Below are 288,358 nucleotides of genomic sequence, written 5' to 3' on the forward strand. Positions count from 1 at the left end.
AGAAACAAAATTTTAAAAGTTAGCATACAGTCAGGCATGGTGGCTAATGCCTGTAATCCCAGCATTTGCGGAGGCTGAGGAGGGAGGTCGTGACCTCAGGAGTTCCAGAGCAGCCTGGCAAACATGGTGAAATCCCTTCTCTACTAAAAATTAGCTGGGCATAATAGCAGGCACCTGTAATCTCAGTTACTTGGGAGGCTGAGGTGAGAGAATCAGTTGAACCCAGGGGTCGGAGGTTTCAGTGAGCCAAGGTCAAGCATTGCACTCCAAACCGAGTGACAGAGTGAAACACCATCTCAAAAAAAAAAAAAAAAAAAGTTAGCAAGTGAAATATAAAAACATATTTAATGAAATAATTATTTGACTTAAAATATTTCTTTGAACAACCTGCGTTAAGTCAACTTCTTTCTGGCATCTCATCCCAAAGTTGTCTGTAGAGCTTTCAGCCCCCAAGTGTGGTTTTCTGTCCTTTATAAATTTAATCAGCCAATTTACCCCTTTCTGCGCCACCTAATCAATTTCAGGAAGTGGGTGTGGTCTTGGGAGGGCCCATGCACTATAAAAGGATGCTTGTCCAGAGACTTCTCCTTCAGTGAGGATCCACTGGATTTGTGGCTGCTGGGCTTTGGAGCGCCAGGAGTTACTTCTAATCTGGATATCGACAGAGCTTCTAGAAACAGACCATTCACAGTAGCCTTGTGAGTATCAAATTTACAGTAAACCCATCATGTTTACTTTTTCTTTTAAAAATACTTTAAATTTACCTGTCAGCATGCTTGGGTCTTTTCTAAGCTAACGAGCAGCTGTCCTAGTGATTTACATCAAATCAAAATAAAGTATCTTCAATTTGTAACATACCGTTTGTGTTCCCTTGTTATTTGATTTTTTTATGTGACTATTTTCTGTATTGTTAGATTTTTTAAAATGTGAAAAGATATCTTTCCATAGTTTCATGCAATGATAGAACCTATCAAATACCTAAAATGTTCACTAAAATGTGGGTATGTAGTAATGGCTATAATATACAGCACAGTAAAACTTAAAAATGTTGAAACGCTTTGAATATTCTTGTTGCAAAAGTCCTATCTGGTGTCTCTTCACAATTTTCAGTTTGCAGACTACTCTTGAAAGCTGTTGAAAATAGATCTAGCCAGCCTAACGCGCCAGCTCATGTTTGTAGTCCTAGCACTTTGGGAGGCTGAGGCCGGCAGATCTTTTGAGGTGAGGAGTTAGAAACTAGCCTGGCCAACATGGTGAAACCCCATCTCTACTGAAAACACAAAAAAATTATCCTGGAATGCTGGCGGGCGCTCGTAATACTAGCTACTTGGGAAGCTGAGGCAGGAGAATTGCTTGAACCTGGAAGGAGGAGGTTACAGTAAGCTGAGATTGTGTGACTGCACTCCAGCCTGGGTGACAGAGTCTCCGTCTCAACAACAACAACAACAACAAAAAGAAAGAAAGAAAATAGAGCTAACCAACTAGTAAGGGGTCCCAAGAGACTGCGCCTCCCCATCACTACGGGGAACGGTCAATTGGTGGCCATGCTTCCATTAACTGCATTTCTAGAGTTTCTAGTTTAGAGTAGAAAACCTAATACATATCTTCACTTTTTGTTATTTTAGAAGATGATTAGTTTTTTTTTTTCTTTCTTTTTTTTTTTTTTTTGAGTCAGTGTCTTGCTCCGTCGCCAGGCGCCAGGTTGGAGTGCAGTGGTGCGATCTCGGCTCACCGCAACCTCCACCTCCCGGGTTCAAGCAATTCTCCTGCCTCAGCCTTCCAAGTAGCTGGGACTAGAGGCGTGCGCCACCATGCCCAGCTAATTTTTGTGTTTTTAGTAGAGACGGGGTTTCACCGTGTAATTCTTGCTGTTATAGTTTAAATGCTCACTATTTCAGAATGTGAAAGTGTTGTCTCTGATAATGTGAATTGACTATGAAAACAAATTTTCTAAATAAATAGATATTATTTATATTTAATTTATTGAAAGGAAGAGTTTTGCTATTAAAGGACAAATTCGACGAATGATAATTTTAGGAATTGACAGTTGAAGTCCACTTTGATTAATCAATCTTAGGTAAAACCTACTTCATTTGTAATTGCTAAGAAAACTTCATGGGTGAGTTTGGAGGCAGGGAGTATAGAATAATAGCATAGATACTAAGTGTCTTTTGTATATTATCATCATGGAATCCTTGAGAGAGAGAATAACAGACAGGAAGAGAGTCAGAATGTGCTTCTTTGTTAATCAGCTTATATAAGTGACTCATAAATCATCCCAACTTTTACCCTCTTCCCAGCATTTAAGCATGTCTAAGTAATTGGGAATGACTGAGAGCACGGCTTGTTTAACAATAATACCATGAGGACTCTCTTCTCATTTTTTCATTTGAATCACAGTTGAATCTTTATATCCATGGGTTTGTATCCATGGATTCAACTAATCTCAGATAAAAAAGATTTACAGAAAGAAAAATTGGTTGTACTAAACATGTATTTTTTTTTTTTTTTGAGACAGAGTCTCACTCTGTTGCTCATGCTGAAGTGCAGTGGCCAGATCTTGGCCCACTGCAGCCTCTGCCTCCTGGGTTCAAGAGATTATCCTGCCTCAGCCTCCAGAGTAGCTGAGACTACAGGCACGTGCCACCACACCCAGCTAATTTTTTGTATTTTTAGTAGAGATTGGGTTTCACCGTGTTAACTAGGATGGACCTCTTGATCCACCCACCTCGGGCTCCTAAAGTGCTGGGATTAGAGGCTTGAGCGAGTGCCTCCAGCTAAACATGTACATTATTTTTAACAATCTTCTTGCTGTTTCTGAAGAGTATGGCATTACGGATATTTATACAGCATTTACATTGTATTAGGCATTCAAAGTCATCCAGAGATAAAGTATTCAGGAGGCTAGGTTTAGGTTACATGCAAATCCTACACCATTTTCTAATAAGAGACTTGAACATCTTAGGATTTTGGTATCTCAGGGAGCCCTGGACCCAATCTTTAATGGCTATGGAGGAAAAACTTCATAAATCCAGCATGTTTGCATTTACTGTGTCTCAGTTTGTGCTGGAGCTACATTATTGAGTAGATTGGACAGAGCTCAAGTAGACCAAGGAAATTGTCTACTGGCCTTATTTTCCCTATCATCAGGGCAAATACAAATAAAATAAGAGAAATTCTCAGATTTTTGGTTTTTTAATTTTCAGAAACATGGATTCAGCCAGCCGGCAAGCCTTCCAGAATGAGGTCACTTGCACCATTTGCATGAACTACTTCATAGACCCGATCACCATTGCCTGTGGACACAACTTTTGCAGGTCCTGCCTCTTCCTCTGCTGGGAAGAAGGCAAAGCACCAATGTGTTGTCCTGTATGCAGAGAAATCTCAGAGAAGTCCGACTTCAAAACCAATGTGGCCCTCAAGAAGCTGGCATCTCTTGCCAGACAGACCAGAGCTCAGAGAAACATCGACAGCTCAGACAAGATCTGTATACGACATGAGGAGACCAAGGAGCTCTTTCTCTTTGGTGAGGCTGACAGGAGATGGCTCTGTAGGCCCAGGTCTGAGTCACCGGAGCCCATGGCTCACAGCCACAGCCCAATAGGATGGGATGCGGAAGAATGCAGGGTACGTGACACCTCTAAGGCAGTTTGAAATCTACAGAAACTTAAATCACAAAGATGAGGGCCTATGATAATGATGGTGATGAGAATGCAGATGGTGGAGGTGGTGATTATTGCACGTCAATCATAAGACAGAAATGTGTCCTTTCAGTGTTGCTGACTAATTTGACACTAATCATAGCTGCCTTGAGCCTTCACTAAAAAAGTTTTCCTTAGAAACATTGTTCAAATGTGTGGAATGGAGCGGGTAGGAGGTGACCAACACCAAAACACTTTTCAAAGTCAGATGATATAAAAGCCAGTTTCTCAAAAAATTGATGCTATTATCTGAAGGGTCCCTTACAACTCTCTATTATGTTTCTATCACTTTTCACTTCCAGATCATTATAACCACATTTGTCTAACATGGAAAACTCTGACCACTCCACTCTAACATTTATGATTCTTTCAACTACAGCCTTTCTTTTTTAGGTAAGGAGATGAAATCTACTATACTGTCTTCATTATTTCTAAGCTTCCTGTTTATTTTGCAGGAGAAACTCATAAAGGAAATGGACTATTTATGGAAAATCAATCAAGGAACACAAAACGATCTGAATCAGGAAATTAGCAAAACTCGTTCAATAATGGTAAGAATGAAAATGGTTCCTTTTGTTTTTATGCAAACAAACACAATATTGGCTTATAATTTTTAGCTAAATTCAAATTACCACTTAAAAGATAGTGATTTCATCCCACAAAAATGTGGTGATTTCAACTGATATAATAAGAATCACAAATAGAGAAGCCCACACAAGCTAGCCAAATAATTTTAGTATATTGGCTAAATGGCATGTTATATATTCTAGTTCAAATTTGAAGGTTGGTATCAACCTTTTCAGACACTGGAAAAGAGACAACATTTTACTAAGGTTGAGTGTGAGGAAGAGGAAAGAAATAGAATAGTATATAGAAGAAAAATATAGTAAAAAAAATCAATCTGCATAATATAATGTAAGGCTAAAGGTTTTTATAACATTTAGGAGAATCAAGCATGGGAAAAAACCTAAAAGGGAAAACCTAATCGGGGAAATCATTGACTTGGTAAGAACTGTGAAGAAGCATGACAGGGAGAGAAACTAGGAGTCTTTATGTAGGTTTTGATTTAAACAGGGAGAGAGAATAAGAACACTGAAAAAAATGGGCAGAATAAATAGTAACTACTCAAGACTCCTTGCAAGAGTGAGGCAGAAAATTTATCAAACTGCTTGATTATACCCAGAATATAATTATTTGCAGTTTTCTGTGAGAGTGACAACATGTAATCCTTTTAACCAAATGTCTCTACAGAACTATGTGGAATTAAGGAAGGCGATAATCAAGATTCAGTATCTAAAGATGCATGAATTTCTTGAAGAGGAGGAACAACTTCATCTGCAGGCACTGGACAGAGAAGGAAAAGAGCTTTTCCAACAACTGCAAAACAGTGAAGTGCGAATTACCCAGCATTTAGGAAGGATGAAAGACAAGTACAGAGAGCTGTGGGAGATGTGCCACATGCCTGACGCGGAGCTGTCCCAGGTGAGGAGGGAGGGTCTGTCCTCAGACACAGGAAGTCTTTGCTGGACAATGCTGCCAGGACGTGGAAATGCCACCTGCATATGTCACTACTGTCAGCTAAGTGGCACATGCTCTCTGATGCTCATCATTACATTTGTCCAGTCATTTATTACCGCATACTTTGGTAATCTTTGGAAAGTTTTTGCCATTGTAGCAGATAACATATGAAAAACTTCTCTTCTATATAATTAGGAGTAGTATCCACACAGAGAGGTTATCCAAAGTCAGCAGAACTCCAGGCCATGGGAAGGTTACTAATACTCCATTTATATGCCGTAGTTCCTCCTCACTCTCTGATGTCCCATACAAGAGTGATTTGCTGAAGACATTGAGGCTTTTCTCCTTGCCTAGGCAAGGTTTGTAAAAGCTGCTCATCAATGTCAGTCTACTCTGTGTCTAATATGGTTCTCTGTTTTGTTTTAATAGCTGTTATGTGTGGTCAGACCTTTCCTTGGGAATAAGATTAGAAAATTAGTGCCACTGGAAATGCAGATATCCTTGCTTGACTCCACAATCTCTGGCTGAGCTCCTGTCCTCTTAAGGTCCACCGATGAAGCCTTTCATGGTTTAGTTGAAGTTCTATTATTAACGTAGCCTGGAATGATTCCTTAGAGGGGAATAAGAAATATGCATTTTTAAAACACCGAAACAAAAAGAAACGAATATGGGAAAACATGTAGAAGGAATATACTTTCAAAATTAACATTATCCTTTATTTCTTTGCAGGATATGGGAAATGTATTGGCAAGGTGAGTTTGCACCAAAATAATGTTATTTCTGAAAAGGTAATATGGGAAATGTATTGGCAAGGTGAGTTTGCACCAAAATAATGTTATTTCTGAAAAGGTAATTCTCTTGTTAATGAAGTGTATGTATACATTTTGAGCTACTAACATTATCCTCAGTGGCTATTTTTTATTTTGTTTCAAAAGAGGCCCTGAGGTCTTTTTCTCTTTGGTCTGGAAAGTTTTCATCTTAAAATTTGTATGAATTCAAATATACTTAAAAACAATTTGCCATCCATCCATCCTGTCCAGCCCCAACCCACAGATCTCTATAAAAAATTACTCAGAGGAATCATAGCGGTGTCTTCTACTCTAGAGGGCTGGAAGGGAAAAATGACAGAGGTAGGAGGGAGATTTCCTAAGGATGGGCTGAGGAGGGAGCTTAGTTCCCAAAAGCATCAGTGACCGGGACCTGCTCCATCACAATACACCCAGTTGTAGGAAAGACCTAAGGAGAATGATTGCCTCAGGACTCTCAGCAGCAGGGTTCTCAGGCTGGAATTAGACTCCTTTGTTTTGCACAAAAGATTAAAGTCCTTTGTCTCATGGAGCATTCTCTGTTAGATGCAGACTAGCATTAGTGAGGTCCCAAAGGTTTTGGTCTGAGTTTTCTGCTCTCTGAAATATTTCCAGGATTTCTGAATATTCTCAGGGGGTCTGATGGACAGAGATAGGCAATGACTTTTAATGCCTTTACTAGTTGTGTAATGTCTGAGAAGAGTATGTCTGGAGAAATTGAGTTTTTATGTGAGTAAAATTTAGAAAAAGTAACATCCTTATGTCCCCAAGAGAATAGAATAGAATGTATACCCAGTTAACCAAAACTGGCAGAATTCTGAGGAAACATCTTCTATGAAAACACAGTATCTTTGTACGACTGTGCGATTAGCTCTGGGCTTGGAAGTATATCTGAGGCCATTTTTTTTTCAGGACTTATTTGGCACACATGCAAAAGCCCCAGCCGGTGAACCCAGAGCTCACTTCATGGGGCATAACTGGAGTCCTAAACATGCTCAACAACTTCAGAGGTAAGAGCCCCTGCTTGGCAGTCCAGCCTCATCTTTTTTCCTTATTGTGTCCCTTGGTTGAGGCTTTTCCCATTTAAGTCTTATGATTTTTGACATGTAGGTAATATACAGTTTTCTAAAACATTTGCATCTTCTCTACCTGCATAGTAATATTACAATGATCAAAACTCTACAGTTTGAAAAAAATGTGAAACAAGATACATATTGTATCTGCAGAATAAGAGGACAAAGAATATTCAGGTCATGTGGTTATGAAAACACTGGTTCTCACGGTGGCATCAGTATTTCATGTTTATTCGTTATAATTCAATTCTGAAGGCTTAGATTTAGCATAGTGGCTTTTAGCTGGTTCTATTCTAAGTACATTTATATGCATTCTGCAAGTGGCCTTTATTATTTATAAAATCAGGAAGTTTTGATCAACAAAGAAAATGACTACAATATCCATAATCAGGACAATTGCAATGCCATCAGATACATCTCATAACAACTGAAAGGTGAGGGATCCGTGAATTTGGCCTAACCATGTTAGGCCCATTCTAGAGAGCAGGTCTAGGTAGCAGAAGGCAGGATTGAATCGGGGGTTAAATGGATAATGTAAAGCCGGAACATTCTTTTCAGAAATTTCTACTTTACATGTGTTAATTTCTACCAAATATTTGATAATTTACATTCCAATAAATACATCACAACAAAATGATGTCTACCTACTGATGATCTTAAAGACAAATAATACAAGAAGATTTTTCTGCTAAAGAATAAAAAAATATTTAGATATGTCCTGAAACAAACTATGCAGAGATAGACGTTGAATCATTACTTCACTCAGTGATACAGTCACATTTTTTCTCTATTATTTAAAGAATAATACATAATTGTATGTGCTGTAGAGTTGTAGTAATATTTCATCTTCATGGATGCATGGGGCTGAATTCTTCTGGCTTCCTTTATTCTGTATTTTCTTGGAAAAAGATCAAATGAAGTGAATAAATGGACCACAGAGCCTCTGCCTCTCATAGCCCTCACTGATACTGTATTTTTTCCTTGGCAGTGCACACTGCTCTGAATACAGAAATGACGCCCTGCTACATAAGCCTTTCTGAGGATGTGAGACAAGTGATATTTGGAGATGACCATCGCAGTGCACCCATGGATCCCCCAGGAGTGGAGAGCTTTGCCATGTGGGGAGCTCAAGCATTCTCCTCCGGCAGGCATTACTGGGAAGTGGATGTGACCGGCTCTTCCAACTGGATTCTGGGAGTCTGCAAAGATTCCAGGACAGCAGATACCAGTATCATTATTGATTCTGATGAAATGTTCTTTTTAATTTCCTCAAAGAGTAACAATCAGTATAGTCTCTCCACCAACAGTCCACATATAGTTCATTATGTGCAAAGGCCTCAGGGTCAGGTTGGGGTGTTTCTGGATTATGAGAATGGAGCTGTGAGTTTCTTTGATGTTTATCAAGGTTCTCTTATCTATGGTTTTCCTCCTTCCTCCTTCTCTTCCCCTCTGAGACCTTTCTTTTGCTTAGGTTCCAGATGAAAATTTGGTTTCGTGATGATTTATTGTGACCTTCCATAAATGAGGTAAATAGTGTCCTGAGACCTTATGTGAGGATACAGTTCTATATGTGAGAGCCTGTGAGCTCATTGTAACTTCATGGAATGTAATTTATGGTTATAAATGAAATAACCACCCTGATTGTATACTTTTGTTAATTGTTATTTTAATAAATTATTGTGTAGTGTTTACTAGAACATAAATTATAGTCTTTTTTTTGTAACAAGTTTGTTTGAGATCCATTCACTTACCATGAAAGTCCTGTTCTAATGTATTTAATTCACAGGTTTTTAGTGTATCACACTTTTGCAGCCATCAGAACTATCTGCTGCCTGGGCATTTTTGTCACTTCCAGAAGAATCCCAATACCCATTAACATTTCTTCTCCATTCACCTTCCCCCGTTTCTTCACAACACTTAATCTACTTTTTATTTTGTGCATTCAGGTAAATAAAATCACACCATATGAGGGTCTTTTTTAATCTGCTATTTTTTCAGAGAGTATGTTTTCAAAGTTTGTACACACTGTAAATCATTTGTCTTACTTGTTTTTTTGAACCAGACTGGGGTAGGAAAATGAAGTGGTGGATATCTTATCTTACAAAGAATAAAGCAGAGTGCTTATTTTCTTTTTACCTCTGACCAAATTAAGTTGATCTCACACACTGTGTTATTTCTTATCATCCTAATTATTAATCACATTTCAGCTCATACAATAGTTTTTCAGTGCTGGGTCACTCTGCTCTTTCATCCTCTCTGAGTATAGCATATCAGACCATAATATTCAGAAAACTCTTACACTTATTACTACCCCTTCCAAGGGGGCAAACACAGTATTTTCCTTCTTTGCTAACAATTACCGTTATCCAATGCAATTTTTAGAATAGATTACAGTATAAATAAGATGAATAAATGGATAAGTAGAGGAGTTAATATGTACAAATATTACTCTAACATTAAGAAATTTCTCCAAAATTTATGTAACAAAATAGACTAGAACATGCTAATGAATAGCTATCAAAAGATAACAAATAGACCTATTTTTAGATTCAGAAGCGAAGATAATACTATTAGGGTTTAAAATAATTATAGCATCATTTTTTTCCATAGGGTTGATTTCAATTGTCTTAGGTTTTTTAATATAAACTAGTGAAAGATGAAGTTTCCTATATAAAATGATGGGGAACAGGAACAGAACTTAGAATAATAGAGACTGTCATTATTAAAACTGACATATACATTTAATTACTTACTGAGCATAAAGTGGTATCAATCTCCTTATGCAGTAGAAAGAACAAAATTAATTGACATTTTAAATAAGAATCTAGATGATATAGAATGGAAAATTGTAAAATAGAATGTAATAGCTGTCTCCTACGGCACCAGCTTGTCTGCTCTGACAAAGACCTCGAATTTGAAATGATTGAGCGGGTGCATTCCTCTCACCTGTTTGGAGCAATATAGGAGTTGGTTAAGAAGATTTACATCTTCAACAACTGAATTTTATCTCTGTGTGCAAGAAACTGCCATTTATGCCATGTCCCAAGCACAGAAAACCTGCAAGAAAAGAAAGAGGGACAGCAGTATTTGGCTTTAAGGAAATGACCTGGTGTTTTTCACAATACTTTTGTTGCCACCGTGTCATTTCAAAATTAGACATGTGGCACATCAAGTTGTCAGATATATCTGGGAATGCTGTCTACACACAAAAAATATTTATTTTTATCATTTGGTTTAGAAAAAAATTAAATGACTGACACAACAGAAAATAACCCAAGAGATTGGTTCAGTGAAACAAAGCAGGACCTCAACAAAACAGATAAGGTGTTGCTGAAGTTAGCACCAGGTCTCAATATTCAAGAGTAGGTAAACCCTGCTTTTTACGACTGTCAAGGTGTGGGCTGCTTTCCTTTTCAGATCCTGGCTAGCTGAGGGTTAGGTGGCGGGAAACATCGGACTTGTATTTCGTCTCCTCAGTGGATGATTTAGTTAGGAATAATTCTCCAAATTTTGAAAATACTTATCAGAAATGGGCTCTGATTCTTTTACTCCATACCACATAGATTCTATATTAATTGTCTCTCTTCTCCCTCCACATAGTTCATGCAGCATAGTAGGAGTTTGCAGAGAGAAAACTTATCATTGGCCTCTTTCGGACTTGCTGCTTTTTTCCAAGTGATCTGAGATGATGAAATTATTCCCCTTAGAACTTCAACTCAGCACTCCTTTCTGATTTTCACCTGTGTTTCCTGAGCTTTTCTATTGATGCTAAAACTTCTCTATGCAACAGTCAATGCCTCCTAATTTAGTTATCTTATTTGTTCCTAGTTTTCAAAATATATATATATTACTGTCATTCTTCTAAGTCAGCTTAGATATACTTTTACAGAAAGACAGAATTTGAGACTTTACAGTCATTTAGTAGTTGACTGATTTTGGAAGATGAAAGAGTTTCTGTATCTATTTAGCATATTTTCTTTCCCATTTAACCAAGAGATTCTTATTCTATTGATGCTCCTAGGGATACCTAATTTATTTATTCTCTTCACCATTCAGGATTTATGTTAGGTTATCACCAAGATTCACTTACAATTGAAATAAAGAGAGACCACTAAGAACATTGTCAATCATTAACTCAGAATTCTTGAACTTCCTGGGTTTTTGTCCCTAAAAGAAATTATTTATCAGTAGCTTGGTTACATGTTTTTTTAATTCAAGAATTTTGATTCTTCTAATTGGAAAAAGAAAAAAATGACAAAGAGAGTAAACAGGAAAAAATAAGCTAACAAAACTGAGACACATTCTTGACTAGTAGTCTATTTCTGTACTAAATTTAGGAGACATGGAAATGGTAGTTTTCCTAAGTGAAATAAGACAGACACACAGAAAAATTCTTTATGGCCTCACTCGTATTTGAAATCTATTTTTAAAATTGAATACATAGAAACAGAAAGTAGAAAGGTGATTACATTGGTTAGAGTGGTAGGAAGGAAATAGGTAGGTGAAAGGCAAAAGTTGTAAAGGTGTAGTAATGTAGAATAAATGAGTCTGATGTACATCCTGTAGGTATTTTTATAATCTTATATTGTATTGGGAAATATTCTGAGGGACTAGATTTTTGGTGCTCTTATCATTAAAAAGAAGCATAGCTAAGTGATATGATGGATTTGTTAATCTGCCCGATTATAGTAATCACTTCATTATGTATATGTATCTCAAACAACATACTGTGCACTTCGAAAATATAAAATAAAACATAAGATTAAAAATAAAGGTAATTTTGTTTTTGTATGTAAGCTGAAATCAAGTGAAGACTAGGTCAGTAACAATATTGCTTTGCTAAACTAAGAGAATTGTAATAAAATATTTTTAGTTGGAAAGCTATGTGTATTAAAAGATGTGATCTAAGGCTGGGTACAGTGGCCATACTTATAATCCTAGTGCTTTGGGAGGCCAAGGCAGAAAAATCACTTGAGGCCAGGAGTTTGAGATCAGCATAGACAACATAGTAAGACTTTATGTCTACCAAAAAGAAAAAGAAAATTAGCCTTGTGTGGTGGTGTGCACCTGTTGTCCCAGCTTCTCAGGAGGCTGAGTTGGGAGGATTGCTTAAGTCCAGGAGTTTGAGATTGCAGTGAGCTCTGACTGCGCTATTGCACTCCAACCTGGGTGACAGAGTGAGAACTTGTCTCAGATCAGCAACTCAATATTTTATGTAGCCATACTGAAAGGCATGATTCTTCTACAGTTAATACATCTATATATGTCTAGGCCAGCTACATCAGGCAGAGCTTGTCCTCTAGTACTTATATCTACAGAAAAATCAGGCAGTTACAAGGAGGCTACACGAAAATATTTTTTTTCTCATTCTGGACTTTGAGATTATAATTCTTTATATTGATTTTCTGTCTCAATGGTGGAATCACCATTGAAGTTACTTTGTCCAAACACCTCACATAATCTGAGATTTAGAAAACATAAAGTTCATAGGATCTATGTATTCTTGAAACTTAAAAATCTCCAGGGACTCAAGGATACTATTTACGTGGAATCTCAGGCCTTCTACTGCATTACTGGAGGAGCACATTTGAGACTCTCAGTGCTGGGTTACAGGAGTCTGTTAACAGGTCTGGACAATGAGTGATGACAGCCCAGATAATTCTGAGGGAGGCTTTCTGCTTTGTTATAAGGAAGATAATCACTGCAGATTCTAGGCAAGCTCCCAGTTATCATTCCAGGATTTAGTTGCTGTTTTTGTAATCCCAGCATTTTGGGAGGCCTAGGAATGCAGATGAATTGAGGTCAAGAGTTCAAGACTAGCCTGGCCAACATGGTAAAACCTTGTCTCTACTTAACATACAAAAATTAGTGAGGCATGGTGGAAAATGCCTGCCATCCCAGCTACTAAGGAGGCCCAAGCAGGAGAATCACTTGAACCCAGGAGACAGAGATTGCAGTGAAGGGAGAGCATGCCACTGCACTGTAGCTGGGGCGACAGACTGAGTGAGACTTTGTCTCAATAAATAAATAAAATCACATCTTGAATGGAGGGTGAATAACGAGTATAACATGGGGCCTTTGTAGGGGGAAGTATGCATTAGATGGACAGGAGAATATACTTAACATGCCAGTGGAAGGTGGAATACTGTGAACGAGCTTCTAAATATCTCAGAAGAATACTTTTGAGAACTGTGTTTAATTCTCAGTATAGAAAGATGTACCCTTTGAATGACATTAAAAATTCACTAGAAGAGTGAAGAATAATAGTTATAATGTCACATAAGTAACAAAAGTCTCAAAACATTAAGTGTTCTCAAATATTAGAGTTTAATTAAAGTCCATATTTGAGATAGAGGAGGGAATAAGTAGTAGTTCATATATTAATCTTTATTATGTAAAAAATACTTTTATAAAAATTTTCCATAATAACTGAGGATATAAATTACAATAATTAAAATGTACAAAAGAATAAAAGCGTTAAAATAAATTGTGAAAAATTTAAAAGAGCGTAAAATAGAAAATTGTTTAATTTTCAATCTCGAAATCAGAAGCAATTTTATCAAAGTCCTTAGAAAATTAAAATCAAAAACAAACTTAATCATATATAGGAAGGTTGGTTTCCGCCGGGTTGGAGCGAGTAAGCCATGGCTTCTCTGGGGACACAGAAGCAAAAAGTAGGGACCTCAGCCAGCGCCTCTCACCCCACTCTCCCTGCCCGCCCCGGTTCCCCCCCTTAACCCTCTCCCCGCCGCATGGGTGCTGCTGACCTGGACCCCACAGGAGGATGGCAGGAGGCGCTGCAGGACCCCGACACCGCCATTCCCACTCCGGGGCGCGCAGGTCGAGGACTCCAGTGCTGACTACGAAGAGTTCCAGGACTTCTGGAATTGGAATTACGCCGACAACATCGCCTTGGATGACTCTTTCTACTCTTTCCCGGACGAGGAGGAGCACCGCGTCGAGAGCGCAGAGAGCGTCCTGGAGGGCGTCACGGAGTCGGGCGGGAGGGGGCTGCTGCGGACGCTGGTGCTGCACGGGGTGAGCGTCGAGGAGGCGCAGGAGAATGACCGCAATGGCCGCACCAGCCTTATTATCGCCGGCTACCACCGCTTTTTGGATCCTGTGATGGCCTTAGCTGAGTGCCCCCACGTTGATGTAAACCGGCAGGACGGCAAGGAGAACACAGCCCTGATCACAGCTGCAGGCAGGGGCTGCCCCGGCCCCGTGGGCACAGGTGCAATGCACACTGGCTCTCAACCTTGCGCTGCCGGCGTCAGCATCGCCTGGGCTGGCTCCTCTGAGCTTTAACACAGATCCGGTGGAAACACAAGCTGTCAGGCCCTGCCCCTGGAGTCTTGCTTTGAATAGCCCTGGGGTGGGGACCAAGAATGGGCTGATCCACAGATTTCCCGGTGAGGCTGATGCCGCTAGACCTGGGACCACACGGTGAGGACGCGGGCTTTGAGGTTTTCATGCCTGATGACGGCCAGGGGCCCCTCTCTCTGGGCACTGAAGAGCAGCAGAGCCACAGACCCCAGGAGAGATGTTGTCAGAGGGACACAGAGGCATCATGGAATTAAAGCGAAAATGAAGAAAGCAGCTGAGCATCTGTCCACGACTTTCCTGCGCTGTGTTACTGAAGAGGCTGTTCGGACCCAATCAGGGCACGCTGTCATCACCCCTACTTGTTGAACTATGTCCCGGGTCTTGACCTTGAACGGAGGGACGCATTAGGGTTCAGCGCCCTTTTGAAAGCCGCCATGCAGGGTCCAACGGATTGCATCCGAGCCCTGATGCCAGCAGGGGTCATGTCCGCACGAGGGACCCGCCGTGGGACGTCGCGGCAGGAGTGGGCACTTACACGTCCGCCTCACGCACAGGCTGCTGGAGCGCCCCTGCCCGGAGCGGTTCCGCGAAAAGTATCAGCCGGAGCCGCCGTCTGCCCCTGAGACAGCGCGCAAGCCCGCGGGCTCCTAGAACTGCCTGCAGAGGCTCCGGGACTGCGTGCCGTCCGCGCTGACGCCGCGCTCCCTGCGGGGTCCGGAGGACGGAGGCGCCCCGGACCAAGTGGTCAGGACGACCAGGAGCCTCTAACAGCCCCGCCGTGGCCATCGTGTGCCAAACCGTCTGCCCCGAGAGCCCCTCGTGAGTGGGGAACAGGCGGCTGGCGGTGCAGGAAATCCCGGCGCGCGGGGGCCCCAGGCGGAGGAGGCGGGCGAGGCGGAGGGCGCAGCGCGGGGTCCCGGGAGGACACCCCTCTAGCCAGCCTCCAGCCTGCCCCTCTGCCGGGGTCCCGGGGTCCCGCCGCCCCGCCCCGCGGAAGCCCAGCCTCCTGCTTCTGCAGCTCTTGCGGCGGAGCAGCGTGCGGCCTGGCGTGGTGGTGTCCCGGCTCGGCCTCAGCCAGGCGCCCACGCCCACCTTCCAGCCCGCGGGGACTGCGCGGAAGGGCAGCACCAGGACAGAGGCCACCTATGGCTCAAGTGACCTTACAAGGAAGCCGAGGAGGAGAAGCTGAAGGCGGAGGGGACCCACGAGAAGCGCCAGGCCGCGGCGCAGAAGGAGAGGCACCCGCTGCCCTGAAGAAGAGGACCTGAGGACCTGCAGGTGCCAGGTGCGAGGACCGGGCCAGGGCGAGGGCGCGGGGCTGGGCGTGGAGTGGGAGGCGACCCCGCTGCACATCACACCACCGCAGTTCCCAGGACCACCAGGCCAAGACCATTTCCAAGCTGTCTGTCCAGGTTGCTCCCAGAAGGGGGCTGGGGGAGCCACATCGGTTCCCCCGACACTAACCCCCCAGCAATCAGTACACCTAGAGGGTACGTTGTCTAAAAGGCTCCCTTTAGAGAACCTCAATGCGGATTATTTTAAAGGTCAATTTGTTAAAGGGTGTTTTCTGTGTAATTTTGTATTTTTAATCATTATTTATTAAATTTGCCAAGTTTTACAAGTGGTAGGGCCCCTTATATCCAAGACAGCTTTAATACACTTGCCTGAAGACGTTGTTTAAAATACTATTTCTAGCAGTAAATATTTATGATATCGGTATGAGTTCACTCAGAAATTATGGGATTCTCCCTTTTTTGGCTGTTTTGGACTTTTCTTCTCATCGTGGGTGTATGTGCACACTGGATATTCTTGTTAATTAGATTAAGTGATGGCAGATATTTCCATTCAGTGGAGATATGGACTCATTCAGCCATGTGATCAAGTGAGACAGATCAGAATTCATTGTATGTTTTTAAAAGTCTTATCCATACAGTCATATATTGGGGAAAATGCTATATCATCAAATTATAAAACAATGTAGAGACAAACATGTATGTATTGCTAGAATTAAACTCATTTTAAGCAAGAGGTTTTAGATAAACTGGATATAAAATCTTTAGCATATTAAAAATAGATATGAGAAAAAACTGTCATTTGATAAAATGGGACAGATTTCAGAAATGATTACCAGAAATACAAAGTTAAGCCATATGTGCTCTTAAGTATTAATTTAAATACTTGGACGCACACGATCACAGACCTATTTGGAGGCTCTGTACTATGACTGTAATAACCCTAAATAGCTCGTGATGCAGGGTGTTTGTCTCAGGACATGGCCAGGGCTGGTGCAGTCTTCTTACTCCCTTCCACTTAGCCATCAGGCATCGAGCAACCAGGGATGTTACACTGGCCTTTCCAAAAACCCCACTGGACAGGACTGCAGGCTGCACCCAGGCTAACGGGACATTGGTGCATTGATGATATGACATTTAAGATCAAATTGCAGTGAGTTTTTGAGAACTGCAGATATTAGTTCACTGTGGGTCACCCTTGTGGCCAAGGTGTTGGGATTGGCCACATCCTCTTGAGGAGAGGAGAACTGTGACTGACACTGGTTATCTTTGGGGGTTGACTTTCCTGACTCCTCTGGCGTTATGGCACTTTCCTGCCACACGTACATAATTCACAGCATTACCAAGTCACCAAAAACCCCACCTTCACCTCTGCCAGCTGAGGACCCAGCCAGGCAGTGCCACGTGGTCTCCCAAGCACGCTTCTCAAAGCCGGCTACCCCTGCTGCGAAAGTTCTTAAGGCGCTGGTCCGGGGAGCCGAGGCCTGGGCCTGTCCTAAAGCTCTGCAGGTGACTGCACTGTAGCCAGCATCAAGAGCTGCAGCTCTAACACAGGGATTTTGAGAGGCCTCAGTGCCCTTTACGTGGCACTTCCAGGACACCCATCCTGAGTCCCACAAAGGGCTCCACCTTCCCAAGCACCTCTAATTGTCATTGGAACAACCTGGGTCAGGAAGCTTCTGCTCGGGCTGATGTGGCATCTGACCTTTGGTGGGTTGCCAGACATTCCTTCCTGTTTCTGCCATGGGAAGTTGGCACTGGGAGTGGTATGAAGCCCCCACTTCTACCCTAAGCCTTGGGTGTCTGCTGCTTCAGGTCAAAAATGGACATTTCTGGTCCTGCCCAGCCACTACCTCACCACAACCCATGCTCAGAGTCTCCAGGGATGTGTGGACCAGCAATGGCAGGACAGCAAATGACTGGCGATTTCCCCAGGTCCCCCACTGTTCTGGAATGGACACATTGGGGCCCTGCCAACAATGTGTTCCAGCCTTATCCAGGTGCATAGGATACCCTGGGGCCAGCACAGGACTTGTCAGTCATGCTCCTGGTGTCCACAAAACAGCTCCAGAGATACCTGCATTTTGAAAAGCCTTCTAAGCCAGCAAGTGTGGGGCAGGACATGGATTTGTCTGGCAAATCTGAAGGTGAGCTGGCCACTTGCCTGGTGACTGGAAGCTGCCGTTACCTGGCCAGTGTATGTAGCTCAAGGAAAAATGACAGCTGCACGAGGGCTCTGAAGGCACTGGGAAGCCTGACCTCCCGGGAGCTTTGGTGTGGCCTCAGTGGAAAGACTGGATTTTGAAAACCTGCCAGCGCTTCCTGAAAAAAGGGTCATTACTGATTGGACTGCAGACTCTCAACTGTCCCTCTCTAGACTCGCTCTAGCAGTGGACTGCTTGTGGGTAGCCCTTCCCTTTGACCCATGGGGTAGGTCCGAGCAGTTTCTGCAGCTGTGCTCATGGCTGCTGGCCCAGTACTTCTCATTTTTGCCATGAGGAAGCAGATTTGCTAGTAGAGGCCAGTGTCAGATGGGAACTGTTTTGATGGCATGTTGTTCAGTGTACTTAGTGGGGTCTCGTATGGCCCGAGGACCCACTATGAGCACTCTGCCCACTGTGGCACAGCACTTGGCTGGAGTCATCATAGCCCAAGTCTTTATTGAAAGGTAGTTTTGACCCAGGCGGCTCTTATAGAACCCATCTGGCCAGGTCTAGACCATCTCTGCCTCTGACCTGCCTTGGCTGCACAGAGGGACTCAAGAGGCCCAGAGCCAAGAGGATTCTTTCCCCTGGAAGGGCTCCTCAGTCATTCAGCCTATGGTCCTTGATATTTGGCTGAAGGTTACCCTCAGAATCAACATCTCTGGTATTTCCCCAAGTCTGCCTACGTTTTAGATACTCTCATCAATGCTAACAAAGTATAGTTTTTGACGAAACTGTTATGTCATAATACTACATCCTTCTAATGTAAAGGAAAACAATGAAGCCATCCCTCTCAGGTAAAGCAATGGTCTGTGTTGGCCTGATGCTTTATGAATTTTGGGAGGTAGGTATGGAGGCACCTTAACACCAGCTTTTGAGAAAATGTTCTAGAAGCTGGTTTAGAACTGCACGGCTATGGATACACTTGATGAAAACTGCAAAAGGTTAGGACAGGCCCAGAAAGATGACCAGCAACCCCACAAGCCTTTGGGGCATCCGAAGAAATTTGAAAATTACACCCCATTCAGATGAACAGTAAAAGCTAATGTGCTGGAATTCTCCTTGTTCTGTCTGGAATTTGGGGGTGTCCAAGGACCTGTGGTTTTAACAAAAATTACTATATGACTTTTTTTTTTTTGAGATGGAGTCTTGCTCTGTTGCTCAGGCTGGAGTGCAGTGGCACGATCTCGGCTCACTGCAACCTCCGCCTCCTGGGTTCAAGCAATTCTCTGCCCCAGCTTCCTGAGTATCTGGGATTACAGGTGTACACCAGTTTTTTGTATTTTTAATACAGATGGGGTTTCATCATGCTGGCCAAGCTGGTCTTTAACTCCTGACCTTGTGATCTTCCCACCTCGCCCTCCAAAACTGCTGGGATTACAGGCATGAGCCACCACATCTGCTAGCTTCTGGTGGCTGATTCTTCCTTTTATTTCTTCTATGAGGATGCCAGGATACAGGCCGACTTTATGACTGTTTTAAGGATTGAATAGATTCCTACGTAGGGTTTCAGGTTTTGACTTAGGTCCTCTTAGAATAAGCTCTCTTTTCTGAATGTAAACCTATTTGCATTGTCATTTCCAAAAATGCAGTAGGTTTCTGAGTATTGTAAAGATACTGAGTACAGATACAGTTGTTTAAATTTCATAGCGTTTATTTTGAGGTGAGACTATTATAGTTTACAAAAGATATGTTCCTATTCAGACCTCAGGGCTATTTTGGGATTCCCAGCAGCTTCAATTTTTGATATTCAGAAAGCTAATAACCTTAAAGTTAATTATAATATGATATTTGACAGTTAAAAAAAAAGTTATTCCCTCATAACATCTAAAAATCGTGTATCTAATGTTTAAAAAATATGGAAAAAATCTGATAATGTAAAACTGTGGGAGAATTGTGGTTAAAGAATAAAAACTCGCTTGCTAAATAAACACTTTCTTACAGTAAAATAACAAAAAATGTAAAAGAAAAAAGAGGAAAAGGTAACATTCACATAAGAAAATTTAAAAAAAGAAATGAAGAAATAAATAATTCCACACATTGCATTTAAAATGAAAACTTCCAAATGGTTCAGAAATGAAAAGTGGCCTTAAACTTTGGACTATTTTGTAAGTGATGATTAAAAAAATAAGTATAAGACATATTCTAACTTAGAAAAAGGGGAAATCACATAAAATTGACTTTAGAAAAGAGATGTGGAATATTCAGAATCTGGGTCTAGGAAAGAAAAAATTCTGTCTTTCCAATCCTAAAAGTAGGATGATGTGTGTAAAGCAGTGGAAATGGAAATACAGTGGTGTTTTCGTTGTTATGTGGCCCTTCTATGAGCCAGACATTTTTTCAAATTGTAGTCAGTTGAAGAGTGGCCTCTGAAAATGTATGTCTAAGTCCTAATCCTTGATACCTGTGAATATGTCCTTTTGCAAATAGGATCTTTGCAGTTGCAATTAACTTGATGATCTCCCAAAGGGATCAATCTGGATTTAGGCTGGGGCCTATGTCCAATGACTGGTATCCTCATAGAAGAAATAAAAGGAAGAATCAGCCACCAGAGCTAGCAGAGAAGCAGGGAGTTGATTTCCCCTCAGAATCCCCAGCTGTCAACGTGTTGATTTTAAACTTCAGACTTTCAGAACTGTGGGAGAGTAAATTATTGTTTATTTGTGAGTTTATTACAGCAGCCATAGGAAACTAATGTGCAAATGTTTTACACTCCTATTTTTCTCCTCACAACTCTATTAGGTCATTTAATCCTTGCTGTTCCATTACTTAGGTAGTAATACTGGGGCTGGACATGGTGGTTCACTCATGTAATCTGAATACTTTGGGAGGCAAAGACAGGAGGACTGCTTGGGCAATAAAGTGAGACCCCCATCTCTTAAAAACAATAAAAAGAAGAAGGCCGGGCACAGTGGCTCAAGACTGTAATCCCAGCACTTTGGGAGGCTGCAGTGGGCGGATGAGCTCAGGAGTTCAAGAACATCCTGGCCAACATAGTGAAACCCTGTCTCTACTAAAAATAGAAAAAGTATCTGGGTGTGGTAACAGGTGCTTGTAGTCCCAGCTACTCAGGAGGTGGAGGCAGGAGACTCACTTGAACCCTGGAGGTGGAGGTGGCAGTGAGCTGAGACTATGTCATTGCACTCCAGCCTGGGTGACAGAGTGAGACCTCATGTCAATAAAAAAAAAAGAAGAGAAATGAAACCAGGAAAACTAAGAATTTGTATAAGGCCAGACACAGTGGCTCATGCTTGCAATCCCAATATTTTGGGAGGCTGAAGCAGGAAGATTGCTTGAGCTCAGGAGTTCAAGACCCGCTTGGGTAACAGAGAGACCTCATCTCTACAAAAATAAATTTTAGCCAGGCATGGTGGTACATGCCTGTAGACCCAGCTACTCTGGTGGCTGAGGTGAGAGCATGTTTTGAGTCCAGGAGATCGAGACTGGAATGAGCCTTGATTGTAGCACTGCACTCCAGCCTGGGTGACAAAGCCAGACCTTATCTCAAAAAAATAAAAAATTCATATAGCTTCACAAAGTCACACAAGTAATAAAAATATCAAAAATAACAAGATGCTTTAAAAAAAAGACTCAACAAAATAGATTGTGTAAATTGAAAATACCTTTATGAAAACAAAAATTGCAATTGAATATTAGGAAAATAAAAAAGTGCTGTTGATCACTTTAAAAACTGTGTAGATCAAGGCTGCCACCTGAAGTTGCCGACACATAGCACTTTTCATATTCTACACTAAAGCTTTTCGATCAACTTGTAGATATCATGCTCTAGATAAAACTGCATAACATCTAGGACGTTTCCCCCAGAAGTTCACAATTTGCATAAACAGGGAAAGAAAATAAGATAAATACCCACCTGAAGACTCTATAACTGGTCTTAACAGTGTTTGCAGGAAAATTCATTTATTCGGCTCCGGAGCTCTGTGTCCTCTGGGCTTTCTGGATGTCAGTTACAGTTTTCTGGGGTTTCCACATTCTAATAAATTCCCAGTGCCTCCAAAAGAATAAACCTTGCTTTTTGGATGCCATTGTATTATAGGATGCATAAAGCCCCTCCTTGATTAGGTTTCTGCTATACACAGTACCAAGGAAAGGATTTACCTTCCCATCATTAATTAAATTAAGTCAAGGTTTAATCTCTGAAAATAACCCACCACAAACACCCTCTAGTGCTAGTTTATCTTGCGTTGATTTTTTTTTTTTTTTTTTTTTTTTTTTTTTTTGAGACGGAGTTTCGCTCTTGTTACCCAGGCTGGAGTGCAATGGCGCGATCTCGGCTCACCGCAACCTCCGCCTCCTGGGTTCAGGCAATTCTCCTGCCTCAGCCTCCTGAGTAGCTGGGATTACAGGCACACACCACCACGCCCAGCTAATTTTTTGTATGTTTAGTAGAGACGGGGTTTCACCATGTTGACCAGGATGGTCTCGATCTCTTGACCTCGTGGTCCACCCGCCTCGGCCTCCCAAAGTGCTGGGATTACAGGCGTGAGCCACCGCGCCCGGCCTTGATTTTTAAAGAACACCTGCATTCAAATTCATGTTTGAGTTTCTGGGGCCCAATATCTACTCCCATTTCTGCTCCCACACATCTGACAGTATTTTGATATGATATTTGAAATATACATTATTTAATTACTTGATAATTTCTGCCCTTTCTTCACTGCAATCTAGGATCTTCTACCATACGCGTTCCTCGTGGACATGTAAATCCCTCAGTACTGATCACTTTTTACCAGCCTTTAGATTTGAAGATCAAAATGCTAATGATTATTGAGGATGGTTTGGGAAAAAGAGAAGTAGAGGGTCCATGTCTGGCACTTCTGGCTGATTTTCTTTGAAATTTAGGGAGATGCAATGGGTACTGCACAGAAAAAAAAATACTCAGATAATTTTGTTTAAAGCATTTTGATTAAATTCAAACTGATCAAAAGGATACCTTTATTTAAATGACAACATATTTGAACAAATATTTTTTAAATTTTAATTTCTAATCAATATATAAATGTTAATTTTATAACATTATAAAATTATAAATTTTAATTTCTAATCAATATAAAAATGCACATTTTTATGAGGTACACATGATATTTGGATACACGTATACATTGTACATTGATAAAATTAGGGTTTGACAATATCAGGTTTCATATTTATAAAACAGCTTTCTACCATTTAGAAATTTTATATCTAAAGTTACCAACTACTAATTTACTGAATATATCGAATGATAGGATATTAGTTGGAAAAACCTAAATTAATAAGATGTTTAAATAAATTTTTATTCTTAAAGTACAGTAAAACATGTGACTTATTTTGGAAAATTAAAGAAAAAATCCTATGGACAAAGATGTACATTGAGGAAAACACGTACAGAAAAATGTCAGGACTATATTACTTGGAATAGTAGTAATTTACTGATATTCTTTTGAAAAAACCGACCTTTCTTTTCATATTTTATGGTCTTTTGTTAATGAAAATGAACTTCTCTTTAAAAAGAAATGTTTGTTTTTACAAGAATATACTCCCAGATACATACCTTTTATATAACTTATATAAATAATTTAATGTCTATAGTTATAATTAGTTTTATATGTTATTTAAAAATCTGAAAGATTATTTAAGAAAGTCAATAAATTTTGTATATATTTGTTTACATTCTGATTATTCAAATTGGAACATATTTCTGAGTGAAAATTAAGAACTTCCATTGCATTAATAAAGAGATATTCATTTTCTCTACAAAGTAATTAAGTGAACTATTGTTAAACTATTTAATTGGCAAATGTTAAGAAATGATGACATCCAATATTGCTGATAGAATGAAATGTGTACCTTTTTATACTACTGATGAGATTGTATGAGGTTATTGGAGGATGTTATATAAATATGCAATAAAATTTTTAAATTTTTTCCCTTTTACTCAGTAATTGTAGATCTGAAGAAATGTCTCAAGGACTTTATCAGACAGCAGTAGACAAATAGGAAACATTACTTTAGTAATACTTTGTGCCACTGCATATAATCTACACATAGAACAGAATATAACTTTGTATTATTTTTCAAGAAAAACCTGAATCCTCTGCATTTTAAGACAACCTTATTTTATTTGCTGGGTGACGTAATAAATTGAGTTGTGACCCCAATAATTTATGTGCAAGTGCCAACACCTGGTACTTATGAATGTGAGCTTATTTGTAAATGTAATTAATTTAGAATCCAGGGATGACATTTTCTTACATTTACAGTGGGTTCTAAATCCAATGACTGTTGCCTTCATAAGAGAAAGAGGAGGAATACTTGGGACAGGGGCATAGTTTCTTATGATTATTCATGTAATTTTTTGATTATATCAAGTATAATATACATTAAAAATGCAATTACTGAGAAACACTAAAATAAGCTATTTAAAAAATTATTATTAATCCTAGTATCATAATTAACTGCTCTTGAAATCGGAATATCTTGATTTAAGACCCACTAGTATAACTCAGTGTACAACTTACATTGTATGTGATAATGTTTCAAGGTCTCAAGGAACCCTTTTTTAGTTTTCTTCTCATTATGTAAGAAATTTATGCCAGGGCTGAATCACATTTACCATTACATCAGCTTTCATTTATTTTTTCCATACAATCATAGGGACTGTATCACTAAGTATGCTATAAATGCTATTTATAAAATGTTCCCTTTTATAAGATGAAAGATTAATAAAGAACAAAAAATTGCCTGTAGAAAACCATGCCTGAGGATGAGCGAGGTGGTTCACGCCTGTAATCCCAGCACTTTGGGAGGCCAAGGCGGGTGGATCACCTGAGGTCAGGAGTTCAAGACCAGCCAACATGGTGAAACCCTGTCTCTACAAAAATATTTTTAAAAATTTAGCCAGGCATGATGGTGGGTGCCTATAATTCCAGCTACTCAGAAGGCTGAGACAGGAGAATCACTTGAACCTGAGAGGTGGAGGTTGCAGTGAAATGAGATCGCCCCATTGCACTCCAGCCTGTGCAACTCAGTGAGACTCTGTCTCAAAAAAAAGAAAAAAAAAAGGAAGACCATGCCTGAAGGGCACTGTGTGGTCATCACTTCAGCAGGTTGACACTCACCCGTGGAAGTGGTGGAATCTGTCCATCAGTCCAGTGATGGGTTGCACACTGAGCTCTGAGCTGACACACTGGGGCATGTGCTGCTGCTCTGACTCACTCCTTTAAAGAGGAAAATATGATTGAGCTTTCTAATACAAAAGCCTTCATCACAGTGTTTAAAAAGACATAATCATTCTAGGGAGATTCATCTTTAAAACCCTTTCCTCATATAGCAGTGTATCTCCACATTCATGGGATAGGATTGTGTCATTTGTAGGAAATCTTTCTTGTCTTCTTTTCTTACTTCATTCACCTACCACCTGGGAAAAACTAGTTCATGCACCTCAATATTTTTATGACTTGAAATCCATAGTCATAAATAGATCTGCTTCAAAAACTACTGCATTGAGTCCAGAAGCACATACATTCATTAGCCACAGAGAGGAAAAAGGATAATTTTTGATAAAGCAGAACAGGAAATTATAGCCAGTCAAACCCACACATATACACATGCCAACAATTGGAGTTTCCATAAATTGTGTCTTCACTTTGTTAGAAATGGCTTGATCCCTTTCATAGCTCTCATGCTACCCCAGTTTGCATCGAAACCCACTTACTTGGTCAATATGTCTCCCAAATCTCAAAGATTTTTCTTAGGTGTTTGTTTATCTGAACCATTTGCTCTTTTGCTTTTCTGAAGTTGCTGTAAAATCTTTCTGCCATCCTCTGTAAGTTTCTCTAAATGTCATTTTTCTTCTTATGGGGAACTGAATGCAGCATTTTCTACTCAGCTCTGGTCATCTCTGCCCATAGATACACATTACACTGCAGGGAAATCGATTTCCTAGATGACATATTTACTCTGACTTCATTCTCCTCCACTGACACCTCCTGTATTCACTTTGATTCATGTTTTATCTTTTTTTAAAAAAAATTATTTTAACAATAAAGATGAGGGCCTCACTATGTTGATGGCCAGGCTCGTTTTAAACTCCTAGTCTCAAGTGACCCTCCTGCTTCAGTCTCCCAAATTATTTGGGATTATAGATGTGAGCCTCTGAGACTAGCCTGACTCATGTATTCTACCAATAAGCTACCTACATTAACTTATATCCTCCCTCTTCTCAGAACCATGAAATAAATCACTCCTCTTTCTTTTTGTTTCTGAACAATATTGAAAGCCCAATTCATTCTCTCCTCAAGCCACTTTCATTCATTATATGACTTCCTAAAATACCTGAAGAAAGGTTATTATTGATCATTTCTCCAATATACATCCTTTGATATCTGAAAGCCTACATGTATCTTTGATATCTGAAAGCCTACACTTGTATTTTATTGCATATGTGTTGGGATATTTTTCTCCACACTTGATTTGCATTTTAATTCTTGGATGGTATATTTTAAAACACAGAAGTCATCATATTTCATGTAAACTAACTAAATTTTCCTTCTGAATTGTTCCTTTTTTTGTTCTGGTTAGGAAATCTTTCTCTATGAGAATATTTTATTGTGTTCCCTTCACCTTCAGAATATGAATCCATGTGGAAATGAACTGTGTATGGTTTGAGGTAGCGGTCAATATTCAGTTATGTCTATTTGAATATTTAACTGGTCCAGCATTATCCTGATCACCTTGTAAATTTCATTGTAGAATAGCACTCTAATAATGCATGAGTATTTGTATGTGAGATGAGAATTACAAAGGAAATCACAGTATAGGAGGTCAAATAAGATTACCCCAAAGTTTAGATTCATAAATGAAACCTATGGATAAGTTTAATATTGTTAGATGGAGAGAAAATATTTCCAGGTTACCATTGAGTCTTTATTCCAAGTTTTTTTCATGAAGCACAATATCTCTACTTTCTCCCATTGATTTTAACTTTATTTAGACACTTCTGTCATCTATTATTTTACTCTGTGACTTGACATTCAGAAATTAAAAAAAAAAAAAAACAATATATTCTAAGCCATGCACCATGGGTAATGATTTTCCAAAAATGACTGAATAAAAACAAATGTACTTTGTTTTAGTGTTTTCATTCAACAAAAACAATATTGAGTTTTTTGACATTAGAAGGCAACTAAAGACATTAAATATAACTTATTTGTCCTCTTTGATGAGGCACAAAAATAGAGCTTCCTGAGATAAAGTTGTTCCCATAGCATGTGGGCACATTTCTGATTTGTCTCTGTTCAGAAGTGACTACAGCAATGGATAGGCCTGAGAGGAGGTGAGAAGGAGCAATTAGTGATGGTGTGTATGAGGGAACTTTGATCAACGTCAACAAAGCTCACGGTTCTATCTTCACAATTCAGGAATATTCCTACTTGGTTGGTAGGTCTTGGAACATACTGTACCATAAGTGGGGAAGTGGTAAAGAGACTGCAGTGAACATCCTCCTTAACACATCCAAGAAGAAAGAGTCCCTTCTCTTCATCTACCTTGTCATTCTGTCTCTTCTCTTTCCAATAATTGTTACAGACTCCGAAAGCCCAATTGCAAGAGTCCCCCACATGAACCTCCCAGTAATATTTTCCAAATGTGAAAGTCTGAGCACCCCATGAAAGAAAACATCCAGGTGCTGCAGTGATATGGGGATCATCTTGAGCGTCACACCCAACATTCATGCTTCTCAAATCTCCATGCAGGAAGATATGACTATTGGCTCTTTCAGGATGCAGAGTAATATCAACTGCAAAAATTAAAAAAAAAAAAAGTACTGACACGTAAATAAAAGAATTTAGAATTCTTGAGAGAAAAGTTGTTCTATCAAGAACTTACTTTACCAAGAAATTTGAAGTTACAAGAACAGGACAATTTTGATTATGACACCTAATAAAGTATAAGGATGATTAATACTCTCTACAGGAAAAAGAAAACCCTAAAAACAGACATTGAAAATTGGAAAATTGAGAGTCAAATATAAGACCAACCTCTTTTAATCCAATTTCCAAAGTAACAGTGAAATATTATATGCCCTGAATGCCCTTTAGTTAAAATATTTCTTGTTCTTAAATACTACTGATATAATTTTGACAACGGGAAAATTTTCACTTACTCAAGCACTGCTCTAGATAACTGGATATATCAAGTCTGTATGTCCAAATTATAAGTGGTAACTTAAGGCAGATTTTTACAAAATGTTTTACCAGTCACTCTGGGGACTTCCCTGCTAGCTCTAGACTGAGTTTAAATTTTAGATTTTACACATACCTCTTTATGTTATAACAAAACAGAAATTTTCATTTCTAATTTTACTTCCTGTTTATAAAATAATTTCTTCTTCCTTTTTACATATTCAGTCAATTTTTTACATTATATGAATAATATATATTTATTGTAAGAAAATACTAATACTCCAACAAACTGCAGTGAACTCTATTCCAGAAAGAGCTGTTTTTAACAATTCAAATAAAATACAGTAAAGAAATATAAATGTTTAATGTAACATTGGATGATTAAGCTTCCATCTGAACATTGTTCTATGTATTGGATTTTTTTCTCATGTCATTCTTTTTACCCAATAGATAACTCAACACATTTGAGCCCAGAACACATTTGTTTTTCACTATCTTTTACTCTTCATGCTATAAATTGTACTATAAAACAAACGACAGATATAAAAGGGTTGCATAGTCGTATTATTCACTTACTTCTGAAAATAAAAATCTGATGAAGGGTAAAATATTACCCTCATGATTCTAACAAGAAGTAATACATTGTGAGAATTCTGCCAATGGGCTGACACTCACCTCTGAATCCACGGAGCTTGTCCACCAGTCCAGTGATGGGCCCTGTACTGAGCTCCGGATTCACAGGCTTGGGCACTTGCAGCAGCAGGAACTCACACCTGCAAGGAGAAAGATGAAGTTTCCACATCTACAGCCAAAATGACGATAATAAAATAAAAATTACTACTTTTATTTAAAAGACATTTCACGAGAATCCCTTAACCTACACATTTGCTAATTCAAAAATTATCAATCACTTTCTTTTTCAAGTTCATTCTTATTCACATTTCCTGATTTTCAAGCACAGTGGAAAAGTCTGAGTCAGAATTCAATCTGGTCTTTCTTCTTATTGCACCACATTAGTAAGGATCATTAGTCTTAAGACCAGGAAAATATTCAAGAATGAAATTCTGGGTTCCAGACGTCACTGGACTTTCCTGAAATCACTGTCTGGAAAAGTGGGATTATTTTTAAGACTGCTGCATCTGTTAGTTCCTTTTCAAGGCCGGGGTGTTGAAACTTGCTCCAGGCAGGGAGATCTGCCTTTTATAGCTGAGGTTTTCTGGAGGCCTAGAAAGTTCTAACATTCTGACAGTTCGTTACATCTATTTTTCAGAATTATATATTTATATGTAAACAAGAAATCATCAACATTTTTCACTGCTAAGATACTTTCCCCCTTTCTCTCCGGCTTCCCCTGGTCGACTTTGTAGCCATGTAGAAAATGTAACATTTCCTCCTTCCAATATGCAGGCTTTTGAGCAATAAAAAGGAAATTAGGAATAGAGATGTTCACTTTCGTTCATTCTTCTTTATTTTTTGTTTATTGTTTTGTTTTTGCAGAACTTTCATTGAACTTGTCTAGTAAAATCACTGTGTATGACAATATCACAGATGACCACATGGGGTGGGGGGTGGAGAAAGTACAACCAGGAAAAAGTCGTGTCAACACCTGAATCAATTATGCCTCAGAATCAAAGTTCCTGCTTGATATTTGCGGAAACTGAAAACGCATGTGCTAAAATCTTGGTACACACTCACCTGTATAATATGTCTCCAAAAGCCTGTAAAAGAAAAAAAAAATAGAAAGGCTTAGTGTTTTCCACAAGATACATCTTCTACTACGTGTTCAGTGTAAGATTTGGAGGCAGTTTCTGAAAACATTATTTCCCTATCATTTTCCCTCCTGGAAAGCATTTTCTATTTTTTCTCATGAAAATTCTAGTCTATAATATTGTCATAAATTAGAGTCCTGATAAAGTCTAAGTCTTGAAGACATTTTCTATACATGTGAAGTGAGAGGAGGCCCACAGAGTCTATGCTCTGCTGTAACTATAAAGAAGCTATCAGTAACTTTCCCTAAGCCCTGTTACCAAAATGAATGGACCACAAAATTTTATTAATGCAATCCTAGATTTCCCCAAATTCTCTATCATGCAGTGTCTCCAGACCAATCTGAATGAATCACTTCTCATTGTATCCACTTTCAAATATTCTAAATATATCATTGACTTTTGATGGGAAATATTTTTGGGGGCTGTTACCTTGACCATTTCACAAAGTTTCGTTGCTGGTGGATAAAGTAGGAGGGAACTTTTGTCTGGTAGAATATTTAGGAGGGGTTATACTCTCCCACCAAACCAGCATTAGTTAAAGAAATGTGTTTTTGGAAACAAATCATGGAAATAAAGGGGGAGATGAATTTCAGGAGAGAGGAAAAACACCTCTGCGTATGAATGTTCAACATCCTGATATCCCATGGTCAGTTCACACCTGAAGTAGTTCCACATGTGGTTTATAGCCCATTTTCTTCAGCTCCTCATACATTCCTCTTAACATCTCCCTCCAATGTTTCATTCTGGCTTTGCTTTCAGTGAGTTGCTGAAAAATGTCCTCGCCGTTTTTTTGCAGCCTCTCCAAATAATGTTGCCCTTCTTCACGGAGAAACGCCGGCATCTTCTGATATTGAGCTCTGATTGCTTCTATCCTTAAACTCACATAACCCTACAGTGACAATTAGACAAAATAGAAATGTTTCATCCATCTTTTCTTCACTTTCACTGATTCCTCTTAGCATCCTGAACATCCAATATTTTAACCCTCCTTCTTGCCGATTCTCAGATTCCACATTTTATTTCTCTCTTTTTTTCTGCATTAATATCAACATAGTTCTTTTGCCCAATTACATTTGCTTGATTAATGATAAAATGTTTTCTAAGATAGTTATATAAAAACTGATTTATCTCATCCAACCCACATTTAAAGAAAGAAAACACAGTTCTTCTTTAAGAATTAAACTATAGAGCTACATTGACTAGATAGGAAACCATTATTTCTATTTTGGAGAATTGGGGCAAGAGATGTAAAAGCATTATATAAGAAATGATGAAATGACCACAGACTAGCATTGTTAATTCAGCACATTTCACCTAGCATAACATATCCTAATAAGGTTTCACATATTCTCTTCCAAACTCACTCTAACTGCAACATGGACATACTTGTGGTTCCTCAAACCCCTAAATAAACTCAAAAAAATATTGTGCATGCTCTTTTCTATACCCAGAATTCTTTCCATATACATTTCTAATATATATACTCACATATATATACTTAATATATAGGTATATGTGGATATATATGAATACATTTATCTGTGTGTGTATATGTATATTCCTCATGTGTATATATATACCCATACACAGATACATATATATATTCATATATATATATAAGAGTAAGGCAAACATATACATATATATATACACACACACACACCCTCTTTTTTAAGATTTTGTTTTAGTGTGAATTTTTCCATGAGCCTTCTTTCTGACCGCTCTATTGAAAACTCAAACCCTCATCCCCAGTCCCTGGCCTCTGTGCTCCTTTTCTATTTCCCTGCTTGATTATTCTCCAAAGACACTAATACACTCTACCATGGCATGTATTTCACGTATATGCATGGTGACCATTTGCTTCTCTCATTTCCATTGCAAGATTTGTATGTTTCCTTTCTTCTTTGCTACTAAACTTTCTAATATTTGACAGCCCCGGCACTCATGAAATATTATTCAATGAGTTAATATTAGAATGAATTAATATTAGATATTATAGTCTCAAGATAAACATCCACAAAGAGAAAATCATTTCTAGAATTCTTCTCAAGTCTTTAGAGTTCTCTATTAAATACTAGTTTCCATATTTCTTGCATATTTATGTCTTCCTCAAGACACAGGTCTACATTTCTCACCACTTTTCCCATCATGTGTTATGTATTATTCAGTAATCATTAGTTGAGATACTTAATTTTATGCTTTCCCTAGATTTGTGCTGTTGCTCCTTCTGCCTGAAATTTAACTCACATTTCAAATAGACTTGCCCACCAGGATTCAAATTCATGCTGACCCAGCCTCAGAAGGTTCATTTGAAATTTCCATGACTGCCAAATAACTTTTATGCCCAGGATTTATCCAAGCAGCACATGGGGAACACGGTGAAATGGCCCAGTTTCTTGTATTGGTTGGTGTATTACTACAGGTTTGCATGAAAGCAGATGAGAATGCTGGGGTAACACCTGTGATTTGGATAGAAATCCTACCAACCCAATGCCCATCAATGACAGACTAGATAAGGAAAATTTAGCATGTATACTCCATGGAATATTATGCAGCCATAAAAACGATGAGTTTGTGTCCTTTGTAGGGACATGGATGAATCTGGAAACCATCATTCTCAGCAAACTGACACAAGAACAGAAAATCAAACACTGCATGTTCTCACTCATAGGCGGGTGTTGAACAATGAGAACACATGGACACAGGGAGGGGAACATCACACACTGGGGTCTGTCGGGGGGGTGGGGAATAGTGGAGGGACAGTGGGGAGTAGGGAGGTTGGGGAGGGATAACAATGGGAGAAATGCCAGATATAGGTGAAGGGGGATGTGGGGAGCAAACTACATTGCCATGTATATACCTATGCAACATTCCTGCATGTTCTGCACATGTACCCCAGAAGCTAGAGTGTAATAAAATTTTTATATATATATATATATATATATGAAATCCAACCAAGGAGTCGAAGTACCCTACATAAGAAAAAATTAGGCTACTTTTTCTCAACTGTTTTTTCCTTTTTTAATTGAATTCCAGAAACATTATGGTTTGAGATCAAGTTCCTATTTTAAGAGTCACCCATTTGTTCACCATAATTTCCTGGAGAAGACAGAGTACTACAGTCCTAACCTTCCAGTCTCTGGTTCTTGTGGTTTCCATGTTCAGGTTTCTGTGATTTTCACAAGCTTTTTCTGATAAAAACTGCATTTTCTTTAGGAGCTTCTCCTGCAAAAGAGCCATGACTCAGAGAACCAATAAAGACAATAAAGTATAATTCACACTCTGATATACAAAAGGGGCCCAGAAGGAGAGACAAATCAGCCCACAAAAAATAGTGTTTGCTTTGTTTCTCTTCATGTTTGTCAAATCTGAGAGGTTTGAAGCCAAGGAAGCTCGTAACAGAGATGCTTAAAGGGACACAGAGATGGCATCATCCAGTCTCCAAGGAAATATACTTACAAGAATTTTATGTGTCCTTTGAGAAACAGATCTTCAGAGGCGTCACTTACCTCGCATTCCTCAGCAGCCCGGTCAACAGGACAGTGTCTGTGTCTGTGATCCCGGTGCTCCTGAGAGTTGGAGCACAGCAAACAGAGTAAGCTCTTGTCCACTTCACAGAATACCTTCTTTGTCTTCCTGTGAATCCCACACTTTTGCTCCTCAGAGCTCAGGAAATGCCAGAGGCTGGCTTTTCTGACACAGGAAGCCATGTTCTTCAAAGTAGTGTTAGTTTTAAGTTCTCTACGCCGTATCTCCGTCTTGCATATAGAGCACTGAGCAGGAGCTGGGATGTCCGGCCAGCTGACGTACAAACAGGGCCTGCAAAAGTTGTGTCCACAGTCTATTGTGACTGGGTCTAGCAAGCAGTTCATGCAACTGGGACAGGCGATTGCCCTGTGCAAGATTTGCAAGATTACAGAATTCATGTTTCTGAAGAAGAAAGAACAGTATGTCATTTTGGGGTCTGGGTTGGTGAAAATCTGTGAACATGTGATAATATGTGATAGCTAAATTTTCTTCTTGACAGTGCTCATTAAAGCTGAACAAACTATTTCTTTTTGTAACAAAAATGAAAAATTCATACACAAGGAGAGTCTTCAGGCTTTATAGAAGACATTACTGACTAGATAACTCACAACTTCTACTCCTAGTTTCTGCCCATAACATAATGCAAATCTATTCAAATACCTCTTCCCTGGATATTGATATGAAACTTGGGTTATAGTCTTAAGTGGTCTAGAAAAAATCATGATTGTCACTATTCCTCTTTCAAATAACGCTGAATGCCTATGAGACAGGAGTAGAAAAATCTACATTGGCTAACAAAATATAAGAAGATGGTCAGAGGGCTCTATGATGCATTTTTAGAGAGAGGGACCCAGAAGCCTGGCTCTTTAAAACAGAAAGAACCCCAAAACCAACCAACTGACCAAATAAACAAAAAGACAGCAATAAACCAATCTAGGTTCACTAGGTGAGAAAATAAGTCGTCAAAGGTTTTTTTTTTCTTATGAATTAAATTAACTTCTTCCTTGGGCTACTCAAACTCTGGACTGACATACAGTCAGTACTTTTTAAACTGAAATATGCATAATTATATTACTATGGTACGATGGTTAATTTTAAGTGTCAACTTGATTGGATTAAGTAGCACACAGAGAATTGGTGAAGCGTTTTTTCTGGGTGAGTCTGTGAAGGTGTTTCCAGAGAAACATGTGAGTTGGTGAGCTAAGTGGAAAATAGCAGCTTTCAATGTGCAAGGCCACCTTCCAATCAGCTTATAGTTCAGATTGAAGATAAAGGGCAGAGAGAAGGCAATTTTTTCTCTCTTTCCTAAACTGGTTCCAACTCTGCCAGGATATTGTTATCTCCAGGATACATGCTTGATGACAGCCTATATTCAACTCCTCAGACTTCATAATCAAGGAAATCAATTCCCCTGGTAGGCTTCCTCTCCTGTGCAGTCATGCGTAGAGTGAGGACAGATATATCTGAGAAATGCATTAGGCCATTGTGTTATTGTTTGAACATCATAGATTATACTTACGCAAACCTAGATGGTATAGCTTACTACACACCTACAGGGTATACAGTAGAGCCTGTTATTCCTAGGCTACAAACCTGTACAACATGTGCTGTATGGTATACTGTAGGCAACTGTAACACAATGATGAGTATTTTCCGTGTGTGTGTGTACGTGTATGTACATGTATATATATATGTGTATGTGTATATACATATACATACACACACATCCTATGGTTTGTCCCTCTGGAGAACCCTGGCGGATACAAACTGTAATCTCTAATATTTGCTTTGGCAGTTTGAAGTCCTTTACTTTCCTCTCTTTTACTTAAAAATACTGCTGAATTTAAGTGCAGAAAGTGAAAATCTAAGAATAGCAAATATTTTTCAGAGGTCATCTGAGCCACTTCCAGGAATTTTTCATAGTTTAATCTGACTAAAGCCTCAATTAAAATGACAACCAGTATGATGTATCAAATTATGCCTTACACATTTATCTGCTCAACAACTGTGTTTTGATTTCTAAGCTAGGGTATTTCTGAGAGCCTTCTTATTTCCTTAGTATCACCATTTTTTCATCTCATGATTGCCTTAGCAATTTAAAATCATGTCTAAAAGCTTAAGGTTATGAAAGCACAACATTTGCAGTATTCAATGATTACCTCTTTTTACTTAATTCAACGTACCAATATGAATACATGCATTACACACACACACACACACACACACACACACATCCTTATATATATAGATATGTTTTAATGTGAATTCCATATATTGACGATGCATACAAACGTATTGCAGCAAATACTAGGTATTTAAAATTCTTTAAAAATGTACTGAACAATTATGGAATACACAAAATAACAGCAATTAATGACCTCCTGTCATAAAATAAATAGTAATAATATGAGTTACAAATAATATTAAGTAGATTTAAGGCAGATTTTTTTGTCACTGTCATGTATTATTTGTAAAGGAAGAGAGAAATATTTTTCTCCATATAACTTGAACTTATCCCAGGATTCTATGAATGTTTCCCACAGTGATTCTTCCAAAAAAATTCTGTTAAGCACTCCTCAAGGTCAGGAGCTCATTCACCGCAGTGCTGACCTTCAGAGGTCACCTGAATGCAGTTAACTCTAAGTGCCGCCCTTCTCCTCCGGAGAACAATGAGCTTTTTAAAATATTAATCTTCTACATCTTTTTATATGCATCTTTGAAGACCACACCTACCTCTTTAGGGGTATTTAGGGTATTAAGAAAGGTGAAGACAGAGATGATTAGGTCTATGCAATATTTAGCACGAACCGTATCGTCACTGATTAAATTAGTATCACACTATCATTGTAATGATATGATAACATCAATCAATTTTTCAAATATCTACTTATTTTCATTACAATATTAATTTTGGTTACTGCCAACAAACTCTTTCAACTCTTTATCGAATGAGAAGGTGTAGGAAACTTATTCTTCTTACTAATTAACTGATAAGGTCGAGCAGATGCTAAAACAGCAGCCCTGCAAGCCCTGCACGATTCTGTGCAACTGCATGGGCGATATTGGCTTTATTTCAGCTACAGCATAGTTCCTCGTATTCTCCAACACATGAGACTTTCAACAAGCATTTATTCTAAATCTTACCCCCAACTCCCTTTCATTAATTAGCCTTCTCTTAGCAGCTGCAGGAAACTCAATTCGGTCTCCATTTCTGACTTCCACGAGCTATAGAAGGCCCAGCGCGTCTCAGCTCTGCTTCCACCCCTGCACTATAGTTGTGGCAGGGGTTTTCCTGCTTATCCGCTTCTACCCTTTCATAGAAAATAACCCATTAATCCACATCTTTACATTATGCCTAGGGGCTATTACCACCTTATTTACAGCAATCCGTGCTCTAACACAAAATGCTATCCAAAAAATGGTTGCATTTTCCACCTCAAGGCAGCTGGGCCTTATAATAGTCACAATTGACATTAATCAGCCACACCTAGTATCCCTTCACATCTGTACCCACAACTTTTTTAAAGCTATGTTAATTATATGTTCAGGATCCATCCATAATCTCAATGATGAACAAGACATTCGAAAAATAGGAGGATTACTCAGAACTTTACCATTCGCTTCCCCTTCCTGTATTACTGGTAGCCTAGAACTTACGAGTATGTCCTTCCTCACAGGCTTTTACTCCAAAGACCTTCTTATGGAAACAGGAAATACGTCATATACCAGCGCCTGAGTCCCTTGTCTTACTCTTATAGTCACCTCCTTGACAGCTGTCCACAGTACCCGGATGATTTTCTTCCTCTGATAGGACAACCTGGCTTCTCAACTCTGATTATTATTAATGAATGCAACCCCTTCCTAATTAACTCAATTAAGAGCCTAACAATCAGCAGTATCTTTGCTGAATTCCTCATCACCAACAGTATTCTTCCAGCTTCACCTCCCCCAACAACTACACCACTTCACCTACAGATCCCAAACTTTGCTCTGGCTCCTAGTCTTAAGTTTGGAGAGCCATGGTGGTTCTCAACTACCCTTAGAGTATGTGAGACAGACTCCCCTGCCAGTTCATAATGGAGCCACAAAAAAATGAGAGACTTAATGAGCCTGTGTGAGGGCACTAGGCATATGAAATATAAAGGACTGAACCCATGTGTTCTGCCTTCCACATTTTTCCCAATCACCCAAATGTGGACACTCTCAGGACTCAACTTGCCCTTTGTTCAGTGATGCCTGTCAACTGTGTTTAAATAAGCTCCCATTGACGAGGGAGATCTGGCTCTTAGCTTAACAGGTTCAGTGAAAGGCTTTACATTACTGATTATCTGTGAGAAATGAACCCTGATTTCATGTATTTGAGAATATTACAGATTACATAATGTCTTTACATTTTAGTTCACCTTTATTTTATGAATATGCTCCAAATTTTTATCACTTTCTCTTTTGTTTGAAGGCATGTCTTCATATTTCAGTCCACCTTTATTCTGCAACTATGCTCCAAATTATTTTATCACATTCTCACTCTCTTTTTTCAGAGACATGGGTATCCCACTTTACAATTCTGCATTCACTATCTCCTGGATTATTCTTTCAAATGTAAATAGGTTTTGTACTCTCCACTCCATAAATAATTTATACGGCCTTTGATTTACTAATTTACTATGTATGTTGGTTTATTAGTTTGTGTTTCTATAGCAGAATGCCCGAGGTCAGATATTTAATAAAAGAAAGTTTGTTATGCTGAAAGTCTACAATTGGGCAGCTACACCTGGTGAGGGACTCAGGCTGAGTCCATTTACGGCAGGGAGTAGAGAAGGAACAGGTGGATGCAAAGACACACGTGGTGAGAGAGAAAGCAAGAGAGAAAAACCAGGAAGACAGACCCATTTTAACAACTTGCTCTCGCAGGCACAAACCCTTTCCTGCTGAAGCGAAAATTCACCACCCTGACTCACCCCAACAACGCGAAGGCATTAATTTCTATGTGAGTGTTGATTCCCATGACCCAAACGCCTCCCAGTAACCCCTATCTCTTAACACTGCCAAATTGGAGATCAATTTCAACATGTGATTTCGCAGGGACAAGCCAAACTATGGATTATATGATGGTTTAAATGATGATAGTCTCCATCATTTTAAATTTTCTCCTTCCCTATCACTTTCTTTCTTTTGTTTATACTAAAGACCCAGGCAAAGTTTCAAAATAAGCAGTATAAAATAAAATTTTGCTGTAATTATTTCAAACTTAAAAGTAATGGTATTTTCTTACTCAGCCTGTGAATCTGGGATTTAATTTATTTCTTAATTTTGTTAACACTGTCACTTCAACCAGACCTCACAATCTAGTAGAAGTAACAGACACACAAAGCCATAATCTAAGTATGACATCATAATTGCCACAAATATCTGTTACGCATATAGAATCAAAGATCAGTTCTGTTTGGATGAGTCTTGAAGAAGGAATGAAAATTTTGCTGATGAATAAACAGCAACAGTGGTTCAAGTTCAGAGCCACGCCTACCTAAAGGAGGGCAAAGATGTTTTTTAGCAACTCAATAAAAGCAATGCCAGAATGGTCCACAGGAGGGAGATTTTAAAAGGAATGTGTGAGGAGCTGAAGGAAGTGTGCCATAATCCAGAGGTGGAGCTACTCCTGGTACTGACTGGCCATGGGGTATCAGGAGGTTGAACATTCACGTATGTAGGTGTTTTTCCTCTCTCCTGAAATACATTTTTCCCTTTATTTCCATAATTGTTTCCAGAAACACATTTCCATAACTAATCCTACTTTGTGGGTATATGTTGAGGAATGTTAAGTTTACCCTGTCCCCATGGATCCCTTGTGGAGGATGCTTTTAGAGAAAAGAGGGACATGGGGAGGCTTGCAAATTTCTAGTTGTTGTATAACCTCAAGGTCAGCAAGGGCAAGTGTGGGTTGCTTTTGAACCCGTCCCTTCAAACTGTTGAAGGAGTTTAAACAGGCCATCAGTCAGTATGGGCCTGAGTCTTTGCGCATGCTAGGATTATTAAATAATGTAGCTATTTCTTACCAGCTGATTCCAATTGATCTGATTTTGGGAAACGGGTTGAGGGACCCCAGGCAGGCCCTGATGCAAACCGGGGCCTATCCAGTGTGAACTATTCCCTTATCCCTATACAATGCTTGTTCCTCACCTCAGCTGGGAGTGCAGCAGATTTGTGCAGCTCTCAAAGGGTAATTATTTTACCAGGAGAACCCCCACAAAACATATCTACAGGAGTTTGTGGCCCTTTACGCTTCCCCCACCCCTGGAACCGTGGGCTTATTTTTAGGAAAATGTAGTCTTACTACTTAAGGAGATAGAATTCGTACAGGAGTTATTGATGTGAACTTTATAGGGGAAATTCAAATTGTAGTGTCTTCTTCTGTTCCTTGGAGTGCTGAGCCTGGGGAACACACAGCAAAGCTTGTAGTTACACAATATAAAAAAATAGAAGAAAGTGAAACTAAAAGAGAGGACGTGGAGGTACAAACGAGACAGAGCAGCACATTGGGTAAATCAAATTACTGGTAAATGTCCTACATGTGAGATTGTAATTCAGGGAAAGCAATTTAAAGGATTGGTAGATACTGAAGGCTTTAGAAAAGTTAGTCACTGAACAACACCTGAATAAACAATCCAAGGAAGAATCTGTAAGGCAATTAATCTGGCGGCGAGACCCACTCACAAAGAATTGGAAAAGGGCAACGTGATAACCTGGAGAAAAGGATTTGCTTGTATTTCTGCAGGTCCAAATCGGCAACTGGTGTGGGTACCATCCAGCCATTAAAAGCTGTACTATAAGCCAAATATCCAAAAAAGAGACCTGCAGAGGACCCCCCCGCTCTGCCCCCGTCCCAGTTGCAGAGGTGGTGAGACTAACATCGACGGGGAATACTGTTCCCACAAGGGGAACACGCCAAACATCACTACCAACTTGGGGTCAAATGAAATACGCTTTCACAAATAGCAGAGGAAAACCTGAAGAAAGCAGGACAGCCTATTATGGTAATCATGATGACGGTCGTCAAGGTTCAAGTGAGTATTTCTGGAGTTGGAATAGTAGTAAAAGAAAGTTTCACACATTGGGCATATATTTTTCCTTCCTTTAATGATCTCTGGCCTTAGTATTTTCTGTAATAATTTTGGAAATAAAGTAACGGTGTTTTGGCCATCAAAACCTGAATGCAAATAAAGAATGGTCCTCTAAGTTAAAAACATGAATCTGGAAACTCTGTGTGGTGATAGAGGCTGAGGTGCTGTGCAACAATTCCTATGAAATTATTATTGGTCCCCAAAGGGTACTTAGCATTTGATAGCACCAGTCAGTCCTCTTGTAGTAACATGAAATTCAGATGGTGAATAAAGAACTACAATTAATTGGAATTTATATATACTGAGACTGTATATACTCTAGACAACACTATTGTCTGGAGGGATGAGGACTAATACAACCATGGCCAAAAATAGTATGGCCAGTATTAAGGGCTGAATAAAAGAACTTTGAAAATACCTATGGCCATAAAACTGGTAAGTCTGGAAAGGAAAATATAATAGAAAATCAGGCCCTAATTTTTATTCATTAGAAGCTTACAAGAAATGAAAACTTTTTAGATTCAGAACTGTATTAAACCCCCTCATATCTTTTGGTGGTGGGAGAGTTACAGGTTAACTTTACTAGCTCTATGTAAAGTAAAATGAGACTGAACATAATCAGGAGAGAATAAAACAGCACCTGGAAAGGCCTTCAGACAGCATGTAAAGAGGAGGGACTCAGAGGGCCCGTGATGCCGCTTTCAGCCGGTCGTAGTTCCAGAACGACCTCGGCCCTATTTCCCAAAAGATTTCTGGGTCCCAACTCCTTAAGGAAGAAATCTAAGAGCAGGTAGTTAGGTTCCGAGGTGCTTGAGGAAGGTGCTGATAGATTGACAGCCCCAAAATTTGGATGAAAACACTTGGATAATCTATGATTACTGTTACAATTATGTTATTAATCTGTTCTGTTTCTCCTTGTGTAGTTTGCAAGTATGCATCCAGAAACCTCCCAGAAACGGTTCACCAAGATAGAGCTCCTTGCTTAGCTAGCTTTGTGAAACAAAGGGGGAAAACGTTGAGGAACATTAAGTTTACCCCGCCCCCGTGGCTCCTTTGTGGAGGATGCTTTTAGTTTGTAATTAGTGGTATGCGGGTAACAGCTGCCTACCTGATGCATTTTTGAGTTATGTGTAAATACAGAACACCTGTTTATTAATGAGAATCATCTGTGTAATTGCAAATAAATGCATCGATGAATCTGTGTTCCGGGCCTTCAGTCCTGGAGAGCTGTCAGCCTCGCAGGCTCTCAGGCTCTTGGTCCCAAGGATAGATCCAGGCTGTTGTACAATCTGGGTGTCTGCCTCTCAAATACCTTCAGCCCACCTGGGGGTCTCCTGACTGAGCTGGTTCTCTGTAGGTACAGTCCCTGCTGGAAATTACACCAGGACAAAGGTCCCTCTTAATTTATCCACCAGCAACCAAACGTTGTGGAATGGTCAAGGTAACAGCCCCAATAAATATTCCCCATCTAAAGTCAGTAATATTTTGTTTTTTTGAACATTTGTAAAATAGTGATTGATTTACACTAGGTTAATTTGGAGATGTGGCAAGATTGGGAGTTTTGGGAATCTAAATATTTCATCCACTCAGTTTTGTAATAGCACCTAGGGAAGATGACTGAGTAGGTTATTCATGATTACTGCAGAAAATAGACTCTCTGGGCTTCTCTCCCTTCACTTGTATAAAGAATGTCTTCAAGACTCAGACTTTACTAGGACATTAATTCATGACAATATGATAGACTAGGTTTTTCATTAGAGAAGAAACACCAAATGCTTTCCTGAAGGGAAAATGGCAGGAAAATATTTTCAGAAACTGCCTCCAGATCTCAGACTGAACTTAGTGGAAGATTGATCTTGTAGAAAGCACAAAGCCTTTCCAATTTTTTTTTCCAGGTGTTTGGAGACATATTACACAGGTGAACATGTACCTGCATTTTAACAGGTGTTCTTTCAGTTTCTATAAATACCAAACAGGATCTACTAAATTCCTTCAATGGTTCCCACAATGATTCTTCAAAAACAATTCTGTTAAGTACTCCTTGAGGTCAGGAGCTCATTCACAGGAGTACTGACTTTCAGAGGTCAGCAAAATGCTTAGAGTTTCCTCTAAGTGCTGTCCTTCTCCTTTGGCAAAAACTGAGCTTGTCTCTTCTATGTCCTTTTATAGGAATCTGTGAAGAGCACACCCACCTCTTTAAGTGGGTGGAGTATTAAGAAAGCTTGAGAATAAGATGATTAGGTTTATGTATTTCCTTTACAAAATAATAGTGTTAAAAAATCTCATTATCTTAAATCTATACAATGATACCATTTGTAACTCATATTCTTACTATATGTTTTATGAATTATGAGGATACTAATTGTTACTTTGTTTTCTATGATTCTTCAATAGTTTTGAAAAAATTTAAATACCTGGTATTTGCTCCAACAGATAGGTATGCATAATGAATATGTAGAGTTCATATTAATACATATACATACACAGGTATGTGTATATATGTAATGAATATTAATATTGTTGAATTGAGAAGACATTAATGAATCATGTAAGTGATGTGCTTTCATAACGTTCAGCTTTAGACATGACTTTAAATTAGTAAGGTAATGATGAGTGATGTAAAATAGTGACACTGAAAAAAGTAAGACAGTTCCCCAAAATATTCTAGTTTAGAAATCAAAACACAATTTTTTGACCAAACAAATATATAAGACATAATTTGATATGTGATGGTGGCTGCAATCTCACTTGAGTATTAATCTTATTCAACTATGAAAAATTCCTTAAAATGATAACAATGACCTATGGAGAATATTTGCAATTCTAAGATTTTCATTTCTTTCACTTAAATTCAGTGGCGTTATCAAATAAAAGAGAGTAAAGAACTTAAAATTGCCAAAACAAAGATTACAGTTTATATGTTAGGGCTCTCCAGACAGACAGAACTATAGGATATATATGTGTGTATGTACAGTTACATTCATGAGCCATTTCAGTCAACCAAAAATCACACATGGTAATCACATAAGATTATAATGCCAGTACACTTACTGTACCTTTTCTGTATTTGAATATATTCACATCCAAAATAATTACCCCTTGTGTTACTGTTACAGTTGCCTACAGTATGTAGTACACAACACACTGTACAGTTTTGTAGCCCAGGAACAAGCAGCTACACTGTATACCATAGGTGTGTAGTAGGCTATACCATCTAGATAGGTGTAAGTATCTTCTATCATGTTAAAACAGTAATAAAATTGCCTGGCTGGACTCAGTGACTCATGGCTGTAATCCCAACATGGGTAGATTACTTTAGGCCAGGTGGTCAAGTCTAGCCTGGCCAACATGGCAAAACTCTGTCTCTACTAAAAAAATAATAATACAAAGATTACCCTGGCATAGTGGCATGTTCCTGTAATCCCAGCTACTAGAGAGGCTAAGGCAGGGAATCTCTTTGACCCAGGAGGTGGAGGTTGCAGTGAGCCAAGATTGCACCACTGCACTCCAGCTGGGCTATAGAAGGAGACTCCATCTCAATAAATAAAACCACCTTACAAATTTCTCAGATCATATATCTGTTCCCAAGTTACACATGATTCTACAGGAGAGGGAATTCATCAGGAAAATTTGTTTTCTTAATTATGGAGTCTCAGCTGTTCCAATATAGACTGTCTTTAAGCTGGAATCCTAAGGATACCTGTATCCTGACTGAGATCAAGGCTGAAAGTCTCAGAACCAGCTTCAGGAGAAAGACAAAGGAAATTCCCTTTTCTCTGCCTTTTTCCTTTTATCTGAGCTATGAGCTGATTGGATGGTGCCTACCCACATTGAGGGATGATGGTCCCACTCAGCTCACCAACTCACATGTCTCTCTTCTCTGGAAACACCTTCACAGCCTCACCCAAAGCAATGATTCACCCGTTCTCTAGAGACTGGTTAAGGGAGTCATACTGATACCTAAAATTCACCATCACACCATAGAAATATGATTATACCTATTTGAGTTTAACAAAAATCTCCTGCATGTTAGTCTAGCGTTTGAGTATCCCTAGGAGAAGTTAATTTAACCCACAAGAAAATAAAAAGACCCAATATCTTTAATTATTCTTTTTTCTCTTCTACTAAACCTAGATTGGTTTAATTGCTGTCTTTTTCTTTGTTTATTTGGTTTTTTATTTTAAGTCCTAAGATAAATGTGTAGGACATACAGGATTGTTACATATGTAAACGGGTGCCATCGTGATTTGCTGACTCACTTCTGTATCCCTGTCTAAAAATAAGTCATAGAACCCTCTGGCCATCTTCTCATATTTCTTTGGCCAAAGTAGTTCTTTTTTCTTCCCAATCTCTCATAGTCATTCAGTCATTATTTGAAAGAAGAATAGGAACAACTACTGTTTATTCTAGACCACTTAGAACCAAAACCCAATTTCTAGATTCCATTGAGAAAATGAGTAATTTGGTAGATTTGTACTATGTTACAGACAGAAACTAGCAGAAGGGACTGTGTCTCGTCTAGTCAGTAACATCTGCTATTAAGCCTGCAGACTCTCTTTGTGTGTGGGAATTTTATTTATGTTAAGGAAGAAGTAGTTTGTTGTACTTTAATCAACACTGTCAAGAAAATAAAGCCATCACATATCTCCACATGTTTAGAAGTTTTTCATCAACCCAGGCTCCAAAATGACATGTTGCTCTTTCTTCTTCAGAAACATGGATTCTGGATTCTTGAAAGCCTTCCAGAGGACAGTCACCTGCCCTATCTGCATGAACTACTTCCTAGACCCAGTCACCCTAGACTGTGGGCACAGCTTTTGCAGGCCCTGTTTGTATCTCAGCTGGCAAGACATCCAAGTTCTAGCTCAGTGCTCTAAGTGCAGAAAGACAACACAGCAGAGAAACCTCAAAACTAACATTAATTTGAAGAATCTAGCTTCCCTTGCCAGAAAAGCCAGTCTCTGGCAGTTCCTAAGATCTGAGGAGCAAATGTGTGAGATTCACAGGCAGGCAAAGAAGATGTTCTGTGAAGTGGACAAGAGCCTGCACTGTTTGCTGTGCTCCAACTCTCAGGAGCACTGGGATCACAGACACTGTTCCATTGAATGGGCTGCTGAGGAACACCAGGTACGTGATGCCTCTGAAGATCTGTTTCTATAAAGCACACATAAAGTTCCTGTGAGGCTATGTTCTTGGAGATGGGATAAAGGCAACTCTGAGTCTATTTAATCATCCCTGTTCTGGTCTTTCTTAGCTGGAAACTTCTGAGATTTGACAAAAAAAGGGGAAAACAGAAGAAATGCCATTTACTAGGGGCTTATTTGTCTCTTATTCTGGACCCCCTCCCCATGTCACCATCTGTATGTTACTTTATTGTCTTCACTGATGCTTCAATTTATGGCTCTTTTACAGGAGAAGCTTTTAAAGAAAATGCAGTCTTTATGGGAAAAAGCTTGTGAAAGTCATGGAAACCTGAACATGGAAACCACCAGAGCCAGATGCTGGAAGGTTAGTCGCATATAAACTCTACTTCTCTAGGAATTTACAGTGGGCAAATGGGTGGCTCTTAAAATAGGAACTTGATATCAAACAGTAATGTTTCTGGGATTCAATTAAAAAAAGGGAGACTTGGGAGGCCGAGGCAGGTGGATCACGAGGTCAAGAGATTGAGACCATCCTGGTCAACACGGTGAAACCCCATCTCCACTAAAAATACAAAAAATTAGCTGGGCATGGTGGCGCGTGCCTGTAATTCCAGCTACTCAGGAGGCTGAGGCAGGAGAATTGCCTGAACCCAGGAGGCAGAGGTTGCGGTGAGCCAAGATCGCGCCATTGCACTCCAGCCTGGGTAACGAGCAAAACTCTGTCTCAAAAAAAAAAAAAAGAGACAACATTAAGAAAAAGTGGCCTTATTTCTTATATAGAGTAGTATGGCTGTTTGGTAGGATTTCTAACAAAACCACTAATGTTGCCCAAAGCATGCTGGTTTGTTTCCATACAAACCTTATAGCTGTACACCAACAGATACAAGAAACTGGGCCATCTCACAGCGTTCCATATGTGCTGGTGGGATAAATGCTGCTCACAGTAGTTATTTGACAGCCATGGAAAGCTCAAGTGAACCGTCTGAGTGTCAGTCAGCATTAATCTGAATGTTGATATGCAAGTAGTATTTGGGAATATATGAAAAATTTGATGCAGAAAAAGTGACAGAGCAGATCTACGGAAACCATGACATTAAGAATCTTAACTATTTCATGTTGAATAATATATATGATGAGAAAAGTGGTAACAAATGTGGATTCGTGTCTTGAGGGAGACATATAAACATGCCAGAATATTGGGAACTAGTATCTAAATATAAGGAGAACTCTGAGGACTTCCAAAATATTAAAAATGATTTTCTCTTTGTGGATGTATACTATGAGGGCATGATAAGTAATATTAGTTTGTTGGAAAGTATTTCATGAGACCCAGTCTATATCGACTATTAAATTAGAAAATTTACTGATAAAAAAGAAATGAAGCACCTCTGTCCTCATAAATCATGCAATCCAAATGAGAGAGGGAAATGGTCAACATGCAAATCTGTGCAATACGTGATGTGTTACAGTGTGGTAAGTTCTTTGTTGAAGAATAGTCGAGCAGGGAAGTAGAAAAGGACAATAGTGGCCAGAAACTGGAGATGAGTGTCTGAGTTTTAAATAGGGTGGTCAGAAAAAAGCCTCACTGAAAAATTCAAATTGAAACAAAGTTTTGAAGAGGAAGGGGAACACTAATGTGCCTATGGATATACATGCAAAACATGAGTGTATAAATATATGCATTATATATATATGCATATATAAAAAAATTATAGTTGGAGAGAAGAGCATAGACAGTAATTTTGAAGTTGTGTATCTTTGAAGGCCTGAGGGACCACAAGGAAGTCTATGTTTCAGATTGGGATGAGTTAGTAAAAGAATGGAAGGAAGTGAATTCAGAGAGACAAAGAGGGCCAGATCATAAATGTAGCCCTATTACGATAGGTTTTGCTGGATGAAATGCATTTAGCCGGGCATGCTAGTCTAACATCATTTCACATATAATGAGTTTAAACAACTTGTTGCATATCTCAGAAATAGAAATATCTATTTCTTTCCTAGTAAACATAGCTCAGTACTGCAACTCTTAAGCATGAACTGTTATTACTTTTCCATAAATGTGGGTTGGAATAGAGAAATCCGAATTTTGGGTTTTTTAAAATTTCTGACTGTCTTAGAAAACACATTATCTTGAATAAATTTAATGTAATCTGTCAGATATATCTATGTTGATCTTTATGTAGAAAGAAAGGAAATGAACAAAAGTTTGTGCATTCTGAGAGCTGGCAAGACTGAGTTTTAAACTATTGGATGTTCAAGAGACAAAAGGAATCAGTGAGATGTAATAAGAGATGATTAAACACATTTCTATTTTGAATAACCTATTGTCACTGCAGAATTATGTGAGTTTAAGACTGGAAGCAATCAGAGCTGAATATCAGAAGATGTCTGTATTTCTCCATGAAGAAGGACAACGTAATTTGGAGATGCTGAAAAAGCAGGGCAAAGATATTTTTCGTCAACTTACTGAAAGTAAAGCCAAAATGGTTCACAAGTGGGAGATTTTAAGAGGAATGTATGAGGAGCTGAAGGAAATGTGCCATAAACCAGATGTGGAGCTACTTCAGGTACAAACTCACAATGTGGTTTCAGGTTTTTGAATATTCACATGCATAGGTATTTTTCTCATGGCTGAAATCCATCTCCCTACCTTTATTTCCATGATTTGTTTCCAAAAACACATTCCCATAACTAATGCTACTTTGTTGGGAGAGTATAGCCCCGCCACGGGATTCTACCAGACCAAATGTACCTCCTACTTTATCCACTAGCCACAAAATTTTGTGGAATGGTCAAGGTAACATCCCCAATAAATATTCCCCATCTAAGTCAATAATATATTTTGGATCATTGGACATGTATAAAATAGTGAAATGGTGAATGATTCGTTTACATTTAGGTTACTTTGGGGACATGGCAAGATCTGGAGTTTTGGGAATCTAGGCTTGCATTAATATTATTTTTGGGTCCATTCATTTTGGTGATAGGTTCTGGGAAAGGTGACTGAGTAGGGGTTCTTGCTGGTTACCACAGAGCATAGACTCTCTGGGCCTCTTCTTCCTTGACTTGTTTAGGGAATATCTTCAAGACTCAGACTTTCCCAGGACATTAATTCATGACAGTACCAGTAACTGGGTTCTTCATTAGAGAAGAAACAGAAAATGCTTTCCAGAAGGGAGGATGGTAGGGAAATAACATCTTCAGAAACTAACTCCAAATCTCACAATGAACTTAGTAAAAGATGTGCCTTGTGAAATGCACGAAATCATTCTATTTTTGTTTTACAGGGTTTTGGAGCTATATTACACCAGTGAGTGTGTACCTAGATTTTAGCATATGTTCTTTCAGTTTCCACAAACATCAAAGCAGACTCTACTAAAGTCATGGCATAAGTGATTAAGATATTGATACTAATTTTTCTGGATCTACTTTTGTTCCCACACAAAAAGAGACAAACCACAAAATAAATAAATGCATAAAAGAAGAGTGAAATAAAGCAAGCATGTTTATTCCCGATTTCTTTTTTGTCGCTTAAAAGCTTGCATAGGTGAAAGATAAAGTTTTGTTTCTGGGTGGTGAGAAAGTCCTGAGAGGAAGCAGGAGAGAAGAGGGGGAAGTATTTTAGCAGGGAGGAAGTGTTGATGATTTGTTGTTTATACATATATACATATCGGTTAGCAAGTCTGAAAAATAGATTGAAAAAACTGTGGAGAATTAGAACTGTGTGAGTCTCTAGGGAAGCTTGTTGCTAAAAGGCAGATCTCCCTACCTAGAACAAGTTTTGCATCCTTTATCTTGAAAGGGAGCCGCAGATGCAGCAGTCTTGCCAGAATCCCGCTATTTCAGAAGAAGATTTCAGGGGAGTCTGCCAAGAAGTGAAACTCAGAATTTCATTTCTTAATACTTTCAAGGCCATAAGGCTAAGAAACCTTAGGAATTTAGGACACACACAAAAAAAAAAAAAAGAAAGGAAAATCAGATTGAATTCCGATTCAGACTCTTCCATCATGCTTTAAAATTCAGAAACAGTAAATAAGAATAAATTTCAAAAAGGAAGTAATAATTTTTGAATAATCAAATTTGTGGGTTCAAAGGATTCTTATGAAATGTCTTTTAAATACAAATAGTGATTTTTATTTACTTTTTGGCTGTAGATGTTGTAACCACATCTTTCTCCTTGCAGGAGTGAGTCTGTGCTGCTGCACGTGCCCCAGCCTGTCAATCCAGAGCTCAATGCAGAGCCCATCACTGGACTGATGGGCAGGCTCAACCAATTCCGAGGTAAGTCTCCACCCATTGGCAGCACTCCCACTGTCTAAATATTATTTGTTGTTAGGATCACATAGGTAGTATTTCACACTTTATCAGATATTTTTCTTCTTTATAAACATAAGTGAACAATACAGCCGTGCAACCCTTTATCTGTGTATGTATTTATAGTCAGATTTACAACATTAACATATAGTCAGATTTGAAAGATAGTGAAAAACAAACACATTCTGGTCTTCTACGCACTGAGTTATATAATGGGAAAAAGGAGTAGGGTAGCAAATTTTAAAAAGGAGCAAATGGAACAGTGCTCAGAATGAAGGTGAGTTATTTAATGTTAAATACAAAATTACACATTTCTTTATTCACTTGAACTGCTAAGAACTGTTCTTTTGGGGAATATAGTTTACTGTAGATTCTTGGGGGTTTGTATTTTTTAAATGGATATATATTCATATATTACAAAAATTTGAGTTAATGTATAAAAATAAAAAATCATTTTGTGAATACAAGTAAAATTACAAACAAAACTAAGTTCAGTTTAATTGCAGTATGAAGTCATATGTGTTAAGTCTAAAATCCAGCTTCATCCCAGAGCTAGCATGGCGGACCACAGAGAGAATGGTAAAAGATTTTGAAGAAATCTGCTTTAAATTACCACATATAACATGGACATATGGATTTCTATCAGTTATCTAGAGTGAGTTTTGAGTAACTGAAAATCTTCACATTCTTTCCAAAATGATAGCAATAATTTTTAAGAATAAGAAAGATTTCTAAATAATTACCTTGATAACAAAATAGGATTTAGAGAATACAATGTGTATATTTTGCTTTGAAAATTGGATTGAAAGAAGTTAGTCTCACATTTAACTCTCAATATGTAAGTTTTTTTTTAAAAAAATTCATATCCATGGTTAGGGTTTTGTTTGTCTTATAGGTAATATTAATCATCGCTATATTTTATTAGAAATTACAAGCAAAATTCTCTTTATGACTTTTTTTCTTATTTACACGTGTATGCTTTTTTTTTTTTGCAGTGGATATTACTTTGCATCATGAAGAAGCCAACAGTCGTCTCTTCCTATGTGGAGATTTGGGAAGCCTGTGTATTGGATGTCACCGTCAAGATGCGCCCCATATCAATGCATCTGAAAGTTTTCTTGCATGGGGTGCTCAGACTTTCACCTCTGGCAAATATTACTGGGAGGCCCATGTGGGGAATTCTTGGAATTGGGCTTTTGGTGTCTGTGATGAGTACTGGAAAGAGAAGAATCACAATGGCAATATACATGGAGAGGAGGGACTCTTTCTTCTTGGATGTGTTAAGAATAACGTTCACTGCACTCTCTTTACCACATCCCCGCTTATGCTGCAATATGTCCCAAGACCTACCAGTCCAGTAGGATTATTCCTGGATTATGAAGCTAGAACTGTAAGCTTTGTTGATGTTAATCACAGTTCCCTTATATACACCATCCCTAATTGCTCCTTCTCACCTCCCCTCTGGCCTGTTTTTTGCTGTATTCACTTCTGAACAGAGCGAAATCAAACCTAGGTTCATATGCTGGGGGAACCCGTTTATCCCAGGAAGCCCTTTTCCTTATCAAACAGGACAAATAGGTTCTATTTTATGCCTTAAATTGCCTTCTAATGTTATCAAAACTCATTTATTGTGTTACTATTAAATATGATGAAAACACTAAAAGTATATGTATTGGTTCTTTATTAAATAATTTTTGAAAAATTATTCATGATTATGGCATAAATTATACTTTTTTTTCTTTATTGCTGACTGTCACTGAGTGAAAGAATAGATGACAGACATGTGTGAATGGAGTTAAAATCAATGGAAGAGAGTTAGGATCCTTTGCTTCATGCAAAAACTTAGAGTGAATGCTCAGTGATAACTGGGAAATGTTTTTCTTTATCTAACCATACTGCACTTATCTATCATGTTTCATTGTATTAATATATCCTTTGAGGTAATATTATTTGACCTACGCTGGGTTTTATTTTGCAATTCTCACCACATATATAAATAATCCTGCATTATTAGTGTGCTCTTCTACATTGAAATACACGAGTTGATCAGACCAATGCTGGATTAATTAAATTCTGGAAAAGAAGTATAATACTGAAACCATACACAGTCATTTCCTGATAGATTCAAGTTCTGAAGGTAAAGGGAGCATGTACAATATTCTCATAAGAATTTTTTAATCAGGACAAAAAGTTGGTTTGTTTTAATAATGATGACTTCTGTGTTTCAAAAAACATGATACAAGAATTGAAATGCAAACAAATAGTGGAGAAAGATACTCACCTCAACATACATAAAATAAAATACAATATAGATGTGTGATGAATACTTAAAAAAGACAGGGAATTCAATAGAAGTTTGGGTAAAATACCTGAACATGCACTTTACAAAATTTGATTCATAAATAACTGGCCAAATATTAAAAAGTGCTCACTTTCATTAGTCTTTAAAAGTAAGAGTTAATCTACCAGTTGTCCCATAGGCACCCATAAAAATACCAAAATTTAAAGACACAATGTCATATGTTGTCAAAGATAGAGAATAAATGAAATTTATTCATGGCTGGGAAAATGGAAATGGAAATCCTTTTTTGGCAAACTGACTATTAGCATTCTTTATGGGCTAGATGTTCTAATTCTAAAATATAATCAACTGATTTCCTACATATACTTCAAGATATGCACAATATTTTTCACTGAATCAATTTTTATTGGACCTCCAAATTAGAGCCAAAATATTCTTCAACACTAGAATGGCTAAATACAGTTGGTGTATTTATGCAAAATAATCCTATAAAACAGAATAAAAAATTTCCTGAATGCAACAGTTGAAGAATCTCAGAAACAAGTTTAAGCAGAAGAATGGAAACACATGAAGATTATATTACAGTGGCTTATTTATATAAATTGCCAACTCCTTAAAATAGTATTACAAGTTAGAACATTGGATAACATTTTAGGAAGGTAATGGTTAGAAAGCCTGAGAAATCACTAAGGTAATACACAGAAAACATTACAATCGAGTTAAAGTGATACTCATTTTTTTCATAGAGAATTACATTTGTTTGACAACCTCTCCATCCTTTATATCACAAAGGGAAATACAAGAAATGGCACTGTTCTCAGGGCTTTGGTGAAACTCATTGAACTTTGCAAAGGAAAAAAGAAAAAAGGAAAAACAAGTATGTGTTGGATTTAGACCTATACCTGAAGGTGGGACAGGATCACTAAAAAGGCTCCAACCCTGAACACCCAGAAACAGCATCAACCTAAGACTGGGACTTCATCAGAATGATGGAGGATGCTTCCCCATCCTCTCCCACCCACAACTAGGTTAACTGTTGTTGAGTAACAGATCAAAACAGTGTCTTCTGGGAGACTGAACAGAGTTTAGAGGAAGACTTAAAGTTGAGGAAAAAGCAGATAATGACAAAATCTGGCAAGCCAGTCCAACCCCAAACACAAAGTAACACTAGATCAGCATCAAAACTGCAGTTCCTTGGAAGTAGCTCAAACAGGAACAAGTCCCCAAACCACATCAACTCCTGACAAAATTGATTCAATATCCCCCACTTAAACACTCAGGTAAGGACTCGTATAAGGAAACACATGGAATTTGCATTCTATATTATTCTATACTACATAATTGTATTCTTTTGTTGAGACAGGAAATTAATGGGCTATAATGTTTTACAAATACAGACAGAAGACACAGAATATTAAGACCTTGAAGACAGTGCATTTGAGAACACAGTTTTATCATAGGAGACCACTTGCAGGGAACACATGATATCCATGGCTGACACACCCACCTGTCGTTCCTTGTTTGCTGTCATTCAAGTAGTTTCAATAGATAAATCGGTGATTTGCTTTCAAACAAATATTAATGATTAGGGTAGCCTTGAAGGGTTTGTAAGTGACTATACTATACAATGTGATGCTAGGCTTAATGTGTCATTTCAATGCTGTTGTACATTATGCAGGGGAAATAATGTCTTATTACACATTAACTGTGACAGCCACTAAAATGTGAACTAGTTTGCATAGGTTAGTCCTTTGGGCAGCACGATGTTGCTCTAGTCCACCAAGGCTTAAAGATTCACAATGTAGAGGAAAAAAATATGAATTAAAGCATTTCTACTAAAATAGATTTTAATAGCTGGTGTTAACAACTTGCATAACAAAAGGCAAATTATATTAATTACATTGTAACATTCTGTAAGCCCCTTCATTTGAAAAACACTCAATGTTTTCTTCAAAACTGTTATACTCTTAAAGTTAGTCTTACAAATGAATTGTCAACCAACATTCTACATATTTTGTAGCAAATAGACTGAACAATGTCAAACTGAACAATGGTTCAATTTTGATCACAAGTCAAAGATCAACAGTTTCACTTCATGCCTGTGATACACTTGGTGCTGCTTCCCAAATGCTCAACAATTCATTGTATGGACACCGGAGAATGGGACTGTGATGTAGTTTTCTCTTTTCCTTTAAAGTACATAATTCTTGTACTTTAAAGTGACAGGGTGTCATCATGAGGCTCTTGTGAGGTTAAACCACAAAGACCCAAGCAAATCACCAGCCTTTTTGGAAGAACAAGAGGAAAGGAACCATCATTCTCAGCAAACTGACACAAGAACAGAAAATCAAACACCACATGTTCTCACTCATAGGCGGGTGTTGAACAAGGAGAACACATGGACACAGGGAGGGGAGCACTATACACGGGGGTCTGTTGGGGGGGAGAGGGGGGGGACAGAGGGGGGTGGGGAGTTGGGGAGGGATAGCATGGGGAGAAATGCCAGATATAGGTGAAGGGGAGGAAGGCAGCAAATCACACTGCCACGTATGCACCTATGCAACAACCTTGCATGTTTTTCACATGTACCCCAAAACCTAAAATGCAATAAAAAAAAAAATACTTAATGTAGATGATGGGGGATGGATGCAGCAAACCACCACGGCACGTGTATACCTATGTAACAAACCTGCATAATCTGCACATGTACCCCAGAACTTAAAATATAATAAAAAAATAAATTAATTAAAAAGAATTGTATTTTATTTTAATACCGTGTGCACTACACTCTTTTTTCCTAGTTGTATGCTATCACAGTTAGTAAGCATAATGAATTATATCAGTGACACTTTTGCCATTTCATAGTTTCAGCTTTTGTGCACTAATTATTGCAAATATAAAATTTCTTCTGGCATAAAACCAGACACACAGACCAATGGAACAGAATAGAGATCTCAGACATACATCTACACATTTACAAACAATTCCTCTCTGACAAAGGCATCAAGAACATACACTGGGCAAAGAACAGTCTTTTCAATAAATGATCCTGGGAAAACTGAATAACTATATGCAGAAGGATAAAATTAAACCCCTGTCCCTTACCATACACAAAAATCAAATCAAAATGGGTTAAAGACTTGAATGTAAGATCTGAAACTATGAAGCTACTAAAAGAAAGCATAAGAGAAATGCTCCAGGACATTGATCTGGACAAAGAACGTTTTTCGTATGACCTCAAAAGCACAGGCAACAAAACGAAAATAGACAATGCGATCGTATGAAGCTAAAAAGCCTCCAGCAAAGAAAACAACCAACACAGTGAAGAGCCAACCACAGAATGGAACAAACGATTTTCAAACTATCCATCTGATTAAGAATTAACAACTAGAATGTATAAAGAGCTCAAATGACTCAATAATAAACAAACAAAAAATCTGATTGAGAAATGGGCTGTTGAAGAGGCTGAGGTAGGAGGATTGCTTGAACCCAGGAGTTTGAGATTACAGTGAGCTATGATTATGCTACTGCCCTTTAGCTTGTGTGACCGAGCAAGAACCTGCTTCTAAAGCTAAAAATAATAATAGTTAAACATAAATAAATAAAAATTTTAAAAATGAACAAAAGATCTGAACAGAAATTTCTCAAAAGAAAGACATACAAATGGTCAACAGGTAGATTAAAAAATGTTCAATATCACTAATCATCAAAGAGATGCAAATCCAAACCACAATGCAATATTGTCTCACCTTGATTGAACTGGGTTGTATCAAAAAAAAAAAACAGGCAATAATAGATGCTGGCAAGGATGTGGAGAAAGGAGAACACGCATACGTTGTTGGTGGGAATCTACATTTAAAAAGCCACTATGGAGAATAGTACAAAGGTTCCTCAAAAAAAGTAAAAATAGAATTACCATGTGATCCAGCAATTTCACTACTAGGTATATATCCAAAATAAAGGAAAGCAATGTATCAAAGACATGTCTACATGCCCATGTTTATTGCAGCACTATTTGCAATAGCTAAAATATGGAATCAACCTAAGTGCTCATCAACAAATGAATGGATTTTAGAAGTTGTATATATACGTAACGGAATACTATTCAGGTACGAAAAAGAGTAAAATCCTGTCATTTACAGCAACATAGCGGGCGCTGGCCATTGTGCTTAACATAATGAGCATAGGCCGTTATGTTAAGTGAAATGACAGAAAGTCAAATACGGCATGTTCTCACTCATACGTGGGGGTTAAAAAAGTGGATCTCTTGAAGATACTAAGTAAATTGGTGGTTACTAGAGGCTAGCAAGGGGAGTTGGAAGAGGAGACGAAGAGAAACAAATATAAATGTATATATTACCACTAAATGGTCCTCTATAAATGCTACAGATGGTAAATTATATATGTATATTTTACCTCAATAAAAAATAAATTAAAAGCATTCTGCTGTATGTTTATAGAGCACATGTGAAAGACTTTCTCTAGGGTTGTATCAGTTTTCTATTCCTGCTATAGCAATTTACCACAAACTTAGTGGCTTAAAAGAACACAAATTTTTGTAAGCTTTGAGTCTGTTTAAAGTTTGTGTTTTACACACAAACTTACTATCTTAGAGTTGTTTTGTTTAGAAATTTGGTAGGGCTCTTACTGAACTAACATCAAGATGTCGTCAGGCTGCATTTCTTTCTGAAGGCTCTAGGAGAGAATTTGGGTTGTTGGAAGTATTCAGTGCCTTGTGGTTGTGGGATTGAGATCCTGGGTTTCTTCCCGGTTGTAAACTTTGGGTCATTCCCAGCTTCTGAGGGTCACTGGCTTTCCTTGGCTTGTGGCCCCCTTCCACTGTTTTCAAAGTCAGTAATGGCAGGTCACGTCTTTCTCATACTGCCATCTGTCCGAATCTCTGCATCCAGAAAAAATTATCTGCTCTCAAGGAATTATGAGATTAGATTGGATTTACCAAGATAATTCAAGGTAATTTCCCCATCTCAATGCCCTTAATTGTAATCCCATCTGCGAAATATCTTTTAGCATCTAAGTTAGCATGTTCACCTTATCTGAAGACTGGGATGTGACTGCCTTTAGTGGGGGCAATTTTCTGCCTAACCCTAAGATGCACAACTTGCGGATGTACAACTAGTTCATGAAAATTAAACAATTTCAAACCTACAAGAAAATATTTTCTAAAACGAGCATCTCATAGTTGTATCAGTTTTCTATTCCTGCTATAAAAATTTATAGCAGGAATTTCTATAAATATAATTCTGATACAGTATTATATTTACTTTACAATGTTTGCCAATACTGATACAGATATTTAATTTTATGGTTAGTTCAGGATGATATGACATTGTGAATAATATATTTGTTCATTCATTCAACAAACAATTTTTATCAGATACCAATGATATGCTGGATAGTGTCATGGATCCTAAAAATATAGTTAATTTTTTTTGAACAAAGTCCCTGCTGTGATAAAGCTTTTATTCTTTGGGACAGGCAGACATTAATCAAGATAAATAAATGCAAGGGCAAATTGGGGGGGAAAATTGGATTGGAGAGCTTAGGATCTGGACCCAGAAAATAGGAGATAAAAAGGGACTCCTGAAAATAGAAGATTAAAAAGGGAGGGAAAAGTGCTGACACACATTTTGCCACACAGATTATTTAGTAATGACAGTAAAAAAATTTAGCAACACGCTCTTAAACGTTTAAGAGTATGTTTAACTGCACTAGGCATTTAGTAATTTTAAAGACCAATTGTTAAGTCAAATTGCTGTATTTTATGTGTTAGAGTGAGTTCAGAAAGGTCCACTGTATTACTGAACAGGAAAAGTTTTAATTTCTGACGATGATACTGATACATTACTGCCACCTTGTGTAAATATTCTCTTAGCACAGGCTATTATAAAAAACAACCAGGGTATGTAATCTGTTGTAACAAGAACCATTTTCTTTTTTTTTTTTTTTTGTCCTTATTTCTTTTCCTTATCATACTTTAAGTTCTGGGATACATGTACAGAATGTGGAGGTTTGTTATGTAGGTATACATGTGCCATGGTGTTTTGCTTCACCCATCAACCCGTCATCACATCAGATATTTCTCCTAATGCTATCCCTCCCCTAGCCCCCACCCACCTACAGGCCCCGTGTATGATGGTCGCCTCCATGTGTCCATATGTTCTCATTATTCAACTCCAGAAAAAAAAAAAAGAAGCATTTTCTACTTTCCCAATTTCTTAAATACAATGTTTTAAAAATATCTGTATGCTAATCCAGCTATTACACTGAGCACCCATAGAGGAAGGAGGATCTTGGATGAGTCTATTTTCTTCTGGTCCAAATGACTCTGCATGAAGCTTAAGAAAGTCAACTACGTTCTTTCCTTTTTTCTAAATAGCTTTGTCGAGGTATAGATGACATACAATAAACTGCACATATTTAAAACTGCATAATTTGAGAAATTTTGACATAAATACATGTATGTGTGTAAGACCACCACCATGATCAAAATGATGAACATCAATCGCCTAAAAACTTCCCTGTGCCACTTTTTGTTTTGTTTTGCTTAAGACGGGGTCATGTCATGTTGCCCAGGCTGTTCTCAAACTCCTGGGTGCAAGTAATCCTCCTTCCTCAGCCTCCCACAGTGCTGGAATTACAGGTGTGAGCTGCTGTGCTAGGCCTCTTTATGGCATTTTGTCATCTCACCCTTCTGACCTTCCCTGATGCTCCTCTCCAAGAAATCTCTGGTCTGCTTTCTGTCACTATGGATAAGTTTGCATTGTCTGGAATTTTATATAAATGAGTCATAGAGTATACACTTGTTTTTGCCTGGCTTCTTTCACTCAATATTTGTTGTGAGATTTATTCTTGCTATATGCATACATTTTTATTGCAAAATAGTGTCTGATTGAGTGACTATATCACAGTTTGTTTAACCTTTTATAGTACTTGTTAATGGAAATCTTTGTTGTTTCCAGTTGGAGGGTATTATTTGTGTGTGTGTGTTTGTTTTAAGACAGAGTTTCACTCTGTCACCCAAGCTGGAGTACAATGGCACAATCTCAGCTCAGTGCAACCTCCACCTCCCGAGTTCAAGCAATTCTCCTGCCTCAGGCTCCCAAGTTGCTGGGATTACAAGCATGCACCACCATGCCCTGCTAATTTTTAACGGAGACAGGTTTCACCATGTTGGCCAGGCTGGTCTCGAACTCCTGACCTCAGGTGATCCGCCCGACTCAGCCTCTCAAAGTGTGAGGTGGCGTGAGCCACCGCGCCCTGCTTGAGGGTATAATTTTTAAAAAGCTGCTGTGAACACTCATATACAAGTCTTTATATGGACATATGCTTTTGTTTCTCTTGGGTGATACCTAAGAACGAAATGGTTGGACCATCTGCCTGTTTTCTGACAGCATCCAATTAAAGCAAACCCTTTCTTTCTTAGACATTCACTCCACTCCCAACCAAAGGTTATGTCCTGTAATAGGTTCCTAGTAACATCCTATTACTAAGACACTCATCAGTTTCTCTTGGTATGTGTTCTTCTTGTAGCTGACCTGGCGCAGTGGCTCATGCCTGCAATTGCAGCACTTTGGGAGGCCGAGGTGGGCGGATCACTTGAGGTCAGGAGTTTGAGACCAGCCTGGCCAACATGGTGAAACTCCATCTCCACTAAAAATACAAAAGTTAACCAGGCATGGTGGTGGGCGCCTGTAAGGCTGAGGCAGGAAAATCGCTTGAACTCAGAAGGCAGAAGCTGCAGTGAGCCTGAGATCACGCCATTGCACTCCAGCCTGAGTGACAGAGAGAGACTCTATATAGAAAAAAAAAAAGTTATAGCAAATCCAAATTAATTATGGGTGTGTTTCTAGAGGGCTTTGCCTGAAATTATTTTCTAGAGTTTTTTTTCTATTTTACTTAAATCATCTGATATATTGGCATAAAGTTCTTCAAAATATTTTCTTACTATTCTTTTAATATCTGTAAAATCTACAGCCATATCACCTTATTCATTCCTGATATTGGTAATTTGTGTCTTCTCTTCATTTCCTTATCAGTCTGGCTAGTGTTTTATCAAGTTTATTCATCTTCCCAAAGACCAGTACGTTTGATCGCAATTGTTTTTTGTTTCTGTATGACTGAGTTTTGCTGAGATTATTACCTCTGTGATCCTGTGTACTTTAGGTTGTATTCCTATTCTTTTTCTAGTTCTTAGGATAAAATATAAAGTTATTGATTTGAGATCTTTTTCTCTTTTCTAATATGTAGGCTTTTAGTGCTAAAAAATTTTCCCTTAAATACCACTTTACTGGTATTGGGTACAGTTTTGTATGTTGTATTTTCACTTTGAGTTTAAAACATTTCCTGATTTCTCCTTAGATTTCCCCTCTGAGTCATAGGCTATTTAAAATATGTTATTTTAAAATTTTCAAATAATTGAGAATTTTTCAGATATCTTTCTGTTACTATTTCTAATTTTATTTCACTGTGCTCAGAAAATTATTTTGGGCTGCCACGTCCGAAACCCGGAGCAACCACTGCCTCAATCATGGTGTCGGTAATTAACACTGTGGATACCTCCCACGAGGACATGATTCACGACGCCCAGATGGACTACTGTGTCACCACCCTGGCAACCTGCTCATCAGACGGGTCCGTCAGAATCTTCGGTGTGCGCAAGTGGAGGGCAGATCCTCATCGCCGACCTCAGGGGTCATGAGGGTCCTGTGTGGCAAGTGGCCTGGGCTCACCCCATGCATGGCAGCATCCAGGCATCGTGCTCCTGTGACCAGAAAGTCATTAACTGGAGAGAGGAAAATGGCACCTGGGAGAAGAGCCATGATCATGCGGGACTCAACTCCTCAGTGAAGTCTGTGTGCTGGGCCCCCCATGACTACGGCCTGATCCTGGCCTGTGGGAGCTCGGCTGGGGCCATCTCCCTGCTGACTTACACAGGGGAAGGCCAATGGGAAGTAAAGAAGATCAACAACGCTCACACCATCGGCTGCAATGCCGTCAGCTGGGCCCCGGCTATTGTACCTGGAAGCTTCATAGACCAGCCATGGGGCAGAAACCCAATTACATGAAGAAGTTTGCATCAGGTGGCTGTGACAATCTCATCAAGCTGTGGAAGGAGAAGGAGGATGGCCAGTGGAAGGAGGAGCAGAAGCTGGAAGCGCAGACTGACTGGGTTCAAGACGTGGCCTGGGCCTCCTCCGTCGGCCTGCCCACCAGCACCATCGCCAGCTGCTCCCGGGACGGCTGTATCTTCATTGGACCTGTGATGGTGCCTCAGGCAATACGTGGTCCCTCAAATTGCCACACAAGTTCAACGATTTCGTGTGGTATGTGAGCTGGTGCATCACAGCCAACATCCTGGTGGTCCCTGGTGGAGACAATAAGGTGACCCTGTGGAAGGAGCCGGTTGATGGGCAGTGGGTGTGCATCAGTGACATCAACAAGGGCCAGGGCTCCGTGTCGGCATCAGTCACAGAGGGCCAGCAGAATGAGCAGTGACAAGACAGGTGGGGCCTGGCTCCCCACCCGCCAGCTCCAGGTCTGCCCCTTCCTGGGCCAACTGACCAAACAACTGGGAAGAGCCCCCAACTCCAACAGGATCATTTTCCCAGGAGTAGTTCCAGATGCAGCCACAGGTTGATCATCTGCCTTAACAGGATCAGAGATGTTTTATAATCTACCGTCCAGCTGAAAGCACTCATGTAATGAGGAAGAAACTACAAATGACGTTCAAATCTATTTTAAACTATTTTGGGCCATTTTTATGTACCTTTGGGTTCAGGCCTTATTTGGGGGGTTTTGTTTCCAAAGTAACTAAATAAAGTCATATTGCTTATTAATAAAAAAAAAGAAAAGAAAAAAGAAAATTATTTTGTGTAATTTGAGCCACTTCAAACTTGTTTAGTTTTATGGCCCAGAATAGGAACTATCCTGTTAAATGCTTCCTGTAATTCTGAAAAAAATGCACAATCTGCTGTTGTTGGTTGACAGTGTTGCACCATCTTATATGCTTCTATTGATTTTATGTCTACTTTTTCCATCAACTGTTGACAGAGGAGTTTAAAAATCCACTATAATTAGGAACGTGTTCAATTCTTCTTGCAGTTCTATCAGTGGCTGCTTTACGCATACAGAAAGTTTGTTAGTAGGTGCATATATGTTTTCTATTTGTTACAAGTATTCTTTTCCTCTTGTTCTAACTTCTTTTGGCTTGAGTATTTTTTGATTAAATCTTATCTGCTTTTTTCCTTGTTAGCTGTATGCTTTGTTATTTTAGTGACTGCTTTAGGGCATACATTTTTAAATTATCAGTCTACCTACAGGTGATATTATACCACTTCATGTATAGTATAAGCACTTTACAACAGTATACATCCATTTCTTATCTACATGTATATGGCAAAAATATACATCTATTTCTTGTCTATATTCACTACAATAATATGCGTCCATTTCTTAAATCATATGAGTAAGATATTTGTCGATTTAGGACAGAATAAAAGACTAGAGAAATTCAAAGAATGATAATTGAGGGTAGCTGCCTCTAACAGCAAAGGGTATCTCATGGATAGATATAAATAGACTCGACTCTCTGAATTATCATTCAGTAACGTTCTAAAACTTTGAGACTAACGTCCTCCTTTTCCCTCACACAAATTCTTATTTCTTGCAAGTGAAAGGTTGAAGTTGTTATAAACAAATGCCAAGTTTCTTTCTGTCACTTGACAAACTCCATGGTTGGCTGAATCCATGTTTTGGAATCTCTTAACTGGAAGTCTGAGCACTGATTTTAAAAGAGAGAGATATGAAACGCTGGAATGTGAATATATAGATGTACTTAGAGGATTTAGAGTCCAGCTTTCTAGCTTGTGTGGCCCCTCCTTTCCTGAGGAAAATGAGCCTCCTACTCTCACTCAGAGGAATTCTCCTATTTCTAAAGAAAAGGTCCATAGTCTTCACAACTCATTGTCTCCCAAACAGTAATCAGGTTAAAATGGAAGCAATCCTTATCATATCCTTATAAACAATGCTTACCACATTGCAAGAATTACAGACTTTAGCAATTTATGTTGGCAACTCTCTTGCAAATGCATGGATTATAGATTCTGGTGATACATGACAAAAATGAACATTTTAGATTAGGTTGAATTTACCAATGCAAAGTGTTTACCAAACATTGTATGTTCAAGGTGCTAGCTCAGGAACCTGGAAAGTAGTCTTAGTTAACTGAGCATCACTGGCCTCTGTATGTACTTCTTCAGTCACAAAAACCTAGCCTTTTAGAACACTGGAATGCTTTTTGATGACTCAGACACAGTAGCGTTTTCTAGAAAACATTTTGTGAGTTTGAAATCCTGTCCTGAAGGACACCTTATGAGCTTAGCAGGAACTAACATGTATGTAGTGCCATTTCTCCCACAACCAGAATCTCAGGAAACCAAGCATGGAGAAAAGGTAGTACTTCTCACGACTACATTTGATGATCCAATTGTAGTCCCACCACTCTGGACTGATGATTTAGAGGTTCCAGTCCCTACAGAGCAAATGCTTCTATCAAGGGAAATAAGAATTACATAGATATGGAGTTTAAAGCTGCCACCTGGCTATCTTGAGCCTCTCATGACACTGAATAGAACACAACACTGTGGGCAGAAAATGAGTCTGCTGTTGGCTGAGATGGAAAATCCTGATGGTAAAAAAGAACTGAGATTCTTGTCATATGGAGATAAAGAAGAGTAGCCATTAAAGTGAGATAATAACCTGAATCTCCTCCTCAAATCTACATTCAGTATAAAAGGTTCACTGAGTTTACTAAACAAGAGGCAAGAGCAAGGGCTCAGGTCCCTTAGAAATGAAGGCAAATAATTCTGAACAGTTGAGATACTTGCTGAAAGCAAAAGGAATACAGGAGAATGGTGGTGGAAGGAAGTTATAGGTTACTTTATAATAAAATGCTGAAACAAGGACTTTAATCTAATCTGTCTCATTTCTTACTGTAACATGTATATATTCTTATAGTTTATCTTAAATTTCTTTTTTCTCTCCCTGTTGCATATATATATATATATATATATATATATATATTTAAATTTTGTTATTATTTTTTAAATGGAGATGGCATCTCATTATGTTGCCCAGGCTGGACTCAGACTCCTTGGCTCAAGCCTCAGCCTCCAAAGTGTTTGGGAGTACAGGTATGTGACATCATCTTGGCTAAATTTTTAGTTTTAAGAGACAGAGTCTCATTACGTTGCCCAGGCTGGAGTGCAGTGACATGATCATGGCTCACTGCAGTCTCCAACTCCTGGGCTCACGCAATCCTCCTGCCTCAGCCTCTCAAGTAACTGGAATTACAGGCACGAGTCACTGCACCCAGCCTCCTATTGCATATAGATGTAAACGGGATGTGAAAGTAGTAGTTAGCTGTTTAATTTTGTCCACAGGATGAGACAACTGAGGGGGAATCATGACAGAACTATAAGAATGCGCATCTGCTAGAAGGCTAGATTTGCAACTAGATGAAATAACCACAAGACTTTGGGTCAATTTTTCCCATTGTATTAAAGCAACTCTAAAAGTAATAGTTACCTTGATTTCTGAAGAAAAGTTTCTGATTCAATAGCTCCAAAATTGTCCTGAGACTGAACTTCTAACAAATTGCCAGGTAATATTGATGCTGATGTCTGGGGACCTCACTTTGAGAACTGCTTCTTTAAATAACACCCAAACGCATTTTTTTCCCATCTGTTTAGAGAAGCGGTGAGTGTAATCCTTGATAAACAAAATGAAAATTACAAAAATGTCACTGGGGATGCGTTTTTTGAAAGTTTATTGGAAGAACAACCTTTACAGATATTGGATGGGCAAGAAAAAAGAGACTATAAAATTGTTTGCTGGTGTATTTTTGGCTGTACAGCATTTCAACACCCTTTCTATGTTTGTGGAATGTTCTGCTGTGTGATTCTTCATGGTCTCAGAGAAGCTATAAAGTCTAGACATCTGTTTTCTCTGTCCCTGGTGCTGGAGCACAGGCCCATGATCTCAGTGTTTCTGGGGTGGTGGTGATCAGGGTGATTGTCTATAAAACAAGGCGGCTCATCCAGCGTCCTGCTGATGCAGCCACACTAGCCTCACTAGATTGTTCCTCTGTCATCATTTTTGCCATCGTTATGGTTGACTGGCCACCTTAATCCTGCTGTCCACTGTAAAAAAGTGATTCGCTAATCTTGCCAGAGATTCTATGAGCTACTATTTCTTTTCTGTTCAAGTTAGAATAATGTATATTTCTTGCAAAATAGAAGCTAACAGACACCAAAGCACAGGCCAAGAATGGTACAGATTCCATGCAATACCACTCACAATGAAGTTATTTTAATGATAGGCAAAACATTATTTCACTTAAGTGAAATGTCACTTCTCAATGCTTAGAGATCAAGTATCCAAGCATTTTTTAACATGAGAGGTAAACAAGAATCACCTTCCTCTAAATTCTGTACTCATAGATGGGTCTTAGATTTGGCTTCACCAAAACTAATCAAATGGGATGAAAGTATATAATGCAGGAAAGCTGAATGTCTAATAGGGTAGAATCTCTCTCACTGTATTTTGCTGAGGTGGAGGTGGGACCTCCTCTGGCTAATTAATTCTCTAAGCAATACACAAAATGCACATTTTGATGCTGCGATATCAGTTTTGTAGTATGCCTGCTCACCATGCCAAAGATGACAAGTGTGACAAAAATAATAGTCCTAGGGTCTCTCTATCCTTCACTGTTGCCTAAAGTTAAACGCTTTTTAAATATTTTTAAAGAAAAATTTGTAACCGTGTTTTCATTTGACTATAATTGTCCTCTGATTATTACACTAAATATTTAAAATTAAATATTTAAAACTCTGCTTTATATATTTAGCTTGAGGGGATTTTATCCTATTTCTCAATAGGGCAGTAAAAAAGATTCTATGAAGTAGTCCAATAAAATGTCTATTGTATATATTTATGGTGCGCAACATGGTGTTTTGATGTATGTATGCATAATGAAATGGCCACAACAGTCCAGCAAATTAAACTATCTATGACTTGCTGTAATTACTCTCGTGTGTGTTTGTGTGTGTGTGTGTGCAGGGGGTGTGGAGTGGTGGTGGTGAGAGCACCTAAACTCTACCCTCAACAAATTTTTATATGCAATACAATATTATTAACTACAGTTCTTATGCTCTATATTAGATCTTTAGACTAATTTATCCTATAAAACTGCAATTTTCTTCTCCTCGACCTACTACTTTCCATTTCCTTCTTCTTCCTGCTCCTCCTGAAAACCACCATTCTTCTATCTGTTTCCTTTCTTTTTTTCTTTTTTTTTTTTTTTGAAATGGAGTGTCGCTCTTGTTGCCCAGGCTGGAGTGCAATGGCGCGATCTCGGCTCACTGCAACCTCTGCTTCCCGAGTAGCTGGGATTACAGGTATATGCCACAATGCCTGGCTACATTTTGTATTTTTAGTAGAGATGGAGTTTCGTCATATTGGTCAGGCTGGTCTCAAAATCCTGACCTCAGGTGACCTGCCTGCCTCAGTCTCCCAAAGTGCTGGGATAACAGGCATGAGCCACCACGCCTGGTCTTTTTCTCTCTGTTTCTATGTGTTTGATTTGTTTTACATTTCACATAAAAGTAAGCTCATGAAGTATTTTCCTTTCTGTGTCTGGCTTATTTCACCTAGCATAATGTTTTCCAGATTCCAGGCTTTTTTAATGAAATGAGATTTTAAGGAGAAGTAAAACAACAATTTGTGTTGGTTACTTACTTTTGTTGTGGACAGATGACTTGTGTGTGTTTTGGGACTTAGGATAGATAGCCAGGTGAGGTTTGGTCTTTGTGAAGGCCAGAGACCATTCACTGAACCAACTATTTTACATCTTCTTGGGCCCCACTATGATTCTCTTACTCTCTGACTCTTTTAAAATCTTTTTTACCTTTGTATTAGTCCATTTTCATGCTGCCGATAAAGACATACCCGAGACTGGGAAGAAAAAGAGGTTTAATTGGATTTACACTTCTTCGTGGCTGGGGAGGCCTCAGAATCATGGTGGGAGGCAAAAGGCACTTCTTATGTAGTGGCAGCAAGGGAAAATGAGGAAGAAGCAAAAGCGGAAACCCCTGACAAACCCATCAGATGTCGTGAGACTTATGCACTATCATGAGAATAGCCCAGGAAAGGCCAGCCCCCGTGATTCAATTACCTCCCCCTGGGTCTCTTCCACAACACATGGGGATTCTGGGAGATACAATTCTAGTCGAGATTTGGGTGGGGACACAGCCAAACCATATCATTCCACTGGTGGCCTCTCCAAATCTCAATTCTTGATTTCTGTGCACCCGCAGGCTCAACACCATGTGGAAGCTGCCAAGACTTGAGACTTCCACCCTCTGTTGTCATAGCTCAAGCTCTATATTGGCCCCTTTCAGCCACGGCTGGAGTGGCTGGGACACAGGACACCAAGTACCTAGGTTGCACACAGCACAGGGACCCTGGGCTCAGCTGACACAACCACTTTATCCTCCTGCGCCTCCCAGCCAGTGATGGAAGGGGCTGCAGTGAAGGTCTCTGACATGGCCTAGAGATATTTTCCCCATGGTCTTGGGGATTAACATTTGGCTCCTTGCTACTTATGCAAATTTCTGCAGGTGGCTTGAATTTATTTCCAGAAAATGGGTTTTTCTTTTCTATTGCATAGTCAGTGTGCAAATTTTCCAAGGTTTTAGGCTCTGCTTCCCTTTTAAACCTGAACGCCTTTAACAAGACCTAAGTCACCACTTGAATGCTTTGCTGTCTAGAAATTTCTTCCACCAGATATCCTAAATCATCTCTCTCAAGTTTAAATTTCCACAAATCTCTAGGGCAGAGGCAAAATGACATCAATCTCTTTGCTAAAATACAGCAAGAGTCACCTTTGCTCCAGTTCCCAACAAGTTCCTCATCTCCATCTGAGACCACCTCAGCCTGGATTTTATTGTTCATATCTCTATCAGCATTTTGGGCAAAGCCATTCAACAAGTCTCTAGGAAGTTCCAACCTTTCCCACATTTCCCTGTCTTCTTCTGAGCCGCCTAAACCATTCCAATCTCTGTGTGTTACCCAGTTTCAAAGTCACTTCCATATTTTTGGGTATCTTTTCAGCAGCACCCCACTCTACTGGTACCAGTTTACTGTATTAGTCCATTTTCATGCTTCCAATAAAGGCATACCTAAGACAGGAAAGAAAAAGAGGTTTAATTGGACTTACAGTTCCACATAGCTAGGGAGGCCTCAGACTCATGGCAGGTGGTAGAAGGTACTTCTTATAGGGCAGTAGCAAGAGAAAATGATGAAGAAGCAAAAGCAGAAACCCCTGATAAACCCATCAGATCTTCCGAGACTTACTATCATGAGAATTACGTGGGAAAGACTGGCTGCCATGATTCAGTTACTTCCCTCTAGGTCCTCCTACAACATGTGGAAATTCTGGGAGACACAATTCAAGTTGAGATTAGAGTGGGGACACAGACAAACCGTATCAATCTGTACAAACCAAAGTGTGCCATAACTGCATCACTAGATCATCTAAAAACACCTTTCACTCATTCACTAATAACCTTGCTTTTCTGAGCCTAGGGAAAGAAAAGGGCATTTTGCATGGAAGGTAGGATAGTAGTGAGCAGGGCTGGCAAATGTGTGGCAGCCTTTCTCAGAGTGATCTGAGACTTGGCAGGAAATAGGCGCTCAGTCCCAAATAATGGCAATATGAGGTGATGGATGTGGCTTGCAGATATTTCTCTTGTTATGAATTAGACTGTCCTTGGTCAGGTTAGCTGGTCAAGAAAAGTAATCAGTTAATAAAAATAATTGTCTTTTAAAATAATAAATGAATCTCAACTCACCACAATAAAAATATGAAATAATTTTAGTTTCTCCATAGTTGCCTCCAACTGTAAAATTGTTAGACACCCCCTTCTGATATTTTACCTTGTTAGGGATATTTGGAAAATATTAAAGAAGGTTGGGGCTTTCTTAGCCATTTGCCATATAACAAAGCTCCTTAATCTATAGACATATGAATTTGTTCCATTTATCACTAGGAGGGCAAAGTGCCACAAGCCTCCTTTGGGTTTGTCTGTTTCTTTATGATGCTGGTGCTCTTTGTTGATTTCATGGTTGCCCGGTCTCCAGGTATTTGGTTTGCATCTATTTCCTTGGTGGAGTTTTCCTTTGAGGGGAGGTGAGACTCAAAAGCTAGATCATGTGGGTTTTTGGTAGCCACTCTAATAAGTCTAAATTTGGGGGAGATTGGGGGTTGGTTTTGGTTTATTTTCTTCTTTTTCCTCTAAGACCTTTGTTCTAGTAAATTTTATTTTTAACATTAAAGACAAAGCTTTGGAAAATTTTAAGTTATGACATGATCTGAATGTTGCCTTAGGAGGAACTTTCTATTGAGTGAGATGGTCTGCAAAGGTGGAGAAAGAGAAACCAGTTAAAAGGCTTTAGGTGGGAGATTACTGTAGCTAAGATTAGAATAATACTAGTGAAGACGGTAAGGAGCTAGATTCAAGACGCATTTTTATTACAGAGCCAATAGAACATACTAAAGAATTCGATGTGAGGTGTGAAAGAAATGGACTGAAGTGCCAAAGAATTCTACAAGGTAGCCATTAAAACCACAGGTGAAAGTAGGAGAATATCTTGGTGGGGACCATGATTAAAAATGAAGCAAATTATATAATCAGATGGAAGTGACTTCAGAAGAGAATGCACAGGGAATAATGGTGGCAAAGCAAAGATCTGTCCTTCCTCTCTGACCCCATGAGTCAATGGAGAGGCAAGAAAAGAAAACATCCATTTAACTGGTTTTCAGAAAAAAAGTGGTATCAAGCGAAAATAGGTATCAGACAAGAGCAGGTAGAAAAAGGCATGTTAGAGAGAGGATTCGAAATCTAAAGGGAATTATTCACAATAAAGTGGCACTAAAGTGATACAGGGACCGAAGCTGTAAATGAGGCTATAGGATGAGTTTGCGAAGAAATAGCACAGGAGTTACCCTAATCAGGGCACTATTAGTTAAAGGTATCATGGAACACAGCTTGAAGGTACATGTTAATGATAAGGGAGGAGCAATGTTGAGTTGGAAAATCTGGTTTAAAGGCCAAGTTATACAACTTACCAGTGTCAAGATTCCAACTACAATGTTAGCATGATAGGAGGCATATCCTGTGTTGATGAGACGGTACGGATGGTCTATTTTACACTTTAACCTGGTAGGTCTTTTCTAATTTCTACATTTATTTTTAGTAGAGTAATTATGACATCAGAAGGAAATCATCCAATCATGATTTCTGCTTTTCTTTTAAAATTTCTTCTCATTTTCATTAGTCTTTTACCTTTTCTCACTATCTACACTTCTTCCTTCGTCTCACCTCTCCTCCGTTATATAGTTTCTGGTATATTGCTTAATGTACTAACTTTCTAACATCTTATTTTATATTTGAAACTAATTTTTTACAATTTTGGGGCCCAGAATCTTAAAAATACTTAACCAGGCTGGGCAAAGTGGCTCACACCTATAATCTCAGCTCTTTGGGAGGCCAAGCTTGGAGGACTGCTTGAGCCCAGGAGTTCGAGACCAGCCGAGGTAACATAGTGAGACCCCGTCCTATGAAACAGAAAAGAAACAAATGCCCAGCTGGAATATATTTCTTGTGCTGAATCACAAATATCATAACATCAACTATTCACATTTTTGGAAAGTGAACACTGTTTTCTGGATGACCACATCACGTAGGCCTATTATCATTTCCCTAGTAATGCCACCTTGTGATATCACTAATGTCTATCTATACAATGAGCCTCTCATACACAGGATAAGGCAACATTTTTAAGCAAAGCATGAAATTTTGTGACACAGCACCTGGAGAGACTGTGAGTTTGATATATATTTTTCCACTTTACTGTCAAGCTAAACATTATTCTTTTTTATTAAAGCTTAATAATTAAAGCTTAATTTTACAAGGGAAATTTATACATACTGCTTTATTAGTATACATATCACACTTTGTTTTCAAACCTTACCATAGCCCATGTAACAGGACTTGAACTTCAGAGTTACAAAATTGCCTCTGCTATGATGGAGGAGGAAGAAATGCTTAGATAAGAGCAATTCATAGTGAATGGAGGAGGTGGTGAGTTTTGTCACGTTAGAGGCTGACTGAATCATGAGCAGGTCAAATGTGTCAAATAGTTTCATTGAGAGACTGGCTTTCAATACTAAAAGTTTTTATATACCATTAGTTTTGATGGAGAATTTGAAAAGGATTGCCCCACATCAGCAGTGTTGCTCTGTTAAGTGTGATTTGCAAAGTACAAATATCTGCCAAGATGGTAACAATTAGAAATTACTTTTGATAGCAGCCGTCTGTTAAAAACTTAATTAACATAGAATTTTGAATGTTTGCAGTGTCTGTATCGACAAAAGGCCAAAGGCTTGTTGAGCCAGCTAAGTGGCTTTTTACAATGGCTTTTCAAGATTGCAGATGCCGCCTGCGGAGACAACAGTCTTATTTGAGGTAACATTTTTTATTCTTGGAACTCGTTACATTTAATTTTGTATTCAATCTTTGCCTTCTCATTGAATTATAGGATTCATAAAAACAACGATCGTATTCTCAGAATTTTGCATAATGTGTGGCATATTATGGCCTCTCAATAAATGTTGGTTGAATGAATAATTTTTATTTAGGAAGATTACTCAAACTGGCAAACTGTGCCAAATAATGATTGATTTTTTTCTATTAGTCAAACTTCAATTAACTATAAAAAATACAAGATGAGTCGGAAAAAACAAATTTCACAAATAGCTTAGCAATTTTATTCATTAGTTTCTACCTTCTCTTTCTTCAATAAACCTTTTTCTGGAGATAATTCTGATCTGTCTCTTGAGGGATATGTAGTCAACCGCAAATGGTCCCATGAGTAGCAAATAGACAAAGCCAAGAGTCTACAAATTAACAAACTACACAATCAATCCCCAAAATGTTTATTATATGTAGAAAAGTAGCATTTGGTTGTTTGAGACCTTCGTGAGTCACCTGTTAATCACTGGAGAGTTATTAAAATCCCAGTATTATTTCATAATGCAACACATAAAAATAATTCTGAGTGCTCTTGGAAAATGTTTCTCAAGCCATATTTGAGGGGTTTAGTTACTTCACTGGATATTGAACCTTCTTAATAATTCCATTCTGATTCCCTATTTATGATTCTGTGTGTATGCGTATAAGGAGGAACAAACTTACTTTGTTATGAAAATGTTTTTGGAAAGATGTTTCTCTCTAAAACAGAAAACACTGGAGGAATCAGTCAAGGAATGTCTATCAGGCTAGTAGCTGAAAAAGCTGAAGTTAGATGGGACTTAAATGACATGCAGACATCTAAAAATCAATAGTTCATTAAAGTGGTGTGTTTCAAAGTTAAGTATCGAGTGTGCTACAAACATTTCAAGAAAAACGTCAGTAGGCATAGCTACCAACAATTATGTTCAATTCATAGCCATTGAAATACAAGGACCAAAAAAACAATTTTGTCTCCCCCAAATAAATTTGACTCTTCTAGTCACTTGTTAGAAGCAAAGGTGCATTACCTAAGGCCATCAGGGTAATTACATAATCAGGTGATACATAATTCTGCAGACAATGCTGTGAAGTTTAGGATATATCCCTAGATATAGCACCCTCTTCAAAGTCAACTCAGCAGTTTTGCTTTGGCAGAAAAAACTACAAAATTTTGGTTAGATAGGTGAAGCCAATCACAAATTGCTAAAATTTTTCTCTGAGGTGAGATAGTTGGATGCAGGCATTCTATTTATAATGACCACTATTTTGCAAACCCATCTTTAAAGAGAAATGCTTCATAAACGTAATATGGTGAGGACGGGGGAATGACAGGGGCCATTGGTGATGTAGGGGTCAATGGAAAGCTTTCCCTTCACTCTCTGAAGTATTGCTGGAAAATCAAGGCACAAAAGGCAGACTAATTGGAAAGGCTTACAATTTTTTTAAACAACATAGCACGAGGAAATCATAGTAGAATAATTACCCCAATGAGGTACAGATGATAATATACCCATCTTTTTAGAGGAAAGGAAGATGAGAATGTGTGTGTAATTTTAGGAGGGTAGTAAATGAATTCGATGGGCTTGAAGAATGTATCACGGCCTGGGACAAAGTCCATTGGCCCTACCGAGCAGCCAATGGTTTGTGACAGAAGTCTGCCGGTTGCTCTGACAGACTACAGTCCTTCTTTCTAAGATATGAGTTCAGTTAATGAAAACTCAGAAAAGAAACTTTTGTTTCCTGTGCTTTCGGAGAGAAAAAGGGTTGAGAGGGAGGAGCTGGAAGAGAGGGGTATGGTCAGAGAGACCTTCTGGCTTCTTCAGTCTAGCATATCAAAGCACCATATTTCGGGAGACTGTGGTCTCCCAAACATTAAGAAACTACTCTCAGTACCTACTGGCAGTGCAAGGTCCTTCCAATGGTTAATTGTACTAATGCAAACCTATAACATTCTAGTGAGGTAGGTAAAAACCTCAGTTAAATGAGTGGAAACAGAATTACAGAAATACGGTGTTTTGTTTAAATAAGGGGGAACAAAAGAACGCAATCTCATCAATTTTGATGCTGACCTATGTTTGAGGTATTAGTGGTGTTAACGGTTTTAACAGCGGAGCACCCAGGACCAGAAATTCTTCCCGAGTTTGACGAGTGGGAAATTACAGCAGAGGATCTGAAAGAATAACAACCAATAGAGCAGGAAAAGCAATATTTAAATCCACTTCTGAGCCGAAATTGGGCATTTCGGGGGATGGACCTGGCAAAGAGACAGTAGTCCAAGAATCCCTCCCCGCTCTGCAGGGCTCGCTCCCTCCCCTGCAGGGGACCACAGCTCGGCGCTGCCTGGTTTCCTTCGTCAGGGGACTGGCGGGGAGGGCGGAGGCGCGGCTTCGCGAAGGGCAGCTGGGGCCACCCGGCTCTCACCGCCTCCTGCGCGCGCGCTCTCTATTGCTCTACAGCCCCGAGGCTCACGAAGACAGCTGGCGCCCGAGGCTCATCAGGAAGCCATGGCGAAGTCCCGGGGACGTCTGTACCTTTGGATGTGCTTGGCTGCTGCGCTGGCATCTTTCCTGGTGGGATTTATGGTGGGTAAGTGAGTGAAACACCTTCCCCTGACTCCGGGGCTCGCGATCCTCCGCAGAAATGAAGGGAGAAGTTCTGGAGCTCGAAGGGGCTGGGCTGTGCGGTAGCCCTGGCCGGCTGGGCTAGATCTGATGAACTCTGCAGATTTCAGCAAAACCAGACGGAATGTATTTTTGGGCTTCCTAATAGACAAAGTGTGTTTGAAATTTGAATTTATTAAATGTTCACTGAGTTCTGGGCCGCTGAAAAGACAACCTACAGCTGTCACTATGTGCAGGGGTGAAAAAACTCGTTTTATTTCCAAGCAATATTAATGAGTTAAAACTTTCAACTGGTATGAGCAGCATCAAAAGCAAAACAAAAAACAAAAACCCCTGCTCTTCATTTAAACAAATATTTGTGGAATGTCCCCTATGTGTCAGGGACTAAATGTCCAGGGAACAGGAAAGGCCACGCCTTGATGCATAATGTAAGAAAATGGAAGTATTTCCCTTAAATGAAACTCTTTTAAGCAGCTCAAAATTACATTACATATCAGAATTTACAGGTTTTCTGCATTTAATGTGAACATTATTTTTTAAAGCTCACCATGATCTGTCAGATACAGGCTCTTTTGGGGTAAGGAGACAAGGGTGGCTTCACTTCTAGTTTTAATAAAGTCAAAATGAGTTTGTGTATATGTGTGTATGTTTGTGTATTTTTTTCCCCTCAGGCTGGTTTATTAAGCCTCTCAAAGAAACAGCCACTTCTGTGCGCTCTCATCAAAGTATACGGTGGGAACTGGTATCCGAAATGAAAGCTGAAAATATCAAATCATTTCTTCGGTAAGTTTATTTGGCATATTTGATCTTAAAAATCATGTTTAAAATGTTGCAGAGTGAGAAGCGTATTATAACTTGTTATATACATGAGGACAGTCTTCTCTGTGTGAAATTACATATTAGTCATTAACTTATTTTTTTAACGCCTCTTTAAACTATTCTTGGGGTGAAATCCATTAGAATGTTACAAAAGTAGGTCTTTCTTTCCTAACTTTATCTAACAAAAAGTACCTGACTGGCTTATTGAGAGATGTTTCAACTTCATGTAACTTTGGATCTAACTGAAGGTTACCCTTTGTTCATCAGTGCCTGGGTTTTAATCAGCAATTTTTTTTTAGATATCGTATTCTGCCAAAGAAAGTTAGATGCTTGTTGACTAAGTGATTTAGTGGAAAAGTGATCAAAGTCTCTCATTCTGTTTGCCAAAAGTTAAACCTTTATCCCATCTTGCAAGTATAAATTTATTGTTTACAGATAAGACAAAATGAAACCAAAAAGAATCATTGCAAATCTGCTAGCTTCTAAGCATGAAAAGCAGTGGCAATCAGGGGAGTGATTATAAAAACTCCTTAAGAGCAATGACCATGGCATTTATTTCTGTATTCAGACTCTTTCAAATGAGTGTTATTTTTAAAAATCAGCTTTAGTGAAGTATAATTTACATAAAATAGACTGCATCCCTACAAAGCCTATAATTTAATTTGAGAGTTGTGACAGATGTATGTTATGCTGAACAAACCACCTCCTCCATCATGCTACGAAAATATTCCATCATGCCCTTTGCGGTTTATTACCCACCACCTTCCATCCCTGGCACTAGGCAATCACTGATCAATTTTAATGTCACTGGTGATTCATTTGCTGTCATTGGTGATTCATATAGATTACTATATAAGTGGAATAATATATGTTCTTTTGTATCTAGCTTCTTTTACTCAGAATAATGATTTTGAGATTCATCTAGATTGTTGTATGTATTAGTAGTTCATTATTTTTATCGCTGAGTAGAATTCCATTGTATGGATGTACTACAATGTGTAGTTGGTGGAAATTTGGGTTGATTATAGTTTTTGACTATTGTGAATAAAGCTGCTATGAACAGATGTTTACAAGTCTTTCTGTGGGTATGTGGTCTTATTTCTTTTGAAATGGTTGGCTTTGATGATAAGCATAAGTTTAACTTTTTAAGAAAATGCCAAAGATAATTGAAAAGTGGTTGTACAATTTTGCATTTCTACCCCAAAATAAAGAAATCGGTATTCCAAAGAGATATCTGCACTCTGATGTTTATGGTGGCAGTATTCACAATAGCCAAGATATAGAAGTAACTTGTATCCATCAACAGATACTATGGTGTATATACAGGATGAATTATTACTCAGCCCCCAAAAAAGAAAGAAATCCTGTCATTTGCAGCAGCATGGATGGTCATTATGTTAAGTGAAATAAGCCAGGCACAGAAAGACACATGTTGCAAGATCTCACTCATATGTGGGAGCTAAAAACATTGATCTCATGGAGATAGAGAATAGAATGATGGTTACCAGAAACTGAAAGGGTAGTGAGGAGGGTGGGGATACAGAGAGATTGGTTCAATGGGTACAAAAATACAGTAGGTAGAAAGAATAAGGTCTAGTATTACAGAGCACAATAGAAGAACTATAGTTAATGACTTATTGTATATTTCAAAACAACTAGAGTGTATTTGAAATGTTCCAAACTCAAAGAAATGATGTGTTTGAAGTGATAGATATCCTAATTACTCTGATTTAATTATTACTTATTGTATGCTTGTATCAAGATATTACATATATCCCATCAACGTGTACAAGTAGTAGGTATCCATAAAATTTAAAAATAAAGGAATAATTTTAGAAGTCTACTCACAACTTTGGCCTATTTTCTATTTAGATATATGTTCTTTTCCCCCTGTGGAGTTTTTTGTTTGCTGTTGTTTTTGTTTTTGTTGTTGTTTTGAGACAGAATCTCACTCCATCACCCAGACTGGAGTATAGTGGTGCGATCTCAGCTCGATGCAGCCTCCATATCCTAGGTGCAAGGGATTCTCCCACTTCAGCCTCCTGAGTAGCTGGGACTACAGGCACACACCACCACACCAAGCTAATTTTTTTGTTTGTTTGTTTTGTTTTTGATAGAGACAGGGTTTCATTATTTTTCCCAGGCTGGGCTTGAACTCCTAAGCTCAAATAACCCACCCACCTCACTCTGCCAAAGCACTAGGATTACAAGCATGAGCCACCATGTCCAACCCTCTGTGGAGTTTTTTGATTTCTTTGTATAGAGTTCACTCTTGAATAATGTGGGCATAGAGTGCTGACACCCCATGCCATCAGAAATCCACATACAACTTTTGACTATCCCCAAACTTAACTATTAATAGACTACTAGTCACCTTAGCAATATCATAGACAACATGTATTTTGTATGTTACATGTATTATTTGCTGTATTTTTAAAATAAAGTAAGTTAGAAAAGACAATGATATTAAGAAAATCATAAGAAAGAGAAGCATTTGCACATTTACTATTCATTAAGTGAATGCAGATTATCATAAAGCTCTTGATTCTAGTGGTCTTCACAGTGAGTAGGCTGAGGAGAAGAAGGAAGAGGAGGGGTTGGTCTTGCTGTCTCAAGGATGGCAGAGGCAGAGAAGTTGGAGAAGGGGAGGCAGGAAAGGCAGGCACATTCCTTTTAACTCTTATACATCATGTCTGTTTTTTACTTTTTTGTTTCTCTAAAAATATTTTTATACAGTACCAGTTCTTCTTCCATCATTTGCTTTAGTGTTAGTGCCTGTATCATAGAAAGACCGTATGTAAAAGAAGGGAAAAGCAATTTTGAATAATGGAAACCCTTCTGCCAGATTGTCTAATATCAACTTGTTTTCTGGTATTGCTTCTTCTGTGTCTTCTTCCTCATTATCTAGTACTGGTTTAGAAGTATTCATCTCCATCAAATCATCTTCTGTTAATTTCTCTAGTATCTGCTACCTTTTGATTTTTTTCCAAGATAAATATCTTGAAACACTTCATCCCTCAACCTTTTTTTTTTGCCATATTCACAATCTCTTTCATGGTTACCTTATTTGGCTCTGTCATAAATCCGGTGAAGTAATATACAATGTCTGCACACGGGTTTCTCTAGCAGGAATTTATTGTGTTGGGCTTGATGGCTTTCACAGCATTTTCTATAACAATGATGGCATCTTCAAAGGTGTAATTCTTTCAGAATTTCATGATGTTCTGCCGGGGTTCTCTTCCATAGTACTGACAATCCTTTCCATAGAGTGCAACGAGCCTTAAAGATTCCTATTATGACCCCTTGATCTAGAGGTCAAATTAGAGATACGTGTTTGGGGGCAAGTACACTACCAGAACTCAGGGTTTTTGGGTAGCAGAGGCGTTTTCCAATACGAAAAGAACTTTAAAAGGCAGCCCTTTCCTGGCAAGGTATTTTCTGACTGAAGGAACAAAGTATGGGTGGAGCCAATCTAGAAAATGGGTTTCTGTTGTCCAATCCTTCTTGTTGTACAACCAAAAAGACTGAAAGCTGGTGTTTATCTTTTTCCTTCAAGGCTTGGGGATTAGCAGCTTCATAGATAAGGGCAATGCTGATCATAAACCCAACTGCCTTTGCACAAAACAGTAGAATTCGCCTATCCCTTCCTGCCTTAAATCTCAGTGCTTACATCTCTTTCTTACTCATAAATATCCTTTGTAGCATCCCTCCGCCTTGAGAATAGGGAACTTTAATTTGCATTAAAAAACATTTTCAGGCAGATATCCTTTCTTCTCAGTATTGAATATATAGAATTCTAAATGTACAGTTTTTCACTTTACTTTGAAGATGTTATTCCATTGCCTTCTGGCTTGCTTATATTTTCTGCTAAGAAATCTGTGATAATTTTTTTTTTAATATATAGATTTTATTGCACTTTAGGTTCTGGGGTACATGTGCACAACATGCAGGATTGTTGCATAGGTACGTACATGGCAATGTGGTTTGCTGACTCCATCCCCCATCACCTTTATCTGGCATTTCTCCCCCCATTATCCCTCCCCAATCCCTACCTCCTGCTGTCCCTCCTCTATTCCCCCACAACAGACCCCAGTGTGTAATGCTCCCCACCCTGTGTCCATGTGTTCTCATTGTTTAACACCCGCCTATGAGTGAGAACATGTGGTGTTTGTTTTACTGTTCTTGTGTCAGTTTGCTGAGGATGGTTTCCAGATTCATCCATGTCCCTACAAAGGACATGAACTCATCATTTTTTATGGCTGCATAGTATTCCATGGTGTATATCTGCCACATTTTCCCTGTCCAGTCTATCATCTATGGGCGTTTGGGTTGGTTCCAGGTCTTTGCTATTGTAAACAGTGCTGCAATGAACATTCGTGTGCATGTGTCTTTATAATAGAATGATTTATAATCCTTTGGATATATACCCAGTAATGGGATTGCTGGGTCAAATGGAATTTCTATTTTTAGGTCCTTGAGGAAGAGCCACACTGTCTTCCACAGTGGTTGAACTAGTTTACACTTCCATTAACAGTGTAAAAGTGTTCCTATTTCTCCACATCAGCTCCAGCATCTGTTGTCTCCAGATGTTTTAATGATTGCCATTCTAACTGGAATACCCTCAGGACCTGGGCCACCTCTCCCCTAACCCATCTTCCATTGTAGGAAAATGCTTTTAAGGTTGTGAGACCTGCCATTGACTATTTGGGCCCTGGAACCAGTTTAACTATGCTCTCCTAGATGGAAAAGTTCTGCCGTAGAGAGAGCCAATCCTAAGCAAGACAAATTATACACCAAATACCAAGTCTCATAGCCTTCAGCCTCTGAACTTCCCCAAAAGGTTCCACCGATTCAAGACTGGTTCCACCACGGATTTGAACCAGTAACCTTAACCAACTGTGCAAACAAGCCACTTGCAGTAAGGGAAGGCGGAAAGCTTTCTTGAGCCCTGTTTTGAATGCGAATGCTGCGCCCTGAGGCGGTGTGGCTTGCCTAAAAGCTGGGCGGGGCTGACAGCCCGCAGCCACTTCCTTTCTCCCACCCACACCCACCGGAAGAGGAAAAAAGCCGCTTGCTGCTTCAGTTTAAAAGATGCCTTGAAGCAGCTTCTGGGCCTGCCGTGAGTTCCCCACCTCCATGGCTTTCGGTTGCCCTGTTGACCCTGCCAGAACCACGTGAGCGCCTGGGCCACTACCCAAGCTGCTGCCCACACGGGGACCTGCAGCCAGCAGGCAAATGCCCTGGGGAAGCATTTTTTACACTGCTGCCTGGGACTGGGAAAGGCCAAAGAGGCCTACCGGAGCCATGCACTAGGCCGCCAGGCTCCCCAGTCCCCTGCAGGCTCAGGCTGTACCTCGCCCCTCCCCGCTGTTTCCTCCAGCCTGGCAGGAGGTCCCAGTTCCCGTTTGAGGGCTGGGCTGTTCCCAGCCAGCAAGGAGCGAAAGGCCCTGGGGCCAGTGCTCTCCTGCTCTGCACCACAGGCTTCCGCAGGTTTTGGTCCCAGAGATAATATCCGAAGGATAGAGAAGAAGAGCGAAAGCAGAGAGAGAGCTTGGAGGTAAAAAACAAAAAAACAAAAAAACAAAAAAACAAAAAACAAAAAACTGCTTTTTTTTTTTTTTTTTTTTGAGACAGAGTTTCGCCCTTGTTACCCAGGCTGGAGTGCAACGGCGCGATCTCGGCTCACCGCAACCTCCGCCTCCTGGGTTCAGGCAATTCTCCTGCCTCAGCCTCCTGAGTAGCTGGGATTACAGGCACGCGCCACCGTGCCCAGCTAATTTTTTGTATTTTTAGTAGAGACGGGGTTTCACCATGTTGACCAGGATGGTCTCGATCTGTTGACCTCGTGATCCACCCACCTTGGCCTCCCAAAGTGCTGGGATTACAGGCCTAAGCCACCGCGCCCAGCCCAAAAACTGCATTTTTAATTCTGGGTGGCCCGCACCACTTAAGACGGGTATGGCCGTGCAGCTGCTCCGGTTCCCCACAGACCTGCCTGGCTGCAGCCACTTCAGGTATTCTTAAAGAGACAGGCAGAATGAGGCTGGTTTTACTTAAGATTTTGAAGTCTTCTTCTCCAGCTGTACCTCTTTTTCTAGCTGTACCCCTTTTTCTGGTGTACCCCTCCAGGCAGGAGAGAGATGGGAGAGGGGCATGGCGCTGGGAAGTTCTTGCCCTTAAAGCTGTGCCCCGCTGTGGACCCGGAAAGAGAACACATTCCCTCAATTCTTTGTTAGTTGTACTCCTAGGTATTTTATTCTCTTTGTAGTAGTTGTGAATGGCAGTTCTTTCTTGATTTGGCTCTCTTTAAGTCTGTTATTGGTGTATAGGAATGCTTGTGATTTCTGCACATGGATTTCACATCCTGAGACTTTGCTGAAGTTGCTTATCAGTTTCAGGAGATTTTGGGCTGAGACGATGGGGTCTTCTAAATATACAATCATGTCGTCTGCAAATAGAGACAATTTGACTTCCTCCTTTCCTAATTGAATACCCTTCATTTATTTTTCTTGCCTGATTGCTCTGGATAGAACTTCCAATATTATGTTGGAAGTGGTGAGAGAGGGTATCCTTGTCTAGTGCCAGATATCAAAGGGAATGCTTCCAGTTTTTGCCCATTCAGTATGATATTGGCTGTGGGTTTATCATAAATAGCTTTTATTATTTTGAGATACGTTCCGTCGATACGTAGGTTTTTGAGAGTTTTTAGCATAAAGGTCTGTTGAATTGTGTCGAAGGCCTTCTCTGCATCTATTCAGATAATCATGTTGTTTTTGTCTTTGATTCTGTTTATATGGTGGATTACGTTTATAGATTTGCCTATGTTGAACCAGCCTTGCATCCCTGGGATGAAGCCTACTTGATCATAATGGATAAGCTTTTTGATGTTATCATTTTATGCTGCTGTGATCGGTTTACCAGTATTTTATTGAAGATTTTTGCTTCTATGTTCATCATGAATATTGGCCTAAAGTTTTCTTTTTTTTGTGGAGTCTCTGCCGGGTTTTGGTATCAGGATGATGTTCGTGTCATAAAATGATTTAGGAAGGATTCCTTCTTTTTGGATTGTTTGGAATAGTGTCAGAAGGAGTGGTACCAGCTCCTCTTTGTATGTCTGGTAGAACTCAGTACTTTACTTAATGTCGTTTGCAGAACTTGTCTACTGCCTCTTGGTGAACAGAAGCTGCGCCTCCTGTTACCTTGATACTTTTAAAGACAAGCCTCTTCCTAAATTTATCAAACCATGTTTTGCAGGCCTATTATTCCCTACTTTTACATTCTTTTTGCTTTAAGTTGTCATAGAATGGCTTTGCTTTTTCTCATATCGTATTAATTAGAGTCTATAGGTCTGCCTTTTTTTTTTTTTTTTTTTTTTTTTTTTTTTGAGACGGAGTTTTGCTCTTGGTACCCAGGCTGGAGTGCAATGGCGCGATCTCGGCTCACCGCAACCTCCACCTCCTGGGTTCAGGCAATTCTCCTGCCTCAGCCTCCTGAGTAGCTGGAATTACAGGCACGCGCCACCATGCCCAGCTAATTTTTGTATTTTTAGTAGAGACAAGGTTTCACCATGTTGACCAGGATGGTCTCGATCTCTTGACCTCGTGATCCACCCGCCTCAGCCTCCCAAGGTCTGCCTTTCTTATAGCAATCCTACACCCACATAAAAGTTACATTTTTAATCCAAGAGAAAAAGGTAATTTTCAAAAGTACAAGGTTTTCACACTTGCTAGCATAGCTGCAGTGACAGCTTCACAAATTTTTTCTTCTTTTTATTTTTTTAACAATATTCCTTATGCTGGATTTGTTTATCCTGAAAATGGAGGGCAATCACAGCTGCAGACCTCCGTCTATGGTACACCAAGCAATTCATCTTTTTCTTACAGTGTATCATTAGTGGTACTTTGTATAGATCCCATGGTGTTATTCAAGGTTTATAGTATTGTACTAAACATGGTGAGAACTACATGAGATCCATGAGAGATCATTTTTCTTTACTGCCATAAGCAATTTACTGGAGAGACAAACTGTTCATGTAGAGATGATTAGGGAGATGATTAGCATCACACAGAGGTTTAAGCAGATGCTCACAACATGAGCTCACTGCAAGAGCGATAAGCTGTGACTACAAAAGTATTACTGTAGTACACAATGTACTGTAGTTAATTTCACATAATTATGATTTTATAATGTATCTTTATGTTTGTTTACATTTCTCTAGACTGCAAATGGCACCATGTGGTCTGTAAGTGCATGCATAAGTTTTGATACATTTTAACTTTTCATAATAGAATCTGTATTTAAAAGTAGTAAATGATAAAATAGATACTATTTACATATACTTCACGCATTCATGACAAACCTTATTTTTTTAAAAAATGTTTTAGGCTATGTGGTTCATGAGTTTTTTTCAAAAAGTTGTAAATCTCCAAAACATTTTGTAATATATTCATAAAAAACATATATATATATATATAAGTGATTTTTTTAACATACTCATTGAAAAAAATTTTCTAATACATTCATTAAAAAAATTCATATATAAGTGGAGCCATGCTGTTCAAACCTATGTTGTTTCAAGGGTCAACTGTATTCTAGATACAAGTCTTTTCTTGGAAATGCAGTGAACAAATATTTTTTTCTAATCTGTAATTTTTCTATTCACCCACCCTCATGAGCAGATCAGAAGTTAAAACCTTATTATGATGAGGTTTAGTTTATCAGTTTTTCTCTTTTTGGATCATGTTTTCGGGTTCATATCTAAGAACTCTTTGATTTGGCCTTTGATCACTTTTGTCTTTTTTTTCCCAAAGATTTACAATTTACCTTTTACATTACAGTTTCTGACCCATTTTGAGTTAATGTGTGCATAAGGTGTAAGGTTTAGGTTGAGTAAATTGTTTTGCTTGTGAATGTCAAGTTGCTCTATCACCATTTGCTAAAATGTTATCCTTTTTTCATGTAATTGCTTTTGCACCATTGTTAAAAATTGGTTAGGCGTGTCTGTGTGAGTCTATTTCTAGATTCTGTCTTTTGTAGAGACAGAGTCTTATTCTATTGCTGAGTTTTATATTCTGCCATATTGAACCAGTACAGCACTGTCCTGATTATAAAAGTGGTGTCATAGATTTTAACAACACATAGAATGATTCCTCTTACCTTATTCTTTTAAACAATTACTGTAGCTATACTATGTCCCTTAACTTTTCATTTAAAATATAGAATAAACACATATTTGTCTAAAAAACTATTGCTGGAGTTGTGATAGGAATTACATTAATCCTGTAGAGGAATTTTGGAATTTTTGACATTTTCGCTATGTCCAGTCTTCTGTTACATGAACATAATATGTTTCCAATTGTAGATCATCTTTTCTTTTATCAGCATTTGGTAACTTGCATCAAGCAGATGCTTTATATGCTTTGCTAGATTTACATCTAAGTATGTCATTTTCTTTGGAGCAAATGCAAATTATATTGTGTTTTAATTTCAATTTCCACACATTTGTGTATTGATGTTGCATCCTGTGGCCTTGCTGAATTCTAAGAAGGTTTTGTTTGATTGGTTGGTTTGGTATGGTTTTGGGGAAGTTTTCTGAGACAGAATCTTGCTATATTTCCCAGGCTGGTTTCAAACTCCTGGGGTTGAGCAATCCTCCCACCTTGGCCTCCAGACATGCTGGGATTACAGATGTGAGTCACTGCCCTTGCACTTGGCTGGAAGGTGGGAAAGAGCTTCGTTTGTTTCTTTTAGAGTCATTGGAATTTTCTATGTAGACAGTAATGTCATCTTCAAATAGGGAACGTTTCATTCCTTCTTGCTTTCTAATCTGTATGGCTTTTACTTTTTTAAAGAAAAATTGCCTCTTTTTGCTGACTGGAACTTCCATTACTATGTTGAATAAAAGTAGTGAGAATGGACATTCTTTTCTTTTTTGTAATCTTAAGGAGAAAGATTTAGTTTCACCATTAAGTATGATGTAGCTGTAGGTATTTTGTTGATGCTCTTTGTCAAGTTAAGAAGCTCCCCTCTGTTCCAAGACTGCTGAGAGGTTTTTTATCCTGAATGGGTGTTGAATTTTGTCAGGTGCTTTTTCTGTATCAATTAATATAATCAGATGATTTTTCTTTTTTAGCTGGTTGATAGGGTAATTCCTTTATTTCTTTACTAATTTGGGAGGAGGTCAAATTTAATCCAGAAGGATGTTATAATTTTCTCCAGGAATGTGAAATTGCCTATTTGTCCCACTAATTTGGTCAGTTTTTGCTCTATGTATTCTGAAGCTCATTAATTAGACATATACACATGGATGTTGTTATGTCTTCAAAACAGAATGACGTTTTATTTTTATGAAATATGCTTCATTATCTTTAGTAATAATCTATTTAAGTCTATTTCATGTCATATGAATGGAATTTTTGACATTTTTGCTATGCTTTCTAATACTTATGTTTACATAGGATGTCTTCTTCCGTCTACTTACTTTTAACCTATCACTTTCATTAGAATTAAAATGTACCCTCTATAGAGAGAACACAGTTGTCATTGCTGTTTTATCCATTTTTGTAATTTTAATTTAAGTATGCCCTCTGTAGGCAGCATATAATAGATATTTGCTTTTTTGTCCATTCTGGTAATCTCTGCCTTTTGAGTATTTAGTCCGTTAACATATAATATAGTTATTGATTGATATAATTAAACTTAAATCAGCCACGTTATGGTTTGTTTTCTGTTTTCTTTCTGTACCTTATGCATTTCCTGACTTTTTTGATAGTGAGTAAAATACATGAAATTTTATTTCAATTTATCTTTTGGCTACACCTCATTGTACTTTTTAGTGGATACTCTAAAGATTGTATTATACATTTATAATGTTTCACTGTATTCTTAAGTTTACTACTATGTCACTTAATATAAAATGGAGAAAACTCACATTTCTATGTCCATTTACTCTCTCCCTCACCATCCTTTATACAGTAGCTGTCGCAAGCATCGTACATACACGAAATATGAACCACAAAAATAATGCTGTATTAATGTTATATATTTTTTGAACACTTATATGTATTGTAAACCAACTAAAGTTAAAATTGGTATTTCATGTTTCTTAGGTATTTTTCATTTTTAATGCTTTTCATTTGTTTCTGACGATTTAGGTTGCCCTGTGCTATTTCTGTTGAGCCTGAATAACTTTGTTAAGTATTTCCTTTAATGTGGAATCTGATGGTGACAAATTCTTAGTTTTTCTTCATCTATAAAATTCTTTATTTCAACTTTATTCTCTAAACATATTTTTCCTGGTTATAGAATTCTGGATTGACTGCACTAACACACATGAAGTGTTTAGAACTTTAAACGTTTCACTGTCTTCTAGCTGCTGTATCATCTGATGAGAAGTTTACAGTCGTTAAATCATGTAACATGTATCGTTTTTGTCTTTGATTTTCAGTAGTTTTACTATGTGTCTAGGCATAGTTATCTTTAAATTTAGCCTGTTTGGGCTCTCTGAGTTTCCTGATGAGGTAAATTTATGTCTTCCATTAATTTAGGAAAGTCTTGTTTATTATTTCTTAAAATATTTTTCTGCACCATTCTTTCTCTTCTTCTAATACTCCAGTTAAACCCTGGAGACAAATATACCCAGGAAAATGCATACACTACGGTTAAGAGATAATCCTTGACTTATGATGATTTGATTTAGAATTTTTCAACTTTATGATGGATTTATCAGAATATTAAATGCATTTTCAATTTAGTAATACTTTTGACTTTCAATGAGTTTATAGGGACATAACCTCATCATAAGCTGAGTACAATCTCTATTTTCTGCCCGTCTGTGCTGTGGTTTGCTGAGATCACAAGGTTCCATGTTAGTGTCTATGGATAAACTAGAGTGAGCTATTATAATGAGGAATAAAAACAGCTATACTGTTCTTATAAAATTTGAGCTTATTTATCATCAAGGCACATCAGATTTAAGAGGTTAATCCAAAATACCTGTTTTGAGGTGCTTTTTTGATGATACAGGAAAAGAATGAGTAGGTAGTGGGATGAACATCACTTGAAGAGAGACTCAGTCTATATACATAGTTCATGCAATGGGATAGAATGGCAGTGTTTAGGGTTTTGTTTGTTTGTTTGTTTGTTTTGAGACAGTTTTGCTCTGTTGCCCAGGCTTAAGTGCAGTGGCACAATCTCGGCTCACTGCAACCTCCGCCTCCCGTTCAAGTGATTCTCCTGCCTCAGCTTCCTGAGGAGCTGGGATTACAGGCACCCACCACCACACCTAGCTAGTTTTTGTACTTTAAGTAGAGACAAGGTTTCACCATGTTGGCCAGGCTGATCTTGAACTCCTGACCTCAGGTGATCCACCTGCCTCAGCCTCCCAAAGTGCTGGGATTAGAGGTGTGAGTCACCACGCCCATCCAAGAATGTCTTACCAAGCGAGACAGAGTGCTTACGTTTAAATTAGCTTAACTTAAAAGGCCAGGTAAGATGTTAACACTATTGAACTCTGTTTGCAGCGTATCATCAAGTGTCCAAAAGAAAGGTCCTAGAAAATGACATGAGGCATCAGAAGTAAAATACGATAATGCTCTTGACTAAACATTAAAATAATCGATTTATATTACTAGTATTATGCTTTAGTGTATAATATGCATAAGTTGATAAGCAATCGTTGAATAGTTTTCATGATGATTAAATATCTTGTTGGTGTTGCTTTTTCTTTCTTTTGAATCCAACCAAATACAAAAATTATACACCAAGAATGATTACAAGAATAGGGATAGAGGGGATAGAGGGAAATACAGCATATTAGGGGCCCCCAACGTTTAATGAATGAAGAGGCATGACCCACAGTTTTGTAGATGACAGTACCTAGAAGGCGTAGTGGGTGGTAACTTTTGCTGTAAGCTTCAAAAAAGCTGCTCGCCGGCGCGGTGGCTCAAGCCTGTAATCCCAGCACTTTGGGAGGCCGAGGCGGGTGGATCACGAGGTCAAGAGATCGAGACCATCCTGAGCAACATGGTGAAACCCCGTCTCTACTAAAAATACAAAAATTAGCTGGGCGTGGTGGTGTGGGCCTGGGCAGGAGAATTTCCTGAACTTGGGAGGCAGAGGTTGCAGTGAGCCGAGATTGTGCCACTGCACTCCAGCCTGGCGCCTGGTGACAGAGTAAGACTCTGTCTCAAAAAAAAAAAAAAGGCTGCTAGTTTTGAAAGAAAGAAAAGATATATTTGAAAGAGCCAATGGAGAGTAAGAAGGCCTCCTAGCTGAACTTTAGCCACGAGATATGTGGGGTCATGGAAAATAAAACACCCTGCAGGTGAGCAGGGTCCTCAGAGGAAACCAGTTAAGACAAGGAGGTCAATGAAATATTCAGAGACGGTGCTGCAGATGTAGGTGAATTGTTGAGTGTAGATCTAAAGGGTTAATGAGCACAGCAGAAGAGTTTAGAAGGCAAAGAGGGGCTTGATGATTGGGTTAAAGGCCTTAATGGTGGGAATGATTTTATTCCTCCCAGGCACCTTCTTATTAACAGAACCTCAACTTGGAGTGTTGTCCCTCCCTTGGGAGGGGATGTATTCAGTGACGGTTACCTGAGTCTCGTGATTAGTCCATAAGCCAATCATTATAATTATCTACAGTCTGGCAATGACTGGTTTGAGAAGGGGTAAATGACCCGATTTTGCCTAATAAAATGGGAGAAAAACTTAGCCAAGATCATCTACAAAAATGTTCCTTTGTTAAGCACAAAAGAAGGAATAGTTGTTCTAGTTTGTACTTCCTTCTCCTGAAGTTACTGGGTGAGTTTGTATGTCTGGAGCTGTAATACTCATCTTGGGATCATACAGAGAAACTCTAGGATGTTATACCTTCCTACTCCTTTTCTGTACTTTTCTGTTTCATTTCAGGGGGTTCTTAAGATGGGAGACCAAAAAAATTCATGGCTAATCCTCCCTCCTAATTTAAGGAAATATGTATGATTTTTCTAATCGTATCTGCTTTTTGTATGAACTAAAATAGTGAATTGTATAAAGTAGAAATTATATATCGCTAGCCTTTTTGCTTTCTTATTCCTGCACATATAAAATAACTTCTGTCTGAACACATTTGTACTTTTTAAAAACAAATATGGTAAGAAATTAAACATCTGCTACCTGCAGTTTTCACTTTAGGACATAGAGAAAGACATCTCAGAGAAGATGATGCTTGAAGAGTCCTTATGAATGATTAATACTTTGCAAGTGAGAAAGGAGAATGAGTAGAAGTGGTGATAGAGGGAGATTCTAGTACATAGGACAATATTTTTGTCTGAGATAAGACATTGTGCAAAGGCTAAAAGGTATTAAAGATCATGATAATTTTATGAGAAAAATAATATACTCAATGACAGAGAGCAGAGACGTTTACAAGAGAGTGATGGAGAATTAATCTGAAAAGACAGAAGAGAGAACCTGACCTAAAAGTGCCGTAGATGATATGTTGGTGTGTGAACTTTCCAACGCCAGGGTATAGGGAGTTGCAGAATAATTTTAAACACATGGATAATAAGAGCAGATGAATTATTTAGAAATATCACTATTTCTCAAGATCAGATAACTACAGTTTTGGATTCCAGTTCCAGCATTTATTAGCTGCGAAATTATGAGTAGATTATTATTCAGCCACTCTGTCAGTTTCCTCATTTGCAAAATGGGGATGATGGAAGAAGGATTGTGATGATTAAATGAGAAACATATGTGAGAGTGACCATAGAGCGCTTGTCATACAGCAGGTTTTTAGTAAATGTTAATTTCCTTCTACTGCCATATATTTTGTGGCTGCCATCTGGTTAACTAAAAAAAAATTTTTTAAGGGATTTATTTTTTCTTTTTGCTCTACTGATGGTTGGGGGACTTTAATTTTTTCCTTTTTTTTTCCAGACAGTCTTATTCTGTACCCTCAGGCTGGAGGGCAGTGGCTTGATCGCAGCACACTGCAACCTCCACCTCCTGGGTACAAGTGATTCTCCTGCCTCAGCCTCCCAAGTAGCTGGGGTTACAAGCGCCCACCACGATGCCTGGCTAATTTTTTGGTAGAGATGGGGTTTCACCATGTTGGCCAGGCTGATCTTGAACTCCTGAGCTTAGTTGATCCACCCTCCTTGGCCTCACAAAGTGATGGGATTACAGGCGTGAGCCACGGTGCCCAGCTAGGGTTTTTAAAAATATTATTCACCTCAAGTAAAATAAATCTCCCTAAGAACTATGTTTGTGAGGTCACTTAAATGTTTCAACTTATTTACATCCAGAACCAAGAGTACACTGCCCAAATTAAATTCAGCAAGCCTGTACTTTTTGGGTAAAGGCAAGAACTAAGCACTAGGGGATATTAAAAATAAAAATGCATGGACTTTGACATCAATAAGATAAAAAAAGCATCTGAACACATGATACAATCAACAGTAGAAGTGAGGGAATGTGTTCTCTTTCCGGGTCCACAAGGGGGCGTAGTTTTAAGTGCAAGAACTTCCCAGTGCCATGACCCCCTCCCATCTCTCTCCATCCGCGAGATTTAACTATTTATGTTTGAATTTCACGGGCACGGGAAGAAACGAATATTCAATCACCCCAGCCAAAGTTTAAAGGCACTCCTTTCGTCTCCCAGGATAAATTCCCCTGCTCCTTCACCCACACCCGATTTCCAGCTCTCTGGAATCCCTTCCCACAGAGTGGGAGCTCTGTTTCCCCTCCTGGATTTCCCCTCTGGAGTCCCCTTCCACACTCTTCTTGGAAGTTTTTCTGTCTTCTCCTCCTTTTTTTCCCTCTTTTCTCTACCTAAATAAAATCACCTTTCTGCAACACTTCTTGGGTCCGGTATTTACTTTGCAAGGTTACCACGCACCTTTATGAGCTTACCGCGCCCTCATGGAGACCAAGAACCTACAACATTCTCTAGGGGGAGCTGTGCCTCACCAGCACCCCAAAAACCCGGTTACAGAACTATTTAAGTTAAACGTGGAAGTGCCCACGTGCTCCCTGTGAGATATTAAGATCTATTTTCTTTTCCCAAAATGACTTTGTTTTCTGATAAACGGCAAAAAGGAACATTATTGGTATAGAAGTATGACATTCTTCCAGGGTGTCTTCTCATATCTGAGCCTCTGATATGGTGTTTACCATGGAATGCGTTCTTTTCTGAGGAAGTGTAATAGGAACACTATAGTTGTATATAAATAACTTAAAAATTGGCCTATCTAAAAACTGATAATACTAGCTGATTTTCTTGTATCTGTCATATAGAAACGATAATGCCCAAAGCGTAAGTAGTGCATTTAGAACAGTTTTTAGGCACATCGTCTGAGCATAGTCTTTAACTCCCTCTTATATTTTATTTTCATTTTAGTTCTTTTACAAAGCTTCCTCATCTGGCAGGAACAGAAGAAAATTTCTTGCTTGCCAAGAAAATCCAAACCCAGTGGAAGAAATTTGGACTAGATTCAGCCAAGTTGGTTCATTACGATGTCCTGCTATCTTACCCCAATGAGACAAATGCCAACTATATATCGATTGTGAATGAACATGGCATTGAGGTAATGTGAAATTGTTGGTACTTTTTGTATTTTACAGTCCAACTGCTTTGTGTGGATTGTAATGTAGGGTGAAGTAAAAGTAGAAATTTGTTAATAGTGAATTATTCTGTGTCCACTATGTGTTTAGACATGGTGTTAAGTCCTGAGGCCAGAATGAAGACTAGGACATGGTTCCTTTGTCTAAGTAAGGTGAGGCAGACAATGGAATATTTCAGACTTCAAATTTGTCTGATAAGTGCTATGAAGGGTATGATCAGAGTTCATTATTTACCCAGAAAAGGGTCACTCAGCCCAGCCTGGGAGTTAAAGAAGGTTTCCTGAAGTCTTGACATGTGAGTCATGGAAGGGCATAAGGAGTTAACCACATGACAAAATAAGCTAAGAGAATTCTCAACAAAAGACAAACTTTTGGCAAAGGCTTGGAGGCATGTACTAGCTTAGTATTATTGGGAGAATGTAATGATTTTCTGTATTTCAAAAGTGTAAAATACAAAGTGGGCCATGATATGAGATAAACCAGTAGTTAGGTTCTGGGAACAGATCACAGAAGGGCTTGTCTGCTGTCCTAAGGAGCTTAAACTTCAGCTTCAGTTCGTGGGAGCCAATGACCAGTCTTGAGCAGGGGAAGGATGTTGCTGGAGGGTCATTTCTGATAGACGGGGCCATCTGTAGATTACACCTAGACTAGGCAAGGGGTTAAATTTGTAGTCTTAAGACAATTGTCCAGGTAAAAGATAATAAAGTTTTAAGTTAGGAAGTTAGTAAGAATGAGGACGAGGGATGGATTTCAGAAATAGTAAAGAAATGTATTAGCAGGACTTGATTAGTGATTGACTTGGGGAAGGAGGGGAAGATAGAGTTCAGGATGACTCCTAGACGGTCTGATGTGGGTGACTAATGACTGAAGCTATTAATAGAGGTAGGAAATGCAGACCAAAAGCAGGCTCAGGGGTGGGAGATGATAAATATGAATTTTGACATGTTGAGTTTGGACATCCAAGATGAAATAACCATCAAACATTTAAATGAATCTGGAAAGGTAAACATCATAAGCTAAGGTAAACATATTAGCTAAGGTAAACATCATAAGCATAATAGCTATGGGTAAAATTTTGATAGTCAAGTCTCACAGGGAGGGAGTATAGAGGCAGGCGATGGGCTGGGGATAAAACTTTGGTTAATATTATTTAAATAAAGATGAAAGAAAAGGAGCCCACAAAGGAAACTGAAAAGACATAGTCAAAGAAAGAGGATCGGCCCTGCTGTTACACTTTATAAGGATATTTTTGGTTATCTGGGATTGCATGCATTTGTAAAAGTTTCTATTATTAGGAAAACAGTGATAATGATAAGGCTCTTCCTCAGTGTTGTCAGTGTAATTTATCTATTTAATTATAGAACCTAGTTCCAGGATGCTTAATGTGAAGCATATACTTGCAGGCCAAATGAATTATACCTTAATAATAATCTGGGATTTTTCTCTCCCACATGACATGTTCTAATTCTTACTAGATTTTCAAAACATCATACCTTGAACCACCACCAGATGGATATGAGAATGTTACAAATATTGTGCCACCATATAATGCTTTCTCAGCCCAGGGCATGCCAGAGGTAAAATAAAATACACTTTAATTCAAGTTTGTAAATGGTTCTTTTGCTATCTAAAAGCTGTATAGAGCACTAAAACCAATTGTTTGATATTCTGTACTATCCACACCTCATCCCCAAATTTAAAAAATAGTAATAAAATAAAATAGAAAAAAACGCCAGACAGAGAAAAAAGAAAGAAAACAAATACATTAAAAACAGACCCTGCTGAAGCAGATACGACTCTTTGAAATAACAAAGAAACTGATGAAAACACCTTTAATTTAGTGAGGGCAGTAGGTGTTTTTACAAGCTTCTTTCCATTGTTCATAATGTCAATTTTTTATGGATTCATAGACATAATCTTATAGATCATATCAAAGAATTTCTTAAATTAATACAATAGTTGGAAATTAAATATAGTTAGGATCTTTAAAATGACATTTGTTTACTCCATTTCCTGTGGCTTAGTATACACTGAGTTCTTCAAAACAGAACACACTGTTTAAATATGTCTGGCTGGGTGTGGTGGTTCACGCCTGCAATCCCAGCACGTTGGGAGGCTGAGGTGGGTGGATCATTGGAGGTCAGGAGTTCAAGACCAGACTGGCAAACATGGTGAAACCCTGTCTCTACTCTTAAAAAATACAAAAATTACCTGGGTGTAGTTATGCATGTCTGTAATCACAGCTACTCTGGTGGCTGAGGCAGAATCACTTGAACTAAGGAGGTGAAGTAGGTTGCAGTGAGCAGAGATAGCGCACTGCACTCCAGCCTGAGAGAGAGTGTGAAATTCCGTCCCCCAAATAATAAATAAATGTTAAACATTGTCATTTTTTAAATTTTTTCAGCATTTTATAAGATTCTCTAATGACTTCTGCATAATTACCATGAGTCTGTTTATTATTCCCCAAATAAAGAAAGGAGACACTTTTGATGATGTAATATTGTGAAGCAAACTTATTTTTTTCTTTAATTTTAGCAGTATTGTATATATTTTCTTTTCCCTATAGGGAGATCTTGTATATGTGAACTATGCTCGCACTGAAGACTTCTTCAAACTAGAAAGAGAGATGAGCATCAACTGTACTGGGAAGATTGTTATTGCCAGATACGGAAAAATCTTCAGAGGAAATAAAGTACAGTATTATTTTTCTAGAGAGAATAAGAGGATATATATAGATATAATATATATATAATATATATTTTATATATATATTATATATATATATGTTCTGTAAGTATAAATGACCAACTTGCTTCTCAGTTACCAAAATAGCTTTCAAATATTAATTTTCTTTTTTTTCCTATTTGCCATGGGTACACAGAAACTCATGTTTTTATGTTTTCTCACATACCTGGAAAAGAAAATTATTTTTTAATCATTTTTATTACAAAAGTAATGTTTGCTTTTGGAAATTTAATTGAAGAAAATTTGTATACAGTAAAAAATGAAAAGCTCCCCTGCATTACCCACTTCATTGTCCAAATATAATTAATCTTAATAGCTTTTTCAAACCTAATTCTGTGAAATATAAATACCTCTGTCCCTATATGCCCATTTTACATGTATTTATTTATCTACTTTTACAAAGAGGGCATTATACACTGTCTATTACGTGGCTTTATTTTTTTCATTCAGCCATGACTCATATTCTTCATGTCCCCATATTGAGAGTTATGTAATACACCGGCTAAGAGTATAGAACCCCTAGATCCGTATCACTTGGGTTCTGGTCTAGTCTGCCTTCTATTTATTCTAGATCTTTTACTGTGAGCATGTGACTTTACTTCTCTGTTGCAAAGCTTCCTCATGTATAAAATGCAAATGCCAATGATAGCACCAATCTCATAGAGTCTTTATCGAATGACTGTTTGAAAGCACTTAGGATAGTGGCTGGTACTTAGTAACTTCTACATAACTGCTTATTAATTACCTCACTATTTTAAATGATGGCATCATATTTCACAGAATTGATAAACTAACCATTCTACTACTGATAATGTTTGTCTTATCTTGAATTTGTTACTATTACAAATAATTTCATTGTGAACATCCTTGTTCATATATTCTTCAAAAATTTGTGTGAAGATTATTGTAGTATAGATTTCCAGAAGTTAGATTGCTAAATAATAGCTTATATTCTTTCAAAATTTTGATAGACATCAATTTTCCATCAAAAAAGTTATGACAGATTATACTCTTAGTGACAAAACAGAGTGCTTTCTAAATATTGGAATACATTTTTATGAATCAAGACCATTATTCATCTTCTGATACAACACTTTTGGAGAAGCAGAATTTATTATCTCACAGGGTTCATTTTCCTATTCTTGACCAGTTTAGATAGTTAGATGTTTACAAAAACCCTGGGCCATTTTTCACAAAAATACGACTGCTCTGCATAGAATTTTACATCAGTGTAGTTCCACAAATATTTGTAGAGTGCTTACTCTATGATGTGCAAGCTTTTAGAGGGCAGTGTTTAAAGGTAAGAAGACATGGTTCATGTTTTCAAAAACATCCTCAGTCTAATAGGGAGATAGACATTTAAAAGATATTTTAATGCATTATGAGCCATCCTATAATATAGACAATATAGAACTACAAAGAAGGGACATTAATTCTACAGTTGTGGGGAATAACATAAATGTTTCACAGAAAAAAATCATAACTTGTTTAGAATACCATAAACTAATGGAAGTCTGTGAGATTTAACAGGTGGTAAATTGTGTTCAAAGCCAAGAGAACTGAATGTGCAATGGTATAATAAAAGGCAGTGTCTAAATATCCTTCCATTATTAAATTAATGTCTTTCTTATATGAATAAGCCAATTGTTTGCCATATCTGCATTATGAATTGCACATTGCCCTCGCAGGTTAAAAATGCCATGTTAGCAGGAGCCATAGGAATCATCTTGTACTCAGATCCAGCTGACTATTTTGCTCCTGATGTACAGCCGTATCCCAAAGGATGGAATCTTCCTGGAACTGCAGCCCAGAGAGGAAATGTGTTAAATTTGAATGGTGCTGGTGACCCACTCACTCCAGGCTATCCAGCAAAAGGTAAAGGATGAGCCTATCAGTCCTCCAATTTTTGAAAAATACCCCTTGCCCTTTTAGAAGGAGTAAAAGCAAGCATGTTCAGAATAATATTAAACTAAAATGGGGTACACTTACGTCATTTTGGATTACTGTTGCTAGGAATTTTAAAACATTTGCTCTTGTATTATTTTAGTTTTAAATTTTCATGAGATGTGGGCATGGGGAGGGAACAGTCAGTTCATATTCTCCTTCTTCCTTTATTAGAGTTCAGAACTGCTGATCCTCATACCTAAAGTAATGCTTCCTTAACAAACGATAATTTAGGTATGCTGAATAACCCAGGGGTTGTATCCTTCTTTGTATCATACATTTCTATTTTTTTAAAAAATGAGTTTTTGTGTTATTTAAAACATAAAATTTGAAGACTTACATATGTGAAATATCTCTACAATCAAAATAATGAGCACAACCATTATCCCCAAAAAAGCTTCTTCTTATCTCTTTATATTTTCACCCTCCCAACTCTTCCTGCCCTCTTCATGCCAATTGCTAGGCAACCACTGATACTGCTTTCTGCTGTCAGCGGGATTATTTTGAGATCTGTCCATGTTGGCATATGTGTCAGTAGTTGTTTTGTGGTTGTTGTTGTTGTTTGCTGAGTAGTATTCCTTTGAATGGCTATACCACAGTTTATTCCTTTACTTGTAGATAGACATTTGGATTGTTTTCAGTGTGGGAGCTATTACACATAAAGGTGTAATGAACAGTTGTACAAGACTTTGCATGTACATATTCTTTTATTTCTCTTGGGCAAATATTTGGAAGTGGACTGCCTGAATAATATGGTAGTTAGATATTTAACTTTTGCAGAAATTATAAAATTGTTTTCTGAAGTTGTTTCATTTTGTATTTCAACAGCAATGTATGAGTGTTCTATTTGCTATGTCCTCACTAACATTTAGTATGTCAGTTTTTTTAATTCTACATTCTAACAGATGTGTAAGTCTTCCAGGTTACAACTCTTCTATTTTTCAAAAAGTTGTGTCTAATTTTGGTCCTTTCCATATGAGTTTTGTAATTAATTTACAATTTCCACCAAAAAGCCTCTTGAAAGTTTGACTGAGATCGAATGAAATCTGTAGGTAAATCCGGGGAGGCTTGATATCTTAACAATATTGAATTTTCTGATCCATAAATAAAATATAACTCTACATTTAATTTCTTTCAGGAAAGTTTTATAGTTTCACTGTATGAATCATGCACACGTTTTGTCAGATTTATTCACAAACATTTCACAGTTTTATGCTATTGTAAAGTTTCAATTCCCATTTTTCATTACTAGGAAACAGAAGCACTATTCTATTTCTAAAAGAAATACATTGGTCTTGTATCCTGCAAACTTGTAAAATTCATCGATTCTGCTAGGTTTTTGTAGCTTCTATCAGCACTGTTATATAAATGATTATGTCATCTGCAGATGAAGATAATTTTATTTCTTGGTTTTCAATCTGGATGCATTTCCTTCTTTCCTTCCTCCGTCCCTCCCTGCCTCCCTCCTCTCTCTCTCTTCTTTTTTTTCTCTCTTCTCTTTTCTTTCTCTTTCTTTCTTTCTTTCATTTTCTCTCTCTCTCGTTCTTTTTTTTCTTTTCTCTTTCTTTCTGTCTTTCTTTTGGCTGATTGTACTGGCTAGAACCCCAGGACATGTTTTCTTCTTTCTTTCTTTTCACATACAATTGATAGAGGTACTCCAGTGCAATGTTAAATAGGAGTTGTTACAGCAGACATCTTTGCTTTATTCATTTCAACTGGGAAAGTATCCAGTCTTTCTCTGTTAAATATTATGCTAGCTCTAGTTTTTTAACAGATTCCTTTTGTCACACTGAGGAAGTTTACTTCTATCCTGATATGCTGAGGGTTTTCATTAGGAATGTTTATTGGATTTTGCCAAATGCTTTTTCTATGTACGTGGAGATGATCATATGTTATTATTTACTTTTGTTAAAGTATATGATTGTATTTAATGTTAATCCAACCCTCTCATCCTAAAACCTATTTGTTAACAATGTGTTATCCTTTTATATTTTGTTGAATTTTTGGTATGTTTTTCTTAAGTGTGTTTCTTTCTATGGTCATAAGGATATTAACTAGTAGATTTAGTTTCTTGCAATATCTTTGTGTCATTTGGTATCACAGAAATGCTGGCCTCTTAGAATGAGTTGGTTACTATTTTATCTTCACTTTTCCGCAAGAGTTTATAAAGACTGGGTTCAATGTTATCTATAAATATTTGGTAGAATTCCTCAGGAGTCTCTCTGGGCCTGAAGTTTTTCATGTAGAACTGTTTTTCACTACAAATTGAATTTCTTATATATATATGGCTATGCAGGTTATCTGTTTATTCTCAAGTGAACCTTGGTAGTTTGCATTTTTCAAGGATTTTTGTTCATTTCATCTAAGTTGTTAATTTATGAGCATAGAGTGGTTTATAATATTTTCTTACTATTCTTCTGTCTGCAGGTACTAGAGTGATATTCTCTCCTTCATTCTTGATGGATTCATTCTTCATTTCTTAGCAATTTAATCTTTTCTCCTTTTGTCCTGATCTGTCTTGTTGGAAGTTTGTTAGTTTCATTGATCTCAAATAACTAGCTTTGGGTTTCATTGATTATCATTATTATTATTTTTGTTTCCTGTTTCTTTTTTTAAATTTAATAGACATGGGTCTTGCTATGCCACCCAGGCTGGTCTCAAACTCCTGGACTCAAGCAATCCTCCTGCCTTGGCCTCCCAAAGTGCTGGGATTACACACATGAGCCACCAGGAACCCAGCCAATTTCTATTTCTTAGATTTCTGCTGTGATATTTATCACGTCCTTTCTCCTGCTTATTTTGGCCTTTATTTGTTCTTTTTTCTAGTTTCCGAAAGTGGAATCTGATGTCATTTGTTGGAAGCATAACTTTTTTCCTAGGATGGATTATTTAGTGCTATACCTCTCCCTATAAGCACTACTTCAGCTCCATACTACAGATTTTAATTTATTGTGGTTTTATTTTATTTTGGAGACAAGGATTCCACTTTGTCACCCAGGCTGGAGTGCAGTGGTCTAACCATAGCTCACTGTAACCATAAACTCCCAGGCTCAAGTGATTCTCCTGCCCCAGCTTCCCAAGTAGCTGGAACTATAGACATGTGCTACCATGCTTAGCTAATTTTTTAATGTTTATTTTTAGAGATAGATCTTGCTGTGTTGCCTAGGCTTAGTGTTTTTATTTTTATTTGGTTCCAAATACTTTCTATTTCACTTTTCACTTCTACTTTGACCCATTGTTTATTTATAAATGTGTTATTTAATTTAAAAATATTTTAGGATGTTCTAGGTATCATTCTAATATTGATTTCTAATTTTATTCCATTTAGGTCAGAAAACATACTTTGTATGATTTTTTTGTTTACTGATACGTGTTTTATGGCCAAGAATATGGTCTATCTAATATATTCTATATGCACTTGAAAAGAATGTGTGTTCTGTTTTTGGTTGGAGTATTCTGTAAATGTCAACTAGGTCAAGTTAGTAGTGTTATTAAAGTCTTATATACTTACTGATTTACTGTGTAATTATATTGCTAAAATTTTTGTTTCAGCATCAGTTATCTTGTGAAGCTACTTAAATAATAAAAATCTCATGATAGAACTATTGTTTTATACATTTTATTATTTTTGAAGTGTTTCATTTACATAAAATAAGATGAATAAAAAATAAGGTGTTTCAAGCATGAAGGTAAATTTGGTCCCTTTAACACTGTCTAAAAGCCACAATTCCAATGAGGTTTTAAGGCTGGCAATATTTTTCAATCTTCCTTGAATAATAATATATTACATTACTATTTGAATACGATGTTTCTCATTTATTCCCAAGAGTGCATATGTTCCCTTGTTTTTTTTTTTTTTTTCCATTTATTTATGGTTTCAGAATCTGGGTCACACTTTCTAAGCATCTGGTTAATAAAGTTTCTCTAAGAAGGATTCAGGAGATCCTTGAGGAACTAAAATATTCTTGTAAACGTCAAGAGAATTATGTGAAATGTCAAAACAATTTTGAGAAACGATCATCTCTACCTTAAAATGTAAATGATTTATTAAATAGAATGTATTAAGTAAAACAATTGTTTGACTTTGGGGGGAACTTTTAATTTTGGCATAATTGGAAATGAATAGCAAAGCAATAGTAATGCAAAATATTCCTGTATATCTTTTGCTTAGATTTTTAAATTGTTTTCATTCATGCGTTTGATGTTTTAGAATACACTTTCAGACTTGATGTTGAAGAAGGAGTGGGAATCCCCAAAATACCTGTACATCCCATTGGATATAATGATGCAGAAATATTATTACGGTATAGTTTTCTTGTTGGATATGAGATTAAGATATTTTGCACTAGGTGTCTGTTTTCTCATCACAAACTTATATGGCATTCTTATGTTAAACATAAAGTTTTATAACTAAATAAGTCCTGAAGTAGGAATAACAGAGTAAAGTGTATTTTTATTTTAGAAAAGTAGTCAGCTTAGTGACTAAGAAATAAAACTAAAATACTGCTCTGTTTGCTACAAATGAAATTCTCAAATACCAAACTATGTCCAAAGATAATTCTGATTGGAGATTTCTCAAGCAATTGAATTTTCATAGGTATTAATTGGATATTTATGCTCGACGTGCAGTATAAGAATATGACAGTGTCCCCCACTTACCAGAGGTATGACCTTGGACCAGTTACTTAAACTTTCTCTGACTCAGTTTCTTTATTTGTAAGATGAGGCTAGTAACTATTTCTCCTTGATAGAATTATTATGAGATCATATGTATAAAATACGTAGCACCATATTTAGAATATAGCAAACAATTATTGTATTCTGAATTATAACTGATATTTCTTTACATATCTCCCAACTCTCATTTTTTAAATGCCTGTATGAGTATTACAACTTAATAATTGTGTGAGTGCCTACTGTGTAATCAGCAGCTTCTTTACAAATTAATTTCTTCTCATTAATGCAGCCATTAATTTCCTATATTTAAGATTTCTTGGATTCAGTAAGTTCCCACATAATTAACGTCAAACATAAGGAGATGGGCTTGCCATTTGCCATCACTATTTTATTTTTTCTTTGTTCTTATCACTATCATATTATATATTGTACTTACTGATTTCAATATGACTCTCTCACTAGAATATGAGCGCCACAAGGGGAGAGATTTTTGACAGTACCTGGCACTTAGTAAATGACAAATAATTCTTATATATATGAATAAAATATTGTCATCAAACTTTATAATTTGTCCTTAGAAACTGTGATACTCAGCCTTTTTCTGCCATTTTCATTTTATTTTGACAGCCACTTGGGAGGAATCGCTCCACCAGTTGAGAGCTGGAAGGGAGCCCTTAATGTGAGTTACAGTATCGGACCTGGCTTTACAGGGAGTCATTCTTCCAGGTAATTTTGCATTACTTTAATAGCCTGTAAAAGTTTTATATTTTTAATGAAAACATGTCAAGATAACTATTCTACTAGGTACATTTTGCTTATCTCTTTTTCTCATTTTCACTACTCAACACCTGATCATTTTACATTACTTAAGAAGTACTTACTAAATGAAAAATTGAATTCTTTCACTAGTAATATCACAATATTAGTTTCATAGAGTCTCAAAAATTACTACATTTGAGTTACAGGTTTAACATTTCAAACTAAGTTTTTCAAAATTCTCTCTTCACCTAGTTTTTAAAATAGTGTTTCAAATAACTTTCAAAATGCTATACATGTGAAAAACTAGGAGAAGCTAAGGGAGAGATAAAGATGAAGAGAGAAGGGAGCCAACATTTGTTGATCACTTACCGTGTGGGTTCAGTGAATTAAAATGGGTAAATCACATAGGTACTGTAAGGCTCAATGGAATTATTATTACAATTATTATTCTTATTAATACAGGGTAACACTCTTCTAGAAGAGATGTGATCACAAATTATGTGTTATCGAACTTATTCTTACAGAAAGAGTAAAAGTTTACCACTGGGTCAAGGCAGACAGGAAATGCCAGCTAGAGAAATCAGCTTGTACAGGGTTGTTGAATAGCATGACATGATCAGAACTTTAAGAAGTTTGATTTGCCTGAAATGTAATAGGAGAGGGAAATGTAGCACTGATGAATCATATGGCTGCTTTTATTAAACCAAAATTATTAAACCAGTCTTGTTTGCTAACAGTTTACCCTAACTATGTGAATTTGGATTCTCAGAATATTTTTGTAGTTTCTGTAGGATTTCTCTTATTCCAGAAAGTTTAAAGTATTAGAAGTCCAATTTCCTTGTTTTATAATAAGTTTAGAAATGTTTGATTTATATGTGTTTATTTAAAATTCAATCGAACAGTATTCTTTTAATTTAAGAGACTATATTATCTAATTTGCATATATCCTCCAGACAAAGGAAAACATAACTTAGTCAATGAAAAGTAAAGGCTTTTTGATTTACAAACAGAAACATACAGACAGAGAAAACATGTAACTTCAGTTCTACAAGTTTAGTCACAAAGAGTAAACTCAAAATTATAAACATTCCTAGGTCTAGGTATAAAAAAGCTGTGCTCCTTCACTGTGAGCACAGAATTCTCTATTGGTTTTAACTCAAAGTGGACAAATACACAAACAACCACAAAACTAAAAACTAGTTTCCCTCACGTCTTACCTCACAGAAATCTTGATAGTCCATTAATTCATTTACCGATATTATCAAATGACAAGACATAAGGGCAAATTCCCAATCATTGCTGCCACCAGTGAGGAATAACTTAATCTGCCCTAAGCAAAGCAGAAACATAAAACACAAAATCAGTAGTGAAAAAATAAAAGCTAGAGATACAGAGTATCAGCAAAGTTAAATTTCTACTGTTGCTTAGAATTTATGTGTGAGAGCCAAAAGAAGATATGAAGAATGGGTTTAAGCTGCCCGTACCTGGTTCTGCAAAATGAATCCATTGTACCTCTAAGTGCAACCCCCAAAAATCTTCCTCGATGAGGAAAGGAACGCAAACCTTCACTAGACAGATTGTGCATTTCAGTGATTTGAATTATTTGCATTACTGTCATGTTTCTACAAGTTAACTTCTTCGTCTACAGAGCTGTAAAATAGTCTAGTTAAGGATACTGACAGGTAGAGGTGACAATAAAGGATGAGCCAAATTTTTTCCCAGTTTTCCTTACAGGATCATATTCATTTATTTCGTGAATACTTATTGAGCATTTCCTATACCGTAGACACCATTCTGGGTTCTGGGGATTCAGCAGTGAACAAAGCAGACAAAAATCTCCTCCCTGTGGAGCCTGCATTCTAGAGTTCAGTTTATTTGAAGCATGATGAGTTTGAAGTAATAATATGACAAATAAATATTCTTCTGGAGCTCAAAAATACTAAAAACGAGAAAGACATAGGATTAAAGATGTGAATGTGCCACTTTGAGAATCTTAGCAGATAGCCTATATATTTTGTTCAGACTAATACCAACTTTTTCTTCCTCATATGTTACATTTTTCTTTACTTAATTTTCTTCATTTAATGACACAACACCAATGAATTTGGGTTTCTTCCTAATCACGTATCCAAGGCTTATATTTTTAGAGACACATGCTAAACAATATTTCTACTTTTCTGCTATAAATTTTTATCTGTTGCTAGCAAAAAGAAATCATGTACTTAATGCCTTAAAATGAAAAATGAGAATACCCATCGATTAGTTTTACTCTAAGGTACTTTTAGTTGAATATTGCAAATGGATTAAAGATCAGAAGCACAGTGTATTTTGGTGGGGTGGGGGAAGCCAGAATTTGTTCTTAACAATATACAAGGTTTGACAGCTCATTCATTGTTCCATTAAAAAATGATTACAAACCAGAAACAACTGAGCTCTCCCTGCCCTTCGAATAAATGAAGATTAATTTTGTTCTCTTGGGGAAAGTGGCAATTTCCCATGTCATTTTGGATTCATAAAATGTGAGTAACAGTTTTTTTTTCCTGTCTGGCTGAGCTTGATTATATTTTCCCTAGTTTTCTAATTTGGCTGATTGTAACTCATGAATGAATATTAAAAGACTGACCCAAATCAGAATCAACAAGGATGGCCTAGAAACATGTCATTATGTAGTTGTGCATTTTAGCAGGAGCTTCCCAAATTCTCATTTAACAACAGAATTTTCTGTTTTTTATAGGTGACACTAAGCCAGCTCTTAAACTTACATACCATTTCCATAATCATGAAGATAATTACTGAATCTAGGATATAATATAAATATAAATAGATATATGCAAATAACATGCTTATACTTTTTTTCTTTATTACATAGTGGACTGTCTTATTTGTTTCTGTAAGGTCTATTTTTAAAATTTAGAATAAATATCTAAGATATTTTGAATAATAAAATATTTTGAATTTCAAATAAATAACAATATAGCTATGAGAAAATAATATAAAACAGCTTTTACAATTTGACTTCAAGGTGCATACTTACGTGCTTAGAAGTAAATTTGCGTAATGTCTGTACTTTACTTGCAAATGGTTCAACAGTGTCAACAATTATTGAATTTAGGTGGTAGGATGCTATTGCACAGCTTTTCATGATAAAGCACTATTATGAAAATAGTTTTTTTAATAATAAAACACTGTAAAAAACTCTATAATTCACTGTAGTGAGTAATTTATTCCTTTTCAAATTCTAGGAAGGTTAGAATGCATGTTCATAACATCAATAAAATTACAAGGATTTACAATGTAATTGGAACTATCAGAGGATCTCTGGAGCCTGGTGAGTCAGATAATCTTTTAAAAACATTTTGTTTTTACAAAAATTAAAGAGTAAGTAAAGATAAACTGTAATCAACAATTGATGTAGGTGTTTTCTTGGCTGATTTGAAACTACTAAATTTTGGGGAAAATTGTACAACTCTAAATAAAGACTTTATAGTGTTTCTTGTCTTTTATACAGAAAACTCAAGCAAGAGGATGTTTATTTAAAAACATAAATTACAAATATTTATAATGTATTCAAAGTTGTAGGATTTTTTTTTTTTTTTTAATATACTATTTTCCAGACAGGTATGTTATTCTGGGAGGTCACCGGGACGCCTGGGTATTTGGAGCTATTGACCCAACCAGTGGGGTTGCTGTTTTGCAAGAAATTGTCCGGAGTTTTGGAAAACTGATGAGTAAAGGTAAACAACTTTTTTTTCCTAGGTGATGACAAAAAGTGACTTACTTAATTTTCTTTTATTTTTAGGCAGCTGTACCTAACCATGTGTGTTGACAATACTTCCAGGCTGGAGACCTAGAAGAACTATCATTTTTGCCAGCTGGGATGCAGAAGAATTTGGACTTCTGGGTTCCACAGAATGGGCTGAGGTAAATAAGACAAAGAAGGTTCTTACTATTTTCTTGGTCAACAGGGACCATGTATATATGTATATATAAATACACACACACACACACACACACACACACACACGTATCTCAGGATGATCAAAAATACATTCCATTACCTAATATAGTTTTGGTTTGGAGAATGACTCAAGAATTTAAGAAATGGGTTGTTTTTACTTTCACATCAGTTTGGCAATAACCTCTTATTACTAGGCTACAAACAAACTTACTGTCTCTTGTCAGAATATTATAGTTGCCATTTGTATTTGTTTTATAAAAAATAAGTAAAATCAGTAAGCTCAGAAAGTAATCAAAATTGGCAAGATGTTTTTGATAAGGGAATTATCTAAAAACAGATACAGATGCTTGGAGCTAATTTTTAAGTTTTTAAGTTTCTTTAGACTTCTTCCATCTGAGAAAACAAAAGATGTTCTATTAAGATGGCCATATGTTGATGATATTTTCACATTTACAGATTCCATGTAAAATGGCAACCAGAAGTATACTTTAGCATTTGCAACAGATATGTGCTTCATTTTTAAGTATAAAGTGATAATTCTGTGAATTAAATTACTTTAATAAATTGGCCTGCTTTACCATTTCAGAGGTGGGGTTTATTTTCTTCAGATATGATTGATTGTCATTTGTCACTAGCTCTTAATTATTTATATTTAAGGATCTCTCCTAGGCCCCTTTTCTTTCATCTTCTTCCTTTAGTCTCTCTGTAAAGTAATCTCTAAGTTCTTAATTGTAAAAGGTAAGCGTATACTTTTTAAAAAAACTTTTAAGTTCAGGGGTACAATTGCAGGTATGTTACACAGGTCAACTGTGTGGTGGGGATTTGCCATACTGTTCAACAACTCTGCACGAGCTGATTTCTTTAGTTGGCATTTCCTGCCTGCCTTGACCCAGTGGTAAACTTTTACTCTTTCTGCAAGACTAAGCTCCATAAACACACAATTTGTGATCACATCTCTTCTAGAAGAGTGTTATCATGTATTAATAAGAAAAATAATTGTGCCGGGCGTGGTGGCTCACGCCTGTAATCCCAGCACTTTGGGAGGCCAAGGCTGGTGGATCACGAGGTCAAGAGATCGAGACCATCCTGGTCAACATGGTGAAACCCCATCTCTACTAAAAATACAAAAAATTACCTGGGCATGGTGGCGCGTGCCTGTAATCCCAGCTACTCAGGAGGCTGAGGCAGGAGAATTACCTGAACCCAGGAGGCGGAGGTTGCGGTGAGCCGAGATTGCGCCATTGCACTCCAGCCTGGGTAACAAGAGCAAAACTCCGTCTCAAAAATAATAATAATAATAATAATAATAATTGTAATAATAATTCTGTTGAGTCTTACAGTAGCTATGTGATTTATCCATTTTAACTCATTTAACCCATGCAGTAAGTGATCAATAAATGTTGGCTCCCTTCTCTCTTCATCTTTACCTCTACCTTAACTTCACCTAGTTTTTCACATGTATAGCATTTTGAAATTTATTGGAAAAGCTATTTTAAAAACTAGGTGAAGAGAGGACTTGGAAAAACCTAGTTTGAAATGTTAAACCTATAACTCAAATGTAGTAATTTTTGAGATTCTATGAAACTAATATTGTGATGTTACTAGTGAAAGACTATTTCATCACCCAATTTTAATTTATTAAGCCCAGTACTCACTAGTTATTTGTCCTGACCCTCTCCTTTCTCCCACCTTCCACCCTTTGAAAGTCCCCAGTTTGTGTTGTTCTTCCTCTATATGTCCATGTGTTCTCATCATTTAGCTCCCACTTATTAGTGAGAACATGTGATACTTACTTTTCTGTTTCTGCATTACTTTGCCAAGGATAATGGTCTTCAACTCCATCCATATCCCTGAGAAAAATATAGTCTCATTCTTTTAATGACCGTGCAGTATTCCAAGGGGTGTATGTAACACATTTTCTTTATCAGGTCAATCGTTGATGGACATTTAGGTTGAATTCATGTCTTTGCTGTTATGAATAGTGCTGCAGTGAACATATATGTGTATGTGTCTTTATAATAAAATGGTATATTCCTTTGGTTTAATAAAATGGTATATTCCTTTAGTTATATACCCAGTAATGGGATCGCTGGGTCCAGTGCTATTTCTAGGTAGGTGCAGTGCGTAAGTACTTACCTTCCCTCCACCATCTGCTGTTTATCATTTAAAGTCCAGATTTTACAGAGCTGCTTTAAAATATGGCATACCTGTCTTGCCACTGTGTTTAGTTTTAAAAATGCTTTCCTCCTGATTCATTTTCTCTTACATTAGTTTAAAATACTATAATAAGAAATATGAATCAAACAAATATAGAGGGGTAAAATTCTCACTCAGTTACTTGTCTGGTATCATTTACCCTTTGTTGATTACATTTACACTGCGAATTGTTATTTTCACATTGATATTATTAATATGCATTTTGAACCTATAACATTAATTTGATGAATCAAATTTTATTAGTTCAGATCTGTTTTTCCTCCTGCTCCTGTGGTGGGTGAAGGTCATTGGCTTTTGGAAACGTGTAATTTCTTGTGATACATAATATATATAAATATGTGCTTCTGTTTTTTAAATTTCAGCAGCTGAACATAAAGAAATCCAATATATAAAATAATAAACATGCTTTACATTGATTTATAAACATGTGCATTAAAAGACAATTTCAATACAGTTTCCAGTTTTGTGCCAGGTTCTTGATTATATTCATCAGCATATTTACCTTCTTTAAATACACATAAGGAATTTTCTTTATTTCCACTATAAATCTGTTATAATAGAACCTTTGATTTTATATTTCTCTATAATGGAGTCAACTATCACCTGGCTGAGCAAGCAAGTGCAAAGAGGTGACAGTTTTTATTTTTGCCATAACCACACACAGATTTAAATGTTTTTACTATAATGTATTTTAGAAAGCTAACAAGCTAGAGAGAGAGAGGTGAAGGGCTCTCTCAGCATGTTCCCATCTGTGTGTAAGTGAATTAGTCTTGCTTTACTTTATCTTTCTTCGATCCATCTATTTGTGTGTGTGCGTGTATGTGTGTGTGTGTGTGTGTGTGTGTGTTTGTGTATGTTTGTGTCTTGTTTTGTCTTTATCTGTGCCTCCACTGTAATTTTTTGTCTTTCATTTTTATTCTTTCACTTCTCCATATACATAGTAAATATAAACAAATGGAAATTTTCTATTTCTCACTTTTGAAATGATAAATTTATTTGGGTATCCACTCTAAATGGATCTCAAACTTCAGGGTATGTAAGAATCAATTACTAGTTATATCCATTAGAAAATACAGATTTTTGGTTGGGCACGGTGACTCACGCCTGTAATCTTAGCACTTTGGGAGGCCAAGGTGGGCGGATCACCTGAGGTCAGGAGACCAGCCTAGCTAACATGGTGAAACCCCGTCTCTACTAAAAATACAAAAATTAGCTGGACGTAGGTGGCATGTGCCTGTAGTCCTGGCTACTCGGGAGACTGAGGCAGGAGAATCACTTGAACCTGAAAGGCAGAGGTTGAAGTGAGCTGAGATCATGCTACTGTACTCCAGCCTGGGCAACAGAGTAAGACTCTGTCTCATAAAAAATAAAAAATAATTTTAAAATAACTAATTTCCAGGCCTCACTTGTAGCAGTTCTGATTCAGTAGATGTAGGGCAGGGCCCTAGAGTGTGGGAGCCACATCCCTACATATTCTGATTCAGGGAATCAAGGAACCACACTTTGAAAATATTTTTTTCCCTGAGGGCTGTCTGCTTTTGCTATAAACAGTAGCTATTGCTTCATAGTATCCTTATTTCTTATATTAATTGCATAATTGTTGTTAACCAACTGATTTTCTGCATTTTCTCAGAAATTATGGTCACAGGCAGACATAGATATTTAATTCTGAAAGGTATTTGTAAACCACTTTTCCACAAAATTAATTTGCTTATTTTGTTTACGTTTTCACAATTGTATGTAATGTGAATTAAGTAACAACTTCGCTTCAACTATAGGAGAATGCCAAAGTACTCCAGGAGAGAAGCATTGCTTACATCAACTCAGATTCATCTATAGAAGGTAAATTTTCTTTCAATTTATAGTACAATTTTCAGAATGTAAATTTTATTTCAAGTAATTTTTATTTATTGTTGAGTAGTAGACCATCCATTAAGCCTATAAATTCTAACTTACTAACCACCTCAGATATCCCCTTCCTATGAGATGCCTCAGTAATACCTTTATTTTTCATTTTACCACAAAGAAAATAATTAGGATTCATAAGAACTGATATGATTCATAACTAAGCTATTGCTTTTAACTTCTTTAATGTATTTACTATTTGCCTATATTAAATTACTACTTAAAACTCTAGTATTAACCACATATTTTTCACTATGGAGATATTAATCGAATTTGGCTGAAATAGTTCAGAAGAAAGATTTTACAGATATTTTGTCTAGAAATATTTCCTGTATTTGTTGTAAAAAAAAAATTGAAATAATTGTACTTATTCCTTTTGAACTGCAAACTCCTTTTGAATCTGACATGTGAGATTTCTGTCTCTAGGGTTTCATTGCATTGTAATTATTTTTAAATAAATGTTAGAACATAATAATTACTGACATGGTTTTGTCTAATGCCTTGGTATATACTATTGCATGAATGAAACAAGTAAAAAACTAATGCTATGGCCTTACCACTTCCTTTGCCAAAGTACCCCTAAGACATGCTGCCATAAGAATGACTCTTAAAATCACTATGGGAGCTGCTGCCTTGGCAACTGAAGTCCACCAGGACCTTCTTCTATTCACATATGTGGTGCAGCCTCTCTTGCTCCTGAAGAACTATTTCCACCCTGTTTTATTCCTTGGGAATGAAGTCTTTGATTTGAAGATCATTATATCTTGTTTAAAATTAGAAAATAAATTTAGAATTAAACATAAATGGAATCTCACTTAGAAGTATGAAATAATATTCTGTGTTTTATTTATTTTTCAGGCAATTATACTCTCAGAGTTGACTGTACACCCCTTCTTTACCAATTAGTGTATGAACTGACAAAACAGGTATATTAGGAGATGTGTCTTTGTATGTTTTCTTTTGAATGGATAAATGAGTAATATGTGTTCTCTCCTAAATGAATGGTATTTTTAAGCTGGTGAGAGAACATGAATGAATCATATAAACAAGTCAAAACAAAATCTTTAATATGCTGTTTACTTATATGACATAACTAAGAAGGCAGTATCACCAGTTTCTTTGTTCTAGTAATAGTCTTTATTAATAACTGTGTAAATAGTTACAATATGTATTTATCTGGTAGAGGTATTTGATATAGCAGAAAGATCACTGAGCTGGAATACAATGGCCTGGGGTTCAAAAACTATCTTAGCTACCCATTCAACTCATTCAAGATTCATTGAGTGGTCACTATATGTCAGGCTCTATAAAATGAATTATAGCAGCAGTAGTGATAAAAGGACAAGGTCACTGAATTCAAAGACTTCGTAGTCTAGAGAGGACACAGACTGGTAAATGAGGAATTAGAGTTCACTAGAATATTTGATACCATGTATGATGGAGAAAAGTTAGGGAATAGAGAATATGAAATCCTAGGGTGGCTGGGGGAAGGTGAGGAACATAAGAAGAGGTTTACAGAGTCACTGATGCTTGGACTGTCAAATGAAGGGATGTAGAAGTAAGGGAGAGGGTATTCTACGCAGAGGACACAGTATCTAAAAAAGACGTGGAAGTATGAAAGAACGTATTTCCTGATCTGTAGATAGCTCAGCATTGCCAAGCAAAAGGTGATAGTGGGAAAGATGGTAAGAAATGGGGCATAACAAATGGGCCAAGGAGTTCAGAAATGTGTTATGAAAAAATCATTAAAGAATTTCTAACAAAGTTGTTCATTGTTTTATATCAGTATAGTGAATACATTAAGTAGTTGCAAGTCTAAAGGCAAAAGGGAAATAATTCTGCAAGCTTGCTAATCTCCCGGTAATTTATAAATAATTTTATAAATATTAAGTGAGTTATAGATATAAAAAAACCTCCAAAATCTAAAGCACTCTGAATCTCTAAAACTTCTATAATCTACTCATTTAATATCTGTGAGCATCATTTAAATAGTTCCTTGTGAAAGAATTGACCTGTCAAAATGTTTGCTTCAAGGTCAGCCTTAGATAACAATATGAAGTAGCTATCACTTCTCTCTGGGTACTATTAATATTTCCTAATCTCTTAATCTTACCCGTCTCTTTTTACATTAATGTCTTTAAAAACTAGTTTTCCAAATGAAACTCCTCTTATTTTCCTAATCACAATGCTCTAACCATCTTGGGTAGCTAATGTCTTTAATCCTTTCATTGAAATGTTCCATAAAAGCATCTTACATAGAAGCCAGCTGAAAAGAAAATCTTTACTGAGAGCACACTTTTTGGAACAGTTTATGGTTTGTGCTGTCCTAGAGAGATGATTCCTGCCCTTGATGTCAGGAATGATAAGAATTTGGTGGTTGATAGAAGTTGATGTCTGTGCCTCTTTGTACAAAGATAAATGCTTATCTATGGGCATACTAAGACCCGGTAGACAAAGGAGACTTGTTTTTACTCTCCTATAAACTGATTATTATAATTTTATTAATTCCTAGTGTGTATTAGCACAAATAGTCAAGCCATATTAGTGACGTGAGGATAGGGTAGGAATGAGAGACAAGACTGAGCTTGGAGAGAAAGGTGGCTGCCTGATGGAGCAAGAAATGGGACGAAGTGTTGCTAAATGAGAGGAGGGCTATCAATTCTGACAACGCATATAGCTGAGATAAGACCGACCTTGCCGAGTATGGTGGCACATGCCTATAGTTCCAACTGAGGCAGCAGGATTATCTGAGCCCAGGAGTGCAAGCCATAGCAAAACCCTGACTCTCGGGGTTGGGGAAACTAATCTTGATTGTCTAGGTCAAAGGGATGTGATTTCTGATTAGTACTAGATGGAGACAGTATGATTAAGAAAATGAAGAGGATTTTACTGGGAATTCCATCCAAGCAGGATGTAGAAACTGGAACAGAATCTCTTTCAACTATTGTAAATTGGCAGGAGCAGAGTGAAGAATAGAACCCAGTTAGCTGGCTGGAAATGAGCAGAACATCTCTGCAGCTGCTGCATGTTGGTAGGGAAGGATGTGCAGTGCCAAAGCTATTTCTAAGCTGTGGATCCTATATGCAGTGATAAAGTACCATCTCATTCATATTAAGCTAAGGGCAAGTGACCACTTCCCAGCCCTACCATTATTCTATGGAAGAAGGCAGATTTACCACTGTTACTTTCTACTTGAAGGCTGACGTGAGCTTGTGTTATCAGTAAACACAACACATTTGTGCCTCTAAATAAGTGGGATGAGATTGAAACAGGGAAATTGTTCAAAAACACGTGGCAGTATCCAACATCTTTATTAGATGCTCTTAAATTTAATTGCCATTTTCTCAGAAAGGCCTTACCTAGAGACACATCTATCTCCCATCCCTTATCCACATCTCTGTATAGCACTTTGATATTTTATTTTCAAATGCTTATTATAATTTTGTGTTAAAAATTGTATTTGATGTGTGTATCCCAATTTAATTGTGAGGTCCAAGAGGGTAGAAACTATGTCTCTTTTTCTACATTTCTCTTCTGAGTTCAGAGCTTAGTAAATATCTATAGAAAACATTTTAAGAATAGTGGCACAGAAGTTAGAATAACCAACTCTGTCTGAAGGCCAGAGAAAATATCAGCTGCTTCTCTTAAGAAAGGAACCATTATCCCCATTTTCACAGGTGAGAAGACTAAGGTTCAAAGAGAGGAAGTGATTCACAAAGTTATGATCCTTTCACAGTTAGTTAAGTAGAGTCTGCCTTGGATCTATTTTTGAGCAAATCAGGGTTATAAACAAACAAGCAAATAAAATACGACCAATATGTGTAGTAGTCGAGATTTAAAATAGACCAGTTGGACTCCACAGTCCACGGCCCACAATGTTTTCATCACATGGCCCGGCTCTTCTTAAGAGTGTCAAAAGACAAAGCAAGTATAAGTTTGTAAATGTACTTTAATGAAAGAAATAAAAATGTTTATATATGTGCACACAAACATAGGAGCTCTTAAAATTCCCAAGTAGTAATCTGAGGTAATGTAGACCTTTTAAAAAAAAATCCATAAAATTTTAACTTTGTATAAGACTTTCTAAAAGAATAATGCCCCCACTAACCCCCGCCTGCCCTGTAAAACCAAGACTTAAAGGTTAAGATGAGCTTCAAATTATGTCACCCCTGTTGTTCTGAGACTGCTTTGTAGGTCTTATTAGGCAAAAATAATTTACAAAAGCAAATATTATATCTGAAGTATTCTCCAATGTCTTCCCACTAACAGAAATCTAAGCTGCCAAACATTAAAATGATGACATTGTAAAATTTTAAATGCTATTTAAAAGTTCACCAAAATAAGCAGGAAATTACATCTTAGGTATATGGCAAAATTCCCAACACAGGTAGGCATCATGAATGAACAATAATTTGGGCTAGATTTATTTCGTGCCTTTTGCAAAAATAATTGTTCTATAAAGGAACTTATATATACATGTATATAAATATATATGTACATGTCATTAAAAGTAGAAATTGATGACAAATCACATATAGTTTTCTTTTGACATAAATATAGTTGTTTCTATCCCTAATTTCCAGTATTTGATTTATCTTTCTAGATCCCCAGCCCTGATGGTGGGTTTGAGAGTAAATCATTGTATGAAAGCTGGTTGGAAAAAGACCCTTCACCTGAAAATAAAAATTTGCCTAGGTAAGTTACTTGTATGCACCTTTCCTACCATAGGATAAATTATAAATTCCCCTCTGCCTCCTGTTTCTCCAAACATGAAATTCTCAAATGTCTCATCAATAATTTGAGTCCAGAAAAGATAATAAAGAATTCTTGGCCTGGTGCGGTGACTCACACCTATAATCTCAGCACTTTGGGAGGCTGAGGTGAATGGATTACCTAAGGTCAGGCATTCAAGATCAGCCTGGCCTACATGGTAAAACCCTGTCTCTAATAAAAATACAAAATTAGCCGGGCATGGTGGCGGGCGCCTGTAATCCCAGTCACTCAGGAGGCTGAGACAGGAGAATTGGTTGAACCCGGGAGGCAGAGGTTGCACTGAGCCAAGACTGCACCGTTGCACTGCAGCCTGGGCAAGAGTGAAACTCCATCTCAAATTAAAAAAAAAAAAGCCTCCATCCAGCCTTTGTTTTGCAGGTAAGCCAGCACATGAAGTCTTTCAGCCTATATTAGAGCACAAATAGATCTAGTTTTGCAAATTTTTAGTCCAGATAGTTTTGCTACATTATTAGCCACGAGTTGGCATTCTGGCATAAAATTTCATTTAGGTATGTATTAGGTGTATTAATATATAATATAACTTCAGATTATGATAATGAAGTTAAAAAACATGCTGGATTATTTGCTTATAAATTTATTAAGGAGCATTATCAATAACCACTGAATTTTGTGATTAATTTAGAATTTATATAAATATTATTTTTTGCCTCTTATTCATGCTACAGCAGCTTTCTTAAATTTATTTTAATTTGTTTGTTTTCTTTTTTTCTAAACATTATGTACTAAAAAGTATATATTTGTTTTCTACTGCAATGCCATTTCTAATACAGATTGAGCGTTCCTAATTCAAAAATCTGAAATCTGAAGTGGTCCAAAGTCCAAAACTTTTTGAGCACCAACATGATGTCACAAGTGGAAAATTCCACACATTATAGTACTTAAGGCAAACTTTGTTTCGTGCACAAAATTATTTCAAATATTATATAAAATTAAGTTTAGGCTATGGATATAAGATATATATGGAACATAAATGAATTTTGAGTGTAGACTTGGGCCCCATCCCCAAGATATCTCATTACATATATGTAAATAGTCATAGTCTGAAAAAATCTGAAATCCAAAATACTTCTGGTCTCAAGCATTTCATATGTGATACTGAACATGTACAAGCAAATAATAGTAACAGTTTATAGCTTTATTCCTCATTTCAAATTGGTCTTGTGAAAGTTTGAATGTGGGTCCACTATAAAAGTTTCACATGCCAATTCAACAAAAATAGTAAAATACAAAAGTGATTTTTAAAACATTGAAGAGCTCAGTTTCAAAAACACATCTAATAATCTAATCATTGGGAAATATATGGTTATGTTTTTAATGCACATGCAATTTTATATTCTGCTTTCATGACTTACCACTATTTTACAAAAAATGTGTCATGTCTTACATCTTATGTATGTATATATGTGTGATAGAGCAATAGAAGTTTCTTAATCATATGCAAATAAATAAATTATAATTAAATTTATTTCTAAAATGAAATAAGGCATATTTAGATTCTTTATGATCTTAAATGTAGACTTTTTAATGGCAATTTTCTTTTTATTTTTTTTTATTTTGAGATGGAGTCTTGCTCTGTTGCCCAGGCTGGAGTGCGGTGATGCGATCTCGGCTCACTGCAACCTCCACCTCCCAGGTTCAAGCGATTCTTCTGCCTCAGCCTCCTGAGTGGCTGGGACTACAGTTGCCCGCCACCAAGCCCGGCTAATTTTTGTGTTTTTAGTAGAGACAGGGTTTCACCACAACTCCTGACCTTGTGACCTGCCTCCCTTGGCCTCACAAAGTGCTGGGATGGTCATCTCTGAGAGCAGGGCCCATGTCTTTGTTGTTTTCCCCTCTAAACAAAAATGTAAATGCTGAAAACATGATAGAAAGTATCATCACCAGGCTGCAGTCTTTGGTGGCACAGCCCAATTCTTATTATAGGTTGGTGCAAAAGTATTTGCCATTTTTGCCATTACTTTTAATTTTACAGCAATTTTCCAGAAGATTATGAAAAAATGTCTTGAGGGTGGTTGACCTTTTTAAAATTCTTGTAAATGTAACATGTAATTTCTTGCCATTCTCAGGACAGAATTCCTTGTCCCATCTATTTAATTTTGTATCATTTATTTATTTCTGTGTGTGTATTGCATTCTACATTTAGAATCAGTAAGTTGGGATCTGGAAGTGACTTTGAAGCTTATTTTCAGAGACTTGGAATTGCTTCAGGCAGAGCCCGTTACACTAAGAATAAGGTAAGCCATTTTATCAGTTTGAATACATGACATTTCATCTACAGTCCTTTGGCGAGGAATGTCACTGAGTTGTTGGGCACCAGACACCTGGTGGATGTGGCCTGGGAAGAGGTCCCAGGGATAGAGATAGACTGCATGTCCCTTTGCAGATGGACAAGGAAGTAATTTGAGTAATTTTGTGAACATTTCATTGTTATGGTTAATCAAAGAAATGGTGATTCACAAGGTAATGCCAGACACTTAGCTGGTTATCAGTACTAAGTAGTTCACATCATTTTCTTAATTCGTCAGAAAAATCTCATTCTCTAGCCTAGTCTTGCAGGCTCTGCTGTGCTTTTCATGAGGAAAAATGCGGTTGGAGAACATATTTTAGTCAAGAGAAGTATTAGGATAGGATTCGTTATTGTTGGTAGCTCCTCTTCATATTCCCACTTCTGCCTGTCACCTGAGTCAAGGACTATTGGTTGGGAAATAAAGCAAGTTCCTCTTTTTAACTTGATCCTCTTTTCTGTTCTGCACTGACTGGTTTGCACCACCGCCACACAGACATCCTGATGCTATACAAGTACTTGAATATAACCAACATATCCCATGTTTGCTCATCAATGTTATAAATTATTTCATAAACCAAATGGAAGATTACAGTAGCAGACACAGATTCGTCACAGATTTTAATCAGTCTTCAAATCATAATTGCAGTACACCTAAATCTTGCTTGCCCATTATATATATTTATCTTGCAAATTTGACTATTCAGAATACAACAAAGAACAAAGAAATGAAAGCAACTCAACCCAAAATAGAGAGCTAAACTCAGTAAACTATAATGTTCATTACATTTAATACATAAAAGATGTGTTTTAACTCTTTTTCAAGGCCTGTTCACTTTTATACTGTCTTCTATAATTTGATCAAAGTATCTGTTTTCTAAGACCACTTTAGATTAGAAACAGACAATTAGATAGAAGAAGGACTGACACAGGGATTGCTTTTTAGTGATATTAAAAGCAGTAAGAACAATAGCCCTATAACAAGATAGCAAATGGTAAAAACTAAAATTAGAATAGGCAGACCGTAGAACCAAAAAAAATTTATACAATATACTACTATGTAGTAATTCATATTCATAATGGTACTCTTAATTATGTAATAAAGCTTAAATGACATTTAGATGTATACTGCTTGGGAAGGAAGAGAAGGTACTGAAATAAATCATCATTAAGCTCTATACTTAGCTGCCTAGAACCTTTTTTTTACTAATCAATTGATAGGTAATTTTCAGCTGTGCTGAGGTGCAATTTGAATATGTATTCCCTAATTTTACTTATTGAAGATATAACAAGGAAAATATTCAAGGTGTAGCATTTTGAATGAAGGTTATGTACATTATAAAATAAATACGAGAAAATTTTTGAAATCAGTGAATATTACAGTGTTTTAGTTATTAACATTTTGCCTCATTGTGATAAAACTCAGGGTGTTATATTGTTATATTTTTTTCTTTTTCTTTTTCTTTTTTTTTTGAGACGGGGTTTTGCTCTTGTTACCCAGGCTGGAGTGCAATGACGCGATCTTAGCTCACCGCAACCTCCGCCTCCTGGGTTCAGGCAATTCTCCTGCCTCAGCCTCCTGAGTAGCTGGGATTACAGGCACGCACCACCATGCCCAGCTAATTTTTTTTATTTTTAGTAGAGATGGGGTTTCTCCATGTTGCCCAGGCTGGTGTCGAACTCCTGAGCTCAGGCAGTCGGCCCGCTTCAGCCTCCCAAAGTGTTAGGATTACAGGTGTGAGCCACCATGCTTGGCTGGTTGCATTTTTTCTATAGTTATTTTTATGTTTACATAAAAATATTATAACTTGAATATTTAATGTTTATTTATACTTTCCTCCCTCCATATTTTTTTTTTTTTAGAAAACAGATAAGTACAGCAGCTACCCAGTGTACCACACAATTTATGAGACATTTGACTTGGTAGAGAAATTTTATGACCCCACATTTAAAAAACAACTTTCTGTGGCTCAGTTACGAGGAGCACTGGTATATGAGCTTGTGGATTCTAAAATCATTCCTTTCAATATTCAAGACTATGCAGAAGCTTTGAAAAACTATGCAGTGAGTATCTATAATCTATCCAAGAAACATGACCAACAATTGAGAGACCATGGAGTATCATTTGGTAAGAAATAGTTGGGCTGATATTTTAGTCTTTAAGGTAGAGCTTTAAGATGTTATCTCCTATCATGAACAATGCATATTGTTTCATCCTAGAATACATATTTGCCTTACTTATTTTGACTTCTACACAAAAACTTTAAACAAACACCTATTGAAGAGTCTATTTTAATCTGGCATGTATCGAATGAATCCATTATGGCTGAGTTATTACCACAAACATTGGGATGGTAAACATTTTTCCTATATTATGGCCTTCAAAAATTTTTACTTTTATAGGAATAACATTAGAAAAATGTCACGTTATTTTTAAATATCGAGAAGTAGAGAAAGCCATAAATTCTGTTGCATACATATTATTAATTATTGTCAACATCATGATTATTACTGCACATATCTTTTAGCGTTTGTCTATATGAGACATTTTTTACGTGGTCATAAGCATTATCTCCTTTTATTAATGACTGTTTAGTGGTTGCTGTTCTGCACTGTGCATCTCCTATACAGCAGGGATGAATCATAAAGTAGTGTATGTAGTAGAATTCAGGGTTGGGTTTGGAAGCGGTTTGCCTGCTTCAGACACTAGCTTTACCATTTCTTCACTGTGTGACCTTGGGAAAGTTACTTAACTTCTCTATGTGTTAGCTTTCATACAATGAAAAGATAAAAAAGAATATATTAAGTTTCAAAGATCATTGTGGAGATTCAGGTAGGTAACATATAGAAGCTGTGGCAGGTGGCACTTAGTGCTCATTAAATGTTACCTATTATTGCTGTTTTATTACAACCTTTGTTTTTTATTCAAGGGGAACATATTTTTAGTATATGCCTAAATTATCAAATATGCACTGAGTTTCTACTGTGTATCAAGTACTATGTTTTTGCCTGGGAGATAGAAGTATGTATAAGGCACAGTCATAGTCCTAAAACAGCTTGAAGTCTCATGTGGGGGAGAAGGCAATATGCAGAGATTAGGTTATTATGGGGTTATGTAGAGAGTGCTGTAAGAACACAGAGAATGGGTGTGAAATAGTAATGACTTCTGAATATGATTATATAAAGGATTAGTATTAGTAATCTTTATGAGGTTATAAATAACAGCAGGTACTATGGTCTAGAAAAAAATGAAGCAAAGAAAATGTGTTTATATCAATACAATTGGAGTATCTCTGCAATGATGGGGGAAATAAGGAGAGAGAAAACCAAAAAATGAGCAGAGCCTACAGCAAAATGGACATTCATAGTTTTGTGGCTATTCAGCATCAAGTTGTCTTCCTAAATGCCCTGATTTCCTTTTGGTGAATGATCTCTTACCAGTTTGTATAAGTCAGGGTCCAGTTAAGAGACAGAAACTACACAGTAACAGTGGAAGGGCTTTCTTCATACAAGGTTAATTCCTCCACCTACTTACCTTCTTAGAGGCCTGGTTTCCCTGTCATATTTTCAAAAATCACCATTACTATTGGTGGCTATCCATTAGATTAATTATTCTTACAGCTTTTCTATTTAAAAAAAAAATTTCTTCTGCCTGATGTGTCCCACTTTCTTCACAATCAAAATTCCTCATTTAATGCCAGGCAAAAATGGTTCCTGAGGAAACACCTATTAGTGTAGGAATGAAGGTATGATTGATGAAATGAATGAATGAATACATAATCTGCACTCTCTGTCTATAGTTCTTTACCTCTTAATAGCCAATCCACTGTGCTCTTATGTCCTTTCTACTCTAGTAAAACTGCTCTTGCCAAAGTTGTCATTGACATGTGTCACTAAATCCCAAGAATATGTTTCAGTTCTCTATCTTGACTTCTGTCCTGCATTTGACATTTAAAATTCTGTCTTCAGCATTCTTTTCTCATAGTTTCCATTGCATCTATTATTACATTATTTGGTTTGAACATGCCTTTAAAATAACAATTAAAACAAGGAAAATCTAGAACTAAAAGATTGCTTTTATAAAATAGTGATCATACTAATACTGAATGTACCACTTACTAGCTAAAGCACTTACAGCTCAGGATTTCTATGAGGTCAGACCTAATACAAATTAGGTCATAGAAATAGAAATAAAAATCCTTTCTATTAGGTGCGACCTAATAGATCCTGAGCTGTAAGTGCTGTATCTATAAAATGAATATCATATTTCCTGCTTTATTTATACCACAGGACTGACGCAAGCAACAAATCAATAATGTATGTTTAAAGTCCTGTGTAGAAAATATGGAAAATGATAACTACATTGTTGTAATAAAAATATGATATACAGTCAGCCCTCTCTATTGCTGAGTTTTGCATCCGTGTATTCAATGAACTGCAAACCACAAATATTCAGAAAAAAAAAAAATCCACTAAGTTCCAAAAAAGCAAAACTTGAATTTGTTGTGCTCTGAGCACTACATTGAATGTACATGAAGGAAGTGATTTATAGACATTGTATTATAAGTAATCTAGAGATGATTTAAAGTATAGGGGAGGATGTGTGTAGGTAACAGGCAAATAGTATGCCATTTTATATAAGGGAGTTGCTTCCATGGAATATGGTATCTGCAGGGGTTCCTGGAACCCAGGCCCCATTGAAACTGAGGTATGACTGTACTGAGAACCTAATCACTTTCACTAGAAGCATTGTGAATTAAAGAAGACTTTGACCAGACCAAATCTGATCCCCTTTCTCAGCATTTGGATATATCAGTTTGTCACAGCTTAGCTGTTGAACAAGATCTTAAATACACTATTTGAAAACAAGAATTGGTATTTTTTTGCCCTGTAGTAATTACAGAATCATAGCTGGTGCATAGCTGTGTCCCGTGTCTAGCATATAGTTGTTCTCCCAGTGTGTATTTGAATGAATGAATAAATTAAGAATGCTGGGTTTCTGGTAAACTATGGGTTAAGGAATTATTTGTGTCCTAGATTTTTGAAAGTTATTTCCTTTAAGAACCAAGTTTGCCATATTTTGTTTTCATACAATATTTCTTTCTTATATTTTCTGCTAATTTTCATGGATCTGCAAGAAGACTCAGTAGAAAAATGGCTTTGGCATCTATGTGGTCATGTCAATCTGGAAGGGGGAGGGTGGGAAAGCAAAGCCCTGAAATGTGTAGCATGTGTGCTAATTTCTCTTCTGCCTTTCTGTTTTTAAAAAAGACTCTTTATTTTCTGCTGTGAAAAACTTCTCCGAGGCTGCTTCAGACTTTCATAGACGACTTATACAAGTTGATCTTAACAAGTAAGTTTCAAATATCTACCTTTTTTTTTAAAGCAATCTGGTTACTAGAATGAACTGTTTTCACTCATATCAGCATTAACTCCTAAATCATTGCTATTCAAATTACAGTCTGCAAACCAGCAATAGCAGTAGTACCTGGTAACTCGTTAGAAAGGTAGGATATCAGTCCCCACCCAAGACATGATGAATTAGAATTCTGCGTTTTAACACCCCACCCCCCACATCCAGTGATTTAAAGTAACAATAAAGTTTGGGGAGCATTGCTCTCAATGGTAGACTAAAATCTCATCCCAAAGAGACAAGAGCCAAAAGGACCCATCGTTAGGAGTTTGCATGATGACAGTTCTGACTATAGCCGGAAATTCATAGCTTTATGGGTTTAAGTGCATTTGTAATATATTTTACTAGTCCTTTGTCCAGTACTCCTATGTACCCATTTAAAAATTCTTTTATCATTGATAATTTTTTTTGCATTTTCTTTCTTTCCACTTTTAAATTGAAAATAGTTTTTAAAGTACATTCAAAGTAAATACCATGTAACAAGCATAAATTTATCCACAGTAGAGTCCATGTCACGTTTATTTTTTCAGACTTAATCAGAATAAACTTTGGCACTTCCCATATTGGAAGAAAGCTGTATCAGTTATTTTAAGGGACCTCATTCTCCTTTGGATTGTGGGGGAGCCCAGGGAACTTATTCAGCTCCCCAAAGGGATAGTCTGAGTGTAAAAAGGGATTCCCTATCCATTGTGTTCAGCTATCTCTTACCCACCTTACAGACTTCTGAAACCATTCACTCTTTGTTAACCACCTTTATCTGCTCCTTTTTAATGCAGTAGAACTGAAAGACTTATCAGGAATAACTTAAGAGTTCACTCTGTCTACCTTTCCAGGAGGCCTGGCTATCTTCCTAGAAAGAAGTAAAGAATATCTTTGAGTTCTTTTTGATTGGTGTGTGATCTAGAAAAATATAACAAACAATTTCCCATTAGGTCTCTCTCCTGACTGTAAATATTACAAAGATGACCCTGCTATTGTTTGTAGCTCACCACGTAAAGCATTACTGTGTTAATATTCATTTTGTTAAAAATTTACCACTTTTAGAAATGTATTTTCCCAAGCCTTGTTTTTATTTAATATTATTTTGAAACATGATTCTGTAGTTTGGTTTATAATTATATATATGTTCTTCTCAAAGTCCCATTGCAGTGAGAATGATGAATGACCAATTGATGCTCCTGGAAAGAGCATTCATTGATCCCCTTGGTTTACCAGAAAAGCCATTCTATAGGTAAGGAAACAACAGGTGATCCACTAAAGGGCACCAGTTACATCACTGTGACCAAAACCAGCATGCCTGAGGTCAGCTTTAATGCCATTAGATGGGTGAAAGGCAGATATGTACACTGAAGGGAATTTGGGTAAGATTGTGCATCTAATAATAGTACGATACATACTAGAAAAATAAATTTCATATTGTTTATTGCCGTGCTGTGAGTGAAAATGGTGAAGGCTAGTTAAAAAAGAACTCTAACAAAATCTTCAAACTGTATAATCTTAAAGGGAATTTTAGAGCTCGTCTAGTTCAACCTTCTACATGAATCCTTTCTGTAGAATCTCAGATAAATAGTTATCCAGTCTCTGAATCTTCCAGTGATGGGAAGCTTACTGCTTCATGAGGAAGCCCATTTCACTTTATGAAAGGTCTAATTATTAGAAAGTTTTCTTCATAAAGATCTAACGTCTATTTTCCTGTAATATTTTTCTCTTTGAGTTTGTTCTGTTATTCAAAGTCAAATAAAATAAGTCTAGCTCTGTTTCCATATAATATTTTAGGTTTTTGAGATGGTTCTCAACGATGCTTTGATTTCATTTCTTGACTTTATAATGGTGCAAAGGCAATACGCATTAAGCAGAAAACATACTTCAAGTACCCATACAACCATTGTGGTTTTCATATTCAGTGTAGTATTCAATAAACTACATGAGATACTCAACACTTCATTATAGAATAGGCTTTGCGTTAGATGATTTTGCCCAGCTGTAGGCTGATGTAAGTGTTCTGAGCACACTTAAGGTAGGCTAGGCCAAGCTATTATCTTTGGTTGATGAGGCATATTAAATGTATTTTTGACCTGTGACATTTTCAGTTTATGATGGTTTTATCAGGACACAACCCACTGTTAAGCCGGGAAGCCTCTGTATCTCTGCATCATGCTCTCTTTCAGTGTCTTGGCTCCATGCCTTTGGATGATCTCTATTTGGTCAAGGTCCTTTTTAAACAGTGGTTCTCTAGTAGAAATTAGAAAGGTCCTAAAATTCAAAGCCAGAAAATCTATATTCCAATTCACTTGCAGATACGTGATTTAGAGCAAGTAACTTCTAGGGTTTTCCCATCTGAATTAAGATGATGATAATTGCTACTTTACAAGGCTATAATCAAATAACATGCAAATAATAATAATAATAAAGGTTTATATGTTACCTTTCTTATACATGTTAATGATTAATATTAACATTTAGATAATTACAAGCACAGGCTTTTAGAACCCATCTCTGCCACACACACAGACACACACACACACACACACACACACACACACATCCCTTTTTTTTAGTTTTTTTTCCCAATTACTTACTATAATGAAAAGTATTGACACAGTATGGATGTCCTTGTGTCCTATTTGAACATTTGTTAATATCCTTATAATCACCTGGGATTGCAGGGTAAAAGGTAAACACATTTTCAAATTTAATTAGGTTACTGCCAAACTGTCCTCCAAGGACTACCGTATTTTCAAAAATGCATTCTGGACTATTAGCTGAATATTAAGATTATATTCTAATGCTAATTATTATTTTTGTTTTAGTCTACTGCAGTAGTATGGAAATCAAGTTCTTCCTTAATGATCATAAGGATTACTTTATGGATTGATACGACATACTGCACATGCACACTTTTCCCAATAACTGCTGAGAGAAATGTAGCTATAATACCAATTCCAGCTACCCAGAATTTCTCATTTGTCTTAAAGAATTTAATTCAAAATAATTTTTTTCTCATCGGGCAATGTAGATCAGATTAAAAATGATCTTATAAATCTAATAAAATCTGAAAGTAAAAATTTTCAGTATTTATGATGGATCAATGACATTTTTAAGATCCGCTATTTCATGAACCTCGAGAAAGGAGAGATTACCAAATATGTTGTGTAATAAAATTGTTCTAGCATGTAGAATTTGATAATTAGACTAAGAAAATTAGACTAATCTGATGTATATATGTATAGCCATTATATATGTGTATATGCATTATATATGTACTAAAAGAAAAACCTTAGCCAAATTATATTTAACAGCATTTAATTGAGCAAAGAATGGTAGACTCAGAGAGACCCCAGTGCAGCCACGTGATGGATGAGGATTTATAGACAGCAAAAGGAAAGCGAAATACAGAAAACGGAAATGAGTTACAGAAACAGCCAGATTGGTTATAGCTCAGAGTTTACCTTATTTGAACACAGTTTGAACTGCCCCCCTTTGATTGGCCAAAACTTGGTGATTGGCACAAGAGTAGATTCAGTTTGTTGACAACTCCATTTAGGTTATTGTTCACTATGTACAGAGAAACCTTTAGGCTGAGCTTAAAATATTTAAGGAGGCAGCTTTAAGTTAAACTCGATTTAACAGTTGAGATTCAGTAATGAATAAATCAGAAAACATTGTACATATTTTAAAATAAAATGTTTTTAGTGTGGAATATGTAAAATATTCATCTTAAAATTTAGAAGCATAACTAAATATTTATTGTGAATAAAAAACATGTGTCTTAGTCTATTCCTGCTGCTATATCAAAATACCTGAGACTGGGTAATTTATAACAAACAAAAATTTATGACTCACAGTTCTAGGGAGGCTGGGAAGTACAAGATCAGTGTCAGCCAATTCAGTGTTTGATGAGTGCCTGTCCCATACATGGCATTATTTTCAAGGTGTCCTTAGTTGGCAGAACAGATGGAAGGGCTAGCTAGCTTCCTTCATTGTCTTTTATAAGGGCTGTAATCCCTTAATACTGTCACACTGGAGATTAAGTTTCAACATATAAATTTGGGGAATGAACACATTCAGACCGTAGCAGCATGCTTGATAAATTTTGCAAACTTGATTATTTTTGAGTTGTGGGTAATACATTGAAACTGTCACAACAATGACAAATAAGTAATAAATCCTTCCTTATCTACCACTGAGCTCATTTTCTATATTCTCTTACTCCCCTTGTTTTTTCCCTAATGAAAGTTCCACATAAATTAATTGTTCTGTGTGGCAAGCATAATAATGGCCTCCCAAAGATGTCTATTTTCTAAACCCCAGAACCTTTGAATATGTTACATAACATGACGAAGAGTACTTAAGGTGGTGGATGGAATTTAAAGTTACTAATCAGCTGACTTTAAAATAGGGACAGTATTCTGAATTATACTGGTGGCCCCCATGATGTAATCACAAAGGTCCTTAAAAGTTTTCCTATGAGAGGCAGGGGAGAAAGTTAGGGCGATGCCATTGAGGAAGACTCAGTCTGAAATGCAGTTGTGGATTTTGATGGTGAAGGAATGTGGGAGGCCTCTAGAAGCTGGAAAAGCAAGGAAAAGGATTCTCCCCGTCCTTCCTCCAGGAAGGAATGTGGCCCTGATCATACTTTGATTTTAGCTCAGTGAGACTTAAGTCAGACTTCTAATCTTAAACTGTAAGATAAAATCGTGTTTTTTAAGTCATTAAGTTTGTGGTAATTTGCACAGCAGGAATATAAAATGAACACACTCTGTAATGTAATCTAAAAAGGATTAAATAAAGCTTACTTTTCTTGCAAACATCAAGTGAAATACAGTAAAAGTCCTTAAAAACTGTAAAGCACTTGATGATGAAATTCTAAAAACATTTGCATTATCATAACTCATCAGTGAATAATTACTATGTACTGAGGGAAAGGTTGAGGAAAAAAGAAAGACCATGAGGTGTTGACTATATTCTATAGTCTGCTACAGTAGTTCTTGATACCTCTTAAAAATTCAGAAATGTTCATTGTGGAGGGTAATTAAATCATCATATACTTGAAACCTTGAGAACTAGACCAGAGTTTGAATTGTTATGGGACCAGAATAGCTATTTGAGTCCACCATTTCACAGAAGGGTGTTTGAATTGCTTAAGCATTACCAATTGTCGATCATTTCTTTTAGCTCACTGCCTGCTTCTTATCTGAGAATTATGAGAAGGATTTAGCTTCAGAATAATAGCTAATGATTTTCACAACAGTCTTTGAGGACAGTACTTTTATCACCACCATTTTTAAGATAACAGGCACAGGGAGGTTAAACAAACAGTGCAAGGCCACAAGAATGATAGTGGACAGTATTCTGGTGATAGTAAATATGCTAGTATTCTGCAGTCTCACTCTACAACCCACTCAGTCACTCCTCTATGCAGAGTCTTATCCATTATTTCAATTATTTAACACATCTGGGACAAGTTTAGATAAGCTAGGCAATTTTCCAGAGGTCATTGAGATATTAAATGCCAGATCAATGATTTAAAGGTTATTCTATTCCTATGTCAGTCTTTTTTTTTTTTTTTTTTTTTGCTATGCTCTTCCTTTACAATTCTCCAGAAGAGGGTAAGTATACTAAGGCATACCTATGACTTGTACCTCTAATTTCTTGACTCATATACAGGTCAGGATACCAATGCTTATCAACAGCTTAGCACTTATACTGATTTTAATAAAAAATATCCATCTGAGGCCATATTAAGATTTAAAAGCCAAGATAATAAATCCTGATATACTTTGGTAAAGCAGAATGAGTATTATAGATTTGTCATTGACTATTAATACTGACTTATATGGAGCTCTATATTGCTTCATACAGTAGATTTATGCTAGAATAAGCTCTGGAGTTGGACTATTGGACCTAATTCCTGATGTATTTAATAAAATATATCCCTTTCTGGAAAGCACAATTCTACATATTTATTGGGGAAAGAAGTTGCTTGCTCCCTTGAGCTACTTAACGTTGAAGTAGAAAAGCAATTATAAAACTTTCTTTCTAGATCAAAAGTTGGGTGTCTTTGTGGGCAACCCACATATAACTGTTCTACCTTTGTGGAATGGACTTCCTTATCCTTACCATTTGTGACATTTTGGAATACAGGCTTCTATAAAGAATTGCTTTTTAATGTTTAAAAAGTATTGGGAACAACTGTCATTCTTGTTTAATCTGTTTCTTAAAAGCAACACAAAAATAATCTCTCAATCTCCTCTTATTAAAAACATCCATATACTTACATATTATCATGCTTGTGAGTGTTCACAGGCAGCTGAATGATTATTCTGCACAACTTACAAGAACCTACTTCCTTCCAACCGTTTTGGGTTTGCAACATGGTATATGATTGGTGAGATATGTCTTAGCGAATGCATATTTTAGCTCCTTTCTTGGCTTAAAATTATAATTTGCATAAGTATCTCAAATCAATTGTCTTCCTGTTGTAGTTACAAAAGTGAATGTCACATGGAAACATAATGTGGTCTAACAAAAGGAAACAAAAAGCATTTGAAATATATGTATACACTTTCGTTCAATTTGCCTGTTTTTTTTGTTTGTTTTAGGCACATCATATTTGCTCCAAGTAGCCACAACAAATATGCTGGAGAATCATTTCCTGGCATCTATGATGCTATCTTTGATATTGAAAATAAAGTCGACTCTCGTTTGGCCTGGAAAGAAGTAAAGAAACATATTTCTATTGCAGCTTTTACAATTCAAGCAGCAGCAGGAACTCTGAAAGAAGTGTTATAGGAAGCTCTCACGTGGGTAGCCATTAAAGGTATTGCTCAAAGTCTGAGGATAAAATTCACCTTTCTGTTAACTTATGAAGCCAGGCTGTTCTATAATCTTGCTGTCATGTTTTGATTATAGGCTTTGATCTTGCTCATCTGCAAAGTGTTTCTTTCCTCTTAAAAGATAATAATTATATTAGCAAAGTGTTAATCTAATAAAATTAAAAATTCCTCTTGTGGCAGAATGAGAAAGTAAAATCCCCTAAATTACAGCAAGGAACTTGAATTCTCAGATATGGTGAGTGTGGGAATGTACAATGGTAAAACCACTTTTGAAAACAGTTTGGCAGTTTCCTGTAAAGTTAAACATATACTTTTACTTTATAACTCCAGAATTCCACTTCTAGGTATTTATTCGAGAAGGAAAACAATGATCACAGCAATACTTGAATGCATGTTCATTGCAACTTAAAAGTGGAAACAACCTAAATGTCCAATAACGGATGAATGGATAAACTGTGGTATATCCACAATAGACTACCACTGAGCAATAAAAACAATGTAACTTTCAGTAAATGCAATATTACTGGCAGACATTGTTGAAGGAAAAACGCCAGACACAAATAACTACATAGTATATGCTTCTATTTAGATGAAGTGGCAAACTAATCCATGGTGTTAGACATTAGATGAATGATTGCGTGGGCAAGTGACAGGTTGGGGAGGATGGCTGCAGAGAAGTATAAGAAAACTTTCTCCAATAGATGAGAATTTTCCCTATCTTGATCTGAGTGGTAAATTGTAAACTTAAAATGTATACATGATTTACCGTATGAAAATTAGGCCTCAATAAATGTAATTAAAAAAAAAACAAAAGTCTAGCAAGGAAACCAGAATAATGTACCTTCTCTTGTGAAATCACCATTAAGTGTGGTCAGGAAAAAGCCAGTAATATTCACATATTTAATAATTTCAGCTTTACTTAATAAACACTAAGTCTGATGGGTGATGAGAATAGCTACTACAATTTTCATGCTCTAACTCCTATGAAGAATATATGTCAGAATCTGCAAACTTTCATGCAGATCCCAATGACTCAATTACAGGTAAACTATGATTAAAACTTCAGTAAACTTGGCTGTTTATCTACTACACCAAAACGAATTAAGAATTAAAAATCAGAAGAGCTGTCACAGGAAGGCACAAAAACTAAAATAGGAAGTGACAGCTCAAAGCTTAACTACAAGGAAAAACTACCCGTTACCCTTGCTCCCAGGCCAACAATACAGTTTAACTTAAAACAGTGGGGTATTTAGTTTAGGGACATTTTCTCTACATCTCAGTATTACTAGAAGGTATTTCACTGATCTCCTACAATAAAATAAGTTGCAAGTATAGCAATGACTCTGTCATCAAGGTAACTTTTAAGTATGTTCCATTTCTTCTGCTTAAGGAGGCAGTAAGTTGTGTTACTTATGACTTTTGTAAGTTTTTCTCAAATCTAGGGAGTCAGCTTCACTACCATGCTACACTACCTTAGTATAACACTTTAACTTTTGCTTTGAAGCATTGTGTTGTAGAAAAAATACAGCATTAAGACCCATGAATTATCCTGTCTACTACCCAACTGAGTACATCACTACGTATCTCTGGGCAGCAGTTCCCTCTAACTCTGTGATTTCTAAAGGAGACAAAGCACAAAGGTTTAGAAATCTCTTGGATGTTCTTCCTACTGGTAGTTTTCCTGAAGACAAAACAGCATATGTAGTTTGAAATACAAGTTTGGGGTAAAATAGTAAATCACTGCAACTTATTTTTCTTTTAATTCTCATTCTGCTTTTATCATTCGTAATCAATATCTGGTTGTTAGCAACAGAACAAGTGATTGTGTGGCATGCACTATCATCAGTTCAGGACATTGAATATAGGACATGTGTTATCACATGCTAAACAGAGCATATGTTTGAACTTTTTAAAAAAACTTTCCCCCTAAGCATTTGAGATCAACTGAATTAAGCTGTTAATCATTATTCCCCTTTTATCTCATTCCTTCATCCAAGTGCTGAGATACTGTTTCTCCTAAGAATACTTAGGAAATAAGGAAATATTTTGTTACAGTATATTGCCTGTTTTAAAACATACTTTTAAAATCAAATAAGCCATAAATTATTATAATGTAATACTTTTAATCATTTATCAAACCAAAATATGGTTAATCAGAAGTTGTCTAACATAAAAACTAGTAAGTAAAAAGCATGTGAAATGTATGTTGTATATACTTTACCCAGAAATTCTAAAAATTGGTTTCTATAGAGAAAACTGGACAGAATGACAATATATGTGATACAAGGGTGTTTACTACAGCATTTTTTAAATCATAGTAAAAAATAAGTCACAAGCTAAATACCAATGGGGAATTGATTGTAGTATAAAAATGATCATAAAATGATTATATACACTTTTTTTTTTCTTTTTGTTTTTTGAGACGGAGTTTCACTCCAGACTGGAGTGCAATGGCGCGATCTCGGCTCACCGCAACCTCTGCCTCCTGGGTTCAGGCAATTCTCCTGCCTCAGCCTCCTTTGTAGCTGGGATTACAGGCACGCGCCACCGTGCCCAGCTAATTTTTTGTATTTTTAGTAGAGACGGTGTTTCACCATGTTGACCGGGATGGTCTCAATCTCTTGACCTCGTGATCCACCCGCCTGGGCCTCCCAAAGTGCTGGGATATATACACATTTTCATTTATATGGTAAGTTGTCCATGATTTGCTGGTTTAAAAAAAGGGACAAAGCTAAATATATAAATATTAAAACAAAATATCAACAGTGCTTGCATTTCAGTGGTAGAACTTTATGTGACCTGTACTCTGTATTTTTCTGAATTGCTTAAATTTTTTACATGAGTATATTCCCTTTTGTAAAAGGGTAAAATGATAACTACTGTTTTCATTTTGAACGCACAAAAGTACAGAGTAATGGGATGCAATACAGTTCACAAATAGTAATCCTATTTTGTACCCTTGAAATTTATTAGTTTATCCTATTCTGAGGATACAAATAACACTCATTTATATACATATACATATACATGGGACATCTTAAGATTTCCATGTAGTTCAGAATTTCAAAAATATCAATCAATCCTTGAGCTTTCAAGTATAGAAATGAGTTTAGGGTAAAATAGTAACATTTGAAATAATTACAGTACTGTACTGTTTTTTTTCTTATAATTGCTTTTTAACTTTATGCACTCATTTGATCTTTTTTCTACCCTTTTAATAACTTTTATTCATCTACTTTTTCCAATCCCCAATGTGATTATTCTAAATTCAGAAGAACAGTATCTTTCAATCAAATGATGCAAAACTTCCTTTCAGATCATCTCATTTCCTTTCCCCCTTTGTATCACAATTATACTAATTAGAGCCAGAATGATCTTCCTAAATGTGATCATGCTACAGGCTATGAAAAAACCCTTCAATGGGGACCTCCACTACCAGAAATGATGTGGTAGTACTGGCAATCGCTCCCAGGTGCAGTAAATAGGAAAAAATGCATCAGATGCAAAAGACATTAGAGATATCAAAGAGCTGTGGAAGTGCTGCAGACTAATGTACTAAAAAAGTCTTTTCTAGCTATCTGAGACTACCAACTGTTTTCTTTCTTGGGAGGAGTTGCCAATTCTAGGCATGGGCTATAAAGATCAGGCTTGGTGTAGACTAAAGCACTTTACTGGGGAAAATCAGCAGGACTTAGTTACTGACCGCATGATCTATCATGGTGTGCCAGAATCTAGAAGAGCCCCAAACCCAATGCTGAGTGAGACTAGTGCTTAGAAGTTAGAAAAACAAGGCTTCTGAACAGGCCAATACCATCTGTCAATGCCAGGCTTCTTCATATCCTATTATTCTTTCTCCCTTCCCCTCTCTTGTATTTGGCCTACCTCCTACTCCTTTTTTCCCCCTCAGAACTGTATTTATCCTTCACAAAATTCATCTATAAAATCTACCAAATATGTGCGACAGACACTTTCTACAGGCCTATCTTTGGCATAATTTTTATTTAACAACCTCTTATTATCCTTGTTGTACCCTTTCTTGGAAGCAGAGTCTGTTTAATTATCTCCAGCACATAGGAGATTTTATTTGATGAAAAACAAAATAATTAAGCAAAGGAATCACTATAATATTAAAGATGCTTACAAACTTTTATCTTATTAAAATTATCAATAAAATCTATAAACTTTATACCTATCAGGTCTGAACAATGCACTGGGAGGAAAAACCATTAAAAAACTAACTTCAAGTGAACTCAGTATTTCCTGGCAAATCACCAATATGAAAAGTAGATCACCCATGTATGCTAGACGATCTCTTTGGGAGAAGTATCCTACAATTTGTAACATTTTACAAGTGGTTCTTAATCCACTAAAACATTCTGAAACTTCAGAACCTTTAGAGATTGTCTTTCTCCTGTAATGTGACGGGATATCGTCCCTAACTTGATGGAACTGGGAACCCAGCTAGCTTTACATAATTGAAATGAGTGAACTTGTTTGCCTAATACACTAATACTTAATATTAATGAATTGTTTCTCTCACCCCCACAAAGTGACTTATGTTAGCTGTCTATGCATGTGGCCTTTTAATAGTCCACATACACGAATACCGAGATGCAAAAATTGTTCAGAGTCCAGATGATAATAAGGCTAAGGTTTTATTTCTATGCACAAGCATTTAGAACAAACTGACTGCAAGGGACAAATTTACCGCCATGGGCCTTTTACTTTGACTCAGTCTTGTAGCTGCAAAATCCATCCCTAATTTTTGTCAACTACCCATTAGTCCTTTAGAGGTTCTTAGTAAGAATCAATGGCTCAACTCTTGCAAAAACTGAAAGCACATTATCTTCATGGTAATTTAGTTATTTAATACTAGGAAAGAAAGGAATAAGCACTAATAAGCAAATGGCCATTTAGATTCTGGGTTTTACATGTTGACTTAGATGGCTTCAGTGTCATGATTAAGAGTTTAAGAACTTTGGAGTCAGTTTCTAATTTTAAAATTAAATTTCACCATTTGCTATCTGTGTGACCCGAGGCAAGTTACACACCATTCCTTTGCCTCCATTTCTCCATCTGTAAAATACAGGTGGAACTATACTGTAAATAATCATGGTGATGCTCTGAAGAGAAAAGCTATCTTAACATCTTAGCAGTGTCTGCCACATTCTAATTACGCGAATAAAAAGAGAGAGCTATCATTACGTCCACAGCTTCAGTTACCTCTTGTAACTAATACTTCCTAAATTCCTAGTCAGTTTTTACTGAAGTGAATTATTAAGTCTGATGATTAGACACCGACTCTCCCTGAAGGTTTTAAATTATCTTCAGATTCTGGTTTTCATTGTCTTGCCACTGGCTCTCTGTTCCCTTAAATTTGTTTGTCACCTCCACCCCCATTCAGCACTTTCCCACAGATGATTTTAAGTAGATTTACTGGGGGTGTGGTAGGTGGTGGACTTGAAGGAATCTTTAAGGCATCAAAAATAGTCTAGGTTGTCCTCTAATATGAACTGAGTAGTCTCGGCTCAATCTGTTACTGGAATTCAGCTTTCTTTAGTAGGAAGCCTTTTAAGGTTTTACATAAAATTATAATGATCCCATTCATTACAATCAACCTAAAGTACCATTTAAAACTTATGGGTTTTCTTGACACAGACTTCTACATTTTCTGTACCTTAAGAATATATCATGCCTAGTTTTATCAATCATATTTTATCACTGATACTAACAGAATCAAGGGTCTGTGGTAGATTTATTTTGCTTTTGCCCATCCAGCCTTCCTTGCCCATTCTGGCAAAAGAATGTTTTCATAAGGGGAGGGATCCATTACAGATGGTTTGGGTGGCACACAGAATTATTTAGCAGGTGAGCCTAAATACTCCTTTACTGGATTTACTTATTCCCAGGCTTGTGCACTCCTACTAACAACATAATCAAAAGCAGGGATTGCCAGTTTTTTTAAATAAAAACAAGATGCTCTCAAAGTTCAGAGTGCTATCAATGTTGCATCCTCAAAGTTAGCTAAATAGTGAATTTACACTACTGCCTATTATGATTCCAAATCCTGAGAGCCAGACGAGGCCTCACTGTGAGCTTCACATCTCACCAATAGCCTGGAGTACTTCCTGAGGATTTGTAAACATTCCTGGGACTTAGCAGTCCCTCAAGAAAATCGTTTCGTCCAAAATCTGTCTATATTCTCTATCTTGTTTAAGCTCTCCCTCAATTCACAAACCTAGGACCTTTCAAGATCCTAAATCTCTTTTCTTCCTACTGCTGCTGCTGTATTTGACGCCCTCATCCTAACTGGTCTGTCTCTACACTAACTCTAATTGTTCCCTTCTATCAAAGCTAAACTTGATGCTGCTTTATTGCATGTGTTATCTAACACAGGTAAGAATTACTATTTACAAGCTACATATCACTATCAAAATGGCAATGAAAACTTTTGTGCTTTGTGCAGTAAGGATTCTGAAACTTCTTTGGAGGCTGTTATTAATAGTTTTCTATGCTATAAGCCCATCTCATATAAAGCCTATTCACTCAATTGACAAAAACAGAATAGAATAGTGGTTAAGAGCATGAAACAGCACAAAGTCAGGATGCATGAGTTTTAAATCTTTATACTCACTAGTTTGAACTCTCGGTAAGCTACTTAACCAATATCATCAATCAGTTTCATCATCTGTAATATAAGAATTAAAAAACCTACCTCATAGGGTGGTAAGATTAAGTCAATAGTCATTAAAGTTCTTAGAACACTGACTAACCAATGAACAGGTACTAGCCTTTAAGTGATGCATGGCTGACATTTACAAGAGCCAATGAAAATACTAAATACTAGAGAATGGGGATACAATTGCTGGCCAAAGCAAACAGGATACAGACATTAACAAGTTAATCATAAAAATAAAATCTGAATAAATATGAAACTGCAAAATGAAATAAGCAAAATGAAGGATCAAGAGGTTTAAAAATATTAATACACCCATCTAACCTCTTTACTGAAGGAGGGAAAAGTACCTCAAGTTCAGGAAGGTTTCCCTTTTCAAGACTCAATCACTAATGTTACTTTCATAGCAATGTCTTAAAAAAAATTTTAAACATTTAAATAGCATCTCTGCCTAATCAAAAAGGAATGGAAAATTGAATTATTTTGACACACACCCTTTAAGCAACATAAAAATGTTTAGGGCTGGAAGTTTTATTCCATTTCAATGGACATTAAAGGTGGCCCACTAAATGGAAAAACTAAGTCAAGTCACTAATCAGTTTTTAATGAAAACAGTCTTCAGAAAAACTGTTTTTAAAGATACTCTTCGCAATGAAGAATTCTGTTAAAAAGTTAAAATCAAACAATAACTATGAAGAAGAAAACCTCTGCAAGCCTGGTATTTTAGAGAGAGTGCCACAGGTGTAAAGCCGTAGGCATATACAAAACTAAAGAAGGCAAACCATCCAACACCAGGTCAAGTTGTAAGATACCTGGGCAGTAGGGAAGCAGTCAGGGAAAACAAACAAACAAACAAACAAAAACCCTATCTACTAATCAAAATAAACAGAAAAACCTATTAACAAAACCCAAAGACAAGCTGGATTTAATAGCTTGCATTTCAGAACTGAGGCCACAGAATGATGATACTGGCAAAAACAAAGTAAATACCAAATATGAATGCCAGGTCAAATAAATTTGCAATAAAACAACAACAAAATAAACTGTTAATATTACAATACATAATTTAAAAGTACCTGAGTGCTAAAACAAAAACAATTTACAGAGTACATACCCAAATATCCTAAAAGGGATACCAGTCCTCATAAATGAGCTTTTAAGAGTTTACTTACTATATATGCATGACATAAACTTTCAGGCTGGGGAATAACTGACTAAAAAACGTTTTGTTAAAAAGTCAAGAGTTTGGAGAAGGGAAATAACTCAAAGTCCCTTTAAAATATTCGCAAAACTCTTTAAGTTTCTCTTCACTTCAATGGTTGAGTAATTTTCTGAAGAAAATTCTTAAATTCCCTTGTATAAAATATAAATTATAATAAAGTAAAATAATTACAGTCCTTTGCCAGTATACAGTTACATCAAGAAGTTACATCTTCAACCAATAAACGCTTGTGGATTCCTGATCATATCATAATTGCTTATAAATTACTAGGTTAAATTATTACCAAGAAAGTAGGACAGGTCTTAAGACCTTGAAGAATTTCACTAAAAACACATAGTAAAAATTAAATGTTCTACTTTAGTTAGTAGTACTGTACCAAGGTTAACTTCTTAAGTTTTGTAGATGTTGTATGATATTGTAAGATTTTAACATTAATATAAGATATAAAAAACTCTTGTATTATATTTTTACAACTTTTCTGTCAACCTAAAACTAGGTCAAAGTAAGAGGTTATAAAAAGGCTCAACTTAACAGGACCTTACTTTATACTAGTAAATGTGCTATGAAAGAAAAATGGCATTTTAGGTTTCCCATGTTTAGTTACCAAGTATACATATAATACACCCAGCCTTGACTGCTTTACTATAATAATTATTTTTAATGCTAAAGAAGAAAGCAAATTTCTAGAGAAATGAATCAGTAAAGCATTTTTTATTAACTTTTTTGACAAACCAACAGTAAAACATATGCTACCTAATAACTGTGTCCCTTCCCTTTATGTGTGAGTCTTAAGATAAATGTCATTCAGATTTTTATCTGGACAACAAATTCAAAGGCTCCTTAAGAAACAAGAAATGAAATACCATGGTCACTAATGTAACCCGACTAAATATAAAAGCTATATATATATAATGTGTGTGTGTGTATATATGTGTATCTATATACATAGATACACATATTAAAAAAATCAACGTTTTGATCAATGCAACTAATCTGAGGTTACAATAACTCACTACTTTAAATAGTATTTCAATCACATATAACAAATTAAGATACTGTTTAGGGGAAAACAGCCTCAGAAAGAAGTATTAAAAAAGGCATATTAATCCTTAACTTTAATCAAACTAAGTATCAACCTTTCCCCCAACCCATAAAGACTTCATGTCTCTAAATAGTTCCTGCATCATGAAAGGTAACTTGAAAAATTTAAATATATCTCAAGGCATTAGATGCTTATGCACTCTAGGGGAGTCCACCTTTTACTGCCCAGAGTTTCTTGTCATGGTGGCGTAACGTCATGAAAGTCTGGTTGCCAGATCTTTTAGTTTTTATTTGTAACCTTTCAGCAATTATATTAACTACATCTAAGTTATTTTTTAATGGTAGCAGAATGATATATATGCTTTATTAACGAAAACAGTACTTTTGTAACTTTTTCTAAGAATTCCATAAATACAAAAAAAAACAGAAAAGACTTGAGGGGTTTGGGAAATAAACCCCTTTTATTTTCATTTTAAATATATATAAGTTTAATTTATTCCCAAACTTTCTAAGTTCTTCCAGACTTTTGGCCTTCGTAGTATTTCCTAATTTTTCTTCTTGAGCTCTGCACTGCCTCAAAATCTTTCCAAACAAATCTAATTCTGTTACGTATATTTAATATAAATAAAGTACAATATATAATCAACATTGTATCACTAGAATTGTGAAGCTCTTCATGAATTACTTTAAAAAAAAACTCCAAAAGAATTGAGCTATTTTATTTAACATGTAATAGACAGTCATAAAGCAAGTCCATATATTTAGTTTTCTGATATCCTAACGCATTTTCACAAACTTTTTAAGTCTACAATTTTATATAGTTTTCCATCAGGGAGACAATTATATAATTTCTTTTTATATTTAACTAATTAAAGGTTTTAAGAGGGTTTACTCTATAATCAGTAACAATTTAGTCATAACACTATACAAACACATTTAAATATTCAGGAAAGAAGTTTTTAAGATTATTGCTTAGTGTTATAAAATGGTGAATTTTAACCAGATGGATACCTTTGTGTTCTTATTTATGTTTCCTATACTCTTACATCATACTGCTTGGCAAGTAATTTAAGTTTTGATGTAATTTAAAAATTCAAGTAGTTGTAAACAAATTCTAATTTGTTAAACTATTCATATATTCCCCTTTACTTACTACACTATCCCAGATTTAATCCTCCTTAAAAAAGTGATCATCCCACATAGAAAAAAACTGCAGAGCATCATCTCTTCCTTAAATATTTTCAAGTACTGTAAAAACACAAATCCATGAAAAAAACTGATTAAAATTAGACATTTCATCTTGCTTTACTAATTATGGAATAGAAAGATGTAAAAAACATGTTCCTTAATATTTCTCTGCTTAACAAAGAAATACAAAGAAATACTGTAATTATGGTTATGGGCTATTTTCCAGCCTCTTCAAGTACAGGACACAACTGTGGTTCCTACCATTAAGGAGAAATGAATAATCAATCTTAAATTATACAAAATAAAGATGAGAGGCACAAAAAGACAGACTCTAACTTTGGCTTTTAAGAACCTAACGTTAACCCTGAAATGCCAGATTCAGTAACACAACAACAAAAGATTACAGCAGCAAGCCACCACTTCACACAGTATTAAGAATTCTGAAATATGTAATAGCCTTCCTCCCATCTCCCACTCAATCTGTTGGGTCGTCTTTTTGTTTTTCCTGCTTTTTCGCTGCAGGCAGTTCAAGGCTTGCCCACTGCATCGGTTCAGCTTTTCTCATAGTGATCTCAATCTTTGTTGCGGTCATAGTTACATAACTTCGCTTTACATCAATCACCTGTAACATATCAAAGAGAATTACAAGAAACCTGGGTGGTTTTATTAACCTCAGAGGAAAACATCAGACTTGCTTATGCCAATAATCCCAAATCCAAGCTTCTAAAGGCCTCTTTTGTATATAGACTTAAACTTTTTGGGAGGATACACTATTAAGTTATATATCTATACTTTGCATCAATGTTTACTAAAGAACTGTCTTTTATTCTACAAATGATATCTTAAGTTATCGGAAAGAAATTCTTATAATAAATTGGTAATACTTACACCCCATAATTTCACATTTTGATCGAATTCCTTCTCTCCTTCAAATACAATGTGCACATTTAACTGAAAAAGATATACACAGGTTTATGGTACCAAACACTGATTATAAAAATAAGATGGACAAAAATAAATTAAGCTGTTTTAAGAAAGGGTCAATACTATATTGTTTGTTTCATATGAGAAAAGCCATTGACAAAAAAGAATAATTGGCTTCAAGTTTCATACTGGGAACTAAGAACTATGTTACTTGATAAATCTACTACACAATCTCCAGAATGTTTCAGTAACTCTGTTATGCAGAAATTTTCATTTAAAATAGTTTCATGGAAGTAATTTAAATTATTTTCATGTGGGAGTCATCATAAAATCTTACACCTAAATCAGCTGAGATATGAACAATACTTGAAAATACAGTAACAAATAATGATGTTGAGAAAAGAATTTTTACTCAAAATTATTAGGTGTACTTACCAATGTGCTATTTGCTTCTACTCGACTAAGTTCTGGAAGTGAATTTTTAGCATATACTGAAATGGTAACTTCACCTCCAGTCTGATGCCAGTCATGCCTACATGGAACAACTTTTTTCCCCTGTAATATAAGAGAAACTCTGTAAGTTTAAAAAGTGCTGCATAGGGGCTGGGCACGGTGGCTCATGCCTGTTAATCCCAGCACTTTGGGAAGCTGAGGTGGGTGGATCATGAGGTCAGGAGATTGAGACCATCCTGGCCAACATGGTGAAACCCCATCTCTACTAAAAATACAAAAAAATTAGCTGGGCATAGTGACACACGCCTGTAGTCCCAGCTACTCAGGAGGCTGAGGCAGGAGAATTGCTTGAATGCAGGAGGCGGAGATTGCAGTGAGCCGAGATCGCACCACTGCCCTACAGCCTGGGCAACAGTGCAAGACTCTGTCTAAAAAAAAAAAGTGCCACATAATTAATTTCTTAAAAAGAGGAATTCAATCCATCTAACTTAGAAAAAATTACCATGCACAACTAAGCACTTAATGTTTAAGGGCAAAAAACTTCTAAATTTTCCAAGTGGCTTAAACAACAAAATATATCATGATACAAAGATTCTTCAAAAATTGTATGATTTGAGAACACACTTATTCCTACACTTTGTTTTTTCTTTTAGGGCCATAGTATTAATACACATTTAAAAAGACAATTTAAGAACTTCTACTAAATTTAATCCAATTTTAACATTCTATAATCTAAGTACTGTCATCAAAACATTCTTTAAAGACTGAAATGAAAGACATTTGCTTAGTGGGATAAATCAGACAACACCTTAGCCTCGTGCACTAGAAAACTTACTTATTTTCTACAAATCAGAATCTAGGAACAAAACAAAAAACTGACCAGTTATTACTTTCTTCCCATTTTAATAAAGAACAAACAACTTCTGGATTTTCTGATTATGGAAATAATCCTACACACCAATAGTATACTGCCCTGTCAGTAATTTTATTTTTTTATTAGAGGCAAATCGTGATTTGTTATCTAAATGGGAACAATTTAGTTACATAATTCAAGAATTCTGAGACACTACTGTTGTAAGAGGCACTATTTTCGTTTTGATACAATTACATTAAATTTAAATTACATATATCACTCACAATTCTGCCCTTAGCTATTAGTTTAGATACTTAATACCTGAAAACTGCATGCATTAAAAAACGAGAAAAAATACATCATTTTATCTAGGATTATACTCTCAAACTTAACATAATAGAAAACAACATTTTATTTTTTCAAACTAAAATTTTCAAATTTCTGGACTATACAAAATATAGACAGATTCTCTCACTTTATTAAAAACATTTCTGATAGTTTTGTGGTAGATGAATTTTTATAACTTCAGGGGTATTTTTATAGTATCCAACCATGTGTTGTTAAGAAGCAGCAACTATAGAATATTCAAATATTGAAATCTCTAAATTAATTTGAAAATTTAATACATTATAAACTACATTAACAATAACTAACAGACAAAAACTTATTAAGCAATAAGTTGCCCATCCTCTTACAATTTAATGGGGTTTTGGGAAAGTGTTTGCATAGCCCCAAGTCTTTTCAAAAAGCTTTCCAGGGAAGTAGAACTGATGCTTCTTTTCTTCCTTTTGATAAATATCCCATTAGCAAGCAGAGGCATTCAAAAGAATTCCACTGAAACAAGACTGCTTATCCTCCTCTCTGGCCACTAGGTGAAGTGTCTGTGCATCTGTAAATGACTGAATGAAGTTTTAAGTGGCCAAAAGAATAATCAGAGGTCTAAATGTTTAACATCATCAAATTCATAGAAAAGTAATTTTTAAAAACAAAAAGTAAGAACAGGCCCTGGAGCTAATTTTATTAAATAAAAAAGACAAAAAATAATGCTTCAATTTTGTCAGGTGTAAGTATTTCATAAAACCCCACATGCTTGCATCAAAATAGACAATGGCTATTTTGCTCAAAAGGCAGTGGCTTGACTCAGATTCATTTTATTTTGTAGTCATATCAAAGCTTTATGGTGCAAAAAAAGAAAACTTTTTTTTTAATCTAAAGACAGAATAATTTCAAATCTTTAAAAAATGACTCAGATGAATATAAACCCAGTGTGTTACTTTTCAAGGGTTACTTACGGCATCCTTCTTAGTCCACATGTGTTTCCCTGTTGTACAGCCCTCCTGGGCTAAGAATGTATTAAAATCAGAAGTTTTTCTTCTACAACAGCTCCAGTATTTCATCCTTTAAATTACAGAAAAATTTCAGAAATAAAATCTCACAACCAATTAAATCTAGAAGTATTTTATGGATAAATCTGACTTTTTAAGAAGTCAGTAAGTGCAACTCAAGTATCTAAGTTACTGAACAGCTAAATATAAATGTAAAGTATCTATCAGGGAGACTATATTTTAAAACCAGGATGCTGTTTATTATAGTAATCTTGAAGCTCCTGAGTAGACACTTAACAAACTATAGAAAAGATCCCTGCAAGTATAGTCTTCCTGAATGAAGTCACTTAAAACCATCACATACTCCAAGTCAGCTTTTCAGTATGGCTCACACTCCAGTTTCCTCATGAAGCTACCAAAAACTTTTATGACCAAAGAATTATAACCTATTTCAATAAGTCAATATAAACAAATTAAAATTTAATGATTATACAACATACCTCAAAGTAGGTTATACCCACTATTATTTATTTGAGATAAACTGAAAAGAGGAAGACAAAACTCAAGGCAAAACTTCAGGTTTTGGATCCTGAAGAATGTGGAAACAGAGTGGAAGATTCTTACAATGGTGCATTTCTATAAACTAGAACATAATACAGGAGAGGTTCCTCTCAACTGAGGAATGTGGAAGAGTATGGGTCTTCTTGGGAAAATGGTATCTTAGTGCCCCACGACCCAAAATTCTAAATGCCCTGCAATGTGTAGGACAGTCCTTCAAACAAAAAATTTAGCCCAAATAGAGAGTTATCACTTTTAAACATAGGGTATAAAGAAAAACAGGGGGTTTATATCACAATGACCACTTAAGAACTGTTAACCTTGTTTCTGTTTTCTCATGTAGAAACATACAAACCCCTGTGATTTGTAGGTTATTGTGAAGATGTTAATGACAATGTAAGTAAAATGCCTGATAACACAGCGCATTAGCAAACGATGTTTAAAGACAGACCTGTTTAACTTTGTAAATTCTACCACAGAGTATTTTAGTAAGTCATGCATAAGTTACCCCTCATGGAAAATAGGTACTCCAGAATGATATACACAGACTTCTTCTAGACTCTCTAGACCCCGATACGTCTAAAAGAGAAACAGAGGAAAAAAAATTAGCTGCATATCTCACAGTTACATCTCATACATATTTGCAGTACTGATGACCTCTACGAACTTTGCAAAATACTTAAATGACAATTACCTACAAAATTCATAAATCCATCCCATGCCATTCTGTTAAAAAATGAAAAATGATTCCCTTTTGGACTTGGTTAAGTTTTAGGGCCCTGTGAGAAAGTCATATTAAGGTACTTTCAGCCTTCGGAGTATGAGATCCCATCCAATCATATTCAAGTACTTAAATTTAGAAAACAATGTTGAAGCCAACAGATTAATACTCTCAACAGAAATACAGTTACGGCATGACTTATGTGTACAATAAACTCCATGTAGGTATTAGCAAATAATATGAGAAATCTAATAAGCAATTCTGGAAGTCCTGAGTGATGGTGATTTCTTATCCCTATAAAGGGTAAAATGAGCTGCAGACCTATATATATATCCAGGGTTTGTCTGGAAGATCCGGGCCCCATTGCTGCTGTAGATGGAGGCTCTACAGATGAATTCACAAAAAATTATGTTAATAAAACATGGATGTAGCCAGTAGTATATTTTCTATTTTTGTATTTATAGCGACTACCTACAAACAGAAAATAAAATTCTGTGTTTATCTTTTATAAATCCAAAGTACAGTACTAGATGTGTATATCTCAAGATATTTCATAAAAACATAAAACTCAGTATGTTAGCATCTAAACTTAATGCTACTGCCCCCAAAGTCTATTCTTTTCCCCATATTATTTGATGGCACCAAACTCAGTTTCTCAAAGCAAAATCCTGTAGTTCTTCAGCTTCTCCTCTCCCTCTACCCATAGGTAATCTATAATGAAATCTCATCAATTTGATTTGAATATATCAATTTAATTTGTTAATCTTCCTCATAAGCTAGCAGATTTTAAGCAATCAGACTATACTAACAGGTTTCTACTAATTCATTACTTAGCCTTCAATTTCTGTTCTCTATTAATTATCAAATTACTATCACCCTCTTGTTTAAAGTTCTTTAATTACATCAGAGTCACACCTAATTATAAAATAAGCAGTTCCAGGTCATTCACATATTTAAATATGCCTATACATGAGAAAACACTCACAGCCCTGAAGTAAGCAACAATTTCTTAAATAAGACATAGAAAGCACTAGTCATAAAGAAAATGGACAAATTGGATTTCGTTAAAATTAAAAAGCCTGTGTTTATTAAAGTGATTAAGCGAGTGAAAAAGCACAGAATTTCTGACAAAAGACTCAAAGCTAAAACATTTAAAGAATTCCTACAGGCCGGGCGCGGTGGCTCAAGCCTGTAATCCCAGCACTTAGGGAGGCCAAGGCTGGTGGATCATGAGGTCAAGAGATCGAGACCATCCTGGTCAACATGGTGAAACCTCGTCTCTAATAATACAAAAAATTAGCTGGGCATGGTGGCGCGTGCCTGTAATCCCAAGTTAACCAGGAGGCTGAGGCAGGAGAATTGCCCGAACCCAGGAAGCGGAGGTTGCAGTCAGCCGAGATCACACCATTGCACTCCAGCCTGGGTAACGAGAGCGAAACTCCGTCTCAAAAAAAAAAAGAATTCCTACAAATTGGTAAGAAAGAGACATTAGAGGGATAGGTAAAAGATTCTGCACACTTCACAAAAAGATATAAAAATGGCTAATAAACATGTGAAAGCACTTATCATTAGGGAAGTACAAATCAAAACCATGATGAAAATACTACACACACACACTAGAATGGTTAAAATTTAAAAAAGCAGAACTGGCGTAACAAAATTTTAACGAACTGTAGGACAAGTTGAACCAGCCTCACATACTGCTGGTAGAAATGTAAAGAAATACAATCACTTTGGAAACTACGTGGAAGTATCTGTTAATGCTAAAGATCTACATGTGGGCATACCTAATCTAAAATTCCAAAATGCTCCAAAATCTGTAACTGTTTGACAGCCAACATGATGGTTAAAGGAAATGCTCATTGGAGCATTTCAGATTAGCGATGTTGAACTAACTGGTAAGTACAATGCACATATGCCAAAATTAAAAAAAAATCTCCAAAATACTAGAAATGGAAATGTGTACATGTGTCACAAGTCATTGACAAGAATGTTCATAACAGACCGGGTGCAGTGGCTCACACCTGTTATCCCAGAACTTTGGGAGGTGGGATTACCTGAGGTCAGGAGTTTGAGACCAGCCTGGCCAGCATGGTGAAACCCTGTCTCTAGTAAAAATACAAAAATTAGCCAGGCATGGTGGCGGGCGCCTGTAAACCCAGCTACTCAGGAGGCTGAGGCAGGAGAATCACTTGAACCTGGGAGGCAGAGGTCGCAGTGAGCCGAGATCATGCCATTACACTCCAGCCTGGGCAACAAGAGTGAAACTCTATTTCAAAAAGAATGTTCATAATAGCATTATTCATAACGATTTTTTAAAATTACAGGACAATATAAAGCAAAAATTATTTGTGGCACATATAAATAATGACATATCTAAAAGGAATAAAAAAACAAAACTACAGCTACATGCAACAAAGATTAATAAAGCAAGCATTATTATTCAAAAGAAGATGAACATGAGTACATATTCTATGATTACTTTTACATTAAATTCAGAAACAGAAAAAAACTAACCTATGTTGACAGGAAAACATTTGAGATAGTAATAAAATGTCTAAGGAGTGGTCTGCACTGATGTGTTTCACTTTGTGAAAATCCCTTGAGCTACAAACTTATATTTGTATATCCTTTAACAAACTTCAATGTTATATTTCAATAAAAATATTCAAAATTTCTCCAATTACAATGGCCTCCACAATCTAACATACAATCTAAGTTCCCTGTACTACTAAACCCTTTAGGATCTGGCCAGGCCTACTTATCTGTGTTCATCTCAACTCCACAGCAGCAAATTTGTATCATCACATAATTTTCTCTATACTTCTGCTATTATTTATGCTTGAAATACCCTTTTTCTGTTTTCCCTGTCATTCACTTTTCAAAACTCATCTGATGCCTTCTCCTTGATCTTCATTATCCCACCATTTGTACAGCCTTCCCCACTCCAGTAATTACTCATTCCCTTTTATCTACTTCTTCTACCTCATATACATGTAAATACAATTAGATCTCCATTCCTTAAATGATTTAAAACTTAACATGAGGAACAAGCGCAAACCTGCCCCCACCCCATTTTCACCTTGTTGGCTGATGATGTCACCAATTACCCAGATGCTTGAGTTCCCTTCTATCCAGTCCATTAGCAAATCCGGCTAACACAGACAGAAGCTCCTTTGCTTGCAATGTGGTTATATCCTGATGATACCACTGTTAACCATGTTAAGTTGGGAACCATCTGTACACTGTACTTCCAAAATGTATCATTCATTCTACAAGCACTATTCTAAGCATTCAAGATGCAACAAAGAACAACAACAAAAATCCCTATCCTCACAACTTTTACATCAGCAGGGGGAATTAGATTGTATAGCTCATAAGCAAAACAAACATGCCAAATAAGTAATATAAAGTGATTAAGAGCAATGGAGAAAAAAGGAGAGGGAGAAGAAACATTGGAGGATATGCAAATTTTACATCAAGTAGGAGAGGCAGGGAAAGGCCTTATTGATATGTTTGACTGCATCCCATATTTAATCACTTCTCAACACAACTACTCTCCAATCCCACTGCCTGGTCCTCCATAACAGCATCCTAGCTGGTTTCTCTTCTTCCAATTCCACTCCTGTTCCATCACCATGTATTTACCATTCACCATCCACAGAATCTTTTTAAAACCCTTCCCTAAAGCAAGTGATAGCTTCTCATAATACTTAGAATAAAGCCAAAATACCTCATCATGGCTTCTAAGAACCTCCATAATCTTGTCTACCTCCCCTAACTGCTATCCTTGCCCAAGCTCTACAGACCTTGTTATTTCTTGAATAGCCAAGTTCTAAAGCCTCTGCTCAAGCTTCTCCATCCAAAACACTCTTCCCCCAGGTTTACATAGTCCATCCAGTACAACATGAAGATTTCTGATTTAGTGTTACCATGTCAAAAAGGACTTTGCCGATAATCTTAGGAAACAGCTCCCAAGCCCTCCTCCGTAGGTTCTATTTTATTCCAATCATCTTGATTTGTGATATCTAATTACTTATTTGTTGCTCTTCTCCCCATTCTAGAATATCAGCTCTGTAAGGACAGAGATTTTTGCTTTAATTGATACTATGTCTCCAGCCCGTAAAATGTCTGGCACATAATAAGTACTTAGTAAATGTTAATAAGTAAATTGGAATTACTTATTTCCATTATTCTATTGGACATGATGCTACTCAGACTGAGTCTCTTATCCATACTGTAGCCCTAGTCTCCAGCATCATGTCCAATATATAATCACATGCAAGTATTTGTTGAATTGAGTCAGTGAACTGCACTTTCCTCAAAATTAAAATTTTACTTCATAGCACATCACAAATTTTTTAATATATACCTTTGAACACCCTCCATTCTTACATGAGGTCCCAATCTTAATTTCATCATTGTCTTCTTCTGAAACAAAGAAAGAAAATCAAATTAAAAAGTTAAAATAGAACTTTGCTGGAGCATCATTCTTAAAAAGTAGGTTCTTCCAGAAAACAATACTTTTAAAAAAACAACTGTGACCAGGTTTTGCCTATATCTTCAAAATGATATATGACACATTTCTTCTTTTTTTTTTTTTTTTTGAGGACATGATGTCTTCAACAATGCAGTTTTGTTCCATAACAAAATGTTATATCCAATATCTTAACTTTGTAAAAGAAATCATGAAAGGGTGTTTCCCTCCCATGGTACCAGGTGTAAGGTTAGAGAATACTGAATGTGCAAGAAAATATTTTAAATTATCAAAGACACTTAGCTCATTCTTTAAAAAGTAATGAACCATAAAAGAAAAAAAAATTACCATGGGTTCTCATTTTCAATAAAGACATATGGAATTAACCTATTAGTTCTGGAGTATTTGTAGCATATTGTACCTGACATTTATAAGAAAATACATTTTTTAACTACAATGTGCTACTTTTCCCTATTTATATTCAGTAAACTGCTGCTCTCACTTTTAAATAACTGCTTAACTGTACCAGAAAACAAATTACAATAAAACAAAATAAAATCTTACCTTTCTTATCTTCTTCATTCCCTGATGACAGTTTAAGTTTATCAAGTGCTTGTTTTAGGGAGGCAGATATTTTTAATTCCAAATTTGTCATTGGCTCATCTGGGCTGAAGAATTTTGAAACCTTATTACCATTATTAATATACCAAAATATTTATTTGTGCTCCAAATTAATAACTTTAAAAGCTTTTTGAGAAACCAAATGCTTTGTGAATCAAATGATTCCCATTAAAAAGTTTAAAATATTTTACAAATAATTGTTACAATGTATCTACATTCTGTCTGAACAGAAAAGCTCTTTATATTAGAATAGTTAAGTCTCAAATAATCACACTGTTGCCAGCATATTTATTAATCAGTTGCACTAATGAGAAGGGAATAAAGACTAAGAATCCAAGTTTTTCAAGATGACTAATGCTGAGGAAAGGAACATAAAGTAGTTTTACATCCCATGCCCAAGCTAAATGCCGAGCACATAATAAACAGGAAATATAAGTAAGTTCTAAGCGAATCTGTACTCACTTCTACCAGTGGAGATAATTCATGTGGACAATGGCATATGCATCTATGAATCAGCTATAATCGTATTGCAAGGCAAGTTCAGTAGGGTTAAAAAAATATCTTCTAACATTTCATAATGGCTAAGTATTGTATACACAATTTAAGTCCATTCAATAAATAAGTATTAAGCATACGAATAAACAAAGCAATAAAAATAGAAATTGTAGGCTATTCATCCTATATCCACAATGAAAAAACTGACGAGGCATTTTAAAAGTACACAGGCAAGGCATGGTCCCTTATGCCCACAATCCCAGTATTTTGGGAGGTTGAGGCAGGAGGACTGCTTGAAGGCTGTGCAACATAATAGAACCCTATCTCCACAAAACAAAAAGTATTAGTCACTGATATGGTTTCCCTGTGTTCCACCCCAATCCTCATCCTAAATTCTTGCTCCCATAATCCCCACATGTTGTGGGGAGGGACCTGGTGGGAGGTAACTGAATCATGGGGGTAGCTTTTTCCCATGCTGTTCTCATGATGGTCCATAAGTCTCAGAAAATCTGATGGTTTTTTCTTGCCTGCCACCCTGTAAGATATTCCTTTGTTCCGCCTTTGCCTTCTGCCATGATTCTGAGGCCTCCCCAGCCATATGGCACTAGGAATCCATTAAACCTCTTTGTCTTTATCAATTACTCAGTCTCGCATGTTTCCTCAAAGCAGTGTGAAAATGGACTAACACAGTCATAGTAGGATACACCTACAGTCTGGGAGGCTTAGGCGGAAGGATGGTTTGAGCCCAAGAGTTCAAGACTGCAGTGAGCTATAGCCACTTTATTAAAGCCTGGGTAAGAAAGAGACTTTGTCTCTTAAAAAAGAAAAAGTATGTAAAAACCTATATCCTCATAATTTTTATAATACCACCAAATGAATTTAGGATAAAATATTTAATTTTTCTCCTAAGAGTGAATCTCAAGATCCTTCTGCCTCAGCCTGAGCAGCTGCAACTACATGAGCACACCACCAAACCCAGCTAATTTTTCTTTTCTTTTCTTTTTTTTTTTTTGGAGAGAGGCTCTCGTTCAGGTTGTTCTTAAACTCCTGGGCTCAAAGGATCCTCCCTCCTCAGCTTCCCAAAGTGCTGGATTATGGGCTTGAGCCATAGTGCCTGGCCTCTCACTGCACTTTAAGTAAAATAATAGCCCATTAAAGAAAAAATTAACTCATAGTATCATAGTAAAGACACTATTATATTACTAGATTAAGAATGAGTCATGACAGAAGTTTTGTCTTTTCCCAATTATTTTTCTGCTAAATTGGCCAACATGGCATTCAATAGTCTCTTCTGACTATGAATAAGATGGAGAGAGAATAAACTCATCCTGAGTAGTTTACTTAGCAGTAATCTTCAGAGTGCTAATGAACAAATTAATGTCTAAAGTCTCTTAGGGTTCTTATCTTGGTTCTATATTATTCAATACTCTACGAATTTAAGTAGGATCAATAGACAATAAGGGGAAAAGCATGAGTTCATACCACGAATAAAAATTTCAATAGGTGCCTATTTGCAGCCCCCTCAAAAAATCACCTGTTTTTTTTAAGTTCTGTAGTTTGATTCTAAAGCAATTGTAGCACAAGTGTAGCATGAAGAAGACCTGGTTCAACACAGGTACTCAATATACATGTGTGGGAATAGAGAGTCTGGTTATCAGAAGGCAAGTATGAAGAATCTGTACAATTCTATTGTACAATGAGCAAAAGTTGTTTTAAGACTACTTTCACAAATATGCCATCCAAATCAAATGCATTAAAAATTCACCAGTGGTAATGAGAAGAACAGCAATTTTCAGGCATCTGAAAGTAAAGATGCGTTATTAGGCCTCTGCATTCTGTTCCACTTCAAACTCATTCCATGACAAGGAAAACTGCTTCAAAGAATTTCACCATGCCACAGTGAAAAAGATGTACTCCAAGGCACAAGAAAAATGCGTGACTCCCCCACCCTGATGATACATGTCTCTGTAATTATGACAGCACAATATGCGAATCTGCTATGAAGCTGTATTGTGCACGTGCTCTCAAGTTGAAGAGAAATAAAAATTTAAGGCAGATTTAAGGGAGAAGCCAAATGATTCAATGCCTGATGGCCTACATAGTAGCTACAAATGGTATCATGCTAAATCACAAAGTACCATGAACAAATACTATTATTCAAGTGTGACAAAAATAGGTAACTGTATAAAATATACCTTGGCCTCTTTATAGCTTCTACTGGCTTAGGGGCTTGAATGATGTGTTCCCGAAATTTCGGTTTCAATTCAGATAGTTCCTTCTTCTCAGTAGTCTTGACTTCAGGTTTGACTGGCTCAGGTGGCTTCTCACTATTATGTCTACCTTTTGTACAGCCCTGTTAGTGAAAGATATTAAGAGCTATCTATTTTACACGTGATGACAGAGACACTATCTTTTCAGTTCTTTATTGATAAATTCTATTTCACATTTTCTCCAGTTTCATTATACTGATTTTAAGAAATTAAAAACAGAATACCAAATGTCCTGTATGAATGAAGGCTTTTTAAAAAGCCTTTGAATTACACTTCATAAACATCTACTTATTCTATTATATAGCATAAACTTCTTGTTTACATTAGAATAATTCTGGAGAACCTCACAAAGAACCGTAAAAACTAGTTATACAGAAATATCTGTTACTCAAAAAGTCCTCAATGTGAGACTCAGTTCTCAACCTAGTTATTACTTATATGACCTTAAGCAAGATCATCTTTTTAAACCTCCATTTCCTCATTTGTAAAATGGAGGCAATGTCACATAAGATATTTTCTGAGAGGGTTGAATAATAAAATGCCTGGCACATTTGGCAGGTGATAACCTTCAACAAATGTTAGCTACTTTTCTACTACGTTCTATTGAATGATCATATACACTTTTAACACCTCTGAAATGGTACAATCAATAGCTTATCAGTTTGTTAGCAGCTTTCGTTTTCTTTCTTAGTGGTATACAAAATGATGTATTTCAATAGCATCTTATATTAGATAAAACTTTATCATTCCTAACTGAAAAGGCTTTAACTTGTTGCTTATCACTTTTTCCTTCTTGATGTTCTTTCAATATAACAGAAAGAACAAATCTAAAATCACAAGCGAGGAACTAATACCTTAAAATGTTAACTTCCAAAACAGATTCTTTATTTCAGAAGCTGTGGAAGGGAGATGAGCTGCTTTTTAAAAGGTGTTATCTGCAAGCTGATGAAGACCAATCAATCAATATCAGAAATCAGACTCCTCAAATCTGAAGCTTTCTATAATGTGTACTTTTAGGGAGATAATCTAGAAAAAAAAAAATTAGTACTTACAACAATACTTAAGAAATCAGAAAAATCAGTTGTTCTTCTCTTACAGCACGACCAACCCTATGAAAAATATGAGAAAGGCACTAAAAACTCTATTTGCATGGGAACCATGACCCACTAACACATTCTACTTGCACTGATCTACTTGTATCCTGCAGTAACTTGCATGTAAACAGAGTGTAAAATTTTGGTGTTGTATATAATTCACTTAATCAAGTGAAATGAACTTTAGTCTTTGATTTTTAAAAAGCCAATTAACCAATGTTTAAGTGATTTGTGCTGTGGCCTATCATCAAAGGAAGCACGTTTATAAAACAAAAACTGCTTCTGTTTTCAACAATCATGTCTGGCTTTTTAGAAGAAAAACACTGTATAATTCCTAAAATTATAACATATTTAAGGAATATTCAAAGTAAGTATAGGTATTTTACTTTTGAATCTGTTACATTAAAGATAATAACTATAATTTAGTTTTTAAACAAAATCCATTTTAGTTTCACAATAAGCATTCTATTTTCAGAACAACACATTAACACAGCAACCAAAGCACTATTAAGTCTCTGACGGTGAAGTGATCTTTTCAGTGAGAAGGATAAAGGCACAGAAATTGTATTACTATTAGTAATTTCTGAACAAACTATCAAGTGGCTCACCAAAAAATGGCTTTAATAATTACCATCTCTTAATTCCAATGTATTATAGAGAAAAGAGAAACAAAAATGCAAAATCTCAAAACTTGGAACTTCAGATTAAGATTTGCGCCTTAATGCAGATTAAGAAGCAACTTTGCACATATCCACCTGGACCTCTCTGATTTTCCAATAGACTGCATAAAAATTTGGCAGTATTTTTTTCCACAATATGCACTTGTAGGTTCCTTTTCTTTAAAGGAAATTTCAAATATCCTGTAATTCAAATTTTCCTTTATTTTCAAATTTAGTTCTCTTTTACTGTGAATTGAGATGTAGGTCAATTACTACATTAAATACAGGGTTTAAACAGCATCAATAATACAGTCAACAGAAAAGTTATTCTACAGAGAAAAAGTTTTACTGTCTTAATCATGTACTGAATTATGTCAGATACTATGATACATAGATGTAAAACATGACATAGGTAGGCCAGCTGTTCCCAAATGCCAATCTGGATTCTATGCTAGTCCTCAGTACAATGAGAAAAGGAAAGATAAATTTAAGTTATGTGATATAAGGTTGCTAGCTGTCTTTTTTCAGCAAAACTGCCCTTTCTATGAATATGTCCCTTCTAATATTAAAATAGTCTTTCTTTTGTCAATGCAATGTTTAACTTCTTACTTGGTCAAATAGAAAACTAGTCTCCCTATATTGACGTATATATACATTTTATCTGAAATCTTCTGGGCTGTGAAATCCAATAATCTTGGAAAGTCTAGGACTTTAAGATATGGTTATAAAATAGAGACAATAATAAACACTGCAACTGCAGAAGAGAAGCAAAAATACTTCAAAGTGAAATCATTAAGACTTGAAATGATTAACAGTGCGGGTGAGAGAAAAAAAGAGCAATGGCACCACAGCACCACAGTTTCCACCACCACAAAGATCTGTAAAACTAACAATATGTAAGGAGGAGTAAGGTCTCAACTTGCCCTACTGAATGCCTGCTCTGTTTTCCTCATTCAGAACTAACCAGACTAATACATCTTTGGTTAGGTTTGGTGGCATAACAGTGAAGCCAAAAGAGTCTAACTACTCTCTGGAAGGTATAACTAGACACTTGAAGGGCACTAGCAATATTTAAACAAGTTAATACTACTTATGTTCCTGAGAACCAAAGTAACAGTACCTAAAAGCGTGGCAGCTCCACTATAGCATTTTCTTTTGAGATATACAAAGGAAACTCTTTATCATATTATCATGAATTTTAAAAAGATGACCAGCAAAAATCTAGTCAAGCAACATTCGACTAATTCTCCAGAACATCAAAGAAGTATAGCTGGAAAATAGGTAACATTTCTTTTAAGGAAAAAAACACTCTAAACTTACGTGTTTGTCCTGAGACTGGCATATCTTTTCTGAACTTCAGAGCTGTTATAGTCAGCAGTGACAGACTGAGATTCAATACAACCACTCTATTTTTCCAAAATATTACAAAAGGGAAGAAAGAGGTGTTGAAAACGAGAATTAAGGTCAGGCATGGTGGTTCACACCTGTAATCCCGGCACTTTGGGAGGCTGAGGCAGGTGGATCATTTGAGGTCAGGAGTTCAAGACGAGCCTGGCCAACATGGTGAAACCCCATCTCTACTGAAAATACAAAAGTTAGCTAGACGTGGTGGTGGACTCCTGTAATCCCAGCTCCTCGGGAGGCTGAGGCAGAATCACTTGAACCTGGGAGGCGGAGGTTGCAGGGAGCCAAGACTGCACCACTGCACTCCAACCCGGGCGACATAGTGAGACTCCATCTCAAAAAAAAAAAAAAAAAATTAAAATATAAATAATACAATTTTATTACTGGAAAAGACCTTAAGATCACCATCTACTGTCTTCTTTGCCTTTAGTGGAGTATACGCTTAAAGCACCTCCCCAAAGGTCATTAAGAACAAAGTCACTAGCTGAGAAAAAAGATTTAGTATTACATCTCTCAATTTACCACACAGATATGAAGGAAATGAAAATATAGTTCCTACCTTTAAGGCATCATGAAAGACTGGAACACCTGGGTGGTATGTGCAAGCCTCTGGAGAAAACAGAGAAGAAAAAAAGTACCACTCATTATAATGAAGAAAAACGTATACATGATTATCTCCTGAAGGTGTTCATCTTTAATCCTTTTCCAAACACAGGTATGTTAAAAAGGTACAAATGACTGAGTTTGATGTGCAGCACGAAGTGCAATGTATTAAAAATTCTCATTCAAGAGTATGATGGCTATGGATAAAAACAATACAGAATTGTTTAACAATTATATTTTATATTCCTCTAATCTTGGTAGTAAAATTTGCTTAGTAACAAAACTTGAAACCCCCAAATTTTGACCTTCATTTTTCAAATCTGCTTTTACAGATGTACTATCAAACTCTAAGTATTCTTGCATGCATTAATCCATAAAGGTTTCACAAGAGATTCTCTAAAAGATATTTTGTAAGAACAGGCTTAGCCTTTTAAATATTGTAAAATTTTTTCAGAGTATCTAATTGCTAATTTAACTTTCCTAGACAGCAGTTAATTCCTAGGTAAAAACCTCACTAAAAAGACGTCTAGGCTGGCGCCCAGTGGCTCATGCCTGTAATCCCAGCACTTTGGGAGGCTGAGGTGGGCGGATCACCTGAGGTCAGGAGATAGAGATCAGCCTGGCCTACAAGGTGAAACCCCATCTCTACTAAACATACAAAAATTAGTGAGGTGTGGTAGTGAATGCCTGTAGTCCCAGTTATTTGGGAGGCTGAGGCAGGAGAATAGCTTGAACCTGGGAGGCCGAGGTTGCAGTCAGCTGAGATCACGCCACTGCACTCCAGCCCGAGCAACAGAGCAAGCTGCTGTCCCCACATTCCAAAAAAAAGGTCTAAAGTTCTACAGTCTATTTTCAGGATTCTCACTGGGTGTTATTCTAGACTTCCCTCCCCATTACACCATCAATCTTTACTTAATTCTTTTATATAAATGGGTTTATTATAACTTGCAAGATGGAGTATTTTTTTTTTTAATTAAAATCAGGTAACAGCTTCATGCCTCTGCAGTCTGCTTATAAAACATCTTTCAACCTTTCAAGTCTATTGAGCTTTCGATGCTCTACAATGCTGTCCAACATGCCACCTAGAATGACTCTGCATGTAGCCCAACACAAAATTGTAAACTTTCTTATTTTTATTTTTTTTTTTGAGACAGAGTTTCACTCTTGTTACCCAGGCTGGAGTGCAATGGCGCGATCTCGGCTCACCGCAACCTCCGCCTCCTGGGTTCGGGCAATTCTCCTGCCTCAGCCTCCTGATGTAAACTTTCTTAAAACATTATAAAAAATATATTTTTAAGCTCATTAGCTATCACTAGTGTTAGTATACTTCACGTGTGGCCCAATTCTTCTTCCAGTGTGGCCCAGGGAAGCCAAGATTGGACACCCCTGCTCTACCACCTGATTCCTGGTGTTGCCTCAAAATAAGTAATTCCTGGTGCTCACAGGTGTCTCCCTACCCTGTATTACTAGCCAGTATTGCTTCCTTAGTAACCATGTGCTGCGCAGATACTAGCTACTGTAGAAACAAATTGTTAGGTAACTTCCTGATACAGTAAGTAAACCCATGGATCAGAAAGATGCTACTAATAAAGGGTAGTTGTGGAATTAAGGGCTGAAAAAGGAGATTGGAAGTAGAAATGGATATGCAGAAGGCCATGAAGTTGAGAGGGGAATGGAAATAGAGAATAGATACAGTATTTTCAAATACCAAATTTAAGGTAGTCAGAGACATAAAATGTACAATGTTTAACACAGTCAGAGGCATAAAATGTCACAATACTAGTCAATTTTGGCAGCATGGGAGCAGGAATGAGTCAGATCCAAACCATACAACTAGTAAGAACACAATTAGAAAACCAGTGCTTTCAAAAACGAGAAGTAATAAGCAGCTGGACATTCTTTATCCTTTATCAGTTTTAAGAGTTTTGATAAAATTAATATTTTGTGGGTAAGAAGCCACAACACAGTAGTAGTTATTAACTATCCAGGGCTTCTAACATTGGGTCTGACCCTGGCTAAATTCCTCACTGCTGCTTGCTACTAGTTCCTTCAGTTTTCCTCATATACGTGGATTAAATAAAATACTGTTTGTGAAGCTGTGTTTATTCTAGAATAAGTGTTTACATATGCAAGTTGCCAACTGTGTCTCCCTCAAACACCCTTTAACTTGTGTTACAAGTTAAAACGTTCTATCAGCTTAAAAGGGAGTCTAATTTCTGTCTATAAGGGGAAAAAAATCATGAGACTCTAAGTCAAGAAGCATGGTAATTATGCCATAGCACCAAGAAAAAAAGCATTTAGGGTAGATTTCAAAAGATATTTAAGATGGCAGATCCAGCATCTGGCATCATGCAAAATGGAACTTGCTTGTGTATTTACTTGTTTAACTTATTTCTGTCAACTGTACGTCAAACCTCTTCCCATAAAACCAGCCAACCTTACTATTTAGTTCTTGTCTCCTACTCCGTATCTCCATTTTCTTCTCCTTCCATTCACTTAACCAACTTACTTGAAAAATGTATTCTAAGTCTCTAAAAAAAGCCCTCATTTCGCTTAAGTAAATATACTTTTAGCGATCTTATTGAAGTTTCAGCGATCTTACTGGAATTTCTCTGCTGTATCGGGTACTGCTGACAACCCAATTCTTGAGAATGTTTATTCTTTGTTTCTCCTGGTCATTTTCTCTTTCCTAGGCACTGCACCAAATCACACAAGGATACAGACTTCCAACAAATGGCTATCTCCCCTGAGCTTTATTGTCTCATACAGCAAAACATCAGCCTTTCCCCTATATTCGATATTAAAGTAGAATATCTGCAGACATAAATGCAATTATTTTTTTACGTAGGCTACCAAAATCAAAGGGCTTTCAAATCATTTCTCAAGTTTGTCATCCACTGAAATCACAACTTTTCTCTTGAGTAGCACCGTATCTGCATCATAAAAATGTCAGTGTCCGTAACTTAAGTATTGCATAGGTTGGATTTACCTTTTCCTTAAAACCCTGTATCAATGGTCTTATTTTTAATAACGCCATCAATTTACCTGTGTGCCAAAGTATTTCAAACATCTCAGAGGTGAAGAGTTTAAAAGGCATCAGTTTTCATCTCCCCCAAATTGATGAAGGATGTTATTAATACTACCTCACTGAACTGAGCTTCTCAATCAAATGGATCTAATTAATACCGCATGCTTCCCACGGTTGTTATGAAGATTAAATAAGATGATAAAGCGATACTGTCTAACATGCGGAAGACATAAACTAAATGCTAGTTCAATCTGAAAACGTGCTGTCACTTCCCACAATACGCAAGGAATCATCTCACTTCTTCGTCAATCAAAATCTCAATTCATTGATCATTTCCCGTCCTTCACCTAGTAGTCACTTTCGCTTTGGATCCTTAACTCGACATCTAGATGCTGTAGTGGACATTCGATCATTTTATACCGGAGTCAGCAATGATATTAAAACGTGGAGACCACAACAAGAATACCCAACAAAGGCCGCCAGTAAGACAAAGATAATTAACGTACCACGAGGATGCACCTATCACAACAGTGTAAAGATACAGAGTTATGTCCCTCACCTAGAACACTTGCAAGAGGTTTGTAACAGCGGATCGACTGAACACAAACTTCTACGAGGCAGGGCTTACACCCTGGGACAAGTCCCGACCCCCGCCTCCCTCTCGCGCAGGCAATCGCAGCCAACACTATTTGTGGAACTAACTGCAAAGCAAGCTCACCAGTACCTCGTTAACTTTTGCTTCCCCAGAGACTAGGGGGCCCGAGGAGAAAGGTGTTTGTTCTAAATTCCAGGCGACTTAAAAGGAGCGCGGGGACGACGGGGGAAACACGTGGATCCAGGGGAGCGTCCCTCTCGCGCCGGGGCCGGGCCATAGCCAAGCGAACGCGGCGCACCAGGCGGGGGGCCGGCGGGCTGTGCGCGCAGCCCAGGGAGGCCCAGCAGGGGCCTGGACCTGGGGCCGCGCGAGGACGGCTGCGGGAGGTCCGCGGACACCCTGCGGCCCAATGGGCCTCCCCCGCCGATGAGGTGGAGAGGGGTGGGAGGGCCGGCGGCGCGTTCCTCTTACCGTCGGAATTGGTCTCAGGATCAAAGCGCTGACCGCAGCCCCGGTTGTAGCACAGCAAGGACATTTTCTGTTCCCACCGTCACAGGCAAGGCCCAAACACCGGGAACGGCAAGAGGATGCCGTGGCCACTCCCGTGTCCCTAGCACCGGTCTGACGACCGAGGCGGCTGCCGGCTTCCGGAAACGATCCGTTGCGTTTCAGGAACCTTCGCGAATTTTCCGGTCGCGCAGGCGCAGCGGAGAAGGAAAGCGGCGGAGGAAGCGGCAGGAGGCCGGCACTAGCCCCGGCCACCATAGGTCGGACTGCTGCATCTGGTAGCAGCTGGGGGTCGGAGGTGGAACCCAGACAACAGCGGAAGAGAAATGTACTGGGCAGAAACTGAAGGCGTCCAAGAGACTGACAGCTGTCTCCTGACTTCCCCAGTCCTCACTGGCAATGGGCATCTCCTCTCATCCTCTGCGGCCCGGCATCCTTCTTCCTTGCCTTGAGGCTGCGCCTTTGACAGCCCGGTGGGTATCTTCTGACCCCTTAGCTGTGCACAATAAGTGTGCAATCGTACAGTGTTTCCAAATCCTCAGGATAGAGGTGTGAGCTTAGTAAATGAGGAGAGGAATAGTGGAACCTCTCCGCGTGTCTGTGTCTCCAGTGCCCTCCTCTCGGGAGCATTTTTAATCACTGAACAGTTGCGTTCACATTACTTTGGAAATACAAAACACGTAAAAATCTGAAGAACAAAATTATGGATTTGATACTCTGCCAGAAATGATCACAATTGCTCTAAGGCCCTGGGGTAATTGTTAATATTTCATATGAGTTCCCACTTAAACGATTTCTCAATACTCAGTACTCCACTCTTGGAACAGCTGGTAAAACTTCAAGTGCATTATAAAAATTACAGTAATGCATTGGCTCCAACTTGCATATTTCCCAAATATGGGGCGTTTGAAAGAAAAGCAAACACTTTTTGATAACATTCACTGAAGGATCTTAAAATAAGATAAGCAGCTTGTAAGTAAACCTAAAAATCTATACACAGCTTCCATTGGTCTCAAGGTTATTTAGAGATCTAGGTCACATCCTCCTACCCCTGAAAAAAGGCTTTTTAGTTTTTCATATTACGTTCTCTTCTTCTACCTAGAAGTATTAAATTATATTGTAATCCCAACATAGATAAATGTTTTCTTCTTCATTTAACTTAACATGAATATTTTTCTATTTTGTTTCGTAATCATTATTACAAATGACAGAGTATTCTCTTGAATGAATCCACTGTAATATAACCTTTCTCGAATTTCCCCAACTTTATTATATGTAAGTTACAATGATCAGCTTGTATATTATTTTCCTTATTTCAAATTTCCTCCTTTAGAAAAATGTCTGGAAAGCAACAGTTCTGGGGTAAAGGGCATCAGCCTTTTTAAATAACTTTAAGATTTTAGAGCTATATAGAGCCAATTGCTTTCCAAAAGGTGGTACCAATTTACAATATGGTAATTAAGTAACATACCAGAAAAAATTTTCACATACAATTGGAAATGAAGAAGTGGAAAGCTCTAAAAAGTTTTAGTTGTGACCAAATCTGTTGTGTTGATCATCCTAGTATCAATGCAACATTACCAGGATTGTTAGTGAACTAAATCTTTTAAATAATTTTAATGGTTGTTTCTAGTTTTTCATCTGTACCATTTATAATCAGAATGTGGTATATAATTTGGAAAATGCAGAAGAATATTAATAACAAAGTCAACAATAATTCTACCACCCAGCAATAAGCACTGAATGGCTAAAATAACTCTTTGGTAAATTTATTTTCAGTATTTCCTGTCACCCAGAACATATGTTTATATTTGTTAAAAAACAGAGTCATATTAAATATAGGAATTTATGTTCCTCCCTTGGATATTTTGAGAAACTGTAAAAATAAATCATTCTTATGAATCAGAAAAACAGTGATATACAAACAGCCTGTTTCAATCCCAACTCCACTTGCATTTCCATTCCAACACTTCAGTGCTACCACCCACTGTTTGAAAAACTTTCTGGCATTTACATGTATATTTTATATAGACGTTGAATATATCTTACCTTCCTTCTTTACCCCCATACATAAACCAAAATATACTTTAACTTTGACGATCTTATTTGTTGTTAACAAAAGACTTAAATAAGTATGTTAACATAAAACAATTGTCAATTATTTTTGGTACAAAATGAACGTTTATCATAGCACTCTCTTTTTCTGCATTTAAAAATATTTCTTAAAATAAAAACATTCACATAAGTTTAATTAAGCTCCCTTATTTTGGGCCAGGCATAATGGCTTGTGCCTGTAATCCCAGTACTTTGAGAGGCCAAAGCAGGTGGATCACTTGCGATCAGGATTTCGAGACCAGCCTGACCAACATGGCAAAACCCTGTCTCTACTAAAAATACAAAAAAATTAGCCGGGTATGGTGGTGCATTCCTGTAACCCCAGCTACTCGGGAGGCTGAGGCAAAAGAATCGCTTGAACCCAGGAGGAGGAGGTTGCGATGAGCTGAGATCATGCCATTGCACTCCAGCCTGGGTAACGAGCGAAATTGTATCTCAAATAAATAAATAAATAATAATAATAATTAAGTTCCATTATCTTAAAAAAGATTATAGATATGGTGTGTATGTATCTATGTAAGTGTATAAAATAAAATAATATTTAAAAAGACAGTCCATTAATCTTTTATAATAATGGCTATGTATAAAGACAGATGAGTTTAAAAGAGTAAAGTTAGTATTTTACTTTATACTCTTACATATTTTTTAAAAATGTAGTAAATACATATTCATTTTTGGTATACCTAACATCATGAAGAGGACAAAAAACCAGCTTTTCAATGACTATTTTTATTTGGTCTACTTTATCCTTAGAAAGATATGTTAATTTCATCCATTATGATTGTGTTTTCAGCAGTTTGTGTATTGTGAATGTATATTTGCATCCTATAAAGATGCATGTCTTATATTTACATAATTTATGCTTTTAATATAAAAAGAATTTATTTGTATCATTTTGTATTTTAGTTTTGAAATCTACCTTGACATTAATGCTTCAACTTTTGCCATGTTTCTCTTTGTTTCTGCCTAATAAACCTCATCCTATCCATTCATCTTTAACCCGTGCCATCTTGTTTGGGCATTTCTATACTAAACAGCAGATAGATTGCATCTTGTTTTTCTTTTCTTAACTCAAATCTGAGAATCTTTTTATTTTGCAGAGATGCTTAACCTTTTTATTTCTGATTAATGTTTCAAAGTTCAGTTGCCAAAGTGGCCCATAAGCCTGAGTTTTCTTATCTGTAAAACATGGATAACAGAGTGCTGTGAAGATTACACAATACACATAAAACATATAGTATAGTGTAAGCACTGAATAATAATTCCACAAAAGTTTAGGAATGAAAATTGTCAACATAGAGTTCAGATGTTTAGCCCAATTTTGTTATTTCACTTTGTTTTCCTTTTGTGTGTGCAGTTGTATGTCTTCTTCCTTGTTTTTATTTTATACTGTTTTCTAAAGTGTATGCTTGCTTTTTTATTTTGTCCATGATTTTAAAAAAATATATGTTGGTTTTAATTCATTTCAGCATGTATTAAGTAGTTAATGTGTGTTGATGCTACATTAAATGCAGGATACAGCAGTGAACCAAAGTGACATTTTACCTGTCTTCATTATATGTGAATTTTATAAGAAAGATGGATGGGAATAAAATATTCCCAATTATGAATGCAATCTCTGATAATTGCCATAATTGCTATGAATGGAAAGTACATTAGGCTAAGTTAGTGGAGATGGGAATTTTCCTAATCTTGAGTTGGAGTGCAGGCATAGGTGATAGTCTAGATAGAAATCCTGCAATAGAAGGTAGTGTATCATTAAAGAAACCACGATGTCATTGAGGTAAACCAGTGCTCAGAATGCCAGGACGTATTAGGACGTTCTTTCATTGCTATAAAGAAATACCTGAGACTGGTATTTCTCAGACTGGTATTTATAAGAAAAGAGGTTTAATTGGCTCACATTTCTGCAGGCTGTACAGGAAGGACTCAGGAAGCTTTAACTCATGGTAGAAGGCAGAGTGGGAGCTTGTACTTCATGTGTTACAAGCAGGAGCAAGTGGTAGGGGTGGTGCCCACACCTATTTTTAAATAACCAGATTTCATGTGAACTCAACTGGAGAGCTATGGCCCATGCTGTTCATGAGCGATCCACCCCCATGACCCAAATACCTCCCACCAGATCTCATCTCCATGATTAGGGATTACATTTCAACATGAGATTTGGGCAGGAACAAATATCCAAACTATGTAATTCTGTTCCTGGCCCCTCCCAAATCTCATGTTCTTCTTACATTGCAAAATACAATTATACCTTCTCAACAGTCCCCCAAAATCTTGACTTTTCCAGATTTAGCTCCAAAGTCCAAAGTTTCATCTGAGACAATACAAATCCCTTCTGTTTATGAGCCTGTAAAATAAAAAAAACAAGTTAGTTACTTCCAAGATACAATGGGTGTATAGGCATTGGGTAAACATTCCCATTCCAAAAGGGAGAAATTGGCCAAAAGAAAGGGGCTATAGGCTCCATGCAAGTTAAAACCCAAGTGGTCAGTCATTAAACTTAAAGCTCCAAAATAATCCCATTTGACTCCGTGTTGCACATCCAGGGCACACTGGTACAGGGGAAAGCCTCTTAAGGCCTTGGGCAGCTCTGCCCCTATACTTTGCAGAGTGCAACTCCCACAACTCTCATGGGCTGGCATTGAGTGCCTGTGGATTTTCCAGGTACAGAGTACAGGCTGCTGGTAGAACTACCATTCTCAGGTTTGAAGGATGGTGGCCTTCTTCTCACAGTTCCACTTGACAGTGCCCTATTAGGGACTTAGTGTGGGGGCTCAAGCCCCATAGCTCCTCTTCACATTGCCCTAGTAGAAGTTGTCTGTAGAGGCTCTCTCCCTGCAGCAGGCATCTGCCTGGACATCAGGCTTTTTCATGCATCCTCTGAAACCTACTCAGAGGCTTCCAAGCCTCAACTCCTGCACTCTGTATACCCACAGGCTTAACATCTCATGTAAATCATGTGAGCTTATGGCTTGCATCCTCCAAAGTAGCAGCGTGAGCTCTACCTAGGCCCTGTTGAACCATAGCTGGAACTGGAGTGGCTGGGATGTGGGGAGAGCAGTTTGCCAAGGTCCTGGCTCATGAAGCCATTCTTCCCTCCTAAGGCCTCTGATGGGAGGGGCTGCCTGAAGTTCTCTGAAATGCCTTCCAGTTGTTTTCCCCGTTGTCTTGGATAGTATCACTTGGCTCCCTTTTAGTTATGCAAATGTATCTAGCAGGTGGTTGTTCCACAGCCTGCTTGAATTCCTTTCCACAAAAAAATAGCTTTTTCTTTTTCTTTTTCTGCCATATGGCTAGGCTGCAAAATTTTCAAACTTTTATGCTCTGCTTCCCATTTAAATATAAATTTCTACTTTAAGCCATTTCTTTGCTCCTGTATCTGAGCACAACTTGTTAGGAACAGCCAGGCCACATCTTGAGCACTTTGCTACTTTGAAATCTCTTCTGCCAAATACCCTAGGTTTTCACTCTGAAGTTCAAATTTCCTCAGATCCCCAGGGCATGAACAGAATGCAGCCAACCTCTTTCTCATGGCGTAACATGTGTGACCTTTGTTCCAGTTCCCAACGAGTTCCTCATTTTCATCTCAGATCTTGACAGCCTGGATTTCATTTTCCATATCACTATCAGCATTTTGGTCATAATCATTTAATCAGTCTCTAAAAAGTTGCAAACTCTCTCTCATCTTCCTGTCTTCTTTAAAAAGACATACTCCACATGATCCTACTCTCTGGCTGTTATCCAATTCCACAGCTGCTTCCACATTTTCAGATATCTTTATGGTAATAATCCACTCTCAGTACTAATTCTCTGTATAGGGTCATTCTTGTTTTGCTATAAAGAAATGCCTGAGACTGAGCGATTTATAAGAAAAGAGGTTTATTTGGCTCATGGTTCTGCAAGCTGTCCAGGAAGCATAATGTCTGGTGAGGCTTCAGGAAGTTTTACTCATGGTGGAAGGCAAAGCAGGAGGTTCCACTTCACATGGCAAAAGCAGGGAAAGAGAGAAAGAATTGGGGAGGGGAGGTTCCACAGACTTGGAAGGAGGAGTTAGGAAAAAGGGAAAGAAACAGTATTTGAAGATACAATAACCAGAAACTTCCCATATTTAATTAAAACATTAATGTACACATCTGAAAAATTCAAGAACTCCCTGTAAGACAAACTCAAAAGCAATTAACATATACAAAATAATAAAATTGTCAAAAGCCAAAAACAATGAGAGAATTTTGAAAGCAGCAAGAGAAAAATGGCTCTCTACGTCCAAGGGATCCTCTGTAAGATTCACACATGATTTTGTTTCCAAAACTCTGTAATCCAAACAGAAATAGGATGACACATTCAAAGTAGTAAAAGAACAAGATCATCAACTAAGAAGTCTTTATTTGGCAAAACTATACTTCAAAAACTAAGAATAATAATATTTATAGATTTCAAGTATTAGTATGTCAGCATCTTGTCAGAGTGAGGCATTATTTAGCCTACCATGATATCAGTATCATAAGGTTCTCCAAAGCACCTGAAAATGGGTCCCATCAGTTTGGTCTTATCCATCTATCCTTGACTTAAACTTCTTCTAGATGATAGAAATATAAATATTTAAAGCCTTTTTCAATATCTGATTTATTTATTTCCCAGTGGATTAACACCCTGTAAACCACCCATTGTAAAATGAAGAATTTAGGAAGTTCGTGTTCTCTACATAGTGAAATGATAAAAAATATTATGAACTGACTGGGTGCAGTGGTTCACACTTGTAATCCCAGCACTTTGGGATGCTGAGGCTGGTGGATCATGAGGTCAGGAGTTTGAGACCAGCCTGGCCAACACAGTGAAACCTTGTCTCTACTAAAAATATGAAAATTAGCTGGGTGTTGTGGCAGGTGCCTGTAATCCCAGCTGCTCGGGATGCTGAAGCGGGAGAATCACTTGAATCTGGGAGGTGGAGGTTGCAGTGAGCTGAGATCATGCCACTACACTCCAGCCTGGGTGACAGAGCTAGACTCCATTTCAAAATGTGTGTGTGTGTGTGTGTGTGTGTGTGTGTATATGTGTATGTATGTGTGTGTGTGTATACTGCCAGGACTGCCAGGACAATTGCTTGCTTCAAGTCTCAGGTGTAAGTAAAGAAGCAAAAAAGCCAGCCTTTACTCAGTTTGGTAGTCAAGATTCACACTCTAGAGATTGTTAAGAAAAATTTTAAAAGTCTAAAGTAAGAATTTAATGTAAAGTGCTCTTTTAAAATTGCCTGATAAAAGCATACATACATACATACATCTACTTCAACCTAGGCCTCAAAGGATACCAATAGATAAAGTTGCAGGAAATGTGACCTCTCAGGAAAAAAAAAAAAAGGTATACAATAATATGAAGGAAAGCCAACAAAACAACAGTGGAATTAGACCCCTAAAGGGTTGAAATTTATCAAATACAATAGTTTTAAAGAAATAAAAGGGACTGACAATGTAAATAACAATAACAAGCTTCAAAAATGAACCAGAAATGGAGAACAACCAGATATAAAAATATATATAGTTAAAAATTTATGAATGAACTTAATAGCTGATAGATCCACCCAAAAGAAGGATTTTTGAACTGGAAGATAGAATTGAAAAAATACGTAGAATGCAAGAGAGAGAGAAAAAGAAATGGAAAATACAGAAAAAAGCTAAAGAGAGGAGGAGATGGAGAAAATCAAATATTTGTCTAATCAGAGAAGGAACAGGGCAGAATGAAATAGAGATAATATGTAAGAAGATAATTGACAAGAATTTTCCAGAAACAATAGATGAGTATGTACAGATTCAGGAATCTCAATGAATCTCAAGCAGAGAGAAAAAAATTACAATACTTCTTAAAATTACAATGTAAAGTAGCAAAAACAGAAGGAACCTTAAAAGAAGCTGTAGAGAAATGACCAAGTATCCAGCAATTGACCATGGAAACCTGAAAAGAGTGGCATTATACTGTCAGTAGCCAAGATACAGGTGTTTACCATCTCATTAAACGTTATGTGCTCAATAATATATAAAATGAAACAAAAATGTATATAAATATATGACAGTGGTAGAAATACAGTAATAATGTGTTATGTTAGAACACCCTTCAGCTGTTGACAGAATAAGTAGAATGCTCCACTCCAAAAAGAAAAGAAAAGACAAGATAGCCTCATAGAGAATTTTATTTTGTATTAAAATATAGTAGGTAGCGGGAAGCTATTTCTTTCCTCTATTTAAACAACTGTAAAAATAATACATTATAAGATTATATTTTTAAAGACATTGCATAGATGTAGAGGCAAAGAAGCTTGTATATCAACTAAAATTTCGAAAGAGAACAATTCTTCCGAGCCGAATTGTTAAGCAGTCTTTCCTTTCTGGGGTTACTGGATGAAGACTTGGTTTGCCATAGGTAGAAAAGCTCTACTAGATTTAACTAAATGAATAAACAAAGTGAGCTTTCTAAAAGCTGCTACATGGGCTGGCATGACAAACTGAAATCCAGAGAACCCAAAGACATTGTTAACTAAAGAAAGAAAAATAAAGCTTTTAAAGAATTAAACTTAGTTTTATTCAGAAGTCTTACTGAGGACTGTAGATGATTATAGCCTGAGAGGAGTCTCTCAGGGAGATTCTTTCAGACTTCTGCAAAACAGTGTTTCAGTTCATATATACAGGTTGTGAAAGTTCAGTATGTATGAAATGCATTTTAAAACTTTTTTCTCCTTTCTCTCTACTCTTAAGATGTGACGCTGAAATAGACTGTAGAAACATTTTTTCTTAGACTTAAAATATAGCCTTGAAATGTACTTTGAAATTCTGCTCTTCTCTCTTTCCCACCAGACACTCCCTTACACTATGCACACTTATCTAACTGTATGCTTTTTAAAAAAATTCCAGGGACATATTTTATAACAAACTGGGCATGGAAGCCCAGCTGTGGGATTCTCTTCCACTCGGAAATTACCTCAACCTGGCTACAACTGACATGGTACCAGCTGGATATGAGCAGCTGGAACTCCAAGTGGACAATAATTCAAGATAACACTTCTAGAAAGACACGGAGAGCTGCACCCTGTGCTACTTCTGTGTGTTTCTCCTACCAAACCTCCATTTTTAAACCCCTCCCCTCATCCAAGCACCTAAAATGGTCTTTTAAAGAGATAAGCCTGGCCATTTCCCAGTTGCTGGCATTTGATGAATAAAACTGCTTTCCTTTCACCACACCTCACTTCTTGAGTTTTCGGCCTCTGGGCAGCAAGCAGCCGTGTTTCAGCCAGTTACAAGTATGTGCTCAGATGTTACCTACATTAAAGCGAAATCACATCACAGTTTAGGTGCAAGAATATATCTGGTTATGGATTATAGAGGCATCATCACTAATCCTGTCAGAGGTTATGTGTAGGAAAAGGCAAGGACTAGGTTCATTTATCTTTTAAGGAATGTAGTGACTCAGGTAAGAGATGTGGGTGTCCATGTGCCCTATGCTTGTTTTATCTTCATCCTTCCAGAGAGCTGCCTGTCATTAGAAAGTTAGAGGCTTTGTTAAATTTTGCTGGCAGGCAGAAAAACAAACATGGCTTCTTACATTTGCTACTTTGTCTCACAACACACATCCAGTTTTCCCTAAGGGACATTTTTTAAGTGAAAGATTGGCACAGGAATATGGGAGCTAGACCGAAAAAGTGGATTGAAGATCTCCCTCAGTGTCACTGCGCTTGCAATTTAAAGTCCTGCTAGAAGAAGGATCACAAACACACACACGCACGCACACACATGGTCACACAAGACAAGACTTATCCTTGAAACGTTTGACAGTAAAGAAGATTGAGTCTATCCATATCCCTGAACCAGCTAAATTCATAATGTGATTAAGGCAGTCAGCACTTTGCTATTTAGTGTTTAACATAGCACACTATGTATTTTATTGTATAAATTATATACTTGGCTTTTGTCTCTGTTTCCTGGCATATAATTCTTAAAATCTTTGAATCTCCAAAGAAATATTGTTTTGTATGCTAACAAGTTGACTTATTAGTAGCCCTTATGTAACTTTGGATGAAAGCTGGTCATAGAAAAAAACCAAGGCATGATTAGCGGATTGGGACTTTCAGCCCCATCTCCAACTTCCAGTGAGGACGGAGTGGTTGAAGGTTAAGTCAATCATGAAAGGCCAATGGCTTAATCAATCATGCCTATGTAATGAAGGTTCCATAAAACCCCAGAAGAACTGGGGTTGGAGAGCTTTTAGATAACTAAACGTGGAGGATCCTAGAGAGTGGCACACTCATGGAAGCTCCTGCCCCCTCCCCCATACCCCACCCTGTGCATCTCTTCATCTGTTTTCTTTCTTCAGTAAACTGGTAAAGGTAACAAGTGTTTCTCTGAGTTCTGTGGGCCATGTTAGAAAATTAATCAAACCCAGAAAGGCTGTTGTGGGAAGCTCAATTTGAAGCAGTTCTCTGTGGGATCTGAGGCCGTCAAAAGGAAGATAGTGTGAGAACTGAATTGGAGGCCTCCTGCTTTGTTTTTTTTTTTTTTTTTGCTTAGAATTGACTTGGCTATTTGGGCTCTCTTTTGGTTCCATATGAAGTTTAAGGTGATTTTTTCCAGTTCTGTGAAGAAGGTCATTGGTAGCTTGTTGGCGATAGCATTGAATACAATGAGTTCGTGTCCTTTATAGGGACATGGATGAACCTGGAAACTGTCATTCTCAGCAAACTGACACAAGAACAGAAAATGTATCACCGCATGTTCTCATTCATAGGTGGGTGTTGAACAATGAGAACACATGGACACAGGGAGGGGAGCACTATACACTGGGGTCTGTTGGGGGGAAATAGGGGAGGGACAGTGGGGGGTGGGGAGTTGGGGGGAGAGAGCATGGGGAGAAATGCCAGATACAGGTGAAGGGGAGGAAGGCAGAATATCACACTGCCATGTGTGTACCTATGCAACAATCTTGCATGTTCTTCACATGTACCCCAAAACCTAAAATGCAACAAAAAAAAAGAATTGAATTGGAGGACACCCAGGTGGTGTCTGCTGTAGAGCTGATGGCTTGCTTGGTAGTTGGGAGAAACCCACGTATTTGGTCACAGAAACCTTATGTGTTGATAGTTGCAGTGTGTGTTTTTAACATTTTAAGCTACGTCTAAACTCACGTAGCTTTTAGTAGAACAATGGAAGCCAGAAAACAATAGAATAAAATCTTTAAAGTGATCAAAGGTCGAGGGAGGGGAAATATCAAAAATGAAGGTGAGAGGTATTTGGGAAATACAGTAACATCAGTGGAACTATAGATTTTGGTTCTGTCCGAGTCACTGCATGGGAGCAGGGTAGTTATCAAAACCAAAGCCTATGGATGACATTTACAAAAGCAAAACAAAAGCTTAGGTGATGATGTATCCTTATGAACCCCAAAATACAAGGGGGAATAAGATAAACCATTAAGACCCAGAAGATTTGTGTGTTATCTGCAACTGTGCAGACGAAAGCAGAGTGAAGCAGCAGAGCACTGACAGACCTGCGAATAGAAGAACCCCAAAACAGGCAGCATGCATCCACTAGAAAGCACAGTGTGCTCATGTAACACAACTGGTGGGTTTAGTTCACGGTAATAGTGGCTGAGTGCGAGGGACCCATAGTAAGGCCCCAGGGAGCTGAAACTGATTATTTCCTATTAACTTTCAAACTGAACCAACAGGCCTTCCTTCCAGGGCGGGGCTCAAATCTGAGGAGGAACTGCTTGGAGTGAAATCACAATAAGGATGATAGAGCAAAAAGTGGATGCGCTGGATAAAAGTGCTGGAGAGAAAGAACTGGATAATCTCAGAAAACAAACAGTCATTTTTTTTTTTTTAACAAAGACACACACACACACACACACACAAACAATGGTTGAATGGAAACTATTAAGTTATAAAAGCGGGCCAGGTGCGGTGGCTCAGGCCTGTAATCCCAGCACTTTGGGAGGCCGAGGCGGGTGGATCACGAGGTCAAGAGATCGAGACCATCCTGGTCAACATGGTGAAACCCCGTCTCTACTAAAAATACAAAAAATTAGCTGGGTATGGTGGCGTGTGCCTGTAATCCCAGCTACTCAGGAGGCTGAGGCAGGAGAATTGCCTGAACCCAGGAGGCGGAGGTTGCGGTGAGCCGAGATCGCGCCATTGCACTCCAGCCTGGGTAACGAGCGCGAAACTCCGTCTCAAAAAAAAAAAAAAAAAATTATAAAAGCTATCTAAATCAAAATCTCTTCACATAGTCAAGGAAGAATAATTTCACATGAAAATGAGAGACACAAAATAAAATCCCATATGAATCTAACATGAGAAAAAAAGTGGATAAGTAGCAGAATAATAATCCTACAGAATAACTGGGAAGATATATTCAAGAAATAAACACAACTTTAATATAATGTTTCTAAATTATTTTTAAGAAAATGATTTAAGAAAAACTTTAAGAAAATGATTCAAGACACAAAAGAGCAACACAAATCAGAATTAAATAACAGAAATTCACAACAGAACTTAAGAATCAGATACAACATTTTAAAAAGACAATTCATATACAAGCTTTTGTGGAACATAAATTTTCATTTATCTTGAATAAAGAGGAGTGAAAGAGTATAATTGCTGGGTCATTTGGTAAGTTAGTCATATGGTGAGTTAGTATGGTGAATTACATGTTTAATTAAGAAAGTGCTATACTCTTTTCCAAAATACTGTACCATTTATATTCCCATTAGCAATATGTTAGAACTTTAGTTTCTCCAAATCCTTCCCAGCATCTTATATCCTCACGATATTTAAAAAATTTTAGCCATTCTGATAGGCATGCAGTAATAATAAATTTTGAATCAGATGTTAGTCCTTAAAAATCATTCTTCTTTATCAAGTTGTTTTGCCTGTTCTAGGTTCACTTGCATTTTCATATAAATTTTAGAATCTGCTTGTATTGCTGATTGCTTGCTTTGTGGTTGGGAGAAACCCCCATATTTGGTCACAGAAATCTTATATGTTGATTGTTCACAAAAAGACTGCTGAGATTTGATTGGCATTGTGTTGAATCTTGAATCAATTTGGGGAGAATTGACATGACAACATCGAGACTTCCCATCTATAACATGGTATATCTCTCCATTTAGTGGTCTTTAATTACTCTTATCACTTGAAAGTTTTCAGTTTATAAGTTTTGCGTATTTTGCATATGTTGCAAAACTTGAATATTCCATATACTTGGAATATTCAAGTATACAAAAAATACTTTATACTTGAATATTCCAAAACTTTGAATGTGATTGTACAGATACAATTTTTTAAATTAAAAACAAATTCAGAGACAAAGTCTTGCTATGTTGCCCAGGTTGTACTTAAACAGCCTCCTGAACATCTGGGACTTCAGGAAATTTCTATTTCCAATTGTTTGTTGCTTGTATATAGAAACACAATTGATGTTCATATTTTGATCCTGAAACCTAAACTCACTCATTAGGGCAGTTACTCCTTATAGACGCCATTGGATTTTTTGAATAGATAATCATGTCATCTGAGAATAGAGACAGTTTAACTTATTTCTTTCCAGTGTAGTGTTTTATTTCTTTTCTTGCTATATTTTGCTGACTAGAATCTCTACTTGAAGGCTGAATAGAAGTGGTGAGGGCTGATATGTTTGCTTTGTTATTGATCTTCGGAAAAACACTTAGTCTTTTACCATTAAATGTCATGTTTACTATAGGTTTTCATGAGTTACTCCTTAATAAGATGAAGAATTTTTCTCTCATCCGAGTTTGCTGAGAGACTATCATGAAAAAATATTCAATTTTGTTAAATGCCTTTTCTGCATGTATTGAAATGATCATATGAATTTGCTTTTCTAATTTGTTAGTATGGTGAATTACACTGATGGAATTTTGAAAGTTGTCCCTACCTTACGTTTCTAGGATAAACTCCACTTGGTCATGATATGTTACCTTTTCCATATATTGTTGAATTAGATTTGGTAACATGTTCTGAAAAATTATTGGATTTATGTTCATGAGGGATATTGATCTGTAACTTTTTTTCTGTTAATATCCTTTTTGTTTTGGTTTTCCCAACAGGGTAATAGTGGACATATAGAATGTATTGGAAAGTATCCCCTCATCTTCAATATTAAAAGACTTTGTGAAAAAAAATTATTTTTTTCTGAAGAGTTTTGTTTTCATTCCATAGTGAAGCCTTCTGAGCCTAAACTTTTCTTTGAGGGCATTTTTTTCTCACCTTTGTTGAGATATAATTGACAAACAAAAATTGTATATATTTAATATGTACAACATAATGTTTTAATGTACATTTAAAATGTAAATATTTACCACCATCGACTTAATTAATATATCTATAACCTTACCTAGTTATCATTTTTCTGTGATAACAATTTATACTTTTCTTAGCAAATTTCAAGTACACAGTACAATATCATTAACTATAGCCACCATCCTGTACATTACATCTCAAGAATTTATTAACCTTACCTATGTGAAACTTTACACTGTTTGATCAACATTTTGCTATTTCTCTCACCCCGGTCCATTCTACTTTTTGCTTCTGAGTTCAACCATTTAAGATTCCACATGTGAGTTAATGCAGTATTTATCTTTCTGTGTTTCATTTATTTTCCTGTATGGATTTCATGTGATATCATTTTCCTCTGCTTTCCATACCTACTTCAACGTTTCTCATGGTAACCTACTGTGGTCAAAGAATCTTTCTCATAGTAACCTGCGGTGAAAGAATCTTTCGATTATTTTGTTTTCTGTATTGCTTTCTGTAAAGGTTGTACATCTGAGATATGGCGAATGCTATTATAAATTCAGTTAAGTAATTTTACATTGAAAATAAAATTGTTTTATGAACATGAACATAATATGAATACCAGTTTTGTTGGAGCACAGCAGGATGGTACAATGTTATTATGAAATTAAGAAATTTATGAAGCAGAATATACTTGAGATTAGTGTTGGTGCATTATAATTTTGTTTAAACTGTGATAGTATATTATGTAAAATATAACTCTAATTGTCAAAATTTACAAATACTTTTGTATACCATAGAATGACTAAACTGAACTTTTTTTTTTTTTTTTTTTTTTTGAGACGGAGTTTCGCTCTTGTTACCCAGGCTGGAGCGCGATGGCGCGATCTCGGCTCACCGCAACCTCTGCCTCCTGGGTTCAGGCAATTCTCCTGCCTCAGCCTCCTGAGTAGCTGGGATTACAGGCACGCGCCACCGTGCCCAGCTAATTTTTTGTATTAGTAGAGACGGGGTTTCACCATGTTGACCAGGATGGTCTCGATCTCTTGCCCTCGTGATCCACCCGCCTCGGCCTCCCAAAGTGCTGGGATTACATAAACTGAACTTTTTTTGTGATGAAGACTATTTTGAATTCCTTCCCTTCCTGAGAAACAAACAAACAAAACCTCGGTATGGCAGGATGTTTTCTACTCTTTGTTCCTAGCAGCAATCACATTTTTAGAAATGTCCTAAATTTATTTCACTACTTTGCGAATCAACAAAATGCTGTTGCATATTTTATAAATGGTTCTTCCAAAATTCGGTTGCATTTTCTTTTCAAAAGGAGCTGAACATCTTTAAACAAAACAGTTAATATATTTAGATTGACAGAAAAATCTTCAGCTTTGGAAATTAGAGTTGTGATTTCTAAAAATAAAGGTTGCAAATAAGAATCTATTGAACTTTATCCCTACAAAGCAAGGAAAAAACCTGAAATGGAAACAAAGCGTAGAGGAACTAGAGGTGATAAAGCTGTATATTAAAAAAATACATATATATTTTTACTCTTTAGCACATGCCTCTGTGCACTCATGCAAGCATACACACAGTTATTTGAGGAATACAACTTTTCCAATGTTACCCATATTTGAGTTTCCTCTATAAACAGTAATCTTGGTGGAAGTAATTTATTAAATTTTTATATCAATACTGTGAAATATACTTTCTTATGATAAAATCTTACATACATTTTTACCTTTAAAATTCCCTTAATTAGTTTTAATAGCTTCCCAAAAAAGGTGAGAAGCATATAATTTTGTGCCCCACCTCACATTCTCTTGGCAATTGTTTTCCTCCAGTCATTGTGCAAAGTAATCTGAAAACATCTCATTTCGTCTGCATCATGTACCTTTTATCGTTCTATTTCCAAGTTTCCCTGTTGTCAGTGTGTAGAATTCCTGGTAGGATCCAATCAGCTTTTGTGAGGCGTACAAAACCTGGAAGTGAAGGGAGTAATCGCAAAATAGCGCAACACTTGTCCAACTTAGAAATGGGAACTGGTGTGTAAATTCTCCTTGATTCTATCTCCAGTGTATAATACACCTGAGATGATTTCTACAAGGATTCTTAGAAGGATTGAGCCCCAAGTAATACTCCAATAATTAGTGCAACAGAATATTGTAGTTTAATTTTCTTCCTTCGTTTCTGTCTCTTCCCTGTTTCCCACTTTCCTTCTTTGAGATAATTTAAAATCAAACAAAAATCTATCTGCTTATAAGCCTTTGTATTCAGCTCCACTTTTGGAGAGGCATGAGACAAACTGAAATATTTTGAGGTATATGCATTCTTACTGAGCATCTTTTTTTTAAATTAAAGATTCAGAAAATGAAATTCATTATATTTCAGAATTTTATGGACTACCTTCTCTACTAATAAAAAAAGGACAACTTTACAGGCAGAGTGTTTGGAACTGTTGTTGATTAGGAAGAATAATTTTTTGTGCAACAACAGCTGACATTTCAAAAAAAATTACATTTCCATTGTCTAAAATGCCAGCTTTTCTAAACCATTTCAATTTTTATTAAACTTTAGTTCTTTAAATAGTGCATACAAGTGCTAAATGAATTGCTTTGTTCATATTTGAATACACTACCTAAAATTTTGAAATTTTTGACTGAATCCTTATATAATTGTAGTATAATTTTCTTTTTTCTTTTTTTTTTTTTTTGAGACGGAGTTTCGCTCTTGTTACCCAGGCTGGAGTGCAATGGCGCGATCTCGGCTCACTGCAACCTCCGCCTCCTGGGTTCAGGCAATTCTCCTGCCTCAGCCTCCTGAGTAGCTGGGATTACAGGCACGCGCCACCATGCCCAGCTAATTTTTTGTATTTTTAGTAGAGACGGGGTTTCACCATGTTGACCAGGATGGTCTCGATCTCTTGACCTCGTGATCCACCCGCCTCGGCCTCCCGAAGAATTGTAGTATAATTTTCAATACTCCTATCAATACAGAAAGTTACTAAGACTTGTAATTTATACAAAATTTTATATGCATGACTCTAACTTTGGAGTATTCTAGACCATATTTCTCAAAAAAGCCTATTTTAGAGGTAATTTCTCCTGTATCTTTTTTCCTTCCAAATCAGAGAGTTACATAGTTTGTTATAGAGGGAAATGAGTTTTTAAGGAACATCAGAACATATAAATTCACTCCATATATCTAACTAAAATGTGAATTCCTGGAAGGAAGGAATTTTTGTCTCTTTTTAAAACTATTGTATCCTCAGTGTTTAGAGCAATGGCTGACATAAGGTAGGTACTCAGTAAATATTTGTTAAATTGAACAGATTAATATATAAGAACTTAATAGAAAAGAAGCTCAGTCGGTATATTCACAATTAAATCACCACTGAGGTTTTTCTTTAGCCTACAGAATTTGGAGCAAAATTGAACAAAAACAAGTTTCAATAAAGAAATTAGAAATATTTATCATACAATTAACAAAACGGCGTGTCTATAAATACATACAAATAAGTCCATGTAAAGTTAAAAATAAGTGTGCATGAATGCAGCAGAGGAAATGCGTTTTGATTTTTAAGGGTTAAATTGAAGATTCTTTTAAAATAATGAATAACAATTATGGATAATTATAGATTCAGTAAATACTGCAAAGCTTAAACACGGCTGTAAAAAGATAAATAAATATTGTTTCTGTCCACTAGATGGCAGCAAAGATTTATTTTAGAACCAGTAAACAACCTGTCATTATACCGAATAATGTGTATCTTAAAAAACTACTGTGTAAAAAATGCACATTTTCTTCTTGTTGCTATTCCTTAGAGTTTCAGCTTAATCAGAAAGACTCTATCACTGGTGCCTAGAGTTTCTGCGACTTTTTATACTTGACTTCTCTCTTCTAAACCCTCCATTCTTTCTTTTTTTTTTTTTTTTTAAGAGGCAGTCTTTCTCTTGCCCAGGCTGCAGTGCAGTGGCGCGATCTCGGCTCACTGCAACCTCTGCCTCCCGGGTTCAAGGAATTCTCCGGGCCTCAGCCTCCTGAGTATCTGGGACTACAGGCGCTCCACTAGTCCTGGCTAATTTTTGTATTTTTAGTAGAGACGGTATTTCACTATGTTGGCCAACCTGGTCTCGAGCTCCTGACTTCAAGTGATTCGTCTGCCTCCGCCTCTCAAAGTGCTGGAATTGCAGGGAGAAACCACAGCACCCGACCTTATTTCATTTTTAAATTTACATCCAAATTAATCTTAAATTAGAAATCTGAACATGTTACTCTCTAACTAAGAATACTTTGATAATTCCTTAAACCACAAGGAATAAAAAATAATCCTCTTATTTACTCAACCAATATCAGTACCCATGTTCTGTTTACATGGCACTATGTATCATGGGCACTGGGAATAGAAACACGAATAATTCACGAAGCTTTCTATTTTGAACATTATAAACTTGTAAAGATATAGCTGCAAGAAAGCAATTGCCCAGAGAATGGTTTGGGGACTGCAAAGGCACAAAATGATAAGGCGAAGGGTAAGTTTGACGATGGATCATCCAGGTCTGGAACTCGGAGAAATCTGGGCTTCAGAGGGCAGTTTAGAAATCATCAGCATGGAAGTTCAATTAAAGAGCAATAAGCATTATGGGTAATTTACTATTAACTGATATCGTTTGGCTCTGTGTCCCCACCCATATCTCGTCGCGAATTATAATTAACACGTGTTTGGGGAGGGGCCTGACGGGAGGCGATTGAATCATGGGGCCGACTTCCCCCTTGCTGTGCTTGTGATAGTGAGTGAGTTCTCACGAGATTTGGTGGTTTAAAAGTGTGTTGCACTTCGCCCATCTCCGCCTCTCTTTCCGGTCCTGCCATGGTGGGGGAGTGCCTGTTTCTTCTTCGCCTTCCACCACGAATACGTTTCCCGAGGACTCCCAGTCATGCTTCCTGTTAAGCCTGCAGAACTGTGAGTCAATTAACCTATTTGCTTCATAAATCATCCAGTCTCCGGTATTTCTTTATAGCAGTGTGAAAACGGAGTAATAACACTGACTCTTAGAGTTATAATTGGTAATTACAAACATATTCAAGAGCTACAGAAATGAGTAAAGTGAAATTCACACAGATTATTTGCTTTGCCTGTTAACATTTTAACACACATATGTATCATATATACATATTTATATTTCAGACTTGTCTTACACATAGACACAAATTCTATGTGTACACTGTAACTATCTGTGTATAATATATCTGAAACAGAAAATAGAGAATTAGGATAGCCAGAGGTTGGGGAATAAGCAAAGGAATAGCAGGTGTAGCCAATTCCGGGAAAATGACTATCAAGTACAGCCGGTTCTAGGCAAAGGAATAGCAGGTGCAGCCAGTTCTAGGCAAGATTAGGCAGCATACAGGCCACATCTTCACTCCTGTGGTAACAAGACAGAAATTTCCACTTGAGCCTCTGCTTGGTTGCAGGCCCATCCTTCATAGGATGTAACCAATTGGAGGCCTCTAAAGGGCACCTAGGGGTGTTGCCATGTTATTTTGACTTTCTAAAAACCCTAATTGGAGAGGCTCTTGATCCACTTGCTACAGCTCTCTCCCACTCTGTGAATTGTCTTCGATAAATCTGTGCTTTCCTTATTCCATTCTCAGTTCCTTTGTCTTTCCTTGCTTTTCTCTCACTTTGTTTCTGCATTTTGTTCAATTCTTTGTTCAACAGGCCAAGAACCTGGACAACTCTATCCAGTAACATATTTATGTATACATGATACATCATAAATAGTGCCATAATATGCATCCTATTTTTGTAACTGCAATTCACTTAACAGTAACTCAGGAAGAGGGAGGTGGAGGACACAGCAAGTAAGACTCAAAAAGCGTGGCCAGGAAGGTAATGAGAATCTAGAGAATAAGGTCATGTAAGGCAAGAATTAAAAGACTTTTAGGAATGGGTAATTTATTGTCAAATGCTGTAGAATTAAGAACTGAAACAAGAACTAAGAACTGTTGGCTGAATTTGGCAATTAGACTGCATGTGACCTCTGCCAGAACAGCTTCAGTGGCATGGCATTGCTGTGTTGAGAAGCAAAGAAGGGGTGGCAGTAATTATGAACTGTTTCTATGAGAAGGTCCCTTTGAAAAGACAAGGAAAAAATACTCTTTTTTCTCCACAGCTTCATCAATGTCTGTTATTTTTTGTCTTTTTAATAACAGTCATCGTAAAGGTGTGAGGTGATATTGTGGTTTTGATTTGCATTTCCCTGATAATTAGAGATATTAAGTACTTGCTCATATGCCTGTTCACCATCTGAATTTCTTCTTTTGAGATGTGTTTAAGTGCTTTGCCCAATTTTTAATTCAGTTATTTGTATTTGTGGTACTGAGTTGTATAAGTTCTTTATATATTTTCGATATTAACTTCTTATTAGATGTATGGTTTGAAAATGCTTTTTCCTATTCCATCAGATGCCTTTTCATTTAGGTGATTACTTCCTTTGCTGTGCAGAACTTTTTAGTTTCATGTAGTACCAGATATCTATTTTATATCACCAAGACCGCTGTCAAAAAGCTTTTCTCTGTTTTCTTCTAGGAATTTTACAGTTTCATGTTGTGTTTAAATCTCTAATTCATTTTAGATTTTGTTTTTCATGTGTGTGATAGGGGTTCAATTAAATTTTTTTTTTTTTTTGCATGTGGGTAATGAGTTTTCCAAATACCGTTAGTTTTTATCTTTCTTTCTTTCTTTCTTTTTCTTTTTTTTTTTTTTTAAGAAACTATACCCATTAAGCATTCTTGGCACTGTAGTAGAGGATAAATTGACCATAAATGTATGGGTTTATTTCTGGGCTTTCTATTCTGTTCCACTGATTTAGATGTTTGTTTTTATGACAATACCATACTGTTTTGATTACTATAACTTTGTAATGGGATATAAAGTCAAGCAGTGTGATGCTTCCAGCTTTATTCTTTCTTCTTGAGATTGTTTCAGGGTCTTTTGTGGTTCCATGTGAATTTTATGATTTTTTTTTCTATTTCTGTAAAAATTGCCATTAGAGTTTTGATAAGGATGACATTGAATCTGTAGATTGCTTTGGGTAGTGTGAACATTTTAACAATTTTAATTTTTCCAATCCATGAACACGGAATGTCTATTTGTGTCTTTTGAAAAATTTCTTTTGGTAATGTTTTCAGGATACAGCTCTTTCATTTCTTAGTTTTCTAATTATTTCCTTACTGTTATTGTTGCTAATTTAAATGAGCTTGTTTCTTGGTTTTCCTTTTGGGAAGTTTGTTGTTAGTATATAGAAATATCACCAATTTTTTATGTTAATTTTGTATCCTGTAATTTTATTTAAAGTTAGTTATAATAGTTAGTTATAATAGTTATAAAAGTCTTGAGGGATTTCCAGGTATATGATTATGTCATCTGCAGAGAGATGATTTTTCTTTTTCCCTTTCAGTTTGGGTACTTATTTCTCTTTCTTGCCTGATTGCCCTGGCTAGGACTTCAAGTATTAGGCTGAATAGCTGTGATGAGAGTTGGCATTCTTGCCACTTTATAGATCTTAGAGAAAAAGCTTTCAGTTTTTCCCTGTTGATTATGAGGTTAGCTGTGCCTCTTTCATATATGTCATTTATTCTGCTAAGGAAAGTTTGTTTTATATCTGTTTTGTTAATGGTTTTTATCATAATGTTGAATTTGGTCCAATATTTTTTCTTGCATCTATTGAGTTTATCATGTAGTTTATTCTTCTGTTAATTTAGTATATCACATTGATTTGTTACTATATTTTGAACTGTCTTTGTTTGTCAGGAATAAAATCTGCTCAGTCATGATGTATGATTCTTTTAATTCTTTTGCTTTTATTAAAGATTTTCACATTTATGGTCATTGGGAATATTGGCCTGCAGTTTTCTTTTTTTGTATTTTTTCCCCTGGCTTTAGAATCATAGTGTTAGCCTCATAAAATGAATTTGGGAGTATCATCTCTTCTATTTTTTGTTCAAGAATTAAATAAGGGTTTGTATTCTTTGAATATTTGGTTGAATTCACTCACGAAGCCTTCTGGTCCTTGGCTTTTCCTTTTTGGAAGTTTTTTTTTTTTTTTTTTTTTTTTTTTCCCTGATTCAATCTCCTTATTTGTTGTTGGTCTACTCTGACTTTCTATTACTTCTTAGTTCAGCATTAGTAGGTGATGTATTTCTCGGAATTTACTTATTTCTTTTAGATTATCAAATTTATTGGTGTATTATTATTCATTATAGTTGTTTATTCTTTTTATTTCTGTGGCATCAATTGTAAAGTCTCCTTTCATTTCTGTTTTTATAATTTGAGTCTTCTTTCTTTCTTTGTTAGTGTAGCTAAGAGTTTGTTAATTTTGTTTATTTTTTTAAAAACCAACTCTGTTATATTATTTTTTCTATTGTTTCTCTATTCTGTATTTTATTTCTTTCTGCCCTGCTCATGATTATTTTCTTCCTTCTCTTGCCTTTGGGTTGAGTTTGTTCCTTCAGTTATAAAGTTAGGTTGTTTAGTTAAGATATTTCATTTTTAATGTAGGCATTTAACACAACAAACTTCCCTCTTAGTATGTGGCTTTTGCTGAATTTCATAAGTTTAAGTACATTTTATTTTCATTTTTGTTTGTCTCAAGATATTTAAAAAATTCCTCATTTGATTTTCTTTTACCCAGTGGTTGTTCAAACGCTGTGGTTTAATTTCCATGTGTTTGAGCATTTTCCAGTTATGTTTTTGTTATTTCTCATTTTATTTCACTGTGATCTGAGAAGACACTTAGTATGGTTTATATCTTTTAAAACTTGTTGACTTGTTTTGTGACTTAACATATGACCTATTTAGGATACTGTCCTTTGTGTGCTTGAGAATAATTTGTATTCTGCTGCTGTTGAGGAAGAAGGTCTGTGTATCTCTGTTAGGTCCCTTTGGCGTAATTTTGTTTAAATTAGCTGTTTTCTTATTATAATTCTGCCTAGATGTTTTATCCATTATTGAAAGTGAGAGTATTGAAGTCTCTTATCGTTTGTCAATTTCTCCCTTCAGCTCTGTTCATGTTTGCTTAATATATTTATGTGCTCTGATGCTGAATGCCTATATATTTATAATTGTCATACCTTCCTGTTGAATTAACGTTTTTATTATTACATAAAACCTTGTTTTGCGACATTTTTTTGACTTAAAGTCTATTTTGTCTGATGTAAGTATAGTCACCCTGATCTCTTTTTGTTACCATTTGCATGAACTATCTTTTCCCATCCATTTACTTTTAGTCTATGTATGTCCTATATCTACTCTTAGTTTCATGTATGTTGCATATTGCTGGATATTATATTTTTATTCATTTTGATTGATAGTTTATTCATTTACATTTAAAGTGATCATTGATATGTAGGGACTTGCTGTTGCCATTTTGTTCGTTTTTTTTTTGTCTTCCAGTTCTGTTTTTTCCTTTTTATTGTTTTATTTTGGTATTTGAAGACGTTTGTGGTGGTTTGGTTTGATTCATTTCATGTCATCTTTCATGTACCTACTGGAAATTAATTGTGTCCCTTTCATGTTGTCATGTTTTCCTGATTCTTCATGAATCTTGTAGCTCTTCATAGATGTCTGCACATTTGAAGAAGTAATTACTTCTTCCAGGTTTTATGGACTGGCTTTGCTAAGAAAAGACCTTCACTTATAGAAAGGTGGGGATAGGAAGGAGGTATGGGGTGGTGGCTATGGGGTGTATGGTGGAGCACATTATGGTAGCAGTCTGGTGGCATGGGGTGCCAAGTGTGGGAATGTGCAGTGATTCTAGGTTTAGAAAGGCATGGTAGCTAGGGGGCTCAGTCAGTTAGTGTCAGTGGCATTAGCAACTTTGTGGTCCTCAATGAGAAGAGACCCACTGTAGTAAATCTCTGGTGGCTTTGAGGGCTGTTGGAGTCCTCAGCAGTGCCTCCAGTTCTAATTGTGGATATACCTAGGTAGGCATGGGCTGAGGCAGGTCGCAGCAGGTGCTGGCAGTGGAGCTGGCAGTGTGAAGGGGCATGCATGGCAGTGAGGGCCAGTGATGAACATCCATGTTGGTGAAAACCAGGGGCAGCAGTGGGCAAGTATGTGGCAGTAGGCGCTGGTATGTGCAAAGTGTGTGTACAGTGATGGGAATGATCTGTAGGTATGCACCCAGTGGCAAGGGTTGGGGTCAGTCAGAGGGGTTAGGGCTGATTGTTGGTGTGGTTGCAGTGACAAAATCAGTGGTGAATGCATGAGGCTACAGATTTTATGGACTGGCTTTGCTAAGGAAAGACCTTCACTTATAGGAAGGTGGGGGTAGGAAGGAGTTGTGGGGTGGTGACTATGGTGTGTATGATGGAGCACACTATGGTAGCAGATCTGCTACCATGCCACTGACAGAGGTTGGAGCTGGCGCCCGGTGATTGTGGTTGCAGGGGTCTGCTGCAGGTATATGTACTATGGTGGGACCAGCAACTAAGGTCAGGGCTGGCCGCATGTGCATATGCTGTTGTGAGGACCAGGGCTGCAGTGTGTGTGTATGTAGAAGTGAAGGTTGGCAATATTGGTCAGAGCTGGTTGTATGTATGCTTGGCTGTGGGTTCTGGACTCACAGTGTGTGTGCAAGGCAATGAGGACTGGTGGTTGGGGTTGGCAGTAGATATGCACATGGTGGTGGCATAGATGGGACTACTGATGGGACTGGGATTGGTTGTGGGAGCACCTGGGGTGGCTGTACTACATCTGAGACCAGGGCACTCATAGTATGCTGACTGGAGAGGCTCTCGTAGAGGAGTAGGGACAGCATCTCAGGCAGCTGGGCTCTGCAGAGGTGAAAAACTGCAAGGACCTTTGTGGCAAAAGATGTAGGTGTCTGTGGCAGCTGTCCTGGTTCTTGGATTTCTCAGTGGTGAGAACTGTTGCTTTCTGTATGGAGCATACTTCTGGAGTTCTTGACAGCCCACCCTGTGAGGTCTTTGTTGGTGAACATAGTGAGTCTTAGTGGGTGTGATGGTTGTTGATGTCCTCAGTTGTGAAGTCTTCCGGGATCCTCTGTAGAGCACACCACTGGGGACCACAGTGGTACCTGCAGTATTGCCGATACTTATAGTGCACGACCTTCTTTATTCCTAGCTGTTTCCAGATGTCTTGGCTATTCCTACCTATCTCCTTAGTGATCTGGGTGGGATTAAACCATAGTAGTCCTTCAGGCAGTGCTCTGAAAAGCTCACCCTGCTCTCCTTTTCCCTCATGAAGGAAACTTAAGGGCTCAGGAGATCCCTTTCAGTGCTGAGCTGTGTGGACCTGGGGGATAGGATGATGCAGGCAAAAATGAAACTGTTCTTTCTACCCTTTCTGTAAATTATTCTCATTTTTCTTCCCCACCACATTGCTGTATCTTCTTAACTGAACTCCTGAGAGCTTCCAAAGGTATTTCCATTAGTGGATAGCTGTCTAATTGTTGTTCTTATGGGTATACAAAGTCTAAGATCTTTTCTTCCATCCTGCCAATGTCTTTATTCTTACTATTAAAAGCAAAATATATTTCCCATTAAGAAAATGTTTATTTGATTTTTGTTTTTGCTTAAGTTTCCAAATTGTACTGCTAAAATCTTGTTAAATTTGTATTATGTGACTTTTTAGCAGTATAAAAGAATCGAATGAAGAAAAACAATAAAAGTAGCTGTGCTTTATAACTATAAGAAAATAAATCATGTAATGAGAAGAGTGAGGATCTGGAGTAAGAAGACCTGGTAATGAGTACAGGTGTATAATCTTGAATATATAGTTTATTTTTTGGGCCCATATGCTTCTAATCTATTAAAAGGTTATTAGGAGTATCAATAAAGAAGTTTTTGTTGTGAAAATGTGTTGTGAACTACAAATGGTTGTAAAAAATATTGGTAAATGTTTTAAAGAAACATTCATATTAAAGCATATTATACTTTTATTTAAGAAGCTTTATTATAATTATAGTATGTAATTATATATTTCACAGATTTTGATATTCATATTGACAGCAATTTGGTTCTTATTACTAACCACTATTTGACAATTAAAAGTCCTTCAGTAAATGTTTGTAAAGTGAATATTTAGTGAATAGCGGATCCTATAAAAATAATTTATCTTGTTTTTAAACATTTGAATGTCTTTTTTGCATATTTTAAATACAGGTACAGAATATTTTGGGTTGACTGGTGTTAGATAATGAATATTTAAGTTTAGATTTTGACCCTAAAGTAATTTTGCATTTTGTCAGAAGTCTAACACATTTAAGTTAGAATTATGACAAAATTGTGTGTTTTTATAAAAATATTTGGAAGAAAATAAAAATATTTTGGATTATAAACATCAATCAGTTTAATCTATTAATCAATTTCTGTATAGTTATCTGTTTACAACTTTGCTATTCACTTTATATTTACTAAAATTTTCATCAAAATATATTTTTTCTTGTAAAGTTTTTAACTGAGATTTTGATACACTGTTTTCTTGTTTCTATAAATTATAATTAGTTAAAACTGCTGCTATTATATTTTTCTTTGGCTGTTATTTCTACCAAATCCAATATACTTGCACCACATTTTATATATTATAATGTTATACATAAAATTTTAACTATTTACAATTTTATTTTTTTCTTGCTTATTTTTATTATAGTCATAAAAAACTTAAGGAATGAATGTTTATGTTTATCTCTCAGCTGATCTTAGAAAAAATATACAGAGAAATTGCCTTCAGTTAGTTTAAGGTTGAGCTAATATCCAGGCTGGTTTCTTGTATTGATAAGCCAATTATTCCTTATTCTTTTTTTTTTTTTTTTTTCGAGACGAAGTGTCACTCTGTCACTGAGGCTGGAGTGTAGTGGTGCAATCTTGGCTCATTGCAACTTCCACCTCCCGGGTTCAAGCAATTCTCCTGCCTCAGCTTCCTGAGTAGCTGGGATTGCTGGCACCCGCCACTATACTCAGCTAATTTTTGTATTTTTAGTAGAGTTGGGGTTTCGCCATGTTGGCCAGGCTGATCTCAAACTCCTGACCTCAGGTGATCCACCTGCCTCGGTCTCCCAAAGTGCTGAGATTACAGGAGTGGCTCACTCCTGGCCTATTCCTTATTCTTTTAATCCCTCTGTGACCTGGCAATCTTTCCAATTCATTTTTATTTCATTATGTGTTTATAATGTACCTTTTCTTTTTTGAAACCCTGCAAAACTTGTCAGCTTAATAAATATCATTTTAATAGACATTTAAAAATCATATATTTGGTAAGTTATCTGTGATTCTGAATAATACATGCTTAGGCCTTTCTCCATTTCTTTGAATAGCTGTTAATCTAAATTATATTATATGAAATATTAATGAGAAAGTACTCAGTTGGTCATGAGATAGCCAAATAAGGAATTCATAAAACTCAGTGTGCAGTGTGTTTAGAGAACTGAATAGATGTTATATTATAATGTAAAAAAAGAAATTTTAAATAGGGTTTCAGGGAAAATATTCTAATACTAAAATCATGCTATTAAATACTCTCCCATGGGAAGTATGAAAACTTCAGTTATTCAAAACCAGCCTGGAAACAGCATTAAAAATCTACCCCTGGGAGTCATTTTATACAGTGGTTGAGTTGACTAGGAGCCTGATAGGCTCTTACCATGTCTACTTTGTGTGACTTAAATAAAATGGCAACTTTTACATAGTATTTGCCATTGGAAAGTAAAATTTAAAAGCAATGTGACTAGTGCAGGTAACATGATTCTTTTAATAAAATACAGTCATATTTTACTAGTCTATTAAGTAGTAAGAGTAATGAGGACTTTCAAAGAATTTTGAAAATAAAAAGTGTTATAAAGTGTTAGTCTCTATTACATGTTTTTATTCACACATATTACTTTTCTGTGAAAATAATTTTGGAAAATAAAAAGTGGGAAAGAAAGAGGGTTAATAATGAAAATGAAAAAAATAAGAGGGAAAGCAGAAAACATCTGCTAAGCCCTTTAAATGGCATCAGGCTTTAATAGGACCAGTTCTATCTTTACTAACATTAAAATTAAAAAAATCCAGATGTTTCTGTTTCAAATGTGTTAAAGCAGTAAAATTACTCTCTTTTTAAAATGAATACTGGTAGCATTGTAATTTTGAATATCTCATGTAATAAATACTTCATTGGTTGAACTTTTAATACCTGCCTCATAATATTTCAGTTTTTATCACTGAAAATAAGTAAACATCTGAAATGATGTAAACCACAACTTTAAAAGTTAATAGTTAATATTTAATCACATATATTTCCATGATATTTGTTATACCATATTTCTTAAAAACTAGAAGTACAGCATACTTTAAAAACAAAACCCCACAAAATGTCTACATTTGTGCATTTTTATGATTCACTTGAGTCATCTGATTCTTTAATTGCTAAAAATAGCTCACAACATGGAATCATTCTGTTCTTTTATGATCATTACTATGTAAGACAACAAAGTTAATTTAGTTATTACTCTGTTCTAGGCTCTTTTTATTTAATTATCACAAAAACTGAGATGGGTACTTTATTATCTCAATTTTATTCAAGTTAGGAAGGTGCCTTAGTTCATTTGTGTTGCTGTATAGGAATACCTGAGGCTGAGTAATTTATAAAGAAAAGAGAATTATTTTGCTCAGTGTTCTGCAGGCTGTACAAAAACATGGTGCCAGCATCTGTTTCTGGCCTCCTGTTGCTTCCATTCATGGAAGAAGATGGAGGAGAGACAGTGTATGGAGAGATCACGTGGCAAGACAGGAAATAAGAAAGAGTGGGTAGGGAGGTGCCAGGCTCTTTTAAACAACCAGCTCTCAAGGGAACTAATAGTGAGAACTCACTCAAATCCTCCCGCCCAACACAAGAGAGGGCATTGATGTACTCAAAGGATCCTCCCCCACATCTCAAAAAACTTCCATTAGGCTTCCAACTTCACTATTAATAGAATAATACGTCAACATAAAATCCGAAGGGACAGACATCCAAACTATAGCACAAGATGAGACATAAAACAGTCAATTAACTTGCCGAAGTTATCATAGTAAGTTGCAAACACATAACTGAAACCTAGGAATCCTGAATCCAGAGCTCATTTTCTTAATTATGAATGGCCAAACCATTTTAAATGTGGTAATTCTATTGTATCTGGGATATATAGAATTAACACAACAGAATAGTAGTATATTTTGTGGTGATTTGTATAATTAATTGGAGGATACTTTCAGGTGGAATGGGTTAAGATTATCTTTTCAGTAAGGTTTAAGTTCTATTGTAGCCATAGTTTAGTCTTTCTTTTATTCCGAAGTGCCTAGGGCAATGTAATATTTAATACTATAAATACCTAATACAAGTATGTTGAATAAATTCTTCATTATACAATATCATTATCTGATACTGTGAATACCTAATAGATGTTGAATAAATTATGCATTGAAATTTCTCAGTAAAATTTGCTCAAAGAAAAGAAGGGGGAGCAATATTTGAGAGCTAATTTTATTTTGTGGAGAATAGTTTTAAAAAATTGAACTTTTAATTTTGTGATGTTTGAATACTGACATGCAGAGGGAAAAGTAATTGCTATAATAATAATGATAATCATGTAACATATGATAATAATGATAACCGTGGTAACATATGATAATAATGATAATCATGTAACATACACTCTTTACCTGGTTTCTCCCAATGTGATACCATCTTCTAAACTATAGAGAAAAATCATAGGAAAGAAATTGACATTGATCCAATCTGCTCATGTTTAGATTTCCCAGTTTTAGATGTATACATTTGTGTATCTGTAGTTTTATTCAATGCATGTATAGGTTCATGTCACTACCATCACAGTCAAGATAAAATAGTTTTATCACTACAAAGGTTTCTATTGCACTTTTAGAACCAGACTCATTTTCTTCCACTCCGCCCTACTTCTTTAACCTCTGACAACACTAATCAGTTCTCCATCTCTATACTTTTGCCATTTGGAATGTTATGTGGGTAGAATAGTATAGTATATCACCTTGTAGGATTGGCATTTAAAAAAACTGGGTATAATCCCTGGAAGCACATCAAATTTATTGCATATATTAATACTTAAATCCTTTTTATTACTAAATAGTATTCCATGGTATGAATGTGCCACTGTGTGTTTAACCTTTCATTTACTAAAGGTCATCTGAGGTTTTTCAGTATCTAGCCATTAGAAATAAAGCTGGTAGGAACATTTGTCTGTAGATTTTACATGAGCATAACTATTATTTCTTTGGGATAAATGTCCAGGATTGCAATTGCTAGGCCATATGGTAATTGCATATTTTGTAAGAAATTGCCAAACTGAGATTGGGCATGGTGCCTCATGTCTGTAATCCCAGCACTTTGGGAGGCTGAGGCAGGAGGATTACATTAGGCCAGGAGTTTGAAACCAGCCTGGGCAACATACCTAGGACCTCTCTCTACAAAAATAAAAATAAAAAAGTTAGCTGGACATGGTGGCATGCATCTGTAGTCCCAGCTACTCAGGAAGATTGCTTGAGCCCAGGAGGCTGAGAGTGCAGTGAACTATGATGGAATCACTGCCCTCCAGCCTGGGAAACAGAGTGAGATTCTGTGTCTAAGAAAAAAATGGGAAAAAAAACCTGCCAAAAAAATTCACAATGACTATTTTGTTTTGCATTTCTACCAGCAAGGTATAAAGGATCTAGTGTCTCTGAATCCTTGCCAGTATTCTCAGCAGGAGTGAAAGTATATTAAAGAGTTTTAGAGCAGAAATGAAAGGAAGTAAAGTATACTTGGAAGAGGGCCAAGGGGGTGACTTGAGAGATTTAAGTGCATGCTTTGACTTGGAGTTTTATACACTGGCATGCCTCCAGAGAATTGCAGGTCTTCTCCCCCAATACTTCCCTTGTGGTGGGTTGTCCACATGCACAGCGGCTTACCAGCACTTGGGAGGGGCCACATGTGCAGTGTGTTTACTGAAGTTGCATGCATCCTCACTTGAGGCCTTTTCCCGTTATGTGTTCCTAGAGGAAGGTCATAAACCAGTTAAACTCTGCCATTTTGCTTCTTGGTGTACGTGCTTGAACCCACTTGCCCAAATCCTGAGATCTTATCAGGAAGCTGCTGATCACCAGTTTCAGGTTTTTTCTACCTGTTAGAAGATTGCCTTTCCCTGTGCTAACTGAAACCAATTCTTATTTTAGAGAGATAGTTCAACTATCACCTATCACCTGATGACTGCCTAACTTTCCTGGTATGGTGGGGAACCCTCTCTTGTCCTGCTTATTTCTGACTACCTACCTATTCTAACATTTACTACTCAAGAGTCCAAGACCTCAATTCTGTGAAGAAATGAGTGAGAGTTATTCTGTAACTGCTTCTTGCTGACAGAGTGGGAGTGATGGTTGTTTTGTGGGTCTCTTGTGTCCCTCTGACGGTAAGTGAAGGATAACTCTTGAATATTGAGAGGATGATATCTCTCACTGAGAATCATCTGGAGCTTAGTGGCCCATCCCTCTTATTTCTTCTGAGCTGCAGCCAGAGTTCACCTATATAAGAGGAATAAGTAGACTTAGTCTAAATTGCAGACAAAAACTTAAAAACATCTAATGAGACTGGAATTTAATAACAGGTGTACCATTATTCTTGAAACCTATTTTTTCTCTTTACTTCTGACTTTTATTAAAAACAAATCATGATAGGATTGATTTATTTGCAAAATAAGCTTTAGTCTTATTATACTTGGCCTGATTATTTGCATAAAGCACAAGAAGAATAGTTATTTGCTACATAGGCTCTGTTGAAAATTGGCTTTGATGAAACTTTGTTCTTTAAGACATCTCAGATAAGACTTTTTATAGCCTTATGCCCACACATAGGTATGTACCATCGAATACTTGAGCAAGTCAGGCAAATTCCTCTCCTTTTGAGTTCCCAAGATAACTTGGGGCTCCTGAGCCTGTCAGAAAGTGACTTTTTATACTTACTACAAATCAGGAACCCTGCACAGGGACTGTGTAGACAGGGTATGAGGCCAGTTTTCCCAAAGGGATTTTATTGGCTCTATAGGTCAATTTGGATTCCTTAAAGCAGCGGTCTTTCATCTTTCTGGCACCAAGGACCAGTTTTGTGGAAGACAATTCTTCCATGGACCAGGTTAAGGGGGATGATTTTGGGATAATTCAAGCACATTACATTTATTGTATATTTTATTTCTATTATTATTATATTATAATCTATAATTAAATAATTATACAGCTCACCATAATGTAGAATCAGTGGGATACTTGAGCTTGTTATTTCATAACTAGATGGTTCCATCTGGGGGTGATGGGAAACAGTGACAGATCATCAGGCATTAGATTCTAATAAAGGGTGTGCAACCTAGATCCCTTGCATGTGCAGTTAACAATACAATTTGCACTCCTATGAGAATCTAATGCTGCCAGTGGTCAGACAGGAGGCAGAACTTAGGTGAGGATGTGACTTATGGGGAGTGGCTGTAAATACAGATAAAGTTTTTCTTGCTTGCCCAGTGCTCACATCCTGCTGTGCAACCCCGTTCCTAACAGGCCATGGATTGGTACTGGTCCTTGACCCAGGGATTGGGCACCCCTGCCTTAAAAAGAAAGCATGCCATCCCAGTTAAAGCCTTGATAAAATAACCATTTTTTGCAATTGTGTCCTTTTGCAAAAGAATGCAGATTCTTATTGCACATGTGCTGATGCTATATTGCCATAAGTTAAAAATACTCACAAATAGTTTCCAAACTTTGGAGAAATCTGCTAGAGAGAAATATGCTCCAAATTTTGCCAGTAGGAATGTACCTTACACAAATTTTAAAAACTGTACCTATCTCAAAAGAAAAGTTTTCTTGACTCTGAAAAACAAAGAATCAGTAAAATTTTAAGCAAAACATCAAAAAAGATTACTTTGGTCTTTGATTAGGTTGGTCTATGCAATTAATTCCTGTTTTGCTTGATATTTATGAGTTTTGGAACTCAAGAGAGTTTTGGAATTTTCTCTCCATTTTAATGTCATAGTCTCCAAAGTTATCTGAAACCTGCATTCCAAAGCACCTTTTAGAGTCCTATAGCTGATTATAAAACCATTTTTTAAAGAGGATCAAAACAAGAGAATAGATGACAAAAAGTCTTAGGGTAGCCACAGTAAAAAACACAATAGATATGAAATTTTGTTACCTTTGTGGCACACAATAATTTTACATAAGAATTATAATTATTACTTATAATGTATACTAAGTCATATCAGAATTACAGGAGTTTTGCACAATTTTGGAACACATACCAACAATATATTTGTACAAATATAGTCCAAAGGAAGCCAAATTTTACCTCTGCATTAGTTTACTATTGACGTTAAACCCGTTTCTTAATAAAATCTTATAGACAAATTTATCCAATCTTAATCAGTTTGGCCATAAAGTAAAGTTCTCATAAACCTTTTGTAATTTTTGTTTATAATTTATTTTTGGTTAAAGAGCAGATTAGTGCTCTAATACAAGTCTTTTGTGCTTTTATTCTAATGTTCAATTTGTAGATAAACTGAATAATGCCCCTTTAATTTTAGCTAATATGTTCACACATAGAATTCCTTTTTTTTTTTTTAGACATTTATTCTCTGCAGCAGGAAATCATGAGTTAGCCCCTCCATCTTCATTTACATTGCCAAGGGAAACATGACAGCTTGTGGGAACCCAGCATAGAAATGAGGGGCCATAGCCTGGGGACCCTGTCACCCACATTTCTCTCACATCTCCCAGGTCCTCTCAAGCAGCACAGGGCAATGCCAAGCAAACCTACTTATCCTTTCCTAACTTTTCCCAAAAACCTGACAGTGATGCCCAGCATAGCACACTTGTCCCTTTTTAGATTGTTCCCCTACTTCCTCTCCCCAATTCCTGGCAGCAGAAAATACAAAAGATCTTTTGAATATTGCCCATTTCAGAAAGCCACACCATCACCACATAAATTTCAAAAAATAAATTTAATGAAAACATTGTGTTGATTGGGTTGACACTTGATCTCCACTTCAGGAGTTCTGTGAGCATGTTGTTGAAAACCAGCATCATGGCCAGGTGTGGTGTCTCATGTCTGTAATCTCAGCACTTTGAGAGGCCGAGGTAGTTGCATCCCTTGAGGTCAGTCAGGAGTTTGAGACCACCTTGGGCAACATGATGAAATCCTGTCTCCAGTAAAAATACAAAAATTAACCAGGTATAGTAGCATGCACTTGCAGTCCCAGCTACTTGGGAGGCTCAGGCAGGAGAATCACTTGAACCCAGAAGGCAGAAGTTGTGGTGAGCTGAGATCATGCTACTGCACTCCAGCCTGGGTGACAAAGCATGACTCTGTCTCAAAAAAGAAACACACAACAACAATAATGAAACAGTGGCACCTCCCTAGGATACTTTCTTTCAACTGGTTACTCATCTGCTGAATCACTTTAGTAGTGCCTTTGTAACAATGTTTTAGTTAATGCTCTAATGTTCTTGTAAGATATAACTTAGTGCATTTTTATATTATTTAACAAGTTTTCATTGGATACCTACTACATGCTAATATTTGAAGTAAAAATAAATGTAATAATTGATACTTGCCCTGGAATCATTTATTATCTAGCTTACGAAACAAGATATTCACATTAAATGGTAATAGTAGTTAACACTTATCAGATTCTTAACATATTTTAGTTTTTATTCTAAGTTCTTTACATAAGTTAAATCATGTAATCATATACAAAGCTTTGTAAGGCAGGTACTGACATATTTCCTTTTTTTATAGAGGAAGTTACTAAATCACAGAAAATTTAAATAACTTGCCCAAGATTCCACAAATGATAAGGGGTACCACTGAAACTAGTCAATGTGATTAAGTAGCCTTGGCCTTTAACTCTTACTTAATATTGCTTCTCCTAGAAGGAGGTAATATCATCAGGTTGATTGTTCAGGGTCAAGCTTTAAGTCACATTATTTTAAAAGTTCCATTTTTACCATTTTATTAAATCCATTTGCCAATACAATCAGTACGTCAGTGCAACCATTTTTGGTCATTATATACTTGGAGAAAGTATTTGCCATTATAATGCCATATTTGATGACATATTTAGGAAAACCTTTTTCTACTTAAATATCTTTAACTTTATCTTAGGAGACTTTCTGAATAATTGCCCTAGATTGGACTGGAAAGAGAGTTGCATTTAAAGTGGAGATTTCATTTCCTGACTGTTATGTAGACACACAAAAACAATGAAGAAAATAATGTATTATGATCAAATAAGCATACTAGAGTTGGAAATCGTTTGGATTATAATGATGTATTCTGAAGGATGTTTCTATAGGTAAGGCAATTTTAATTGTTGATACTTTCAACATTCCTGAATTACTCTAGTCAGGAATGAGTGAAATTCTTTCTCCCAGAAACTTCAATAATAATAACGGAACTTAACTTCGGTGTGAAAAATTTTTTTAGTAAATGTATTTTACTTATTGTGTATAGATTTTCTAAATAAGTTTAACCTTTTTTCAGTTATGGCTCAATAATTTTGGTTTTTTAAAATTTAATGTGATTATTTTTATTATACTTTAAGTTCTGGGACACGTGTGCAGAATGTGCAGGTTTGTTACATAGGAATACATGTGTCATGGTGGTTTGCTGCACTCACCTATATTAGGTGTTTCCCCACACATATTTCTCCCCTTACCCCTCACCCCTGACAGGCCTATGGTATGTGATGTTCCCCTCACTGTGCCCATATGTTCTCATTGTTAAACTTCCATTTGTGAGTGAAAATATGCAGTGTTTCGTTTTCTATTCCTGTGTTAGTTCCTGTGTTAATTTGCTGAGAATGAAGGTTTCTATCTTCATCGATGTCCTTTGCCCACTTTTTGATGGGGTTGTTTGTTTTTTTTTCTTGTAAATTTGTTTAAGTTTCTTGTAGATTCTGGATATTAGCCCTTTGTCAGATGAATAGATTGCAAAACATTTTTCCCATTCTGTAGGTCACCCGTTCACTCTGACGATAGTTTCTTTTGCTATGCAGAAGCTCTTTAGTTTAATTAGATCCCATTTGTCAATTGGGCTTTTGTTGCAATTGCTTTTGGTGTTTTAGTCATAAAGTCTTTGCCCATGCCTATGTCCTGAATGGTATTGCTTAGGTTTTCTTCTATGGTTTTTATGGTTTTAGGACTTACTTTTAAATCTTTAATCCATCTGGAGTTAATTTTTATGTATGGTGTAAGAAAGGGGTCCAGTTTCAGCTTTCTGCATATGGCTAGCCAGTTTTCCTAACACCATTTATTAAATAAGGAATCCTTTCCCCATTGCTTGTTTTTGTCAGGTTTGTCAAATATCAGATGGTTGTAGATGTGTGGTGTTATTTCTGAGGCCTCTGTTCTGTTCCATTGGTCTGTATATATGTTTTGGTACCAGTACCATGCTGTTTTGCTTGCAGTAGCCTTGTAGTATAGTTTGAAGTCAGGTTTTCAAAAAGAATGCTTCCACTTTTGCCCATTCAGTGTGATATCAGCTGTGGGTTTGTCATAAATAGCTCTTATTATTTTTGAGATAAGTTCCATCAGTACCTAGTTTATTGTGTGCTTGTATAAAGATGTGTTGAATTTTATTGAAGGCCTTTTCTACATCTATTGAAATAATCATGGTTTTTTTCATTGGTTCTGTTTACGTGATAAATTATGTTTATTGACTTGTGTATGTTGAACCAGTCTTGCATCACAGGGATGAAGCCGAGGTGATCGAGGTGGATAAGCTTTTTAATGTGCTGCTGGATTCAGTTTGCCAGTATTATATTGAGGATTTTTGCATCGATGTTCATCAAGGATATTGGCCTGAAATTTTCTGTTTTTGTATATCTGCCAGGTTTTGATATCCAGATGATGCTGGCCTCATAAAATGAATTAGGGAGGAGTCCCGCTTTGTCTATTGTTTGCAATAGTTTCAGAAGAAATGGTACCAGCTCTTTTTTGTACCTCTGGTAGAATTCGATTGTGAATCCATCTGGTCCTGGTCTTTTTTTGGTTGATAGGCTATTAATTACTGCCTCAATTTTAGAACTTGTTATTGGTCTCTTCAGGGATTTGACTTCTTCCTGCTTTAGTCTTGGGAGAGTGTATGTGTCCAGGAACTTTTCCATTTCTTCTAGATTTTCTAGTTTATTTGCAGAGAGGTATTTGTAGTATTCTCCAATGGTAGTTTGTATTTCTGTGAGATCAGTGATGATCTCCCATTTATCATTTTTTTATTATATCCATTTGATTCTTCTCTCTTTTCTTCTTTATTAGTCTGGCTAGTGGTCTATCTATTTTGTTAGTCTTTTCAATAAACCATCTCCTGGATTCATTGATTTTTCTGAAGGGGTTTTGTGTGTCTTCAGTTCTGCTCTGTTCTTAGTTATTTCTTGTCTTCTGCTAGCTTTTGAATTTGTTTGCTATTGCCTCTCTGGTTCTTTTAATTGTGATGTTAGGGTGTCGATTTTAGATCCCATTTTCTCCTGTGGTCATGTAGTGCTATAAATTTCTCTCTAAACACTGCTTTAGCTGTGTCCCTGAGATTGGTACATCGTGTGTTCTCATTTGTTTCAAATTACTTATTTATTTCTGCCTCGATTTCATTATTTACCCAGTAGTTATTCAGGAGCAGGTTGTTCAGTTTACATGTAGTTGTGCAGTGTTGAGTGAGTTTCTTAATTGTGAGTTCTAATTTGATTGCACTGTGGTCTGAGAGACTATTTGTTATGATTTCTGTTCTTCTGCATTTGCTGAGGAGTATTTCACATGTGGTCAATTTTAGAATAAGTGCTGTGTATTCCTGAAAAGAACGTATATTCTGTTGATTTGGGGTACAGAGTTCTCTCCTTTAGTTTCTCTTGGTCCAGAGCTGAGTTCAAGTCCTGGATATCCTTGTCAATTTTCTGTCTCTCAATCTGTCTAATATTGACAGTGGGGTGTTAAAATCTCCCACTGCTATTGTGTGGGAGTCTAGGTCTCCTTGTATGTCTCTAAGAACTGGATTTATGAATCTTGGTGTTCCTGTTTTGGGTTCATATATATTTGAGACAGTTAGCTCTTCCTGTTGCATTGATCCTTTTACCATTATATAATACCCATCTTTGTCTTTTTTGATCTTTGTTGGTTTAAAGTCTGTTTCTTTATAAGACACTAGGGTTGCAACTCCTGGATTTTTTTTTTTTCTTTCCATTTGCTTGGTAAATATTCCTCCATTCCTTTATTTTGAGCCTGTATGTGTCTTTGCACATGAGACCCATGAGATGGGTCTCCTGAATACAGCACACTGATGAGTTTTGACTCTTTATCCAATTTGCTTGTTTGTGACTTTTAATCTTGGCATTTATCCTGTTTTAATTTAAAGTTAACATTATTATGTGTGAACTTGATCCTGTCATTATGATGCTGGCTGGTTGTTTTGCCCATTAGTTGATGCAGTTTCTTCATAGTGTTGACTATCTTTATATTTTTGTTTGTTTTTGCAGTGACTAGTATTGATTTTTCCTTTCCATATTTAGTGCTTCCTTCAGGAGCTCTTGTGAGGCAGGCTTTTTATTTCAGCAAGTCAAAGTCACTTAATTGACAGCATATCATATTTCAGCAATTGTTTGTCTCTATAACAATTAAAGCTATAGAGTCCAAATGCTTATAAAGTAATATCTTAATAACTCTAATAAAAATTATATGGTGTTACTGATTTTTGTGTCTCATTCCCTGTTACTGTAACAGTGAAAGTATACAAATATGATGTTTTTGGTTATAATTCTCAGGGACAAAATGATAGAGAATTGACTTTTTAAATGAGTGGCTTCTTCCAGTAGTTTTAAAACAAAAAATAAAGGCATTTCTGGAGGCAGCAGAAATAATCAGAGTGTTAAAATGGGAGGAGAAATGGAATGAGTTTTAATATAACATGAATATTTATTAATATATGTTTGCTGCCTTGTTATATATCAAAATTTTAATTACATGGGTGCATAAACAGTGAAAATATATGTAAGTATTTTAAGTTACATAGTTTAAGCAAGCAATTGTTCAAAAATGTTTATTGATTCTTTGTAATTGTATTAATTTAGTTGGCAAGTTTTAATGAATGTCTACCACTATTTTTATTTGATTCAAAAATACCTTGTCCTCAAATTTTAACATTTTGAAATCAAAATATATTGTTTAATCTATGTTAACATTGCAGCCTCATTGCCAAAACTTTGATAAAGCAATGAGTAGCCTTGTGGTCCCCATTGCTTGCAGTCTTAACAATGCACACGTGCATATTTATCTGATCGTCAGCTTAGCTAGATTATTTGCTATTGGTAATGAAAGAGAAGATTGAATTTTAATTTAATTTGGAATCCTAATTGCAGCACCAAATTCATAAAAACTATTACGTTGGAATGCAACATTAAAATGAAAAGCATTGGGTTCAGAAGAGCATAATATAGATTTACAAAATGAAAATTTAAATAGAGCAAATATTTGTTAATGGAGCATTATATCCTTATTTTTATACTATGAACCAAGTAATTTTTGTACTTAATTAGAGATAAATACACAAAAAGATAAAGCTGAATTTTATTTTGTTATTGGGACACTTAAAAAGAATTTCTGGTCACACTCCAGGCAGTGCAATTAAAGAGAGAATAAATTGCCAGATCTCTTGGAACAGATCACAGAATTTTCAAAACTAGGAAAGGTTGATGTGATAATTCTTACATCATGCAAATCTATCCCTCAGATGCTGAGCATGTAAGTTTTAAAGGCGTCCAGCTGACTTCTAACAGAAACTGTTAACTACCAGGGATGCATAAGTCCTATAAGGAGAAAAGGAAACTTTGAATTTAAATAAATAGAAAATGTAAATGAAATCTTGATATTATTTGATATGCCAAAAACTATATGGTCAATTCTAATGTGCTCAAGTAGTCAGGATTATGAACATGGGGTGTAAAAAGCAGTATTTCTCTGGCATGTTTTCAATAACTCATATCTCAAATCTTCTTTTGAAAGGAGGTAGTAATCAACTCTTGTCAAATGCTGGTGCTGAAATATTAAATACAATGAAGGTTGAAATAAGCCCACTGAATTTGCATATAGGTAACTAACTGAAACTTGAGGAAAGTGGTTTTCATGGAATAGTTTGGCCAAAGACACATTAGATTGTCCTAAATAGTTAATGGGACAAAAAAAGTGGAGACTTAATTTAAATAACTTTTCTGATATGTCTAAATGTGCAGAGGATATGAGCTGAAGGAGCACTTGGAAGTAAGTGTATTTTATTTTTAATTAAAAAATTAATCTAAAAAATTTCATCTAAAAAGATGAAAAAATTCAAAGATAAAGTTAGGGAAGAATATAGTAAACCACTCTGGTTCAAACTACAGGTCCTAACTCATTTGTGTGTTGTAACATTAATTTAGTGAGTGGTGACCAGCATAAAACAAAACAAAAAAGAAACAGAAAATATCAGTATATCATGCACAGTAAGGTAATGTTATATTATGAATCTTTGTTTTGGTTATTTGTATAAATTATCTACTACAAACAGTAAGAAATGCATTTTTTATGTTTATACATGATACTTATATGTGTGACACATATGTAATATAGATGTGTAATATGCATATATTGGGTTGCAATATAACATATATTTCTTGTTGGTCACAGTAAAAAAAAAAATAATCTTTGACAGCAAAAGAACTAAGTGTCGGCTTAGATTCTGGAGAATGTGGGAGGGACTTGGACTTAGATTACATGTAGAAGAATTAGTCTTTAAGAGGAAGAGAGACAGCTGGGTGCAATGGCTCATGCCTGTAATCCCAGCACTTTGGGAGGCCGAGGCAGGTGGATCACCTGAGGTCAGGAGTTTGAGACCAGTTGGCCAACATGATGAAAACCTGTCTCTACTAAAAAGTACAAAAATTAGGAGGGGTGTGGTGGCAGGTGCCTGTAATCCCAGCTACTCGGGAGGCTGAAGCAGAATAGCTTGAACCCAGGAGGCGGAGGTTGCAGTGAACTGAGATCAGGTAGTGTACTCCAACCTGGGTGACAGAGTGAGACTCCATCTCAAAAAAAAAAAAAAAAGTAGAGACTCATATATATGGAAATATATATATATTTGTGTCAGGGATCAGAAGGAAAAGATGGGTTCAGATGTGACTATCAGATTTGGCAGCAAAATGTTTAAGGAATTCCTTGTCTGATGGCTCTAATTATTTTAGTTAAGTATAGTACAATCATCTGTTGAGAGTAAAAGGCATAGAGGGGATATCATGGTATGTAAGAATGGAGGAATTTTGAAACACTTTACATAGAAGTTGATAACAATGATAAGATATTATATTAAGATTGGGGGTAGGTGAGGTTTTTTTTTTAGAAATGTCATTTCTAAAAAATTTCTAGAAATGTCAGTCGATTTAGGAGTGTTCTGCTGTCTAAGGATAGGTAGGCACAGACCACAGTGACTGTTGGATTCTAGGTGGAGGCTTGAAAGAACAAATTGACAAGGAAGGCTAGTTTATTAGTAACAAAGTGATTGAAATTAAGTACTGTAGGGTTAATGGAAAATACAAGGAGTCTGATATTTTGAAAGAAAGCACAGAAGTCAATGGAGCTAAAGTGTCAAAGAGATTGAAGAACAAATGGGCTCTTGAGCAGTAAATAGAAATTTTCATAAGAGGGGAATGTTTGTGACTTTGGAAGCGGATTTTTTTTCAGTGACAAGTTATAAAAGATCAGCAGAGATGATGTAAATATAGCATTAATGATGAGGAAGTCAGAGAACCATTAAAATATGATATTGGATAGATTGTCCATGTGGACATTGAATTTCCTAAAATGACAGCAAGACTAGAAAAGTAGAGAAATGCCCTGAGTTTGGATACTAAAAATTGCAATAAATGAGATAGTTTTATAGATGGAAACACAAAGGGAAAGGCGTCTTTTGAGAAGTTGGAGGAGCTTTTGTAGAGTAAGGCAGCAATGAGAACTCTAGTCCTATTTCTAACCGTGAGCTACCTAACATGAAGATACTGCCTAAGAATACCAGCTCTGGATTGAGACTGCCTGGATGCCATTGTTAATTTCATCTCTCTTTATTTCTGTGACCTGAGAAAGTTACGTAATCTCTCTTTGTCTCAGTGTCACAACTGTAAAATGTGGATTTAATTACCGAACCCATCACATTGTCGTGATCATTTAATGAATTAAGTTCATAAAATTTATTTGTGAAATAAGTTTGTATATATCATTGGTATAGCGGATGAACATAGGAAGTGTATGATAAATGTTAGCTATTATTAGTGTTATTTTCTAGAATGATAGAGAATAAATTGCCTCTACTTGAGAGAGCTTTAGAATTTTTCTTAGTAGTAATCCTTTTTTTCTTCTTTTTTATTAAAAAGGAATGTTTGAGGAAGCTGGTAGGGTTGTAGGGATTTGCTAGTTTTTCAGGAAGAGTTTCAAAAAGTCCAGTGGAATGGTTTTGGAGGGAAAGGAGAAGGGAGTGGGATGACAGGTCAGGGAACAGACATACTTAGAACCATGGAGATGAGAATAGAGCTAGGGATAGGTTCAAAAGCTTGTATATGTGTAACGCAATGGCCACAATGGCATGCGATTGACACAGACTACACACAGAAGAGGTAGAAATGAAGGGCGTGAGGCATATAGGAATTTAGTCCCAATAGTCATTTGGTGAAGGGAAATGCTTTGGCCTTACACAATTCATACATACATGATCTGGAAAGGAGGTCCTGTTGGTGTGGGATGGGGTAGGTTACTTTTTTTCTTTCTGTTGTCAACAGCTACAATACAAGGAGTTGTGATTGGCAACTGTGAGTAAATGAGTACAAGCCACAAGTTCTCCGTTGAAAGTAGGAGGGGATGCACATTGGCCACAGTTTCCATACACATCCAGTTGGTAGAGCTATCCTTCACCCCAGTCACTATTGTTTCTCTGTTTTCATCAAGGTCATTATCATTATCTTAAACTACCATTTACTTGTTCACTTATTGTTTGTTTACTGATGAAAGTGAAATCACTAAGAACTATGATTCTATCCCTGTAGTTTAGATAGTGTCTCCAGTGCCTAGACAACCACTGTTATTTGTTAAATAAATATCCTCTATTTTTCAATTCAGGACATTTATCTTATGTTCAGGATGATGCACCTTGATCTAATATATGGAATTACTTTGCCTTATAAAAACATATTGTGGATGGATAAGGTGGCTCATGCCTGCAATCCCAGTACATTGGGAGGCTAGGTGGGAGGATTGCTTGATCCCAGGAATTTGAGATCAGCCTAGGCAACATAGTGAGATTCTGTTTCTTAAAAAAAAAAATTAGCCAGGCATGGTGTTATCTGCCTCTGGTACCAGCTACTCAGGAGGCTGAGGTGGAAGCACTGCTTGAGCCTGAGAGGGTGGGATAGAATGAGCCGTGATTGGGCTACTGCACTCCCTTCTGGATGGCAGTGAGACTTTCACCACTGCTCTCTCTCTCTCTATTACTGTTAAGTACCTACTATTTGGTTTAATTCATCATTTTGAATTTGTCTGTTTATCTTATTAAAAATGAAATAATGGTTTGCCACTCAGTACAAACTAGTAATTTTGTTGTACAATAGTATAAATAATATTTTGCCTAAATTTAGAACTATTTATATAAAACTTTATATATTGTGTTTATTTTATTAAGCCCTCAGCAAGGCAGAATATTTGACTCTGCACTTAAAAAAGGCAGAGGAAGTATGACAAGTTATTGACGCTTTCCTCACTAAATTGGCCTTTGCTCAGTAACAGCTCTTGTAACTTTCTCTCACAGCTCTCAAAATGAATTGAAATTAGTTTCAAGGTTGGAAAAACCCAGTAGCTTCATGAAGTATTCAGAATCTGTAGCATTTATTTTTTCTGGAAGACTTATCCAACAATTAACTCTGAAAACTTTTTTTCAGTGCCAGTAAGTAGACATTTTCTCAAAACAACATAGTAGCTTCATATAGATATTTGCTTTGATAGCCCCAAGGGATAGCAGATTTTTTTTGATAGCAAAGACAATACTTAGTATTTTTTATTAAGCATATTCTAATATTATTCTTTATGATTCACAGTAATGAATAATGACAATCCTTATTTTTGTCTTCAACTCTGCTCCTTCTGTCTATTTTGTTGAAGTGCCTTAAGATCCTTTGATCTGGAAAGTCTTAAAATCTCTGTTTATATTACCTTCATACCTGATCTAGTTTTGACCCACATGTATATAGTTTGTACTTCTCTCTTAAGATTAAAATTTATGTATACAGTTGATTTCTTGACATATCCACTCAAAATTGCCAACAGGCTGGGCATGGTGGCTCATGCCTATTATCCTAGCAGTTTGGGAGGCCGAGGTGAGTGGATTGCCAGAGCTCAGGATTTTGAGACCAGACTGGGCAACATGGTGATACCACGTCTCTACTAAAACACAAAAAATTATTCGGGAGTGGTGGCATGCACCTGTAATCCCAGGTCCTCTGGAGGCTGAGGCAGGAGAATTGCTAGAACCTGGGAGGCAGAGGTTGCAGTGAGCTGAGATCACGTCACTGCACTCCAGCCTGGATGACAGAGTGAGACTCTGTCTCAAAAAAAAAGAGAGTGCCAACAATGTCTTAAATTTAACAAGTGCAAGACAAGATTTATTGATTTTCTTATTCACCAAACAAATTAATTTCTTCCTAATACTATTTGGCACCACTATTCATTTACTCTATCTCATAAAGCAAAAGTTGAAGTGTTTTTCTTCATTATGTCCATCTGTTGCATTAGAAAAGTCAATCAAGTTTACTTTAAAGATATGTTTACCACTGACAATTTTTCTTTATCTCCTTTCACCTTCAAAATCAAGTCACCATCATCCCTGTATAGATTACAAGAATCTCACAAGGACATTGATTTCAGAGTTAAGCTTTCCTTCTTAGAGAAAGACCATTTATATTATTTGCATTAGTAAAAGTCTAAGCTGACTTGGCTCATATGGGCATCCCAGAACCATCTGTGGGACCGGAGGGAAACATTACTCTTGGGAGTCATCCACACTGAAACCATGAGAACAACAACAACAACAACAACAACAAAAAAAATGGAAAAGATCAGTAGATCAATCCCTAGGGGACTTTCAGGGCATTTTTTTTTTTTTTTTCCAAGAAAAAGGGCAATGGATATTGAGAAGGCAAAAATAATAGATATCTATCACTTCCATTTTGTCCTCTGCTATAGACTAAGTTGTGTCTCCCAAAATAAATATATTAAAACCCAAACCCCTCAGTGTGATTGTATTTGAAGTTGGGGCCTTTGGGAGGTAACTTTTAAATGCTTATTTTTTAAGCCACCCAGAGTATGGTATTTTGTCATAGCAGCTCATCTAGACTATGATACCCTTCTATGACACATTCTTTACACATCACATGGTGTGATTATTTGAAAACTTAAGTTATATCATGCTACTACTTTGTAAAATCCTCCTAATGGTTCTTAAGCATTTATAATACATTTCAAATACCTTTTAATAGTTATAAGGCTGTGAATCATCTGTATCATTCCTACCGTTCAGCCTCATCTCATGCCTCTTTCCCTCTCACCTACTATCCTCTTAAATGAGAGCAAAATCCTTAGGGCATTTACACTTGCTGTCTCCTCTCCTTGGAGAGCACTTTTGCCTATTTATGCTATCCTGTTCCTCCATATCTCAGCTCAAATGTCACTTCCCCAGAGAGGCTTTCTCTGTATACCTATTCCTACACTTAAATTTGAAAGAATTCTGGCACCTGTTTCTTTCTTGCTTATGATTATCACAAGCTCTAATCATCATTTGTTATTGATTATTCTCCCATATAGCATATAAGCTCCACGAGGAGAAGGACTATGTTAGTCTTTTAAAACATATATCTAGAACTGACACAATCTCTCTCAATCAGTATAGTTTCAATTACTGAATTCTTAAGGGCTGCTTCAGCCATTGTTCATTTGTGATATTTACTTACACATTCCTGGATAACTGCAACATTTGAGCTAATATAATATCTACTTGCTTTTACTATTAGTGCTCTATAATACTTATTCTATATTAGCATTAAGAAAGTTCTTTAGTCAATCAAATAATTCTTTTCCTGTCTTTAAAAAATATGTCTCTTTAAAAATGCACATTATTCCTTAGAGAACCCATAAATGAATCCACGCATTTACAATCAATTCATTTTTAACAAAGATCCCAAAAACATACATGGAGGAAAGGAAAGTCTCTTCAATAAATGGTGCTGGGAAAACTGGATAACTATACACATAAGAATAAAGCTGGATTCCTATCTGTTACCTTATGCAAAAATCATATCAAAATGAATTAGACTTAAACATGAGAACTGAGACCATGCAACTACTAGAAGAAATGGAGAAATGTTTCAGGACATTGGTCTGTGCAACCATTTTTTTAAGCTAAGTCCTCAAATGCACAAGCCAACAAAAGCAAGAATAAACAATGGGATCATGTCAAGCTAAAATGCCTCTGCATAGCAAATGAAATAAGCAACAGAATGAAGAGACAACTTACAGAATGGGAGAAAATATTTGCAAACTCTCCATCCAATGAGGGATTAATAAGAAGAACATATAAGGAACTCAAGCAACTCAATAGAAAAATATTTTCAAATAATCAGATTAAAAAAGAGCAAATATCTTAAAAAGATATTTATCAGAAAAAAGACACACAAATATCCAACAGTTATATGAAAAAATGCTCAACATCACTAATCATCAGGGAAATGCAAATCGAGACCATAAGAGATATTATCTCACTCCAGTTAAAATGGCTTTTACCAAAATATAGTGGATGCCTGGCAAGGACACAGAGAAAGAGGAATGCTCATACGCTGTTGGTGGTAATGTAAATTAGTAAGGCCACTATAGAAAAGAGTATGAAGGTTCCTCAAAAAACTAAAAACAGAACTACCATATGATCCAGCAACCTCACTGCTGAGTATACATCTAGAAGAAAGGAAGTCAGTATATCAAAGAGATACCCGCACTTCCGTGTTCATTGCAGCATTATTCCCTTATAGTCAAATTTTGGAATCAATCTGTGTCCATCAACAAATTAATAGATAAGAAAAATATGGTACATATACACAGTGGCCTATTACTAAGCCATAAAAAATAATATAGTCCTTTTATTTACAGCAATGTGGATGGAAGTGGAGGTCATTATGTTAAGTGAAATAAACCAGGCATGGAAAGACAAATACCACATGCTCTTGCTCATATGTGGAAGCTAAAATATTGGAGCTCATGGAGATACAGAGTTGATTCATGGCTACCAGAGACCAGGAAGAGTTGAGGAGGAGAGAAAAGTCATTAGTTAAAGAGAACAAAACCACATTTAGTTAGAAGGAATAATATCTAGTGTTTAATAGTAGAGTAGGGCAACTATAGTTAACAATAATTTTTTGTATAGTTCAAAATTGCTGGAAGAGAGAAATTGGAATGTTCTCAGCATAAAGAAGGAGTGAATGGTTGGGGTGATGGATGTCCCATTTCCCCTGACTTGTTCATTATGCATTGTATCAAAATACTACATGTACGCCTCCAAGTATGCACAACGATTATTAGTAAAAAATCTTTTAAAAAGTATATTATTCTTGTCTCTCCCTAAAATTCCCTGCCTGCAACAATATACATCTAGTTTGTCCATTTTAAAATCAATGTATCTTTCTGTTACTATATCATGTAAGTTTAATTTTTTTGTTTATTTACATTTTTAATAAAACAAGTTCTGATTAGGCGACGTTTAGAATCTAGACTGTAACTCATGAAAATGTAAGATAAGTGACGGTACCTATTTTAAAATAACAATTGTGGAAGAAACTAAATATGCGTTTCCATTTGTGCTTTGAAATAAAATCAACTAAGAAGCGTGTAGTGTAGCAGTGTTCAATTCACAAACATTATTTATCCATAAATATATCAGAAAAAGTGGCTAGTGATATATTTACTGAACTAAATAGCAAGATTATGTGGTAACAATATAATTATTAGTAAAAATTAAATGATATATTTGAATGAGGATTAAGTAAGTTGGCATTCGAAAATTTAAAAGGAGCTATAATATATTCATTACTTTTTAGAAGTGGATTATGTTTCAGTTTATAATTTTTTGACTTAATTTTTGGTAGGACTTATGCAATAGTGCAAACAAGGTCTAGTGGCATGATACTGTGGAGAGACCAATAACTAGTATTGTGAACAAGGCATCAAGACCTGAGTAAAGGCAGGGACGGGAGTCAAGGAAATAGATCTTGTCAGGAGGGAAAAAAGTGTTCAGCTTCATTAATATTAAAAATGACTTTTAATGGTAGATTTTGCCCAGGTATGTTTTGTTTAAAGCACCTCTCCACACCTTTCAAAACTAGTTAGATGTTTCTTATGGGGAAAATCACCTATTTGTGGTCGTTCTACTTGGTTCCTTACAGTTCATAGAGCTGTGATTACAATGTTTTAGATATTATCAACAACTTAGTTCCACAAAGCCTTCACTTAATGATTTTAAGGAATTTTGAAGGTAAAATCATATAATTTTTATTTTTTAAAGCCTCAATGGACTTTTGAAAAAGGCAGTATTAGGTGCATTGAAAACTTTAGCAGAATGTATAGAGAACTCTCATATACTCCTTCTCTTTCCCTCTTACCCTATACTGTATAGTTTCCTCCATTGTTATCTTTTATTATTTTTAATGCTTCCTTAATTTTTGTACTGGAGAACTGGCAGAATTCCGGTATAACTTCCATAAATAAAATTATTTCTAAGCAACTTTAGATCTGCACATACTAGTATAATGGTTAAAAGTATAATCTTTTGTGTCAAATGGCTGCATTTATGATCAAATTCTGGTTCTTGCTTGCTTGCCATGGAGCCTTCAGTAAGTTTGTTATCTTTGGGTCTCAATTCCTTTGTCTGTGATGTGGGAATAATAATATCTACCTCACATTATTTTTGATATTTTTCTTTTCTTTTTCTTTCTCTCTCTCCTTCCTTCCTTCTCTCTCTCTTCTTTTCTTTTCCTTCTTTCTTTCTCTCTCTCTTCCTTCTTTCTTTCTTTCTCTCTCTCTCTCTCTCTCTCTTTCTTTCTTTCTTTCTTTCTTTCTTTCTTTCTTTCTTTCTTTCTTTCTTTCCAGACAGGGTCTTGCTCTGTTGCCCATGCTAGAGTGCAGCGGTGCAATCACAACTCACTGATGACTGGAGCTCCTGGGTTCAAATGATCCTCCCAATTCAGCCTTCTGAAGTAGCTGAGACTACAGACACACGCCACCATGCCTGCCTAATTTTTGTATTTTTTTGTAGAGACAAGCTTTCACCATGTTGCCCAAGCTGATCTCAAATTCCTGAGCTCAAACGATCTTCCTGCCTCAGCCTCCCAAAGTTCTAGGATTACAGGTGTGAGCCACCATGCCTGGCCTACATTGTTGATATGAGGATTAAGTGAGATTATATAACTACAGCATTGATTCAATTTCTGTCTTAATAAGAAGATAGCATTATTTTTGTGTAATAAAAATAATGTCACCATTTATTTTTCCCAAGAAATGGTGTGGATTTAAGGAACACTTAAGGAAATGTAATTTATGACAGAAAGGAAAAATAATACAGTACAAAAAAAGAGCATGGGCTTCAGAGTGAAACTGCTTGAATCCCTATATCACTACATAAAAACTGTGTGACTTTAGACATGTTGTTTAAATTCACTGGTCTATTTTTTTTTTCAATTTAAAAATGAAAACAGTTTATAAAATAGTTTTATTTATTTTATATTTTTAGAATTAAATGAGATGATCTATGTAAAACATCTCCCAAAGTATGTTTAACATAAATGGTCAAAGTATATGTGCTCCCATAAGGAACATGCATATTTATTCTTTTCTGGGTGTGCGAGATGATAAAATATAAATATGGTAAGTGTGAACTATTTAGTTGATTTGAATTCAACAAAACTTTTCACAAGTTTCTGTGCCAAAAGTTACCTCAATATGAAGCTCCCAACGGATTTCTAGTTATGATTTTATCATACATGACTTTACTGAGATGTCATAGGTAAACAAACATGGCCACGTCTCTCATGGCCACATCTCTGCATAAGCTGTTGTGTTGGAATATACCTTACTCTTTTCACTCTAAATTCGAAGGGCTCCACAGTTAGTTGGGTGATGTTGGCCTACTTGTCCAGCCTTTCTATGCTTTAATAGCTTAGCTATAAACTATTTATTATGACAGTCTGCCAAATGAGGTGATTATATGTAAATGATATATGTGTATATGTATACATACAAAGCTTTGGCATGACATCTAAAAGGCAAACAATGTAGGTTCCATACAAGAGATGGACTTTTATTGGAAGTAAAGAGGTCAAGCTTATCTTCTCCCTTATAGTAGAAAGTTTTTCTTCTGTGTTTTGCAATGTTAAAAAAGCCAGTGTGTGTTCTTGTTGGGAGGCCCTCCACTTGGAAAGGTCAGGCAAATATGTATGGTGGGGCTAAGGGTAAAGGAAATAGGAAATGAATTTGTAAAGTTGGTCCTGCTCCAATATTTACAAGTAAGAGTTAAAAAGACTGTTGCTTTGTAGGAGAAGAAAGTAGATAGAGTTTGTGAGCAGGGGCCTAGCTAGGAATGAAAAGTGTGCATACATGTGGTATCTTTGACATCATATTTCTTGGAAACTTTATGCTCTTAGGAAAGTAGAAGGTACGTATTTCACAGGCCAATATTTAAGGGAAATAAATTTCTGGCTAGTGATTAACAAAGCAATAAGCAATTTTTTTTTCCCTAAGGGATCCAAAGTAATTTAACATTTTTAATAAAAATATTTGACTTCAAGGAGCATGACGCCTCCAACTTTGTTCTTTTTGCTTAGGATTGTCTTAGCTATATAGGCTCTTTCTTTTCCATATGAAATTTAAAGTAGTTTTTTTGAATTCTGTGAAGACAGTCAATGGTAGCTTGATGGGGATAGCATTGAATCTATAAATTACTTTGGGCAGTATGTCCGTTTTCATGATATTGATTCTTTCTATCCATGAGAATGGAATGTTCTTCCATTTCTTTGTGTCCTCTCTTATTTCCTGGAGCAGTGATTTGTATTTCTCCTTGAAGAGGTCCTTCAAATCCCTTGTTAGTTGTATTCCTAAGTATTTTATTCTCTTTGTAGCAATTGTGAATGGCAGTTCTTTCTTGATTTGGCTCTCTTTAAGTCTGTTATTGGTGTATAGGAATGCTTGTGATTTCTGCACATTGATTTTGTATCCTGAGACTTTTCTGAAGTTGCATATCAGCTTAAGGAAATTTTGAGCTGAGACAATGGGGTTTTCTAAATATATAATCATGTCATCTGCAAACAGAGACAATTTGACTGCTTTTCTTCCTATTTGAATACCCTTTATTTCTTTCTCTTGCCTGATTGCCCTGGCCAGAACTTCCAATATTATGTTGAATAGGAGTGCAGCATGGTACTGGTACCAAAACAGATTAATAGACCAATGGGACAGAACAGAGGCCTCAGAAATAACACCACACATCTACAACCATCTGATCTTTGACAAACCTGACAAAAATGGAGAAAAGATTCCCTACTTAATAAATGGTGTTGGGAAAACTGGCTAGCCATATGCAGAAAGCTGAAACTGGACTCCTTCGTTACACCTTTTACAAAAATTAACTCAAGATGCATTAAAGACTTAAACATAAGACCCAAATCAATAAAAACCCTAGAAGAAAACCTAGGCGATACCATTCAGCACATAGGCATGGGCAAAGACTTCGTGAGTAAAACACCAAAAGCAATGGCAATAAAAGCCAAAATTGACAAGTGGGATCTAATTAAACTAAAAAGCTTCCACACAACAAAAGAATCTATCATTAAAGTTAACAGGCAACCTACACAATGGGAAAAATTTTGCAATCTACCCATTTGACAAAGGGCTAATATCCTGAATCTACAAAGAACTTAAACAAATTTACAAGAAAGAAACAAACAATCCCATCAAAATGTGGGTGAAGGATATGAACAGACACTTTTCAAAAGGAGACATTTATGCAGCCAACAAACATATGAAAGAAAGCTCATCATCATTAGTCATTAGAAAAATGCAAATCAAAACCACATAATACCAACTCACACCAGTTAGAATGGCGATCATTAAAAAGTCAGGAAACAACAGATGCTGAAGAGGATGTGGAGAGATAGGAACACTTTTACACGGTTGGTGGGCGTGTAAATTAGTTTAACTATTGTGGAAGACTGTGACGGTCCTTCAAGGATCTAGAACCAGAAATACCATTTGACCCAGCAATCTCATTACTGGATGTATACCCAAAGGATTGTAAATCATTCTACTATAAAGACACATGCATATGTATGTTTATTGCAGCACTGTTCACAATAGCAAAAGCTTGGAACCAACTCAAATGGCCATCAATGATAGACTGGATAAGAAAATTTGACACTTATATACCATAGAATACTATGCAGCCACAAAAAAGGGTGAGTTCATGTCCTTTGCAGGAACATGGATGAAGCTGGAAACCATCGTTCTCAGCAAACTAACACAGGAACAGAGAACCAAACGCCATATATTCTCACTCATAAGTGGGAGCTGGACAATGATAATACCTGGGCACAGGGAGGAGAACATTGGACACCAAGGCCTGGCAGGAGGTGGGGTGCTAGGGGAGGGATGGCATTAGGATAAATACCTAATGTAGATGATGAGTTGATGGGTGCAGCAAACCACCATGACACATGTATACCTATGTGACAAATCTCACATTCTGCACATGAATCCCAGAACTTAAAGTATAATAAAAATGTCTGGGCTGGGCTCAATGCCTGTAATCCCAGCACTTTGGGAGGCTGAGGAGGGCAGATCAAGAGGTCAGGATATCAAGACCATCCTGGACAACATGGTGAAACCCTATCTCTACTAAAAATACAAAAATTAGCTGGATGTAATGGCATGCACCTGTGATCCCCAATATTCGGGAGGCTGAGGCAGAAGAATCACTTGAACCAGGGAGTTGGAGGTTTCAATGAGCCAAGATTGTACCACTGCACTCCAGCCTGGCAACAGAGCAAGACTCCATCTCAAAAAAGTAAAAAATGTTTACTATATATGTGTATTTCAAAGAGCACTAAGGTATGAAATGGTATAAAATGTAAGCTTGGAGAGATTTTAAGGACAAATAAGACACTGAGTTTTAGGTAGGTTAAAGTGTTGCTCTACATTTTATAACCCTTAATGACAAAGCTTGTAGGGAAACTAAGGTTTCCCAGCTGAATGTTCTTCTCAGGACTCTGTGATGAAAAGTAGTATTAGGATGTCTATGTGGTGACATACCAAACAATAGCTATATAGCAAACATTATGATTTAAGTAAACAATTTTTTCAAGAGGATAAGTCTCCAGCTCCATCCATCTTCCTGTGAAAGACATCTCATTCCTACTTATGTATGGCTGCCTAGTATTCCATGATGTATACATACCGCATTTCCTTTATCCAATCTGTCATTGATGGGCATTTAGGTTGATTCCTTGTCTTTGCTACTTTGCATAGTGCTGGAGTAAACATTCACGTGCATGTGTCTTTTTGGCAGAATGATTTGGGAACAGAAATCAAATACCGCATATTCTCGCATATAACTGGGAGCCAAATGATGAGAACTTATGAATACAAAGAAAGAAATGAAAGACACTAGGATCCATTTGAGGGTGAAGGGAAGAAGGAGGGAGAGGAAGAGAAAAGATAACTATTGGGTACTGGGCTTAATACCTGGGTCATGAAATAATCTGTACAATAAACTCCGATGACATGAGTTTACCTATGTGACAAACTTTCACATGTCCCCTACAAACATAAAATTAAAAAATGTTTTTCAAGAGAAATCTTTTATAGGTGCTGGTAACATTTGAAGAGTGGTCACTCATAGTTGCTGTCTAATAGATTTTCTGTCTTTGCATGTCTTCTAAGGTGAAGGGGAAGATTCTACATGAGAGGATTTAGTAGCCTTGGCCCACTGTCTTAAATATATTGATATACAGGTCTTTTATTCATGCTTAAGATTTATTTGCTTCTCTGACTGGAAATTCCCTGTTAAAAGTAAGGCTTTGGACCATCTTAATAAGATTAATTTTTTTTAAATTTTCCAAAAATTAGCTGATTTTTATAAAAACATATAGTACATGTTTTACCTGTATGAATGCTTTTAATTTTACATTTTTATCAGACATTAAATGTTCGGTATTGAAGAAATTATGCAACTCACTAAACAAACACTTAAAAAATATGATCCAACAGTTAACTGATTGGAGAATAGAAAAAGTTAATCTTGTTAGAATGTTCCAAAGCCTTAACTTAGATTAAAGTTTCCACTTATTCTTTAATTACTGACTTGTCGCAAAAAATACTCAAAGCCCCCTATTTCCAGTAATATCTATTTTAATCCATTTTAGACGTTGCTCTCAGGTAGATGCTTCTAAGCTGTAGTTCTTACCCCGTTATGCTCTTGTTTAATGTTCATTGGTTTGTCATTGTCTGTTACAATAATTCTAAGTAGGAGTGAACATATTTAAGTGAAGATACAAGATGATACACTAAGAGATGGGTATAATATATTAAAACTTTATTTGCATTTTCATAATAATTAAGAGTATATATTTTATAAATGAGTGAAAAAATAGAAAGGTGTGGAGTGAGATCTTTTTCTAGTAAAGGTGCATGATTATTAACTCTTGGAATCACTGGTATATAGAATGAAACTGTAATTAGTTAGCCAGACATTCATTTACTCTGCAACCTTCCACCTAACCATTGCTTTCAGGCTACATCTATATTCAGTCTCTATTAGAGTCAAACTGAGGTGCCACAGAAATTTCCTACTTCCCTAAGTGTTTATTCCCTCTGTCTGGAATGTTTCCCTTCATCCTTTTATGCTAAAATCTTAACTATTTTTCAAACTCTAGGTCAGATGCTATTTCCTTTATGAATATTTTTGTAGTTAGAATAGTGTTGATTATAAGTAGCAGAGAGCCACTCAAGTTGGTATAATTAATAAAGGAAATGTATAGGTTTATGACACAGGAAAGTTAAGATAAAGAAAAAGATTCATGTATAATTTCATGAGGAGCCAGATTCATTTATATACAATTCCTTTGTCTCTTTATTCCTTCATGTGCTCTCTTTCCTTGGTTGATTTCCTTTAGGATTGCACAACGTTGGAGTAATTCAAAGTCTTACATTAATATCCCACATTACACAGAACAAGAAAAAGAAAGCATCTCCCCACCCTCTCCACGTACTAACCTCCAATTCAGTAAAAGTTCTCGGCTTCATACTGAAATAGCTTAGGTGACATTCTCACTCATATGGCCTGAGAAATGCTCATTAGATTAGATTACATGATTAGAGCTTAGCTCTGAGCTATATTGAACAGCGTCCTGCCTTGGAGTGTGCAGGTCATCAATTTCGTGGCTGTTTGTAATTGATAAAAAAAAAAAATTGCTAGGGAGGCAAAGCACAATATCTACTATAAGCCTTAAGCTGTTTACTAGCTAAAAGAAGACTCTTCATCTCCTCAATACTATGATATGTTATTTATATCCTTTTTTTATTTTTTATTTTTTTATTTTTATTTTTATTTTTTATTGCATTTTAGGTTTTGGGGTACATGTGAAGAATGTGCAAGATTGTTGCATAGGTGCATACGTGGCAGTGTGATTTGCTGCCTTCCTCCCCTTCACCTATATCTGGCATTTCTCCCCATGCTGTCTCTCCCCAACTCCCCACCCCCTGCTGTCCCTCCCCTATTTCCCCCCAACAGACCCCAGTGTGTAGTGCTCCCCTCCCTGTGTCCATGTGTTCTCATTGTTCAACACCTGCCTATGAGTGAGAACATGTGGTGTTTGATTTTGTGTTCTTGTGTCAGTTTGCTGAGAATGATAGTTTCCAGGTTCATCCATGTTCCTACAAAGGACGTGAACTCATCGTTTTTGACGGCTGCATAATATTCCATGGGTTTTTTAATCACTTGTTTTTCTTGTATTATAGCAATTTTCTTTCATATTGGCCAGGTTTTAAGTGACTTGAGGAGCAAGTACCCATATTTGGTTTATAATTTTATTCAACTTTCCCCTCTGTGGCATCTAGCACAATGTTTGTGAAATTAGAATATATGAATAATAAATGCACAAATAAGGAAATAAACACATGATAGAATTATTGTATAAAATTATTGCTCTTGAAATATAGTTTCTTTTTTGTTAGAAGATTTCAAACAAAACTTAGCAGAAGATGTTCAGCTATGGCAAGAACTCATGCATTAGAGAAGTGATGGCTGCAATACGTTACAAGCCAACTTATATTTTAACAATTCATTTATTTCTTGAATATTCGATCCTTTGACATGGATGGTGTTTTTTAAAATGGCTTTTTATTAACTACATATCTTTTGTCATCTGCAGTTATTTCATGGAAAAATGTTATTTGCCTAGAAAGTAAAAAGAAAAGTACAACGTGGTTGTAATGGCACATTAACCTGCCAAATGTTATTCTTCTGTATAGGAAGAAATTAGACCTTAGACAGTTACGACTTTTATTTAAATGAAAAAAAGTAACAACACTATTATTAGATAAATTAATTGCACTTCCTTTGAAAAGATAATTTCTCCTCATCAGAATGTTAATTAAATGAATAAAATGTATATAATTTTTACGCTTACATATTCATTTTAGATGAAGGTTTTATTTTACCTACTATATTAAGTTATAGATAATGAAAAGTATTTCTGCATCACTTTGTTAGAAGAAATCTTTTCCCCGATAATGTTTCACTGAAGCATTCGATGCACACTGATCTCCAAACTCATATATACTATGGTTTATTGGAATAATCTACACAGGTGCCTCATGGTAAAAAACTGAACCCATGATCTGCTCCTATCAAACCAGTTTCCCCTCTAATGTTAACTGTCTTGACAATTGTGTTAAATCATACTTGGATTTCTATACAAGAATACCTGACCTTGGATAATTAATAAAGAAAAGAGGCTTAATTGGCTCACATTCTCAGGCCTTACAGGAAGCATGCTGCTGACGTCTGCTGGGCTTCTGGGGAGGCTTCAGGAAGCTTACAATATTGACAGAAGGCAAAGGGGGAGCAAGCATGTCACATGGTGAAAGCAGAAACAAGATAGAGAGGGGAGGTGTCACACACTTAAATAATGACTGGATCTAATGAGAACTCACTCACTACTGTTAGAGGACAGTACCAAGTGGGTAGTGCTAAACCGTTCATGGAAAATTCACCTTGTGGTCCAGTCACCTCCTTCCAGACCCCACCTTCCACACTGGGGCTTACGTTTCAACATGATATTTGGGTCAGGACAACACCACAGTGTGTCAGCAAATGATTTTTTAATTCAGAGTTGCTCTTTTTAGAAACCTAGGAGCCATCCTTAACAATCCTTCTGCCTTACTCCTCACATCCACTTCATTATTAAATCTTGCCAATTTGACTTCCCAAATGTGCAAACTGTGTCTTGAGTGTGTTTGTGTCTTTCAAACTATATTGCTGCTACTTGAAGCTACCATGATAAATTGCCTAGACTTAGACAAATAGCCTCTAAACTGGTTTTCCTGTTTCTAATCTTGCCTTTCTCCATTCCAGTACTCACACTTTCACCATACTGTTAAAAGAAAAAAAAAAAAAAACCCTTGTTATAGGCCTTTAATATCTTTCCATTGCTCTTTGGATAAATGTATACATTCTCCAGGATTCAGATAATATGGTTCCTGGCTGTTTCTCCGTCCTCATGGCTATGGTTTAGATATTTGACTCCCCCAAACTTCATGTTGAAACTTAATCCCCTGTTGCATGTGGAGCCTAATGCGAGGTGTTGGGGTGATGAGGGCAGGTCCTTTATACATGGCTTGATGTGGTCCTCATGGTAATGAGTGAGTCCTCACTCTACTAGTTCCCATGAGAGTTGGTTGTTAAAAAGGGCCAGAAACCTCCCCTCTGTCTCTGTTTTTTTTTTTTTTTTTTTTTTTGCCGCATAATCTCTCTACAGATCGGCTCCTTTTTGCCACCACGAATGGAAGCAGCCTGTGGCCCTCACCAGAGGCAGATGCCAGTGCCACACATGTACCAAATAAAACTTTTTATCCATGAGCCAAATAAAACTGAAAAAAAATAAAACCTAGCCTTATGTGTTCCTTTGTAGCAACAAACGAGTGAAGACACTCACCCTTCACTTACCATCTCCCTCTCTTGCTCACTTTGCTCCATTCACACCAACCTTTTCTATCCCTAAAATGTACTGAGATCTGTTGTCCTCATAACCCTTGCTTTTACTGCTTTCTGTATGTCAGCTATTCTTTTCACCTCTAATATAAACATACATACTTTCTCCCTTTCTCCTCTCTCTCTCTCTCTCTCTCTCTCGGTAATTGGGTCTCTGTCACACAGGCTGGAGTGCAGTGGTGCAATCAGAACTCACTGCAGCCTTCACCTCCTGGGTTCAAGTGATCTTCCCACTTCAGCCTCCCAAGTAGCTGGGACTACAGTCTTACACCACTATGATTGGCTAATATTTTTTTCTTTTTTTTTTTTTTTGTAGAGAGAGGTTTTCTCCATGTTGCCCAGGCCCACTTGCTCTCCTTTCTGATTTAGCTAACCCCTACTCATCTTTCAATTATTAAATATTAGTTTGATTTGTCAGAGCATTATTCCCAGAATCTCTTGCCAGATTAAGCTATTTCCTCCTGCTATAAACCCTATCCCTACGCTTGCTTAGCAATATGTGTAGCAATCATATTAAGTCGTTATTTGAGCAATTGTTTGTTAAGTATCTGTCTTCTCTATTACTCTGTATCTACAATGAGGGAGGGTACTGCGTTTCTTTTATTCATCATTGTTACCTCACTGCCGAACCTAATGCATAACATTTACCATGAACTCAATAAATGTATATTAAATAAGTGAATCATAAAAAGCATTACAGAAGAATAAGACTTACTGAATTATTCTGTTTGTCAAAGGTAGCTCATACACAGAGAGAGACAAGATGTAGCCACCTCAGAAGGGAGAATATGAGGCAACAAGCCAAAGCAAAAGTGTTGTTCACTTAATTTTTTAAAACATGACCCATAAATAACGCTTCTTCTCTTATATCTTCCAGGTACTGACTTTGATCTTGCCTGTGTCAGTTTCATGAACCAACGTTATTCTTCCCTAGTCTTAGTCTGTTTCCAAATTTTTCTCCATTTCATGTCAGTCGTGAATTTTGATTATATTTTTCTTTGTGATATTGTTAAATAATTTTCCTCTGAATCCCACAGGCACTGCTGCATTGCACGGCACGATTATCTTTAGTCTTCTGCCAAAGTCTTCTGATACATCTTTCTACCCCAAACTCATATAGCACTCTTAATGCCAGGTTAATCTTTGTAAAGCAATTCTTTATTTATGTCACTCATAGTTCAAAAGTTTTCATTTACTCTTTGTCATTCTACAAAATGAATCTAGGCATTTTACTTTGGCATTCACGGCCTTTACTTTATTATTCTCTTCTGTTTCTAATGTAAATTTTCTGTCTCGGTGAAACCAGTTCATATATACCTACCTCCGATATGTATTTTCCAACTGTGTCTGCTGATAAAAATCTCTCCTTTCTCTGAATTTTTTTCTCATCTATATTCTGGGCTATATTCATTTATTTTTATCTTAATGTGTATAAGCTGAGCCTCAAACTTAATTGCTAATCATTTGAGAACTTCATTGTGTAATTCCAGCATCTGGGATAGTACCTAGTAAACTAATTATAATTTTTTTGTAACTGACTATACTGCCATCATTTTGAATAGTATGTAATACTAAATATAACTCAAAAAATATTTATTGTTGATCATGATGGATACTATTTAGAGGAGAGAAATTGGGCAAAATAAATAAAGAATTTTGAGGGATTCTAAGCATGTAGAATATCTTTAAGGTTGAAGATAAAACTGAATTCACTTGAGATTCTTAATGGTTGATTAGGATACCTAGCAGTATATCAGCTTTAGCTGAATTGTTCCCTGATGCAAATGAAGATGAGAGAAGAACATTTCAATGGATAAAATGACCAAAGTTTCAGAGAGTGGAAATATATGTGTGCAGAAGATTTACTAATTTAACAATAGAGGAAATTGCTCACACCATGTGGGGAGCATTAGATGACTATTCCTTTAGTAGGGAAAAAGTGAAACTGCTTATGTGGAAAAAAATCTTTTTGAAGGGATGTTTTAAAATAATTTTTCTGGCTGAGCATGGTGGTTCACACCTGTAATCCCAGCACTTTGGGAGTCTGAGGTGGGAAGATCACATGGTGAAATTCCATCTCTATTAAAAGTACAAAAATTAGCCGAGGTAGTGCCACTACACTCCAGCCTGGGCAATAAAGCTAGACTCTGCTGCAAAAAAAAAAAAAAAAAAAAAAAAAAAAAAAAAAAAGAATTTCTCTTTCAGTAGCAACCTTCCTTTTTAAGAAGGTTTAAAAATATTGGTCAAAAGAAGAAAAGAATTAGAGTATTTGAAGGCATTTAGCAAAACAAGTAAATAAAACTACACAAACTGAAGAACAACAGGAACCAACTTTTCGTGTCTTACATATCAGATTGTATTTCATTTGGCTGAATAGATGAATAAACTATTTCTTTATATATTTGTATTATAAATATTGTCAGTTATTACATCTAACCTATTACTCATATCATTTGGAATTTTTTTCTTTCTTGAGATGCTGGTGTCTGATTCATGTTGAACTGTAAAAGATTTAAAGAAGTAAAAATACATGAAATTCAATACTTATAAAAACAAATTCTTAAATTTGGGAATGAAAAGAGTGTAGAGTAAATAATGTGAAAGTAGGTTATTTTCTGTTTAACAGAAGTGTAGCACACAAAACAATACAAACTGATTTCTTAATAATAAACTGATACCTAACTCTACTTTTAGAGGAAACTCTGATAGTCTCCATATCTTGGCTCTTGTAACTTAATACATATCCTTTACATGTTATCATGTTAATGTGAGATGCTCGCCTATTAAGCTACACACTGAATAAGTTTATTGTGTTTTATAATTGCTTTCTCAGTCTTTTGTTTTTATTTTGATTTGCTTTGATTTTGACTCCATTTACTTAAAATCACTCAGAAACTTTTATTGCAGAACATATTAAGTAATGAATGAATGAATTATAGAAGATAGGCAAGTAGATCATTTTATTTTGTTTTTTAAGTGTGAGCTTGGAGGATTCCAAGGCATTCGAATAATTATGCTGGCTGCTTTTCCACAGACATAAAGTAGCTAAGATAGCTACTAATAAAAGCATTCACAGCTTCCTAATATCTCTCCACTTTGATCTGTGGTTACCAATGAAACTATAATTTAGTTTTTTGTTTTTTTTTTATCAGTATCCTTTCTAATTTCTCATGCTGTGGTTATAATAAAGGTTAAAACTGAAGAGGAAAAAGCAGAGTAGCAAGGTACATGAACTCATAATAGTCTTTTTCCCAAATTCAGCATGTTTTCCATAGTGACCTGGTGACCTCTCTAATTTTTCATATTGGAGCACAAAATAGTGTTGTTGTAACATCATTATGTTTATAAGGCACTGTCATTGTATATTTGACTAAAGTTATATGAAATCAAGTTATCACATCCTATCAGCTGGAATGGTGACAAAGTAATAGGTCATTGGGACAATCTAAGACTTCCGTGGTAGACAAAGTAAGTCTTTCATTGTCATCTGCCTCTAAGTGTAAGGATGCTGGAAGGTAGGAAAAAGGCATAATTTCACCTTACGCTACAAACGCTCATTGCTAGCTGAGTAACATATTTTCTTCAAGTCGATTTTAGGAACTCTGGAAAACACTGGAGATGTACATTACATTTTTAGTGGCCTTGTTGATAGTTCTATGGTCTGAAAGGTTGAACGCATTGAATGCCCATTTAAAAGGAACTAATGGTCCTAGAAAGATGGATCACTGTTTCTGGCTGAAATTACATTTTAATAGAATTTCAACAAAAACAATATACATTTTAATAAGTTTCACAAAATGGCAACATTTTCAAAATGCAAAAGAAATAGCAAGAATGATGATAGTATTTAACTCAGCATATGAAACATGGAAGTTCTGGAACATTGTGACAAGATACAGAAAGTAGAAATGGTTCCTGTCTTTAATGTTATGGTAATAATGGAGGTGGTTTAAAGATTTATAGTTAGAGTCTTGGAAACATGGAATCTACACTATGAAAAATGTTATCCTATTCCTTGGGTGATAGTGGTAGAGAAGAAGGTAAGAATTTCGGACCGTGAAGTAGGAGATGAACTGCATATGTATTACCAAGGAACACAGACTTCTGGTCTGAGAGTAATGCTTGCTATATTCTCTTCCCTCTGTGTTATTCCCCTTATCTCTACATATGTCTAGATTAGGAGTTGGCAAGCATTTTTTAGGAAGGAACAGATAGTAAACCTTTTAAGCTTTCTGGGACAAATAGTCTCTGTTGTAATTATTTAACTCTGCCACTGTAGCCTTAGACAATATGGCATCAAATGCATATGGCTGTTTTTCAACATGACTTTACTTTCAAAAGCAGGTTTTATTTGACCTGCAGACACTTGTTTGCTGCCCTATTGTCTAGATTCCTAACAAGATCTTACAAAGTCAGATCTTGCCTGGACCATAACATTAGCTTCCTTCTTATCTATGAAAAATATCTTTATTTTTATTTATTAATTTTTTTGAGACGGAGTTTTACTCTTGTTACCCAGGCTGGAGTGCAATGGCGTGATCTCGGCTCACTGCAACCTCCACCTCCTGGGTTCAGGCAATTCTCCTGCCTCAGCCTCCTGAGTAGCTGGGATTACAGGCACGCACCACCATGCCCAGCTAATTTTTTGTATTTTTAGTAGAGACGGGGTTTCACCATGTTGACCAGGATGGTCTCGATCTGTTGACCTCGTGATCCACCCACCTCGGCCTTCCAAAGTGCTGGGATTACAGGCATGAGCCACCGCGCCCAGCCCGAAAAATATCTTTATATCTTCATTAATATATTCAATAATTTTTATGTAATATCTAATGAATACCAGGTACAATCACGTCTTGTGGATACGGTGACAAAAAAAGATGACTTTTCCCTTAGGAGTTTTTGTCTATGACACAGGTGAATAAGTAAGTAAATAAGTAAGTAAATAAGTTAATGATAAATCATTTAAAGTGTATAAAGGAATTAAATATTATGATGTAAAAGAGGGTCACGGAGGTAGGAGCACAACTTTAAATAGGGTGGTCAAGGAATGATTCCTAAAGAAAGTGACATTTAAGCTGAAACCTGAAGGATGAAAAATAAGCAAGCCATATTACAAGCCAGGGGAAGAGCCCTTCAGGAAAGGGCTCTGTTTCTCCGAGAACCCTAACTAGTACATTATTCTCGTAACCAAATGTTAAGTGCATAACACAGTATTGTTAACTCTAGGCATGGTGTTGTACAGCAGATTTCTGGCACTTATTAATTTTCCTAAATGAAACTCTATGCTTGTTGATGAGTAACTCCCCATTTCCCCTTCTCCCAGCCTCTGGAAACCACCATTCCACTGTTTACTTGATAAATTTGATGATTTTAGGTACTCATATAACTGGAATGCTGCACCATTTGTTCTTCTGAGACTGGTTTATTTAACTTAGTATAATGCCCTCGAGGTTTATCCATGTTACTGCATATTGCAGAATTTCCTTCTTTTTAAAGGCTGAATAACATCCATTACATGTATATATATATATATATATTCTTTGTCTTTGCATCTGTTAAGGGGGACTTAGGTTGTTTCCACATCTTGCCTGTTGTGAATAGCGCTGCAGTGAACATGGGAGTATAAATATATCTTTGAGATCTTGATTTCAATTCTTTTGGATAAATACCCAGAAGTGGGATTGCGGATCATATGGTGATACTATTTTTGATTTTTGAGAAAACTCCATACTGTTTCCATAATGACTGCATGAGTTTGTGTTCCCATCAACAGTGTACAAGCGTTCTGATTTCTCCAAATCCTCACCAACACTTTTATTTATTTATTTTAGATAATAGACATTCTGACAGGTATGAGATGATACCTCATTGTGGTTTATATTTTCATTTCTCTGATGATTAGTGACACTGAGCATCTTTTCATCTACCTGTTAGGCATGTGTATGTCTTTTTGGAGGAAATTCTATTCAAGTCTTAATCCCATTTTTAAATCAGGTTATTAGTTTTTCTGCTATTGAGTTGTAGAAACTACTTGCACATTTCAGATAGTAACCCCTCATCAGATGCACAGTTTGCAAATATTTTCTCCCATTTTATAGATTGTCTTTTCATTCTGTAAAATGCATCCTTTGATGTGCAGATGATTTTTGTTCAATGTAGTCCCACCTGTCTGTTTTTGCCTGTGCTTTTGGTGCCATGTTCATGAAATCATTGCCAAGATTAATGTCATGAAGGTTTCCCCCTATATTATCATGTAAATAAATTTTACAGTTTCAGATCTTATGTGTAGGTTTTTAAACCATTGTGAGTTGCTTTTGTGTATAGTGTAAGATATTGTTCAAATTTTGTTCTTTTCTATGAGAATATCCAGTTTTCCCAATATCATTTGTTGAGGAGACCATCCTTTCCCCATTGTGTATGCCTGGCACTATTGTTGAAAACTATATATTTATAGATTTATTTTTGAGTTCTGTATTCTCTTTCATGTGGCTTACATAGCTGTCTTTATGCCAGCACCACACTGTTTTCTTACTGTAGCATTGTAATACATTTTGAGATCACGATGTGTGATGCCTCCAGCCTTGCTCTTCTTTCTCAAGATGGATTTGGCTCTTTGGGGTCTTTTGTGTTTGTTATGAAATTTAGAGTGTCTTTTTCCATTTCTGTAGTATTGGGATTTTCATGGCAGTTACATTGAATCTGTAGATTACTTCGGGTTGTATGAACATTTTAACAATATTAATTATTCCAATATATGAACATAAAATATCTTTTCATTTGTTTGTGTCTTCTTTAATGTTATTCATCAATATTTTGTAGTCTTCAGTGTGTATAAGTCTTTCATTGCCTTAGTTAAGTTTATTCCTAAGTGTTTTATTCTTTTTATGCTATTGTAAATGGAATTGCTTCCTGAATTTTCAGATAATTTATTTTTACGCTGTAGATGTATAATTAATTTTTGTATATTTATTTCAAAAATAATAGAGCTGGGAGTCTATCTATGTTGCCCAGGCTGGACTTAACCTCTTGGGCTCAAGTCATCCTTCCCACTCAGCCTCCTGAGTAGCTGAGACTACAGTGTATGTTGATTCTGTATCCTGCAGCTTTACTAAATTTGTTTATTAGTTCTAACCATTTTTTCTCTTTGTTTTGGTTGAGTCTTTAGAGTTTTGTAGGTGTAAGATTATGTCATATGCGAATGGGGAACATTTTACTTCTTTTCTGATTTGGATGCCTTTTATTTCTTTTTCTTGCCCAATTGCAGGAAAGTCTACCTAAGATGTCTAGTACTATGTTGAACAGAAGTAACAAGCGTGGACATTCTTGCTTTGTTCCTGATCTTGATCTTAAAACAACTTTCAGATACTTTGCTGTTAATTGTGATGTTAGCTGTGGACTTTTCATATATGGCCATTATTATGTTGGAATAATTTTCTTCTGCTTCTAGTTTGTTGAGAGTTTTTATCATGGGAACTTACTCAATTTTGTAAAATGCTTTTTCTGCATCTGTTGAAATGATCATATGATTTTTATTTTTTATTCTATTTATATAATATATCACATTACTTGATTTTCATGTGTTGAACCATCCATGGATCTCAGGAATAAATCCTCCATGGTATATGACCCTTTTAATATGCTGTTGAATTCAGTTTGCTAGTATTTTAAAATAATTTTCTTGTCTGTATTGATTAGAGATATTGGCCTCTAGTTTTCTTTTCTTGAGTTATTTTTGTGTGGCTTTGATATCAAGGTAATGCTGGCCTCATAAAATGAGTTCGGAAGTGTTCTCCCTCTTTAAATTTTTGGAAGACAGGCCATGGTGACTGCCAACCCATACCTCCATCTCTGTTGTCACTCGCCCCCACGCAGCTACATTTTGCCAGGTCAGTGCTCTGAGGCCGGCAAAACAGAAACCAGTCCACTGTGATGTCTTTGAAGGAAAGTTGGGATGCTGGATGCATCTCCTGTGGAAGATGTTGGGAGCTGGAATTTTCCCTCTGCTCACGCTGTTCTGAGCTGAGGGGCAAAGCTATGATGACTATGCCCCACACTGCTGTTTTTGTTCTTCCCCAGTTGGCTAGATTATTCTGGTCCCATCAGTGCTTCAAGATTGGCAAGACAGAAGCCAGTCCTTTTGGTGCCTCTATGGAAAAGTTGGGGCGCTTATATGTGAATCAATTCTTTTCCTTACCTGAGAGAAGTTAGGAGCTAGGGGACTGGGGAGGTGATCTCTTTCCAATCAATCTATGGCCGTATGTCAGGTATGGGAATTCTGGTGGGAGGGTGTTTTGAATCTTTCTACTAGCTTCCATGAGTCTGGTTTTGTGTTTGCTCAGGGTAAAGAGCCTTTTAATTAGTTTTTCACAAAGGGGATCTGTCTGTGAATTGTTGCTGAATTGTTGTATTAATGGGGGAAAGACAGTCCAGAGTTTTCTACTCTGTCATCTTGCTGATACTATTCTGTATAAGTTTTTAAAAAATATTATTTGGCTGCTGGATAAAGAAAGAAAGGGGAGAGGCAAGGATGTAAGTAAGTAGTTTACAAGTTTCCACAGTGGCTCAGATAAGATAATGAGGACAGTTATAGTGCAGACAGAGAGAAGTTGGATTTGATAAGAATTTTGGAAATAGAAAAATAGGAATTGCTAATGTATTGGATATAGCAGTCAGAGGAAGAGAAGAGTCAAAGATAATGCTCAGATTTTTAATTGAGTATCTGAGTGACTTGTAATAACGTATTAAGATTAAGAGGAGCAAGAGAGAAATGGATGGCAGTATAATAAATAAAGAGTTCTGCTTTGGATAAGTTGAGTTTAGAATGCCAATGAGAATTTAAGGGGAAATATAAAGTAGGAAATGGAATATGTATTTGTAGTTCAGGGAAGAGTTCTGAGCTAAATTTTAATTTTTGGTGATATCACCACACAGATGGTATTTAAAACTTTGGACCAGGCAACTACTTCTGCATTTGCCCATCCAACGTAAACAAATAAAAATACACGTGAAACAATGGTTTAAAGAAATTAGACATCTGGCTTCTGAGAGAAGGAAATCAAATAAGGTGAATTCTATAATTCATACAGCTTACTGTCTTACGAAAATTTTTAGGATGCAGTGCAGGGAGGAGAAATTCAAACAGAGCCAGGCAGTTTCCCTGAGTCAAGAAAGCTAAGTTGAGAATGCAGAGAGAAATTTATTGAGCAGCATACTGAAGAGAAGTGAGGTGAAGAGAAAGAGCTATAGAAATTGGCAAAGGTTTTCTTCCTGAGTCTTTAGCTCAATACCTATTAGTGCTCATATGTGAGGAAACTACCTGAGGCTGAAGAAATAGCCACAAATTCTTTGATATTTATTTCTCCAGGAGATAGGGCTTACAGTGGCTAAACCTGGCAGATACCATCTTAATCAAGTGATTGAAGTTAACATCATAAGTACTAAGACATGTTGATATCATGTACCTCCTGATATGATGTGATGAGTAGGGCACTTACTCTTTGTAGGAGTATTCCCCAAATTCTATAACACAGTGTAACCATGATAAGACATCAGACAAACTTGCAGTGAAGACCATTTTACAAAATTCATCATCTGTATTCTTCAGAATTGTCAAAGTCATGAAAGACAAGGAAACACTGAGGAACTGTCACAGATGGGAGGAGATTAAACAGACATAACAACTAAATTCACTGTGGTACAGGCATACTTGAAAGATACTGTGGGTTTGGTTCCAGACCACTACATAAAGTGAATTTCACAATAAGTGAGTCATAAAATTTTTTGGGTTTCCCAGTGCATGTAAAAGTTATAATCTATTAAGTATGTAATAGCATGATGTTTAAAAAAATCATATATAGCATAATAAAAAATACTATATTGCTAAAAATGTTAACGATTATTTGAGCCTTTACCGATGTGGGGGCTTGTCTCAATGCTGATGGCTACTGACTGATCAGCGTGGTGATTGCTAAAGGTTGGGGTGGCCGTGGCAATTTTTAACAGCAAGACAACAATGAAGTTTGCCTCATTGACTGATTCTTCCTTTCATGAAAAATTTCTCTGTTGGATGTGATGCTGTTTGATAGCACTTTACCCAAGTAGGACTTTTTTTCAAAATTGGAGTTAATCCTCTCAAAGTCTGCTGCTGCTTTATCACTAAGTTTGTGAAATACTCTAGATCCTTTGTTGGCATTTCAATATTGTTCACAGCATCCTCACTAAGAGTAGATTTCGTCTCAAGAAACCACTTTCTTTGCTTATCCATAAAAGAAAACTTTTCTCATTCATTCTTTATTATGAGATTGCAGCAATTCAGTTACATCTTCAGGCTCCACTTCCTTTTATTTTTTATTTGATTGCACTTTAGGTTCTAGGGTACATATGCAAAATATGCAGGATTGTTGCATAGGTACATACATAGCAAGGTGGTTTGCTGCCTCCATCCCCCCGTCACCTATATCTGGCATTTCTCCCCACGTTATCCCTCCCTAACCTCCCTAACCCTTGCTCTCCCTCCACTAGTCCCCCCCGACAGACCCCAGTGTGTGATATTCCCCTTCCTGTGTCCATGTGTTCTCATTGTTCAACACCTGCCTATGAGAGAGAACATGCAGTGTTTTTCTGTTCTTGTGTCAGTTTGCTGAGAATGATGGTTTCCAGCTTCATCCATGTCCCTGCAAAGGATATGAACTCATCCTTTTTATGGCTGCATAGTATTCCATGGTGTATATGTGCCACATTTTCCTTGTCCTGTCTACTTCCACATCTGCAGTTACTTCCTCCACTAATGTCTTGAACCCTCAAAATCACCTATGAGGGTTGGAATCAACTTCTTTCAAACTCCTGTTACTGCTGGCATTTTGACCTTCTCTCAGAAATCACTAATGTTCTTAATGACTTCTTAAAATGGTAAATTCTTTCCCAAAGTTTTTCAACTTGTTTTGTCCAGGTCCGTCAGAAGAATCACATTTTATGGCAGCTATGGCCTTTTAAATGTACTGCTGAACAAATGAAACTTGAGAGTTGAAATTTCTCTTCGATCCACAGAGTGGATACTGAGTTTGTAGTTATGAAAACAACATTAATCTTGTATCTCTCCATCAGAGCTCTTGTTTGACTAGGTGCATTGTCAATGAGCAGTAATATTTTGAAAGCAAACTTTTTTTATGAGCAGTAAGTCTCAACAATGGGCTTAAAACATTTAGTAAATAATGCTGTAAGCAGATGTGATATTATCTATGCTTTGTTTTTTCATTTATAGAGTACAAGTAGAGTAAATTTAGCATAATTCTTAAGGGCTCTAGGATTTTCAAGATGATAAATGAGGATTAGTATCAACTTAAAGTCACCAACTGCATCGGCCCCTAACAAAAGAGTCAGCCTGTCTTTCGAAGCTTTGAAGTTAGGGATTAACTTTTCTCTAGCTATGAAAGTCCTAGATGGCATCCTCTTCCATTATAAGGCTGTTTGGTCTACATTGAAAATTTTTTGTTCAGTGTAGCCATCTTCATCAATAATTGTAGACAGATCTACTGAATATCTTGCTGAAGCTTCTCCATCAGCACTTGCTGGTTTACCTTGCGTTTTTATGTTATAATGATGACGTCTTTACTTATATCTCATTAATCAATCTTTGCTAACTTCCAACCTTTCTCCTGCAGCTTTCTCACTTCTCTCTGCCTTCTCAGAATTAAAAGAGAGTTTGTGCCTTGCTCTGGATTAAGTTTTGAATTAAAGGAATGTTGTGGCTGGTTCAGTCTCCTATTTAGACCATTAAAAGTTTCTACTTATCAGCAATAAGGCTGTATTGTTTTCTTATCATTCATGTGTTCACTAATTTCCTTCAATAACTTCTCCTTTCATAACTTGGCTAAACTCTTTGGCATGAGAGGCCAAGCTTTTGTCCTGTCTCTAAGATGCCTTCTTATAAGCGTAATAATTTCTAGCTTTTGATCTAAAATGAGAGTTAGGTGACTCTCACTTGAACACTTGGAGGCCTTTGTAGGGTTATTTGTTGACCTGATTTTAATATTGTATCTTGGGGAACAGGGAGGCCTGAAGAGAGGGAGAGAAATGAAGGAACGGCTGGTTGGTGGAACCAGTCAGACCATACATAACATTTATCTGTTAAGTTCACTACCTTTCGTGGGCGTAGTTCACGGTGCCCCCAAACAATTATGATAGTAACATCAAAATTACAGATCACAGGCCACCATAACAGATATAATAATAATAACGCTTGAAATATTTAGAAAATTACCAAAATGTGATACAGACACATGAATTGAGCACATGCTGTTGGAGAAAATAGAGCCGTTAGAGTTGCTCAAGGCAGGGTTGCCACAAGCCCTCAATTTGTAAAATACCCAGTGTCTGTGCAGCACAACGAAGTGAAGCACAACCAAACGAGGTGTGGCTAGAATATAAAAATGTACTTCAGTGGGAAAGGTGGAGAAACTGAAGTTTTGTGGTTTGGTTCAGTGGTCCACAACCTTTTGGCACCAGGGACTGGAAGACATTTTTTCTACAGACTGAGGTAGGGGTGGATGGTTTTGGAGTGACTCAAGTGCATTATGTTTATTGTATACTTTATTTCTATTATTACATAATAATATATAATGGAATAATTATATATCTCACCATAATGTAGAATCATTAGGAGCCCTAAACTTGTTTTCCTGCAAATAGTTGGTTTTATCTGGAGGTGATGGGAGACAGTGACAGATCATCAAGCATTAGAATCTCAGGACCATGCCACCTAGATCTCTTGCATGTGCATTTTGCAATAGCATTTGCACTGGTATGTGAATCTAATGCCACCACTGATCTGACGGGAGGTGGAGCTCAGGCAGTAATGCCAGAGGTGAGGAATGGCCATAAATACAGATGAAGCTTTGCCTGCTGGACTCTGCTGCTCACCTCCTGCCTTGTGTCCCAGTTTCTAACAGGCCATGGATAGGTACCAGTCCATGACCCAGGGGTTGGAGGACCCTGGTTTAGTTAATGGTAGTGTAAGGTTGTTATATTCTTACTTTTAATAATTATACTTTGGTTATATGAGATATTAACATTGAGTGGAAACTGGACGAAGAGTATATGAGAATTTTCTCGACTATCTTTGTAACTTTTCTGTAAGTCTAAAACTACTTCACCGTGATTTTTTTCTTTAATAAAGCTATGTTGAGACTTCAGAAGCAATAGAGCAGAGCATTGATGTATTACTGGTGGGAGCCTCTCTAATTTCCCACAGGACAAGAAAACCAATGATATTCATTTGATCTCATAATTTAACAATATTGGGGACCTCTCATGAACCAAGTATTATACTATGACTAGGTTATAGAAGTAAATGAATGATACATGCTCTTTCAGTTGTCAAGGGGGTTTATGAGCGTTATATCCACAGGTAGAGTGAGACTGAGAGAGTTTGTATTTGTGATAATAAAATCGGGTTGGAGGCTAATCCACAAATATCATTATATCATCTTCAAAGTTGATGTGTCCTGGGAAAATCAAGTTTTCATGAAAAAGTAAGATTTTTTAAATTACTGAAACACTTTTAATCGGTAATGTTTGTACAAATTGTTTTTGTTATTTACTCATCTTTTATGGTCATATGCGTTGTAAGCTTTTTTCAATGCCTGAGTGTTTCTGGCTTGATAAAGTAAGTAGCATAGGTATTAGGGCAGGCTTGCTAACGTCCTCAGGTATGTGCTGAATATTCTTGATGTATTTATCAGTATTAATGTTGTAAAATCAATATCTCTGTGTATTATGTACCACTTCCAATATTCCTTTTCTATGTCTCCTATTAAGAAAAGCATTTAAGAGAGGCACTTTTCCATTCTTTCTTTATTCCTTTCTGAATGGTAATATATAAAGGGATTATTACAGATATTAAAATAAGTAGACTGAATATTGAATGAGTGAGAAAAGAGGTATTTATGAGATTTGTATGCTTCTGGCATCCTCCTGGGAATTTTTTGCTGGTAGCATAGCCTGTAAATATTTAATATTTTCCAGATATTATCTTCAGAGCCTCAATCCATTAACTCAAGTGCATGCTACAAAAACATATTTGTATACTATTGACAGTACATGAAAAGAGGAAGGAAAGAAAATGAAATGATTTTTCTATCACGTACCATGATTTAGTCATTCCTGTGTTCTCTATGGGTTTAGCTCAGTGCTTGCCAATACTGGTAGGTGCTAAATTCAATTTTGTTGAAGTGAGTGAGTGAGAGCAAATGAATATTTTAACCATTGTTTCATTTAAAGAGCATAAAGCATAATAACCTTTTCTTTTGTGTCAAGGAATGTTTTTCACAAAGCCACCAGGATATCTATCTGGTGCTGTTCATCTATTTCAGAAATGTTTCCTGTATACCAGTAGATGGCACTCCTTCTTCATGTCCTATCTTCAAAAGAAAAGGACAGAAGAGATTGCAAAAGAAAGACATGAAAATGGAAACTGATAAAGATAGATTTTTAAATTCAGCACATTGTGTTTAATTTTTATGAATGGATTAAAAAAATAATTGTTAAGAAGCAGGGAAAGTTAAAATGTGTCTTAAGTTAATTGGAAATATACCATCAAACACAATTGACTTTGTGCTAACTCATCAAATTTCATACCAATGAATTACATTTTGATTAAATGTCACTGTGTATTTCTTTCTGAAATAAGCTTATCAATAGCCACATGGCCTGTGTGATTTTCAACGTAAATGTCAGTCAGTTTCTTGCCAAGCGGGCACTCAAATGATGCAGGCTTCAGTTGTTTAGGTTTGGGGGCTCCACTTTGTTATCAGCCTGGTACCTTGGAGAGTGTTTAGGAAAAGCCTCAAACTATTTTCATCTCCAAAACGTTTGAAATTTGTTGAGCAGCTCAGAATGCTGCAGATATGTGGACAATTGCATCCCCTAGCACTGAAGCATAGGATAGAAAACCACCCCAATAGGAGCTCATTATACATTTCCACAGAGATTCCCAATATGTGAAATACGCTGATGCATTCAAATTGCGTCTCCACTACAGTAGTTGCTAGGGAGCAAACTGAGACCACCAATTTCATTTCCTTTAGAAAGTATCTTTATTTGAAACTTAAATCATGGGTTCCAGAATAATTTCCTCAACCTCTTCCCCTCATTAAATTCATCATTCTTCCATCCACTTCAGCCCTGTCACACTGACCCTATTCCAGTGAGAAAAAAACATGACTAAAGCCCAGGGAACAATTCAGAATTCCAAATACTGGGTCTAGTTTCCAGTGGATTTTTTTTTTTTTTTTTTTGTATTCTCTTATTAGTCTGTTCTACAATTTGCTGGCAACTTAAAGAACAACAACCTTAAATGAGTTCTAATCTACAGCCATTGTTAACTACAGAATTTAGGTCATGATAAAGACACAGGTTCCTTGTATAGGAGTAGCTTCTCACATATTTCTCAAGAAATTTATTTCTCTAAAAATAAATTGCTCTATGGATACTTTGACTAACTTTATATTCTACTCAGGCTCTGTATTTTTATTTTGCTTCAGTATTTGGGAATGCATAAAACTATCTATCTATATTTTTATATATGTGTATATATACACACAAACTGCAAAAGACACAGGAAGATACTTTATGTTTACTGTGATTATATATGTCTTCTTTGACTTAACTGGAACTAACAGAATGCACACAATTCAACCATTGAAGCTGCATGTTTTCTTTGTGTTTTCCCATTAGGCTTTGAGACAGGTGAGGGCAGAAAAGCTTTCAAATTAATTTATTTATGAAAGCATGCTTTTGCTAATCATTTATTGCATACTTAACATATGACAACCTTGGGATAAAACAGTAAGAAAAAGACTCTGTCTTTATAAAACTTAAAATACGTAAACGTAAAGCAGACACATAAAGAATAAGGTCAGTAAATTAGACTCCATGATGAAAATATGAATTGGCTATAGTGAGAGAGCAAAAGATAATACGAGCCTGTCTATCTTTTGGGATGTAAGGAGGAGTGATGGAAAGCTTTATTAGGGAGAGACACTTGAACTCCTTTGAAAGGTGTACAAGAGTCATTAGGTAGACTGCGAGGTAGAATTTTCTATACAGAAGGACCAATATGAGAATTACAGAAGGCTATACATGGCATGTTTTATTTGAAAACTAAAATTAGTTGATGTGGAGTAGTTCAAACGATAGGTCTCTAAATGTAGAGATGTTGTCAAAGAAGCTATGTATGTCATATCAAGGAATTTGAACTTTATTGTCTGGGTACTTGGAGTCAGAAATACGTTTTATGCAGGGCTGTGACAAGATCTCACTTACCTTTTCGAAATTTCACTGTCGGAGGTGTAGTAGATAGACGGAGGGGTGGGGATTTGGCAACAGGATCAGCTTGGAGACTTTGCAGTATTTTAGGCAAGAGATAATGAAGGGCAGGACTTTAGTAGGATGAGATGAATCCCTAAGAAATAATAACAAGCTGAGTTTTAGATACGTTTAGATTGAGGTATCTGTTGGACTTCCGAAAAGAGATAGATGAGAGCATTTGTGATCAAGAAAAAGCTCTAAATTACAACTGTGGCCTTGAGCTCTATCAGCATATGAATGGCAACTGGAGCCTTGGATATGTATGAGATCATCTAGTGAGGGTGAGAAGAGAAAAGAAAAAGGAAGAAAGGACAAGACATTGAAAAATGTAACACTTAAGGTATAAGTAAGATAAAAAGGAGCTCTGAGATTAAAAATATGAAAATGGCAGCAACAGAAGAAGGATAGAATGGACATAGAGAAGCCAAAATAGGAACAAGCAGTCAACATATCAGATGTGGGAAAGAGGCACAGCAGGGTAAACATTGACTGGAGTCCATGACATTTGGTAATTGGCAAGTAGTAAGGATCTTTTCCTGAGTGGTTTATATAGAGTGTTAGGGTAGAAGTCAGGTGGTTGAAGGTTGAAAAGAAATGGAAAGAGAGAAGGAAGAGAAGATAAATATGTAGATTTTTCTTTCAAAGAGTTTCTGTATGAAGGGAAGAAGAAAGAACTATCACCAGCGTGTAGCACAGGACCTAACACTGAGAATGTTAATATACATTTGTGGAATTGAATTTATCAAGTACACTTTGTCATCGCTACGGTGTTATTTGAAGATGTAAATGTGATCCAGTGTAACACCAGAAATATTCATGTTCTGTACTAGATGTGAGATTTAGGATATAAACCTGTGTGATCATGTAAAACAACTAGTGTGTAGTTTAGTGAAAGGTTAAACCTTACGGTCTTGTAAGGGGAAGCAGAGTGGAATTTGTAGCTCTACCTTTAAGAATTCTCTTCAAGCTCACCAGATAGGTGGGGTTTTTCCTTGTCTTAGTTTGATGCTACAGGTTGTGAGCAGGATAATTTCATGGGCCATCTAAAGGAGGACTGAAAATGTGAAGACTAGCTGAAAGTGAAGAGAAATTATTAATTCATAGATTGTGGAAACTGTGAGTCTTCAGAGATCTCTGACTACAAGTTATCCAAAACCTTATTTTTGTTTTCTTAATAGAATCTCCTTTTACTACACACATTAGTATGTGTAATCTGAATACAGAATACTGACAGTGTAAGACAATATAAATTTATGCTATATATTTTTATAACTGTTAAATATTTTGAACATAAAACAATGAGTCTGTTTTTATGAACACAATTGTCTAAAAATTTAAATTCGGTTGCTAGAGATGACAGTTGCAATTATGTTAGTCTCAGCATCCAATTTATTTCTGTATTTTGCTTCGGTTGTACTGGTCAGAGAAAATCCTGAATCATACAAGTTAATTTTTTAAAAGAGCAACTACTTTTAAAAACAGATTATTATGAAATCTTAGGTCACTTATCAAATAAACTATCAAGAATGATAGGGACTTTTAATGTTTGTGTGTTCATCCATGGTCATAGTTAAGACTATTATGAAGCACCTGCTAAATGTACTGCAATTCGAGGTTTAGATTTAACTGAATAAAGACTCACCCTTCTATAAATCTTTTATTGAATGATTATTCTACAATGGAATACACATACAAAGATGAATAAAGTCTCAGTCTGTGTCTTTAAGACACAGAAATGTTTCAATAAAGATGGAAAATTAAACATGGAATAAAAAATGAAAGATGGAACAATAGAAGCATGCAGTAATGTAAAGTCTGCAGTGAAGAAACAAGAAATAAAGCAGATCTATCTGAGATTGCCGAGGAGAATTATATGCAACTTCACAGAGGTGACATTTGTACTTTTGTGAAGAGTGTATAGGTGTTTACTAGGTTGAGAAAGTTAGAATATGATTAGGTGATAAAAGATATTTTGTGTAAGTAATTGTAAAAGTCTTCCATTATGTAACAATTGCTGGAATTCTTGTCAGATATACAAAAGTGAATCAACAAACAACCAATTCTTATATAGCAATCATTAGACCATTTTATGATATTATCCAATATGATGTATTATGCATCTACTTGTACAGATTATAGAGGGATCTCAAGAGCTTGTGGAAAATGAAATTAAAAGTTAAAAAATGATCTATTCAGGAATTCAGCTTCTTCCTGGTTTAGTCTTGGAGGGTGTAAGTGTCCAGGATATTATCCATTTCTTCTAGATTTACTGGTTTATCTGCATAGAAGTGTTTGTAGTAATCTCTGATGGTAGTTTGTATTTCTGTGGGATCAGTGGTGATATCCCCTTTATCATCTTTTATTGCATCTATTTGATTCTTTTCTCTTTTTTATTTGTCTGGCTAGTGGTCTATTTTGTTGATCTTTTCAAAAAACCAGCTCCTGGATTCATTGATTTTTTGATGAGTTTTTTTTTGTGTCTCTATCTCCTTCAGTTCTGCTCTGATCTTAGTTATTTCTTGTCTTTTGCTAGCTTTTGAATTTGTTTCATCTTGCTCCTCTAGTTCTTTAATTGTAAAATTAGAGTGTTGATTTTAGATCTCGCTTTATGTGGGCATTTAGTGCTCTATATTTCCCTCTAGACACTGCTTTAAATGTGTCCCAGAGATTCTGGTATGTTGTGTCTTCGTACTCATTGGTTTCAAAGAAAATCTTTATTTCTGCCTTCATTTTATTATTTATCCAGTAGTCATTCAGGAGCAGGTTATTTAGTTTCCATGTAGTTGTGTGATTTTGAGTGAGTTTTTAAATTCTGAGTTCTAATTTGATTGCATTGTTGCCTGAGAGACTGTTATGATTTCCGTTCTTTTGCATTTGCTGAGGAGTGTTTTACTTCCAATTATGTGGTCAATTTTAGAATAAGTGTGATGTGGTGCTGAGAAGAATGTATCTTCTGTGGTTTTGGGGTGGAGAGTTCTGTAAATGTCTATTAGGTCTGCTTGGTCCAGATCTGAGTTCAAGTCCTAGACATCCTTGTTAATTTTGTGTCTCATTGATCTGTCTAGTATTGACAGTGGGGTGTTAAAGTCTCCCACTATTATTGTGTTGTAGTCTAAGCCTCTTTGTAGGTCATTAAGAACTTGATTTATGTATCTGGGTCCTCCTGTATAGGGTGCATATATATTTAGGATAGCTTTTCTTGTTGCGTTAATCCCTTTACCATTATGTAATGCCCTTCTTTGTCTCTTTTGATCTTTGTTCATTTAAAGTCTGTTTTATCAGAGACTAGAATTGCAACTCTGTGGGTCAAGATGGCCAGGGGGAGACCTATGTTAATTCTAGCTAAATAATTATAAGCTTGCTTGGCTCAGAGTACAATGAAGTTTATACACTGAACTAAACTGTATTATTGGTGCAGTTAATTAGAAATCAAGCAGCAACAGGAGCCTAAGGTAAAGACTATCCAAGAGCACAGTAACACCAGGGAACACCTTGGGGTGGTTACAGAACAGCCAATACTGCTTGGGTCCCATGAATGCCTTCTCAACATGGAGACTGCATGAGAGTCTCTTAAGGAGGGCTTATGCAAAGATCTCTGAGAAGGGAGGCGAGCTCTGCTCACAAGATCCGGGAGAGTCTTTCAGATGGGAGCTCCAAAGGAGTAGAAAAGCCTTGCAGGGCAAAAATCAAGGAACACCTCAGGCTCTGCCTAGGTTCTCTGAATATGGAGTGATTTTAATTGCTCTATGTCCTCAGTGATGGGAAGATAAAAGCTCCTTGATGCATTGGGTGTGGTCAGACCCCTTGGCTCCTCATCCCTATATTTCTGATGCTGCCACACCCTGATAACTATTGGTGATAAACTCAGAGTACTAGTTTAGCATGTCTTAGAAGGATCTCAAGTGCTGTTAAATCTTCAGAACACTAGTTTAGCATGCTTAGAAGGATTAAACATGTTCTTCCCGGCCACCCTACCCCCCTGCTTTCTTACATACCCCTTCACCCTCCCCTTTCATGACCAAAAGATCAATGAGATTATGCACATACTAAAAGTGTTTGGAGCCCAGAGCTCAGGGCCAATGCATTTCCCATGCTTGCATCCATCCCCTGGACCCATGCTGTAAACTCTACTTTTGTGTCTTTGTGCTTATTTCCTTTTTTCAGTCCCTCGTCACTGCTGGGACTAAGGGCATCCACGTACGGGGTTGGGCTGGTACTCAATACAATCCCTTCTTTTTTTTGGCTCTCCATTTGCTTGATAAATCTTCCTCCATCCCTTTATTTTGAGTTTATATGTGTCTTTGCATGTGAGGTGGGTTTCCTGAATACAGCACACCAATGGGTCTTGATATTTTATCCGATTTGCCAGTCTGTGTCTTTTGATTGGGGAATTTAGCCATTTACATTTAAGGTTAATATTGTTATGTGTGAATTTGATCCTGCCCATTTGATGCTACCTGGTTGTTTTGCCCATTAGTTAATGCAGTTTCTTCATAGTGTCATGGTCTTTATGGTTTGGTATGTTTTTGCAGTGACTGGTACTGGTTTTTCCTTTCCATATTTAGTGCTTCCTTCAGGATCTCTTGTAGGGCAGGCCTGGTGATGATGAAAGCTCTCAGCAGTTGCTTGTTCTTAAAGGATTTTATTTCTCCTTCACTTATGAAGCTTAGTTTGGCCAGATGTGAAATTGTGGGTTTGGGTTTAAAATTCTTGTAGGATGTTGAGTATGGGCCCCAACTCTCTTCTGGTTTGTAGGGTTTCTGCCAAGAGATCGGCTGTGAGTCTGACAGGCTTCCCTTTGTAAGTAACCTGACCTTTCTCTCTGACTGCCCTTAGCATTTTTTCCTTCATTTCAACCTTGGTGAATCTGATGATTATGTGTCTTGGGGTTGCTCTTCTCGAGGAATATCTTTGTGGTGGTCTCTGTGTAAGGTTGGCTGCGTCGTGGAGAGTTCGGGCACGCCTCCTCCCCTTGCCGGGAGCTCAGACACGCCTCCTTCCCTTGCCGGGAGCTCAGATACGCCTCCTCCCCCCGCCGGGAGCCCGGGGAAAAAAGCCCCATCAGGACTTACCTGATACCATCCAGGCCCCACTCCCTTCCATCCGGGTCCCACTCCCCTCCATTTTGTCCCACCCACCTTGGCCACAGCCAATCGGATGCCTCCACTCCCTATAAAACCCCGTGCCTGAGAGGAGTCTGGGCGACTTCTCCGGCCCTTCCTGTCCGGACCGCAGAACCTCGTCCGGGAGCCTGAATAAATTCCCTTGCATTGGATTATTTTCGTGCTGGCCTCAGTTTCTCCGTTTCATCTTCGGCGAAAACAGACCTTACACTCTGTATTTCCTGTATTTGAATGTTGGCCTCCTTGCTAGTTTGGGGAAGTTCTCCAAGGTCTAAAGTTGAGGCAGCAATGAATAGCCTATCAACCAAAAAACATCCAGGAGCAGATGGGTTCATAGCCGAATTCTACCAGAGGTACAAAGAAGAGCTGGTACCATTCCTTCTGAAACCATTCCAAACAATGCAAAAAGAGGGAATCCTCTCTAACTCATTTTATGAGACCAACATCATCCTGATATCAAAACCTGGCAGTGATACAGCTAAAAAAGAAAATTTTAGAATTTCAGGTCAATATCCATAATCAATATTGATGCAAAAATCTTTAATAAAATACTGGCAAACGGAATCCAATAGCTTATCAAAAGCTTATCCATCATGATCAAGTCAGCTTTATCCCAGGGATGCAAGACTGGTTCAACATCCGCAAATCTATAAACATAATCCATTACATAAACAGAACCAAAGACAAAAACCACATGATTATCTCAATAGATGCAGAGAAGGCCTTCAACAAAATTCAACAGCCCTTTATGCTAAGAAATCTCAATAAACTAGGCATCGATGGATGGTATCTCAAAATAATAAGAACTTTTTATGACAACCCCACAGCCAATATCATATTGAATGGGCAAAAACTGGAAGAATTCCCTTTGAAAACTGGCACAAGACAAGGATGACCTGTCTCACCACTCCTATTCAACATAGTATTGGAAGTTCTGGCTGGGGCCATCAGGCAAGAGAATGAAATAAAGGATATTCAAATTGGAAGAGAGGACATCAAATTGTTCCTCTCTGCATATAACATGATTGTATATTTAGAAAACCCCATTGTCTCAGCCCAAAATCTCCTTAAGCTAATAAGCAACTTCAGCAAAGTCTCAGGATACAAAATCAATGTGCAAAAATCGCAAGGATTCCTATACACCGATAATAAACAAACAGCCAAATCATGAGTGAACTCCCATTCACAATTGCTACACAGAGAATGAAATACCTAGGAACACAATTACAAGGGATGTGAAGGACCTCTTCAAGCAGAACTACAAACCACTGCTCACAGAAATAAAAGAGGACACAAACAGATGGAAAAACATCCCCTGCTCATGGTTAGAAAGAATCAATATCATGAAAATGGCCATACTGCCCAAAGTAATTTATAGATTCAGTACTATCTCCATCAAGCTACCAATGAGTTTCTTCACATAATTGAAAAAAACCACCTTAAAGTTTACATGGAACCAAAAAAGAGTCTGCATAGCCAAGACAATACTAAGAAAAAACAAAAAAACAACCAAAAACTAAAAACCAAGTTGGAGGCATCATGCTACCTGATTTCAAACTATATTACAAGTCTACTGTAACGAAAACAGCATGGTACTTGTGCCAAAACAGAGATATAGACCAGTGGAGTAGAGCAGAGGCCTCAGAAGAAATGCCACAGAACTACAACCATCTGATCTTTGACAAATCTGACAAAAACAAGCAATGGGGAAAGGATTCCCTATTTCATAAATGGTGTTGGGAAAATTGGCTAGCCATATGCAGAAAGCTGAAACTGAATCCCTTCCTTACACCTTATACAAAATTCACTCTAGATGGATTAAAGATTTAAACATGAGGCCTAACACCATAAAAACTCTAGTAGAAAACCAAGGCAATACCATTCAGGACATAGGCATGGGCAAGGACTTCATGACTAAAACACCAAAAGCAATGACAACAAAAGCCAAAATAGACAAATGGAGTTTCTGCACAGCAAAAGAAACAATCATTAGAGTGAATCAGCAACCAACAGAATGGGAAAAAATTTTTGCAATCTACCCATCTGACAAAGGGCTAATATCCAGAATCTACAAAGAACTTAAACAAATTTACATGAAAAAACAACCCCATCAAAAAGTGGGCAAAGGATATGAATAGACAATTTTCAAAAGAAGACATTTATATGGTCAACAAACATATGAAAACAAGCTCATCATCACTGGTCATTAGAGAAATGCAAATCAAAACCACATTGAGATACCATTTCATGCCAGTTAAAATGGCAATCACTGAAAAATCTGGAGACCACAGATGCTGGAGAGGATGTGGAGATATGGAAACACTTTTACACTGTTGGTGGGAGTGTAAATTAATTCAGCCATTGTGGAAGACAGTGTAGTGATTCCTCAAAGATCGAGAAATAGAAATACCATTTGACCCAGCAATCCCATTACTGGGTATATACCTAAAGGATTATAAATCGTTCTGTTATAAAGACACATGTACAGGTATGTTTATTGCAGCACTGTTAACAATAGCAAAGACTTGGAACCAACCCAAATACCCATCAATGATAGACTGGATAAAGAAAATGTGGCACATACACATCATGGAATACTATGCAGCCATTAAAAAGGATGAGTTCATGTCCTTTGTAGGGACATGGATGAATCTGGAAACCATCATTCTCAGCAAACTGACAGAAGAACAGAACACCGAACACTGCATGTTCTCACTATAAGAGGGTGTTAAACAATGAGAACACACTGTTATGCCCGAGTGAGTTTAAACAGAAGCACCACTCACTGAGTTTGTTGAGAGGTCCACCTTTATGCTGGCATCTAGAAGTCAGCTAGAGCTCAAACTTCTTGGCCAAGAACAAAGGGCTATCCACGTTTTTATATCAGTTTAGGGTCAGGAGGTGGTAAGCAGATTATTACAGAAGCTGAAGGAGCAGGTTAAGGGAAGGTGGGGGGAGTTGCCTAACAAAAAGTTTTACTTAAAATTGTTTCTTTTACTCAGGATGTGGGGTGGCAGTTTGGGGTAGCAGCTACACAGTTACAGACACAGGATGTATAGGGCTAGTGGGCCCTGTTTCTCAGAAAATTATTTACAAAGGTGCCAGGTGTCTCAGACTGCAAGCTTTCAAAACAGAATGCCCTACATAACTCAGGGTGGGCAAACATAGCTCAGGGTGGGCCAAATGGAGTTATCAGGATTGTTTAAAATGTATTAATTATAGCCAAGCTCAAGCTAGGGTATTTCATTCCCCACTGATGTTTTGTCAGAATCAAATCATGGATTCCTCAGTGGTATCCAAGGGATAATAGTGGATTCTGAGATACATGAGGCTGACAGAGGCTATACGCTGTTTGATGAATTTTAGGAGCCAATTTAATATGTATGGCCCAAAAGTTAGACCTAAAAGAAGGAAGAGTAGGGGACCTGCCCACCCATTGATTAGGGTGGTGAGCCAGGGCTTTCAATTAAGCAATCCCTGATACCAGGGAGTGTTACTTTCTCGCTCTCTGAGATATTTGTCTATATTATTTCTGACTTTCTGGAGGGTGTTTCTAATAACTTAAGACTTGTTGGCATAGAAACAACAGCTTTCCTCTAAGGCAGTACAGAGTCCTCCTTGGGACATAAGTAACAGATCGAAGCCCCAGCGGTTTTGAAGGACCATCTCAGCCAGAGTCCAATTGGGCATCTAACATGTCTATGGCAGACTGAATCCCTTCTATATCAGAGTCAATACATTGGGAGATTGACACTAGTTTAGTTTTTTTTTTCCCTCTAACTAGACTTGCAATTCACAGGGCGGTGGAGCCTGCTACGCCAAGTCCTACCGAGAGGGGCACCAGCAGTGGGGCTGTGCAGCTGTAACTGGAGCATAGTCCTAGGGGCGGGGAGGCGAGGAGGTGTTGTCCTTCCTTTGTTTGCATATACTTCGGGAAGTACGTGGGCTAAGACACACAGTTCAGGCTTTTTTTCTGGAGCTGTTCCATTTATGCAGTGGGCAAGACTGGAGGTGCAGGCCAACCAAGTGCCGTTGGGAGCTCTCTAAGACAATGAAGAATTCATAACAGTGAGTAAAGATTTATTACACGTGGTTTGAAATGGAGAGGCAGACAGGTTATATTTAGAACTGATTAAGCGGGAAGCATTTCTAGCAATATTACCCAGAGTGAGTGAACGGGAAGGCTTATTGCAGGGAGGGGACTTGAGTGAGATAGGCTTTTCTACCTCCACTTTTATATAGTACGGGAGTTTTGCCTCTGGGAATAGGGCACACAGGTCAGCTTGGAGGATTAACTCCACAGGGGATAGCATCCCTTTTCAAGTCCTATTACTAACTCCTTGTCCTGTTTGGAAAGAAGTAATGAGGAAGGAATAGGTGTGTTTATCGGGGTTGGCACGTGGTGACAGGAGTAAAAAAGAGGGAGAGGAAAAAGCAAACAGCGAGGGTTACTCGGGGGTTTTCACTCTTTTTAAGCGCAAGCTTAAAGGAGTGGATTCTGACTCGGAGGCCCACATTGCTTGTTGAGTCTTGGTGGTGGGCTTTGCATGGGAGCAGTGGATCCAGGTTGGAATACTGTCAACCTTTAAGGCAGTGGGGGTTGTCAGGATCACGGTGTAAGGTCCCTTCCATGATGGGGTAAGTCCTTCCTTCTGGAACTTTTTGACATATACAAGGTCTCCTGGGTGGAAGGGATTGTCAGATGATGGTGGGTTAGGAGCAGAGGTTGAGTTTCTTGAACAAGTGTCTGGATAAGGTCTTGTACCTGTTGGAGAGACTGTAAGTACTGTAACAGGTTAGCCCGAGAGATTTCTGCCAAATGAATATCCTTTAACTTTGGTAAAATAGGGGGTGCTCTGCCAAACATAATTTCATATGGGGTGAATTCTGCCCTATAAGGGGAGCATCTGGTTCTAAGGAGCATGAGGGGAAGGAGATTTGTCCAACTTCCACCAGTCTCTACAATGAGTTTTGTAAGGGTGTCCTTTAAAGTTTGGTTCATGCATTCAACCTGTCCAGAGCTCTGGGGCCTGTAGGCACAAGGTAGTTTCCACTTAACATTAAGTGCTCTACTGACCACCTGAGTGATGGACGCGGCGAAGGCCAGACCCTTATCTGACCCAACGGCAGCTGGCAGCCCATACCGGGGAATGATTTCATTTAATAAAACTTTTATGACTGTAGAGGCAGTTTCATTTTGAGTGGCAAATGCCTCAGTCCATCCAGAAAAAGTGTCTACCATTACCAGGAGATACTTATATCAAGCCCAGTGTGGTTTTATTTTTGTAAAGTCTACTTCCCACCTCTCTCCCAGGCTGCACCCCGAGAGGTGGTGGCCCAGTTCAGATTTTGGACCTTGCCTGGCATTTACCTGTGTGCAGGCCATGCAGCTGCTAGCTGCCTGTACAGTCAAGTCTTGGAGGCGGGGGATTTTGAAGTGGTCCCGTAGAAGTTGTGCCAACTTGGTTCCTCCTAGATGCGTGTTGGAATGAAGTTGGCCCACTAGAGCCCTCCCTAGAGGCTCAGGTAGGAAGATTCTTGAGTCTGGGAGGATCCGCCATCCATTTTGGTTTTTGCTGGCCTGAAGATCTTATGCTTGTCTTTCTTCCCCTGGAGAATATGTCGGACGATCGGGCACATCTGGCTGCGGATCAGATATGACTGGCAACATAGTCAGTGGGGTGACAGGAAGGACAGCTGCTTTTTGGGCTGCAGAGTCTGCTTTCTGATTTCCCCGGGCGATGGTCATTTCGTCTTCCTGGTGTCCTTTGCAATGGATCACAGTGACTTGACAGGGAAGCCACACAGCCTCGAGCATGGCCAGAATTTCTTCTTTGTTTTTGATAGTTTTTCCTGCAGAAGTAAGTAGTTCCCTTTCCTGGTATATGGCCCCATGTACATACACGGTAGCAAAGTCATACCGGCTGTCAGTGTAGATGTTTACCCGCTTGTCTTTTGCCCAACGAAGGGCCTAGGTGAGGGCTATTAATTCAGCCTTTTGTGCAGAGGTGCCATCCGGTAGTGCTTGAGCCCAAATAATATTGGTCTCAGTTGTGACAGCTGCGCTGGCCTTGTGCACCCACTGGTTGATGAAGCTGCTTCGGTCGGTGAACGAAGTGGCATACACTTGTTTCAGAGGGGTATCCTGCAAGTCCGGCCTGCCAGTTTCTGTGATCTCCAGTATTTCTTGGCAGTCATGGATGGGAGCAGAGAGGTCCATGTCTGGGAGACAAGTTGCTGGATTTAGACACTGCGCAGGATGGAAAGTTAGCCTAGGCTGCTCCAGTAGCAGGCTCTGGTACTGTAGGATCTGTGAGTTTGACATCCATTTTCCTGAGGCACTTCTGAGCAGGATTTCTACTGCATAGGGTGCCGTAAGGGCCAATTCTTGGCCCAGGGTTAACTTACTGGCTTCCTGGACCAGGCTTGCAGTAGCTGCCACTGTCTGCACGCAGCTTGGCTACCCTGAGGCCACTGGGTTCAATCTCTTTGACAGATAGACAACTGGCCATCACCATGGTCCCAGGGTCTGGGTGAGGACCCCCTTGGTTATGCCCTTGCTTTCATGGACAAACAGGTGGAAAGGTTTTGGCACGTCTGGGAGTGCCAAAGTTCATGCTTCAGTGAGAGCCTTTTTTAGGTTTTGAAAGACCTGTTCCTCTGTTTCAGCCCAGATCAATTCCCCACTCCCACTGGTTGCAGTGTAGAGGGGCTTGGCAATCTCTGCGAACCCCAGAATCCAGAGGCAGCAGTATCCTGTGGCCTCCAGGAATTTCTGTACATGCTTTTTGTGGTGGGGGTTGGGAAGGGGGTTTCCCCTGTGTCTCCTGGAGGACGGCCACCAAAATTTTTGTCTGTCTCTTGGAAGCTTTGTCAGTGGCATTTTCTCTATTATTAGACACCTTCTGGGCTATTTTTAAAAGTTGTGTGATGTTTATGCCACTAAATCCTTCTAATTTTTGTAATTTTCTTCTGGATATCTGGGGCTGCCTGAGCCACAAAAGCCACATTTAAAGTGTGGCTATTTTTGGGAGCAGTCAGATCAAATGGGGTGGAAATATGAAAGGCCTCCTGGAGGCATTCCAAGAATGCCCCGGGAGACTTATTAGCCCCCTGGACCACTTCCGTGGTCTTGGATAAATTCATGGGTTTTCGTGCAGCTCCCTTAATGCCCGCTAGTAGATGCAGGTGAAAGTTGTTCAAATCCTGCCTCCCCCCAACCCCTACCAAGGAATTGGGTTCCCAGTTTGGTCTGCTAATAGGGAAGACTTCCTCCAACCAGTCTCTGGCCTCCTCTTCAGGCTGACCGGTGGAGGAGAGGAAATGCTTTTGCACTTTTCTGTGGATACGGTCTCTCTCCTCCGCAGTAAAAAGGGTGAGGGGGATTTGCTGACAGTCGTCCCAGGTAGGACAATGAGTCTGTCTGAAGTATGGATTCTACCAGAGAGTTCAGAGCCTGGGGTTTTTTGGAAAATGGCGGGTTCTGCGCTTTCCAATTATACAAGTCAGAGGTGGAAAATGGGACATAAACCAAAAATGGGGTTGACCACTCACCACCAGCCGGAGGCAGTGCTTCCCTTAGGGAGAGGAGTGGGTAGCCTCCTCTCTCTGTCGTGGCCGGAGCCTGGAAGCCACAGGCGGTGACACAGCAGGGGGAACAGAAGAAGTAATAGTAGGTGACCCTGCTGGGGCCAGTGGGTTGTAAGGTGGCGGAAGGAGGGGAAGAACTTCATCCTCTTCAGATGGAGGCAGAACTGGAGGGGCTGAGGGTGGCGACCCAGTGGTGCAGTTAAGGAGTATTTTAGAAGCATCTTGAGCTGCGCAGGATCGGAGCCATGGTGGTGGGTTAAGAACCAAGTTTAGCCACTGATCACTATACAGGAACTGGTCAGGCTGACCTGGATTTCCTGTAACTACCCTCCAAACAGCCCGGAAGACATCAGGGTCCAGTGACCCTGTGTCCGGCCACTCCACATTAAAAGTTGGCCATTCCAGTTTACACAGAGTGCTGAGTCGGCCTTTGGAGAGGTGAACTCCATAATCACCCGTGAAACCCAGGGAAAAGTTTTTAAGCATACATTGTAAAGGAGTAGGTGGCTGAGGATGGGAACAGGAGGGTGCGTTTCCCATCTTGGCTCAAATAGAAAATTATACCCAACATGAGCAGAAATATTCTCGGCCAGGAGGGGAAGTTTGAGAGAACCTACTGGCCAGAAGGATTACAATTAAAAAGAAAACAAAAAGGGTCAGGGCTAAAGCTGCTTGCAACATGGAAGAATCAGATGAAATACTGGGCTGATGTCTGTCTTCTGCTGCATCTGTAACCAGGGTACCTCTGGTGCCTCCACTCATCGAAAGCCTTGAGTTCAAATTTTGCTTCTCAGTGAGGGGAGAGAGGAGAGCAATAAAGGCTTGGAAGGAGTTTTGAAGAGCGAAAACTCGCCTCATATATGACTCAGAAGGCCTGAGAAGGCTGGGGAAAGTGTTTGGGTGACAGAACAGGTGTGCCAGTAAGTCAGCAAGGTGGCTGTTTTGGATCTACCATCTAATCACAGTGGGGGTCAGCCAGATGTTTGGCCAGGAAACCTGACAGTCCACTTGCCAGCAGTCTCTGTGGTGCCAGAACGTCCAGTCAATAAGGGGGTGAGGTTCACAATCTAATCCATAGCAGCACTTAATAGTTTTGAAATAGTACAGACAGTTTTTGGGTGACCATCCTAGATGCCAGACAAGAGCCACTGTCCAGGGGGCAGGAGGTGTCTACTGATGGTAGAGAAAAAGTTTTTCCACAGTTGCCTGGGCCAATAGCAGCAGCCAGAGATATGACACCAAGACAGAAGACACACAGAGATGGGGAATGGGGTGCCCCATGAGGGACCACTCAGATGCCCTCCTGGCTGCTTCCCTTATGGGAATTTAGGTGCCTCTTAGCATCAGCGGGTCAGTATAATCCCACGACAAGCATCGGGTCTGAGTGGAACCCGAAATCGCCCTAAGCCATATGACATCACCACTGACCCACAGGTGGGGGCCCTCCCGGGCTCCATAGTTGTTTACCGTGGAGCCACAAATTGGAGATCCAAGGGCAGGCCCTTGGCCTCCTCATTCACTCTACGCATGCACACACACACACATTCATTCAGAGGCGAATACAGTTGTTATTAACAAAACCAATTCAGTGACCTGTGGTTCTGTCCTCCAGCATCCTGGATTTCGGACAGGATCAATGAAGGGGTGACTTGTCAGGGCGTGTCCCTTCCAGAAGTCAGAAACCAGAAACCAGAGTCAGATCTGACTTACCTTCCCGGGACCTGAGACAATAGACTCGGGGTCAAATTTTGTGGGCATCGGCGGCAGTTGGTCCATTCTTCTTTGGAGATGGTGACCTGTGGGGCCCTGGAACGTCTCAGGGGGCACCTCCTCCATAGTTCACCGTTCGTCCAAGGAGGTCTGGAGTGAGCCCGGTGGTATATTCTCTCTGGGGCCTCCAAATGTTACAACCAAGTGAGTTTAAACAGAAGCACCACGCACTGAGTTTGTTGAGAGTCTACCTTTATGCTGGCGTCCGAGAGTCAGATGGAGCGCAAACCTCTTGGCCAAGAACAAAGGGTGGTCCACATTTTTATACCAGTTTAGGGTCAGGGGGCAGTAAGCAGATTATTACAGAAGCAGAAGGAGCAGGTTAAGGGAAGGAGCAGGGAGTTGCCTCACAAAAAGTTCTACTTAAGATTGTTTTTTTTACTCAGGATATAGGGTAGCAGTGTGGGGTAGCAGTTACACAGTTACAGGATACAGGATGTACAGGGCCGGTGGGCCCTGTTTCTCAGAAAATTGGTTACAAAGATGCCAGGTACCTCAGACCGCAAACTTTCGGAACAGAATGCCCTACATAACTCAGCGTGGGCAAACATAGCTCAGGGTGGGCAAAATGGAGTTAGCAGGATTGTTTAAAATGTATTCGTTAAAGCCAAGCTCAAGCTACAGTATTTCATCACGAGCACAGGGAGGGGAACATCACACACTGGGGCCTAGGGGGTGGGGGTCTAGGGGAGGAACAGCAGGGTTTGGGGGATTGGGGAGGGATAGTATTAGGAGAAATACCTAATGTAGATGATGGAGTGATGGATGCAGCAAACCCCTGCCATGGCACATGTATACCTATGTAACAAAACTGCACGTTCTGCACATGTACCCCAGAACTTAAAGTGTAATTAAAAAACAAGATAAAAATGAAAAAATTGTTAAATGTTCTCCGTATAACCTTCATCAGGTTTAAGACACTTTTCTAAGTGATGATACCAGCTATTTTGTCCATCCCTAGAAAATAGAGAGTCTTGGAACTTAACTATATCAATGCAGTCTTTTTTACATTATTAAGTTAAGAAAAGTGGTTGCTCCTTTTAGATTTTTTAAGATTAGGAAACAAAAAGAAGTCAGAATGAGCCAAATTAGGACTGTAAAATGGATTGCTAATTATTTCTCATTAAAAATCTCACAAAATTGCTCTTATTTCATGAAAAGAATGAGCAGGAGGATTGTCATGGTCAAAAAGGACTCTCTCATGAAGTTTTCCCAAATAAATTTCTGCTAAAGCTTTATCTAAGTTTCTCAAAACACTCTTATGATAAGCAGATGTTATCATACTTTGGCTCTCTGGAAAACAACAAGCAAAATGCCTTGAGCATCTAAAAACACTGTTGCTATGACTATTGCTCTTGACCAGCCTGCTTGTGCTTTGACTGGACCACTTGCTCCTATTGGTGGCCATTGCTTTGATTGTGCTTTGTCTTGGAGATCATACTGGTGAAGCCATGTTTCATCTCCTGTTGCAAATATAAAAAAAAAATGTGCCATGGTTTGACTCTGTGTACCCATCTAATTCTCACCTTGAATTGTAATAATCCCCACGTGTCATGGGAGGGATCCAGTGGGAGGTAATGAAATCATGGTGGCAGGCTTTCCCATGCTGTTCTTGTGATAGTGAATGGGTTTCATGAAATCTGATGGTTTTATAAACCGTGCACATACTTTCTTACCTGCTACCATGTAAGATGTGACTTTGCTCCTCATTCACCTTCAGTGAATCAATTAAGCCTCTTTTCTTTTTAAATTACCCAGTCTCAGGTATGTCTTTATTAGCATTATGAGAACAAACTATACAGAATACTTTTGGATCTTGATGTCACTTATTTAGAGTTTCCTTTGAAAGCTCGGATCTGGGTACAAAGGTTTAGGCACCTATTAAGTGGAAACTTTGCTCAACTTGAATCTTTCACTCAGAATTGTGTGAACTGAACTAGTTGAGATGTCTGTGGTGTCAGCTATTGTTTCTGCTGTTAATTGTTGGTCCTCTTCAAAGTTCAAGACAAGACGAACTTTTTTCCTTGAAAATTAATGTGGATGGTCTGCCACTTTGGGCTTTATTGTCACCATCATTTTGTCCATTCATGAAACAAATTACCAATTTGTAAACTGCTGATTTCTTTGAGGCATTTTCCCCATAAGCTTTTCTTGAAAAAAGCACTAATGATTTCACCATATTTCCATGCAAGCTTTACCAAAAATTTGATGTTTGTTTTGTCAGAATTCATGTTGCTTTCATAGAGGAGCTTTCAAACTAATGTCTTAACTTTCTTAGTGCTGTAAACAAGATCCTATTCAGCCATGTTATAACAAGTTAGTATAAACTGATTTTGGAGCAAAAAATTTTGAAATTCATGCGTAGTTTTTTCTTTCTTACTGGAATACAATTTAAAAGCCACTGATTTCATCAGTTCAGAGGTGAAACTAATGTAGAACACCTGACCATTCTGTCCATGTGTATCCAGAATTTCCAGAACTGTTTTTAGAGTTCTTTCCATAATAATATGCTTTCTCTTTGTCTCACCCTGTCATCTGGAAAGTCTGCTACCAGCACTCTTACACATATAGAAATGAGTACCCATTATCTGTGTTGATCTTTTTTCTGTCAGATGAAAAAAATCATATTTGACCGTTTATGTTGAAAAGAAAGTCAGAAAAATTCAGCCTCCAAATATACATTTAGATTTAAGAAATATACTAATTTATTTCCATATCAACAATTTAAACAAATAAGAGTCTCTTTTTTAAACTGGGTGGTGAGGACGGGTAGGTGGGAATCGCTGCTTTCACTAGACGCTATTATTTTGGAACTTAAAAAATTAACATTTATTAAGTAACTTCAATAATTACCAAGTCCCTGTCAAGTCTTCTTAAACATTGAAAATATATAATCAGAATATTTTGACCTCTGTTTTGTTATCCATCATTCTTTAAAAGTATGCAAAATTTAATAACAGACTTATTAATATATTTTTTAAAAGCCGATTTATTTATAATTATCCAGAGCGTTTATAAAACACTATGTATACATTCAGCTCTGAACTTCTCAATTTCAAGGACTCAGTTTGTTCATCTTTGAATCTTCAGCATGCTTCTTTGCACGTAATAAATAGCACATATTTACAAAAATATTGGACTTGACACTCTGGGGTTTTAGTTGTGACACAGGAAAGAGTCTAAAATCCTAAAAAGGTAACCACTGATGATATTTTGTCAGATTGACACTATGTCCAATTAGGATCAAAAACTATTTGTTCTCAGTAAGAGGGCTTGAGAAGAAAACAATTTTGACCTTATTTTCTTCTCCTGACCTAAGTACTTAAGTGATATGTAAAATTGCCTTTTGAAGCAATGTAAAGGAAAGACAATAAGAAAATATTTACAATTCTATGCTTATAGCTATCTTACAATTAAGAGTCATGTTGGAAAGACAGCCAAATAGAAATGGGGTTGCATATTAAAAATCTGAAAGTTCTCCACGTCTTACAATCACATGACCTTCTCTATGTTTGTGGTAAAAGGGCAGGCCAATATATTCAACTATTTCACTAAACATTTATTGGTTAATCTCCAATTTACATATGAGGTATGTGATGACCACAAAACTTATAAAATGTTTGTTACAGGATATTTATTTGTTCACTTAGCCTATCAACCTACAAAATGCTTTTTTTTTTTTTTTTTGTAGAAAATTGAATTTATCTACTTAATCTGCAAATAAATTTACCAGTCTTGGGAAAACTAACTCACTGCTGTATAAAAGATTCTGCCATCATGTAATCAATTCAACACCATGTGTGGGTTTTCAGATTAAAAATATTTTAACTAACTCGGTGTTGCCTTTGACAGATTTAATTCAAATACAATATGATATCTACTATCTTTCACATGTGTGATAACAGCTTAAAATAAAGGATTTTCAGTTAGAAAAAATCAAATCTGGGAATTTTAATCACCTAGAATTAAGAAGTTATGAAGACTGTGGATAATATTATCATTAACTTATTATTTATTATTATTTTTTGAGACAGGGTCTTGCTCTGTTGCTCATGCTGGAGTGCAGAGGTTTGATCTTGGCACACTGCAGCCTCTGTCTCCTGGGTTCAAGTGCTTTTTCCTGCCTCAGCTTCCCAAATAACTGGGATCACAGGCATCCACCACAACACCCGGCTAATTTTTTTTGTATTTCAGTAGAGATGGAGTTTCTCTGTGTTGGCCAGATTGGTCTTGAACTCTTGGCCTCAATGGATCTACTACCTGCCTCGGCCTCCCAAAGTGCGGGGATTACAGAAGCGAGCCACCATGCCCGGCCAACATTGATTTATTTGTCTGGAATAACTCTTTCAAACTTGAAGGAATAAATGTGAGACAATGAGAGTATTTACATAAATACTAAGAGATGATAAAGACTTAAACATGAATTAATTCAAGAAGATTTTAGTCAAATTAATGAAAGATGAAGCCAATGTAAAGGAATATCACTATACTTTTTGAGATTTTATTAGTGCAGATTCCTCCACTTCTTTACCAAAACGTATTTAGATGCTACCATCAAGGAAGTGTTAATTGCATTAAATAAAATTAATTATTATTGCTAGTACTGGAAATTTGGAATATGTAAGTAATTTATTAAATATTCTCAAATGATGATATGAACATCAGTTTAAAAAAAACTACTAACTTAAAATATGTGCATGCTCAAACATGCTCTGCAGAATCTTCTTTTCCTGTTTTAATTACGTCTCAGGCAGTCCCCTAACTTTCTGGCCACTTTTGAGTATAAAAAAGTCCAGAGTTCAGTCCAATACCATTTACATGAGTTGGACATTTTAAGTTCAGATCTTTGTCTCTGCATAATGATGGTTTAAACTCAGCCTCAGGGTCTTAGTGTGAAGAAGGCATAATCAAATCTTTTACTCCTCTTCTGCCTTTTTCCTCTTCTGCTTCTTTCTCCTTTAGTAAATTGGATCTAGGGTCAGAGGTAGGGAAAAGGGGCAGAAATCTTTTCATTTAATTGTAATCCTCCTCGCTGTCAATGACACGGGCAAGAAAGCCATCTAAATGGCAACTCTCTCATGTGGAACATGTGTGAAGCTGTTGGGAATTTTGAAAGAGGTTTTCTGACTAAATGGTTTCATAGTATGGAAACCATTCTGGTCACACTTTCCTTCAGCTCTCTCCCCAAGCCGTATGTCAATCATTTCCCTTCTGCTGGAATCTGCTTTTGAAGTGGCAGCCCAAGCCAGTTACCTTCTCATCTGGGCTTATCAGGCTCAAGTGGCACTCTTACATCCTTATAATTTGGAACAGTTTGAATGTTCTGTGTCTCACACTGTCTCTTCACTTTGCATTGCCTCTCCACTTCTCTTTTCCTCCTGCACAAATGTTCACAGGGGCCACTAATAAATGTACACCTAGACAACGGGGGTGCTATGTCATCTTCTTGCAGGCTCTATTTTTATAAGTAATTTTCTTGGTGTCTAATTATTTGGATGGGAGGAACAACTCTGATTCTCCCTTTGTAAAGGTAAGATGTAACATTTTACCAGACTATCTGAAATTCCTACAACTCTTTTCAAGAACCCCTGTATTTCCTTTCTTCTTTCATGCATCTTGAGGGGTGCTGGTGAGATTGACAGTATCTACTTCTTTTAATAAATCCCTCCTGAATGCTCTCTTTAAAATGCCTGTGGTGGTACTTGGATGCAAATCTAAAGCATCAGGAAAAGTGAAATTCACAATTGATTACATGTATATTGAGCTGGAGATTTGCGGGAGTACTTTTTATTCCAATGCATTTTTTCATCCACCCTCCCCATATTTTCAGATACAATAAATCATTCAAAGGAAGGCACCGTTCTTTGATAGAATATTTAAGATTTTGGAATCATTTGTATTCCATGATTTCTCTGTTTGAACTTGCTGAAGACTCATCTGTAGCTTAAAATCCAAATCCTTTTTTATCAGATTATTGATAAAATTATTTATTTACATAGCTTTTCTAAAATTCTCTATTTTTAGAAATCTATGATTACGTTATAGTCAATGAACAAGTTCTATTATTGTAAATATTATTATGGTTAGTATTTAAATGGTTGGAAAATTATAGGTCTTCTCTTTTTCTCATAGACAAACTGAGTGTATGCATGTTTAATGCAAAAAGAGATTTCATTTATGTATAATTCCTGCCTAAAACAATTTCTGTTAATATGCATTTTATAGTGTGCAGAATGAAAATAATTCCTCTTCCTTTAAAAAAAGCCCACTTCTAAGGAGACTAAGAATGTTTCTTCCATTTAAAGACAAATTTTTTACTTTGAAAAATAAAATATGATAGCTTATCAAAAATTCATTAGTTAAATCTTATTGAAGATTCAGACCAAAGCCATTTTGAAAGACTAGTACTTTAATTTGTCTGCTGTAGGTTTTTCTTATGTGTTTATTTTATGTAGCTGTCTTTCAGGTTCATGAAGCAATCAAGCAAATGTTGATTGGTGTGTTGAATTTAGTAACACTCCTTCTTTACTTAAATTATCTATTTCCGTCGAGCTGCCAGTTGAAGACGGCCTCATGCTTGCTGACATATTATTAGTGATTGATTGTTAAAAGAATGTTGATACTTTCTTATGCTATTTATTTTGCTTCTTCATATATCAAATTCACATTCTTTTCTTTGTCCTTTGTATACTTTCCCTCTTATTCATGACTCCTATTTGTTTTATCTTTGAGTTACAGTAACTATATACTTAGCACAAACTACTCCACTTTTATACATTTTCTACTATGTTGTATCACATTATCTGATAATATTTTCCAAGTTTTTTTGTCAACTTAGTGACATATTTTGCTCACAATTCATATTTCACTGAACAGTTTTTGCTGAACACTTGCCATGTGGCGGTATTGAGCTGTATCTTGAAAGTGTCACTAGTAAACAAGAGACGAGGTGTCTGTCCTCAGAATTCAAAGTGTGGTTGTGTGAATAGTGAAAGAAAACAACTAGTAAATGTATAAACTGGAAAATTAGACACTGTCATGAATATTAGAAGAAAATCTATATGGGGTTCTGAGAGCACTTAGTCAATTATAAGTTTGGGATATAAACTAGTTATTTGGTGTCCAGTATACAAAACACATAAGTCATATATTTTCATTCCCCTTATAAATAATTGTGGTTTATTTGAACTTTTTATGTAGTTCAGTCAAATACAGCTTTTCAATTATGATAGCTTTATTATTTAAAAATACACATTTGCAAGTGAGTTAAAATTATGGATGCCAAAAGAGAAATTTAAATTTCACAAATTATAGTTTGTAAGAACTGTTTGCAATATGGGAGACGTTCCACAGCTTGTACCTTTGCTGTATGAGGCTTAATTCTCCAGCCTTACATTTCACTGTTTTTCAATTACCCTTCTCCTCCCATGTCCTAATCTTACGGAAATTCTTGCTCTTAAACATGCCTTACTTTTTCTGGCTTTGGCCCTCTAAATATCCCATTTCCTACATCTTCTACAGTCTCTACAATCTTTCTCCACTACCATCCACCTACAAGACTATCGTATCTTATATGCAGATACCTGGTATCTGGACCATAGTAGACATTCAATTAATGTTTCTTAAATAAATAACTAAGTGGATGAATGAAAGAATTCCACAAAGTGACAAAAAGGCATTTCTGTTTATGCACTCAAGCCTGAAATGTAACTAACCTATGTTGAAATTATTTTACTCTTTCTTGTTTATAGTCAATGTATTGAGATCCTACTTTCAGTGTCTTGACCCTCATTTGGCATTTCAGATAATCACAAAAGGTGTTAAAGAATTTAGATAATATACAAAATAAATTTAACTCAAATCTAAAATTTAAAGAAATATTTCATTTTTAGGAAAGAAAGCAAGGATTCATATATGTAACAAGCACAGAGAGTTACGATCCACTTCTGCAACTCTAATAGAAAAAAGAAGCATTATATTCTACCATGGTATGGTACTTTTAGATACAGGCTATAGATACGAAAAGACATTTTGGATCTTGGTTGAGTTATTCATCATTCAAAGTACCAAGATAGTTTATATAAAGTCAAATTTATCTGTACTGGGAATAAAGCCATTTCACTTTATGTTGTTTATATCAAGATGATGTTAATCTCAAATCATTCATTTCTATACTGATCATGCAGATGATAAAAATTCTAATCCAATGTATTACGTTGTTCATAGGTAAATTCCTTTCAATATAGAATAAGAAATTTTATCTTACTTTATCTGTACAAAAGGCAATAAAAAGTGCTATAAAAATAAATTAGGAGCTTTAAGCAGTTTGAGATTTTCAGATGAACCTAAGAAAATCATGGGCAGCTGAAGATTTCTCTGCATTTGGAACCAATTATTAAATCCTGCTGTGGACAATGAAGCTAGTATAGCTATCTAGCCTAACAGATAATTCTTAAAATATCTACTTTGATTTGTTTTTCTGCTACATAAAATTGAGGAGACATCCAATGTATTTTCTCAGGGACCATTTCTAATAATGTAACTAGATAATCAGTCTATTTATAGAATGACTCCCAGCAGCAAAACACAGCCCCTACGATGAGGGCATTAGGGAGATTGAGTGATTTTGCCCCTTATCAAGCAAATGGGAATTCAGCATAGAGTTGTAGCTTCAGTATAGAATTAAAATGTTAGGGAGAAGTCAAGTTGAGTGGATTGGTCCAACTTAGCAGGAGACCGGGTAAGCATGCAACCCAATGAACACAGGTACATAGGCCTCACTGTGGACTTACGAGATAGTGTAATTACAGCAAAGAGACCAATTCTGGACCCCATGGTTGTAGAGTTTGTTTAATAAATGGGTAAAGCAGAGTCTGAAAGATGTAGATATATCACTACAATTGGGAGTGTCAGGAGATGGCAAGGTCCACAGAGGTGAATATATGAACATATGACCTCGGTGAACAATCATACAGAAAAACCTAAATACTTTTTAATCTTCTCAGGTGTGTTTATAATTCTTAAGAAAAAGCAACCATATGGACGGTTAAACACTAAAAGCAACAAATTACTCCTTGAGTTTTCTTTATTGATTTTTGAAATCATCAGTTTTAATTAACGTCTTTTCATGCTTCCTAGACTTTTCCTTACAGATTTCTACTTACATTTACAGAATAAGAAATGAAATATGATCTGAATATTTCTTCATTAAATTAACAAGGAAATTTGTTTAAATGGACAAGACAGACTTTTTCACTAGCATTATTAGACAAGAGAAATAAGTGGAAATATAAGCAACTCAATGTAATAATTATCTGAAGTTGGCACTAACAGGCTGTGAGGTAACATTTTTCTTCTTGAATTTTCTATCTAGGAATGTAGCTTTTCTGTGTTAATTCCTTATTGTCTATAATCAGATGGTCTCCTGTAATTGATCAGATCTCAAGACACATGTCTTACTCCAGGAAACACAGAATACAGAATACAGATGTCAAACTAGAAATCGCTTTCACTGTTGTAACCTGTCTCTGTTGCCTACTCTATTTTCCAGTGTATCTCTATCTTATGTGCTTTTCTTGTTCCCTTTGTTTGCTTTCTCCACTCATAATACTTCTTCAGATTTTGGTTTAGTAGAACAAGACATATGTGCCCCAACATAAGCGACTAGTCCTCAAGTGTCTTTGTATTAGCTTAAGTCTCAGTAATCAATTATATTTGAACTTTTGCTCTGAAGATGGCATTGTTGTTCTTATTTTTAATTCTAAAATGATCCTATTCAATTCAGACAACACCAAGATGATATGAAAATGCACAATTTCTCTTTCTGCAGATCTTCAGGATCTGAAAGTCCATTGACAATTTGGAGATCTATGCTGACTATAAGGTTGCTAGAATTCTCTCAGTGGAAGATATTTATGTATTTTATAATTTAGTTTGCAAAGGAAGCTATTTAAAGTATTCATTTTAAACATATCTGAAGCATATTATTTCATTCTATTTACTTATGTTTGAGGTATAATTGCATATAAAAATTGTATGTATTTAAAGTGTATAATGTGATGTTTTGATTTATTCATGCATTATGAAATAATTACCACAATAAAGCTAATTAACATATCTATTACCTCACATAGTTACCTTTTCTTTTTCTTTTGTGGTTAGAATATTTAAGATCTACTCTTCCTGCAAATTACAAGTATACAATACATTATTGTTAACTGTAGTCACAATAGATCTCCAGAATTTATTCGTCTTATAATTGCAGGTTCGTACCCTTTTATCATCAACAAATAGTTAAATTTATTTTGAAAAACATAAATGTCTCTTCCTAAGGATACAGTAGTTCTTCATAAATCTTTTCTTAAATTACTGCAACTGGTTATATTGTGGTGAAATCTTCACTCTCCCCAACTTAGTAGTTAAATTATTAGAAAGCAATGTCATACTTTTCAACAAAAGTATATTTCCCTTTGTGTCCTTTTTGGTCAACAAAGAGCTTCTTTAAGAAGCTACACTGGATACATCAATTTTAATACAATTGATATTTATCTTTTTTGTGTGTGAATGAGAGCTTTTTTTATTGTGATAAAATACACATAACATGGAATTTACCATCTTAACCATTTTAAAGTATACAAATCAATGACATCTAGTACATTCACCTTGTTGTGCAACAACTCACTAATCTAGTTTAAGAGTAACATTCCATTGTTATATAGATATGCCATTTTGTACTATGTATCAGCATCTCATTACTTCATTTTATGACAGGAACTTGCTCTGTCACCTAGGCTGGAGTGCAGTGGTATGATCACTGCAACCTCCACCTCCCAGGCTCAAGTGATCCTCACACCTCAGCCTCCTGAGTAGCTGAGACTACAGGCATGTGCCACCATACCTAAGTTTTTGTAGAGATGAGACTTCACCATGGTGCTCACGCTGGTCTTAAATTCCTGAGCTCAAGAGAGCCTCCTGCTTTGGCCTCCCAGCATGTTGAAATTACAGGCATGAGCCACTGCACCCAGCTGTCATTAGTTTTTATAGGTGAATATTCCATCATATAGATATATTACATTTTGTTTATTCATTAATCAATGGATATTTGAGTTGTTTTCACCTTTTCAGTATTGTGAATAGGGCTGCTGTGAATATTTGTGTGCAAGTTTTCATTTGAACACCTGTTTTTAATTCTTTTGGTATCTGCCTCTGCGTTGATTACCAGGGGAAATTTATTACCAGTTTTAATTTCTTATAGTAGAAATTGAGATAGGTATTTTTAGGTATTTCCTGTGTTATCAACAGGAATATAGCTACTGGTAGGCAGAATAGTGTGTTCCTTTGGAATTTGTTTTATCCACATGAGAATCTAAGGATGGGAATTGAATTGCCAGTAACAGCATCAGAAGCTGTAGAATGTGTGGAGTGCAGTGCTATAGAGTAATATTGTCAATGATAAAGTGGTTTTAAGTCTGGCTGGTGACAGAAATGCTTATTAACATTAAAAATCTACAAATAGCTTTCCTATACTATATATTACATGTTCTTTAGTAGGGTTTACAAAGTACATTTTTAACACTACTTCTGCTCTTTCTTATATATAAATATTCCCTAAGCAGTGGTAGCATTTTGTAGTATGTTCACTGCATTGGCCACAAGTAGTAAAGATAATTGCCAAGTTGTAGGGACTCATACAGGATTTATGAATGAGTTAGTAAGGGCCAGAGTCAACAAGCAGGCTCCTCCAATGTGCCTGTACCTTGATGAAATTTGATGATAACATCTGTGGTCCTATTTCTTTGGCCAGTCAGTAGCAAATTTATTAAATTTGTGAATTTATTCCTTGTGGGAATTATTAAAATCAAAAAAGAAATGAAAGATAATAAAAAGTATTATAACCAGCCAGATAATTTTCATATTAAATCTTTCTATTGATCTGAAAGTAGGTATTATCTTTCTGTTGCAGAGGAGGATATCAACATTAAGTTATTTGCCTACTGATGCTATTTGCTCAATGTTACACAAAGAAAATGTTGTGAAGATACTGTTTCAGACATTGTTCCTTTAATTCCTGAAATCAATGTTCTTTATGTTGATAGGAAATTTGGATAAGATGTTCAGAAACAGTTTTTTAGAATATGGATCAAAGTGGTGATAGAATTCAAAGAATAGATCTCCTCTGATTGAGGGATCTGCTGAGCACCAGATAAAATAATAAAGAAGGTGACATTTAGGCAGGGCACAGTGGCCCAAACCTATAATCACAGCACTTTGAAAGGCTGAGACAGGTGGATCACTTGAGCCCAGGAGTTCAACACTAGCCTGGGCAATGTGTGGAAACCCTGTCTCTACAAAAATTAGCTGGGCATGGTAGTATGCACTTATGGTCCCAGCTACTCAGGAGGCTGAGGTGGACAAATCACTTGATCCCAGGAGTCGGAGGTTGCAGTGAGCTGAGATCACACCACTGCCCTCCAACCTGGGCAAAAAACCAAAACCCAGTCTTTAAATAAATAAATAAATAAATAAATAAATATATAGGAGGTGACATTTGACATGTTTCTTAAAGATATCAATAAGGATGCGATACGCAGAGATGGGGAGTAAATTTCCCAAGGTGTTAAAACATGGAGTTTGGACAGCAGCTGAAATTTGGGTTTTGAATGAGTAAGTAGGGGAAGATTCGCTTGCAAGTTGAGTTTGTGGAAAGCCTTGACTGACAAGCTGAAGAGTTTTGGAAAGAAAAGTAAGTTGTTGAAGGATTTAAATGGAGCAGTAATTTGAATGGATACAAGACAAATCTAGCAACTACATGTGTGATATCTTGGAGTGAGAAATTCTGAAGGTAGGGATATAATATATAAGACTTAAAAAATAATCCATTGAGAAAAATGAGCTGATGAACTAGAAGTGGTAGCAGTAGGAATAGAAAGGAGCCCAGAGGCATGTGAATGATTGTTCTAGTGACGTACTGCTTGGTTCTAGCGGTAGACTGTATAGATATCTTCACTGTTGAGCTGAAACATATGTCACCTCTTGAGAGTGTTATTCAGTTATTTAGAGACTGATAAAATTCAAATTTTAGCCTTATGTAAACACACACATGCACAACTTCTTATGCTCTTGTAACCATTATTCTGATAATTGTTAGAACCAGGGCTAAAAACTTGGATATATTTAACCCCAATATTTAAAGAGGATAACAAATCATGTATTAATCACTTAGTGAAGCTAATAGTGGAAGTTACGTCTATCTAGATAAAGGCTGCTCTGCATAACTAAATAGACTAATAGAATATCAAATGAAATAAAACATTATTTTCTAATAAGTTCAATAGCAAAACTAGGCTCACAAAGTACATGTCAGATATATCTAGAGGTCACACCTTAATAAAAAATGATGTGTATCTAACATGTCAGGTATCCTCATATATACATGCAAATCATTCCTTCAAAATGATATCTTTCACAATATCTTCCATTAGAAATTTTCTTTGTTCTACTAATTTTCTTAGTCAATGTTTTTTCACCTGGCACAGGAAATAAATTTTATTTCTCCTGCCTTATACTGATAATACAGGATTCTACAATGAGAATAAAATTTGAAATCATGAAGTTATGCATTAAGGCTAATCCTAAAAATCTCTTATTGAAAAGCAGTTTCTGCCTCAACAATCCTGCATGACTTTAGGAAGGTTTAGTATAATGTTTCCCCACATTGTTCTAATGTATCCACCCATTTATTTGTTCAGCCAAACATTTTTGTGTGCCTACTGTTGGTGAGTAAAATCCCTATAGTTGAGCTTAGTAGAGGGTAGAGGATAGATAAAATACATAAGAAAACAAATCAATCTGTAATCTGGTATCAGGTGATGATGAATGCCATGAACAACACCACTAAAGCAAACTGAAAAAGAATAGACCCCAAAAATACAAGGGAGCCGTGTTACTGCATCCCATTTTTAAGACATGATGGGTAGAGAAGGCCTCTGTGAGGTGGTGACATTTGAGTAGAGATCTGAATAAAGTGAGGAACAAGCCAAGGGGGATCCAGTGACAGAATGTTTCAAAACAGCAGGAACAATAAACAAAGACCCTAAGGTAAAAACAAGATTCAAATTCTTGAGACATAGGAAGAAGGCTAACATGGATTGAAGAGGACAGTGGCTGGAAGTCAGAAAGCTAGACTGAGGCCAGCTCATGGAGGACTTTGGAGGTGATGGCAAGGAGTTTGCATTTTAGCTTAAGGTTGATTAATATTTTTGAAGGATTTTGAATAGGAAAGTGGCATAATATGATTTATGTTTTAAAAAGATTGGACTGTGTTGTAGAAAGAAGAGATTGAATAGAAATGAGTGGAATCAAGCAGACAAGTTCAGTAGTTCAGTAAGAGATGTTGTAACAATATGCTTTTGCGATGTTCATTTCATTTCACATTTCATGAGTCTGGTTCCATTAACTCTGTTATTCAACCTTTTTCAATGTGAAATCAAAGGCAATCTAAGAGGAGATCATGTGTTTTTTTAAAAGGCACATGTGAGTAAAATTGGCAGATGGGGACTTGAACTTGTACTGAAATTGTGTTTTGATTTTACTTTTCCAGTTTCTAAATCATAGTAGGCCAGTATTAATCAGATTTTATAGAATATATAAAAAAAGAAAGAAATATAAGAAAGAAAAATAAGTAATATGTTTTTTCATATAGAGCATCTCTTGGTGGTTTTGAAATTTTTGGAAGCCTTTTCTGAGTACATTCAGGACAAAGTACAGTTTAACCGGTCATTCAAAGCCTTCCATGTCCTAAACTATGTCTACTTTCCAGTCTTATTTTCTATCACAGCCCTGTTCATATTTTTCTCTTTAGCAATAGGTAACTGTCCAAAAGTTTTGTTTTATTTCATGTCTCATTGCCTTTGCCTCTATTCTTCCTACATAACATGATAAATTTAGCTTTTCTGCTTTAAAACTTACCTGATTAATCACCATTACAGGGATTTTTTTTCATTATTCCTTCTTATTCACTGTTGCTCACCTTTGTCAATAAAGAAGTCAAAGAGCAGACTGCAAAGCAGTAAGACAAGGCATTTACTCGAGTCTTCGGAATTGCAATTCTGGAGACACATACTCAGCTAGAAGCCAAATTGTGTTCTGAATAGAGGAAAGGTAGTAGGAATTTTTAAAAGGAATACGAAGGTGATTACACTAGTTATTTCGAAGGAATGATCATTAGTGGAGGTAGCTGGCTTAGTACCTGAGTCCACAGTTCATTGGTTGTCATTGTTCAAAAGTTGTAGTGCTGGTTTTCCAAGACGTTGTGGTCATGGCAATTTGGCCCCGTTAAAAGTTCCTGTTTCATAAGGCTGTGAGGTGTAGTCCTCCTTAGAATGGCTTGCCAACTCCGTGTTAGAGCTCTGAACAAAAGCGAGGCTGCTACCAGAAAGGGGTCTTGACCCACAGAGCAAAGTGAAAGCAAGTTTATTCGAGATGTAAAGAAACAAAAGAATGGCTGTTGCATAGGCCGAGCAACCCCAAAGACTTCTGATTGGCTATTTTTATGATTATTGCTTGATCATAGCTAAACAAGGGGTGGAGTGGATTTTTCATGAATCTTTTGTAAAAGGGATGGGAAATTCCCAGAAGTGAGAGTTCCACCCATTTTTAGATAATATAGGGTAACATCTGGATGTTGCCATGGCATTTGTAAACTGTCATGGTGCTGGTGGGAGTGTTTTTTTAGCATGCTAATGCAACCTAATTAGTATATAGTGAGCAATAGAGATGATCAGAGGTAATTTTTGTCACCATATTGGTTCTGGTGGATTTTGGTTGGCTTCTTTACCACATTCGATTTTATTGATAGGGTCTTTGTGACCTGTATCTTGTGCCAATTTCCTATCTCATCCGATGACTAAGGATCCCTAACCTCCTGGAAATTCAGTGCAGCAGGTCTCAGCCTCATTTTACGCAGACCCTATTCAAGATGGAGTCACTCTGGTTTGAACAGCTCCGACAATGCCATTTTGTATATCACATTTTACACCTTCTTTGGTCACTTCACCCAAGGGGAGCAATGGTCTACACTTCTGTACCACCAACATGTGTCTAGAATGTCATTAGTTATTCTGTATTGTTTGTTTGCATGTCTATATTTCCTTCAGTACTGTGACAGCTCTTTGAAAACTGTCACTTATATTACTCTGGTGTTTAAAACCCTCTGGTGTCTCTTTATTGCCCTCATGGTAAACTCTAAATTTCTAAAATGGCATTAAAAAAACTTTCCATAAGATCTAGACGTGGCTTTGTATTTGGACTCATCTTCTTATAGTAGGTAGCTAGTCGGATGTGAGCAGGGCAGGAGAGGGCCCCCACCTACCCAACACATACCCCAGGAATGGCAGGTGACAATCAGGTGATGTTCAGGCAGTTGTTAACTGTCTCTCTAAAATATTAATAATAATTGGTTACAGCCAGTACTGGGGAAAGGCAATCTTCCAATAAACAGAAACAGCTGAAACTGGTGATCAGCTGCTTCCAGATAACTCAAGAGTTGGTCAAGTGGGCTCAAGCATGAGCATTAAGAGGCAAAATGGTGGAGTTTAACTGGTATATGACCTTCTAGGAATATTCAACTGGTATGGGAAAAACACCTCAAGTGAGCATGCATGCAACTCCAGTAAACACACTGTGCATGTGGCCCTTTCCAAGCACTAGCAGACAACTAAGCATGCAGACAGCCCACCCCAAGAGAAGAATCAGGGGAGAAGGGATGCAAGACTGTGGAAGTAGGCCACCATGTAAAACCCCAAGTCAAAAGTCAAACCACACACTTGAATCTCTCAAGTTGCCTGCTGGGCCCTCTTCTAAGTGTACTTTACTTCCTTTAATTCCTGCTCTAAAACTTTTTAATAAACTTTCATTCCTGCTCTAAAACTTACCTCAGTCTCTCCTTCTTCTCCTCAGATTCTTTCTTCAGAGTAGGCAAGAATTGAGGTTGCTGCAGACCCATATGGGTTTGCCGGTAACGATCTCTGCCCAATCCCTGCCCTGTTTCTCTTGATTCTGTCTATACTATACTACATTTAATTTCTGAGATGAGCTGTGCTGTCTCTTGCCTGATTGCCTTTGAATATCCTATCCTCTCTTCCTAGAACATCTCCTCCCACCTTAATCCTGAAACTGCCTTTGCAAAAATTATAACACTGGGAAAACTATGGCAGTGGGGGAGAGCTGATCTAGCAATTTCCCTTTTGCCTTTAGCCTTCAAACTACCTTAGTTGTTTCTGGGCTAGCTTTGGGAGACATTTAGTTTGTAGTTTAAATGATAATAGCCCTTTCCTAAAACTCAATTCTCTTTGTAAAGTTAGCGAGACCACCAGACTAAGGGGAGAAGAGCCTGAATTCTGCTAATGTGTAGACGTAAACGATCACCAACTATTATTTGTGAGAACCCAAGATATGCAATTTGCCCAATTACTCCTGCAGATAATATAACTATTATATAAACTAAAATTGGCCTTTTGAGATATCTTTTCAGGGTTTTTTTGTTTTTGTTTTTTTTGGCATGTCTAACACCTGGCTCCACCTGGACCTGCGAACTGCTCCTGTGGTCCACCCAGAAGCAACTCATTGCAAGAGAATGACTTTAATTTGCTATGATTTCATCTCTGACATAACCAATCAGCAGCAAACATTTATTGCCTAGCCACCCCCACTTCTTCCCCCAAACTGCCTTTGAAAAATCCCTAACCTACAAGCCTTTGAGGTGATTGACTGGAGTACTGTTTCCCATGTGGTGTGGCTGGCCTCACATCAATTAAACTCACTCTTTACTGCAACGCAATGGTCTTTGTGCAATGAGCAGGAAGAACCCATCAAGCAGTTATAATCCCATTGCCTGGATAATTCCTATTTGTCCTTTAGATCTAAGTAGTCTGTTTGTTTTCCAGGAAGTCTTTCTAGAAGACCATGTGTAGGTTAGGCGTGCCTCTGGTGAATTCATTGTACATGTGCCCTTGCCTCATCATAATACCATTCTGTGTTCCACTTCTTTACTTGTTTGTATCCTCAACTAGACTCTATGCTACTTGATGGAGGGAATCATGTTTGTATTTGTGTGATATTGTGAAATACATATTAGGTCTTCATCGTTTCCTGGCATATAACTCCTAAAATCCTCAGAATCTTCTAAACAATGTGTCTTTTTGTGTGCTAATAAGTTGATTGATGGCTGGCGGCCCCTAGTTAGCTTCAGGATCGGGACTGATCACTGGAAAGATAAGAGCAGGATTAAAAGGTTGGGACTTTCAGCCCCACCCCACAACCTCTGGGTAGCAGAGAGAGGCTGAAGGTTAAGTTGATTACTAATGGCCAATGATTTAATCAGTCATACCTACAAAAGGAAGCTTCCACAAAAATCCCAAAGAACTAGGTTCAGGGAGCTTGCAGATAGCTGCATACATGTGAGATTCTGGGAAGGTGAACAAGAACACAGCCACATGTCAGGAGGGTGGTGCACCTCACCTCCACCAGGAGAGAAGCTCCTGTGCTCTAGACCCTTCCAGACCTTGCCCTGTGTATCTCTTCTTCTGGCTATTTGTATCCTTTCAAATGTTTCTTGCAATAAGCAAGTAAATGCATTTCTTGGAGTTCTTTGAGCTTCTCAAGAACATTAATTGAACCCAAGGAGGGGGCTGTGAAAACTCCGATTTATAGCCAGTTGGTCAGAAGCACAGGCAAAATAACCTGGGGCTCTCAACTTGCATTGGAAATGGGGCTCAGTCTTGTGGGATCAACCTGTGTAATCTGATGCTATCTCCAGGCAAATAGTGTCAGAATGGAATTGAATGAGAGTACAACCAGGTGGCTTCCACTGCAGAACTGACTGCTTGTTTGCTGAAAGAAATCTCCACATATCCAGTGTCAGAGGCATGTTGTGAGTACAACAGAAAAAACTGAGTTATTTTTTTCTACTTACTTATTTAGCATTCCCCCTCCTTGCATTTTGTTTACAGAGATCAACACAATTACTGGAACTTAACAGGAGCAAATGTAAAATGAGTGACAAAATTTTGTCTGACTCCCTTACATACGGCTCAGAACCTAGCACTGAGCTTAATGTAACGAATGTGTGTTGAATTTAACTGCAACAAACTTACACATTCCATTGTAGGAGTAGTTTGAGTATTAAGTCTTTACAAGAACAAAATATAGACCATTTAACCTAATTCTTTCTCTCTCCCTCCTCCCACACCTTGTTTGTCTTCTGTCGGTCTTTTTCCCAATCTCTCTTCTCCCCACTTCACTCTCTCATTATGAACTCTTGACAGTATGCTCTGTCATGCACAGAAAAATCCTAAAAGCAAGTAAATGCAAGTACAGTACAATAGTATTGTAAATTAAGTTTAGCCTAAAGCTGCCTCCTAACATATTTTAGTTCAGCCTAAATGTTTCTCCTTAGTACTGTAACCTAACTGGATGTGTAAACGGACTGTAACCTACTCTTGTTACAAGTAACTTGAGTCTCAGCCAATCACAGAAGGCATGCTTCAACCACTGACAGGCAGCCAGCTGCTCAAACCCCCTTCAAATAAGGCAAACACTGAACTGTAATCAATCTGGCTGTTACTGTTAGTCACGTCCCTTTTTCTGTCCATAAATCCTCTCCAATCGATCTTTCAGCAGTGCTGAGGACCTCTGAACCTATTCAGGTTGCGGTGGATGGGAGACTACCAGATTCGCAAATTATTCTTTGCTCAGTTAAACTCTGTTAAGTATGATTTGTCTAAAGTTTTTCTTTTAACAATATTTATTGTACACTTTGTATATTTCAGGATTTATTAGGACATATAAACATGAATATTGCAGTCCTTTCCACCTATAATCTGGTGGATGGAAGTATACCTAGGTCAAGAACTCAGCTCCAGTATAAAGTAATGAAATGGTCGGGAGTCAATATCAACAGCATATAACTCCGTGTTTAAACGTCTTTAACTCTGGCATTGGGAAACATATATCACTTAGTTATTTTTTGTTTCTAATTGCTTTTTTTTTGTGGGTACATAGTAGGTATATGTGTTTATAGGGTACATGAGATGTTTTAATACAGGCATTCAATGTAAAATGAACACATCATGGAGAATGGGGTATCCATTCCCTCAAGCATTTATCCTTTGAGTTATACACAATCCAGTTATCCTTTTTAAGTTATTTTAAAATGTACCATTAAATTATTTATTGACTACAGTAATCCTGTTGTGCTCTCAAATAGTAGGTCTTATTTATGTTTTCTAACTATTTTTTTTTTTTTGTATCTATTATTGAAATGGGAGAGTAGGCTGATCCCCGTCACAGAACGTGCAACAGGGGTGTGGCTTGCCTGTTCTGTCTCTGCTTACCAGTTTGCCTTGCTGCTCAAACCCCTTGAGGGAGGGGGAGGATGCAGATGGGCAGGTACTGAGGCTGGGGTGAGTGCCTTGGGCTCCAGCTTCCGTGGTAGTGTCTAGGGATGGGTGCCTGCAACCCCAGTGTCACAAAGCACTTTCAACTTTGCCTTCTGCAGATGCCTTGAGTGTTAACCAGCTTAATGGACCCTCTGCCTTTTCACAAGGGGAGAGGGATAGTGTGACAGCTTTTCTGAATCTTGAGCTCTTGCCCAGCATCCTGAAACATTGGGTCATATAAGGACTTGAAGAATGAATGCAAGGTTTTATCGAGTGGTGGAGGTGGTTTGCAGCAAATGGATGGGGAGCTGGAAGTGGGGAATCGAGTGGGAAGGTGATCTTCTTTGGAGTCAGACCACCCAGCAGCCGGACTCCTCTCCAACTGCCCCTAGGCGAACTCCTCAGCATTCGGATGTTCTTCCTCTTCTCCTTCTTGTTCCACCGTCTGTCTGCTGTTCAGCTGGCTTGTTGGTCTGCTAGTCCGCTGATTTGTTGGTCTCCTGGAGCTTGAGATTTGGGGTTTATATGGATGCAGGACAGGGGGCATGGCAGGCCCAAAGGCAACTGTTTGGGTGGGAAAATAGGAATGCAGGTCCTCATTTAGGGCCCTGGGTCTTCAGGCTTGAGGATGGGGCCTTTGCCAGGTAATTGTGCTCTTCTACCCAGTATTTCCCTGTCGCCTGTCCCTGTCATCAACAGTCTCCACCTTCCGCACCCACTACCCTTTCCAGCCTCTAGTAACTATCCTTCTACTGTTTATGTCCATGAGTTCAATTGTTTTAAATTTTGAGTCCCATAAGTAAGTGAGAACATGCAGTGTTTTGTCTTTCGGTGTCTGGTTTATTTCAGTTAACATAATGGTTTCCAGTTTCATCCAAGTTGTTGTAAATGACTAGATGTCATTTTTTTTAATGACTGAATATATTCCACATTTTTAAAATCCACAGTTTTTAATCTGTTAATGGACACTTAGGTTGCTTCCAAATCTTAGCTATTGTAAACAGTGCTGCAACAAACATAGGATGCAGCTAGCTCTTCAATATACCGATTTCTTTTCTTTTGGGTATATGCCCAGCATTTGGGTTGCTGAGTCATGTGGTAGCTCAATTTTTAGTTTTTTAGAGAATCTCCAAACTGTTCTCCATAGTGGTTGTACAGTTTACATTCCCTCCACCAGTGTACAAAGGTTCCCTTTCCTCCACATCCTCTCCAGCGTTTGTTATTGCCTGTCTTTTGGATATAAGCCGTTTTAACTGGGGTGAGATGGTATTGTAATTTTGATTAGTATTTCTCTGATGATGAGTGATGTTGAGAACCTTTTCATAAGCCTGTTTGTCATTTGTATGTCTTATTTTAAGAAATGCCTATGCACGTCTTATGTCCTTTTTTAAATTGGATTATAGGATTTTGTTTTCCCATGGAGTTAAGTTCCTTATATATTCTACTTATTAATCCCTTGTCAGATGGGTAGTTTGCAAATATTTTATCCCATTCTGTGAATTGTCTCTACACTTTGTTGCATCCTTTGCTGTGTAGAAATGTTTTAACTTGATGCAATCCTATTTTTCCATTTTTGCTTTGGTTGTCTGTGCTTGTGGGGTATTGTTCAAGAAATTTTTGCCCAGATCAATGTTCTGAAGATTTTACACAAAGTTTTCTGGTAACAGTTTCATAGTTTGAGGTATTAGATTTTAAGTCTTGAACCGATTTTGATTTCATTTTTGTATATGGTGAGAGGTAGGTAGGGGTCTAGTTTCATTCTTCTGCATATGGATATCCATTTTTCCTGCACCATTTTTTGAAGAGACTGTTTTTTCCCCAGTGTATATTCTCGGCACCTTTGTTGAAAATGAGTTCACTGTAGGTGTGTGGATTTGTTTCTGCGTTCTTTATTCTGTTCCATTGGTCTACATGTCTGTTTTTATGCCATTATTATGCTGTTTTGGTTTTTCTTGTGCTATAGTATAATTCGAAGTCAGGTAATGTGGTTCCTTCACTTTTATTCTTTTTGCTTAAGATAGCTTTGGCTATTCTCTGTGTTTTGTGGTTCCATATACATTTTAGGAAACTTTTTTTTTTTTTTTTTTTTGATACGGAGTTTTGCTCTTGTTACCCGGGCTGGAGTGCAATGGCACGATCTCGGCTCACCGCAACCTCCGCCTCCTGGGTTCAGGCAATTCTCCTGCCTCAGTCTCCTGAGTAGCTCGGATTACAGGCACGTGCCACCGTGTGCAGCTAATTTTTTTGTATTTTTAGTAGAGACGGGGTTTCACCATGTTGACCGGCATGGTCTCGATCTCTTGACCTCGTGATCCACCCGCCTCGGCCTCCCAAAGAGCTGGGATTACAGGCGTGAGCCACCGCGCCCGGCCAGAAACTTTTTTCTATTTCTGTGAAGAATGTCATTGGTACTTACACAGAGATTGCATTGAATCTGTAGATTGTTTTGGGTAGTATGGATATTTTTAAAATATTGATTCTTCCAATTCAGGAACATAGAATCTTTTTCCATTTTTTGGTGTTCTCTTCAATTTCTTATCAACATTTTGTAATTTTCATTATGGAGTTCTTTCACTTCTTTGGTTAATTCCTAGGTATTTAATAATATTTGTATTATGTTGGTATAAAAGTAATTATGGATTTTGCTATTAGAAATATTGGCAAAATTGCAAGTATTATTGTACCAACTAATAGCTATTGTAAATGGAACTACCTTATTTCTTTTTCAGTTTGTTCACTGTTGACATATAGATATGCCACTGATTTTTGTATGTTGATTTTTATATTCTACAGTTTTACTGAATTTATTAGTTCTAATAATTTTTTAATGGAGTATTTAGGTTATCACAAATATAATATATGATCTGCAAACAAGGATAATTTGAGTTCTTTCTTTCCAATTTGGATGTCCTTCTTCCTCTTGTCTGATTGCTGTAGCTAAGACTTCCAGTACTATATTGAATAAGAGTGTGGAAAGTGAACATCCTTGTCATGTTCCAGGCCTTAGTGGAAACTTATTTTTTAATGTCTGTGGATTAGATTAAAATTCTTTGCTTGCCAACAAAGAATAAATTAGAATATTTTAGAGATTTTAGAGATCACATTCTGTCATAATTAATAATCTAGAAGTGCTGAAAAATTAGCTACTTGAAAATTAAGAAACATTTTCTTGGAGAGACTGAGTCTCACTCTGTCACCCAGGCTAGAGAACAATGGCATGATCTCAGCTCACTGCAACCTTCGCCTCCTGATTCAAGTGATTATCCTGCCTCAGCCTCCCAAGTAGCTGGGACTACTGGCATGTGCCACCAGGCCCACGTAATTTTTAAATTTTAATAGAGGTGGGTTTTTGTCATGTCGAGGAAGAAGAAAAGGGAAAAGTTAATTGGGTAGACAACGAAGGCTAGCCTGTAGCTGTGATTTTTCAGGCATCAAAAATGGAGTTTTATTAGTTCTCACTATAATTTATAGGCAACAGTATGGTCAAATTAAAATCTTTCTTGCATTAGAATGTATATGTAGTTTAATTATTTTTCTAGCATAAATAGTAATCACTTCTTTTTTTTTCTGGGTATTTATAAATGTTAGACACTGTCTACTACATTAGGGAACTCTGTTCTATAATTTCAGAAAAGAAATCTTTTCTGAAATGTTTGCATGGAGGACTTGACTTGGTATTTGCATATGTTCATATTTGCATATCAGTTAAAAATGTAAAGTTATATTTGATAAAACAACTGGTTGTTTTGGGGAACTATCAAAAGATGTTAGACTAAGTATGTTTGCTTATTCATTTAGTCTTTGATCACCAAATATGTACTTAGTGAGTTTCTATTTTGTGCAATAGAGGCATACAAATTTAAAAGCTAAAAGGGAAAGCAAGAATGATCTGATTGACTTCAACTTATCAAAAATAATAAAATTAAGTCAAATGGCTTGTCCAGAGCAAAACCCTAAATGACAAAATCAGAGTAAGTTCTGGTTGCTTCCATTCTTCCTATTACCCTTGTGCTAAGTGCTGTTTTCATGAGAATGTACCAGAAATTTGACAAGTTAATAGATTAAAAATCATATTTAATCACTGTCATTTTAGGACTAACTCATGTACATATGGTCAACAATTATGTCACAGCTAAGGGACTGTGGAAAGTTTACTGATAACAAAACAGTGTTTTTATATTGAGAAAGGAAAGCATTCTACACCTTGTCACATGCTTCTTCTACATTAACTTACGATGTGATTTTATCTCTTTTAGCTATAAATATTATTAAAGGGAATTGAAACTGACAAGTCTCCTTGACAATAGTTTATGAAACTTGATTAAGCATTTATTGATTAGCAAAGCAAACTGTGTGCATGATTTCAAAATAAATCATTCTATAGTCTTAGAACTGTTAAATGTAGTCTAGACACATGAATCCCCTAATTCATGTATTCTACACTTAAACATATGAGAAGATCAAAACATGATGCATCTTCATCTTACAAATAACAAAACTGAATTTTCTTTCTTACGTTAGAATTCAAGTTTTTGTCAATTTCTGGGTTTTCACCGGGCTGAGGGGAGAAAGGAGAATAGAGGCCTACTTAATACAGATTGGACGTTTGTCCAGCAGCTATAAAACAGGTGAATAATAGACTTTTGGAGACTTTTATCCTAAATATACTTAAAGGAAATTACTAATATATAATTGTTTTGTAACTACATCAGACTACTTTGGTTTAGCTTCATGGAATACATTTGTTCTTGGAAAACAATGGGTAACATTTTTTTGAAGAGAAGTTCAAATTTTTATGATTTATCTTATTTAGGTGGATCACGAGGTCAAGAGATCGAGACCATCCTGGTCAACATTGTGAAACCCCGTCTCTACTAATACAAAAAAATTAGCTGGGCATGGTGGCGCGTGCCTGTAATCCCAGCTACTCAGGAGGCTGAGGCAGGAGAATTGCCTGAACCCAGGAGGCGGAGGTTGTGGTGAGCCGAGATCGCGCCATTGCACTCCAGCCTGGGTAACAAGAGCGAGACTCCGTCTCAAAAAAAAAAAAAAAAACTTGTTTTGGTTTCTAATGGCCAATTTCTCTTATTAAGAAATAAAAACTACTGGATACTTGCTATTGACTGACCTTCACCTCCAACCGTGACAAAATTATAATCCTTCAAGAAGATCAATTATCTCCATCTTTGAGTGGATCATCTACTAGAAATTACATTGATAACAAAATTCATATCATGCTTCCTAAATATATTTATGTTAAAAGACTTTACCATTGAATCCAGTTATATGAGTGATTTTTTAATATTAAGTTCATATATACTGTGTGATCATTTATTAATAAATATTAATAAAACAGCTAATATGCCAGGATTTTACTATGTATTGGAAAACAATGATTAAAAAACAGACTTATTTTCTCCTCTAATGAAGTTTAAATTTCAGATAGGCAAAATTTTATATTTATATTATAAAAAATTATAGAAAGATAATTGATAAGTCCTGAGTTAACTAAAACTGTGAGTTTTGTGATCTCTACTGTTAAGTTTATTAAACATTGTTTAGACTTTTGTGGATATAATTTTTATTCTTATGTTGATAGGAAAAATAGATTTGTGGTATATGGTATTTTCAAAAAATGTTCACTGTTGTTATTCTGATATCTTTTTCTCTTAATCCTTGCCATACCACTATCAAAAAGAGGAGTCTATTTTCTCTCCCTGTGAACTTGGAAGGGGTTATATCTTCTCTGACCAAAAAAGTATAGCAGAAATGATACTATGGAACTTCTAGGGCTAGATCTAAAGGTTACACAGTTTCCAAATGGCTCTCTCTTGGGTTGTTTGCCATTGGAACCCTGCCACCATGTTGTGAGGAAGCCCAGGCCAAATGGAGGGTCATGTGTACATGTTTCGGTTGTCAGCCTCGTAGAAAGACTGTGCTGATAGCTAGTATCAACTCTGAGATGTATGAGTAAGCAAGCTTCAGATAATTATAGACATCAACCTTCAAGCCACCTCAATTCATGCTTAGTGAGCCAGAGGTCAGCTATCCCGTTAGTAGACCTGCCCAAATTGCACATTTGGAGCAAAATAAATGCTTTTAGAATTTGAAGCCATTAAGTTTGGAGATCTTGTGTGTGTATGTGCAGAAATATATAGTTGCGACAGAGTGTCTCCATATCAACTTTGGTTTGTAAAAATATTTTTTATAATTTGGTATAATGAGAGAACATTGTTTCTTGGAAATTGACCACTAGTTCTTGCCTACGTTTATTTATCACTCCAAGCTCATTGCCCCCCGACCTTTTTTTTTTACATGTACCGTTTATATTGTAGTGAAACATAACTTCTCACCTTTACTTTTTGCATGTTCATTCCAGAGATATTTATTGAATATCTACCATGTGCTAGTCGTTTTGCTGGAGACTAGTTTTCTCTGAATATGCTATGTTTTCTCAGCTGTATATTTTTGCACATACTGTTCTTTTGATCAGAATACCTTTCTCAAATTCTAACAGAAGTCTCTGGAAGGACTTCGACTCCCTTCTAGAACCAGTTCAGGTGTCAGCTTTACTGTGAAGCTTTTCTTTACTTCACTGGTAGTTGCTGTATCTTTCTTATATTCAGAGCATTATACATATCTTTGTTATAGATCTTACAAAGAATTATAATTCTCCATTTTAGCCTAACTCCTCCACGGGATCTTAAGTTCTTGGAGGTTAAGTACAAATGTCTTTCTATCAATGAATCTCCTGCAGTTTGTACCACAGTGTCAGGAACATATTAGTTTCATGGTACATAATGGTCAAATATTGTTAAAAGATATTTATTGATTAAGCACTGTATTTTCTGATTTCTAAATTTTTACCATTTTTAATCTTTTATATGAGACTACTGTTGCACACATAATAAAAATTATGTCATTTGCTAGTACTGAGCTGAAATAATGAACACATTTCATAGATATCACCATGTACCTGTAAGGTACAGCTTTTGACTATAATCAACTTTACTCTTCTTTTTTTAATTGCATTTTAGGTTTTGGGGTACATGTGAAGAACATGCAAGATTGTTGCATAGGTGCATACGTGGCAGTGTGATTTGCTGCCTTCCTCCCCATCACCTATATGTGGCATTTCTCTCCATGCTATCTCTCCCCAACTCCCCACACCCTGCTCTCCCTCCCCTATTCCCCTCAACAGACCCCAGTGTGTAGTGCTCCCCTCCCTGTGTCCATGTGTTCTCATTGTTCAACACCTACCTATGAGTGAGAACATGCAGTGTTTGATTTCGTGTTCTTGTGTCAGTTTGCTGAGAATAATGGTTTCCAGGTTCATCCATGTCCCTACGAAGGACACGAACTCATCATTTTTTATGGCTGCATAGTATTCCATGATGTATATGTGCCACATTTTCCATATCCAATCTATCATCAATGGGCATTTGAGTTGGTTCCAGGCCTTTGCTATTATAAACTGTGCTGCAATGAACATTCGTGTGCATGTGTCCTTATAGAAAAATGATGTATAATCCCTTGGATATATACCCAGTAATGGGATTGCTGGGTCAAATGGAATTTTTGTTTCTAGGTCCTTGAGGAATCACCACACTGTCTTCCACAATGGTTGAACTAATTTGCACTCCCACCAACAGTGTAAAAGTGTTCCTGTTTGTCCACATCCTCTCCAGCATCTGTTGTCTCCAGAATTTTTAGTGATTGCCATTTTAACTGGAATGAGATGGTATCTCAACATAGTTTTGATTTGCATTTCTCTAATGACCAGTGATGTTGAGCATTTTTTCATATGTTTTTTGGCCTCATGTATGTCTTTTTAAAGTGTCTGTTCATATCCTACACCCACTTTTGAATGGGCTTTTCTTTTTCTTTCTTGTAAATCTGTTTTAGTTCTTTGTAGATTCTGGATATCAGCCCTTTGTCAGATGGGTAGATTGCAAAAATTTTTTCCCATTCTGTTGGTTGCCGATTCACTCTAATGACTGTTTCTTTTGCTGTGGAGAAGCTGTGGAGTTTGATTAGGTCCCATTTGTCTATTTTGGCTTTTGTTGCCAATGCTTTTGGTGTTTTGGTCATGAAGTCCTTGCCTATGCCTGTGTCTTGAATGGTTTTGCCTAGATTTTTTTCTAGGGTTTTTATGGTGTTAGGTCTTACGTTTAAGTCTTTAATCCATTTGTAGTTAATTTTAGTGTAAGGTATCAGAAAGGGGTCTAGTTTCTGCTTTCTACACATAGCTAGCCAGTTTTCCCAATGCCATTTATTAAACAGGGGATTCTTTCCTCATTGCTTGTTTTTGTCAGGTTTGTCAAAGATCAGATGATTGTAGATGTGTGGTGTTGCCTCCAAGTCCTCTGTTCTGTTCCATTGATCAATATCTCTGTTTTGGTACCAGTACCATGCTGTTTTGATTACTGTAGCCTTGCAGTATAGTTTGAAGTCTGGTATTGTGATGCCTCCCGCTTTGTTCTTTTTGCTTAGAATTGACTTGGCTATGCAGGCTCTCTTTTGGTTCCATATGAAGTTTAAGGTGGTTTTTTCCAGTTCTGTGAAGAAGGTCATTGGTAGCTTGATGGGGATAGCATTGAATCTGTAAATTACTTTGGACAGTATGGCCATTTTCACGATATTGATTCTTCGTAACCATGAGCATGGAATGTTTCTCCATCTGTTTGTGTCCTCTTTTATTTCATTGAGCAGTGGTTTGTAATTCTTCTTGAAGAGGTCCTTTACATTCCTTGTTAGTTGTATTCCTAGGTATTTTATTCTCTTTGTAGCAATTGTGAATGGCAGTTCGTTCTTGATTTGGCTCTCTTTAAGTCTATTATTGCTGTATAGGAATGCTTGTGATTTTTGCACATTGATTTTGTATCCTGAGACTTTGCTGAAGTTGCTTATCAGTTTCAGAAGATTTTGGGCTGAGATGATGGGGTCTTCTAAATATACAATCATGTCGTCTGCAAATAGAGACAATTTGACTTCCTCCTTTCCTAATTGAATACGCTTTATTTCTTTTTCTCGCCTGATTGCTCTGGCTAGAACTTCCAATACTATATTGAATAGGAGTGGTGTGAGAGGGCATCCTTGTCTAGTGCCTGATTTCAAAGGGAATGCTTCCAGTATTTGCCCATTCAGTATGATTTTGGCTGTTGGTTTTCATAAATAGCTTTTATTATTTTGAGATACATTCCATCAATACCTAGTTTATTGAGGGTTTTTAGCATAAAGGGCTGTTGAATTTTGTCAAAGGCCTTCTCTGCATGAATTGACTTAATCATGTGGTTTTTGTCTTTGGTTCTGTTTATGTGGTGAATTACGTATATAGACTTGCATGTGTTGAACCAGCCTTGCATCCCCAGGATGAAGCCTACTTGATCATGGTGGATAAGCTTTTTGATATGCTATTGCGATTGCTTTGACAGTCTTTTATTGAAGATTTTTGCATCCATGTTCATCATGGATATTGGCCTGAAGTTTTCTTTTCTTGCTGAGTCTCTGCCAGGTTTTGGTATCAGGATGATGTTGGTCTCATAAAATGATTTGGGAAGGATTCCCTCTTTTTGGATTGTTTGGAATAGTTTCAGAAGGAATGGTACCATCTCCTCTTTGTATGTCTGGTAGAATTCGGCTGTGAACCCATCTGGACCTGGGCTTTTTTAGGGTGGTAGGCTCTTAATTGCTGCCTCAACTTCTTCCCTGGTTATTGGTCTATTCAGGGTTTCGACTTCTTCCTGATTTAGGCTTGGGAGGATGCAAGTGTCCAGGAATTTATCCATTTCTTCCAGGTTTTCTAGTTTATTTGCATAGAGTTGTTTGTAATAATCTCTGATGATGGTTTGTATTTCTGCAGAATCTGTGGTGATATCCCCTTTAACGTTTTTTATTGCATCTATTTGGTTATTCTCTCTTTTCTGTTTTGTTAATCTGGCTAGTGGTCTATTTTGTTGATCTTTTCGACAAACCAGTTCCTGGATTTATTGATTTTCTGAAGGGTTTTTTGTGTCTCTATCTCCTTCAGTTCTGCTCTGATCTTAGTTATTTCTTGTCTTCTGCTAGGTTTTGAGTTTTTTTGATCTTGCTCCTCTAGCTCTTTCAATTTTGATGATAAGGTGTCAATTTTAGATCTTTCCTTGCTTCTCATGTGGGCATTTATTGCTATATATTTTCCTCTAGACACTGCTTTAAATGTGTCCCAGAGATTCTGGTATGTTGTGTCTTTGTTCTCATTGGTTTCGAAGAACATCTTTATTTCTGCCTTCATTTCAGTGTTTATCCAGTCAACATTCAGGAGCCAGTTGTTCAGTTTCCATGAAGCTATGTGGTTCTGAGTTAGTTTCTCAATTGCGAGTTCTAACTTGATTGCACTGTGGTCTGAGAGACTGTTTGTTATCATTTCCCTTCTTTTGCATTTGCTGAGGAGTGATTTACTTCCAATTATGTGGTCAATTTTAGAGTAGGTGTGATGTGGTGCTGAGAAGAATGTATATTCTGTGGATTTGGGGTGGAGAGTTCTGTAAATGTCTATTAGGTTTACTTGGTCCAGGTCTGAATTCAAGTCCTGGATATTCTTGTTAATTTTCTGTCCCATTGATCTGTCTAATATTGACAATGGGGTGTTAAAGTCTCCCATTGTTATTGTGTGGGAGTGTAAGTCTCTTTGTAAGTCATTAAGAACTTGCCTTATGTATCTGGGTGCTCCTGTATTGGGTGCATATATATTTAGGATCATTAGGTCTTCTTGTTGCATTGATCCTTTTACCATTATGTAATGTCCTTCTTTGTCTCTTGATCTTTATTGCTTTAAAGTCTATTTTATCAGAGAAGAGAATTGCAACTCCTGCTTTTTTTTTTTTTGCTGTCCATTTGCTTGGTAAATCTTCCTCCATCCCTTTATTTTGAGCCTTTGTGTATCCTTGCATGTGAGATGGGTTTCCTGGATACAGCACACTGATGGGTTTTGGCTTTTATCCAATTTCCCAGTGTGAGTCTTTTGATTGGGGCGTTTAGCCCAATTACATTTAGGGTTAATATTGTTATGTGTAAATTTGATCCTGTCATTTTGATGCTAGCCGGCTGTTTTGCCCATTAGTTGATGCAGTTTCTTCATTGTGTTGATGCTCTTTATCATTTGTTATGTTTTTTGAGTGGCTGGTACAAGTTGTTCCTTTCTATGTTTAGTGCTTCTTTCAGGAGCTCTTGTAAAGCAGGTCTGGTGGTGATGAAATCTCTGAGTACTTTCTTGTTCGTAAAGGATTTTATTTCTCCTTCACTTATGAAGCTTAGTTTGACTGGATATGAAATTCTGGGTTGAAAGTTCTTTTCTTTAAGATGTTGAATACTGGCCCCCACTCTCTTCTGGCTTGTAGGGTTTCTGCTGAGAGATCTGCTGTGAGTCTGATGGGCTTCCCTTTGTGGGTAACCCGACCTTTCTCTCTGGCTGCCCTTAGCATTTTCTCCTTCATTTCAACCCTGTTGAATCTGACGATTATGTGCCTTGGGGTTGCTCTTCTTGAGGAATATCTTTGTGGTGTTCTCTGTATTTCCTGGACTTGAATATTGGCCTGCCTTGCTAGGTTGGGGAAGTTTTCCTGGATAATATGCTGAAGAGTATTTTCCAGCTTGGATTCATTCTTTTCGTCACATTCAGGTACACCTATCAAACGTAGATTAGGTCTTTTCACATAGTCACATATTTCTTGTTGACTTCGTTCATTCCTTTTTACTCTTTTTTCTCTAACCTTGCCTTCTCGTTTTATTTAATTGAATTGGTCTTCAGTCTCTGATATCCTTTCTTCTTCTTGGTCAATTCGGCTGTTTAAACTTGTGTATGCTTCGCAAAGTTCTCGTGTTGTATTTTTCAGCTCCATCAATTCACTTATATTCCTCTCTAAGTTGTTTATTCTCATTAGCATTTCATCAAATCTTTTTTCAAGGTTCTTAGTTTCTTTGCATTGGATTAGAACATATTCTTTTAGCTCAGAGAAGTTCTTATTACCCACCTTCTGAAGCCTGTTTCTGTCAATTCATCACACTCATTCTCCATTCAGCCTTGTTCACTTGCTGTTGAGGAATTGTGATCCCTTGGACGAGGAGAGGCATTCTGGTTTCAGGTGTTTTCATTCCTTTTGTGCTGATTCTTCCCATCTTGGTGGATTTATGGACCTGTCGTCTTTGTAGTTGTTGACTTTTAGATTGGGTCTCTGAGTGGACATCCAGTTTGTTGATGATGAAGTTATTTCTTTCTGTTTCTTAGTTTTCCTTCTAACATTCAGGCCCCTCTGCTGTAGGACTGCTGAGGTCCACTCCAGGCCCTGCTTGCCTGGGGATCACCTGCAGCAGCTGCAGAATATTAAGGGTTGCTGCCAGTTTCTTCTTTTGCTATCTTTGTCCCAGAAGGATACCCACCAGATGTCAGTCTGAGCTCTCTTTTATGAGGTAACTCTTTGGATATACAGGGGTCAGGAAGCTGCTTGAGGAGACAGTCTGTCCTTTATAGGAGCTCAAGTGCTGAGCTGTGAGCTCCATTGTTCATTGAGAGCTGCTGGGCAGGTACGTTTAAGTCTGCTGCAGCAGAACTCATAAATGCCTTTTTTTCCCCCAGGTGCTCTGTCCCAGGGAGTTAGGGCTTTATTTATAAGTTTCTATCATGCTGCTGCCTTTTTTCAGGGCTGCCCTGCCCAGCGAGGAGGCAGCCTAGTCACTCTCAGCCTGCAGAGGCTTTGCTGAGCTGCTATGGGCTCCGCCCAGCTGCTGTGTGAACTTCCTGCAGTCCTGTTTATATGGGTATAGTTAGAACTGCCTCAGCAATGGCGGCCCACCTCTGTAATGGCCGACTGTCTCTGTAATGGCGGGCTGCCTCGACGATGGCAGGCTGCCTCAGCAATGGCGGCCTACCTCCGTAGTGGTGGACTGCCTCGGTAATGGCGGATGCCTCTCCACCACAGAGCTGGACTGTCCCAGGTTCAGCTGTGCTTGCTGTGACACTCTCAATCCAGAGCATTTCAGATTGCTGTTTTTTTGTGGGGATGGGATCAACTGAGCCTGATCACCTGGCTCCCTGCCTCAGACCCCCGCCTTTTTTTTTTCATTTGAACTGGCTACTCTATCTCCCAGGTGTTCCAGTTGCCTTTTGAAAAGGTGCCGGGATCTGTGTGATTTCCCATGCAGTGACTCACTGCGCTGGCTGAAACAGCCGCGCTGAGATTCGTGGTGCTTTTTTGCCTGGGTATCTCCTGGCCTGGCTCCCTGTTTCAGTCCCCTTTTTTATCACTTGAATGGGCAACTCTGTCTCCCAGGAGTTCCAATTGCCAGCTAAAATGGCATCTGGACCCGTGTATTTTGTGCAGAGACCCACTGCACCAGCCAGAACAGCCGCGTTGGCCAAAACAGCCGTGCTGGCAACCCACGGGGCTCCTCCACCTGGGAATCTCCTGGTCTGTGGGCAATAAAAATCTGTCTGGAAATTCAGCATCCACTCACCCTCTGCACTTTCGCTGGGAGCTGCAATCCTGAGCTGCTCCTAATCGGCCATCTTTGCTTTACGCTTATTTTAACAACCTCCTAGAAGTGTAAATATTTCATTACTTGTTTCTAAACTTCACACTTTTTTTTAAGCTTTAAACATTGTCCCATAAAAGAGTTTTCATTAACCTGTGTACTGCAACAATGAAAACAAGTTTCCTTTATGTACACCTAAGAAATATTCTTTCAAAAAAGGTTAAGAACATTTCTGCTTAACAGGATGCTTCATCCAGATAAAACTGTGTGACTGTTAATAGTCCTTTTCTATTTAATCATAAAGACCTTTTGTATTAGGAGCTGAACTGTGATCATTTACTAAGCTACAGTTTACTGGAGCCAAGAAGGATTTGGAAGACCTTCTCTTTTATCTTTTCTACTTCAAAGCTTAAGTACAGGTACCTTATGTACTTTTTAGCTGCCTACATTCTAAAAGGGTTCATTAAGAAACAATGCCATAAAATCAATGATGTTAGAGTTTCAGTTTTGTGAGTATGACCATTGCCAGACTTGTAGAAAACCCAAGGGCTTTTTAGAGAGAGCTTCCTAAAGTGTAAGAGTCACTCAAATTGGTGTTTCTGGGGAAGAGAGTGAAAAAATAAATACAATGACCAATTAAGACTTTGCAAAACAACCAACTTGTCCATTTAATCATTTTACATAGGATCAACTCCATTCTCAAAAAATTAAAACTTATTCCTTTAAATCGTGAACTGTATTTTATGTTTCACAGAGGTATGTTTAAAATGTATTGTGCATTCCTTTGCTCAATTAAAGAGAGCATACTGCATAGAATATAAACTTTCTCCATGACCTAGAGTCATCATTTTGACATCTGATGGTATAAAATTGTTTAAGGCAGAATTGTCATCAGTGCTATTGAGCTTCTTGCCCCTAGATTAAATTATCCTAAATTGCTGTATTGTGCCTTAATTCTCTTGTCTCACTCCTTAAAAGCAGTTGTCCAGCTCAGTGCTGCTGCTTTTAGCAACCTTCCCCCCACACTCCTCCACCCCTCACTTTCTCACTGATGCTCTGTTACTCTATAACTTTACAGTGACAAACTCCTGGATTTCAATATTCATGTAGCTGTTACATGACCTCTTTAACTCTTATTTTGGGAGGCTAATAGTAGTATCTCCTTCAGGGACTGTGGTGAGAACCAAATTAAAAATGCACATGAAGAATGGAGCTTTTAGCTATAATTTATTTAATTCCCTGTGGTAGCATAGTAACAATAAAAGCTACCAAATGAAACAAGATGTCCAAGGTTATTAAGCAAGCAACTTGAATTTTAAATATAATCTTAAAGTTAAAAATTTTTCGGGGGGAACATTTATTGCTTTTCTATGTCAGAATGTTTGTAGGGGTTTAGAGGTACTTTTCACTAATATTTAAGTTTATTGATGTTTAGGAGAGTTGAGGGTTGCAGAGCTTGGCAGAAAAGTGGGTAGTATTATATTTTTACATATTGAATTTACAGAAAAATGGGTATGCTTATATAAACAAAAGTTTTAACTATTGAAGGAAAATTGCTATCAATAGTACTAATATTTTTTAATATTTAGTGAAAAATACTGCAGATGAGTGTAATGTTAGAACACATTTTTCCTTAGTTTATCTGTATAAGTTTTACAACTCAGTATCATTTAAATTTTTCCTTAGCTTTCCCCAGTGAATCAGGGGCCAAATCTTGTGTATTTTACCTGCATATTATCTTCTGTTCTCTTTTTCATTCCCTGTCATCTCTCAGAAAGGAAAGATGAGCATTTCCCATATGTAACATCATGCTTCATCTACCTGCTGTTTCCTAGAGTCGCCTCCAAATTCTTCAAAATTTCTCTGCAGACTCATCTTCCTAAGCCTAATCATGCCACTTTATGGCTGAAAACCTTTGATTGGTTCTCTAATATTATTGCTACTTTAATTTAAGCATTCAGAAATAAAGTGTATATTATATTTTAACGAATATCTAATTTTCTAAAAATAGTCGTTTAACTATTTTATAAGTTGCATAATTTGTCTCCCCAACTAATACTGTAAGTGTTTGTTTTTTTTTCGAGCTGGAGTTTTGCTCTTGTTGCCCAGTCTAGTGTGTAATGGTGTGGTCTTGGCTCATTGCAACCCCTGCCTCCGGGTTCAAGTGATTCTCCTGTCTCAGCATCCTGAGTAGCTGGGATCACAGGTTCATGCTGCTATGCCTGGCTAATTTTTGTATTTTTAGTGGAGACAGGGTTTCATCATATTGGTAAGGCTTGTCTTGAACTCCTGACCTTAGGTGATCTGCCCGCCTCAGCCTCCCAAAGTGCTGGGATTACAGGTGTGAGCCATCATGCCCAGCTACTGTAGTTTTTGATGTTAATGCCTGTGCTTTGATATTGCATCAGGATTGTATACTCAACTCTGTGCTGCCAACGATAATGACAGGTGCATAACTAATGGTGAATAATTTTAGAATAGAGGAAAAAATATAAGAAGTGTAGATAGAGAGAAAAAAATAAGAGGTGTGGGAGGTAAAACAACTCTTGCTTCTAATATCATAAGACTGCTCCTATATTGTGTCATAGGCAGTGTCCCGGGAATTTGCATTTTAGCGCAACATTTCCTAATTGAAGGACTTTGGGAACCTAAAGTGAATTTGTGAAAGGTCGTTTTTAGTTGCTCATAGTCACCTACCTTTTCTTGCTCACATCTTTATTGCTGACATTGAGCATAATTGTGGAGAATATCTAATTAAGAGTCCTTTTTGGCAAGTCACCTTTAGATTCCTATGTTTTATTTGTCCCCTAGCATCTATTTGAAGTGCCACCACTTGGAACCTTTGAGGTATGTGATCTTTATTATAATGGCCACTCTCTAAGGAAATAAATGTTCTAAAATAAAAGGGCAATATGACAAAAAGTATCAGGACTTCCACCGTCCCATAAGATCAACACTCATAATCTTCAGGGTGTATCTTTTCTTAGCTTTTATTTTCTGGCTAGAACATTAACATAGACCTTTAGCACATTTATAACTCAGTTACACAAGGCTCTTTCAGCCTGAAAATTCTTATGCCAAAATTACTTGGTGTTTTACATCTAGTCAAAGTTAGAGGCGATGGGTTGATATTGAGTGAATCAAAGTTTAATAATCCTCAAGAGCAAATTAGACAGCCTTGCATTAATCTAAGGAGCATTTTGTTCTAAGATCAAATCTCAAATGGAAAGCTCCCAGGTGATTTTGAGGGGGATGTTGTCATAGTACAATTTATTTTTGAGAGGTACAGTTGATAGAATTGAAATAACTAAGGATCACTGGCATTTAGCTAAAATATCCAGGGGAATCAGAGAACCGAGGTAACGAGAAAAAAAGATGCTTGCTTGTTTTGAATTCTAATAAGATTAGCTTTATTGTTCTAATGATTTCTATTGAGGTTGCTTGAAAAAAATATATGATTCCTTTCCCTACAGAGGTATTTTGTCTAAAGATATCAGAAAATTTATGTCACAGTATTTTTGTCTTTTAAAAATAAACAAATTTTGATTTTTAAGAAGCAAAATAAAAAGTAGCACATGTATAGTTAAATATTTGACAAATTCTGGACATATTTAGATGTGATTTTTAAACATATTTGTCTAGAAACCCTATCCTTAAATATTCTGTTATTTGATTTGATAAGATACTGATGAAAATGGGTCTTGAATCACTATAATTGAATAGCAGTAACTCAAGGTAGTTAAAGCTCATTTTCTGTCAAGTCCTTCTTTGTCCTCTTCCTTTGTCCCCAAAGCTGATCATTGTCAAGAGTCCAAATCTTGGCTGAGTTCAGTGATCTGGGCACAAACACTGCCAAGCAGCTTAGGGCTTATTTAAACTCTTCAGACATACTCCCCAGTTCAGATTGATACTTTAATACCAAGCATAATTACAGACAACAACTATGAGTTTACTGAAGTAATTTGAAGACAAGAATGAAGAAAAACAAGCAGAAGTGACCAGCAAATATCTGTTTTTAAACTGACAGTTTGTTCTAAACATTAGGCCTTGAATATATGTTTAGTGATTCCATGTATACCCCAATATTAATAATGACAGCAGTTTGTCATTATAAGAGAACAGTCCAGTTATGCCTGTTTTTATGATATTTTTGTGGTGTCACCATAGAAATTCCTGTGAGCATTATAATTACATTGAATTTCATTATGCTTAAACCGATGTGGCCATACATAATCTTAGGAAAAGTATGTTCTGGCTAATTTACTAAAAGTTGAGAAAAATCAAGATTGTATTTAAAAACAAGTCACAGAAACACCACAGAAATGATGTTTGAGGATCTGGTTTGTGATGCAAGGCACACAATGAGAAAAAGATGACTAGTAATGAATAATTGTATGAAAGGAATGATGTGACCTTTGTTGTGGTTTTTGAGGAGTTAGCAAAAGCAATGAACACCATGAGCTTGTCTGATTAAGAATAGTGTAATGGAAGTGGGGCT

At 37.0% G+C, this 288,358-nt stretch overlaps 5 protein-coding genes and 2 pseudogenes across 7 annotated transcripts; 5 read left to right on the forward strand and 2 right to left on the reverse strand.

The window, feature by feature from the left end:
* Nucleotides 1–583: 583 nt before the first annotated feature.
* On the forward strand, nt 584–8,773 carry LOC105711907 (tripartite motif-containing protein 64C-like). The gene is made up of 7 exons (XM_012444814.2): nt 584–698; nt 3,207–3,627; nt 4,157–4,252; nt 4,953–5,183; nt 5,949–5,971; nt 6,938–7,035; nt 8,087–8,773. Exons 2-7 carry the CDS (start codon nt 3,211–3,213, stop codon nt 8,578–8,580), a joined length of 1,359 nt encoding a protein of 452 aa, XP_012300237.1. The 5' UTR covers nt 584–698; nt 3,207–3,210; the 3' UTR covers nt 8,581–8,773.
* Nucleotides 8,774–13,742: 4,969 nt separating this feature from the next.
* LOC105711889 (ankyrin repeat domain-containing protein 33B-like) lies at nt 13,743–15,678 on the forward strand (annotated as a pseudogene).
* An 11,541-nt stretch (nt 15,679–27,219) lies between these two features.
* LOC105711934 (tripartite motif-containing protein 51-like) lies at nt 27,220–33,799 on the reverse strand. Its single transcript, XM_012444863.3, has 6 exons — nt 33,383–33,799; nt 33,003–33,098; nt 30,532–30,762; nt 29,800–29,822; nt 28,780–28,877; nt 27,220–27,719 (listed from the first exon to the last, which is right to left on the reverse strand). Exons 1-6 carry the CDS (start codon nt 33,797–33,799, stop codon nt 27,220–27,222), a joined length of 1,365 nt encoding a protein of 454 aa, XP_012300286.3.
* Nucleotides 33,800–40,376: 6,577 nt separating this feature from the next.
* On the forward strand, nt 40,377–51,469 carry LOC105711936 (putative tripartite motif-containing protein 49B). Its single transcript, XM_012444865.3, has 7 exons — nt 40,377–40,462; nt 45,232–45,646; nt 45,932–46,027; nt 48,000–48,230; nt 48,951–48,973; nt 49,847–49,944; nt 50,973–51,469. Exons 2-7 carry the CDS (start codon nt 45,236–45,238, stop codon nt 51,467–51,469), a joined length of 1,356 nt encoding a protein of 451 aa, XP_012300288.2. The 5' UTR covers nt 40,377–40,462; nt 45,232–45,235.
* On the forward strand, nt 48,156–62,307 carry LOC105711937 (protein SEC13 homolog; annotated as a pseudogene).
* Nucleotides 62,308–74,347: 12,040 nt separating this feature from the next.
* NAALAD2 (N-acetylated alpha-linked acidic dipeptidase 2) lies at nt 74,348–130,905 on the forward strand. Of its 2 annotated transcripts, none has more exons than XM_021665638.2 (19): nt 74,348–74,517; nt 75,224–75,335; nt 91,758–91,944; nt 93,457–93,558; nt 94,548–94,673; nt 96,415–96,601; nt 100,881–100,974; nt 101,975–102,073; nt 105,349–105,434; nt 105,721–105,840; nt 105,945–106,027; nt 110,060–110,123; nt 111,045–111,112; nt 114,790–114,881; nt 117,124–117,214; nt 119,128–119,392; nt 122,536–122,617; nt 123,816–123,908; nt 129,280–130,905. In XM_021665638.2, the coding sequence occupies exons 1-19, from the start codon at nt 74,436–74,438 to the stop codon at nt 129,467–129,469; spliced, it is 2,223 nt and encodes a 740-aa protein (XP_021521313.2). In that variant the 5' UTR covers nt 74,348–74,435; the 3' UTR covers nt 129,470–130,905. The 2 variants fall into 2 exon arrangements, with proteins under 2 accessions (XP_021521313.2, XP_064221459.1); XM_064365389.1 differs by having other exon boundaries at nt 74,483–74,513.
* Nucleotides 130,906–138,103: 7,198 nt separating this feature from the next.
* Nucleotides 138,104–160,382, reverse strand: CHORDC1 (cysteine and histidine rich domain containing 1). 2 transcript variants are annotated; one of them, XM_012444820.3, is made up of 11 exons: nt 160,192–160,382; nt 156,054–156,103; nt 153,390–153,446; nt 152,263–152,420; nt 149,516–149,619; nt 148,847–148,902; nt 144,262–144,332; nt 143,163–143,268; nt 141,000–141,119; nt 140,529–140,591; nt 138,104–140,262 (listed from the first exon to the last, which is right to left on the reverse strand). In XM_012444820.3, exons 1-11 carry the CDS (start codon nt 160,253–160,255, stop codon nt 140,116–140,118), a joined length of 996 nt encoding a protein of 331 aa, XP_012300243.2. In that variant the 5' UTR covers nt 160,256–160,382; the 3' UTR covers nt 138,104–140,115. The 2 variants fall into 2 exon arrangements, with proteins under 2 accessions (XP_012300243.2, XP_012300242.2); XM_012444819.3 differs by having other exon boundaries at nt 148,847–148,905; nt 160,192–160,381.
* Nucleotides 160,383–288,358: the final 127,976 nt, after the last annotated feature.

This window comes from Aotus nancymaae, unplaced genomic scaffold (assembly GCF_030222135.1).
Source record: "Aotus nancymaae isolate 86718 unplaced genomic scaffold, 86718_ANA_hifiasm-v0.15.2.pri h1tg000059l, whole genome shotgun sequence".
Lineage (NCBI taxonomy): Eukaryota > Metazoa > Chordata > Mammalia > Primates > Aotidae > Aotus > Aotus nancymaae.

Coding starts and splice junctions, on each gene's coding strand:
- LOC105711936 (XM_012444865.3), top strand. CDS start 45,236: ATGGATTCTGGATTCTTGAAAGCCTTCCAGAGGACAGTCACCTGCCCT. Junction 45,647..45,931: donor GGGCTGCTGAGGAACACCAG/GTACGTGATGCC, acceptor GCTCTTTTACAG/GAGAAGCTTTTAAAGAAAAT. Junction 46,028..47,999: donor CCAGAGCCAGATGCTGGAAG/GTTAGTCGCATA, acceptor TTGTCACTGCAG/AATTATGTGAGTTTAAGACT.
- LOC105711907 (XM_012444814.2), top strand. CDS start 3,211: ATGGATTCAGCCAGCCGGCAAGCCTTCCAGAATGAGGTCACTTGCACC. Junction 3,628..4,156: donor GGGATGCGGAAGAATGCAGG/GTACGTGACACC, acceptor TTTATTTTGCAG/GAGAAACTCATAAAGGAAAT. Junction 5,184..5,948: donor CTGACGCGGAGCTGTCCCAG/GTGAGGAGGGAG, acceptor ATTTCTTTGCAG/GATATGGGAAATGTATTGGC.
- NAALAD2 (XM_021665638.2), top strand. CDS start 74,436: ATGGCGAAGTCCCGGGGACGTCTGTACCTTTGGATGTGCTTGGCTGCT. Junction 93,559..94,547: donor CAGCCCAGGGCATGCCAGAG/GTAAAATAAAAT, acceptor TTTTCCCTATAG/GGAGATCTTGTATATGTGAA. Junction 122,618..123,815: donor ATACAAGTTGATCTTAACAA/GTAAGTTTCAAA, acceptor TTCTTCTCAAAG/TCCCATTGCAGTGAGAATGA.
- LOC105711934 (XM_012444863.3), bottom strand. CDS start 33,799: ATGAATTCTGTAATCTTGCAAATCTTGCACAGGGCAATCGCCTGTCCC. Junction 30,763..33,002: donor CAAGAACCAGAGACTGGAAG/GTTAGGACTGTA, acceptor TTGTCACTGTAG/GGTTATGTGAGTTTAAGGAT. Junction 28,878..29,799: donor TTTGGAGACATATTATACAG/GTGAGTGTGTAC, acceptor TTCTCCTTGCAG/GTGTGAGTTCCTGCTGCTGC.
- CHORDC1 (XM_012444819.3), bottom strand. CDS start 160,255: ATGTCCTTGCTGTGCTACAACCGGGGCTGCGGTCAGCGCTTTGATCCT. Junction 152,421..153,389: donor CTGATTTCTTAAGTATTGTT/GTAAGTACTAAT, acceptor TTTCACTAACAG/GGCTGTACAAAAGGTAGACA. Junction 140,263..140,528: donor AAAATGTGAAATTATGGGGT/GTAAGTATTACC, acceptor GATATGTTACAG/GTGATTGATGTAAAGCGAAG.